The 242,536-nt window shown below is 50.9% G+C and overlaps 4 protein-coding genes and 1 long non-coding RNA gene across 17 annotated transcripts; 3 read left to right on the top strand and 2 right to left on the bottom strand.

Annotated features, from left to right (window-relative positions):
- Positions 1–7,555: 7,555 nt before the first annotated feature.
- ELP6 (elongator acetyltransferase complex subunit 6) lies at positions 7,556–45,163 on the top strand. 3 transcript variants are annotated; one of them, XM_030549776.1, is made up of 7 exons: positions 7,556–7,717; positions 14,074–14,152; positions 19,216–19,286; positions 39,008–39,135; positions 40,623–40,815; positions 43,384–43,530; positions 44,474–45,163. In XM_030549776.1, exons 1-7 carry the CDS (start codon positions 7,664–7,666, stop codon positions 44,600–44,602), a joined length of 801 nt encoding a protein of 266 aa, XP_030405636.1. In that variant the 5' UTR covers positions 7,556–7,663; the 3' UTR covers positions 44,603–45,163. The 3 variants fall into 3 exon arrangements, with proteins under 3 accessions (XP_030405636.1, XP_030405638.1, XP_030405637.1); XM_030549778.1 differs by lacking the exon at positions 19,216–19,286; XM_030549777.1 differs by lacking the exons at positions 14,074–14,152; positions 19,216–19,286.
- Positions 22,806–50,571, bottom strand: LOC115645316. 2 transcript variants are annotated; one of them, XR_003998712.1, is made up of 5 exons: positions 50,383–50,571; positions 49,607–49,707; positions 27,205–27,288; positions 26,892–27,038; positions 22,806–26,188 (listed from the first exon to the last, which is right to left on the bottom strand). It is a non-coding gene; the product is annotated as an uncharacterized LOC115645316 (long non-coding RNA). The 2 variants fall into 2 exon arrangements; XR_003998711.1 differs by having other exon boundaries at positions 22,806–25,326; positions 25,939–27,038.
- A 145-nt stretch (positions 50,572–50,716) lies between these two features.
- On the top strand, positions 50,717–173,564 carry SCAP (SREBF chaperone). Of its 8 annotated transcripts, none has more exons than XM_030549769.1 (24): positions 50,719–50,808; positions 53,993–54,095; positions 84,247–84,473; positions 123,737–123,866; positions 125,936–126,093; positions 130,404–130,624; positions 131,781–131,886; positions 132,890–133,062; positions 133,753–133,879; positions 142,046–142,158; positions 143,130–143,224; positions 150,540–150,638; positions 151,027–151,290; positions 155,168–155,604; positions 156,922–157,116; positions 159,067–159,268; positions 160,234–160,349; positions 161,962–162,532; positions 163,527–163,612; positions 163,954–164,036; positions 165,326–165,492; positions 167,468–167,548; positions 168,432–168,638; positions 170,495–173,564. In XM_030549769.1, exons 3-24 carry the CDS (start codon positions 84,352–84,354, stop codon positions 170,738–170,740), a joined length of 3,999 nt encoding a protein of 1,332 aa, XP_030405629.1. In that variant the 5' UTR covers positions 50,719–50,808; positions 53,993–54,095; positions 84,247–84,351; the 3' UTR covers positions 170,741–173,564. The 8 variants fall into 8 exon arrangements, with proteins under 8 accessions (XP_030405633.1, XP_030405629.1, XP_030405630.1 ...); XM_030549770.1 differs by having other exon boundaries at positions 50,731–50,808; positions 53,952–54,095; XM_030549768.1 differs by having other exon boundaries at positions 50,734–50,808; positions 53,946–54,095.
- A 1,857-nt stretch (positions 173,565–175,421) lies between these two features.
- On the bottom strand, positions 175,422–217,163 carry PTPN23 (protein tyrosine phosphatase non-receptor type 23). Of its 3 annotated transcripts, XM_030549781.1 has the most exons (26): positions 217,023–217,093; positions 215,535–215,728; positions 205,613–205,687; positions 201,190–201,317; positions 199,243–199,319; positions 198,112–198,161; positions 197,020–197,151; positions 195,403–195,483; positions 193,583–193,714; positions 193,257–193,304; positions 192,278–192,334; positions 191,434–191,492; positions 190,887–190,966; positions 190,319–190,433; positions 189,706–189,771; positions 188,856–189,001; positions 188,060–188,368; positions 186,809–186,963; positions 186,195–186,346; positions 185,393–185,572; positions 182,481–184,830; positions 181,110–181,294; positions 180,617–180,721; positions 178,289–178,427; positions 178,010–178,123; positions 175,422–177,836 (listed from the first exon to the last, which is right to left on the bottom strand). In XM_030549781.1, exons 2-26 carry the CDS (start codon positions 215,547–215,549, stop codon positions 177,291–177,293), a joined length of 5,496 nt encoding a protein of 1,831 aa, XP_030405641.1. In that variant the 5' UTR covers positions 215,550–215,728; positions 217,023–217,093; the 3' UTR covers positions 175,422–177,290. The 3 variants fall into 3 exon arrangements, with proteins under 3 accessions (XP_030405641.1, XP_030405640.1, XP_030405639.1); XM_030549780.1 differs by lacking the exon at positions 215,535–215,728 and having other exon boundaries at positions 181,110–181,291; positions 217,023–217,163; XM_030549779.1 differs by lacking the exon at positions 215,535–215,728 and having other exon boundaries at positions 217,023–217,163.
- A 16,560-nt stretch (positions 217,164–233,723) lies between these two features.
- On the top strand, positions 233,724–239,448 carry LOC115645319 (cyclin-dependent kinase 5 activator 1-like). Its single transcript, XM_030549782.1, has one exon. It carries the CDS (start codon positions 234,159–234,161, stop codon positions 235,101–235,103), a length of 945 nt encoding a protein of 314 aa, XP_030405642.1. The 5' UTR covers positions 233,724–234,158; the 3' UTR covers positions 235,104–239,448.
- Positions 239,449–242,536: the final 3,088 nt, after the last annotated feature.

A 242,536-nucleotide genomic window follows, 5' to 3' on the forward strand; every position in this document is an offset into this window, starting at 1 on the left:
ACACGATGGTAATCTTCCTACATTGTATGAACTGAACGGATCCTGTGACCTTTCTACCTTCTTTTCCTGGGCTGGGGTGGTGACAGCTTCCATTCTGAGACTGCAGAATTGCAAGGGCCTTCTGCTGTGACTGTGCAACAGGCTTCGCAACCTTAAGAACATAAGAACAGCTGTACTGGGTCAGACCAAAGATCCATCTAGCCCAGTATTTGTCTACCGACAAGTATCAGAGGGGTAGCCATGTTAGTCAGGATCCGTAAAAGCAGCAAAGAATCCTGTGGCACCTTATAGACTAACAGACGTTTTGGAGCCTGAGCTTTCGTGGGTGAATACCACAGGATTCTTTGCTGTGTCCACCGACAGTGGCCAATGCCAGGTGCCCCAGAGGGAGCGAACCTAACAGGCAATGATCAAGTGATCTCTCTCCTGCTGTCCATCTCCATCCTCTGACAAACAGAGGCTAGGGGCACCATTCCTTACCCAGCCTGGCTAATAGCCATTAATGGATCTAACCGCCATGAATTTATCAAGTTCTCTTTTAAACGCTGTTACAGTCCCAGCCTTCACAACCTCCTCAGGTAAGGAGTTCCACAAGCTGACTGTGTTCTGTGTGAAGAACTTCCTGCCTACACAACCCTACCGGCAACAGGTTCAGGTATCTGTCTGTGTGATGTTAGCTAATTAGGAGGCAGGCCACAAGGATGTCTAGCTTCCTCTTTAAGGATGGCTGCTGGGTCTGCTCCACTTTCCTTTACTGTTATCGTGTCCCTTCCCCTCTCCCCTTATTAGTTGTTTACTCAAGGCTTGGATACACTTGCAATGCTACAGTGGCACAGTTGCACTGCTGTAGAGATTCAGTGTAGACACTCCCTTCCGTGACAGGAGGAGTTCTCCCATAGGCGCAGGTAATTCACCTCCCCAAGAGGCAGTAGCTAGGTTGACAGAAGAATTCTTCCATCAATCTACTGCTGTCTAGGTGGGAGTTAGGTTGGCTTAATTACATCACTCACACAACAATGTAGTTGGTTTGACCTAATTTTATCAAGTAGACCAGGTCTCAGTGTAATCTCTCTTCCCACATCAATCCCAGAGCCCTGATTGTCTGTCTTGCTCTCAGCTTCCTCCAGTTTGTCTTTCAGGTGCCGAGATTCCTAGAAATAAACCCATTACTGCAGACACATCAGAGCTGTTTAGAGAGGGACCCGTTCCTGTCCAGACATGGGGCACGGTGCCACTATGTATACAGCACCAAGCTGTCAGCCTTGTTCACTGCCACATTGCACCAAAAACTCATATCTAACCCTGCTGCCTTCAGGTTCCATGCTCAGCACCTCACAGAATTAGGCCTCACTATCCTCCATTATCACCCTCTCTCTCTTTCAGCATTTCTATTTCCCAGGTCTCAGGATGGGTGAAGAAGGGTCAGGGCTGTGGGACTAGTTCTGATTTCTTCTGATTTATTTGGGTCACCACTGGGAACTGCTCTGTCTAGCACTACTGCAGGGCTGGCTGAGCGAGAAGAGGGGAGTGCATTTCACTGTATATCAGTGTTACTTTCCTGCCCCGGCATCATGACTTAAAGAAGATATGCAGCATTGAAATAACAGCCTCGGTCTGGAGGAGGCCACTCCCTGTAGTGCAACGAGAGGGAACCATTGTGAGCATGACATTTTTTGTCATTGCTGGGTTCCCTTTGGGCATGAATGACTCTAAGGGGAACATTTGCATCTCATTAGCATAATGACCTTTGCCCTCTGGTACACAAACAGTCAGACTGGGTATTAGGATTATAATAGTTAGAGATGGGAAATACTAATTAGACCATCCATCCTCCCCCTGTCAGGGGCTGTCTCAGATATTAAAGTGGTACTCACCTGGATCTAAAGATGGGCCTAGAACAAATCCCTCATTCACGCCCTCCAGATTGGAAAACACTCCAGGTAGACAGGGCCAGCGGTGCTTGTTTAACACTGTGCTTGATGGTCATGGGCAAGCCTCAGAACCAGCCAAGAGGATTGTAACCATGACAGGTCTTGTCTACGTTGTTTTACATCATTGTTAGTTAACACATATTCTAACATGATGCATCTGCCAAGTGTGGACAAGCCCTGACAGAAGTGAGGCTGCGGCTCTGGTGTGTCTGGATGATAAAGCTCTTTTCTTTACTGCTGCCTTTCCCCTGAAATGCCTGGACTCTGGCTTATTGCTCAGATTTATTTTTTCTTTCTTTCTTTCCTTCTTTCCTTCTTTTCTTTTTCTTAATCCATGAAACAAAACCTCATTGTGCTAGGCACTGCACAAACATATAACAAAAAGGTGGTCCCTGCCCCAAAGAGCTAACAATCTAAGCATGAGACAAGAGACACAGATGGAGACAGGAGAATACAAGGAGACAATGAGACAATATTGGTCAGTATGGTAGGGCAGTGTTTTTAGCACACCCGTGGCCTAACCATTGTCAAGTTTTTTATAGGCATCATGGCAAAGGAGAGTTTTAAGGCAGAATTTTCAGGAGGATAATGAGGTAGCTTTGTGAATATTTACAGGGAGGCCATCCCAAGTGTGAGGGGTGGCATGAGAGAGATTTGAAAATCTGATGGATGCTGACATGGCCGATCAGAGGTGGGAGTTGACCTTTGGTAGTGAATGAGTGACAGTAGATAGCATATGGATAAGCACTGAAGGGCCTTGAAAGTTAAGCTAAGTAGCTTATGTTTGATGCAATAAAAAAGGGGGACCTAGTATGAGGGATGCAAACAGAGGGGTGACATAGGCAAAACAACAGTCTAGGAAAATGAGTTTTGTAGCAGCATTCTGAATAGTACAAGAAGGGAAATATTTAGCATTTGTCAAGGCCAGAGAAAAGGATGTTGCAGTAATCAGGATGTGCGATCATGAGAACTTGGACTCGAGTTTTAGCTGTGTGGATGGATAAGAAAGGCGGTATTTTAGAGGTGTTATGCAGAAATAATCAGCAAGATTTGGACAGCCTGGATGTAAGGACGTAGCGAGCTGTCCGAATTGAAGATGACAACCAGGTTATGGGCTTGAGTGGCAGGCAGGATGGTGGGTTTGTCCACAGTAATGCAAGGAGGGAATGGGATTCTTTTTGCAGGGGTAGGGATGGGGGAAGGGGAGAAAGAAGATTAAGAGTTCTGTTTTAGTCCTGCTGTGATCAAGCTGACACCAGCTAGGCATCCACAGGGAGATGTCAGAGACAAGCCAAGATTTTAGTTTGTACAGAGTAAAAGGTCTTCAGTAGAGAGGTAGATCTGTGAGTCCTCTGCACAGAGCTGGTAGTTGCATTTGTGTTTGCAAATGAGAGTATTAAAAGATAAGATGCATAGGGAGAGGAGAGGGGGACCAAGAACAGAGTGCTGTAGAAGTTTCACAGAAAAGTTAGAGGGCAGTAAGGAGGACCATCCAAGGGACGTGCTGAAGGAATAATTAGAGAAGAGGAGAGCCAGGAGAGGACAGAGTCATGGAAATCAAGGGAGGACAACATTTCAAGAAGAGTATGGTCAATAGTATCTAGGAGCATATCTTTACAGTGAAAAACAAGAACTGTAGCAGTGAGTTTTAGAGCATGGATCAGTTGCTTTGGGCCCACAGGGCTCACACTGGGACTAAAAAGAGCAGGGTAGACATTTGGGCTTGGGCTGGAACCTGGGCTCTGAAACCCGGTGAGGGTCTTGGCGGATCCCAGGCTCCAGCCTAAGCCTGAATGACTACATTGGTATTTTTAGCCCTGCAGCATGAGCCTGCGTCCGTTAACCTGGGCTCTGAAACTTGCTGCTATGGTTTTGTTTGTTTGTTTGCCATGTAGATGTACCCACAGGTGGCTGAAGGTCAAGCAGGATGAGAATGGGGTACATGTTCTGTTTTTTGGCTAAGAAGAGGTCATTAGAGACTTTGGCAAAAGCACTTTTGGTGGAGTGCAAGGGGCAGAAGCTGGATTGGAGAGGGCCTAGGATTGAATTGCAGGAGAGGAACTCCAGACAGTCATTGTACACAGCACATTCAAGGAGCTTAGGGCTGAAAGGCAGAAGGCAGATGGAGTGGTAGTTTGAGAGACAAGTGGAATCAAAGGCCGGTTTAATATGGGAGCAACTAAAGTGATGTTTGTCTTGTGAGCAGAAAGCTCCACATGAGTGAGAGATTAAGGGGGGAAGAAGGGAGGGGATGAGAGTGGGCACAAGGAAGACCAGGATATATGATGATGATGGGGGTCATTCACTGGGGGAAGTGGACGTGTTAGAGGAGAAGAGCAGATAAGAAACTTCTGTGACAGGGAACAAGGAGGAGAGCATTTCTTTCTGTGTACGTTGAGCCCCTTTTATCTACAAGGGTCATCTGAGTCTCTTCCATCTTCAGAAACCACCACTCTGATGACTCTTCCTCTCTGATTCCTGCTCTTTTCAGCATCCTTCCTCACTTCCACAGGAATTTTTCAATCTACCCTGGAAAATGGCATGGTGCCCCCTGGTGGAACATTGGCAGGTGTCTCAGCTTCCAAGCGTGAAAGCTAATTTTAAAGGTGATCTGAAGAAGGAGGCAGAAACATTGGTTTTGTGGTATTTTTTTCTGCTTTATGATGAAAATCCAAAGGGTTTTCTGCTTATTTTTCAGAAGTGCCAAATTTTTGTCTTTCCTGATTTTGCTAGAGGATTTACTGGAAGTCTCAGAAATGAAGTTTATGAGCTTTCTCAGCCCTTTGTCGGAGGTAGATGGGATGCTGAATCATAAACACATAGGTAAATATATATCTTTGTTAATCTCGTAATTGAGTTAAATAGGAGTTATACAAACAAAAAGCAAAGAATTTGAAAATGACTGAATACAAATCAATGTTCTTCTCAGTCAATCAGCTTTATTTATATTGTATCTCGATGTCACAATCCTACTAGTTCTTCATAGAATCTTCCAGGAAAAACAGGGTAGACAGGACCAAAATTTCTAATGTAAAAAATCCAGGAAGGAAAAGCCCTTTAAAAATAGCTTCAGGCCTTCTTTAGCCATCATAAAGAAAGGCAAAAGGCTGCCCGCTCTATTTTTTCCCCTTTGCATGTCATTTTTCAAGGACAACTCTTAGGCTACCATTACTAGCAGGGTGTTAGGTTACACAGCCAATGCTCCATCAGCAAAGGATTCTCCTGGCCTAAGAGTCCTGAAGTCCACTCAGGACTCTTAGGGTGGTGACAGTGACTGTGAGCGTCCCGGTGGGTACTATCGAAAGGACTGGCAGTGGGCCCAAGCGAGATCTGTGAGATTGGCACTTATCAATAGCGGCACCATTGGTATCTGTAACCAGCTCAGGTACTTTTGCTCATTTTTCCTAGGCAAATTAGAGGCAAATAGGGCAATAGGGCAAACGTCCACCCCACCCAGCTGACACTCAAACAACAAACACAACCCAGCTGCTCTGCTTCCCTAGGAAATTGTTTGCTTTGCCTATGGAAAAGAGCTGGCTCTGTTGACACCAAAGGGACATTGCCAGAGGTTATGCCATGGTCAGAGGAAAGAACAGTGTGAGTAACAGAGACACAGGCAGAAGCAGGGTCACTGGCAATGGCATTGCACTATTTTCTCGCTAAGGGTATGGCTGCACTTGCAATGTCAAAGCGCTCCCGCAGCAGTGCTTTGAAGTGCGAGTGTGGTTGCGGTGCCAGCGCTGGGAGAGAGCTCTCCCAGCGCTGCAGGTACTCCACCTCCTCATGGGGATTAGCTTGCAGCGCTGGGAGCCGCGCTCCCAGCGCTGGGGCACTGTTTACACTGGCGCTTTGCAGCGCTGTAACTTGCTGCGCTCAGGGGGGTGTTTTTTCACACCGCTGAGCGAGAAAGTTGCAGCGCTGTAAAGCGCCAGTGTAGCCAAGGCCTAAGTTGTGCAGTTTCTTCTTCCCCACCTGCTGTCACACAGAGAGACCCACATGCTTGGAAATTCTGTTGAGTCTTGCTCCCACATTGCTTCAGTGAAACTCAGCACCTGGCAAGCAGGCACCCTTCCATTATTCCCTCCAGCTGCTTCTTTGTCATGGCACAGTGCTGCTCAAATATTAAATTGACTGAATTTATCCCCACAACATGAGCTGAGTTAAACTGTTAATTTGCCTGTTTCTTTTCTTATCCTCGGCACTTGCTATCCAACCTGCACCAAACTGCTCCCTTATTAACATGGCTTTAATGTGGCTTTACATAGCAGCCTGGAGGACTGATCAGCAATGACTGAGTTATCTAGTATGAGAAAACCCCTGTATTTAGGACGTGAGGGGGTCTGCTCTGTTTGCAATGACATATTTTTGATTTGTTAATATCCTAAGAGACTGAAATATGTCTAGGAGCTAGGAAATCCAGGGAAGTAATCTACATATGTCTGCTTAGCGCCGCCTCCCCCCCCCACATATACAGGACATGGAGACCCATATTTTTAGTTCAGGTTCCCTGCCACACTCTTGGGAATTATAAGGAAAGCCATGAGATCAAGCTGCTTAGTACTGTCATGCATTGCCTTTATTCACTGCTTTGATGTCAAGGTAGCAACTTGATTATATGCCATGTCGTCACCCTATGCATTCCGTATGTCTCCACTTTTGATATTTATAAGGTTTGATGGGTTGTAAGTATAAAAAATAAGCTGTAAGTGGAAGGAGGGTTTGGGGCAACAGTTTTAACAGTTGTGTTTTCACTGGTTTAGCACAGCGACAAACCCCGAAGTGTGAGGAGGGAATCTATTGAGATAGGCAATAGGTACAATAGTGTTCTCCAGAGCAGGGTGGCACTTGGGACTCTGTAGGGACAAGCAGGGGCGGCTCCAGGCACCAGCACGCCAAGGGTGTGCCTGGGGTAGCAAGCCATGGGTGGGCGCTCTGCCGGTTGCCGGGAGGGCAGCAGGCAGGGTGCCTTCAGCGGCGTGCCTGTGGAGGGTCCGCTGGTCCTGCAGCTTCGGGGGACCTCCCGCAGGCGTGCCGCCGAATCAGTGGGACCGGGCACCTCCTGCAGGCAAGCCGCCGAAGGCAGCCTGCCTGCCGTGCTTGGGGCAGCAAAATACCTAGAGCCGCCCCTGGGGACAAGGATGCCTCATGATAGCTGAGATTAGTCCTGAAGAAGGGTGCTGCTCGCAGGAGGAAGAAGGGAGAGGAGATGGGAGGCAGAAATGGGAACATTGACTAGCACACCCTGACTTTCCAAAGCTCTATTTGGAGTGATCTGTGCTGGGCCCTCTTCAGCTCTGTCCTGAGTTATAAACCCCCCATGTTGTTGTTCTTATTGCGGTGCCGCTAGAGGCCTCACCCAGTTATCGGGGGCTGTGACACGAATTGTTGCCCCACGCGGGGCTTGTGGGGGTCGTAAGGAGAATTGTCCCCCCACGTGGGGCTGTCGTGGGATGCCGTCAGGGGAATTGTCACCACGAGGAGTGGTCGTGAGGGGAACCGTCGCCCGTGGGGGGGTCGGGAGGGGAATTGTCCCCCCACGTGGCTCACAGAGGCTGCAGGAGCACAGCCCAGAGTTCAGGAGGGCGGGGCCAGAGAGAGGCGCATGCGTATTACATTCTGCAGGGTCTGCGCAAGGAACCGTCGCGCGGCTTCTGAACGGCGCCGCGGGTCCCTCGGCGGGCACCGTACGGGCTGTGGCGAAGGGAGAGGCGGAGCAGAAGGCCTGGAGCAGGATGTTCCTTGAGCTGAACGAGCTGCTGAACGCTTCCCCGGAGAGGCCCGAGCAGGTCAGGAGGGGCTGGGTCCTGGCTGCCGCCCGCCACCGGCCTGATGGGATGTGGGGGGCCGAGGGACTACGACTCCCAGGGTGCACCGCTCGGTCATGGGAGCTGTAGTCCCATCTCTGCCCCTCGGCTCAGGAAGGAGCGTTGCATGCCGGGAGCTGTAGTCTACCTGGGGCGTGCCGCTCGGGTTCTGCGGTTATAGCGGGGCTGCCCTGCCCGCTCGGGGAGCGTTGGCTGCTGGGAATTGTAGTCTCCGCGAGACCTGCTTTGCCCACTCGGGCCAAAGGGGGGCGTTGAGCCTGGGTGGCAGTAGCTGCCTTGAGGGGTCCCTGTGCGGGGCTGGTGGTGGCTGTGTCTCCTTCCCAGGCCCCCTGGCCAGACAGACAGACCACCCCCAGCTCCGCCCCCCTTGGGCTGCAGGTCCCAGACTTTTCCCCTCCGGCCCAGCTGGGCAGCTGCAATAGGCTCTGTGGCCCGCTGTGAACATGGACCCATCAGGGAGCGGCGCCGTGGGGCGAGCGTGGCCCTCGCCTCAGCTGGGACCAGGGCCAGGCAGGTGCCACAGCCAGCCCCTGCCGACACCCTGTGCCTCAGCAGCCCGCTGAGTGTCTGGAGCTGATCACCTGGCAGCCCTGCCCCTGTCGCCCACCCAGCAGACTCATGTTGACCTCATTCTGTTCTGCTATAGGTAGAGCTGGTAGTGCTGCCTGTAGTTAAGGTTGCCCGACACTTTCCATTATAAGACTCTGTTTTCAGTTGTTTATAACTTTGCTAAACTTCTATCATTCAGGCTGAAATTGTCCATGCCAGGTGTCTGCCTGAGGCTGAATTGCTGTGGTTTATTTGGCAATACAAGCAAAATGTTTTGAATTATAAACACACTTTATTTGTTTCCACACAAGGTGTGATACCATGGCACCTGCAAATCAACAGGCACTTTTATTAGTTCCTTACATTGAATCCTAGGCCTTAACGATCGCAGCTGTTTCCTAGCATACCAAATGTAATTAACCATTGAAGTACCCAAGCATACAACAAACAGTACTGGTTTTCATCTTCGAAGAGTTGCCTCAAGGCATCTCTGATTCTTATTGCTCCAAGTTGCGCCCCTCTAATAGCCCTGGTATCTGGCAGCTCAAAATCAGCAAACAGGCGTTCTACCTTAAACTGTTCACTCTTTCCTTCACAGATATTATGCAGCGTACAACACTTGGCTATAGCCATGTGAATGTTTTCCTCATTCAGGTCTAACCTGCCGTGTAGGCATTGCCAGTGTGCCTTTAATCGGTCAAATGCACATTCAAGGGTCATTCTGCACCTACTCAGCCTGTTGTTGAACTGCTCCTTACTGCTATCCAGATTTCCTGTGTACAGCTTCATGAGCCATGGCATTAAGGGGTACGCTGGGTCTCCCAGGATCACTGTGGGCATTTCAGCTTCCCCTACGGTGATCTTCTGGTCTGAAAAGAAAGTTTGATTGCAGCTGTCTATACAGGCCAGTGTTCCTAAAGATACATGCGTCGTGCACCTTTCTGAACCACCCCTCATTAATGTCAGTGAAATGCCCATGGTGATCCACAAGTGCTTGCAAAACCACGGAGAAGTACCCCTTCCGACTGATGTACTTGGTTGCAAGATGGTCCGGTGCCAGAATTGGAATATGCATGCCATCTATCACCTCTCTGCAGTTAGGGAAACCCATTTCTGCAAACCCATCCACAATTTCACACACATTGCCAGAAGTCACAGTCTTTTGCAGCAGGATGCGATTAATGGCCTTGCACACGTGCATTAATGCATCCCCAGTGGTCGACTTCCCCGCTCCCAACTGTTCGCAGCCGACCAGTAGCAGTCACCAGCAGTGTAGACATAGCCTAAGTCACCAGCTTCCACACTGCGATCGCCACACGCTTCTCCACCAAGAGGGCAGCTCTCATTCTGTTGTCCTTGCACCGCAGGGCTGGGGCAAGCTCAGCACACAGTTTCAGGAAGGTGGCTTTCCGCCTCCAAACGTTCTGCAGCCCCTGCTTGTCATCCCAGACTTGCATAATGATGTGATCCCACCACTCTGCTAGTTTCCCAAGCCCAAGAGCGACATTCCACTGTGTTCAGCTCCTCCATGAATGCCAAAAGGAATTTAATGTTGCTGCTTTCCATGTCGGGACACCACGTCAAGCAACTGTGACTGTTGTTGCCTTCGTAGCTTCAAGATTAACTCCACTGCCGCTCATGATGTGCTAGTGAGAGTTAGCAGAGCAATGGAGAGCAGTGCGGGATACATTCCTGCAGATAGATGTGGCAGGGAAAGCAGAAAACAAGGGACATTGAAAAATGCCGCAAACTGAAGACAGAAGCACATGGAATGCTGGGACGGAAAGCAATGCATGACGGGGCATTAAACTTGGACCCATGATGCGCCACAATCCCCTCCGCCTTCCCACAAGACCTAGCACCAGAAGGGGGAGAACTGCACTGTGGGATAGTTACCCATGGTGCACTTCTCTCATTGGTGATGCAAATGCTGCAAGTGTGAACACACTATGCCTCCAGTGGAAGACAATGTGAAACACAACAGTGGTTTTCTTTAAGCACTCTTTTTTATCAGTGATTAAGCTCTTGGCAAAAAAACTATGGCAGTGTAGACATAGCCTAAGTGTTTATTATTAGTGGGAATAGACCTGAGGCATATTGCACAGTGTGCTGAAAGACAGGCTACAAAACCCGTTGTTTAATCTGAGTTCTAGTCCTGTTTCCTTCATCACTGTAGTCGGAGGATTTATGTGGAACTGTTCTAGCCAAACTGTGGTGCATGTTGCTCCGTGTCTTCCCCCTGGTTAGCTCATTTCTACAGTTGTTATGTTACCAGGGCATCATATTATAACATGGAAATGCTTGATTGCAATCACCCAGGCAAGACTGAACCAGGTAATAATAGTCAGGGTACTGCCCTGCTCTAACACAAGACTTGTCCATGCTACACTTTTCCCCCCCCCCTTGCTTCCTGTTCTCTTGCTTTCCTTGAGTGGGTCCTGTGGGAGGGTGATCCCTGCTCACCCCTACCCTCCAGAGCTTGTCATTGGGCCCTGGCTGCCCCAACACTTCACCTAAGTCATCTGAGTGACATCCAGCTGGTCCACCTCCGAACTGGACCTGGAGAACATATGTACAAGTTCATGCTCCATTCCATCCACTGCCTCGCCCTCATGTCCTGCCCTGACCCCAACTAACAGGACGTGCTGCCACCAGAGGAGGGCAAGGAACCCCAGTGAGTCAGTCTGTTCTCACTCTGGTTCCACACACCGCTGGGGGTATTAGTCGGCTGCTCTTACGTGGAGCTGTAAGCACGGGTGTGTAGCTGGCATGGTTCATAACCTCCCCTGACACCTGTCCATTTTGTGGCAAGAGGGAGACCCTGGCAGCCATCTATATAGAGCTTGTCACGCTGCAGCCCTTTTCCAGCTGCTCCAGAGCCTTTTAATGAAGTTCTGTTTGCACCTTCCTATTTATGCACACCCCATCCAGAGCCCTGCAAAACTGCAAGGCCTCTTTGTCAGCCTCCTCCTGGTGCTGGCCAAAATGGAGATCTGTTGTACCAGGAGGAGGAAGCTGGACTAGGGTGTTGCTCTGAGACGAACCCTGAGCAGTTCTTCAGGTGAGCTGCATGGTATTGTACAGCCCAAAACCAGGAATTCTAACGAGTCATTACTGGCTCTGGGGGACGTGCATTTTTTTTGTTCCCCAATTTCAGTCATTTCAGTCGTGTTTGCAGTGTGCTGCCTGTGTCGAAGTTTGCAGCTAGGGCAGTGTTTAAAGATCTTTTGAATGTAGCTGACCAGTTTATCAGCTTTACCAAACTCACATCTCCACAGCTCACTGACAAGAGAAATGACATGTGCATTACATGTAATATGGACAGCATTTGGCCTTAGTCCTTGAGAACCGATTTGAAAGATTTTGTCATGTAAGTTGCATTGTCACTTATGAAAGCAGATACTTTGTCAAAGTTTTCACCCATGGTACTTTGAAATGGTTTTAATTATCACTTGAGAAACTGTAGTGTAGTTAACAGCAGTCGGTGAGCACTATTGTTAGCTTTCCTGTCTGTACATCTTCGTATTTATTATCTTGCCAGAAATAAAATCAAACAGAACATGCAGTACATGGTTGTCGTGTTCATCTGTGGACTCATCCGAAATAATTGCAAAAGACACAGGAGTTAATTTGAGACTTTATCTCCTCAAAATGTGTAGCAAAAACCTTTGGGAGGTAGTTGTGTCGTAGCTTATTCGCACTTGGTAAGCGATTGGCCTTTTGTACATTCCATTGAATGAACTCATGCAGCTTTGGGTGATCAAGTTTTTCCAATGGTATATTAGTACTTGCAAATGGACAATGTCCCCCCCCCAGGCAGCTGCAAAGGGAGAGGAATAGCTCCGCACCCCCTTCTCCTCACTTGCTTCCTCGGTGCAGCTGGGAGAGAGATTCAAGAGCAGCTCTGCAGGGAAAGAGTAAGTCCTGTTTGGAGTAGTCCGCAGTCCTGCTTGGAGTAGCAGCTAGGAGCCCCTTGCTGGGGCGTCCTCAGCAGCACAGGGAAGATTGGACACAACTCCACAAGCCTCCTCCAGCTGCAGGAACCTCAGGCTGCTGCCCAGTCTGAGAGAGTGTCCTGCAGCAGGGGGAGGCACCCAGAGGTGGGTCTGGTCTCCCCCCCCTGCCCCCAGAGCAGTGTGCAGGGGAGGGACAAGTCCTGTTCCTCCCCTGCCCAGTTGGAGCTAGGAGCCCCCTTTGCTGGGGTGCTCCTAGGAACAAAAGGACATCGGTTTCATGGGGAAGGGCTTATTTCACGGTCTCTGACACATTTTTCATGCCATGAAATTGGAAGGGCCCTACTTACCTGACCACGCCTCTAGGCAGAATTCCTCTGGGCAGTGTCCACTATCTAGGGTTCTCTGCCCGGTGTCCTCCTCTGGATCCCTAATTTTCAATCTCTGACCTTATTCCTGTTCCTGTATTTATCTGTGTCCCCTGTATTGAGTTGTGACCTGGGTCCAATGGCTCCTCCCACTTGGTTGAGGGGGAGGGCCTAGATCCGCTTGTCCCCGTAATGGCAATTTGTGCTACAGTTCCCCTCTTCCCCCCGCAAATGTCTCACTACTGCCACCACCAGTGGTAGACTGGTATCTAGTGTTTTACCATCATGTTGTCTTGACCTGCTCTGAGCGTAGTTAGGCTACACACACTGGTCAAAATTTCAGCAGCCACCTGCATCTTGCCTACACGAGTGTTCCTGCTATTGCTGCCAATAGAGTTGCACCAGCAGTAACAACAGTAGGAAATTCTGGAGGGCAGGAGGCTCGGGTACACCTAGCCACAGCATCCAGACACTATATTTTGTAGTGTAAATTGGGCCTACACTGATGAGGGTAACTGACTAGAACTCTGCTAGTGACAAACATGTTTATCCCGGGCCTGATGACAGCATGAACAGGGTGTTAGTTTTCCAGCTGAAATCAGCCCGCTACATCCGTCCTGGGCCAGATGAAAACCTTAAAATAAATCGCAGACAGAGCTGCACTGTGTTTGAACCATATTTCTGTACCCTGCTACAGTTTTGGACTTGGCAGGGCTGCAGCACAATCTGGGAACACTTACCACCATTTGGTCCTGTTCATATTTCAAGACCAATCCATGCTGGGAGCCAATCACAGCTCTCCTAATGTGGTAGAATTTGTAGAGGTAGCTGGGACCTGAGTCTCTTCCCTAAATCTAAGGGTTTGGTGCTAGTTGTAAGGGACGAATCTACAGAGGCAGCTTGAGAGCAGTCCGTACTGTGTAGGACTCTTCCCTGTAACCAGTCACAAATAGCAGTGGAGACCCCCTTATAGCTCTGTGCCTCAATCAACATCGATTCTGCCGCCTTCGTAGCTGTGATGCAGGGAGGGGGATCAGCATTTAAATTTTGTCACCTAGAATCATAGAAGATTAGGGTGGAAGAGACCTCAGGAGGTCATCTAGTTTAACCCCCTGCTCAAAGCAGGATCAACCCCAACTAAATCATCCCAGCCAGAGCTTTGTTAAGGCAGGCCTAAAGAACCTCTAAGGATGGAGATTCCACCATCTCACTTGATAAACCATTCTAGTGCGTCACCACCCTCCTAGTGAAATAGTGTTTCCTAATATCCAACCGAGACCTCCCTCACTGCAACTTGAGACCATTACTCCTTGTTCTGTCATCTGCCACCACTGATCAGCCGAGCACTATCCTCTTTGGACCCCCCTTTCAAGCAGTTGAAGGCTGCTTTCAAATCCTCCCCCCATCTCTCTCCTTTCTTTAAGGCTCTCTGCTCATTGTTTTCCAGGGGAAGCTCACATTGCTGTGCGACACCAAGACAGATGGCAGCTTTCTGGTGCACCACTTCCTCTCCTTTTATCTCAAAGGTATGTGAGAATGTGGAGCTCTGCAGAGAAGATGTGACTTGCGTTGCGTGGAGCTCTGCAGAGAAGATGTGACTTGCGTTGCCCTGGTAGAATCATCTTTCCATCACATGAACTATATCTGATGGGATAGAGCTTGGTTTTAGGGAGACTGTGTCTTTTTATCATTTGAGCAGGACACTGGGAGTCAGACCTCTATTCCTAACTTGCCTTGGGCTTTCTCTGTGATCATGGGCAAATCACTTCATCTCTCTGTGGCTCAGCTTCACCATCTGCAAAATGCAAAACGTACTTAGACATCTGGATGTTGTGAAATTAAATGAATGTTGTAAAACGCTCTGGTTTGTTAGGGCTTGTAAGAGATGCTAACTCACCCCTGCAGCACCTCCTGCTGGTCTCTCAGGGAATTAGTTCAATTTCCAGCCCAGAGCGCCCTCTGCAGGCTGGTGATCCACTACTGCTTGGCCCCCGTGTCCCTCTCTGGACTCCGGTGCCCTGTTAGCTGGTGTGTTGCCCCCGGCAGTAACCTCTTTCTCTCAGGGTCTCCCCTCCCCAGGAAACCCCCACTCACTATCCCCACCTCACCTCAATATCAGGCTACTGCCAGTCATTGTCTAGCCCCCACGCCCTGGGGCAGACTGCAGTATCAGCCTACTCATCACCGGCAAGGTTGGGTTTGCACTTGCTGCCTTTGCCTTCCCCTGGGCTGCCCTCTGCAACCCCCAGTACCCATTGGCCTTATGCTAGGCTGCAGCCTGCGGCTTTCCAGGCTGGAGCTCCCCGGCTCCTCTGCCTTTCCCCAGCCCTGCTCCACTCAGGTACGCTGCCTCTAGCTCCCTGCAGCCAGGCCCTTCTCCCTCTACAGGCAGAGGGAGACTGTTGAGCTGGCTCACAGCCTTTTTATACAGGCCAGCTGTGGCCTGATTGGGGCACGGCCCAGCTGCAGCTGCTTCCGCAATCAGCCCAGCTTTTGGAGCTGCAGCCCTCTCCAGGGCTGGTCTCGAGCCCTGCCAGGCTGGAGCGGGTGTTCACCCTGCTACAGAGCTGGAATCCCCCGCGGTGCGCCAGAGGTTGGTCCTGGCGGAAGCTACCAGGGTCGGAGATCTCCTGGACTATCACCGGGGAGACTGGCTGGATCCCCTGACGCTTGTTCACCGCATGGGGCTCTCCAGACCTTGCACTCCCCGGCGCATACTCCAGGAGGTGGAGGCCGCTTTGCCGCCCGCTGCTCGGGCCTACCTGGACCGGGTCCTGCGGGAGGGCACGCCCCGCCCACCCCCTACCCCAAGCCCTCCGGACCTTTTCATCGGGCCCCTGCCCCGTAGGCCCGACCGGCCCCCCCGTCCCTTCTCCACAAGCCGGCTGCACGACCTGCAGCCGGTCCGTTTCCAAACCGCGCCGAGGAAACAGCTCTACACGCTCATGCTCCACACCCTTCACTTCCTCACCCTCGTGTCCTGCCCTGATACGAAGTGGCGGGACCTCCTGCCACCTCTGGAGGGTGAGGAGCCCCGGTGGGCCAGCCTCTACTCCACCCTGGTCCCAAGGCCCACTGGGGATATCAGTTGGCGGCTCCTCCATGGGGCCGTGAGCACGGGCGTGTACTTGGCTCGGTTTACCCCTGTCCCGGACACCTGCCCCTTCTGTGGCGTGAGGGAGACCCTGGCGCACGTGTACTTAGAGTGCGCCAGGTTGCAGCCCCTACACCGGCTCCTCACAGCCATCCTCTTACGTTTCTGGTTACACTTTTCCCCTCACCTCCTTTTGTATGCACTCCCTATCCGTGGCCCCACGAAGTCCCGGGACCTCCTGGTCAACCTCCTCCTGGCCCTGGCGAAAAAGGCCATCCACGCGACCAGGGAGGGGAGGTTGGCCGACGGAGACTCCGGTGACTGTGGGGCTTGCTTCCGCTCCATGGTCCGATCACGCATCCGGGCGGAGTTCCTCTGGGCGGCGTCCACTGGCTCCCTTGACGCCTTCGAGGAGCAGTGGGCGCTGTCCGGGGTTCTCTGCTCGGTGTCCCTGTCAGGTTCCCTTCTTATGACCCTTTGACCTCACTCCTGTCCCTGTTCTTCTATTAGTTGTCCCCCGAACTCAGTGGGTTCTGTGGTCCTGTGGGTCCTCCCCTTAGGCTGGGGGGGGGATCCTTTAGCAGTGGGCGGGTTTCGCCCGCCCACTTCCCAGACACCCACTAGATACAGAGCTGGAATCCCCCGCGGTGCGCCAGAGGTTGGTCCTGGCGGAAGCTACCAGGGTCGGAGATCTCCTGGACTATGACCGGGGAGACTGGCTGGATCCCCTGACGCTCGCTCACCGCATGGGGCTCTCCAGACCTTGCACTCCCCGGCGCGTACTCCAGGAGGTGGAGGCCGCTTTGCCGCCCGCTGCTCGGGCTTACCTCGACCGGGTCCTGCGGGAGGGCACGCCCCGCCCACCCTCCACCCGGAGACCTCCGGACCTTTTCATCGGGCCTCTGCCCCGTAGGCCCGACCGGCCCCCCCGTCCCTTCTCCGCAAGCCGGCTGCACGACCTGCAGCCGGTCCGTTTCCAAAGCGCGCTGAGGAAACAGCTCTACACGCTCGTGCTCCACACCCTTCACTTCCTCACCCTCGTGTCCCGCCCTGATACGAAGTGGCGGGACCTCCTGCCACCTCTGGAGGGTGAGGAGCCCCGGTGGGCCAGCCTCTACTCCACCCTGGTCCCAAGGTCCACTGGGGATATCAGTTGGCGGCTCCTCCATGGGGCCGTGAGCACGGGCGTGTACTTGGCGCGGTTTATTCCTGTCCCGGACACCTGCCCCTTCTGCGGCGTGAGGGAGACCCTGGCGCACATTTACTTAGAGTGCGCCAGGTTGCAGCCCCTACACCGGCTCCTCATTAACATCCTCTTACGTTTCTGGCTGCACTTTTCCCCTCACCTCCTTCTCTACGCACTCCCTATCCGTGGCCCCACAAAGTCCCGGGACCTCCTGGTCAACCTCCTCCTCGTCCCTGGCGAAAAAGGCCTATCCACGCGACCAGGGAGGGGAGGTTGGCCGATGGAGACTCCGGTGACTGTGGGGCTTGCTTCTGCTCCATGGTCCGTTCATGCATCCGGGCGGAGTTCCTCTGGGTGGCGTCCACTGGCTCCCTTGACGCCTTCGAGGAGCAGTGGGCGCTGTCTGGGGTTCTCTGCTCGGTGTCCCCGTCAGGTTCCCTTCTTATGACCCTTTGACCTCACTCCTGTCCCTGTTCTTTTATTAGTTGTCCCCCGAACTCGGTGCGTTCTGTGGTCCTGTGGGTCCTCCCCTTAGGCTGGGGGGGGATCCTTTAGCAGTGGGCGGGTTTCGCCCGCCCACTTCCCAGACACCCAATAGATACAGAGCTGGAAGTTGCTATATAACATAATTTCAATCACTACCCACAGGTTTTGAAATGTAAAAGGAATATTATGTTACAAATAGCAGCAACCTTTCTAGTACCCATGACTGCGTTTAAAAAAGAACAAACAAAAACCCAGCCCAAATGGCAAGTTGAGTAATAGTGTCTCTCCTGCTAATGATTCATCTGCTACAGCAGAGCAGGCCTGTCTAGTTGGATTGTTTTAAATACAGTTGTGAGGAGCCCTGGGCTTTTTCAAACCTCTCATGGCAAAGCTGCAGTCCTGGATACGTCGGTTTGGATTGTGATGTAACGTGGATCTTAGGAACCAGCCTTCCGAACCTGCATTGATGTTAAGCACATAGGTGCTATGAATCAGATTTTGTCCTCCATTATGCCTGTGTATCCCTGTTGCACTCAGGGGGGTTGCAGGGGTGTCCCTGAGAAAAGAATTTTGCCAAACTTTTCCTTCATTTGTTTGAACTGAACATAAAATATTGAGTGCTTTTGAAAGTGAAGGATGTATACAGCTGCATATTGACCTGTGCACCGTGCAGGCTTTCCATCCTGGGTTTCTAATGGACTTCAGTTCTGATCCTCAGCACTCCCTTATAATGTGCTGTGCCCCAGCCCAGCTCTGCCAGTGCACTACATTCCTGAGCAGCAAACACCCTTTGCTGTCCTGGAATCCATCACAAAACTCCATCCACGTGCCACAATCCTGTCCCCCCGTTAGTCTTGAGACCCACCCCAAAGCTATTACGCTTGGTCATCTACTTTGGCAATGGCTACTATCGAAATATCCAGATAGAGAAACTCTGCCAATGAACCTCAGTCCAGCCTTGCAACACCCCCTGTTTCAGTGCTGAGTCCCTCCGCAACTCCGCCAGGATCCTCAGTCCTGACCGGTAGCACGTCCATATTGTTTGAGTATAATGTCACTGGCTAGCAGAAACGGCCAGGCTGGTGGGTGGCTTTCTGACATCATTGAACATTCACTGTAGGCTAAACTGACCCAAGTGAACTCCTTTTACTAAGCCACAGTCTGCAGTGGGGAGAAGCAATTGCATTGAATTAATTCCATGTGCCTCAAATCTCAAAGACCTTGTTTCTGATGGATACAGTGTTTTATGTTCCTCAAACAGCCAGGGCCTTTATTTTCCAAAACCCGTATGTATGTATCTTAAAAGAGACTTCTTTGTTGAAACATCTCATTTATCATTATGTCCAAGTTTGTGAATCTGTAGAGACAAGGAGTAAACCATGTGCGCGCCCCATTTTAGCCAAATGAAAGGGTCTTTTGATACTCCAAGAGCTGTTAATTCATCAGACAAGACCATGTCTTGGTGTGGCCCATAGCCCTTATTTTAAAGACTCTCCAGCAGTAGAGAATGCTCCGGGCTCCCATGGCAGCAGGAAGAGGAGACATAAGTGGCTTTCTAATTTATGGGCTTTTGTTTTAGCAATATTTTACATTTTTTTTAACTGAACAAAGTTTTCTTTAAATGGGGGAGAGATCATCTGTTTAAAGGTTTAAAATAAACGTACATTAAATCTGAGCCAGCGACTCCATTATGGGGTGAGAGTCTTCTCCCTTTGGGCTCTTTTTGATAGGCTTTTGGTTGACTATCCCTTCTTCATTGCAAATGCCTTGATAGTGGGAGCTTACAACATGGAAGGGATAACGTGTCTCGTCTTATTTCCCAGCTGGCTGTAAAGTCTGTTTTGTGGCCCTGCTCCAGTCCTTCAGTCACTATAACATCATAGCACAGAAGCTGGTAAGTCTCTCTTGGAATATGATCATAACTATCATTCATGCTTGAGTAGTGGGGTTAGGTAGGGCTTGTAGCCTTTGGAAGCTACTGCCACTTGAGAGCAATGCCATTTCTGTTCCAGGAAGGTCTGATTCTGGTCAGTAACGTAACTCAGTTTTTGTCCTGTAGAAAGCAGTGGCAGACATAAACAGGATTTTCTATACGTAACTTGCATGTTCATCCCCCAAAATCCGAGTCTTTTACAATGCATGGGCCTGATCCCATGAAGGACCCAGCATACTCAACTCATTTTGAAATCAATGGATGTGAATGTTCGGGATGGAGCCTGAGTTCAGGGCTTGCTTCTCCCTCCATTGAAAGTAGATCTTTAGCATGCGGCTCCTGTTACAGGGTTAACTCTTTGATGTACATTGTTATCTTTTCTATCTGGGGAGAAGGATGATTTAAATGTGCAGGGAGCTAGCAGACATTTCTCAGAGGAAAGCTTTTGATTCAGCTGGGGCAGATTTTAAACACTGATTGATTCTGTATAGTTTAGTAAGAGACTGTATCTAAGAACCAAAGTAAGCTTAGGTGTAAGTGGGTGCAGCTCCACTGACCTCAATGGGCATTTAATACACTTACTCCCAGGTTCATTTTGGCCCAAAATACTGGAATCTAAAGCATTTTTCAGGTCTGGCAGATTGTTACCAGCTGTCCAAGGTTAGGAATCCTTGAGAACTTTGATATTGGGTTCAGTGGTCCCCATATTTGTTATATGGAGAGGGACACAGGTAACCAAATCCACATGTGGCCAATCTCCGCTTATGTCTATTCCTGCAATGTGCTGCAGCTGGGTTAGACCTAAGCTTAAGGCTGTGCTGAGTGAATATGGCAGTGGAACTGAATCGATAACATAGTATTTTACCTACTCAGTGGTTTGTGTATTAGGCCCAAAATAAGGCAGAGCAGGGCTGTGTATATGAGGTCTGTGGAGCATCTACTTGTGGCCTTGGGAGAGCTGACTGGTTACATGGTGCTCACTCTCCTCCTTGTTTCTGTCTGCTACATAATATTAAAAGAAGCTAAAAATACATTAAATATGGTTTAGGCGAGCAATGGGTGTAGTTGCCGCAGTGATGTTACGCAATTGCAAATGGGTGGGGAGATGGGACCATGAAACAATCTCTATTAAGGCAGAGTCCATGCTATGAAAAAGGTTCAGAATCCCTGAGATGGAGCAATCAAAATCACTGACATGCTCCTGCAGAATGGGCTGGAAAGCCATTGTTATCATAGAAAAAGATCAGTTCAACCATCATTGCCAGCCCTGAGTAGCCAGTGCAGGGTTACTCTCTGCAGTGTGTGCTTCAGGCCTAGGTAACTCTAGTATGGGGTTTCTTCTTGGGGAAGCTTGGTTACACAGGTGACTGGAAGTGTGGGGGAGGAGCCCTAGAAATATCTGGGGACACTGAACCGTCTCAGAGAGATCCCGATTAAGAAGTCCTTAACATTCATTCTAAACATCATCCTCTGCTGAACTTCATCCAGTTCCTTGTAGGTAAATCTTGTACCACCTAAAGACATTCCTCTGCCTCGCTAGTGTTTACACCCTGCCCAGACCTGTGTGCTGTTACCCTGTTTCCCCCGTAATCAGTGCTTAGCCAAACTGCATTTATTTAGCTCTCTGTCTTCCTTCGTAAATCTGAGTCCCTCCATCAACTTAATCATTTTTGTTACTCTTCTCTGAATTCCTTCCCTCGCCTCTGGCAGCATTAAACTAAACTAAACCTGGCCTGGTAGGTGCAGTTTCATTAGTGCTGTAGCGAGGAACATGTGTTGCCTCACTGGGTAACATGATGCCTTTGTATGCAATTCAAGATTTCATGGGTTTATTTGATTGCATTCTTCTTAGCGTATGCGCAACATGCTCCAGGTGACCAGGATTCATCACCAAATTTAGTCTGCTGGTTGGATCATTAGCTTCCCTGGCTTGGGCTGGGTACTGACTGGGAGTCCAAAATGAACGCTGATTCATGCCCCCTTTGATTGCATTGAAAGTCCATATTTAGTTTTCTATCTGCTGTCCCAAGACTATGGATCTGTGTCTACGTTGCTGTCAGCGGCATGAGTGCAGCATGTGTAGACATACCCGAGCTAGCTTTCAGCTAGCCTGCTTGAATGACAACAGCAGTAAAGCTGCGGCAGAAGGGAATGTACAAGGCCGCCCAGAATCCTAGGTATGTACTCAAGAGGCTAGCCCATGCTGTCATGGTTTCACTGCTGACTAGCTAGCTCTGGTATGTCTACATGTGCTGCACTCACAAGTCTGATTACCTTATATTGTGATGTACCACATTGGTTCTAGGTGATTCTTGGTTTCTAACAGTGAGTTAGAACACCTTACAATTTCAGAATAACATAATGGGATGAAGTGGTAATATTTTGTAATATTTTTATGAGGTTGTGCCTCCATTTCTCCTATATGCTGAATTATTATGTAGTGGGAGTGGAAAACATCTGTTTGCTCTCAGGGCCGGCTAAGAGATATAAGTGTAATTGTTGCCTACGTGTCTGGGCCTTGGCCCCCATATCAGAGGAACATTTGAAAAGATAGTGCAAATCCAATTGCCCAGCCATTGACATCAACCAACCAAGGATCCAGAGGGATTTGGATTTCCCCACCTCTCTGGAGGGAAGCTGAGCAACATTTTCCACCTGGAGAACAAAGGACTGGGAAGGTGTGATGTGGGGAGGCGGGGAATAAGAGCTGGCTGCTAGCAGGAGCCAGGGCTTTCACCTGGAGAATGACCAAGAAGGTCAGAGGGAGAGACAGAGCTGGAACAAAGGGGTTCACTACAGCTTGGCTGGGCTCTGGGCTAACCAGAATGGACTGTGCTTTAACCTTCAGTTCACTATACTACCCACAGAACTTCCTATGCCATGTTCCAGTTAACGAATAAACCCGCCTGTTTTAACAATGCTGTATGACTGTCACTGCAAATGCTGGGCGAGGTGCATTAATCCCTGCAGAGTGTACAAGTCTCCCTCAGGAGTCTGTCTCAGTTGGACTCGCTGAACAGAGCTCACAGGGTGAAGAAGGGCTGCTGAAGGCCCAGAGTTCCAGTCTAAGGAGGCAGTGAAGCTGTCACAGATTGTTCCAGAATTGGGGTCATAGCACTGATCCTGTGGAGCCATGACATACAGTAAGATGGCACTTGTTTAGCACCTTCCATCTTTGGCTCTCCAAGCACTTTGCAAGCATTAATGAATTGTCTTTCAATGCCCAGTGAAACAGGCATAGATGGGGAAAATGAGGCATGGAGGGGGTAAGTGACTCCCCAAGGTCAGTAAGTCAGTGATAGAATTGGATCTAGAACAGGCAAGTGGCAGACACGACCAATTTGATCAACTTAATGTACCCTCACTACATAAAAGCACATCATACATCCTTTAGAAATTTACTATCTCTACTTTAAGATGAGGTATGATATGGTGCTGTTATGATGGAAATGGGGATAAACAATGACACATCAACACATTAAAATGACCATTTTGAAATATTTGCATGTTTGTTAGTTTAATGATTATGTATTATTTCAAGAAAAAATTGGCTTTCTTTGTGACTTCAGAGCAATACAACAACAATCTGAAGGGTAAAACGAAATCTAATAATCTGTATGGATATCACTGAAATGTAATAGAGCTGGTGACATTTCTAATCAACCTCATTATCATTATCTTGTTTATTATCTCTGAGAGTGGAGTGGGGTTACCACAGTCTTCATTTCCTTGGCATGTCCACGGTTCGGGGCAGTGATGATTGTTCTGACTACAGCCACAGTTTATTATGCACCGATCTCTACTGCTACAGGCCTTGTAGAAGCTCAGATGCCACTGAAGAATCCAGAAAATAGTTCATCATCCACATTTTTCCATCCATGTTGCAATGGTGATCCAGTATCTGGTTTACCTGTGTGCGCAGATATTCAGTCTTTGTTTGCCAAGATGCTCTTTTGACATGCTCTTCAAAACTATCCTCACATGGTGGGAATTTGGCCAGTGACTTGTCCTTTGAGGTGCAAGTAATTCAGATCTCTGTGGGTCTCCTTTTCTTTCCCGCTCTGGTCTTACAGCCCTGCTACCAACTTACTTGCTGGAGAAATTGCTGCTTGTCTGTCACCTTCTCCCAGTTTGGCAAGATCGCTGAAGTGATAAGCTCTCTTTGTTTTGACAACATTAAACACACATTTTTTCCCCAATACCAAATAGGGATGGCACAGAGTCACATCCTGTTAATGCATGTACAGTGGATGTCAGGAGTGAGTGCATCACAAATCGCATGCTCAGGTATGAAGCAACAGCTTGTCAGTTGTGCTGGTAACGATGCCTATTTCAGACCACATGTTATGCGTGTTCTAGTTTTGGAAAGTGCTGAACAGCAAGGAGGAAAATGTCTGTATCAGGACACCAAGACCCAAAAGCCATAATGGCACATACTGCATACAGCAGGATCCTTGTGTCTGCTTCCTCTTGAGTACAGGACAAATCTTGGGTTTCTTCAGCACCTCTACTCACGATGGATTTTGCTACTTCATCATTAGAAAAGCTTCCTGCAAAAAGGAATGTGTGTACTGGGTGTGCACCTACACTTTCAGGTGCATTTTGAACCATATATTTACAGAGGAATTTTTAAGTGACTGCTTGTTGAATGCCATGTTTGGAAACTTTTCCCAAGGAGGCACAGGTTGTTCACCAATCACCTGATATTTCTTGCACCCAACCGTAGATCCTGTCCAGTGCTGACTTTCTGCAGTTTTCAGAGTTACTGTTGCCATATCTGTCAAAGACTTAGATTACAGAATTAGCTTTGTCAAATCCTTTTAGGACCTGCCTCAATGACTCAGCAGCCAGTTCATCGAATGTGTGGAATTTGTTTCCTGCCATCATTTGTGTGATAGCCATGTACACTCTGATTTTTGTTTGCATGACCGTAGCTCATGGATTCTTCCATCTTGAGTTTCCAGCTGATGCCCCAATTCAGCTTTGTCTGTTCTTATCATTGTTCCCTCACCATGGAAGAGGGACATAGGCACAAGTCCTATTGGGTGACTGAGAACAGTTGCCATTGAAACATCATCTCTGCATCTTGCTAAGGACGTGGCTCTGTGGAAAACAATTTCTGGACAGACAGCTCTGGTGACTATTCCTCCCTTGCCAGACTTTAATTTGGTCATCTTGACCAAGTCACTAAATGTTCTGATACCAGATTTCTTGACTGAGCTGAAGAAGCTGTTAGTCCCATCAGAATCAAGTGCATCGTTCATAAATCTGTCCATTTATTCTTCACCAACATCTGTTTCAGTCGAGTCTCTTGCACATCTCATGTTACATGCAGTAGATGTGTTGGTAATCACCTCTGGATGTGATTCAGGATCAAATGGGTTTGTCATATTGTTGATGACATGGTTGGTAAGAGCTGTAACATGATCTTCACCCCTTTTCAGTGCAGAGGCAAAGACTTGTTTGTGGACTTTGTCTTAACTACTTCTTGTTAGTCTATTTCTTTCTCTCATGGCTTTTACATATTCGTAATATGAAGCTGTGTATTGTCATCTCTAACGCTAATACTGACCTGTGTGTAAGTGTCACTGAATTAAAAGCCAAGTTTCTAGAATATTTCAAAGGCTAGTATTGCATGTATAGGTAATTACAAATTAAAACCTTCTACCATGTAAAGTAGATGCTACATTGTATGTATAAAAGCTTACAAATGGAGAGGAAGCATTACGTTAGGAATTCATGTACATTGTATCTGCCCCTGTACAGTACAAACTATGGACACAGCAAGCTATTGCTACTGGTGTACAACCTTCACTGTGAGACTGATCTGGCCAGCAAATTTCAACTGGAAACACAGAAAACTATTACAGTCACGTGTGAATAACGTTGACAATTAAGAATATCTGAATGTGAAAACACTTCATGTTGGTATATTTCAAAACGTTGATATTTGCTGTTTTTGCCACATGCTTCTTCATTTCTGAAGAAAAAATTCTTGCCCCTGCAAAACCATTCAAAATATTTAATACATTGTTGGTTGGGAGCTCTGACCAATAAATACCACGTTAAGGTGTTGATATGAACGTAAACAGTAAAAACTGTAGCTATGTTGCAATATTTCCAGAACTATGGGAAAAACTGGCCCTCTCATTTTGGGTACTATTGTTTCACCTCATCTACAGGCTTATGGCACCGCTTGAAAGCTCCACATCATGCCCCATGTAAATATACATAAAATAAACATTCAAGTGATATATGATGTGGGTTTGTGTATGGTGAGTACATTAAACTCCCCAAATAGGGTCCTTTCTGGAGAATTTCCACATCCCTCTTGGTTCCCAGTACACTAGTCTCTTACAGACACACCCCAGTCCATCTAGAGGCCCAAAACTTTGACTGGTGGACAAGCCTGTCTTTTCTAGCATGGCTGCCTGAACCCTATTACAGTCCCATGGCCGCTACCATGTAGGTTTCCTGAGCTTCCCCTGTTGAGTAGGTGCTAGCTATAGGGCCAAGGTTCCCTTTTCCAAACCTGCACCCATACTGCTACTCTTTCAAAAGCGACCAAGAATCGGTCAGAGTCATCCACAGGGCTTGTCTTATAGAGGCCTACCACCTGTGTCCGGTTACTGTACCCCACTCCAGGACTCGCCACACCTTGGAGTATCTGCTGCTGTGCATGGGCTTGCTCTTGAATAAAATCCTGCAGGCTTTTCTGTTGCTCAGCCTGCCCTGCAACAGGGACTGTGTGTCCAGGTGGTGGGTGTGCTGGAAGGCTGGCAGGGTCTTCTGCATCTCCTTCTGCTGTTCTCTGAGCCACTGAAATGTCTTCCATTGCCTCAACTGCTGAGCCTCTGCACCAGCTGCCATGGGAGATTATCTGTCAGCATGAATAAGGCAGATCCCGGACAAGCCCCCACTTGTAACAGGGCACGGCCCTCTGCTCCTGTCTTCTGTAGGTGGCTCTGACACCTCTGCTCTGTAACCACCAATGTGTACTTTGTGTTTGTTTTATCAGCGCCCACCCTCTTTCCCTTCCATGCAGCAATTCTCTTTACAGTGTCATATAGTCAATAAGAGAGAGAAGGGATCTCTCCACCCTCTGCACTTCCTTCCTCTGCTCCTTTTCTACTCTTGCGGTTAACTGGATAAATAGCTCCTCAGATCTCCCCAGCCCAGGCTGCTCCGGTAATTAGTCACCCCTTCCCTCAGTCAAGCCCTCTCCAGGGGAACTAATTGGATTTCCCATGACCAGAGTGCTGGTTCAGCTGCTGGTTCTCCGCACTCTGTCACAAGGGGGGGAAAGATGCTTGTAAAGATAAGGTGTTCTGTGCCATGGACAGTGGGATGGGTTTGGTGCCAAGAGGCCTACAATCTAAGAACAAGGCAAGAGACAAAAGTTAGTGCCCAATTATTCCCTTGTAATAGGAGATGAACAGGCGGAGAGCTCAGACCTAATGTGAGTGGAATGAGTTTTCCTTGGTAAGATGATGAGATTTCATGTAAAGTTTTATTTTCTCCTCCCATTCACACATTTCTTAGGAGGATTGTAGTAAGTAATAGCACCTGCAAACTAGATCTCCACACTTCAGCCCAAATCAGCTTCTGGTGGACTCTGCTGGTTCTGTGGCAGCTGTAACAGGGACCAGTTCTCACCACTACTGAGGCAGCTGGAGCGAGGAGATTTGCAGCCAAGCTGGCAACTCTGTTTACCTTGGGAAAACGCATCATGTTAGAAACTGTGTTAATTAACATGATGTTAAACATCACTTAGCAGCTAGGGTAGACAGAAACAGTGCCCTAGGGATAACCATGTCCAGCCATGATCATCCTTGCTTACATTAAGGGGAATATCATGTTGGTTAATATGATTTCTGACCTGATGCAATTTCCCGGTGCAGACAAGGCCTGTGTGTTTGTTATTAATAGGTGTTGCTGTCATCTCTCTCTCTCCTGGGAGACTCTGAAAAAGTGAGAGAACAATGAGGAGTAGTTGGAGCATGTGTGTGATGATGCAGATTGAAATGTTTTGTTCCTCACTGCTCTGAACAATGTTATTGTCCATAAAGGGATGTGCTGAAAGGAACAATCCAGTTCTTCCTGGTGAATTCCAAGAGACAGTTAAATCTCCTGACTTTGGGCTCAGCGCTCTGAGTTAATCTTATAATATAACTTCAGGATTCTCTGTGTGGATGGTAATCCTTGAATTCCTTGGAGGCTCTTTGACATTGAAGGTTGTGCCATGGGTTATTTAAAGCCCCCTAGATCTGCAATAAGATCTTGGATCTGATGCAGAGGTTACATCAACTTCTGTCTAAATTAACACAGTGTCAATCTTAATACAGGTGTTTCGTGGATGGATAATTTCGCTATTAGACTTGGGCCTTGTTTATAGTGGGGATTTTCCCCAATTACAGCTGTCAGTGTAGCTGCACTACCGCAGACTCCTACTGGAGGCAGGCTAAGCCACAATCTGCATGGATGCAGCTTCCTCTGATTTCACTCACCAGTACAAATCATAGTATGTACAGGGTTTTGTTTTGTTTTTTGCCTGTATGTATTAGGGTTTTGCACCTCTGGCTGAAATCCCCAGTGTAGGCAAAGCCCTTTTGTTGGGGAAGGGCTATTATAAAAAGCAGTTACCCTGTAGTTCAGCATAGGATTATTAATTGTACTTAAGAATCAGGCCCTTTCTTAGATCCTATCATATGGGAGTAGAGTCCCATATAAGTCCAGATGAGTAAGGGCTGCAGATTGGACTCCAGCGCTATCTGTTAATGTTCGATGATCTCAGTGTGATTTTATATGTATAAATTATGTTAATTTTAACAAAAAGTGGAGCCTTTGGCCCACTGACACTAATATCTCCTAGCTAAAATGTCCCAGGCACAGAGGAGCTGATTACTAAAATGATAACCCTATTCTATTTAGCGGGATTTGGAAGTCCAAGGCATAATAATATAATTGCATTGTATACTTATGAGGCTTCATTCCAAAGGATCTCAAAACACTTTAGAAACGTGGTGATTGCTACTTATGTCTGTTTCTGCTAGAGGCTGCATTGTGCTAGGTTCTGGACAAAAAAAAAGTCCAGAAGAACTTAAAATCTAAAGGGATGGCTTTACTCGCTATGGAAATCACAGCTTTAGCACAGAGCAAGAAATTCTCTGCTGGTGTAAAGTTGGCACAGTGGCAAGTTACACCAGTGGAAAACTTGGCCCACAATCTCTTTTATTACAGCCTTAGTGCAGTGATACTATACTCCGAAGTGACTCTCCAAAGAGAGCCTGGTGTGTTTCCCTGTTCCTTGTCTCATTGACTCCAGAACAAAGTTTGCTCAATTTACAAGATAAAAGATGTTTAGTTTTCTTTTTTCTAAGTACCAGCACTGCCAAGTCAAAGCTGGGTTCCTAGCGCCTGCTCTGCTGGTGATGACCTTCCATCTGAACTCTTAACAGTTCCACTGACATTGCACAAGTAACAGTAGAGACCTGCTCCCTCTCCTTGACTGGTATCAGCTTTTTACCAGAGAAAAAAGTCGTGGAAACTTGTTCTGGTCATTTAAAGTGTGCAGACGAGATTCTGAATACATCCGGGAGCAGCGTCATTGAAATCAGTATGGTTGTGTAAGCTCTTTAGGGGCAGGGATTGCGGTTTTGTATATCACATAGTACCTCACACAATGAGACCATGGATTTTCAGATCACAAGGGACCATTAAATACCACATGCCATTCAATTTTATCCAGATGCCTCTATGTTGAGCCCAAAGATTTTAATTCTACTGAAGCATTTCAGACCTCAGGAGACAGGGAGAGAACAGGAGAGATCAAGGTGCCACTAAGTGCCTGAGGTCTCTGCAATGGGAGGGAATTGTTTAGGTGTGATCTGCAGCTGGCAATCCTTGGCCCATGATGCAGAGGAAGGTGAACCCTCCTCCTTCAAGGTCTCTGTGAATCTGACCTGGGGGTAAATAGACAGATTTGGATTTGGGAAGGCATTGGTTTGACCCTGAACATGTGAGAATGACATGCCAGCCAGGCATCTAGACAGAGGATTCTCTGTACCTAATCAGAACACTGGTCCACCCTGTCCGGTCTCCTATCTCCAGCTGTGGCCAATCTCTCATGCTTCTGAGGAAAGTGAAGAGAAACAAACCCAGAATACATCTGGCTAATTGTGCTTCAGGAAAAAAACTTCTTTCCTCATCCTTGCAGGATGAAGCCATAGTCTTTAAGCAGAGCTGCAAACATTATGAGCATGTTAAGGGCAATGAAGGCAATTCTTTTCTCCCTGGCCCATGAAGGAAGGCAGTGAACAGGAGGATTCATAGATTCCAAGGCCAGAAGGAATCCTCATGACCATCCAGCTTGAGCCCCCGCTCCTCCTTAGAATTTCTCCAAGAAGCTGGATTAAATCATATCTTTTAGAAAGATTTCTAATCTTGCCTTAAAGGCTCCAAGTGATGGGGACTCCACCCCCTCCCCTGGTAAACTGTTCCAGTGTCTAATCACCCTCCCTGCTGGGAAACTGCATCTTATTTCAAGGTTGAATTTGTCCAACTTCAACATTCAGACATTGGACCTTGTGGTGCCTGTTTAGCAAGGTTGGAAAGCCCCCCACCATCAGTTCTCTTGTCCACGTGTTAGTGCCTGTACACAGTGATCATGTCACCTGTCAGCCTTCTCTTCAGTAAGCTGAATAAATTGGATGCTTTAAGCCTCATACTGTGGGGCTTGTTTTCCAGTCACTGGAAAATGTTTGTGGCCCTCCTTGAAGTGTGGACACCACAACTGGACATGGTATCCTAGTAGCAGTCTTACTAATGCAGTGTACAAAGGCAAGATCACTTCTTCCTCTACTCGACATTTCCCTTCGTACACATCCAGGGATTGCGTTAGCCCCTTTTGCCACAGCCTTGCACTGAGAGCTCATGTTAAGGTGATTATCTATGATAATCCCCAAGTCCTTCTCGGAGTCACTGCTTCCCAAGAGAGAGGCTGGTCTACACTACAAAGTTAGGTTGACATGTTGCCTTGCATCAACTCAAATTTGTCTCCCGTCAGTATAAGTGGCCTGTGACAGTGACACGGTAAAACCACCTCCCTGAATGACATAGAGCCATGGTCGATGCAGTGGGAGTATAGACACTTTGTGATCTATGTCGACCCTAATGGTCCTCTCACAGCTGTTCCACAGTGTCAGACAGTGACTGTTCTGGTCACAATTGTGAATTCCACGGCCCAGAGGTCACAGACACCAAGAACCCTTTCTCCTCCCATTTAAAAACTCTGTGAATTTTTGAAATGTCTTTTTCTGATTGCCCAACTTGGGGAGCACAGTTCTTTCTTGTTTGTGTGCAACTGCCCAGCCAACAATGCTGGTTACATGCTGTAGATGTGCTCCTGTCTGGGGAAGACAGGAGGCATGGGATCTCTTAGGCGTGTGGGGAAAAGAGGCTGTGCAGATGTGAGTATGGACCAGTTATAGAAACATGAACATCTCTGAGCAGATGGCAGAGGGAAGGCAGGTGAAGGGGTATGATAGGGATCAGCAGGAGTGCCATTTGAAAGCAAAGGAACTGCAGCAGGCGTAACAAGAGGTCAGGGAAGCCAACAATTGATCTGGTGCTGAGCCAGACATCCTGGTTTTATGATGAGTTGCATACCATACTTGGTGCAGACCCCACCAACACCCTGCAGAGTGCCATGGATTCCTCTGTGATGCCTGAGATGCAGACCCCTGCTGTGAACAGCGAGGAGGAGGAAGAGGATGGAGGACACGTGACCAGGAGATCCAGTTATGCTGTGAGCCAGGATCAGTTTGAGGCTCCACCACAGTCTAGCTAGTCCCAGCGAGCGCGTCTGATGCAAGGGAAGCAACCTTGGGTAAGTGTGTGAATGCATTGTCCATTACAGTGTTTAAATGTACAGTTGGCTCCTGACCCCAACTTAGCAGAACACAGGGTTCAACTTCTCTTTGATTTGTTCCTAGTTAAAGAAGTAGCAGTACAACAAATAGAAGAAGAATTTTCTGCTTTTCATTCCCTTGCAGTGTTAGGCAGAGGGAAGGACATGCGGAACAGTTTGTTTATGTGCACAGGGATGTCCCTGGAATCCTCCTGAGATATCGCAATGAAACTTTTATGGAGGTACACTGCTCCTCTCCTGAAGGTTTCTACAGATGGCAGCCTTGTTTCTTCTGTGGTAGGACATTTTCCCATGCCACTCCATGATGACTTCAGCAAGCACTGTTGCAGTAAACGGGCTAGCGACCTATGGGCCTGTGGGGCTTTAGGATACCACCACAGCTGGGTTCTCTGTGCCTTTGTTACCCTCAGGAAGGAAAAATTGACTAAAATCCCCACTACAGTGCTGTGCTGAGGTGCTCCAAGACTGTAATGTCAATAAGCATGTCTCGTTTAAAACTTTTGGGGAACAAGGCAGCAAGGGAGTTCAAAAACTTCACTTTCTGCTGTGACTATAAATATGATTCTTCTGCCTGCTTTATCTATAGCTGCTGCTGTTGTGGCCTTAAAGGGGGTGCCACCTCCAAACCCATGGAAGGCCTGACCATGACAAGGAGGATAAAGAAGAGGACTTGGGAGGAGTGGGTGGGTGAGATTCCGTGGCCTGTATTATGCAGGAGGTCAGACTAGATGATCATAATGGTCCCTTCTGACCTTAAAGTCTATGAGATGTTCAGCAAGATCCTGCAAGCCAGTGCTGCATAAGACCATGAGCACATGGCATGGAGGATTAATGTTATAGACACATGCAGAAAGAAAGAAAGTATACGGGAGAAAGTCCCATCAGGAAAAGGAGAAGGAGATGCACCTGGATATGATAGGGCTTCTTCAGCAGCAAACACAGATGCTGCAGACTGTTGATGACCAGCAGGTGGTTCAGAAAGCAGGGGCTCACTTCTCTTTGCAGTCAATGGAGAACTCCATTGTGGCATCTCCTTACCACCCCCACCCCAAATTTCTTCCTGACATCAGGGGCGGCATCCCTTCCACACCACACCGGGGGACCATAAGGACAGCTTCACGAACACTGACCTGTGAGAGCCATGGGTGCTATATGTGTTGCCAAAATGATCTGAAATGGATATGAGTGTTCTTTCCTCTTGTTAAATTCTGTCCTGTTAATTTGTTTCAAAAGTTTTTAATGTATTTGCTTTTAATTAACAGATTTTTTTTTTGCACTGGTTTTGTTATTCAATAAAATTCTATTTTTGGAAAAATAACTCATCTTTATTACTTCACAACATAAACCCTAGGATGCCTAGTGGAAGTGAAAGTGCACATTGGTTGTTGTCTGGTGTGATAGAACTCATAGGATCAGTGACAAACCCATCGTAATAGTAATAAATGTACAGCAAACAGTGCACAATGAATAGGTGCAGTGACAGTGTTATATTCATAGATGGGGTGCTTCATGTGCACAGTCCCTAACAGGCCCCAAAATTTCAGGGCCAGGTTGAGCATTGTCTAGCGCACCACAATACTGTGGCTGACTATTAAAGTGGTCTTTCAAGGCTTCTCTCAGCTGCATACCTGCACCTTGGCACAACCTTCTAATAGTCCTTGTGTCTGGTTGTTCAGACTCGGCAGACAGCCGCTCCACGTCCACGCTGGAGGCAGCTTTTTCCCCCTTTGCCTCACAGATATTATGCAGGACACAGCAGACAGTTGTAAACAATGAGAAATTTTTTTCACTGAGATCCAATCTTGTGAGTGAACAACACCAGCATCCTTTCTATCTATGAAAAACACATTCACCCATCATTCTGCACCTGCTGAGCTGGTAATTGAATCTTTCCTTGGTGCTGTCGAGGTGGCTGGTGTATGGCTTCATGAACCAGGGGAGCAAGGGGTAGGCTGAGTCCCTCAGGATCATTATTCACATTTCAACCTCGCCAATGGAAATCTGCCGCTTGGGAATCAATGTCCCTGTTTGTATCTTTCTGAGCAGTCCTTTGCTCTTAAAAATGAGAGCATCATGTACCTCACTTGATCAGCCAGCTTTGATGTCAATGGAGCTCCTTGGTGATCCACCAGCACTTGCATAACGAGAAAAACAGGCCTTTCTGTTGGTGTACTCTGTGAGCAAGATGTGCTGGTGCCAAAGTAGGCATATGCATGTCACCTATCTCCCCACTGCAGTTCGGAAACACCATCGCTGCAGATCCATCCACTATGTCCTGCACATTGCCAGGAGTCACAGTCCTGTATAGCAGAAGACGATTAATGGCCTACACACTTCCATGACAATGGCCCCCATGGTGGATTTTCCAACTCCCAAATGATTTCCCACTGACTGGTAGCAATCTGGCTTTGCTACCTTCCACAGTGTGATTGCCGCTTGCTTCTCCACTGTCAGCGCAGTTCTCATTCTGGTCTCCCTCCACTGGAGGGCTGGGGCAAGCTCGGCACGCAGGCCCAGAAATGTGGCCTTGCGCAGCTGAAAGTTTTGCAGCAACTGCTTGTCATCCCAAGCCTGCATTATGATACAATCCCACCAGTCAGTGCTCATTTCTCCGGCTCAAAAGTGGCACTCCACTGTCTGCAGCTGCTCCGTGAATGCCTCCAGCAATCTTTGAACTGGTTTTTTCTATGTCCTTCAGCAATCTGTCCTCCACAAAAACTGCCATTTTCCCTGTGGCTGCAGTTCTTCTTGCAGCTCTGCAAATACTGGAAGATCATTCAACTGTGTTTGCAATGCTCGTGACAACAACATAGAGCTGTGTAGGCGCCGTGCTTCTGACAGAGATGACAGACAGCAAGAGGTTCCGCGTCGGTCTGTGGGACTTGAAAAAAAGGCACCAAAATTATGGGCTGTGAATAGTAATATGGGATGGAAAAAGTTGCATGGTGAGAGCTTGACCCCTAGCTCCCAGTCATCCCTGTGCAATTTGTTTCTGCCGCATCATGCATTGCAAAAATATCCCAAAAGACAGTGCATCACATGATAAATTGCCCATGGGATACCAGAGTGTACATCGCCACAGGCACTCCTGGTGAGTACGTGCTGCGCCGACGCAAGGAGCCAAGCATGCACGTGTTTGAGCAATATACTAACTGTGGCAGGTGTATGCTGACAATACTTGCATTGACCACAACTTGTAGTGTAGACTTGGGCAGAGTCTCCCTTCCTGTAGGTGGAACCTGCACTCTTTGTTCCCAGGTGTACTGCCTTGTATTTGGCTAGATTAAAATGCATTTTGTTGGATTGCGACTGCTTAACTTGGCAATTTGGATCACTCTGTAACAGTAACCTGTTCTCCGTTATATGCTACCCCATCAATCTGTGTCATCTGCAAACTTTACAAGTAAAGATTTTATAACATTGTCTAATTTTGGTAAAAATATTAAATAGCATTGGACCACGAACTGATCCCTGGAGGCCCTGCTAAAAACAGCTCCGTTCATTGATATCTCCAGACAGCAACTACATTTTGAGATCTCTCAGTGGCCCAGCTTTTAATCCATCTGATATGTAATATGTGCCCTAGTTTTTTTGTAATCAAAATATGTCATGTGGTAACTAAATCAAGCTTTGGCAAAATTCAAGTATACCGTATCCATGCAGTTGCTTTTATCAACCAGACCTGTAATCCTGTCACCTCCCCCAACATGTTTGTTTGATAAGACCTACCTTCCATGAAACCAAGCTGACTGGCATTAATTGTATGTTTAGCCTCCGTCCTCCAATTCTTTGTTGATAGGATCCCAAATTAACTATTCCATTATTTTACCCGTGGTCGACATTGGACTAACCCGCATATGATCACTCAGGTATTTTTAACGCAGCTCAGCAGTTTATCAAGTGGGTGGCAGCTAACTACGTTTCACACAGGTTTTTTGGTTGTTTCCATCTGTCATGTAATAGAATGTTTGTTTGGGTGTTTTTTTTTTGGCCTTGAAACTGTTTTTTCCCTGATGTGACTTCTTAGTTGCATAATAAGCCTCAGTAAGATTTCCATTTCCACCCTGTTTTCTTGGCAGGATTCTAGTGGGTAAATATCACCTGCAAGCTTGATTTCCACAGTTTTTTAATCCAAATCAGCCTCTGGTGGAATCTGCCAGCCCGGTGGTGGTGTGAGGAGTGATTCCCAGCCAAAGTGAGGAAATCTGCAGAGAGAGAGAGGTGTGTGTGCGTGCGTGTGCGCACGCGCGCGGCTATTGAGAGTCGCTGTGATCTCTCTCTTCTGGGAGAATGTGAAAAGTGAGAGGTCACTGAGGCTTAGATGATGCATGTGTGAGATGGCCGCTGTCAGAAGACAGGATACTGGTGTGGATGGAACGTTGGCCTGACCCAGTATGGCCGTTCTTATGATACAAACTGAAACATTTTATTGGTCAACCCTGCACAGTGTGCCTGTGCTGAAAATGAAAGGGCCAGGTTGAAAAGAACAATTCTGTTCTTTAAACAAAGAGCCCCTTCCCTTGGACTGATTGCAAAATCACAGCCAAGATTCTAGCCATGGGTTTGAATGATTTCTTTCCAGAAATTTGCCCAGAAAGATTAGCTTGTCTTAATGAACGGTAGAGTTAGGGCTGATTTAATGCAAGGAAAAAGATTAATCTGAATCTGCTACTTATCAGACACCCCAGTAGCCTTCACTAGATGAAGGTATTTGTCAAAATTTCCAATCCTGTCAACTGGCAGTGATGGAAAATGTTGCACCAAAGCCACATTTTCTATACTGCCTTGTATAGTCCTTGTCTGGCATCAGCATTGATGAATGACATTCTCTGCCCAGCTGGGAAAGGAAGCTGCATAGATCTGCCGCTCATATCACGAGCAGTGCATATGTGGCAGCTGATAAGCTCTGAAGGAGTGCATCCACAAAGAAGAAAATGCGAGGTTAGCCTTCCTGGAAATGACCTCCTCCTTATCTGGTGAAACTTTCCCTCTTCTCTCCCACTGCTGCTATCTCTGATAGGGTCTTTTGGGAAAATGCCAAGCTTCCAAAACAGCCGGAACTAGTCACTTGTAGTGAACATCTCTTACAGACCAGACGCTCATACTAGCGTTTCCAAATAAGAAAGCGAAAAAAGCTGAAATCTACCATGTTGCAGCCTAAATTTTGATTATCTAATAAGGGAGGGGGTAGATGTAGCATGGTGCTAGAAATCAGGAGACATGGCTCTATCCCTGCCTCAATCACTGACCTTGCTGTGTAACCTTGGGCAAATCACTGCATCTCTCTGTTTGTTTCCCCGTCTGTTAAATGAGGATAGCTTCTTAGGAGTGCTGTGAGGTTCAGATGATGTACAATGCTTATTAAGCAGTTAACTAAGGCTGTAGGAACATAGCTATTTTTACCTTTCTCCCTACTGTGCACACTAGAAACTTCACAGATTTATTGTCTGCATCTGGATTTCATCTCTCCTGGGACTCCTGCCTCAGAGGATTTCGGCAGTTCTCTCAGGTGGATATACAGACACACTTAGCAACTCATCTAAGAAGCAATCTTCCTCACTACATTACAGCTAGCATTGTTATTGTCAACATATGCCAGGCCTACTGGTGTATCTCTCTCCTAGCATTCAAGAATGAACCAATCCTAGCCTGGCTTGCCAGTTGTGAGTATTGAGCAATGCCATATTAAAACAAGGCTTGATGCACCCTTTGGTAAACTTTCTATCTTATCCTCGCTCTTCTAGCTGCCTATTGTACTGATTAGCAACCCAATTTCTAGTGAGCCAAAACACTAAAAAACTGTCTGCACTAATTTTCCTCTCTCTCCCTCGTGGAGCAACCTTCATTTCAAAAGCATAGTCAGATCAGTGTGTAAAAATCTTATGGCTAGAAAAGGTGCTCCTGAAACGAGATGATAGAAGAACACGTGTTACTGAAATAGCTTTGGTTGATTATGGCTGTAACAGTGCCGGATTTTCCCCCAGAACAGAGTGAACCAGAGATGAATACACCAGACAGCTACAATGTACTCAACAAAAGAGAGCCAAATTGAAAAAGGGAAGGGAGATGTTCTAGTAGTTAAACGATGGACTGGGACTCAGGAGACTGGGACCTTTTGTCCTGCCCCTGGTGTTGACTTTGACTTCATGGGCAAGTCAGCTGAGGCCTGACTTTGAAAAGTGCGGGGCTTTTTGTAACACCAGTTGATGTCCGTGGGAGCTGCAGGTGCTCTGGACACCTGAAAATCAGAGTCTGGACCAAATTCACTTCTGATATAGAAGTCCTGTGAAACCAATAGAGTTACACCTGAGGTCAGTTTTGTCTCTGCTGCCTCAGTTTCCTCATGGTAAAATGGAGATAATGGTGGTTGTGATGCCAGATAATCAGTGTTTGTCAAGCACTTTGAGATTCTTGGAAGGTGCTAGAGAAGAAATATTAGAATTGAAGTAACATAAAGTGTTGTGCCTGGGAACCCATGTAAATGGAGACTTAATTGTAATAATAATTCCTCTCTAGCATCTGCCAAGAATCGCAAAATGTTTGAGGTAGAGCTTGGGTGGCAAAGCACAGGACTGGGTAGGAACCCTGCCAGGGCAGGGAACAGCAGAGTAATCTCTGATGTATTTTTCACTTTCTGTAAACGGCCCAGCTACTGAGTTGGCCTGTTTACAGTGCTCTCTGGAACTGCAGGCAAACCTGGCTTGTGGGTGGTAGCTACATTGGACGAATTAATGTTGCCAAGTGACTGTTGTTTCCACAGTGATGGCTAAAAAATGTTGTAAGAAGGTGGCAATCGTAAGTCCTCCACCGTCCTTGAAGGCCAGATGAGTGAACTGTTCACAGCAGAGCACATAGGGGAATGATGAGCTCAGACTTGGGAAAGTACAGTATCAGCTCTTGGATACCATGCTGCTGGGTGCTGTAGGAAACCCTGAGATAGCCCAAAAGATCTACATTCCATAACCTTGTTACTGTGTACAATGAGTGCCTCCCTTCAAGAGTTACGGGCTCGTCTCTGGAGCCCTGACTGAGTGCAGGGTTTGCGTGGTGCACATCTGGCTGAGGGGACAGTTACTGAGCGCTGGGTGTAGAGGAGAATTTTGTGACTTTGTCAGTCATTCCTCTTTTCTCCCCATCCCAGACTCTGTCTTGGGAAGTTTAGAGACTGCTTGACACGAGATCTAGTCAGGCTGGGTTCATAGAGAGCTAGCGCTAAAATGCCCTGATCCTCCAGCTGCCAAAAGGAGAGGTGCAAAGAGCAAGTGTTCTTGCCTGTGAAGTAGTAGAGAGTTCAGAAGGAGAGCCTGTCTCAGCACAGGCATGCCTAGATTCTAATCTGGGCTTTTACACACACACTCTGGCTTTGGGCAAGTCATTTCACTTCTCTGGCTTCCCCAGCTGTAAGATAACAGTGATGCCACCTGGTTCCCTGGGGTGATGTGAGGACTCATTTAATCAGTGTGTTTTTAAGGTTCTGTGAACTTGAAAAGCGACAGAAGGGTTCAGTGTCTGGATGTTGCTATTCCTGACTGTTCTTTGGTACCATCTGCTGAAAAGGGGAAGCTAAATGTGTCCAGCAATGTGTGAAACAGAACTGGCAGACTTAGTGGCAGTGCAACATCTAGCTGGGTATTGGCTTTATTAGCATGTTTAGATGAGACTTTATCAAAATAGGCCACAGATTCACTTGGGACTTCACTGGTATCATTCTTCCGCAGCTGTTTGCTTAAGACAATATTTCCCCCTCCTCCAGGGAGTCAGTCTGACTGCAGCAAAAGAGCGGGGACAGCTTGTGTTCTTGGAAGGCCTGAAATCCTGCTTTGATGTCTTGTTTGGTGAGGAGCAGCATGTGCGGCAGACCAGTCCCCTTCGGTTTGTAAGGTAATGCTCTGGGGCTTTGGAAGAGGCACAGCCAGTAACTCTTGGGATTAGAAATGTTGCCACCTGTTGTGATGTTGAGCTCTCAGTCTAGTTCCTGGTATCTGTATCACAGACAACAGCATGACACCTACCACTAACTGGCCTCACTTTGCAACAATGAGGTGAAGGATTGGGACTGAACACCCTCGCGAACCCTCCTGAGATGGGCAGGTCTGAGGCAAGTCGCTGGGCAGTGCGTGTGTTGTTTGCACTGCAGCTATCCAGGCCGTACCTGTTGTGTGGCTAAATAAAATGAGTTGCTCTCATGGGCTGTCAGTCCAGCAATTCTCACTGGCATTAACTTCACACTCGCAAATGGAAATGAATCAAAACCCTGAAATACCCACACTGCTAAGATTATCCCTTTCCCTCTCTCTTCTGGCTGTTGAGAGAGGGACTGTGCTCCATCCTCTGCTCTGTTCCTGCCTTCCTTGCACTCTAGTCTGCCAGTGAGCTGTAAAAGTGCTGAGTGAATTACTGAAACTAAGAAGCTAATTAGAGGGGAATCTTTCTCCGATCTGAAGCTCAGCTGTATAAGCCACCGGGGCAGCTAAGGACAGAGCTTTGCAGTAGGGATCTGCTATTACTGCTTTCTGATGTATAACTCCAAAGGCTAGTTTCTGCAGACACTTGACTACACACTGCATTCGTCCCATTATATTAGTTTAGAAGCAGACTAAATTAAGGCAGTGGGACCCCTGACTAGTGTGGGTACAGTTACAGCTAGGGCTCTACCAAATTCACTGTCCATTTTAGCCAATTTCAGGGTCAGAGGATTTTAAAAAGCATAAATTTCATGATTTCTGATATTTAAATCGGAAATTTCACGGTGTTTAACTGCAGGGGTCCTGACCCAATTCTGAAGGCAGCAGTGCAGAAGTAAGGGTGGCATGGTAGAGTATTGCTGTGCTGCTACTAATGGGGGCCGCCTTGAGAGCTGGGCACCTGGCCAGCAGCTGCTGCACGCCAGCCACCCAGCTCTGAAGGCAGCACAGAGGAACGGGTGGCAATACTGTGATCTCCTACAATAACCGTGTGAAACACCCCAGTCCTTTTTTGGGTCAGGACCTCCAGTTTTGAGAAATGCTGGTCTCCCCTGTGAAATCTGTATAGTATAGGGTAAAAGTACACAAAAGACCAGATTTCACAGTGCATAATGCATTTTTCACAGTCTTGAATTTGGTAGGGCCCTAGTTATAGCTGTATAAAGGTGCATGTATCTGTGCAAAGCACATTTATGCTAGTATAACTGCATCTGCATTATATAGGCTGTACTGCTCTAACTATGGGCATGTCTACAGAGGAGCTGGAGGCATAACTTCCAGCTCAGATAGACAGATCCACACTAGCTTCCAGCCCTACATTGCTGCGATTCTGTGCTATAGCTATTGCAGTACAAAAACCATGCTGAGACCAGACCAAGTGAGAATTTCTGTTCCTCTTTCCAGTGAAGATGGCTCCAACCTGAAAACCATGTATGAGTTTGTCCGGACATCCCTGATGGCCTCTGGTAGCGATTCCTGGAAATGCCCCGTGTTGCTGATGGATGACCTCAGCGTCCTGCTCAGCCTGGGTGTGAGGCCGGTTGATGTTTTGGATTTCATCCATTACTGCAGAGTTGCAGTGTGCTCCCAGTTAAAGGTACTGTTGTGTAGTGTTCCCAAAGTTCAGTAACTTTACGGCCTGGGTCGCTAGGTGGTGCTCTTCCCTCTGAGTCAGCGCTGCTGAGCAGGGGTGAGCAGCACTGTGCTCTATAGGGACGGGCAGAGTTCCTGACTGCTTGTGGCCATTGCAGATCCTGTGGTGCTCCCTGTGTGGGTGGGACTTTCCCCTTTAGGATCCTGACCAGATTCTAACTCAGGTAGTTACATGCTATCTACCCAAATTCCCTCTGCTGTTTCAATTCAGTCTAGACAAAGATATTTCAGAGTGCCCATCTCCATAGTATTTAAGTGCCAGGATGCAGCTATGTGATACAGTGTTCATATCCTGTCCTAAAGTGCCGTGTAGTGTTGCTGTATGCCTGTTAAATATTTGCCATGTCCCACCCCAGAGGTATTTGCATTTCAGTAGTCAGGAAAGTGATAAGTAACCCTTCTTCCTCCTAGGGATATTGAGGCGTAATGAGTTAACAGCTGTAAAGTGCTTTGAGTTACTTGGACGGAAGGAGGAGAAGTTTCTATTCTCTTTATTTGGTAATCTGTCTCTTATTACAGGAGTGAGGTGTCCTGTGCTGAAGCTCCTTGGTGTTTTTTGACACAGCAGGACGCTAAAGTAAATGAAGCCCTGCCTTGCTACTGACCAGAGTGGAAAGTAGTGGGGGGAGGGGGAAAAACTATACATATGATTTTTAAATGGATAGTAGTCTTCTGATGGAGAAAATGGATTCACTAGGTGAAGGGGGCAGTTGAAAGCAGAATGTGGAAGAGGACAACTTGAGGATGGAAGTTGGGGGAAAGAAAATCCCACACCCACTGCTTTTTAAACAAGTCAACTTTGTAATCACCAAACAGCACCATTGCACCCTGTGCCCACTAAGGAGAAGGGCTGGTTCTGTTACAGCTAGCTCAGCTTCCCTGGATTAAACTGTTTCACTTTAATTGGGGAAAAATATATAAACAGCTTTCAATCAGCAATTTCATAGTTTAAGAATGAAGTTATAAAACCAAAGGCAGTTGGAGCATAGTTCAAATTTCTCTCCTTTTATATACATACCCAGTGTGTCATCAAAGGAAAATGCAGAGTTTTAACAGTGTGTTCCCGGGGACCAGAATATTCAGGATCTTTAATCACTGCTTCAGAGCTATTCTTTCACTAGTCCTGAAAGCATCTGTGCTGATCCCTTCAGATATCATTTCAGCAACTGGTCTCTCACATGCTGTTAGCTAGAGAGGAATTTTTTGTATCTACACTACTTTTAAACTGGGTATCAAAGGCATAAAATATTGATTCCCAGAGCTAGTGTTTCTTGAGAAAATAGCTCCTCAGTTCAGTGCGAAATTCAAGTGGTGGAGGGAGAAAGCAAGATATTAATCAGAACAAGGTGATTTTAATGGTCTGATATGTAGTGACTTTTCAGAACAGTGTCTTAATTTTTAGTTCTGGTTACTAGTGGTCTATTGGACTTCAGATCCCTCAGTATAGCAGGGCTTTTTAGTTATTAGTGAACCTAGCAAGTGCCAGATCATGGACAAGTGTCACTGTCAGTTCCAGGATAACTCCCATTGATTGGGATGGGAATGGAACAACCACTTGCATAGTTCTGAAATTGATTATATTTCCCCCCCCCCCCAAAAAAAAACAAAAAAAAAAACCAGTATGTATGACTTGAGGTAACATTTCAGAAGTTCTCCTTATCTGTGTACAAGTAACTCGTGACAGTATTACTGCTGAAAGAACCTTAAAATATCAAATTCATCTTTTCCTGTTTATGCAGTGTTTTCCCCTTCTCCCCCAATTTCCTATAGCTTGGATCACAAAAATAGACTACTCAGTATCACCTTTTTATTCTCTTGCTGGCTGCTAATGCTGCAATGTTTGGGATGAAAATGGTGCCAGTAAATATCTGCTTGTTTTGAATATTGTTTCCAAAGTAATTTAAAAATAAATAAATAAATGGAAATATTTTTATTTCTGTACAAGGTAGTTTTTTTTTCTTTTGGAAATCTTGAAATTTGGGCTGGAATTTGACTTGACTTTAAATAGTTAGTGGGCTGAGGCAAAGACTCTCATGATATATTTTTAATGGAACTAGTTTTGGATTTTATAAAACTTCTTTCTTTTCTTTCACAAAATGTAAACATTGGACTTAATCCCCCAGGCAATGCCCCTTCAGCTAGTTCTCTATTAGATGGTATAGCTCACAGATTGGATGGTATAGCTCACAGATTGGATGGTATAGCTCACAGATTGGATGGTATAGCTCACAGATTGGATGTCGGCTGCTTGGCCAGACAGATCAATTTATCTAGTGTTGGCAGTTTTTGTAACAAAGGTTGGATGTATTTTTAGGCTGGAGAGTTATATATAAGCTTGGTTATTCTCCCACTCGGCTCTGATTCAGAACCCAGATTGACGCAGATACCATGAAGCTAAGTGGCTAAGTAGCTTAGTAGCAATGTGTGTGAACTCACATCTCCGATCTCCTCTCATAATCCAAAATTGATTATCAATGAGTCATTAATTCCTGTGTGATACTTTCTGTTCTAGGGGAATATAGTGGTGCTAGTGCACAGCAATGATGATTCAGAAGATGAGGCGAATGAACTGGTCGTGAATTCCCTCTGTCATCAGAGCAACCTAATCCTTTGGGCAGAGGGGCTGGCTACCGGCTTCTGTAAAGATGTTCACGGACAGGTAAATCTTGTGAAAGCATTTTCTCTGCTTCTGATGCTGTCATGAGACATAATAACTTATTACATTCACCAATAATGCATGGCTAGAGCCTCAGGTGCAGCCACGGTACGTTCTGTGCAGTTCAGGGGGTTGGGTGCAAATGGGATTTTAAGCCCCCTTTGTAGCTCCTGATTCAGGCACCAGTCTGGCCCCAGCATAATTCAGATCAGTCTTAGGGCTAACTTATACCCTGATGCCCCCAGCAGCCAAGGATGCTAGAGCACTGTGCCATTGTAATTACATTCCCTTTCCTCAGCCGCACCTCCTCGGGGCTTCCAGTGAGGATGACAGAGAGACATTGCACCGGCTCTCTGCCACCTGGGGATTCTCCCTATGTTGGGGGAATCAGTGTAGTGGTAAAAAGCACTACAGAGTGGTGTGAAGCAGCCAGAGCAGGTTAGGATCTGGCCTGTGGACTCTGCAAATGGGAGAAGTATCAAGTGAAATCCATGTTTTTGTGAATCTAGTGCTGATGAAAGGCACTGGACAGACAGCCCTGGAGACTGAAGTTCTTTACACAGAACAGCTGCAGCACAGGCTGTGCTAATGCAACCTTGTGCCCTGACACTAAAGTGATGGGTGTGCTATAAATTCAGTCGGTCTCATCCATGACCCAGCTGGATCCCCTCCAAGGGGGGGAGAGCACTTCAGTCTTGAGGGCCCATTTGCTGCCTGGCCTCTCTGCCAAGGCTGCCACTCAGAAAGAGGTTTAATGCTCGTTAAGATGGCTGCACAGGGCTTTCCAAAATGGCAGTGTTGAATCATCTAGCCAGGTCAGTTGCGGATGTTAAAGGTATTTTAACACAAACACCACATCACGTGCTCAGGCCTTTCTCTTGGAAGGAGGATGCTGTGATTGCAGCCACAAGGAAGCAGCTTCTTACTCTTTCCCTTTCCTTTGCAGTTAAAGATCATTCAGAAGGGGTCATCTGAGCTGAAAGCAGAGCGGACTCTCCTCCGAATCTACCAGTATAAAATTCAAGACAAGAATGTCACATTTTTTGCCAGAGGGATGTCAGCAGCTGTGTTGTGAATTCCAAGGCACAATTCAGCACAGGACCTGAGGCCAAGGGGAGAGCTGGGGAAAACCAGGAGATGCCAGCAATATAGCCTCGGTATTTTTTTAGCACTTTCCACGGCCAGTCCAGTAAATGTGATGTGAGCAGAATTTGCATTGGCACTAAGTGGTGTTTAAAAACAAGTCCTGCAGTGAACTCTGTGCAGGTGGAGGGGTCTGCACGAGTTGAGCTTCTTGCAGCTTTGGGCCTAAATCAGTTCCCCTCCCTTCACTGTCCAGCAGCATTCCACTGTAATGTACAAAGGGTTCGAATGGCAAAGAAGAGCAAAATGTAATGAATTTTAAATATAATTAACAAGCAGGCAGCTGCCATCTTGATAGTCTGATACAGCTTATTATTGTTCATTTATTTGAAAGAAAGTAGGCCTAGTCCATCAAGACTGCAGTTCCGTTGTGCTAGGCACTGTACAAATAGTCAGAGACAGTACCTGCCCTGAAATGCTTAAGAACATAAGAACGGCCATACTGGGTCAGACCAAAGGTCCATCTAGCCTAGTAGCCTGTCTTCTGACAGTGGCCAATGCCAGGTGCCGCAGAAGGAATGAACAGAACAGATAACCATCAAGTGATCCACCCCGTCGCTCATTACCAGCGTCTGGCAAATAGAGGCTAGGGACACTGTCCTGGCTAATAGCCATTAATGGACCTATCCTCCACGAATTTATCTAGTTCTTTCTTGAACCCTGTTATAGTCTTAGCCTTCACAACATCCTCTGGCAAAGAGTTCCATAGATTAATTGTGCATTGTGTGAAGAAATAGTTCCTTTTGTTTGTTTTAAGCCTGCTGCCTATTAATTTAATTTAGTGACCCTTAGTTCTTGTGTTATGAGGAGGAGTAAATAACACTTCCTTATTTACTTTCTCCATACCAGTCATGAATTTGTAGACCTCTATCACATCTCCCCTTAGTCATCTCTTTTCCAAACTGAAGAATCCCAATCCTATTAATCTGTCCTCATACAGAAGCCGTTCCATACCCTGAATCATTTTTGTTGCAGTTTTTTAACCTTTTCAGATTCCTATATCTTTTTTGAGATGGGGCGACCACATCTGCATGCAGTATTCAAGATATGATCACACCATGGATTTATGTAGCGGCAATATGATATTTTCTGTCTTATTATCTATCCATTTCTTAATTTATTCCAATTAGACAAGATACAAGGTAGGAGTGAAGGAGTCAGTGCTGGCATTGGAAAGGCCTGGCAATCAAAGTTTCAAAATTCTAGAACTTATTTTAAACTGGGTTAAGATTTGGTTTAATCATTTGAAACATACCAAATGAGGCAGCAGCTGCAGGTGATCTGCACAGGGAAAAAATAGCCCAGTGCTTCTCTTCTGATTGTGTCTGTAGAAGGCCTGAAAGGGCTTTATTATGTTTTTCTTCTTTATTCTGGAAATACAGATCCCACCCTTTGTCTTGTCTATTTAGACTGCAACCTCTAGAGGGCATCTCTCTTGCTGTGTATTATGCACAGAGCCTAGCACAATGAATGCTCAGTCCTAGTTGGCGCATGGAATGCAATCCGTTACTGACAGTTGTGATATACTAGCATCTTCTAATGTGTGTGTCTGAGAAAACCCTATTGGGAGATCATAATCAGAGTTTAATTTAAAAAAAAATACATGTATTAAGTGACAAGTATTGTTACTCAGCTGAGCTTTTTCTGGAGACTTCCATCTTTGCGGCAATGGGAAGGAGCTTAAATAAGAAGCTTCAGGGTGAGAGGGAAAAAAGTTGGCACTCTCATCAGGCTCTGGCCAGATTTCTTCAGATGACCTGGATGTTTCTGCTAAATGACCAGAAGTGAAAGAGTTAACTTTGTGGTAGTTTAAATCTTCTTCACTGGGCTTCAAAGTTACTGTTGCACTGAGATGAAAGGAGGGAGGGGTAAAGGTCACACTTCTGGTTAAATCTCTCAACTTAGTTCACGTTAATGAAGGTGCAAATTAGGTACTTTTTAGTTCATTCTAGCAGAACCTACATGGGCAATTACAGTGCAACACTTTAGTGTGTACTGCAGTGCACGCCCCTGCAGTCTGCATTGTGGGGCCGTGTGGACAAACCCTCAGTCTCTCTCTACTGTCTTAGGTAGATCACTGCAATGGGTCACAGTTGGAAGATTTTCTTTGCAGCCAGATGGGCTAGAGTTGGAATTTTATTTTTAAATAAAATCTTGAAACCTACAAAAATGGATGTGGTCACTAGAGATGTGTTGGTTTAGCATGCCACAGTATACCATCTCAATATGCGCCATGCATCAATGCAGTCCATGGTCAAAATTATATCCCACCCAATATAAGTAAATTATAGGGCTAGGATATGAGTTTAAAAGCAGTTTTACATCCAGCAGGCATGTAAAAAACCCAAAGCATGTCTTGTACCTGGCCGGAGGTGTAGGAATTCTTGTTTTGGTGGGCCCATCAAGATAATGGGAATGTTCTCCATTGAATACTAAATGATAATATTTTGCTGTTCAGTTGGACCTTTATCTCCAGCCTCCTTAATTGGCTGAGTTTGCAAGGCCCTGCACTCAGCTTGATGGTATTTCTAGGTTTTCTGTTTGGATGTAACATGATAACCTTTTGAACACTGTATCCAATCAATTCCAAATGGTCAGGGAATGTTCTAGATTCAATGGGTCGGACCATGAACCCCCAGAATCTCTCAATTTAGTTCACGTTAATGAAGGTGTGAATTAGGTACCTTTTAGTTCGTTCTGGAACGAATGAACACGTTCCCAGATCCTTAAAGGAGTCATGTCTCAGAATTTCTTTTTCACTGGAAATGTTCCCATTTACGGGAAGCCATAGTGCTTACAGCCAGGCCTCCTCAAGCCTTGATTTTGAAAGGCTGGGCTACACCAGTATTTGGATGGGAAACCTCTAGGGCAGGGGTCAGCAACCTTTCAGAAGTGGTGTGCTGAGTCTTCATTTATTCACTCTAAGTTAAGCTTTCGCGTGTCAGTAATACATTTTAACGTTTTTAGAAGGTCTTTCTATAAGTCTATAATACATAACTAAACTATTGTTGTCTGTAAAATAAATAAGGTTTTTAAAATGTTTAAGAAGCTTCACTTAAAATTAAATTAAAATGCAGAGCCCCCCTAGACCGGTCACCAGGACCCGGGCAGTGTGAGTGCCGCTGAAAATCAGCTTATGTGCCACTTTCAGCACGCGTGCCATAGGTTGCCTACCCCTGCTCTAGGAAAATGCAGATAGTGTTGAGTCAGTAGGTGGCACTCTTCCGAATCAGCCCTAAACCAACGTTGCAGCTAGGGTGGCCACTCACACATCCCCAGAGCACTGGATTCTCCAGTACGACTGGGAGCAGCATGGGCCTGCCCCCTCTTGTGTGACCCCAATTCCATCAGTGTGACCTCGCATGCATGGTGTGAGCAGGGTCACCCTGGTGAGGATGAGGTGTCATGCTCTTCACAGTGGTGTCCCCTGTCCACGATACTGGACAAAAGCACATCCAGTTTTGCCTCAGTGCTGGAGAGGGGGAAATAATTTAAAAAGTGGACAAACAGCCTGCCTAGTCACAGCACCAGGGTCCTGTGTGTGCTGATGGAAGTGTTGTCTTTCAAGTCCCTGATCACATGTGGTGGTTAAAGATCCCATGTATCTTTTTGCAACAATAGGAGTATTAATTAACCCCAGCCTTGACCACAGGTTAACTTGGGTAAGGGTAATTGCATTCCTCCTGGAATTTCAATTGGATGACATTTGAAGTATTTTAAACAAGACACTATTTAAAGCACTTGCTAGCAGTGGCAAACATGTAGCAATGTTATAAAAGATGCTACATCCCCAGATTAGGGGAACTCCCTGAGCGAAGGCATAAAATAATTCAAGCGACAGGAAACTACAGGATACAGAGGTTAGTGCTGTGTATAATGTGGAATTTTTTAGCCTCAGCTGAGGAGATGGGGAAAAAATGTTCCTCAAAACTAGAGCATTGGAGAGGTACATGGTACCTTTTCAATTCCATCTTTTTCCTCTGATTTGTCCTTCTTTGCTTCTCTCTCCTCCACCATTCCTTGGCTTTCCTTCTCTTCCCTGTGACTAACACCATCCTTTCATTGTCTCTGTTCATTGTCTTGTGCAGGTAGGGCACAGGAATTCCTTTGTTTTCCATGTGCGGTTTATATAGGGCTTCTGCTGCTGCCTCTGCGAGATGTTCTTATGGGACTTGCACAACCTAAGTTATCTGCTATTGGTTGAACTCCAACCCTCCTCTCACTCCAGTGGCACCAAATTTGTACAGAAAAGGTGTACTTTTAAAAACTGGTCCAAAGACCGTTAGGTAAATTGCAATAAACTGGCAATGTTTCCTTTTTCCTGACAGATCATTGGGCAGCTGCACTTTGCACTGACCTCCTGCACAGAGTCCTGGGAGGTCATGATGACCCAGTCATACTGACATAGTTGCACTGTGCTACAGCAGACCTGAGCTGGTTACTTACAGGCACCATGTGTGAGTCTGGCCTACTGAAATGTTCTAATAATCTCTTATTAGTTCAGCTTGTCTGCCACAACTGTAACCTCATCTCTCAGAATGATCTCTGCAGTGTGAGAGGAATAGTCAGACCCTGCCTCCATTAGATGAGTTCCAGCTGAGGCCCTACTCCTGCATACATTTACACACACACAAGATCAGGGGTCTGAGAGAGTCCCTTCATTCCATCTTGCTGCCTTCCCTCCATGAAACTAGCTTCCCTCCATGGAGTAGCAGTAGGTGTCAGGGCTGACATCCCCTGGAGCTGGATGGGACATTTCTTGGAGCTATCCTTGGGCTGACAACTCCAGAGCAAGTCAGAGTGGGAAGTCTGTTTTTACAATCATGAGGCTCTGGAAACATTTTCTCTTTTTTTAGGGTAGTTTAAATTCTGCAGAAACCACCATGGACACTGTAGCATCACAATGGGCCCCCCCCCTGCCCAGACTCTACCTTACCTGCCCGTAGCTGACAATAATGGTAAATTGAAAACCCTCGTATTTCTCTTGGTGCTGACCTGGTCCCCTTTCTCATTTCTCTGACAGCAGTGGGAGAAACACTGGAGAGAGAGAGAGAGTGTATGTGTGTAAAAAATTAGGAAAATAATATTCCCCTAAGTAATATACATGACATTATTTATCATTGCTGTTAGTGAGAATGTATTTAGCCTCCCCTTAGTGCCCACACCCATGGCTGCAGCACTTGCAAGGACTGAAAGCCTGGAGGCCATCCTGTAAGATTTAAAACAGTTTTGAGATTAGGCATTGACCTAGTCCCTGACAGCATATGGGGCATTGCTTTGTGTTGACCTAAGATGGCCTGGCACGGATCCTTAGACTATGGCCCAACTCAACCAGCTGGTGCAGCACGGCATGATGAGCTGTCCTGACCTGGTCTCCGTACCTGTCACGATGGGGTACTGCACCATGTGGCAGCCTTCATGGTGTGGCAATGCAAGTAACTCAGCCCTGGCGCTCGTGGCTTACCTTCCTGGGCCTGTCACTGCATGGTTTCCAGCCCCCAGTGCCACGTGGGGTCCGCTCCCTGACTGCAGTGCCACCTCAGCCCGTCCCTGTTCCTGGTGCCACCCTGCATCCCAAGCTGTAGCTGACCCCAGTGCCACCTGGCACCTGCCCCTGCTGCTGCGTGCTGTCCTCAGCCCGCTGTGAGCCCTGGGCCGTGGGGCAGCCTCCCCCTGTTTGCACCCGCTTGCTGGCCCTTGGCTGTTCCTAACCTGGCTTCAGCAGCAGCCGGCACACATCGCCCTGGGGGCGAGCGGGCAGGAGCCTGGCCCGGCCTGGGTCTCGCCCAGGTGGGGGGTCAGACGGGGGGGCCTCCGTCTGGGCTCGCGGCTCCCCCGTAGCCGCCCCCCGTGCACTGACTGGGGCGCCGAGTCCCCGCCTGTCGCTCTCCCCTCAGCGGGCCGAGGGCGGCGCCGCTCGAAGCATCCCGCGCAGGGACGGGAGCGGCTCCTCGCGCCAGGAGGGGCGTGGCTATGGCATGGGGGGGCGTGGCCGTGGCAGGAGGCGGGCCTCAGCCGCCATCCCTGCGCGCGTGGGCGCGGCTCGGCGTAAGGGTGAGAGGGGAAAGGTCAGAGGTGAGGCGTTGGCTCGGGCTGGAGCCGAGCGGCGCGAGACCCGCCCCCTCAGCTCCCCGTAAGGTGAGAGACGCGCGCGCGCGCTTCACCCCCCTCCCCCAGTTTTTCAGGTCGCGGCGCGAGGCCAGAGCACTGCGGGGTCGGCGACCGCCCAGGCCGGGGCTCTGACACGTGGGGCCGGCGGAGCGGGGGGAGCCCCCGCCCCGCCCCGCCCCCTCGCCGTAGGGGGCCGTTAAAAGGGGGGCACCGCGAGCGGGGGAGGGGCAGTCCCCCGTTCCCGGGCAGGGTGCGTGGCGCTACCGCCCGTCTCCCCGCGTGGGTTCCCGCCTCCCGCGGGCGGGACGCACCGGCCTGGGAGGTGCGCCGGGTAAAGCCCACGGGGGCTGTGGGGAGACTCCCGGTGCCCGGGGCTGTCTGCTTCCCACAGGGCCGGGCCAGCCATGCCCACCCCCGGGGAGGCTGCTTGTTCGGGATGCCCTGCAACCAGTGGGAGGAGACAGACCTCACCCCCTCCCTCTGGCCCTGCGCCCAGCAGCCTTCGGCTCAGATGCAGGAGGCTGGTGCCGGAGAATTTTTTTTGTGAGTCGGACTCTTGCTTCAGGTTGCCTCTGTTTCTGGTCCTGGGGCCTCAGTCTCCCGCTACAGGAGAGGAGAAACTGCCTGGAGAGTTGTACAGACCGTAGCTAAAAGGCCCGTCCCGTGAAGGAGTTAAATAATAAGCAAAGAGGGGAGGGGGCATGAAGCAGCACAGAGAAGCATCCTGCTAACTTGCCCTGTGCTGGAGAGAGATCGGGCGGCTTCTCTGGACCTTAAGAATGGCTGAGGAAAAGGCTCACTTGCCCCAGTAGCCGGATTCTGAAGGGATAAGAGGCAAGTACTAGGTATGGGGTGAGTGAAGAGGTTCAGTCACCTGGATTAGTTCATAGCAGTTTCTAAAAAGTAAGACGGGGGGGGGGCTCCCTCACTGGAGTCAAATGGAAGTTAGGTGTATGCTGAGGAGCCACTGCTCTGTCTGCCTGCAGGAAGAGGGAATGGGAAGGGAGCATGGGGAACAGAGCAGCCCCCTGTTCGTTCCGCTAGAGGTGATCAGGGAGTGGTGACCCTGAGCCATTCCTCCTTTTGTGGGAGGGAAGGCATGGGGGATAAATAGACTCTAAGCGAGGACATGCGTGTGAGAGAGAAAACACAGAAAAGGTAGGAAGAGACCACATGGTGGTCTGGGAATGGAAATAGGAGGATGGAGGGTGGGAGAGAAGAAGTTAATCACAGACACTGAAATAGATGCAATCTGATCAATGAAAGGAAGGAAAAGAGAGAAAGTAACATGCAGTTAGGGAGGGAAAGAAGGTCTAATAAAGTCAGACATTAAGTAAGTTACTCAGTTATTAAGTAGACTGAATTGACAAGTGAGAAATATTTGATTATCACATTAAGAGACCAACATTTGTACTTTAGGGTGAGGTGGTGTGGTGACACAGGGCTATTTCACTCTGGCTAGTAGCTCTAGCCTTTTAGCTTGTAAGTGCTAGATTAGTGATTTTTCAACAAGTGGTCTGTGGGCCATTGGGGTTCCACAAACTATGATTTCCAAAAGGGTCTGCACCTCCATTTGAAATAGTTTAGGGGTCTCCAAATGGAAAAAAGGTTGAAAACCACTGGATTAGAGAAACTGTTTCAAGCTCTGCAAAAGAGGAGGAGAGTGGCTTCTGGAAGGAATGGGGAGGCAGAGAAGCTGTTTGAAGACTGTGGCCAGGTCTGCACTACGGACCTATCGCAGTATAACTACATCACCAGGGGTGTGAAAAATCCATACCCTCTGACCGATGTAGTTATACAGACCTAAGCCCCTGTGTGGACAGTGCTGTGTCAACAGGAGAGCTTCTCCTGTTGATGTACCCACAGCCTCTTGGGGATGTGGATTAACTATGCCAATGGGAAGAGCTCTCCTATCGTAGTAGTGTCTTCACTGGAGTGCTACAGCGACATAGCTGCAGCACTGTATGTGGGGAAAAAAAGCCCTGAAGTGATGTGGTTGTGTGTCTCTGTGTGTGGTGAGGAAAAAACAGTTGGGCCTTTGCTGAGAGTTGAACTTTGGAAGGAGAAGCTACACCACTTGATACCTTTTCCCAAAATCTCTGGATGCAACTTCCATTTATTTTTAGAGGGTTTTAAAATACAAAGGAACATCCCCTTTGCACTTATCCTGCCTCTTTATTATAAATCCTTTGAGAAACCAATGACTTCCCTAGCAACACATGAATACAATTAGATTAGAGTTACAGGAACTATTGTGTGATGCAGCAGGTGAGTCAGTTGGTATATTCTTTTAAAAAAGGAATACTGCCAGGGTTTATTTGTCCTGTTAGATATAAACCATGCTGACAGTCCCGTGCTGTTAGTCTCTGACTCCCTTCACAAGAATACTTAGCTTTCAGTGGTTAAGTTGAATGGCTGAGATTAACTCTGCTCCGTATAGACGTGTCAGTCTAGCAGGATGCTTACTATTTACCTTTCCAAATATGTCGCTTTAGTAATCTGATTCACTAAAATTATAGAAGGGCAAAATACAATCAGTTTAACTTTAGAAAACTGAAAGTATGTCCTGATATTCATAGTCAATGCATCTGATTAACTTAAATCTTTACTGTAGACAATTATCGGAAGAATTTTTAAATGCTCCTTTTGTTGAGCTAAAGGGGTGACTAGACATGCCCAGTATCAAACTTTTCATGAAATTGCAGAGAAAAATAAAGGACTTGATCAAAAGGCTAGAGAAGAGTGACAGTCTTCGTTTGAGCTAAAGATGTGTAGCTTTTCTAAGGAGTGGAGTACACTGAAACTATAGGCATAGTTATGTCTCAGGGTATGGCTACATTTGGAATTTCAAAGCGCTGCCGCGGCAGCGCTTTGAAGTGTGAGTGTAGTCAGAGCGGCAGCGCTGGGAGAGAGCTCTCCCAGCGCTGCATGTAAACCACATCCCTTACGGATGTAGTGTGCAGCGCTGGGAGCCGCGCTCCCAGCGCTGCTGTCCTGATTACACTGACGCTTTACAGCGCTGTATCTTGCAGCGCTCAGGGGGGTGTTTTTTCACACCCCAGTTGCAGCGCTGTAAAGTGTGAGTGTAGCCAAGCCCTTAGACTGTGAAAAATCCACACCCTCGAGAGAGATGGGTATGCCAACCTGATGCTCAGTGTTCACAGTGCTAGGTCAGCGGAAGAATTCTGTCGAGCCAGCTACTGCCTTTCAGGGAGATGGATTGGCTACAGTGACAAGAGAACCCCTCTTGAATTGTGGACACCAGAACTGGACTCAGTATTCCTGCAGCGGTGGCACCAGCACCAAATACAGAGGTAAAATAAGCTCTCTGTTCCTACGCTGCTCCCTGTTTAAGCATCCGAGAATTGCATGAACTCTTTTGGCAACAGCGTCATGTTGGGAGCTCATGTTCAGCTGATTATCCACCATGACTCCCAAATCTTTTTCCAGAGTCACTGCTTTGCAGGATAGTGTCCCCCATCCTGTAAGGATGGCTGACGTTCTTTGTTTGTAGATATAGACCAGGGGTAAGCAATCTATGGCACGCGTGTCTTTCAGTGGCACTCACACTGCCCAGGTCCTGACCACCGGTCTAGGGGGGCTCTGTATTTTAATTTAATTTTAAAGGAAGCTGCTTAAACATTTTAAAAACCTTATTTACTTTACATACAACAATAGTTTAGTTATATATTATAGACTTATAGAAAGAGACCTTCTGAAAACAGTAAAATATATTACTGGCATGCGAAACCTTACATTAAAGTGATTCAATGAAGACTCGGCACAGCACTTCTGAAAGGTTGCCAACCCTTGATATACACATTTACATTTAGCCATATTAAAAACATGTATTGGTTGATTACACCCAGTTTACCAAGTGATCGAGATCACTCTGAACCAGTGACCTGTCCTCTTCATTATGTACCACTCCCCCAATTTTTATGTTATCTGCAAATGTTATTAGTGATGACTTTTTTGTCTTCAGGTCATTGATAAAATAGTAAATAGCACAACGCCAAGAGCTGATCCTTGTGGGACCTAACTGGAAAACACATCTGCTCAGTGATGATTCCTCATTTACAATTACATGTTGAGACCTATCAGTTAGCCAGTTTTTAATCCGTTTAGTGTGTTGCATTAAATGTCTGCATATTATAGACATTATTTGGGGTCGGGAAGGAATTTTCCTCCAGGGTAGATTGGCAGAGCCCCTGGAGGTTTTTCACCTTCCTCTGCAGCATGGGGCATGGGTCACTTGCTGGAGGATTCTCTGCAGCTTGAGGTCTTCAAACCACAATTTGAAGACTTCAGTAACTCAGGCATAGGTTAGGGGTTTGTTATAGAAGTGGATGAGTGAGATTCTGTGGCCTGCTTTGTGCAGGAGGTCAGACTAGATGATCGTAATGGTACCTTCTGACCTTAAAGTCTATGAGATTAATTACAGCATAAGGGGATGCAGCTCAAAGAAACTGTGAAAACTTAGGTTGAATATTCAGACTTCCTGCCTTTTCACTCTTCTATCCTGACCATCACATGGCTGTGAAAATCCTATTCCTTGCCTGCTGCTTTCACTGTGTCCAGCCCCTTTCCAAATCCCATCACTGTCTTCTTCCCACCTGTCTCACATTCAAGCTCCTTCTTTGTCGTTAAGCCACTACCTACCCAACTTGTCTTCCATCTGCCACCTTGCTCTCTTCTTATTCTACCCAATCCATGCAAGTAACTACCCTTTCATCTCCTCATTGACAGCAAAGAAAATAAGTTGTTAGATCTGGTGCAGGGTCTCTGAGGGGGCGTGTCATAAACAGATAGTTAAGGGTTAATGTCTCTTTTACCTTTAAAGGGTTACAAGCAGTGAACCTGGACCACCTGACCAGAGGACCAATCAGAAAACAAGATACTTTAAAATCTCGGTGGAGGGAAGTCTTTGTTTTGTGTTTGTTTGTTTGTCTGTCTGTCTGTTGTTCTCTCTGGGTTCTGAGAGTGACCAGACATACCTACAGGCTCTCTAATTTTCTATTCAAATAGTAAGTACCAGTAGAAGGTGATTTAGTCTTTTTGATTGTTTTCTTTATTTGCAAATGTGTATTTTGCTGGAAGGATTTTAATCTGTATTTGTGCTGGGGGGAAGGCTTCTCTCTAGTGTCTATAGCTGAAAGACCCTGTAACATTTACCATCTAAATTATAGAGACAACTTTTACTTTTTTCTTTCTTTTATTAAAAGCTTTTCTTTTTTAAGACCTAATGGATTTTTTTTCCCCTTGTTGGGGCTGAAGGGAATTGAGTCTGTACTCACCAGGGAATTGGTGGGAGACAGGGAGAGAGAAGGGAAGGGGAAAGGTGGAATTTCCTCTGTTTTAGATTCACGGAGCTTGAATCTGTATTACCTCTTGGGGAGGGGAAAAGAGGAGGGGGGAAGGTGTATTTCCCTTTTCTTTAAGATTCAAGGAGTTGAATCACAGTGATCTTCCAGGGTAATCCAGGGAGGGAAAGCCTGGGAGAGGCAATGGTTGGGGAACGGGTTTACTTTCCTTGTGTTAAGATCCAGGGGGTCTGGGTCTTAGGGTCCCCAGGGAAGGTTTTGGGGGAACCAGAGTGTACCAGGCGCTGCAAATCCTGGTTGGTGGCAGCACTACAAGATCTAAGCTGGTAATTGAGCTTAGAGGAATTCATGCTGGTACCCCATCTTTTGGACGCTAAGGTTCAGAGTGGGGAATTATACCATGACAGCAGCTGTGGGGGGTTCTTCAGTAATGCAGCTCTGTGACTTATGATCTGTAGAAGCCCCTCAAGCTCAGAATCTGCAATGATTCCTGCTTATCTGAAGAGTCCAAACCAAAGAAGAAAAAGCAACAGAATGGGACTGTGTTGAGTATTCAGTGATTCTTTGATGCCAGCCCTGACGTTGGGGCAACTGCTTCATTTACATAACTCTTGCCTGTAGTGGTCTTGCATAATCAGAGTCTCTTGACAAGGATCAACAAGAGTCCTGCTTCTGGGACTGTGCTCTTCATCGTGAGGGAGTGGGCAGCCTCTGAGTGTGGGAAGGGGAGAGGAGTTGCATTTCTTCTTTGGCAGTGGTTAAATTAATCTTGCATGGACCATTGTGACAGAGATGCCTGGGGAATAATAGGTGTCTTATTCTCAATAGCAACAGTCTCAAAGTCAGACTAGTTTTGTAACAAAGTTGCTTTAGGAGGTATTTCACCAGTGGATGGAGAGGCTTGAGTAGTGGCTTGCTGCTCTCAAAAATCAAATGTCTAATCTGTAATTTTTTATATGATTACCGTATTGTTCAGAATTAAAATAGAGGATCATCTGCTCCTGAAAGGTGCTGGCTTCAGCAGGAGTTCTGAGCTTCTAGCGCCTTGTGTAGTCAGGCCTGTGAAAAGATATTTTTGTATTTTTGTATCTAGTCTGTTTGAAAGTAATCCATTGCTATTGAGTGTCACCTCACAGTACCTGCATTTCAGTGGAGTGTGAAATAACTCAGTATGTCTGTACAATTGCTTAGTAAGTTTGTAGCGTGCATTGAAATTCCCTTTTGTTGAAAAGTGCTGTTTAAAAGAAAGTTCATTTTTATAATATGTTTTTAAAAAAGTTTTAGTGTATAAATATCAGGTGGCTTGAGGTAATATTATAGGGAAATCAATGCTGAAGGCTAACGTTTTACTTAGTGGTCTAAGAGGTCAGAAGTATGCTCAGCTTCTCTTTTTCTTCTAACACAGCACATTGCTCTTTCTTTGAGGAGAGCACCTGTTAGTTGTATGTCAGAGCTGAAAATTAGTGAAGAGATGTATGTGACTGAAATAAATGTGCAAATCTAATGCCTTGCCCACGCTTAAAAGGATTTGTGAGTAGAGCTCCGTAGCGAGGCTCCCTGCTGCACCTGAGAGGGCTGAGCTGCTGCCGCTGCCAATGTGGGCGGAGCCACCACAGCCAGTCCCGCCCCCTGGAAGTCAAGAGGCGGGACAGAAAGTATAAAAGCCCAGCCCTGGCGCACACTCGGAGGCCGGTCGCCGAAGAGAACAGATGCGGGTGGCTGAGCTCCCGCCCGGCCTGAGCTTCCCCGTGCCCGGTATCCTGAGGAGCCCATGGTCTGGGACCCACTGGAAGACGCCGACTAGACACAGGTACCCAGAGAGGGGGAGATCGGAAGTGGCCCAGGGATAGCCGACCCTGGTTTGGCTCCCGGAGAGCCTGAACCCATGTCATGTGTTGTGGCCAGAATCCCCACTGACAGCAGTGAGGCTTGGCCGCTGCTAGGGCCCCGGGCTGGAATGCAGTGGAGTGGGAGGGCCTGCGTTCCCCCTGCCACCCTTCCAAGGGTGGCAGACTCCCCCTCTCCCTGGCCTGAGGAGGCCTTTCACCTGAACTGCTTATTGCCCCGCCCTGACCCAGGGTCTGGGCTTATAGACTCTTTGTTTGCTCAACCCCTGCTGAAGGGCCTGAACCTTGACCTATTTGCTGTGGGTAGTGAGGCGCCCTTGCTCCCCACTGCACCTGAGAGGGCCACACCCCAACGCCAGACGTCTACAAGCTCTTATCAGTAAACTCCCCTAGTGGAGATGCAACTTATACTGAGAAATGAGTTCTTTTTGCTCACAGAGCTTATTACGTGCCAGTTCTCTGGAGAGAGTAAGTTATACTAGCAAAAGGACTTTCTTATTGATATACTGCATCTGTACACTGGGGCTTTTGCTGGTATGGCTCTGTCATGGGGGTGACTTTATTTTTCCACACTTCTAACCAAAATAACTATGCTAACAAAACTTTTAAGTGTACCTCAGGCTGAAGTACATGAGTTGTACTGGGTCCAGCTAATGGAAATATGCAAAGACAGCAAAAGGTGCTTTTTTACCTGCATTGCATGGTACAGGGATTTTAGAAACCCTAGGTGCTTTTCCTAGAAACTTGAGAAGACTCTTCAGATTCAAAACCATGATGTTGCACAGCTCTGAAAAACATAAGGCAAAATATATAGAACAGTTGGTTGAAGGGGTCGTATACTCTAATAGCTAGAGCCAGAGGACTGGCTCTAGGTTTTAATTCTGATGGGCTTGAGCAAATCACAATCTCTTTCCAGGTTCCCATCTATGAAGTTGAGGCTTGGTTAGTGTTGGGAAAGCGTTCACTTCTACAGCACCTTTCATCTGAGGAACGGGAAGTGGGATTATTAGTAACACCTGGTGTCTGAGTGTGTGCATGTTCTTCTTCTAACAACCAACAACTTGGGCTGGCTTTCTCACAAAGAAATTTGAATCATTTTAAGTTTCCTGCATATTCTTCAAGGCAAACCACACAGCTAAAAGGCTAAGGTATGAATAAGCTCATAGGATATCCACTCAGTACCAGCTCGGATCATCACTGAGATGGCTAGTGAAATGGTTTGCTTAGACAGAAAACAAATGTTGGTGGCACAAAACCTGATCCAGCACACATAGACTTCCTGTAGGGCTCTGCTGCTGCAGGTACAGAACTTGAAGAGAGTCTGTCCCTCCTCTAGCAGGACCATAAAATAGTGGCCAGCAGTTGTTGTGCATAGTGAACCAATTAATTAATTAATCAGTCATTGGGTCCAAGCACTGGCTGCTGTGACTAGCTTTCATCCTACTCTGAAAAAAAGCCCTTCTGAATACAAGAGGAATTGGTCAAGGCATAAAATTCAGAAATGGACCAGCTCAAATTAATTGCTTGATCACCCCTGAAAGGGTTAGATCCTGTCTCACTGTAATAACCGCTGTAAATATTTGAGCTGGTACCTGTAAAATAGGTGGCACTCCTGGCTGGTAAAAACCCATGGAGAATTGTGCTTGCTACTAACAGAAATTACTGTTTCCTTCAGGAAAATTAACATGCCAACTTCCTTTAAAAATGTAATAGTCCACCTAATCCTCAGAAAGCCACCAATGGATGCAGAAAACCTCTCCAACCCACCACTTCTAAGCAAAATCAAGAGGAGCCTCCTATTATGATGGGAGGGAGAAAACTGAGAAATGTGGTACAGACTTTGCTGTGCAGATCTAGTTTATCTAGTTTACCTGAGAAGTGCTTTGAAAATTCACTGCAGTAGCCCCAAGATTGAGCTGCTGATCTAGAGATGAGAAGTGCGATAGCAATTTCCTGCATCATCATTTCCCCCTTCAGTAGAACACATATGAGTGTTGCATAAACCCTCTTTCCCTTTCTCCACCAAAAAAAAATTGCCCTTGGAAAATGGAAAAAAACAAATGAAATATGGCTGTTCTCTTCTGTCATGGTGAAATCCCCCTTAGCAAGACTGCAGCCATAGAAAATATTGTGTTCAAAAGTGTACCCAAGGCCACTTCTAGGAAGGAGCATGCCATGCAGAAATGATTCTTGGCCCACAGAGTCTCCCCTCTGTGTTTTGTTTGGTTTGTGTGTGTGGTTTTTTTTATTTTTTTTTTAAACTAGAGGGCAATAAAGACCACAGTTTGTTCAGTGTTATCTTGCTTCCTCCTCCATGAGGGATTCATCCTTCCTAATGAAAGGAGCCATGTGCTCAGGATAAATATGCAGAGGCAGTGCCAAACTTTTACCCGAAACTGGATGTAAAAGTAAACAGATGACAGTGCTGTTGGGGAATTGCTTATTTCAGAGCCAAGTGAATCTCTTCTGGGTACACTGTGCATATAATACATAACTGATGGTTTTTATTGGAACTAATATAAATACACGCCTTTATGGTGACAATGTTATCAAAAAATTTCAGAAAGGAGTGGGGAGGTAAATATTATCCCTGTGCATGCAGGTTGGGAAATGTCTTTCTGAAGGTCCGAGTGAGGCAGTGTCAGAGCAGGAAACAAAAGCTCAGGTCTTGTGCTTTAACCACTAGATTGCAATGCTGCTCTGGCTAGTGGGACAATACACAGGTCCTTCAAGAACAGAGATGTCTCATTGTTTCCTTATGCTCCCTTGTGTCTCTATCCACCTGTTGTCTCTTGTCTTGTACTTGGGTTGTAAGCACTTTAGGACAAAGACTGTCTTTTTTGTGTGTGTTTGCATAACACCTAACATGGTGGGGCCCTGGTCCATGTTTGGGATCCCTGGGCACTAGTGCAATACATACAATAAATTATATAGATGCCTCAGCTCTATTACAGCCAATCATTTCTCCTGTTTGTTGAAGACAGTGTGGGGAAAGTACATAAGACACTTTTTAAAACTAGAAGGAGAAGATGTTGTGTGCTGTTTCAGCATGATAATTGGTGTGCAAAAGTGTGTGCACTGGTTTTGGGTGGGTTTGTAATTCTTTCACATCCGTTGTGGTGGATGTGCTAAATTGTTTCTTGCCTTCTGTGTGTGTGTGTGTGTGTGTGTGTGTGTGAGAGAGAGAGAGAGAGAGAGAGAAAAAACACAAACAGGATGTGGGGTAGAGGTGTCGGTGGAAGTGTTATCTGACCTATCCATCCCCGCCTAAAAGTACTTCTCAGTCAGAAATACGGTCTTCCTTCATTGGTCTCATTTATCAAATGTCTTGGCAAACTAAAGAGAGTTACTGTCTTATTAAATAATGCTCAAAAGTATGTTAGGTGCTTCACAATACAAATAGAAAGATATGCTCAGAAGCTTACAACTGAAGTGTTAAACTTGGAGTCATGGGGTGAGAGGGAACATGAGCAGGAAGATGAAACTTAGCTTCGATAAGTGTACGTTATTTGTAGATTATAAATAGCTGAGAAGAGCAACCTATGATCCAGGAACTGGAGGGATTGATTGACTGTGGAAAGAGCTAACATGGTATAACTTGGTCAAACTATATCCAAGAGAGGGCTGGAAAGCTACAAAGTGGTGGTGGATATTGAGGGGATGGAGTTTAGTTAAGGCCTACAACAGGATAAATGGCAATAATAATACTTGGCACTTCTAATCCCTACAGATTATTTTTCATGGAGATATATTTTAAACTTTTTAAACTGGAAAAGAGTACATTTGCAAGACAGTATGTATTGCTCTGGCATTTTGGGGTGTAATTAGAGCTGTGTGCTTAAATTATGGTGGTGTTTTCTTGCATCCAGGAGACAGTTTTTGCTCGACTTGACTTCCATAGCTGGAATTTGGAAAGAACTTTCCCTCCCTGCCCACAGGGGCATGTTAATGAGATTCTTGGTGTTTTTTATGCTTTCCTCTGTAGCACCGAGCAGGTATCTGCTGAGTATCGAGTGGGCCTGTTCCCCTCCATGATCAGTTGCAGAGGACAGTGGTAGACCTTGCTCCTTTGGTTCTCAGTATGCTGCGTTCCAATGTAGAGTGCAGAGGATGTAATTGCATGTGATTGTTGCATCATCCTTTTGAGTCTTATAGGGCGGGTGCATTCCCTAGCCATTTGTTGTGAAGCAGCCAAATTGATAAACAAGGCTGATTATTCCATGAGTGGTGACATGATCAAACATTATATGGCTTCCGTTAGGTGGCTGGTGAAGTGCTCCCCATAACTTCATAACCGCAGAATCCTTGAACAAAACCACTTCCCCATATTTTAAGTACAGACTCCCTTCAACTAATGTTCAGGTTTGCCCATGCAAATGGTGCCCCCTAATGAAGGAAACGAGACCCAGTGTTATGTGGTAACGGTGATAGGCCAGTCGGGATCTAGTAATAGAGCTGATATTTGTGTCAATCAGCCTTAAATTTCTGAGTAAGGCTATTGGCTGTGGCAGTCCCAGGCAAGTTCTGCTTCTGCGGTGGTGGTAGTGGAGAGAAATGGACTCGGCTAAAACTGCCTCTTACTAACCTATCCTACCAAGCATGGCTAGCTTCAGGCCATGAATGGTGGAGGAGGCTGTCAACCTGATGTGGACTGATAGAATGAATGTTGGCAAACTACTGCAGAATGGCTCAGTGGAAATCATGTTTGATTGAAAAAAAGCTCTTGGCAATCAGAGCAATGGGACTGTTTTCTGAAGGGCTTGAAGACATTGAGAACCACTTACACTTATTGAAGAGGCATGTCCTTGTGGTACTATGCAGAGGGCAGGTTCTACATTAAACTGATACGTAGCTCTTTCTGTTGAGTCCTTCAGTAAAATGTGGTGATCTACATCTCTTCTCTATACCAAGCCATTCTCTCCATGTTCACTTTGCTTTCTGGGCAGCTGTTGTTGTCTGAAGTGTGATGCTTTGGTTCTCCCCATTTCTTTTCTTAATGTGATTTCAACACCTGGCTTAATCCTGCTTAAAAGTCAAGATTTCTCTAAGTCAGACTGGGTTTTGCTTTACATACTAAGATTTTGCAGTTAGAATTTAGCTGATAATTTGATGTATGAGGCAGGATAAATTCCAGCTTGCACTCCCATGTCTGTACTTACTGTATGCCCTATACAGCAATTAAAATTTGGCAATGTTGTAAATGGCTATGATTCCAGTAAGATGTGCTGGAAGAAAATATCTTGAGAGAGAAAGGTACCATTCTACATAGTCATTTTTTCTTCCTGTAAATATGGTTGTGGGAAGAACAGGGGGCTGCTAACTAGACCACTTCTGAGAGAACTCTTGTCCAAAGTTGTAGCTTTGTAGAAAAGGGGTCTATGTTGGGAAAAGTAAGTCTTCTATTTCATATGATGTGGATAGAAATTCTATTAACCTCCCCTTGGCTAAGTCCAAAATGGGGAGTAAATTTCTGAGCAATGTAGAAGTCTTTCAGCTGATCCTTCCATTTCTTTACTGTCTTTCATCCAGAATATCTGGATTTTCAGGGCATGCGTGAATGTGTGTTCATGTCATCCATACCAGTCAGAGTAGCGTTATATGCCATTTTATGACAAGAAGCAAAGAACGTCTAGTCCAACTGAAAGTACAGAGGGACATTCTGGCAAATAAATATAGTAATTACATTGGTTCTCAACTCATTTGTCCTGGACAAATTTCAACTTAATTCCCTTCTCTTGTGGAGTAGAGGACCACTGGATGTCCTCAAAATGAGGGCTGGTGCTTGTCTTGTGCTACCATAAAGGAATCAGCACTTTAGATTGTTACTGAGATAATTAAGCCTGTTTGTAAGATGGAGGGTTGCTTGTTTCAGCAGCTCCATTCTCTTCTTTTAAAGCCTTTGTGAAGCCAGCTTACTTTTCTTGTTTGTGTTCTCAAATCCTGGCTATTTTGATACTGATCATTATTTCTCAGCACCCAAAGATGTGGTAGGTGCCTTGCAAAACAGGCAAAGCGATGGTCCATACTTCAAACAGCTTACAGTCCAATACATCCCAAGACTCGACTGAGTGTTATAGGCGAGGGGAGAGGATAGAAAAGGGTGGCATCAAGAGTGACTGCCCACTGAGACATGCATCTTAATGGTATGCTCCCTTAATTTTTTGTTTGTTATTTACACCTTCATGGCAGAAGTGAGTTTATTTTTAGAGGGATTTGAATGAGCTGAGGGAAATGGCTTGGGGAGCAATTTGAAGCCCAAGAGGCATGGTGGGAAAAGCTGTGGAGACACACTGGGAAAAGGATAAGCAAGAAGTAGCTGATGTTTGTTGGAAGTGGTTGCTGTTTATTGGTGAACCACATGAAAGAAGATCAGATCCGATATATAGGTAGGGGCAAGCTTGCCGTTCTTATCTTCAAGACTGTAACAGTTAAAGCCTTAATTTGATGTGCAGTGGAATAGGGGGCCAGGGAGCTGGCTTGGTTGATGATGTGTTCAGAGTTAGTGATACGTTTTGCATTGGAAAGGCGTGGTCCGGTTCTGGCAGTTGTGATGTGTATCTCGTGTGATGAGAACATGGGAAGGGACCTAGGTACTGAGTTGATCACATGGCTGATGTTGTTTTCCGTGGGTAGATGGGAATGGAACCTGAAATGAATTTGTTAGACATGAACCTCTGTGGCAGGGGATGTTAAAGGGAACACTCTACTACACAGAATACTCTGCACAGGACAGATTCAGAAGCAAGACTTCAAAATGTCCAAAGAGTGGAGTCAGTATTCACCCACACAGGACACCAGCCCCCACAGGGTCAGTGCTTGGGTTGTGATTTTCCCACAGGAAATGTTCTGTTTCACTTGGCCTTTGTGTATCTGCGCCGCACAAAGCGCAGTGTTCTCTCCATGGGAATAGAAGCAGAGAACAGCAGCATGGTGTTATGGAGCTGACTGTCTAGCAGGCTCATGAAGGGAGATTAATGTCCTCAGCACATACTTGATTTTTCATCTCTGAACCTCTCTGTAGAGAAATGGCTCCACTTCCCACCCACCAGCCCTCGTTGAAGCAGATGTCAAAATGTCAGTTCAGTCAGGAGACTTTTTTTATTGGATGATTGGAAGGTTGGGTCCCATGTGTTCCTCTTTCATTTCCCCTTTCTTATTGTCACTGCTGTTGGAACATCTTTCAGGCTGGGAGAGGAGAGGTCCTACTGCAACTGCTGTCTGTGCTCCTCCATGGATCTGCTTTGGTAAGTGGGGAAGAGAGGCTATAATGTCTAGCAGTTTCAGGTTACGGATCAGCTGAGCAATTTGTGTAGTGGCCTCTTGTGTAGACCCAAGGCCAGCATTCTGAGACACCTGCTCCCAGGTGTGTATAAGATCTAGGGTCCAGAGACCTCCTGTGTGTCTCTTGTAGTTGGTAGCAGAATGTGGTGGAATTCATTTTCATCATTATCTTCATTGTGAACTCTTGCATGTTCGGAGTTTCAGGTAACTTGTACAGCGCTCACCTCTGCAGAGAGCCTTTGCTGCTCAGTGAAGGCTAGGGTTCAGATGATAGACCTTGGTGCTAGCTGTGCCACTTGCAAATGCTGTCTCTCTCCTGGGGTACAGTGGAGGATTGTGGTGTCCTCCTATGCAGTGACAGCAAGTTTGTGTCTGTACAGTATGTAGAGATGCATGTTAAATTCTGTAAGGAATGCCCTCTGTCCTGTAATGGCTGGCTGTTTACCTAGCCTTCTTTGCCTGGAGACTGAGCTTTTGGCACCTGTGATTCCCATGTAACAGCAGAGTTTTGAAATAGGATGTTTCATCCAGCCCCAAACAGGATCAGTCCTGTTATTGCCTCTTGTTTTGAAATGACTTTGAAAGTAGAAGTTATTCTTTAGTCTGTCCCCAGTTGATCTCTCAGGATGGATGCTGCTGGGAGATTATCGATCTGGTAAATACACTGCAAGTGAATGTAGCATTAGGAAGGTGAATTCCCTCAGATAGTCCATGTGCCCTGTTTAACCTACAGAGCTGCATTGTAAGGGAATGCTAGCCAGCTTTTTCTGCTTCATATTGGGCAAAGGGGGAGAGAAGTGGAAGAACCTGTACAGATCTGCATTTTTTTGGTGAGTCCCTCCTTTTTCTGACATAGTATGGAGCCAGAGCATACCGGTACATACAGAACTACGCCAGCGGAGGTCCCAGCATATTCTGCTTCTAAACTGAGGGCTGGTCCTAATGGAAGCATGTGTTTCTATCATGCAAAGTAGAAGGGGGATGTCAGGGCTCTGTCTATCTGCTCTACAGTACATGCAGACACTGAATATATTTAGGATATATTTTACACTCCAGTGGGGATTCTAATAGTCAGCAATGTAGCATGATGTGTCTATTCATCACTGTCGGATGCACTCAACCCCAATCTTGTATCCCCCATACTTGGTGCTTTAAATAGATGTTGGCAAGTTAAAAATCATATTTAAAGCAGAATCCCTTAGCTATGTTTCTAAAAACAATAAGATTAAATGAAATTACTTCTTTTAAAAAAATCAGTGCTGGTTATTAACTGCTTTTCTCTAAGCTTGAACAATGAGTATCGAGTACTTATTTTCACTGTCTTACTAGCCCAGTACTCTGGTATGTGTTGCTAAGACTGCAGAGGAATACTTAAATTATTTTTCATTTTTTTGTGACATTATGGAAAAGGTAGCTACAATGAAGTTTTTTGAAAACTGAATTTAGGTTCAACTTTTTTTTTACATCTGCCAGTGTCCGACTAAGCTGGCTCAACCTTGTGTTCACAAGAAATTGTCCAGAGGGAAAGGTTTAATGACCAAAGCATCAGGTTTGAAATGCTGTCTGGAATCCTTGGGATCAAATCCCAGCAGGGTTGATTCAATTTGTCTTCCTTTAGACATAGATAAGCAGAATTCTATGACGTTTGCTGCATGGGGCTCTTTCATGTGGGACCTTAAGCTGCGTTGGTTTAAAAAAAAATCAGAGGTTTTTTTTTTTCCCCCTCATGTCTTTAGTAAAATGTACCCTCTGCCTCTGCTACTGAGCTTGTGGTGCACCAGTATACCTAACTGCACCCATCCACGCCCAGGGCGGCTGCATTTCAGTGGTGAGGGGATGCTTTTTATATATGGAGTCCATAAAGTGATTTTCAGGGTGAAAGGAGGAAGTGTAGAATATACAATATTGCTGCTCAGTGAGGAGTGGTGGTATGTCTTGAGAACATGACCTATGAAGGAAGGCTGAAAGAATTGAGTTTGTTTAGTTTGGAAGAGAGAAGACCGAGAGGGGACATGATAGCAGTTTTCAGGTATCTAAAAGGGTGTCATCAGGAGGAGCGAGAAAACTTGTTCACCTTAGCTTCAAAGGATAGAACAAGAAGCAATGGGCTTAAACTGCAGCAAGGGAGGTTTAGGTTGGACATTAGGAAAAAGTTCCTAACTGTCAGGGTGGTTAAACACTGGAATAAATTGCCTAGGGAGGTTGTGGAATCTTCATCTCTGGAGATATTTAAGAGTAGGTTAGATAAATGTCTATTGGGGATGGTCTAGACAGTATTTGGTCCTGCCATGAGGGCGGGGATTGGACTCCATGACCTTTCGAGGTCCCTTCCAGTCCTGCACACATAGATTCATAGATTCTAGAAGAGTCATCAAGCCACTGTTACCTCCCTCAAGGAGAAATTCTTTGATTAAATATGGAATCTCTTGCTTCCCTACCTGGTCAATCTGACATTGCAAGAACCTGGAAACTGTTAGCCACGGTCTTGATAATCCCAAGAGTAAAGATAGCCAAACTAGAGTGTACTAGTCACATCAGGCATCTGAAATGCTGCAGAGTAACAGGGTGTACTTCCTTGCCTGCTGAGCCACACTTTGGTGTTAGTCTGTATAGTCATGGCTTTTCTCAGTCGGGTGGGTTTATGGCCAAAAGAAATAACCTGTTCCTCTTCTGTGCTTGGGAAGTGTTGCAAGCCTGATGGTTTACTTAAAATATGTGGAAATGGGAGAATGGTATTTTACAGTGCAAGACTTAGGCCAGGTTAACACTAAAAAGTTAGGTTGACCCAGTTACGTCGTTCAGTGACATAGTTAAGCTGAATGACATAGTTAAGCTGACCAAACCTCCAGTGTGGACAATACTAGATTGACTGAAGAATTCCTCCATTAGCTTTGCTACTGCCTCTCGGGGAGTTGGATTAATTGCAGTGACGGGAGTGTAGCAAGTGTTCACACTGAAGCACTGCAGCGGCGCCGCTAAGCAGTCTAAGTATAGATATAGCCTTATTCAGTATGAAGGGTCTGTCACTATTACATACTCTTCATTAAACTTTGTACACACAAGACAAACTATCCAGTAGCTCTCATCCTATTGGCTGTGTTCATATTTCACTTCCTGCATATGGAAGGAAGGGATGAAAAGTCCTGGGATAGGGACCATCGCCTTCTATGTCAAACCTTTGTGGTAAAGTAAATCTTACATTAGTGAACTGTGCTCCCTTGACAGCCCAGGAGACTTCAGTAACCATACTAGATGGCAGAGCTGACTGAAAGATGCTCTCCCTAGAGCAGGGGGCCCCAACGTGGTGCCCGCGTCCTGGCCCCCGGGAGAGCATTTCTACGGGGACGCCTCTCGATGACGATGCTTGTCGCCGACAAGTGACGTCGTCGAGAGACATCGCCCCCGAATTTTGGCGGGGACGCCTCTCGCTGATGCCGCTTGCTGTCGACAAGTGATGTCATTGAGAGGTGTCGCTCCCGAATTTCGGCAGCAATTCGGCGGGTGCTCCACCGCCGCAGCGGTCCTTCGGCTGGTGCCCACCAGCCAAAATGGTTGGGGACCACTGCCCTAGAGAAACCAATAGCGGAATGTCCCACAGAGATTCAGCCCTCTTCCCTAGGGAAGGTCCATCCTTATGAGTGATGAGTGAGGCACGCTAGTGGGGAAGTTAGCTTCTATTCACCAACAAGCAGCAGTGAAGAATATCTCCCCGGCTGTCCACAAAGAGCGCAGTTCACCAGTGTAAAACTTGCTTACGTTTTTGCAGTCAAGCTTTGCTTCCCTTCAGGTGATGTGGCTTGCTGTGCTGTATTGCTCTGCAGTGGTTCAGAAGTGCTATTGCCTTCTCTTACTGTATGTAGGAGAGGGGAGACCAGGCTGAGGTGACAATGTAGTTTCTGGCTCCAGCTTGTTCGAAACTTCTTCCATCCTATTTGTAGCATGAACTGGTTATAACCTGAATTCTCCTTTTTCTGTGAAGCTGTTACAGCATTGGATTGGCACTTTGTGGTGAGGCCACAGACGCAGCACAACGTCTTTGGTAGACTGTGTAGCAAGACTGCTATGAGAAATGTTTCTCAAGCAATAGTGGAGTAATGTTGTGTTGTGCCATCATTTCTTAATAGCTGGGTGGGAACATATAATGTGGGGCTGTCTTTAGGCAGTTTACAGGTACTGCTAATCTTAGTCCCACCCTCAGGGCTCTTACATTGTTACATTAACTATTGTTTGCTGGGTATAAAGGTTGGTAGTTAATAAAGCGTTGAAATTGCAGTGAGAGAAAAGGATCTTAATTTAAATCACACCTGAGGCACGTATTGGAATTTTTGTAATCTTCTATCGTAATAATGCTCTGTGCTTAAGAAAGGAGTGGATAAAAGATGTACAGAATTATTGTTTAAGCACCTTTTTTATCTGACTATCTTGAGGTGCTTAAAAAGCCCAAACCTGGCTTCTGTTCCTGGCTGTATTATGTGCTTTGTGTGTGCTAGGGCTGTGGGTCCCAATCGTCATTGATTAAAAAAAACCACAAAACACACAACAAAACTGCTGTGAAGTAAATGGATGGAGCATGAAGCTTATGTATGATGGTTCACATACCACAGTTCAGGATCCCCCATTCTAGGGCACGTTGTCTAACTTCAGCGTACCACCATTTTTACCATTAGTAAAATGGAAGGAGTACCTCACATGGGTAAGGTGGTAGTTTCATTACATGTCTGGAAAGTGCCGTGAGATCCTTGGATGCAAGGTGCCAGAAATGCAAAATACTGTTTTATGAGCTTATGATAGAATGCTTTAGTGTCATTTCTATTTGCATGTAATCTTTTGTTTTTGTTGGGTTGGTTATGCAAGACTTCACAAATCCTTTTGTTAGTGGAGAGTAGGCAACATTCTCTGAATAAAAAGAACAGGAGTACTTGTGGCACCTTAGAGGCTAACAAATTTATTTCAGCATAAGCTTTTGTGGGCCACAGCTCATCTTCGGATGCATAGAATGGAACACTGTAGCCCACGAAAGCTGATGCTAAAATAAATTTGTTAGTCTCTAAGGTGCCACAAGTACTCCTGTTCTTTTTGTGGATGCAAACTAACGCGGCTGCTACTCTGAAACCTGGATTCTCTGAATAAGTGGGTTCTGAGTCCAGAATAATTTTAGATTCAAAGCTTGAGGTCTTTTAAAGAAGTCTAGCCGTTATAGTTGTGAAGACAACTTTGTGAATGTGAACTGATGCAGCAGTATCTTGAGTCTGCACACGGACGGTTCTAATGCATCTGCTTCTAACACGTTCAAGAATTGGAGCAGAGTGAAACTGACAAATCTCTCTTCCTTCCACTCCCCCCTGATCTTTTATAATTTATCTAGTGTCCTGTAAATGTTTTAAGCCAGACTACTGGTTGGTGGGCTGGCGTTTACTGTAAAGTACTTCTCTAGCTCCTTCTGTCTGAAGACTTCAGATTTTCAAGAATTAATAAATATAAGTTTGTCTGTCTGTGAGGATAGTATTACCTGAATTTAACAAGCAGAGAAAGCAGAGGCACAGAGAAATGACCTGACTTACTCAAGGTCACGAAGTGAATCTGGTGGAGGTGAAAGTAAAGCCCAGATCTTCTGACCCCCAGCCAGTGTTCTATTGTTTAGAAAATGCTCCCTCCCAACAAAATACTAGTAATGTTAGTAACAAAAGTTACTGATAGAAGTTAATTTTAGTCAAAAAAATAACGTATGTGAGCAAGATGTTCTATGCATTAAGTAGGATATACTCAGTACTCCTAAACTGCTCCTTTCTTGGCTGAAAAACAGCCTTGTTTATTCTAAGCCATGTGGGATTCAACAGGTCAGTGATACAGTGAGCAAGTGTTGCCTTAGATATCCAGTGCCCATCAGATACAATGACTGACTCTACATCTCTGGCTTAATAGAATGTAAGGCAAGCAGCAGATGCTTGAGCTTTGGGAAATAAACTATTTCTTTTCGTGCATCAAGTACGAGGAGACTAATTCTAGATGTCTGATTAAAATGCCCAAAATGCCAGCTGTCCCCAGAAAGCAGCAGGCTGAGAAGCCAAAGTGGCCGTAGCTCTTCTCAAAGGGTGAGATTGCAACTGTTCTTCAGTAAACTTGGCTTCTGTTTTCACTGATTTGCCAAACCAAACAGGCAGTAGTGGGTAAACGATCTAGTGAACTCCCTGTTTGGGACAATGACGTTTGGTCTCTTTTGTAGAAAGGTTGGTATTGGGAGTTCAGTTTTAAACTCAGAACAGTAACTTAAACAGGCTTGCAAATTGCTATGCTTGGTTTCTCAGGGTCAGTACTGTAATGACAGTGGATTCTCAGTTGTCACCTTGTCTGAAAAAAGAAGCTTCCAAAATCAGGCTGTTCTAGTGCTGAGTAAGTTAAGTGTTTGCTGTATTACGTGCTCGGCTCACATCGCACAGCTGTGGTGGTGTACTGTGTTGGATTCTCAAAGCAGTTAAAACTACGCATATTCCTGTCACAAACGGCAGGGTTATCCAGTGTGCGTCTAAGAGCGGAAAAGCCGAGGTAGCCTTAGGTCTTGCTGTCAGGAAACTCGTCCCTCCTATTCAGACTATACTGTCCTGTGCTGGATTTTATCCCATTTCTCCTAGTTAGACCTCTTTGAAAGAGCCTAAACAACTACTTTCCCTCGTTGCTGTTTGCCTTCCAAAAACTTGCAGGCAGTTATCACCTGAGTGGCCTTTTAGCCAATTTATTTATGGTGGTTAAACATCCATGTTCCCTGTCTCTTGTTAGGAATTTGACATTTATATCTGATTAAGGCAATCACTGACATGGGCATATTCCTCTTCCTCATCACGCTGTATCTGCTTAAGTGGCCTATCAGAATGACTTGTACCTTGCCGTAATGGATCTGAGTCTACAATTGGGTATGCATATCCCATACTGGCCAGGAAAGGGTTAATAGCCTATGGTGGGCTCAGTCAGCTGCACCCCTCCCCCCCCAATACACCTGCAGTAGGTGTCAGGTTTGGAGGGAGGGGCTGAAAGGAAAGAGCACAGCTCATTTGGTCAAGGGAAGGAGACCAGACTTCCAGCTCTCACCCTGAGACCTAGCTTGGTGCAGGAATAGCTGCGTGTTAGCAGCCTGTCAGAGCCTCCCTGAGGGAAGGAAGGCGGGACTGTTGTTCTCTTGATTTGCTGCGGATGACTTTGGTTGGGAACAAATGCCTGTGAGCCAAATAAAATCACCTTTGTTTCTGTACACCAGCCAAGGATTCGGGTAGTGGTTTGTCCTGAACCCAGGAGAGGACAGGGTCACGCAGTCAATTTTTAAAAAAAATGAATCATTTTGTGGAATCACTGTTGACACCAGGTAAATGTTTGCTGCAGGAAGTTCATTGGCAGCCTCAATCATATAGATTTAACTTTTCTGCACCTTTGCCTTTACCTTTTCAATTTTGTCATCCATAAGTTTTAGGTCAGGGATATCTTTCATTCTTGTGAATTCCAGCACAGTGCTTTCTAGTTCTTGCAGATCCTCAACCATCAAGAGAACCTCTTCTTGAAAAGTGAGTGTCTCAGCTGTGATTAAGTCCATTGTAGGATATAATGTGTTCACAAACTTGCCTGTCTTAGGCCTTGGCTACACTGGTGCTTTACAGCGCTGCAACTTTCTTGCTCAGGGGTGTGAAAAAACACCCCCCTGAGCACAGCAAGTTACAGCGCTGTAAAGTGCCAGTGTAAACAGTGCCCCAGCGCTGGGAACGCGGCTCCCAGCACTGTAAGCTAATCCCCACGGGGAGGTGGAGTACCTGCAGCGCTAGGAGAGCTCTCTTCCAGTGCTGGCGCCGCGACCACACTCGCACTTCAAAGCCCTGCCGCGGCGGCGCTCTACAGCTGCAAGTGTAGCCATACCCTTAATGTCCTAAACAATTTCCCTAACTCAGGCTGCATCAGTTTTGATTCAGTTTCTGGCCTATGTTCCAACTGATGGGTGTCTTTTTAATCATTGTTTTCAGTGATCTGGCCTGACTAAACACCCAGCATAGGCGGTAGCTATTTCTGAATAAGCTCACAGTCCACTCCACTGTATTAATGAGGGCTTGAAGTTCCTGTTGCCTTTTGGGACCTTGAAAGATTTCTTTTCAAATTCACTAGTCTCAGTTCAGACTTTTAGAGGTTTTATTGAGATCCCAAATAGCAAGCTGAAGGTTTTGCTGGGTTCAGTGCAGAGTATCATGAAGTTTACCTCATTTAAACTTGGTCTGCACAACATTTGAGCAACCTATATTTATTGCACTAAACTCAGGCAAATCGGTTGTGAAAAGTAGCTCTTCTGAGAGAATCCCCCACAACTGTTAACTCTTTCCATATTCCCAGTATAATACCATCCATATTCCAGCCTACTGTGTCAGCGAAGAGAATGAAAGGTTAACCCTCTTGCACAAACTTCACTCATCAAACCAAGATTTCATATGCATTTTTTTTGAGAAACTTTCCTGAATCTGCGATTATCTCTGTAAAGTTTCCCTCTGTGGGTGTTAAATAGAGCTTGATCTGAGATTAAGACCATATTTGCCCTGCAGATTGCAGTGTGTTTCAAAATCTCGAGCTGAAGTCCAGTTTAACAGCTTTGTAACTGGTTTAAAACAAGGTGGTCAACTTTGCATCACCTCCAGGTGGACTTTATGGAGCAGCCAGTAATGGGCACTTCTTGTGGACAAAGTGATACACTTTCTGCTTCCTTGAATTTGACATAAGCAGCGGTAAGGTCCTGAATAAAGGATTTTGCGCCCATTTACAAGAACGTTGTCCTTATCAAGCAAACATCTCATGCTTTTTGCAAATTACACATTTCATCTTTCCAACACACAACTTGTGGATAACCTTTGCTTTCTGTGAATTTTGGAAAGTGTTTACATCTAAGTATCTGATTTTTGTATCTAATTATTCTATACCAGAGGTGAGCAATTTTTTTGGCCAGAGAGCCACATCTGGATATAGAAATTGTATGTCAGGCCATAAATGCTCATGAAATTGGGGTTGGGGTGCGGGAGGGGGTGAGGGCTCTGGCTGGGGATGCGGGCTCCAGTGTGGGGCCAGAAATGAGTTCAGGGTGCAGGAGGGGGCTCCAGGCGGGGCAGAGGGGTTGGTGCATGGGGGAAGAGGGTGAGGGCTCTGGCTGGGGATGTAAGCTCTGGGGTGGGGCTGGGCTTGAGGGGTTAGGGGCATAGAAGGGTGCTCCAGGCTGGAACTGAGGGATTCGGAGGGTGGAGGAGGATCAGGGCTGGGGCAGGGGTTTTGTTCATGTGGGGCGAGGAGTGCAGGCTCGGGAGGGGGGGCACTTACCTCAAGTGGCTCCCAGAAGCAGTGACATGTACCCCATCCACCTCCTATGCGGAGGCGCAGCCAGGTGGTTCTGCTGTGCGCTGCTCTGTCTGCGGGCACTGCCCCTGCAGTTCCCATTGGCCACAGTTCCTGGCCAATGGAAGCTGCAGGTCGGTGCTTGGGGTGGGGGCAGTGTGTGGAGAGGAGCACCCTGGCTGCCCCTATGCTTAGGAGCTGGAGGAGGGACATGCCGCTGCTTCTGGGAGCCTGCTCCCTGGCTGAAGCGCTGGAGTTGGGCAAGCCGCAGACTTTGCTCCCCAGCAGAAGCTCGAGGGCCGGATTAAAATGGCTGGTGGGCAGGATGCAACCCGTGGGCTGTAGTTTGCCCACCCCCTGATCTATATGATATGCTTTAGACTGGTTTCGCGCAGGGTCTTAGAACATAAGAATGGCCATACTCGGTCAGACCAATGGTCCATCTAGCACAGTGGTGCCACATGCTCATTCAGAGGGAATGAACAGAACAGGGTAACACTGAGTGATCCATCTCCTGTCATCCAGTCTCAGCTTCTGTTAGTCAGTGTTTTAGGCACACCTGGAGCATGGGCTAGCATCCCTGACAGTCTTGGCTAATAGCCATTGATCCTCCACGCATTTCTCTTAATGTTTGTTTTTTAATCCAGTTGTACTTCTGGCCTTCACAACATCCCATTTCCAAAGTTTGAATTTGCGTTGTATGAAGAAATACTTCTTTTTGTTTGTTTTAAACCTGCTGCCTATTCATTTCTTTGGTTCTTTGTTATGCAAAGGGGTAAATAACACTTCCTTCTTCATTTTCTCTGTACCATTCATGATCTTGTATATCTCTATCATATCCACCCTTAATCATCTCTTTTACAAGCTGAAGAGTACAATCTTTTTAATCTCTCCTTATGGCATCTGTTCCATACTCCTAATTTTTGTTGGCTTTCTCTACCCCCCCTTTCTATTCTAATGTATCTTCTTTGAGATTAATTGATCAGAGCTGTATGCAGTGTTCAAGATGTGGGTGTGCCATGGATTTATATAGTGACATTATGATATTTTCTGTTTTATCTATCCCTTTGCTAGTGGTTCCTAATGTTCTGGTGGTAGCTTTGACTGCTGCTGCACATTGGGCAGATGTTTTCAGGGAACTATCTACTCCAAGATCTTTCTTGAACGGTAACAACTAATTTAGGTCCCATCATTTGGTAAATGTAGTTGAGATTATTTTTCCAATGTGCATTACTTTGAACTAATCAACACTGAATATCTATTTGGTTCTGGGTAATTTGTCAGTTTGTTCTGAAACCTCCAATACTGACACCTCAATCTGGGACAGGCCCTCAGATTTGTCACCTAAAAAGAATAGTTTAGATGTGGGGAATCTCCCTTAGATCTTCTGCAATGAAGGCAGGTTCAAAGAATTAAGGCTGTTGCAGATAGGTTAGCTTATCTTCCTTGAGTGCTACTTTAGCACCTCAATTATCCAGGGGCCCCATTGGTTGTTCGGCAGGCTTCCTGCTTCTGAAGTACTACATTGTTTTGCTGTTAGATTTTGTGTCTTCGACAAGCTGCTCTTCAAATACTTTCTTGCTCTGCCTTCTTATACTTGACTTGTCAGAATTTATGCTCCTTTCTATTTTCCTCAATGGGATTTGACTTCCAGTTTTTAAAGGATGCCCTTTTCCATCTAACTGCCTCTTTTACTCTGTTTTTAGCCATGCTGGTATTTTCTGGTCTTGTATATTCCAAATAGGGTTGTCAAGCGATTTAATCAAATGATTGATTGATTTTTTTTTTATCGCCTCTTAAACGATAATAGAATACCATTTATTTAAATACTTTGGATGTTTTCTACATTTTCAAATATATTTAAATTACAACACAGAATACAAAGTGTACAGTGCTCACTTTATATTTCTTATTACAAATATTTGCACAGTGTTAAAATAGTATTTTTCAGTTCACCTAATACAAGCACTGTTGTGCAATCTCTTTATCAGGAAAGTTGAACTTACAAATATAGAATTATGTACAGAAAATACACTGCAGTCAAAAATAAAACAATCTGAAACTTTAGAGCCTACAAGTCCAATCAGTCCTCCTCCTTGTTCAGCCAATCACTTCTACAACCAAGTTTATTTACATTTGCAAAAGATAATGCTGCCTGCTTCTTGTTTATAATGTCAACTGAAAGCAAGAATGGGTGTTTACATGGCATTGTTGTATTCAGCGTTGCAAGAGATTTATATGACAGATGTGCTAAAGAGTCTTATGTCCCTTGATGCTTCAGCTATCATTCCACAGGACATGTGTCCACGCTGATGATAATTTCTGTTCTTCTTCAAGTGCTTGCTCATATCCATTCCAATTAGGTGTGCGCGCGCCGCGTGCACGTTCGTCGGAGACTTTTTACCGTAGCAACACTCGGTGGGCCAGCAGGTCGCCCCTTGGAGTAGCGCCAGTATGGCGCTTGATATATACCCCTGCTGGCCCGCCCGCTCCTCAGTTCCTTCTTACCGCCCTTGTCGGTCGTTGGAACTGTGGAGCACGGCTAGCCGTTCTCCACCTCCCTAGCGTTTCACTCCTCTGCAGTTTAGTGTATATAGTTCTGTAATTATAGTAATAGTTATAGTTATAAAGTTAGTTAAGTGTAGTTGTAAATAGTTATACAGAGGATTGGGGGTTCGCCCCCCTTCCCTCCCCGCGGTGCCGGGGCCCATGCCCAGCTCACCCGGGTTTAAGCCTTGTGCGGCTTGTCATCGGCCGATGCCCACAGGAGATCCGCACAACTCCTGCCTGAGGTGCCTAGGCCAGTCCCACCTTGTGGACAAGTGCCGGATCTGCAAGGCGTTCAAGCCCCGAACGAAGAAGGAGCGGGACAGTCGCCTGAAGCAGATCCTCATGGAGGCAGCGCTGACTCCCCCACTGTCGGCGCCGACTCCGGCACCGGGACCAAGTGTCGCCTCCGCTCCGGACCGCCCGGCGCCGGCAAGGGCTTCAACTTCCCCCTCGGCACCGGCCCGGCACCCTAGCCAGCACTGCTCCCTCTCCCCGAGGAGCAAGAAGCACAGGGCTCCTGCGGTACCTGCAACTGCACCGCAGTCAGAGCATGCCTCCAAACCGGACCGCCCGGCACCGTCATCCACCGCGGCACCGAGCGTTGTCGCACCGTTGACTCCGGCTCCTCAGGGACCGTCGAGTCCGGTGTCTCTCAGCTCCCCAGTGAGAACAGCGGTTGAGCTTGTCGCGCCCTCCACGCCGGAGACCTTCTCCATTGCACGTGACCTCATCGCCATGACAGAGCCCGAGCGTACTTGCGGCACCGTTCAAGATCCCGGTCGCCATTGTACTACTCTCGGCACCGGTCTAGATCGCGGCACCGACGTTCCTACCGCAGCCGATCCCAGCACGGCAGCGTACAGCACCGGTCGACCTCCCGGCACCGAGCTGGTAGCAGGTCCCGGTCCAGATCGAGGTACCGCCATGACTCCCGGTACCGTTCGCCGGCACCGTGCAGCGACGTCAGGATGCGCAGAGGCCTGACACAGTCATCGACGGCTCCTCCATGGCCTTAAAGGCACTCGTCCGCTTCTTCCCATATGGACAGCGCCTCTTACGGGGGTTCGGATGTTCAGGCCCGCCCGGACCAGGCACCACCTCAATGGTCCTTTTGGACGCCCTGGGCATACCACCAAGCCCAGGGCGAACCTTCAGGCCCAGCTCGCTCCAGCCAATCGGAGCATCGTGCACCAGAGGCCACAGTCAGTCACACACACACACCCCCCCCCCAGGTATGGAGGAAGACCCTACGGATCCCCTGGCACAGCAGGATGCCCGGGAAGCGGAGGTCCCTCTGGATGAGGCTTCCTTTCAGGAATCACTCCTCCCTGGGGTGTCTTCTTCCTCATCCCCAGAGGAGGCGGTAGCGGGCACATCTTCATCAGGGCCCCCGCCGATTGATCTCCGGGCACATCAGGACCTTCTGAGGCGAGTTGCCCAGAACATAAACCTTCCTGTAGAGGAAGTCCCGGAAGTAGAGGACCCAGTGGTAAGCATCCTCTCTGCGGAGGCACCGACCAGGGTAGCCCTCCCCTTCATCAAGTCGATCCAGGCGAAGGCGGACACCATCTGGCAGTCTCCGGCCTACATTCCACCCACTGCCCGCGGAGTGGAAAGGAAATGGTACCATCCAAGGGGTATGAGTACCTGTATGTACACCCTGCTCCTTGGTGGTACAATCAGTCAATGAGCGGGAATGCCACGGCCAACAAGCTCCTGCACCGAAATCCAGGGAAGCCAGGCGCATGGACTTGCTGGGCCGCAAGATTTATTCTGCGAGAGGCCTTCAGCTCCGTGTGGCGAACCAGCAAGGCCTCCTGAGCCGTTACAGCCGTTACAGGGAGGCTGTCGGCAAATTTACAGAGCTGCTTCCCCAGGACTCACGCCAGGAATTTTCATCTCTCCTGGAAGAGGGCAGGAGGGTCGCCAGGACCTCCCTACAGGTGTCCTTAGATGCCGCAGATTCGGCAGCAAGAACACTGGTGTGGGGCGTAGCCATGCGCCGTATATCGTGGCTGCAGTCTTCCGGACTACCGCCGGAGCTACAGTACACGATCCAGGACCTGCCATTCGACAGGCAGGGCCTCTTCTCTGAGAAGACGGATCCCAGGCTACAGAGCCTGAAGGATAACCGGGTCATCATGCGTTCACTGGGAATGCACACGCCCCAGACTCAGAGAAGGCCATTCCGCCCCTACCATCAGCGCACTTACCCCCCGCCTCGCCCCAGACAAGATTTTAACCGGAGGCGAGGCCGGCTGAACCGTAGACGTCAGTCAGGTCCTCAAAGGGGTAACACTTCTGGGTCCGACAAGCCACCGCAGGGACCCAAGGCGAACTTTTGAAGGTGCGCCCGAGAGCAGCTTACCAATCCGCTCCCTGGATCCACTTCATTTCTTCAACTGCCTCCGCCCCTTTCTGCCGTCATGGTCCCAGCTAACTTCGGATCATTGGGTCCTGCGCACGGTGCAGTTTGGTTACCATCTTCAGTTTTTCTCCACCCGCCTCCCATCCTCCCTCCTCGTCCCTCTTCAGGGACCCCTCTCACGAGCAACTTATCGTCCAGGAGGTTCGCAAGCTCCTGTTCATTGGAGCTATAGAGGAGGTGCCAAGGGAGCTAAGGGGCAAGGGGTTTTATTCCCGGTACTTCTTAATCCCCAAGTCAAAAGGGGGCCTTCGACCCATCCTGGACCTGCGAGGCCTGAACAAATTCATCAAAAAGTTAAAGTTCCGCATGGTAACCTTGGGAACCATCATTCCTTCCATGGATCCCGGAGATTGGTACGCCGCTGTTGACATGAAGGACGCTTACTTCCACATTGCGATCTTTCCCCCGCACAGGCGGTATCTTCGCTTTGTGGTAAATCAGGACCACTACCAATTCACGGTCCTCCCCTTTGAGCTCTCCTTGGCCCCCCAGGTGTTCACCAAGTGTATGGCGGTCGTCGCCGCTGCCCTGCGCCGTCGTCGTATCCATGTCTTCCCTTACCTCGACGACTGGCTCATTCGAGGCATGTCAGAGGCGCAGGTGACCGGGCACGTTACCATCATCATGGAGCTGTTTGCGAGTCTAGGTCTGACCATCAACCTGGACAAGTCCACTCTGGTGCCTACGCAGAGCATAGAGTTCATCGGGGCAATGCTGGACTCCAGCCTTGCGACGGCCAGCCTCCCCGCGGCACCGATTTCAAGCCATAGTTTTCCATGGTCACAAGCCTACAGGCCTTCCCGACCACATCTGCTCGAACGTGCCTTGCTCTCCTTGGACACATGGCCGCATGCACCTTCGTCACCAAGCATGCAAGACTCCGCATGCGCCCGCTGCAGACCTGGCTCACGTTGGTCTATCGACCAGGCAGGGACGCCATAGACACAATCGTAACGATTCCACCGAATGTTCTAGGTTCCCTAGGCTGGTGGACAACGCCCTCCCAAGTGTGTGCGGGCCTACCGTTTCACGCCCCTCAGCCCTCAGTGTCCCTGACAATGGATGCGTCATCACTGGGCTGGGGTGCGCACCTGGGGACCCTGCGTACACAGGGACTATGGTCATAGAGAGAGTTGACTCTTCACATCAATGTGCGGGAGCTACGGGCAGTTCGCCTAGCATGCTAGACATTCCAACGCCATTTGCACGGCCATTGTGTCGCTATATTCACGGACAACACAACGGCCAGGTATTACATCAACAAGCAGGGCGGGACCCGGTCCTCCCCGCTGTGTCAGGAAGCAATACGTCTGTGGGACTTTTGCATAGGCCACTCTATTCATCTAGTGGCCTCCTTTCTCCCGGGAGTGCGGAACACCCTTGCGGATCACCTGAGCAGATAGTTTCTGTCCCACGAATGGTCCATCCGTCCAGACGTCCTTTGTCGTTTTCCGTAGGTGGGGGTTTCCCCAGATAGATCTGTTCGCCTCCAGATTGAACAGGAAATGCCAGGTGTTTTGCTTTCTACAGGGTCGCTCCCCGGGCTCCCTGTCGGACGCGTTCCTCATTCTGTGGACGGGTCATCTTTGCTACGCCTTTCTACCCTTCCCTCTCGTCCACCGAGTCCTGATCAAGGTCCGGAGAGACAAGGCCCGCATCATCCTGATCGTTCCGGCTTGGCCGCGGCAGCCTTGATACACCATGCTGCTCGATCTGTCCCTGGCGAATCCAATTGCCCTACCTCTTTGGGGACCTGATCACACAGGACTTCGGCAGGATGCGCCATCCGGATCTACAGTCCCTCCATCTGTCTGCATGGCTCCTGGCTGGTTAAGCCAGTCCGAGTTGCGCTGTTCTGATGCAGTACAAGTGTTGTTGAGCAGCAGGAAGCCTTCCACGCGTTCAACCTACCTAGCGAAATGGAAACGCTTCTGCTGCTGGTGCAGCCAGCCACTCTCCGTGCTAGTCCCCACCATTTTGGACTACGTGTGGTCTCTCAAGCAGCAGGGCTTGGCGATCTCCTCTCTGCGCGTCCACCTCGCGGCTATATCCACCTTCCATCCAGGCGAGGCTAGCAAGTCCGTGTTTTCTCACCCTATGGTGTCAAGTTTCATCAAGGGCCTGGAGCAACTATACCCTCAGGTCAAACGTCCTACCCCTACTTGGGACCTGAACCTTGTCCTGACCAGGCTCATGGCGACCCCCTTCGAACTCTTAGCCACATGCTCGCTGCTGTACCTGTCCTGGAAGGTGGCCTTCCTCGTCGCTATCACGTCGGCCCGGCGAGTCTCGGAGCTTCGGGCTCTGACCATGGACCCTCTGTATACGGTGTTCCATAAGGACAAGGTACAGCTGCGACCGCACCTGGTGTTCCTCACTAAGGTCGTCTCCACCTTCCATATTAACCAAGACGTCTTCCTGCCAGTCTTTTACCCAAAGCCGCATTCATCCCGAAGAGAGCAACAGCTCCATTCCTTGGATGTCCGAAGGGCTCTCGCATTCTACATTGAGAGAACTAAACCCTTCCGACGTTCACCACAATTGTTTGTGGCAGTAGCGGAACGCATGAGAGGCATGGCAATCTCCTCCCAGCGTATCGCATCCTGGGTCACGTCCTGCATCAGGACATGTTACGACTTGGCCCGCGTGCCAATGGGAGCCCTTACCGCCCATTCTACCAGGGCTCAGGCTTTGTCGGCCGCGTTTTTGGCTCATGTCCCCATACAGGAAATCTGCTGTGCGGCCACCTGGTCTTCTGTGCACACCTTCGCATCACACTATGCGCTGGTCCAGCAAGCTAGAGACGATGCCGCTTTCGGTGCAGCGGTTTTACAGTCCGCAACGTCTCACTCCGACCCCACCGCCTAGGTAAGGCTTGGGAATCACCTAATTGAAATGGATATGAGCAAGCACTCGAAGAAGAAAAGACGGTTACTCACCTTTGTAACTGTTGTTCTTTGAGATGTGTTGCTCATATCCATTCCACACCCGCCCTCCTTCCCCACTGTCGGAGTAGCCGGCAAGAAGGAACTGAGGAGCGGGCGGGCCAGCAGGGGTATATATCAAGCGCTATACCGGCGCCACTCCAGGGGGCGATCTGCTGGCCCACCGAGTGTTGCTAGGGTAAAAAGTCTCTGACGAACGTGCACGCGGCGCACGCACACCTAATTGGAATGGATATGAGCAACACATCTCGAAGAACAACAGTTACAAAGGTGAGTAACCGTCTTTTCGATAATGATCCAAAGCAGTGTGGATTGATGCATGTTCATTTTTATCATCTTGAGTTAGATGCCAAGGTTAATTTTCTTTTTGGGGGGTTGGATTCTGTAGTTTTTGCATCAGTGTTGCTCTTTTAAGACTTCTGAAAGCATGTTCCACACCTCATCCCTCTCAGATTTTTTAAGGCAATTCAGATTCTTAAATCTTGGGTTGAATGCTTTAATGATCTTTAGAAATTTCACATTGGTATCTTCTTTGCATTTTGTCAAATTTTCAGTGAAAGCGTTCTTAAAATGAACAATATGTGCTGGGTCATCATCCCAAACTTCTGTAACATGAAATATATGGCAGAATGCAGGTAAAACAGAGCAGGAGACATACAATTTTTGCCCAAGGTCCAGTCACAAATTTAATTAACGCATTATTTTTTTAATGAGCATCAGCATGGAAGCATGTCCTCTGGAACAAAGGCTGAAGTATGAAGAAGCATATGAATCTTTAGCACGTCTTGCAGTGCCAGCTACAACAGTGCCATATGAATGTCTGTTCTAACTTTTAAGTGACACTGTAATTAAGTGAGCAGCGTTATCTCCCATAAATGTTAACAACCTTGTTTCTCTTAGTGAGGCAGTAACATGTTAGGTCCTGTCCTGCAATCAAGGCAAACTGTCTTTTGCCAATAGCAAGCACTCAAGCTGTGTTTTATGTTACTGCACAGTCTGCTCTGGCTTAGTTGGCAAATTAAATGATTGCGTGCTTTTCCCAGCAAAAATAACTGCCTTGAAACTGTCTGTCTGTATCTGTAAAGTTCAGATCCAATCTCTTCCTCTGCCTCCCCCCATCACCATGATTGGATCGCTAACAGCCAGGATGTTCATACTGAGGCTCAACCTCTAGCACGCTCAACAGTGTGCTTCTCTGTGGTCAGTATTTTTATTGCCGACAACTAGGCCCTTACCCTTCCTCTAACTGGCATGCCAGCATATGGCATTCTGCCTCCTCTTTTGAGTGGTAGCTTAGTTATGTTGCTCTGCCCAGCCCCTTCTTTGCCCTACCCGTCAGGCACCCCAGTTCCATTCCCACTCAGCCCTTCTGTATACCTTCCCCTTTAGTATCTCATCTCTCCCTCTGCTCTCTGTCTTCAAACTGATAACTTTATTCTGTTCTCTGCTCAGCCCTGCCTCTCTCTGCCTCTGAGGCACCTAAGTTCTCTTGGTTCCGTTCCCACTCTGCCCCTTGGACTGGCTGCTCACTTGCTGTGCCTTATCTCGTGAAATCTGCTCTCATCCTTCCCTATTGTCTTTATCTGGTGGTCAGGGAGCCTGATGGCACAACTTCTTGTCCTGGGCTTCTGAGCAATATGTTTTTCCAGCTTGCTCCCAAGGAGATGTGCAGCTGGATGGCTGTAAAGCCAAGCTAATAATGCTCCTGTTGCTCCTCTTATGCACTCTCTCTTTCCCCTTTCCAGCTTCCTATTCTGCATACGGTGCCTTTGCTGAAGTGCTGCACATGGTGGACCTGAGAAAACCCCAGGACACATTCCGGGATGGCAGCTAGGTGACGACAGCTGAGGATGACCCTGACTGAAAAGCTGCGCGAGAAGATATCGCGGGCGTTCTACAACCACGGGCTGCTGTGTGCTTCATACCCCATTCCCATCATCCTCTTCACTGGCCTCTGTATCCTGGCCTGCTGGTAAGTGCTGCAAAATACTTGTCTGCATAGGTCATTGCTTGGTTCCCTGCTACTGGTCTGTGAGGTTCTTTCTCTGAGCATGCGCTGTCCCTGAAGTGTTTGGTTTAACATAGGAGCTTCCAGTCATCGTCATGCTGAGGAGCAAAATGGGAAGCCAGGGACAAAACACCTTGATGTGTAAAAGCAGACCAACTAATGGTCAACTCTGGAACCAGAAATAGGCGGCAGGGCAGGGGAAATGGTGGTCTGCCCCTTCTACCTACACAATATTCAGCCTAAACTTCTGTTCCTGGAACTTTGTCATCTTCTCCTTATCCAGCCCAACGCTAGCTCATCTGCCCAGTTCTTGTTCTTGTACCTCCTGATCGCTTGGTTCTTCTTCGAGTGCTTGCTCATATCCATTCCAGTAGGTGTGCGCCCCGTGTGCACGTTTGTCGGAGACTTTTACCCTAGCAACACTCGGTGGGCCGGCAGGGTGCCCCCTGGAGTGGCGCCGCCATGACATCAGTTATATACCCCTGCTGGACTGCCGCTCCTCAGTTCCTTCTTACCGCCCGTGTCGGTCGTTGGAACTGTGGAGCGCAGCTTGCTGTTCTCCACCTCCCTAGCGATTCACTCGTCTTTTTCTTATATTGTATATAGTTCGATTAATTGTAGTGAGTTTGTGTATTGTAGATAGTTCGACGGGATTGGGGGTTAGCCCCTTCCCCAACCCCGGTACCGGGCCCATGCCCGGCTCACCGGGCTTCAAACCGTGCGTGGTCTGTCTTTGGCCGATGTCCACTGGTGACCCGCACGAAGCCAGCCTTAAGTGCTTGGGTGAGGCCCATTTGATAGATAAGTGCCAGATCTGTAAGGCTTTTAAGCCCCGAACTAAAAAAGAGCGGGACGTTCGCCTCAAGCAGTTGCTGATGGAGGCAGCGCTGACTCCCCGCTCCTCGGCACCGGCTTTGGCACCGAGATCAACTGCTTCTTCGGCACCGGAGCATACCTCCTCAGTGAAGACTGAGTCACTGACCTTCTCCGGCACCAGCTTGTACCCGGCACCGTTCAATGTCACCTTCGAGCAAGAAGTGCAAGCCTCCTGCGGCTGCTGTGTCCGCACCGCAGTCAGAGCGCTTAGCTAGGCCGGACCGCCTGGCACTGCCATCTGCCGCGGCGTCGACTTCTGCCGCACTGTTGACTCCAGCCTCGGACGAGCCGTCGAGTCCAGTGCCTACCAGCTCCCCGGCACGGGCCGTGGTTGAGCTTGTCGTGCCCTCCACTCCGGAGACGTTCTCCGCGGCACAGGACCTGATCGGCTTAACAGAGCCTGAGCTGCCTCGACCCCCAGCACCGCCGGTGCGGGCTCTCAATCTGCAGGCAAGCCGGCCCTTGGAAGACCTCCTTCACCCGGTACCATGGGACTTTGTCGCTCTCAGTCCCGATCCAGGTCCCGCAGACGCTCACGGTCCCGCCATCGATCTCGATCCCGCGGCCGCTCGCAGTCCCAGTACCGTTCCCCGTCGCGGTACCGGTTGTACTCGCGGTACCGCTCAAAGTCCCGGTCGCCGTCCAGACACTACCGGCACCGCTCCAGGTCCCATCAGCACTCGTGGCACCGGGCTTCCCGCAGCCGATCGCGGCACTACGGCTCCCGGCACCAGTCGACTTCCCGGCACCGCGCTGGTCGCAGGTCCCAGTCACAATCTTGGCACCGTCAAGGCTCTCGGCACCGCGTGGGGACGGTTCCAGTGGACGCAGGGACCATCACTTCCCCATCTCCGCCCCACCATGGCCATCTTGTCAACCATCAGTCTCCTTTCATGCCGGATCGGCATCCTATGGGGACTTGGACAATCAGCAGGACCCTCATCAGTGGTCCTTTTGGACTCCTTGGGCCTACCATCAGAGCCAAGGTGCCCTACATCCACTGCTGCGCTCGGGGCCCTCCGAACATAGGGCGCCAGAGGCCACGGTGAGCAGACCTCCTCCAGCGGGTACAGAACATCTCCCGGCGCAGGTCTCAGACGTGCAAGACCCACCCCAGGATGTTCCACAGGACCAAGAGTCGCTTCAAGACCCATTGGTCCCCGGGGTATCTTCCTCTTTGTCACCAGACAAGGCAGTAGCGGGGACGGCCACATCTGGACCACCCCCAATTGACCTTCGGTCGCACCAGGACCTTCTCCGCCGAGTCACTCTTAATATAAATCTACCCATGGAAGAAGTTCCTGAGGTGGAAGACCTAGTGGTCACCATCCTGTCAGCTCTTAATATAAATCTACCCATGGAAGAAGTTCCTGAGGTGGAAGACCTAGTGGTCACCATCCTGTCAGCGGAGGCTCCGACAAGGGTGGCCCTCCCCTTTATTCGTACCATACAGGCTCGAGCAGATACAATCTGGCAAACCCCGGCATCTGTTCCACCTACAGCCAAGGGGGTAGAGCGCAAATATATGGTTCCATCCAAGGGGTACGAGTACCTATACATACACCCTCCTCCTTGTTCGTTAGTAGTCCAATCCGTTAACGAACGAGAGCGCCACGGTCAACAAGCCCCTGCTCCTAAATCGAGGGAAGCCAGATGCGTGGACTTGTTGGGAAGGAAGATCTACTCCGCGGGGGGGCCTCCAGCTCAGAGTGGCGAATCAGCAAGCCCTCTTGAGTAGATACAATTATAATACATGGGAGTCGGTAGGGAAGTTTGTAGAACTAGTCCCACACGATTCCCGCCAGGAGTTCTCAGCTCTCCTGGAGGAAGGGAAAAAAGTTGCACGGACCTCCCTCCAGGCCTTGTTAGATGCCGCTGATTCTGCAGCTCGAACGGTCGCCTCCGGGATTACTATGAGGCGCATATCGTGGTTACAAGCATCGGGTCTACCACCTGAGCTGCAATATACTATACAGGACCTACCATTTGATGGTCAGGGCCTTTTTTCCCAAAAGACGGATCCTTGCCTCCAAAGTTTAAAGGACAACCGCGTGATCATGCGTTCGCTAGGAATGCATATGCCGCAGACTCAGAGGCGACCTTTCCGCGCACAACCTCAGCGCCCCTATCCACCACCTCGACCAAGACAGGACTTCTCCAGAAGGAGAGGCTGTAACTCCCGGAGACACCAGTCTGGCCCGCAAGGGGGTAATAACTCCGGCCCTGCCAAACCACTGGTGGGACCGAAGCCAAACTTTTGAGGGTGCGCTTGGGAGCACTGTACCAATTCCCTCCCAGGATCCTTTTCATTTAACCAACCGCCTTGCCGGATTCTTCCCTGCTTAGTCCCAGATAACATTGGACCACTGGGTTCTCAGCATTGTGGAGTGTGGCTACCGTCTTCAGTTTATTTCGTCCTCTCCTTCCCACCCTCCCTCCCCGTCCCTCTTCAGGGACCCCTCTCACGAGCAATTCCTTCTGCAGGAAGTTTTGAGACTCCTTGCACTGGGAGCTATAGAGGAGGTTCCAGAGGACCTAAGGGGAAGAGGGTTCTATTCCAGATACTTCCTAATTCCCAAGGCGAAAGGGGGCCTCCGGCCCATCCTGGACCTGCGAGCTCTGAACAAATTCATCACGAAGTTCAAGTTCCGCATGGTATCCCTGGGAAACATTATACCCTCCCTGGATCCCGGAGATTGGTACGCTGCTCTTGACATGAGGGACGCATATTTTCATATTGCAATTTACCCCCCACATAGGAGGTTCCTTCGCTTCGTGATAAACCGTCATCACTACCAATTTGCGGTCCTTCCCTTTGGCCTCTCCTCGGCCCCTCGAATATTCACAAAGTGTATGGCAGTAGTCGCCGCCTACCTCCGTCGCCGTCGAGTTCACGTTTTCCCATATCTTGACGACTGGCTTATTTGAGGGATCTCCGAGGCTCCCATCTAGGTCTGATCCTCAACCTAGACAAATCCATTCTGCTTCCTATGCAGAGAATAGAATTCATCGGGGCCATGCTGGACTCGAATCTTGCAACGGCCAGTCTACCTCCACAGAGGTTCCAGGCTATAGTCTCTTTCATCCAGAGGCTACAAGCCTTCCCAACAACCTCTGTCCGTTCCACCCTCGCCCTCCTCGGCCATATGGCTGCATGCACTTTCATGACAAAGCACGCAAGACTACGCATGCGCCCTCTCCAGACTTGGCTTGCCTCAGTTTATCGTCTGAGCAGGGGTGCCCTGGACATGATAGTCACAATCCCAACAAAAACCCTGGACTCCCTCAACTGGTGGCTGACGCCCTCCCTGGTGTGTGCCGGTCGCCTGTTCCACCCACCACAGCCTTCGGTGTCGCTAACGATGGACGCTTCATCCCTGGGCTGGGGTGCACACTTAGGGCACCTTCACACCCAGGGCCTTTGGTCCTTGCAAGAGCTGACTCTGCATATCAATGTTCGAGAACTGAGAGCGGTCCACTTGGCGTGCCAGGCCTTCCAACACCATCTACAGGGCCGTTGTGTTGCGATTTTCACGGACAACACAACGGCCATGTATTACATAAACAAACAAGGGGGCACACGTTCTTCCCCCCCTTTGCCAAGAGGCGATGCGACTGTGGGACTTCTGTATAGCCCACTCGATAGACCTCGTAGCCGCCTTCCTTCCGGGAGTCCAGAACTCTCTCGCAGATCGCCTGAGCAGATCCTTCCTGTCCCACGAATGGTCCATCCGTCCGGACATCCATCTTTCTGTATTCCGGAAGTGGGGCTTTCCCCAAATAGACCTATTTGCCTACAGGGAGAACAGAAAATGCCAGGTGTTCTGCTCCCTTCAGGGCCGCTCCCCGGGTTCTCTGTCAGACGCGTTCCTGATCCCCTGGAAGGGACATCTTCTCTATGCATTTCCACCCTTTCCCCTAGTCCACAGAGTCCTGCTCAAGCTCCGCAGGGACAGGGCCAGACTGATACTGATCGCGCCAGCATGGCCGAGGCAGCACTGATATCCCATGCTGTTCGACCTATCCCTAACGACTCCGATACCACTGCCACTCTGCCTGGATCTTATAACGCAGGACTTTGGCAGGCTTCACCATCCAGACCTGCAGTCCCTGCACCTGACAGCGTGGCTACTGTCTGGTTGAACCAATCCGAGCTCCGCTGCTCTGCTCAGGTTCAACAGGTCCTTTTGGGAAGCAGGAAACCCTCCATGAGGACGACGTACCTCGCCAAGTGGAAGCGGTTTTCTCTTTGGTGTACACAACGTTCCCTAGTTCCAGAGACCGTTTCGATCCCTATTATCCTGGACTACTTGTGGTACCTCAAGGAACAAGGTTTGGCACCCTCTTCAATAAGGGTGCATTTAGCCACCATCTCCACCTTCCATCAAAGGGAGTCGAACAGTTTCACCTTCTCTCACCCGATAGTTTCGAGATTCCTTAAGGGCTTGGAGTGCCTCTACCCACCGGTTAAGCCTCCTTCCCCTACCTGGGATCTCAGCCTTGTTCTGACTCTGCTCACAGCCCCACCCTTTGAGCCCTTAGCCACTTGCTCGTTGCTGTACCTGTCCTGGAAGACGGCTTTCCTGGTAGCTATCACATCGGCCAGGCGGGTTTCGGAGCTCCGTGCTTTAATGGCAGACTCTCCATATACGATCTTCCATAAAGATAAGGTGCAGCTACGCCCGCACCCGGCTTTTCTTCCCAAGGTGGTCTCTGCCTTCCACATTAATCAGGATATCTTTCTACCGGTCTTCTTCCCGAAGCCGCACGCATCATGCAGGGACCAACAGCTTCACACCCTGGATGTCCGCCGAGCCCTCGCCTTTTACATCCAGAGGACAAAACCCGTCAGACGCTCACCCCAGTTATTTATAGCTGTGGCGGAGCGTATAAAAGGTCTGCCTATATCTTCTCAGAGGCTCTCATCATGGGTAACATCCTGTATCCCGACATGCTACGACTTGGCCCACGTCCCGATTGGCCATCTCACCGCTCACTCGACCCGGGCTCAAGCCTCCTCGACCGCCTTCCTGGCGCACATTCCCATCCAGGAGATATGCCGCGCAGCTACCTGGTCGTCAGTGCATACGTTCACTTCTCACTATGCGCTTGTTGCGCAATCAAGAGACGATGCCGCCTTTGGCTCAGCGATCTTACACTCCAAAGTCTCACTCCGACCCCACCGCCTAGGTAAGGCTTGGGAATCACCTACTGGAATGGATATGAGCAAGCACTCGAAGAAGAAAAGACGGTTACTCACCTTTGTAACTGTTGTTCTTCAAGATGTGTTGCTCATATCCATTCCACACCCGCCCTCCTTCCCCACTGTCGGAGTAGCCGGCAAGAAGGAACTGAGGAGCGGCGGGCCGGCAGGGGTATATAACCGACGCCATGGTGGCGCCACTCCAGGGGGCGCCCTGCCGGCCCACCGAGTGTTGCTAGGGTAAAAGTCTCCGAACGTGCACGTGATGTGCACACACCTACTGGAATGGATATGAGCAACTCATCTCGAAGAACAACAGTTACAAAGGTGAGTAACCGTCTTTTCTTCTCTGAAAATAGGGACTCAGATGGAGAGTGGGGTGCACTTACTATTATTGGATAACCAGGGGTGTAAGAGGCCATTATTATTTAGACTGGGGTCTTGAGGACTGTGGCAGTTGAGACTGGGGACCCTGTTGTGCTAAGCACTGTGCAAACACATGTGAATAGTTTCTGCTTTGAAGAGCTTATACTCTAAACATCTGCCTAAAATCATCAACATTAACTAAAGGGTGGAAGTTGATCTGTTATGACCTGCCTCTTTTCCTCTCCAAATCCCTTCTTTTAGGGGGCCTTCAAACTGTTAAAATAGAGATGCCCCCTGAGCACTGGTCTTCTACTTGCCGTAGGGCAGCTTCCTTCATATACACAACACTACAAGGGAGTGATGTTAATTACTATTTCTGTAGTTCCTGACACCTTGTTTAAAGAGAAATTTCCACAAATGCGTTGGACAGCTGCTGAAGAGTGTGGAATAAAAGGGGCCTTTATCCATGTTTGGCAATGTCCCATGGCATAGGGATGTTGGCCCTAGGATTAAAAACCTCCTAATGGATATTACTGATGTATGCATTACTAATAGGTCTGGGTCTCCATCTGAGAACACAGAATTACTCTTAATAGCACTGAGGTGTGCTCTGGGAGAAGAGGAAGCTGCCTGGTATCTTGTGGATCCGAATATAGTTGACTAAATTCCGTCATAGCAGCAATTTCCAGAAGGAATTTGTTTCTCTGTCAGTCGATCTGAAGAACATCCATCTGAGTATCCTATACAGGATATCTCCACTTTGCATGCAATAGGCCTTACCAGTACAATGCTTCACCTTTTGGCCTACCCGCCTCTCTAACTTGTGCTTTGAACAGTACTCTAAACATCTTAGTTTCCTTGGGTTAAAAGGGGTCCTGTATATCCATTTTAAAACTACCTGCTCACCTGAGCACTCAGCCTCGGAAAGGCCCATGGAGCAGCCATCACACAGCCAAGATTATATTGTGGAGTAACACGGATTTCTCAACACTGAGAGCTGTATGACAAGGCACAAGGATATTCGTTTTCTAGTCACATCTGTCAGGGCTCTGATGTCTCGAATCAGAATGATGATGTCTTACACCAACATACTATTGAGAGTGAGATTCTCTCTGGTCTTCTCCAGAAATTTCCTAACTTCAGCCTACAGGAGCCATCATCACCCCTTCCCTTGTCCCATTGTCGAAGGGTACCCGGAAGGGCACAGTATGTCAGAATTGGAGATGGAATTAATTTTCTCCACCAACCAGCTTCAAGAGCAGGGTCATTTCTTTGGGCAGCGGTTTCATCCAAGGTTAATGAAAGAACAGGACTCCCTCACAGTTCCACTTAGATCAAGCTTAGAGTACTTAAGCTGTAAGAACTGTAACTCAGTCCTAGTCAGCCAAGACATACTGGTGATGTCTTACAACACTTTTGCAGTGGCTTTCATCAACAGGAAAGGAGTAACACATCCTCAGCCCTGGTGTGAGTGGCTAATATTCTCTGTTCTGGGTGAAGGGAAGAAGCAGCAGGGGGCAGGAAAGGGGAAAAAAGTCTTGTGCATTTTCAAGTACTACATATAAACAGGCAATAAACATCAAAGCGGCTGGTTAAGCAGGAATAGACTAAATCCAGGAGAGTGGAGTCTACATCCCAAGATCTTTGAGTGGAGGCCCTGGGTTGCATCCCCATCAATGGACTTACATTCATCCAGGTCCAGATCTAGCAAAGATCCTGGAGACTTATTCCAGATGGAGATCAATAGGCTGTAGCTATGTTCACACACTTTCTTCTATGGGCAAAATCATGAGTCAATTTCTGTTCATAATGTTGTCCAAGGCAGTTTAACAAAAGTGAGCTGGATTGGCCCCACGTTGTCCAGGAGTGTCTAGGTTCTCACCTCCAATTCGGATGGCAAGCATCGCTCAAATATGCCTTCTCTTCAAGAAGGCTCTATTCTCAAAACCCAAATTCCACAGAGTAATGTAACTACAGGATATTTAAGAGGTACCAGTTACAAATGCATCCAAATAATTTCTTTTATCATACTTTTAGCCTTGAGAAAGTATGCCATAAACAGGGCATCTTTAAGGGCCTGGTCTGTAGGGAAGGCATAGCGCTAAGTCATTAGAATGGATCGATCTACTCAAGGCAAGGGAAAAGCATATCTTTATGGCGTTCTTTCAGTAAAGTTTTTTAATAAAGGCCTAAGACCTGTTTACAATAAAGTGTTTTTTCTTCCAGCCTTCTTGACTAATGCGCAAAACACAATAAATTTAAACAACCAAACAGAAATGAGCACACCTCTGACATGGTCTGTCAGTTCTAAAAAAAACAAAAAAACCAACCATTGAATGCAGTACTAAATTCAGTCTCTAGATTTGTTGGTCTAGAACACCCATCATAAACTAAATGAAGCTACCGAGGCTTCAGTTATTAGATGGCTAAATTGTTGCTTTCAAGAAGCTTTGCACGGTTGAAGCCATCTCTCTCCTCAAATGCTAATGTTCGTGCAGAGCCATGGAAGCCTCCTGTCCTGAAGGACCATATGAAACATATAAAGAGATGTTGGGTGGCCACCTAGTCATGGAAACATGTTTCCACACCTTTGCCAAATGGTACAAATTAAACGTGCACGCCTCATCAGCCCCTGCTGTGGAGGAGAGTTCTGCCTACTATGCTCACCCATTAACTGATATATAGTTAGATGCAGTTTTGAGGGGTTTGTAATCTTCTCATCCATCTTTTGTTTCCCTCTCTGGTGAAACACTTGCTGTTGGACGTGCCAGTCTGGTGGATCTGGAGACTGTCCCTGCAAAGAATTGCAAAATTCCTTAACTGGCCTGAAAATGGCCTTTCTTCTAGTAGGGAAGTCTGCAAATCAAACACACCTGGCACAAGGACTAAAGTTTAAAGGAATTAGCTCAAACTGACTGTGGCTTCATAGGTTGTGGCTGTTTCTAGCCTGACTTGATTGATTGGTCCAGTTCTGCCTCCACGGAACTCGAAGCAAAGTTAAGACCCATTGTAATGGATTTGTGGACTTTCCCACTAGAGAAGAAAGGACTTTTTCAGGTGAATTGAGATTTTTGTATTTTACTCAATTGCTAGTCAGACTTCAGCTGTTTTTAACCCTTGGAGCTAAGCTACTTTATGTTCCCAATACCCAAAGGGACTGCAGTCTCTTGGAGGAGTGACTGATGAAATTTAGAAGCAAATACACGCTGCGGAATGGGACTATCCTGGTCTGTTTCCAGTATAAACCAAACTGGTGGTACGGAGATAAAAATATGAAAATCTTTGCCCCCACAATGCACATTTGTTTTTTGGGGGTCCTGAGAGCAGGGCACGGTGCTGAAATCCTCAGTTGAATGCAAACAGTACTCATTCATCATTCAGAAACTGGCATGTCACCATTATTAGCCTAGGTTTGTGCATTTACCAGAGTTAAAACAGTGAGCCACTGTTGCCAGCAGCTGGCTATGAAGCAGATCATCCCTTGCCATTGCCACCCCTGCCCATGGATAATTACTGGCCTAGAAAACGAAAACTTGGTTAACCAAAAACCATATAGATCACTTGTGTCTTGCACTGCTCCCTGAATCCTATCAAGCTCGTTTAGGACCACAAGTAGGAATGAACTGAAATGTAGAGGGTCCCTCAGCCTTGTTCCTCTTGGGCAACAGGCAGCAAGAACACTTCAGTCAGTGGAATCTCTCACTGGACCCAGGTGGTGAGGTTGTGCTGTTTTCCCTGTCTCAGCCAGACTGAAGATTGGCTGAGAGCTCTTCTAGAGCATGTATTATCATGATACTTGTGTGGTGCACAGGGTGGTGGTAACTAGTAGTAGGTTCCCTCTTGTAAGGGCTGGCAGGTCACAATCCTTCTTTGTCTTCTTCATTCCCCAAGGGTTCCTCTGGGACAATGTGGAGGTAGTGCTGCTGAGTTGGGGAAACCTCAGGAGTAGATGGTGGAGGTGACGTCTTCTCTTCTGATTCAGTGTTTTGAAGAAGGCTTGCAACTGTAAGGTTGGCAGTTCTGCTGGCTCCTCAGCTGCTTGTAGCTCAACTGACAGTTCTCCAGCCTGCCTCTTTACGCTGTGTTGAAAAGATGTTAAAACAAACGGGACATAAATATATTTGCTTGGACTGCATCATATTGTATCTTAACTACTTGAGTTCAGCAGTAATAGAAACCTGCAGATGACCACTTCTTGTCTCTGTGCTGCAGTTACAGAATGCCCGTAAGCTGTGTTTTGGGCACTCGGTCTCTAGAAAGGGCCTTTCTCAGAACTATGGTTGCTTCTTAGAGCCTCCTGTTTTCTAGAGTTGTCACTGATTCAGAACTCTACTTGCTTCCTCCCCACCTCCATCCTTTCCATTCCTGCCCTGCAGCTGGTGTTCAGGAATGCTCACTGGAACCTTATTGCTCTCTAAATTTCAGCTTTGTTTCCCTCAGTCTTTCCTTCTCACCTGAGCTCCATTTCCTCCAATCTTGTCTAACTCATTCTAGAGCAGTTTGGAGTCGTGTAGTGCACACCATCTTAACAATGAACCAATCTCGTCCGGTTTAGGAGTTGTCACAGTTCCTGGCCACTTGGGGAAAGCTGGAATCCCTCCGGCAGCTCAGCTGCAGTGCTTGGTTTATTTTAAACACCTTTTGTTTCCATAGGTGATATGTTGTTTGCTTCTGAAGTAGTGGCTCTGGTGAATTTCTCAGTGTCACTGCACTGCTGTCTCCCAAATCTTTTCTTTTCCCACTGCCAACGTTCCTCTGTCAGTGGCCACCAGAGCTGTCGCTGTATTAGGCCTGTCCATATTAATGCTGAAACCCACCTAGCCTTGTTAGCATCTTCTTTGAGGCCTGTTATTGGGGTAGCCTTGAACAGGGCCATAAAAGAACACTCAGATTCTATGGCTTTGATCTGATCTCTGAGCCTTTAATCCTCGCAATACCCTTGTGATATAAGTATTCTCTCCCCCAGAAATTGATGCAAGTTGCAACCACCCCAAAAGGAGTCTGAGGTAGGGCTGGGAATAGAATCCAGGAGTCCTAACTCCCATTCCCCAGCTTTGCCTGCTAGAGAATGCTCTTTTCCTTTCTTGCCTTAGACTAACTTAAAGGGTACATGTAACCCTGAAGGGTTTTTTTGCAGCAGTCCATTCTCCAAGGCAGTTTCCGAACGCGCACAAGGTACCAGTAAGGTTCAAGCTTGTTCCTATAGACAAGGCTTGAGCAAATGCAGAGATTGTTATGGTTACATGTTAAAATTTAAATAGCTGTGGCTCTTTGAATTGCATGTGTGAATATTCAGTTCAGATAACTGCAGGGCCATAATCTGCCTAGGCAATTACCCAGCTATACATCTCTGCATAAGGGTTTAGATATGTCCTCTGGATAGGCAGGGGGTAGTGTGGTCTAGTGGACTAAGCACTAGAAGAGAAGACATTCCTGCATTCTAATCCCTGCTCTGCATCTGGCTCACTGTAATAGTTTTGGTTTGTTGCTGCTGCAGCTGTTGTCTCTTCTGTTGTGCTGGATGCTGGGCAGATACATAATAAGTGATAATCTCTGACCCCCCCCATCCCCAAAAAAGTTTCACAATGAAAAGGTAAGACACAACAGATAGGTAAGATAGACAAGCTGTCCCGGGTGGGATGGAAGGGACAGGATAATAAATATATAATAGGATGTACAAAACCATCACAGCTCTCCACCTGCCTAACCATTATCTGATTGCACTTTACTGTTCATTTTCTCCTTAAAGATACCATCATCTTTTGGTTGTCAGTCCCCTAGCATGAGACTGGCAGAACTCCTTAGGACAGGTGGAGCAAGAGCCAGGATCACCACTGGCTGTTGTGAGCCACCTGCACAGCTTAACTGCAGCCTTTGGAGCCTTTCAATCTGTTAGCAGATCTCCTCCCTGGAGTAGCTGCATCCCTATCAGTTGCTGCTTCATCTATTCTTCTGCATCATTTTGAAGCTGTTGGGGGCCACTAAAACCAATATTAGAAGCATGAGGCACTTTGCCTTGTCGCCTGGATCTAGGCTCTGGTGCCTATCTGTTGTGCTTGGCCACCAGTGATTTTGGTGCTTTTGAGACCTTCTGTGCCAGAACTTGAATACTACAGCTGTGTCCACGCATGTTGATGCTTGCCTGGGTGTGTCAGGAAAAAGACAGTGGCACTGTGTCTAGTGCCTGCATTGGCACCACCATTGCTGTGGTTTGGAGCCTGCCTTGGCATGTACACATCTTATCAGCTTTTCTTTTTTTCCGTGTTCTCTGCCAGTGTCAGCACCTGCAGAGGAACAAAATTCACCAGGTAACTTCAAGCCACATTAGCACAGCAGGAACACATCTCAGTATTTAAGTGGTCCCCGTCACCATAGTAACTGAACACCTTGCAATCTACAGGAGCATTGTGGGGGGGTTGCCCTAGCTCCAGATGCCCGTGTTCACTTTGTAAGCTTACTGGGTAGTAGCTCAAGTAGAGGTGACGCATGGGGGTGGGCCATGGAGAGTCAAGTGCCCCCATCCCCCGATTGGCCTACCCGTGGCAGGGAGGGAGAGGAGCTCTGTCCTCTCTGCATCTCTCCCCTGGCATATCCAGCTGCTCTCCCTGGCAGTCGGTTGGGGAGCTGCTTCTGCCTGAGAGAGCCTGGTTGGGAGGCAGAGCTGGTTCTAAGCTGGAAGCTGCTAGGGGATGATGCAGGGAAATCTCTCTTCTCCTCCCCCTTCACATGGCTATGCTTACAAAACCCCTGGTGTAGATGCAGCTACGCTGATACAAGAGTGCTTGTGTTGGCGTCACTAACGTCTGAGAAAGTGGTGTCCCTACAGTGTCAGGAAACCACCTTTTGTTGGTGTACGCTGCATCTAGGCGGAGGGGCTGCACTGACACAGCTGTGCAGGCATCGGCTCTGGAGTGTGTACATAGCCTTGGTGTGCTCCCTTTCTCCTGCTCAAGACAGAGCCCATAGTGTAGTTCGTGCTCACTAGAAACATGAGTAGCCTTGCTCTCTGAAAACAAACCTTCCTTTCCTAGCTGAGCTGTGTTTGAAACGCTGTCACTGGGGCTATCAGCTACTACAAAATGTATAAAAATGTGCAGAGCGCAATCTAGGTAAGTGAGCCAAGGTCCCTGCCTAGCTGGGCTTACAGTCTAAGCAGAGAATGAGCAGACAGCCATGAAATGAATGACTACAATAAAAAGTCAGTTTGAGTTAGGGAGGAGTAGCACATGCTGTGTTGGTGCAGTGTTGCACCGAGGTGAGGTGATCGCATGCTGTTTGCTTTAAAAACAAAAGTCTGCCCACAGACTGTTGCAAAGCATGGTCTGTAAAAGGTGATGTCCTGCATGGGGTGGTGGTGGGATATGGAGTCTGTCACCTGCAGGTTGCTGGTGAAATCTGAACAGATTTGTACTAACCAAAAGTGGTTACCATCTAAATGTTTCCGGCCCTGTGGCAGAGAAATGCCTGGGTCTTGGCTTTGTTCCCAGTGGGCAAATATCAACATCATAAAATCCACCACCAGAGTTACCTACCTTTCCCCTGATTTTCTAACACGCACCTTCTTCATGCTTTCTCCCGTGCTGCCCCTCACGCCTGGGAGGAACTCTTTGTGAACATCTGCAAAACCTCTGCATTATCCTGCTTACAAATCCTCCTCAAAGCTCTCCTTTGCTGTGATGCCTACAAAAAACTGACAGTCATTGGGCTTCTGATGCACTAGTCATGGTGATCAATACTGTCATTGTTTCCTTATACTTCTCCCATCTATTTGTATCTATCTGCTATCTCATACTTTGATTATAAGCTCTTTGGAGTAAGGGTCGTCTTTTTGTTCTGTTTGTACAGCGCCTAGCGCATTCAGATCCTGGTCTACCACTAGGACTTCCGGGGTCTATGGTAGTACAAATATTTGTAGTCTCTGCAAAGGCCAAAAAGTGAATGGGTCCCGAGCCTGGACGTATCTCACTCAGATCAGCCAAGAGCTGTGTGGGTAGGGCCGTTTGGGGGATGCTTGTGCTGCTTCACTGGCTTTATGAACAAGATTGACAACCTCAGAGATTGGAATCTAACAGTGTTCGTCGTCTGACGACATTATCAGAAAACATGACCAGGGTCTTCAGTGTTACACTTTAAAAATACAGAAAGATTAATGGGGAAAATCAGATAAACTCACAGATGTGCTTGGCATGATTGCAGTTGCTGAATTAGTAGCCTTGGAAGCATGGAGCAGATTGAAGGGACCCAACCCTCTGATAACTTCCAGAAAGATTTTGTTTTCTTGCCTACAACTAACCATGAGTTTGCACAACCCTGAGGGGGAGAGAGGCAGGTCATCTAATGACCCTGTGCCAGTAGATGCCACAGCTCCTCTACCTCACCTAACACAGTGAGAGCTTTCAGAGTGTGGCTGGGGGACACAGGGTCTATCATGCTGCACCTACCTCTTCCATATTTATGACCCAGCAATAGGATTGGAAAGGAACGTGAAACTGTGGTGTAGATTTTGATGTGTGGGGAGTTAGTGCGAAGGTGAGGCGGATAGTGGGGTGTAGGGGACTCCTTGTTGCCTTGGTTACATTCCTGCTGTGGCTGTCGTATCACCTTTGGCAAACCTGTGTACGGAATCTTAGATTTCTCTCTCCTGCGCCTGGTCCCCAATCCTGTTACCTCCCATTGCTCTACCAAGGTGCCATTTTGTAAATATTTTATAAATGGATTTTTAACATATGTTTGGATTTAAAACACTGGGCAAAAACCGTTGACCATAAAAACTTCAGGGTGCTAGAATGTTCAGTAATGTCTTGGGAGACAGTTCATGTTTCACTTATGTTTGTCCTCCCTTTTTAGGGTGGTGGTTCTTCTCTTCCCTCTCCCCACCCCCAATAGAAAATCAAACTCAGGCTAGTTTTGCTGCAAGGTAGAAAACAGTACCCGTTTCCAGACAAATTACCTGTGCCCACACCAAAGTAACCTGGGGCCAGATCCTCCGAGGTATTTAGGTCTCTAACTCCCCATTGAAATCAGTGAGAGAGCGACCTGAATGCCTTGGCTTCTTTCTTCTTGCTCATTTCTCCAAGGCAATATGCAGCACTGACCCAATTTGAGGCAATATTAGTAGGACTCGGATGCACCTCCAGAGAAGGAGCAAGATAAAACTAAACTCTAAAAGCTCTCGTTGTAAGAGCTGGTCCTTTTCGAGTAAGGCCATCTGAGTTCTGTCTCTGCTGCCTCTCTGAGTTCCAAGAGGCTGGAATATTCAGGTTGTGACAATGGTGAAGTCTTGGGGCTTTTCTGTACAGGGGTTTAGTCACAACTTTTTGCTGCGCATCAGGTAACACAGTATGGAAGCTGTGCTAATGGCATGCACGTGGAATGCTGTGCCCTTGGCAATGTGCATCGTATACACTCAGCAGTAGTAGGCTGCGGTTTGAGGGTGTGGCATTCTTGGAAAGTGTCCCATGGTCCTTTGCTGCTGAGCAGTTTGCATTCTGAGATTTTTCTCATTGTACATTGTGGGATGCATAGCAGACACTAAGTGAGTTCATTTTTTTTTAATTTATTTTTAAATCGCATGGTTCATCTGTCTATGCCCATACTTCCTTTCTGGGTGGGCAAGTGCCATTTGCAAGTTGCTGTCAGCCAACACGGCCCCAACCAAGTTCTGTGCCACTGTGTTGGCAGCCTCAAATATGCAGATGCTGCTTTGGCTGTATTTCAGCACTCAAAGCTGGATGAGTTCAGCTTTGGACTTTGCCTGCCATACCACTGAGCAGACAAAGTGGCAGGAGGGTCTTCAGCAGCGGTGGAACCAGGATGAGGAAGACACTGAGCAAGTGACAGTACGGGACTGATTCTTGGAGCAGCTTCACAGCATGCAGTGCCTCTCTTTAAGCTTGGGAAACCAGCTCAGATTGGTGGGAAAGGATCATTCTGCAGATAAGGAGAGGCGAGCAATGGTAAGAGAATTTCAGGATGGAGAATGCAAACTTTTTGGAGATACGTGCTGAACTAACTCCAGAGTTGCAGTGTGCCGACATGTGGCAACTTATACCCATGGAGAAAAGGTAGGGTGACCAGATGTCCCGATTTTTATAGAGAGAGTCTCGATTTTTGGTGTGTTTTTTTCTTATGAGATCGTATTACCCCCCACCTCCATCCTCATTTTTCACACTTGCTCTCTGGTCACCCTAAGAAGAGGGTCACCATTGCCATCTGGAAGTTGGCTGCCCCTGAATGCTGCTGGTCTGTAGTGACCTGTTTTGGTGTGGGGAGATCAGCCGTTGGGACCATTGTCCTGCAGGTATGTGATGCCGTGGAAAAGGTACTGTTGTACCAGGTTCTAAAGCTAGGTAGTGCTCCGGAGGTTAGTGATGACTTTGCATGCAGGAGGTTCCCAAATGTAGTTGGGCTTATTGTTTGCGCTCCCTAGCAAAGCTCAGAATTCGTGAACATAAGAGGTGTTTCCTCAGGGTGCTCCAAGGGCTCATTGACACCCCCCCCCCAGGTTTACAGACATAAAAGCTGAAAGCATCCACGATGGTAGGGTCATTTGGAACTCTGCTTTGTGTACCTTAGTGGAGAAAGTACTGTTTTCTCCTCCTCCTCTCTTCTCCCTTCCCCCCCCCCCCAGGAATATGAAGGACATTAATGGTGCGGACATTGCTTATCCTCTGCTTTCCTGTCTAAGGAAGCTATTCCCAGGCCGCTTGAGCAGAAGGAAGGAACTATGGGACCGTTGCCTCAGTCGTTGCAGAACGGCGGTGGAGGGTGCATTTGGCCGTTTGAAAGGAAGGTGGTGCTGGTTGTGGAACAGGTTGGAAACCGCAGGAAAGAAGTCCCAAAGATGATAGCAGCCTGTTGTTTTTTGCACAGTATTTGAGAGAGGAAAGGAGAAGGCCTCAGACATGGGTTGGAGGCTGAAGTGTGGAAATATGCTCGACAGTTTGAGAAGCCAATGAGATGTCCAGTGCAAAATGCAGACAGCCGGAGCAATATTGTCACGCGTGCTGACTGCTCTTAGTTTGAGTCTTAGTCCTGAAAGTGTGCAGCTATACATCCAGCCATTAACCCAGGGAGGGGTGCTAGGGATTTTTTTAGTAGGTTAGTGTTGCTGATGGGTGGTGAAAGTGCACCATTGTAGCAATTGCTATTTGACTTTGTCTTTACCTATATTTTTTTAACAACCTTATGAATTAGTGCAAATTTAATGATTTTCTGTGAAAAATGAGCTGATAAGTCCTTATGAATGAAGCTTTCAAGGTTTTGATTATTAAACAGTCTGTTACAAACAGAAATGAACCTTAATGTAACTATGCTTAATTATGAAAAATGAATGAAATGAAAAAATGGATTGTTCAGAAACCGTATCTACAAAGAATCCTTTCATTAGCACAGTAGTGAAACAAAACTGCACAGAGTAAGAGTATAGTGCAGGGCACAACACTGGCCTGGGGAAGGCTTAAAGTCACAGGCCAGCATTTGTCTTGGCTCTGCCTTTTTGTTCCTGGACCTGTTCGTGTGCAGTGCCAAGACTTCAAGTTCCCAGGCGTGACAGAGGGCTCAAAAGCACTGGGTTCCTGTGGGCCGCTGTGCTTGTGCTTAGAGCCCTGAGCTTGGGTCTGTGAAGGGAGTGGCTGCCGGGGTACAGTGGGAAGGAATTGCTGTTGTTCCCAGTAGCCAAATGCTGAAAGGCTACATAACTTGGGTGAAAGTGCCACAGGTGAAGTCATTTCCCCTACCTGTGGCACTGATCCCTATGCAGCCACAGGAAAGATTGGAGTGGTTTGGGTTCTCCAGGATTCATAGACTCTAGGACTGGAAGGGACCTCGAGAGGTCATAGAGTCCAGTCCCCTGCCTTCATGGCAGGACAAAATACTGTCTAGACCAGGGGTCCCCAACGCGGTGCCTGGGGGCGCCATGGCGCCCGTGGGCGCATATAAATGCACCTGTGTCCTGGCCAGCAGTGGAGCATCCACCGAAATGCCGCCGAATTTCTGAAGCATTTCGACGGTGATACCTCTTGATGACGCCGCTTGCTGCTGACAAGCGGTGTCATCGAGAGGTGTCACCCCTGAATTTCTGCGACATTTCAGTGGCGATACCTCTTGATGATGTCGCTTGCCGCCAAGTGACATCATCGAGAGGCGTCGCCACCAAAATGCCTCAGAAATTTGGTGGCATTTCGGCAGATGCTCCACCACTGCCATGGTCCTTCGTCTGGCGCCCGCCAGACGAAAAGGTGAGGACCACAGGTCTAGACCATCCCTGATAGACATTTATCTAAGCTATTCTTAAATATCTCCAGAGATGTGGTGGAATCTCCCTCCCTAGCCAGTTTATTCCAATGTTTAACCACCCTGACAGTTAGGAACTTTTTCCTAGTGTCCAACCTAAACCTCCCTTGCCGCAGTTTAAGTCCATTGCTTCTTGCTCTATCCTTAGAGGCTAAGATGAACAAGTTTTCTCCCACCTCATGACACCCTTTTAGATACCTGAAAACTGCTATCATGTTCCCTCTGTCTTCTCTTTTCCAAACTGAACAAACCAAATTCTCTCAGCCTTCCTTCATAGGTCATGTTCTCTGGACCCTCTCCAATTTCTCCACGTCTTTCTTGAAATGTGGTGCCCAGAACTGGGCGCAATACTCCAGCTGAGACCTGACCAGCACAGAGTAAAGTGGAAGAATGACTTCTCATGTCTTGCTCACAACACACCTGTTAATGCATCCCAGAATCACGTTTTGCTTTTTTTGTAACAGCATCACACTGTTGACCACAAGCTAAATATGAGTCCACTATAACCCCTAGATCCCTTTCTGCCGTACTCCTTCCTAGACAGTCTCTTCCCATTCTGAATGTATGAAACTGATTTGTTCCTTCCTAAGTGGAGCACTTTGCATTTGTCTTTATTAAACTTAATTCTGTTTACCTCAGACCATTTCTCCAAGTTGTCCAGATCATTTTGAATTTTGACCCTATCCTCCAAAGCAATTGCAATCCCTCCCAGTTTGGTATCATCTGCAAAGTCAATAAGCATACTTTCTATGCCAATATCTAAGTCATTGGTGAAGATATTGACAAGAGCTTATCCCAAAACAGACCCCTGCGGAACCCCACTTGTTATACCTTTCCAGCAGGATTGGGAACCATTAATAACTACTCTCTGAGTACAGTTATCCAGCCAGTTATGCACTTACCTTATAGTAGACCCATCTATGTTGTATTTGCCTAGTTTATCAATAAGAATTTCATGCGAGACTGTGTCAAATGCCTTACTAAAGTCTAGGTATACCACATCCACCACTTCTCCTGTATCCACAAGTGTCATCATCCTATCAAAGAAAGCTATCAGATTGGTTTGACATGATTTGTTCTTTACAAATCCATGCTGGCTATTCCTTATCACCTTACCACCTTCCGAGTGTTTGCAGATGATTTCCTTAATTACTTGCTCCATTATCTTCCCTGGCACAGAAGTTAAACTAACTGGTCTGTAGTTTCCTGGGTTGTTTTTATTTCCCTTTTTATAGATGGGCACTATATTTGCCCTTTTCCAGTCTTCTGGAATCTCTCCTGTCTCCCATAATTTTCCAAAGATAATAGCTAGAGGCTCAGATACCTCCTCTGTTAGCTCCTTGAGTATTCTAGGATGCATTTCATCAGGCCCTGGTGACTTGCAGGCATCTAACTTTTCTAAGAGATAGGATATCAGCTTTGACGGCCTTTTGTGAAGTGACTGTATTGCTTTAATGTGGTGTAATGTAGCCGTGTTGGTCCCAGGATGTTAGACACACCAGGTGGGGGAGGTGATAGCTTCAACATTAACAAGTCACTGGGACCAGATGGCATTCACCCAAGAGTTCTGAAAGAACTCAAATGTGAAGTTGCAGAACTATTAACTAAAGTTTGTAACCTGTCCTTTAAATCGGCTTCAGTACCCAATGACTGGAAGTTAGCTAATGTAACGCCAATATTTAAAAAGGGCTCTAGAGGTGATCCTGGCAATTACAGACTGGTAAGTCTAACGTCGGTACCGGGCAAATTAGTCGAAACAATAGTTAAGAATAAAATTGTCAGACACATAGAAAAACATAAACTGCTGAGCAATAGTCAACATGGTTTCTGTAAAGGGAAATTGTGTCTTACTAATCTATTAGAATTCTTTGAAGGAGTCAACAAACATGTGGACGAGGGGCATCCAGTGGACATAGTGTCCTTAAATTTCCAGAAAGCCTTTGACAAGGTCCCTCACCAAAGGCTCTTACATAAATTAAGCTGTTATGGGATAAAAGGGAAGGTCCTTTCATGGACTGAGAACTGGTTAAAAGACAGGGAACAAAGGGTAGGAATTAATGGTAAATTCTCAGAATGGAGAGGGGTAACTAGTGGTGTTCCCCAGGGGTCAGTTTAGGACCAATTCTATTCAATTTATTCATAAATGATCTGGAGAAAGGGGTAAACAGTGAGGTGGCAAAGTTTGCCCGTGATACTAAACTACTGAAGATAGTTAAGACCAAAGCAGATTGTGAAGAACTTTAAAAAGATCTCACAAAACTAAGTGATTGGGCAACAAAATGGCAAATGAAATTTAATGTGGATAAATGTAAAGTAATGCGCATGGGAAAAATAACCTCAACTATACATACAATATGATGGGGGCTAATTTAGCTACGAGGAAAAAGATATTGGCGTCATTGTGGATAGTTCTCTGAAGATGTCCACGCAGTGTGCAGAGGCGGTCAAAAAAGCAAACAGGCTATTAGGAATCATTAAAAAGGGGATAGAGAATAAGACTGAGAATATATTATTGCCCTTATATAAATCCATGGTACACCCACATCTTGAATACTGTGTACAGATGTGGTCTCCTCACCTCAGAGATATTCTAGCACTAGAAAAGGTTCAGAAAAGGGCAACTAAAATGATTAGGGGTTTGGAACGGGTCCCATATAAGGAAAGATTAAAGAGGCTAGGCCTCTTCAGCTTGGAAAAGAGGAGACTAAGGGGGGATATGATAGAGGTATATAAAATCATGAGTGATGTGGAGAAAGTGGATAAGGAAAAGTTATTTACTTACTCCCATAATACAAGAACTAGGGGTCACCAAATGAAATTAGTAGGTAGCAGGTTTAAAACAAATAAAAGGAAGAAGTTCTTCACACAGCGCACAGTCAACTTCGCACAGTCAACTTGTGGAACTCCTTACCTGAGGAGGTTGTGAAGGCTGGGACTATAACAATGTTTAAAAGGAAACTGGATAAATTCATGGTGGCTAAGTCCACAAATGGCTATTAGCCAGGAAGGGTAAAGAATGGTGTCCCTAGCCTGTGTTCATCAGAGGATGGAGATGGATGGCAGGAGAGAGATCACTTGATCATTGCCTGTTAGCTTCACTCCCTCTGGGGCACCTGGCATTGGCCACTGTCAGTAGACAGATATTGGGCTAGATGGACCTTTAGTCTGACCCGGTACGGCTGTTCTTATGTTCTATTGGACAAAGTTCTGTTGGTAAGAGACAAGCTTTTCAGCCACACAGAGCTCTTCTTCAGGGTCCAGTCCTGCTTTTGTAACAGCCAAAGATTTGAATCACACCAAGAGAGAGTGAAGGTGTCAGTGAACAGCACTGTACCCTGTCTGGGAGGGAGGAGGGTTTTTCCCTCTGGTAATGCAAAGGAAGAGCTGCTAAGATCAAGGTATCTTTCTGTCTGTAAGTAGACACTTGTAGCTGAGTGGGCAGAAGCATGGTCCCCGCCTAGCTCTACAGGGGAGATGTGAGTCACACTGACTCTGATGCTGTGCCTAAGGCAGCAAGCTCTCACCCTACCATCACGGAGAAAGCAAAGTCAGAGCTGAATATGGGAGGAGGCGGCAAGGAAGGACCGATGCCAAAATACACTTGCCTTGTTTAAGGGGGAGAGAAAGGGAAAGCAGCTGGAAGATCACTGCTGGTTACATAAACACCTGCTCAGAAGGTGGCCATGGCCATAGTGGGCTCTCTTAACCAAGAAAGCACAAAACACAGCCCCCAGGAGAGGGGTCTGAGAGAGGATTCTGTCCTGGGGGTGAGGGCAGTAGGTTGACCCCTTGAGGGGAGATGAGTTCCTGGCATGTGCACAGTCCTGGGGTTGGGACATGACTCCAGGTTTGGCTTGCCAGTGTGCAGGATCTCCCTGCCTCACCAGGCCTTGGGAAGTCAGAGCCCCAGAGATGTGACTGGGTGAAAACAAAATGTCTCGGTGATTGGATTTGTTCTTATTTGCTATTGTCTTCAGGGACTCTCCACTGACCTGGGCACCAAACCCGAGACAGCTAGGCATCAGTCACACCTGCACCTCTAGGCTACCACAGAGAGTCAGCAACCCTCCTCCACCCCTTAGGTGACCATGGAGCATATAGGGGAAACTGAGGCGCACATAGTACTCCTACATAATATTTACAGAAAATTCCCACTCCGTCACATCCTTGTCCACGTAGCTGGGTGGTGGTTTGCAATACTGCGTTGCTTGATGTCCTAAAAGTAATATGCTGCAACAGGGCCCTTTGGTGTTGTACTGCCTGCAGGAATTGCTTTTGCATCTCTGTCTCCTTCTGTATTGTTTTTGGCTATGGCAATGCTGTCCCTGGTCACTGCAGTGATCTCCTGGAGAGAGAGCTCTTTGTTTCCCTCTCTGTCCTCTAGTACTGCCTCCATCTCTGTGACTTATTTATTTATTTTTTGGTGGTTGTTACCGGGGTCGGGGTGGGGAATGACTCTGTAATAATGTCTGAACATTTCAGCATTAACTTTCTACCCCTCAGGCTAGCTGGCCACTCAGCTGTTAATAAAAGGGTGGGGGCACAGCGGGTGGGGGGAGAAGGGAAAAAATGCAGCAGGCTCCACAGCTTTCCTTGGCTGAGTGGTTGTGTAACCTTGGAAAATCCTGTCCAGCTCCTTGAATTTGTACAGGTTACATGTCCCCTGCCAGATTCTTTTTCCCCCATCATCCCTCATTTTAATATAGGTCCTCATGAGCTGCTTGCTCTTTGTATGACATTGTTCATATTCTGATGGTAGCCTCTCCCATGCATCTGCTTCACAGTGTCCCCAACTGGATCTTTATTTTGGTGAGTGGTCGACCGGAGTTTCCTGCACCAAAGTTTTTCGCCAGATGATAGCGAGATCCAGGGTGTCAGCATGGCTCCAAGTGGTTGTTTGAGGCACTTGGGGTTTCTGGAGTATTATCGCAGCAATATGGATATACTAGTCTCTGGGAGCAAATGGGCAAAAGCTGGCAATGCAGCAGCCTGTAAGTAGGGCAGGGATATCCGGTCATCTTGGCCTCAAAACAGCAGAAGTACACAGGTAAACAGACTAGTCAGTTATGGTCACCTGCAAAGCAGTGTTGGGATATCAGCCAAAGTAGTTCGCAGCAGCATTGTATGCATGCAAACAATAGACCGAACTAATTCGGTTTCCAACAAAGCTAGTTCACTTTGAAAGACTCATAGACTCTAGGACTGGAAGGGACCTCGAGAGGTCATCGAGTCCAGTCCCCTGCCCTCATGGCAGGACCAAATACTGTCTAGACCATCCCTAATAGACATTTATCTAACCTACTCTTAAATATCTCCAGAGATGGAGATTCCACAACTTCCCTAGGCAATCTATTCCAGTGTTTAACTACCCTGACAGTTAGGAACTTTTTCCTAATGTCCAACCTAAATCTCCCTTGCTGCAGTTTAAGCCCATTGCTGCTTGTTCTATCATTGGAGGCTAAGGTGAACAAATTTTCTCCCTCCTCCTGATGACACCCTTTTAGATACCTGAAAACTGCTATCATGTCCCCTCTCAGTCTTCTCTTCTCCAAACTAAACAAACCCAATTCCTTCAGCCTTCCTTCATAGGTCATGTTTTCAAGACCTTTAATCATTCTTGTTGCTCTTCTCTGGACCCTCTCCAATTTCTCCACATCTTTCTTGAAATGCGGTGCCCAGAACTGGACACAATACTCCAGTTGAGGCCTAACCAGCGCAGAGTAAAGCGGAAGAATGACTTCTCGTGTCTTGTTTATAACACACCTGTTAATGCATCCCAGAATCACATTTGCTTTTTTTGCAACAGTATCACACTGTTGACTCATATTAAGCTTGTGGTCTACTATGACCCCTAGATCATATTAAGCTTGTGGTCTACTATGACCCCTACTATGACCCCTTTCTGCCATACTTCTTCCAAGACAGTTTCTTCCCATTCTGTATGTGTGAAACTGATTGTTCCTTCCTAAGTGGAGCACTTTGCATTTGTCTTTATTGAACTTCATCTGGTTTACCTCAGATCATTTCTCCGATTTCTCCAGATCATTTTGAATTTTGACCCTGTCCTCCAAAGCAGTTGCAATCCCTCCCAGTTTGGTATCGTCCGCAAACTTAATAAGCGTACTTTCTATGCCAACATCTAAATCGTTGATGAAGATATTGAACAGAACCGGTCCCAAAACAGACCCCTGCGGAACCCCACTTGTTATACCTTTCCAGCAGGATTGGGAGCCATTAACAACTACTCTCTGAGTACGGTTATCCAGCCAGTTATGCACCCACCTTATAGTAGCCCCATCTAAATTGTACTTTCCTAGTTTATCTATAAGAATATCATGCGCGACTGTATCAAATGCCTTACTAAAGTCTAGGTATATCACAAGGCTTGTTAACCTATCAAAGAATGCAATCAGATTAGTTTGACACGATTTGTTCTTTACAAATCCATGCTGGCTATTCCCTATCACCTTACCACCTTCCAAGTGTTTGCAGATGATTTCTTTAATTACCTGCTCCATTATCTTCCCTGGCACAGAAGTTAAACTAACTGGTCTGTAGTTTCCTGGGTTGTTTTTATTTCCCTTTTTATAGATGGGCACTAGATTTGCCCCCTTCCAGTCTTCTGGAATCTCCCCCGTCTCCCATGATTTCCCAAAGATAATAGCTAGAGGCTCAGATACCTCTTCTATTAACTCCTTGAGTATTCTAGGATGCATTTCATCAGGCCCTGGTGACTTGCAGGCATCTAACTTTTCTAAGTGATTTTTTACTTGCTCTTTTTTTTATTTTCTCTTCTAAACCTACCCTATTCCCGTAAGCATTCACTATACTAGACATTCCTTCAGACTTCTCAGAGAGAAGAGACTGCAGAGTTCCTGATGAATGCAGAGTCAGTGTGCTACAATGAATTGCATTGTGTATGCAAGATTTTTCAAACCAGACGAACTTGATTTAATCCAATTTAAACTTCCCATGTAGACAGGTTCTTGAAGACCATCAACAGTTCTGTGTGGTAGGTGGGTAGCCTGAGTGGCACCAGCTTATTGCTTCATCCACTCACAGCAAGGAACACTTCCGTCATTCTTTACACTTAACATTTTAAATCCATTTCCTCTCTCTCCTCCCGTGTCATTCTTCCCCTTTCTCTGGTAATAAAATATTTATGCTTTTTAGCAGCTGCCTCCTTGCTTGTCCCTGGAATCAAGTCACATTGCAGGATTTCAGAGAGACAAGGTGGGTGAGGTAATATTATAGAAATTGGTCCAATAAAAGCTATTACCAAAACCATCTTCTCTCTCCTATCCTGGGACTGACACTGGCTACAACACCACCGCATATTGCAGGGCTTGTCATACTGCAGTCGCTTCCATAGCAACAGTCTGTGCTGCCCTGAAATGCAGGTATGAATGGGAGAGGGAATTTTGCTGAACAGAAGTAAGCTGCACCCCCTACCCCTTTGGATCTGGCAGCAGGAACAGTCTTATTCAGATGTAAATCTGCCACTGGCTGGGCAGTTGTGGGGAAGCTGAAAGATACCAAGGGTTGATTTGTTTTTCATAGGTTACCCTCCCCCCCCCCCCAAATAAAATAAATCTCTGGTATGTTAGCTGCCCTGTGAAGTCTCTCCCCAAGCTCTGAAGCACTGTAAGGGTTAATGGTGATGGCCAATGGTATGACATGCAGAACAGCAGGAGAGAGCATCTCTCCTTCCTTGTGCATTTTAAGATTCATGCTGCTGTGTGTCCATGTTAGCGCACTACATTGTGCTTGAAATTGTGAACACAGATTCTCAGAGCATCTCTGAGGTAGGTCAACATTAGCTCACTGTACAGAAGAAACAAAGGGAGGCAGAGAAGCTGGGCTCTGGACCTGGCCTGTGGAGTGAGTTACTGTCACAGCGGGGAATAGACCCCAGGAGTCCCTGACTCCCATTTTCCTGTTTATTACTGTATTACCATTCTCTCCCTCTGTTGGCCATCAGAATCAATGGCAATAGGCATATACTATATGGAGCACATGGAATTGCAGGTGAAGGGATTGCTGTGATTTACGTTCCAGGAGATGCTTGAGGAGGGTGCTGTCAACCCTAACTAATCCTGACAACCCAGCGGTGTTTGCATAGTGGGTGTGTGTGGAAGTTGTGGGAATGACGGACGTGCCCTCATTTAATCGAGCTGAACTTTTGTTTTCAGGTCACTTCTCCCACGTGTGTCTGTTTCTCTAAAGCTGCAGCAGTTGAGCAGACAGTCTCATAAAGATCCAGTAAACTTTAGGTTCTGCAGTGTATGCGGTCTCAAACTGTTAGCTGTAGGGCCCAGATCCTCAAATGGATTTAGGCTCCTAGTGCCTAGTGATTTCAATACAAGTTAGGAGCCTAAATACCTTTTTGAGACTCTGGGCCTGTGTACCTTGGAATTGCCTCTGTTCTAATTTTCTCTGGGTGTCCTGTAAGATGGGGAGTACTCTGCTTACATGTAGTAAAGCAGCACCTTTCCTTTCCTAGGCACTGCAAGTGCCTTCACACGGGGACACTGTAGTGCAAACAGACATCTAACTTCCATGGGTATTTTTCTTGGGCTAGATCAGACCATCTGCATTTGCTGTGTTACATTTTGTCCTCTGTCCCCTTCATGTCCTCTCTGCCCATGTACTTGGAGGGCAGTGCTATCCAGAGCGAGTGGATCGCTACCACGAAAAGAAAGCCTTTGGTGTATTGGAATCTACTGTGAATCAGTGGCAAAAAGCTACTGTAAAATGTACTGGCCTGTTTTACCTGAAGACGTCCGTAGCTGGAGCTGCATAATACTGCACAAAGACTTGCTTGAGTTAGTGGGAGCCCCTTGCTGCCCTGTTCCTGCATTTCATTTTTCAACTCTGTGCTAGGTGTGGGTGGGTATTCTACAGCAGTGAGGAATTTGGGATTGGTGGGGAGAGGTGGAGAAACCTGCTCAGCTAAATCAGCCCACAAGTCAACTGTTATGAAAGGAACAGTTCAATCAGGTGGAGGCCCTCAGCTGGAACTGCAGGCCTCTCTCAAGAGAACCACAACCTGTGAGCCTGAGGGATGGCTTACTTTGGTTAATGATGAGAGTGGTTGCATTTCATACTGCTCTCTGGAGAAGGATTCCCAGTGCCTGGTTACAGCTTGTATGTTGTATCTGTGCACTGTTGCTTACCTGTCTTGTCTACTTAGTGGGTAAGCTCTTCAAGATGGGTACTGTCTCTTACTGTATGTGTACAGCACCTAACATCATAAACCCTGATCCTGAGTAGGGCCTGTAACTGCTTCTCTAATGAAATGCTGTCAAATGGATAAAATGCACTGGAGACCTAGTTTTAACATCACTGCACATTGTAATGCTATATCTGCTCTCCTATTTCTTTCTTCTGTACTTAAACTATGCCTATCTTTCTTTCTGTTTTTAAAATAAAATCTGAAGCCAACACTTTCAAAAGTGCTTATGGGCAGCACCCCAAATCCATATTTAAGCACTTAACCAAAGGGTTTTAACTCATCACAGTAGGACAGATCAGGACCGGCGCCAGGATTTTTGGCGACCTAGGCAGGGGTCCTTCCACGCTCCTGGTCGGCGGCAATTCGGCGGGGGGAGGGCGGGTCCTTCCATGCTCCCGGTCTTCGGGGCACTTCAGCAGCGGATCCTGGAGCGAGTGAAGGACCTGCCGCAGAATTGCTGCCGAAGACCCGGAGCGTGGAAGGACCCCCCGCCGCCAAGGGTGGCAAAATGCTGCCCCCCTCCCCAATCCTGGTGTCCTAGGCGACCGCCTGGGTTGCCTAAAGGGAAGCGCCGGCCCTGGGACAGATGGCATCCACCTAGGAGTTCTGCAGGAACTCAGATATGAAGATACAGACCTGACAACTGGAGTGTGTAATCTATCTCAGAAATCAGCCTCTCTAGCAGATAACTGGAAGATAACTAATATAGTGCCAGTTTTTAAAGGGGTTCTGGAGAAGATCCTGGCAATTACAGACCAGCATGGCTAACTTTGGTACCTGGCAAATTTGGAGAAACGATAGTAAAGAATAGACTCAGATATCTAGATAAACGTGATTTAGTAGGGAAGAGTCAACATGGCTTTTGAAAAGGGAAGTCATGCGTCACCACTCTGCTAGAATTCTTTGAGGGGGGTAAGGATGATCCAGTTGATAGTGTAGTTGGATTTTCAGAAAAGCTTTGACAAGGTCCCTCACCAAAGACTCTTAAGCAAACTAAGTAGCCATGGGCTAAGAGGGAAAGTCCTCTCATGGATCAGTAACTGGCTGAAAGATGGAAACAAAGGATAGGAATAAATGGTCAGTTTTAACAGTGCAGAGAGGTGAACAGCAGGGTTCCTCAGGGACCTGTATTAGGACCAGTGCTGTTCAAATATTATCATTAATGAGCTGGAAGAGGGGATGAACAACGAAGAGGCAAAGATTGCAGATACAAAATTATTCAAGATAATTAATTAAGTCTGAAGCTGACTATGAGGATTTACAAAGGTATCTCTCAAAACTGGGTGAGTGGGCAGCAAAAAGGCAAATGAAATTTGGAGTTGATAAGTACAATAATGCACGGGGCGGGGGGTGATCCTAACTGTACATATACAGTGATAGGTTAAATTAGCTGTTACCCCCACAAGAAAGAGAGCTTGGAATCACAGTGGATAGTTCTCTGAAAATTTCTGCTTAGGGTTCAGCCGCAATCAAAAAGGCTAACAGTATTTTAGGAGCTATTAGGAAAGTGATAGAACGTAAGACAGAAAATATACTACTACTACTACTATATAATTCCATGGTGCACCCACACCTTGAATATTGTGTCCAGTTCTGGTTCCTCCATGTCAAAATTTCAGAGGAGGACTACAAAGATGATTCACTTAGGAAGGAACATTCAGTTGCACACATACAAAATGGGAAAGGATAACCTAGGAAAGAATACTGTAGAAAGGGATCTTGGGGTCAGAGTGGACCACAAGCTGAATATGAGTCAACAGTGTAACACCATTGCAAGAAAAGCAAACATCTTTCTGGGATGTATTAACTGGAGAGTTTGTAAGCAAGACACAAGGTGATAAGGCCTCAACTGGAGTATTGTGTCCAGTTCTGGATGCCACATTTCAAGAAAGATGTGGACAAATTGGAGAAAGTCCAAACAAAAATGATTAAAGGTCTAGAAAACATGACCTATGAGGAAAGATTGTCTTTTCCAGACTAAACAAACCCAGTTTTTTCAGAGGGGGGATGTGATAATAGTTTTCAAGTACATAAAGAGTTGTTACAAGGCAGAGGGAGAAAAATTGTCCTTGTTAACCTCTGAGGATAGGACAAGAATTAATGGGCTTAAATTGCAGGAAGGGGGAGGGTTAAGTTGGATAGTAGGAAAAACTTCCTAACTGTCAGGGTATTCCAGTTAAGCACTGGAATAAATTTCCTGGGGAGGTTGTGAGATCTGTCATTGGAGATTTTAATAATTATGTTAGACAAACAGAGCTACTACTTAGTCCTGCCTTGAGTGCAGGGGACTGGACTAGATGACCTCACAAGGTCCCTTCTAGTTCTATGATAAGGGTATCAAACAGCTTTTGATCCAGGAGAGTGTAAAATAATCAGGGATGTTCAGCTTAGAAAAGAGACAACTAAGAGGGGATGTGATAGAGATCTATTAAATCATGAGTGGCGTGGAGAAAATGAATAGAAAAGTGTTATTTACCCTTTCCCACAATACAAAAACCAGGAGTCACCCAATGAAATTAATAGGCAGCAGGTTTAATTCAGGAGAAAGTACTTTTTCATACAACACACAGCCTCTGGAACTCATTGTCATGGGATGTTGGGATGACCAAAAATATATCTGGGTTAAAAAAAGGACTGGATAAGTTCATGGGGGATAAGTCCAATTAACTATGTCAGGGACACCATCCCATGCTTGAAGTGACCCTAAACCTCTGACTGCCGGGAGTGGAAGGCAGGTGGAACACTCCATAGTTGTTCTGTTCTGTACACTTCACCTGAAACTCTGGTACTGGCCACTGTTGTAGACAGGCTACATGGTCTGATCTGGGATGGCAGCTCCTATGTTCTTATTGTCTCATTTCAATTTGAGTGGTGGGTGTGTATTAGCTGTGAAAATCAGGCACATTGTGTCAAAATAGGCATCTAGCAATTGAGGTACACAAGTAGTGGCTGATCTTAAAGATGTTGGCCTTAATTTCTCTCTACCTCAGTTTTACGCACCCTGATATGACTAGCGTGAAGCTTTGTATATAAAGTGCTTTGAGATTGTCTCCTATATGCCATGACAGGACAAAATGTTATAGGAGAGCAAAGACAGTAGCTCCTTCTCTTAAGGATCCAGAACTATTTCACTTCTTCCCCCCCCCCTGCCCTTTTCCCCCCAGTTGCTCATAGCTGTTTAAAACCTTTACTTTTTCATGCTGAAATTTTCCGTGCTCGGTCGCTATTAAGGTGATCGTGTGTGTAAGTTTGAGTAAAATCAGCTCCACCACTGAGGGAGAGAGACTGAAAAATAAAATCACCCCTCACGAAATTCTTGACTTTTTCTTTGAACTGCTTTGAACAAGTCAAGAATTTCTTTAGGGGTGGCAGGTGATTTTATTTTTCAGTCTCTCTCCCTCAGTGGTGGAGCGAGACTGAAAAATAAAATCACCCCCCACCCCTAAAGAAATTCTTGACTTGTTCTTTGAACTGCTCCAGCATGACAACTGCTCTTACAGTCATGTACACTAAAACCCTTTACTTTCTCCGCTTTTGCTATTGTTGACTTGTGCTTGGGTGTTACTGGGGTTTCTCAGAACCCAAGGCAATGGTAACTTAACTCAGTGGCTCTCCAGATTACAGTACCCCTTTCAGGAGTCTGATTTCTCTTGCATACCCCCAAGTTTTGTTTCCCGGGGTTCTTTTAGCCCAAAGCTCTTGGTAATTTTTACTGTGTTCGAGGTGGTGTCAGGAAATAAATCAGGGGAGACACGATCACCTGACCGATAGATGGCTGGCACAAACAGGACAACACAAGAGTGCTTTCACTTAAAGCTAAACTTTACTTAGTCTCAAGCATTTACACATGTCCACAGCAAGTTAGTAAAACACCCTTAACCCTTGATAATTACCAAAGCTGAGTATGGCTCTCGAGTGACACAGCGACAGGCTTCCGGTGGCCAAATCTTCTGTCTGCCAGTGGGGACCGCAAGATGTATCCAGAGGGAGAGTCCAAAAAGAGTCCCCAAATGAGCCCAGCTATCTTAGGCTTTTTTCCCCCTATTTATGCATTAGTAATAGAATGACATGTCCCTTAAAGAAAACTTGTGAAGTGAGCAGTTTTAATGGTCAAGCAAGAGGTTCCTTCTGATTATTGATTAACCAGGTGTGGGTTTTTCCAGAGTTTTCAGCCTTGAGACCCCAATAGACATTCCTGGGCACATCCTGCTTTTTTAAAATGCAAGTATCAGCAACTTCAACACAATTCTTATCAGGAAGGACATGGGGTCAAGCTACCCTTTCTGTGGCACTCCAAACCCCTCCCCTCCTGCCCTGGGCAAGCTGAGATTGCTTAATAGGTTGCTTTTAACAATAAGCCATATTGGTTTCAGGCACTTTACTGGTTTGCCAAAATCTCCCTGTACAGTTTCACCTCACTTAAAAACTGTTTGCTTACAAAATCAAACATAGAAATACAAGAGTCCCAGCACATTATTACTGAAAAACTGCTTACTGTCTCATTTTTACCATATAATTATAAATCCATTGCAATATAAATATTGTATTTACTTTCAGTGTCTATTTACCTAAGGGCAGGAAATGGTTTTGAGGAATCAGCAGCTAGGTTTCAGTGGGCCCTGCCTTCTGTCTGACTGCTGGAGAGCTTAGATGTCAATTCCTCGCCCAATTGGACTGTTCCAAAGCATATTCTTTCGCCTATTTTTTTATAACTAACTTTAAACAAAACAACCTATTGGGTTTTCCAAATTTTCCTAATTTCAATAAAACATCTTATTACTTTTTATTAAAACATTTCTAGTTACACCAATAATGTATTAGAGGCATTTAAAACCAAGGTCACTATTGACTCACTCTCTTTCATACTTGTTAACTTTCTGTCCCATCTTCCCATTCTGATTAAGAAACTGCAACTGGAGTTGTCTGCCCTTCCTTCACAAAGGCCTAAGATTTTCCTAGCTTTGTGATGTTTAGTTTTCAGCTGGCAGTGGCTGAACATACAAAATTGTTGGCTGCCATATTGTCAAATTCTTGGGTATGCACAGCAGGAATGTGAGATTCTGGGGTAACACAGGCACTAGCCATGGCTGAAGGCAATTTAAACACCATTTATCTGATTTGCAGTCTGGTGCGTGGTCTACCTGCCTACTCAGTTGGGCTTTTGGGCTGGCATTAGTACCTGCCTTTTCCCACCACCTAGAAGCACATCTGAACTGGCCACCTTCCTGTTAAAAGTGTATCCATATTTATTAGCCTATGAAGTCCTTTTTCCATGTATGATCAGAATGCAGCTATCATTTCAGAACAGTGTTGTAAAACAACCAAGAGCTGGGGATTAGCACTGGAGCCTGGCTCTTGCACCACTAAGGTGGGTCTGATTTGTCCCTTAGCAACGCTTCCTTGGGCTGTGTTAATTATGCCAGAGGGTGAGCTGAAACAATAGATGTGGCAATCCATGTGCACGCTTGCCTCTCCCATGGGTGACTCGCTTTTGGCCTAGCTACCCTTCTCTAGTGTCCTGTTGGCTTAGGAGGAGTGTTCAAATCCTCTCATGAGCTCCAGCATCACTTCCATAAAAACCCTCACGTTCTCCTGTTGACTGTTTAACTTTTAATTAAAACTAAACTCAGCTGTCCTGTCCTAGGCATCTTTTACAGATGGTAAGCAACATCTCACCTGTCCACAGCAAGCCCAGCCCGTTTCTTTGGGATGTCTTGTAATATTATTGGTCCTTAGCCACTCTTCTTCAGAGCTCTGTTGCATTAATCCCACCCTCCCCCTGCACCCTTTGTGCTAGTGCAGTAGTTCTCAACATGGGGCACATACATCTGGGGGTATGCAAAGGTTTTCCAAGGGGTACATCATCTCATCTAGATATTTGCCTAGTTTTACAACAGGCTACATAAAAAGCACTAGCAAAGTCAGCACAGACAAAAATTTCACACAGACGATGACTTGTATATATTGCTCTATATACTATACACTGAAATGTAAGCACAATATTTATATTCCAGTTGATTGATTTTTTTTAATTATATGGTAAAAATGAGGAAGTCAGCTATTTTTCAGTAATAGTGTGCTATGACACTTTTGTATTTTTTATGTCTGATTTTGTAAGCAAGTCATTTTTAAGTGAGGTGAAACTTGGGCATACACAAGACAAATCAGACTCCTGAAGGGGGTTCACTCAACCTTTCCAGATTACAATCACTTTGCTAATGTACCTGGAGACAGCAGTGGATGTTTCCCACTGTTCTATTTACCAGAATCCTTTTTCTACAGCTGGGGAAAATAAGACAGAGAGAAACTAAGTGACTTGACCAAGGTGATATGAGTGTGTCAGTGTGTGTATTGCCACCTTCTAGAGGCTGGTTCCCTTAGAGGGTAACAACCCACTACTGCTGGCAGTTACTTTGTTAGTTCAAGTGGTTGAGGTCTGTGCTGAGTGTTAAATAAAGGCTGGGGTTACACACTGAATGAAGGGAATAAAAAGAACTTGAATAACTATGCATTCAGTGAACAAGGCAGGGAGCCTAGGGAAAAAACTAGGTTGCGGTCATATAACTAGAGGGTCACACAGTTCATAGCTTCTGTAGGCTGAGATCACTGCACACAATGGGGCTCCTTGCATCCCTTCATCCCTTCCTCCCCCCACAAGCTCTCTGTGTGCCATCCTCCCATCCCCCTGCAGTTCAAGGTCTTCCCATAACCTCTGTCCCCCACATGCGCTCCCTCATGTCTTCCATTCTAGGGTCCCCTATTTTCCTCTCCTTCCAGGGGCTTTGTGTGACCCTCCATTCCTCTTCTCTGCCCCATGCCAGGAGCTCTGTGCCACCCTCTTCCCCTTCTCTGTCCTATGCCAGGGGCTCTCTGTGCCCCTGTTTCCCTTGTGACTATGCCTGTCTTAACCTACCTGTGTCTAGAGGGGGACATGCTTTGTATCTTTTGAAGGCCAAGCTCACTGCACACACCAGGGCTCCTTGCATCCTTCTATTCCCCCCCATCCCCCTAAGCTCCGTGTGTGTCACCCTCCTGGCCCCCGCTAGTTCAGGAAGAGATCTAAATAGGTCAATTTGTATAATTGGTAATTTGTTAAATGATTTATTTGTCACCTGGGCTACATAGCAAAATTATGTTGACCAGTGTCAACTTGTTTCGTGATAGTTTTGCATGTGTCCATGGCTAAATTTGTCTCCCGCCGCCACTGCCACACTGTTACATGGACACAGTCACACCACCTCCCTGAACAACATAAGGTCAAGCAGAGAGAAGTCCCTCATATGTCAGCATGTTAAACTCCCTTGGGATTCTGGGCAGAGTGGAGATGGAGGAGGTAGTTATGCTGCAAAGTGTTATTGGCAGCCATGAACCAGCTCTTAGACCTACAGTCTGATCCCATGTTCAGAAGTTATCACCTTGCATTCCCAAGGAGCAGAGGAAAGCTTTTAAGTTGAGCATAGAGCCTCAAGTCCCTCAGCCATTGGAAGCCTGTAGGATGATGTATGTGCACCGGAAGCTGATGTCAGTTTGCAACGGCAACCTTAATTTGGTCATTTCCTAACTTCTGAGTACTTACTTGGCAGCCGTAAGTTCCTTTAATATTGTTATCTTGGCTGCCATATGGATTATAGTGCAGAATTTCATTCATTGCCTCAGTGGGTAGTTCTCAAAGGCCGGGCTATAGCTCCCCAGTGGGTTTCCATAGGTCATAAACCGGTCCCTGTTGGCAGCCATTCCACTGCTGGGTGCTTCTAGTCAGCACTGTCCATACTCTTCCGACACCATATGCAAAGTGACTGGACCCGTCACACTGATGCTCTCCCAAAACACAGGGAAGCAAAACATCCAATATCAGGGAGGCACTGAACAACGCTAGCGCCGTCATGGGCAAAAGGGAGAGAGAGAGAGCAAAACTCCTCTGGCCCGTGAGAGCGGAAGCCTGCCCCTCTCCAGCAATGAGGGAAGGAGAGGGCCTCCTTCCAAACGGGCCTTAAGGTTGCCGGGAGAGTGGAGCACCTCCTCCACATATGCCGGGATCAAGAGCTCCACTAGGAATCCCTTGAAGGACTAAGAGCAGTAGCTCAAAGGATTCTGGGAGATGGGGGTCACATGCAGGGGACGGAGGAATAGCTGCATCTTGCAGTACTGGAGGGGAGAGGATGAGACCTATCAGCTTGTGTAGACTGTACATTTCCTTATAATGATAGCACTACTTCTAGTGCCTGCGGCTCCCAACGTGCTTTACACACTGTGCAGGATTCAGCCCACAACTTGGAATGCTGGAGCTTCTCTTGCTGCCCAGGGAACTGCCCACAGTGCTGTAGGACAGGAAGTGGGGAAGAATTCTCTGACCAGTGGAACCAGCAGTGGGGTAAGATTTACCTATGGAATGCAATGCTCCAACCAGGCATTTGTCCGAGACAGCAGGGGCAAACACCCTGAGTCGGGGCACAGGGCTAGGGACTCCTTCTTTAGGAAGGTTGCCCCATGAATCACCGTTGTCATTTCCTGCAGCACTTGTGTCTCCCATCCAAGCACTGGGCACCCTAGACCTTGCTTAGCTTTATCTGTTAAGACCACAGTCCCAAGCAGTAGAGTTTTAACCAGGGAAGGGATGAGATGGGCTTCAGAGTGTGCACTGCTGAACAGCTGTTCATCAGTCATAAGCAATGTCCTTCTCATTAACACGCTCGCTTTCTGCATTCAGTGCACCTAATTTTAAATGAGCTAAGATACATGAATGAACATATATCTGGCTTTTAAACCTCCCAGGTGACTACGTGGGGAGGTGTCCCTGTAAGCGGGCTATTGGTGTGAATCAGAAGCGTTTGTGGCTACGCTGGATCGTCAGACTTCTGGACTCATATGTGCTATTCAGGCATCAGTAATCACTTCTTAATATAACAGTCTTCCTCTTGGCCCATCCTGCTTTGTCAGTCACCTCCTTGCCTTTTTTTTGAGTAATGTCCATCTCAGAGCCAACCAGTTTCCTCTGTGAAATGAAACCATACCCCCTTGGGCTGTGATCTCACCAGATCTCATGTGCTGGGCAGGTGCTTTAATGTTCCAAGTTATTAGATGTTATGTCAGAGGTCCCCAAGCTGTGGGGCGTGCCTCCTTGGGGGGTGCAGAGGAACATTTTGGGAGGAGTGTGAACCCCCAGGCCTGCCCCCATCAGGGTTGGGGAAGGAGTGCCACCTAGCTTGGCTGCCGGCCCCATGCCAGGGATCCCGTCTGCTAGCTCCACGCCCAGAGCTCCACTCCCAGCTCCAGCTGTGGCCCCAGCCTCAGCCCCCTTACCTCATGCGAGTGTCCATCCTGCTCCCGACCCCGGTTGCTGCAGCTGTGTCTCCAAAATTGTGGCCTGTACTGTGGGTTCTCATCCCGATGCATTGTAGCATGTATTAACTTCTTCCGCCTCGATCCACTTGTCGTAGTCTGGATCAGACCTTTTTGTGTCCTGGCCATTGTGTTTTGTCAAGTGATTAAAAATGTATGGAATATTAAAACAGAAAAGCTGACCCACTTTAACCAGTCACATCACTCTTTGTCCTCTTTCGATTTGCTGGGTTTTTTCAAACCGCATCTTCTGTCTGTCACTTGTCTTCGCCCTGCCCTCTGAAACTTCAAGCCTTAGAAACCTCCAGTGTTGCCAGACTCTTAACAGATCCAGGGATAAACCAAGTGGGTATTGCATTGATTACTGTGTCACTAATCGTTACAGGGATTGAAAATGGCATTGGGCCAGGACCTTTATAGTTCACTTGGGATCACTGCTATAAAAAGCGTTGCTAGTCTGAAGGACCAATGACAAATTCAAGATCTGATGTATTGCAAACGAACAAGGCTACAGAGCCAGGCTATATGTCACTGGAAAATCAGGAATCCTGTCTTAATAGCTTCTAGCATTGGTGGGTCCCAACCCTTTGGCTGAAGTGTTTCCCCCAAGTTCGATTCTAACATTATTTTAGAACCTAAAGAACATCTAGCGCTAAAAAGAAAATGCTCTCTACTGTCTGAAAGCTGGGCCTCTCAGCTTTCAAGTGTTATGAAGCATTAATCTCTAATATTAATGGTTAATAGGTTACCAGCTGCTACAATCACACCGAAATTGCAGCTGCAAGGGGGTAAGAAGGTAATAAGAATGACATGACTTCATGGTCTGGTGTTTCAGAACCCACCATTAACAGTGCCTTTGAGACCAGTGAAGTTTGTGGCAAGTGTCAGAAATGGTTCAATCCACACTGGAGACAGGCCTTTGAGTGCCAGCCGTGGAAAATTACAGGGATGGCGCTGGATGTCAAGGATTTGGAAAGACTTGGGCCTTTTGAATCCAGCTTGAATCAAGAGTGTTCAAAAGTAGTTACCATCTCATGGTTATTCAAGAATGTGGCCCATGCAAAGTGCGTTTGGTGGATCCTTTCTCTGTAAGAGGTGTCTGCTTTCAGGGTTCAGACTGTGGAGTAGCCAGCCAGAGCCGGCTGCCTGAGCACCTTAATCTGTCTCTGACACTGCTAATTTTCAGGACTTTAAAAGCAATTCAGTTTTTCTGCTGTCTCTCTGCCGAGCTGCTCAACTGTCCTCTTCCTAACTGCAAAACTGCAGCATTCGTGACTATAACACCCTCCCTCAAGGAAAAACACAAATCTACTTCCACTAGCTCCACATTCTCACTATGTTTCAGGTGTCCCACCCGCCCGGGGGAGATGGCTTGATGATTCAGAGGGTGGTTCAGCGGCATGGCCCATTCATTCTTTGAGTTCTCCCCAAGACTGCCAACTAAAGGGCTGGCAGGGATGCATAAATCCATCTAACAGGAACTGTACTGAAGCCACCAACTAAGAGGGTATGTCTACCTGGGGATAAAAGCCCCATGGCATGGCTGACCCATGTCAGCTGCCTCAGGCTTGTGGGGCTAAAAATGGCTGTTCAGGCTTGGGCTGGAGCCCAACCTCTGGGACCTTGCCTGAGTGTCTACATAGTAATTTTTCAGCCCTGGAGCCCAAGACCTGCGAGCCAGCTGCACATTTGTTATCCCCGTGTAGACAGAGAGAGAGGCCAGCAGAGGCATCAGCTATTGGATATTACTATGCTTAGTCAGATTCAGACTGGTAACCTAGAAAAAGTTCCCCTTACATCTCCCAGTCCTTGGCAAGGTTTGCTGATGGGTCCAATGCATTTCAGCGTGTGACATGCAGTAAACTGTGGGCTTGCTTAAATGTATAATTCTTCTTGCTTGTGTCTTAATCTTAGCTACCCACTGCTTAAGCTCCCCTTACCTGGAACGGGCCCTGTGGAGTACAGCACCCTGGTGAAGGATTACTCACCACCGTCTTCAGAGCCAGGCCACCAGCAAGGAGATCCTAGTGAGAGACCTGATTGGGTAGGTCTTTTGTGTGTGTGTGTATGTGCTGCCCCCTGCTGACTTGTGTGTGTGCACGCACGTACGCACGCACCTGAGAGAGAGAGCCGGGGGGCGGTGGGGAGTTCACTCTGGTGTTATTTGCACCTTAATATAGTGAACGGAAGAAGTGCCTTGTGATCTCACCTCGCCTGGCTGTTAAATTCAGGGCTAATGTACTCCTGTTGTTAGACTTGAATGCTGTAGGAGACCCAATTCTGGGCATTCAGAGTGGATGGGTAGAAGCTTTCAAATGCTGTTCAGCAGGAGCCTGCAGTCCAAGGGGAGACAGAGAACCGTATCCTGAGTCAAGTGTTGCATTTTGCTTGCTGCTTTTTTTCACAATTATTATTCAGTTGTGTTAAGTCAATTTAGTGCTAGTGGTAGGTGCTGGATTCTTCTTAGTGTATGTGCAATGTGCTGCTGGCGGCACGTGACCAGGATTCAGCACCGAATATGGTTCACTGGTTGCATCCTTAGCTTTCCTGGCCTGGGCCACGGTCTGACGGGGTGCACGACATGAACGCTGATCCTTGCCCCTGGGGCTGGATTGACAGCCCAGAAAACAAAAGGTCTCAGTTCTTCCCCTCCAACAGGGACAGCGCGGGCAGTGACAGGGCAAGTTGCCCCCACCACTCTGCTAGCATGCCTCAGCCCTGCCATGGGACACTCCACCGCATAAGGGTGAGAATAGAGCTCAGCCAGTCTGTACAGCTGCTATCGTCCATGGAGATGCTACCAATCAGGGGGTCACTTACTGCTGTACCCCTGTCTGTGGGGATTTGGTCTCTGATCTACCAACCAGTTCACAACTCCTGCTCCACTGACCAGCCACCAGAACAGAATGACTGGTCCATCACTGCCAGGCTGAGCTGGGATCAGGCTGCTGGCCTGGAGGTGAAAGGCTGTGGATCCCAGTCCCTGTGCCTTGAGCACTTCAGTACATCCTCTATGTTCTCTCCTTTGGCTCGGCTAGCTGCCTGGAGTGTTCGCAGTAACTAGGAGCCATTTGGTGCCAGTTCAGGTCTCATCTCCAACATTTATGCCTATTTCTTAAGGGCAAAACCAAGCGTTTTCCATTTGAGGTTAAGCAGCCACACTCGGAGCTGGGTGACTGTCACAGAGTGATGAGCCCATTGTGCTCTGGCAGTGGAGGCATGAACAAAGGGTTAACACTGACTTGGGTAGAAGCCAAGGGTTTCTTGTATCAGCCAGGATCATGAAAATCAATGCTGCTGGTGTCCGAATGTACCAGGTAGGGGTTTGACTTTTCTTTGGCATGAGCAGCCTGTATCCACAGCCCTTGTTCTGGAGGCTAGGGACAGTTCTAAAACCGCCCCCTGCTCAGCATAGCTCTGCAATGCCCTTCCCTCCTAACCTGCGGGATCCCTGGGTATCCTAGTCCTTGGCACATCACAGTTCTGTCAGGGCACTTCAAGCCTAACTTGCAGCCCCCTGCTTTTACAGTCCAAGGCCTCTCTTCAGCAGAGGCTGCCAAGTGCATGAACATTTTTGGTAGATCACGGTGTCCCCACTAATTTGGCTGTGGCTGAAGCCACCTGCCTTCCTCCAGGCTCCTGCAGTCGCTCCACTGCAGTCAGCCCTAGAAGCAGCTCGTGTGTACAGGGCTATAGGCTCAGGCTGCAGCTGGCTGAGGAAAGCTTCTCTTCAGCCATGGCACTCAAGTTAGCTGCTAGAGCTTGAAGAGTGTGGCCACCAGAGGCCACACCTACTCCAAAGCGGCATGCAGCCTGCCGAGAAGGAATGGGAGAGCTACCTGGTGAGGGGGGAATGCGAGGGAATAAAAGCTATGAAGCTAGAAAGAAACCAGAAAATGAGAGGAGGAAAACAGGCCATGGTCGGGTGTGGCACAAGAGGGCATGTGGGGGGCACCTGTCCCTCATCTGTCACAAAAGAGGGGACTGCAAGAAGGAAGGCTTAGGGGTCGATACTGTAGGGTTTGTAGGAGAGATTCCTGCTCACTCTGCAGGCTTGCAGACTCCGCTATCTCCAGAAGGTCACCTCTCTCTCTCCCCCTGTTTTCCCCACAGTACCTGGGTGCTCCCGTGGCCTACATCCAGCAGATCTTGGTGAAAGCCACGGTCTCGCCATGGCACAAGAACTTCCTCGCTGTGGATGTGTTCCGCTCGCCGCTCTCCCGCGTCTTCCAGCTAGTGGAGGAGATCAGAAACCACGCCCTGAGAGACAGGTAAACGCCCATGGATTAGAGAGTCCAGATACGGAACTGGGCCTGCCAGTGTCACGCTGACCCCCCCACTAGTGCTCTGTGGGTCTAGCCATCAGGATTGAATCCTTAGACTCCTGGCAATAAGGAAAGCAAGAAACTAGGTGGGCTTCAAGGCAAATGATGTCACATCCTTTCCACACCCTGGTGTAGACAAGCTCATATTACTCAAAAAGTAATAGCAAAAAAATGTTGAAGTACATCAGAAGCAGGAAGCCTGCTAAACAACCATTGGGGCCATTGAACGATTGAGATGCCAGAGGAGCACTCAAAGACAATAAGGCCATTGCAGAGAAGCTAGATGAATTATTTACATTGGTCTTCACAGCTGGGGATGGGAGGGAGACTCCAAAACCTGAGTCATTCTTTTTAGGTGACAAATCTGAGGACTGTCCCAGATTGAGGTGTCATTAGAGAAGGTTTTGGAACAAATCGATACACTGAACACTAAGAAGTCACCAGAACCAAACGGTACTTACCCAAGAGTTCTAAAGGAACTCAAATGTGAAATTGCACAACTTCTAACTGGTATGTAACCTATCATTTACATCAGCTTCTGAACCAGATGACTGGAGGATAGCTAATGTGACACCAAGTTTTTAAAAAGGCTCCAGAGGCAATCCCGGCAATTACAGGCCGGTAAGCCTAATTTCAGTACCAGGCAAACTGGTTGAAACTATGGTAACGAACAGAATTATCAGATACATAGATGAACATGATTCATTGGGGAAGAGTCAACATGTTTTTTGCAAAGGGAAATCATGCCTCGCCAATGTATCGGCATATGAAGAAGTGAGGTTTTTTTACCCGCGAAAGCTTGTGCCCAAATAAATCTGTTAGTCTTTAAGGTGCCACCAGACTCCTTGTTGTTTTCCCAATGTATTGGAATTCTTTGAGGGGGGTCAACAAACATATGGACATGAGTGATCCAGTGGATATAGTGTACTTGGATGTTCAGAAAGTCTTTGACAAGGTCCCTCACCGAAGGCTTTTAAGCAAAGCAAGCAGTCATGGGACTGGAGGGAAGGTCCTCTCGTGGATCAGTAACTGGTTAAAGGACAGAAAACAAATGATAGGAATAAATGGTCAATTTTCAGAATGGAGAGAGGTAAATAGTGGTGTCCCCCAGGAGTCTGTGCTGGGACCAGGGCTGTTCAACATATTCATAAGTGATCTGGAAAAAGGGATAAACAGCGAGGTGGCAAAATTTGCAGACAGTATAAAACTACTCAAGATAGTTAATTCCAAAGCAGACTGCAAAGAGTTACAAAGGAACCTCACAAAACTAGGTGACTGGCCAACAAAATGGCAGATGAAATTCAGTGTTGATAAATGCAAAGTAATATATGCTGGAAAACATAATCCCAACTGTACAAATAAAATGACGGGGGTCTAAATTAACTGTTACCACTCAAGAAAGAGATCTTGGAGTCATTGTGGATAGTTCTCTGAAAACATCCACACAGTGTGAAGCGGCAGTCAAAAAAGCAAACAAAATGTTGGGAATCATTAAGAAAGGAATAGATAATTAGACATAAAATATCGTATTGCTTTTATATAAATCCATGGTACGCCCACATCTTGAATACTGCGTGCAGATGTGGTCACTCCATCTCAACAAAGATATATTGGAATTGGAAAAGGTACAGAAAAGTGCAACAAAAATGATTAGGGGTATGGAACAGCTTCCATATGAGGAGAGATTAAGAAGACTAGGACTTTCCAGCTTGGAAAAGAGACGATTAAGGGGGGATATGATTGAGGTGTATAAAATCATGACTGGTGTGGAGAAAGTAAATGAGTGTTATTTACTCCTTCTCATAACACATGAATTAGAGGCCACCAAATGAAATTAGGCAGCAGATTTAAAACAAAAGAAAGTATTTTTTCACACAATGCACAGTCAGCCTGTGGAATTCCTTGCCAGAGATGTTGTGAAGGCCAAGACTATAACAGAGTTCAAAAAAGAACTATATAAGTTCATGGAGGATAGGTCCATCAATGGCTATTAGCTGGGAAGGGCAAGGATGGTGTCTTTAGCCTCTGTTTGCCAGAAGCTGGGAATGGGCGACAGGGAATGGATCACTTGATGATCACCTGTTCTGTTTATTCCCTCTAGGGCATGAGGCATTAGCTACTGTAAGGAGACGGAATACTGGGCTGGATGGATCTTGGATCTGACCCAGTATGGCCGTTCTTATGTTCTTACATTTTTATGTGCCAGAGAAGCTGCCTGTGCTATGTTCAGAAAGAGCTTTCGATAGCCTTCCAGTTACAACCTTGGGCTGATGTCCTTGCTACACAGTGTTGGTCTTCAGTTCAGCTGCCCTTTTATCACATGTGTGGATCACTATCTGGTGATGCCGCACATTTGTCAGTGGCAAGTTATAAATCGTCTCCTCCTGGTATGCACGGTATCTCTGATTACTGTGACAACGTCCTTGATGGGTATCCACACTGCATGGAAATGAAACAAGGCTTCCTGTGCTCCGTGTCCAGCTAGACCTCAGCTCTGGGACAAGTGCCCCATTTCTGTCGCAGAGAAATAATTTCCAAGCCAGGTGTTCTTGAATTAAATCTGAAATTAATAACACAGTCAGTGCCATATTCTGGGGCTCACAGCTCATTTTGACATCAAATTCCGTTTATTTTAGTCTGCTAAATTGTTAAAGTGCTGCAAAAAAGCTGTATAGGAAAAAGTGTATCTGCATGTTGAAGCTGTCAGTGGGGGATTGGGCATCTCGGTACTGGACAGCCAGGGCTTTTTCCATCCAGAAAATATAGGAGGCAGTTTGCGTTTTTTTGCCCTGGAGACAGTTAAGACTTTGGACAGTTGTCCCTTCTGGGCAGGGACAGGGATGTCTTGAAATTTTTGTAGTGGTTTGAACACCTAATTCCAGACCCCAGCAGCTTTGAGGGCAGTTAGCCATTCCATTGCATCCTGTCCCAGCCTCTATCACTGCATCCGACATTAGAGAGAAGCACATGAGCCATGTATACCTGCTAAACTGATCTGGGATGACATAGTGAAAACTGTTGCCAAGAGCTTTGTCACCATTAGGTTTCAGAGTCAATGCCTGACTGAGGGGACAGAGCAGAGTTCTGACATCTTCCAGAGCTGTTCCAAGCTCTCTGCAGACTCAGGCAGGCCTCAGTACGTCAGTGCCCATGCAGAAGGTTGTCTTTGCCTCCAGGAGGACCAGAAATGTCATTTTTTCTGAAGTGAAAGCCTCAATTTTTCTGTGTGGCTGTGCGGCTGGGCATGGATTTTATGCTAGATCCTGCCAGTTGCCTTGTCTATGCTCACTCACAAGGAAGTAGTGCTCTCTTTGAGGCAATGCTAACCAACCCTGGTCCGGGCAGCCGCTCTGCTACTGGGCTTTGCACACTTGGACAAGTGCCGGTGAGCTCCAGGCTGGGTCAAGTCAGATGCGTATCTGATTTGTTAGTGGGTGTCAAAGGATTGTGTGAGCATATCAAGCAAGGTTTGAACTTTTAACAAGCATCACTTTATTGTGAATGTTAGTATAAACCTGACGTTAACATGAGTTCACGCAGCTTTACCCACCAGGAGAGCAGCACTTTGCAATGCTGTGACAGGTGCTCTGAAATGGAGGCCTGATCTTGCAGCCTGTACTCACGTGAGGAGAGTCCCATAAGCAAGGGTTGCAGGCTTGTGCCTGCAGTTTGGAAACGCCAACCAACCCAAGCCATGTATCACTTGCAGGGTGGCGCTGCTGCCCCATGAGTTCACACGGCTGGGGGCATTTCCTTTGCTGTGCACCGCAGAGGAGTTTGGAGAAGATTTTGCTGAGTTGCTGGTGCTGAACAGTTTTAATCCTGCTGTGTCCTTCACACACTACGGAGCCTATGTGACCCCTAACTAATCCATGCCAGAAATACTGAGGGAGGTTTGTATTATCATCCCCCATTAGCAAATGGGGAAGGAGGAGGCAGAGAGGTTAAGGCCCAAGTTTTCAAAAGTTCCCGCTCCTTGGGTCTGATTTTAGAAGCGTTAAACATGCATCACTCCAGCTAAAGCTAGTTACCTGCAGGTGCCCAGCACTTCTGACAATGAGGCCCTGAGAGTCTTAGTAGCATGCTGAGAACTGAGGCCCCCAGTATCAGTGAAGGCTTTTGAAATTGTGCATTCACAGGCTGAGTAGCGAGTGAGAATTAGAGCTCAGGAGTGCACGGGTGCGTTGCCTTTCTGAGATGAGCTGCCTGTGAATATCATAACATGCTGCAGCTTCTGGTCTCTATCTGTCTTTCAGTTCTGGGATCAGAAGTTTGGAGGAAGTCTGCCTTCAGGTGACAGACCTCCTGCCCAGCTTAAAGAAGCTGCGAGACCTGCTACCTGAACATGGCTGCCTCCTGCTGTCTCCAGGGAACTTCTGGCAGAATGACCGAGAGCGCTTTAACTCCGACCCTGATATCATCAAAACTGTCCACCAGCACGAACCAAAGACACTGCAGACATCGGCTACCCTCAAAGGTAGGTGGCTGAGTGGTGCAGATGCTGGGAAAGGTGCCTCATCCCTGCTCTGCTGTTCCAGTCCCAGGTCTCTCCTGAGCCGATTGCCAGCAGTGCCAAATCAGGCAGTGGTTTTTCCTCATGTAGAGTCTGGGATGAGGCCACCAGACTCATTCCACCCAGGCTTTTAAGTTGGATTTGGATCCAGCCCTCCAGAGGTGAAAAGTGGGTGTTCTAACCCTATCAGCCTGCTGCCTGTGGGAAGAGAGAGAACATCTGTGTATAGCCAACAACTCCCCCATGCCCTTTGATCTAACCATGCTGCTTTCTCCCACCCTGTCTCTTTCTGGTTGCTCTGAGAACATCACCGGCTGCATTGTCCTAAAGGCGGGGGTGCGGTGGGGGGTGAATGTTCATAGTGCTCCCTCTTATCCTTTCATTGATTGTTGCCTGGAGCGACCCACAGGGCTTATCCTCAGGTGGGCTACTGGTGCTAATGAAGGTGTCTTGCTTTAATTAGAATAAGGAATCTGGTCATGTCTGAAGTCATGCTGCTCCCTGGTTCCACACAGTTAGAGGATTGTTCACTCCTTTCTGTTTAAGGGGATCCAGTTGAGGTCAGGACCCCTGTAATCCCTCCTGCCTCAAGAGGGGCATTGGAGTCTTCAGACTTGTTGATTAAAAAGTTTCCCAGTTCCGTACCCAGAATGTGTTCAGCACTATAACCCCCCAAAGGAAGACGGGACTCCGTCCCCGGGACCTTACCTTCTCCCAAGCAGAAAACGAACACACACTCCTAGAGAATGGTGCTGATGTAGTGCGTGGTTGTGTAGGTGTGCACAGCAATGGCATGGAGTCAGCATTGTGCTAGTTAGTGTGGGTAGAGGAGGCCGGGCTTACCAGTCTGAGCACAACCTCAAAACCTCACTCAGTCTTTGCTCTCTCCCAATGCAGGTGACTGACGTTCCATTTTACTGTGTGTGGCGGTGGGGACATGGGGTTGGGGTAGCCCTGAAAGGCCAAGGCCTTGCCTGCTCTGTGAGGGTCTGGCAGCCCCTGTAATAAGGTGGGCCATGGTTCTGCAGCATCCTTGCCCATCTGGTGATGAACACTCATATGTCGTCCCTCATCAACCTTTGTCCAGGCTGATGGTGTTTTGCTCCTGTTGCGTTTTCAGATCTCTTATTCGGCGTCCCGGGGAAATACAGCGGCGTGAACCTGTACAACAGGAAGCGGGTGGTATCCTACACTGTCACTCTAGCTCTCCAGCGATATGATTCCAGGTAGGGCGCCTTGGCTCTGCTACTCCCATGTCAGGTCACCTGCCTGTTGGGCTCCCGTCTTCATCTCCTGGGAAGCTGGTTGGTTCTCATTATTTGTCCTTTCACTGTTCTGGACAGAGCTGTGCAGAGCACGGTCAGATCCTCAGAGGGAAGGTGCTATAGAAGCACAGAGTATCATCATCATCATCAGTGTAAAGCTGTCTGGCTCCACTAGACACACAGCACTGTCACTTTAAAAAAACCCAGCACACCAGGAGCCACCCCAGCATTCCTCTGCTGATGGCTGCCCCTGCCCACAATCACATATTTGTAGTAAGTGAAGTCGTTGCCCTGCTGGTGGCAGCTGGTTGGCCTGGGGAGTTTGCTTCAGTCCAGCTCCTGATGGATGGACTTCTGCATCCCAGTGAGCACCATCTTGGTTGGCAGTAACTGGCTCCCTTCTTGGCCGTCTCATCAGAGAGGGCACGGACTGAATGGGACTAGAGAGCGAATGCTCTTCTCCCTTCTCCGCGTGGTTCTCCCAGGGCAGCCTGGCAAGCCAGCCGGTGGAAGTTTGCCCTGCTGCTGCCCACGCTGTGCATGGGGGAGAGAGGCCTCCCATCTCCAGGACTGTCCGTTAGCATCATTCATCAGCACTACTTACCCAACACCTGCAACAGGAAACGTGTTTGAATCCACAGCACTCGCCATCCACCAGAGCCAGAGTTCTTGGTAAACCCCAACCCCCCTCGCTAAACACCATTTATGAGGCCTTGCAGCTCCCCTCTCTGAATCCGCCGCAGGAACGCTGTAGATCTCAGGGGAACTTGGTGATATGCCAGCAAGGAATGAGGTGCAAAACCTAGACAGGCAGAGCCGGCCTTGCTCTTGGTTGCCAAGTATTGCATAAATCTATAAAGCCATGTTCCCAGCTGGCTGCAGCCCCCGGGCCCTCCTCTGAGGGGTGTGTTAGGTGTACAGCGTGGCACCAGAGTCACATCCTTCTGCCTTTCTCCTGTGTCAGGTTCCTCACCAGCCTCCGCTCCCGGCTGAAGCTGCTGCACCCTAGCCTCAACTGCACCCTGCGGGAGGAGCACATCGTTCATGTCCACTTCAAGGAAGAGATTGGCGTTGCTGAGCTGATCCCCCTCGTCACCACCTACATCATCCTCTTCGCTTACATCTATTTCTCCACACGTAGGTTTGTGGGGAGCAGAGAGTGCGAGCGCCCCATCCATGGGCTTCATGGCAGAGGGGGCCCCAGGGGCCTGATGGCACATTACACCCTGCCCCACATGTAGGGAGGACAAACACCTAGTCTTCAGTGCTGCAGTCTCCTGTCACTCCTGCAGCCAGGTGAAGCTGAAATCCCACTGGGACATAGAACTAGGATGTGGAGGGGAAGAGGCCCTATTAGGTTTCAGCTATTCCATTTCCTGAGCCAATGCAGGGTGGTTCCCTGTAGCGTATCCTACAGGGCTCTGACCTGTTCAGTTCTAAATGCCCCATGTGATGGCACATGCCCCGCTTCTCCGAGGGACCAGCCCACGGCCAGAAAGATCCCACATATATCTGCGGTTGTGCCGTCAGGACCTGCCACTGATGTGAGGTTACGTATGCTCCTTTCACACATCTCTGGGCCATCTTGTAGCTGGAATGAGAGTCTGTGCCGCACCCCTGCGTTGCTCTCCTCTGGCTGAAGCATGCCTCTCTAGTACTGTGTTTCTATGTCAGCACTAGCCAGGCACCCGAGGCCTTGAACCCACCGCTACCATCCCTGGCTAGCGTGCTGCCTGTTGAAGTGAATGAGCATGTGGATCCGCTCCCCATGATGGGGAAGTTGGCACTGGCTTTCCCCAGTGATGTGGGCCTTGTGTTCTCTTGCAGGGAAGATTGACATGGTGAAGTCAAAATGGGGTTTGGCCCTGGCAGCAGTTGTAACGGTGCTCAGTTCTCTGCTCATGTCGGTGGGTCTGTGCACGCTGTTTGGCCTGACGCCTACTCTCAACGGAGGGTAGGTATCCAGCAATAAGAATCTCCTGCTGAAAGAAGGGACAAAGGGAGGGTGGGTGCTAACCTGTCTGATGCCAGCTACTTAGCCCTCTGTGTCCAGGATCAAGGATTTTCTAACCATGCCCACTTCCGTTTCCCGATCACTCTCCATGTTGCTTGGCCCTGCTTCCCCAGGATACTGATGGACTGGATGGCTCCTGGCCTCGTGGGGACATTTTGCTGCGCATCCGTCACACCTCGCTGCTGACAGATTAGTGAAATATTGTGTCCATCTTTTCTCCCTAAACATCAGCAGCTTGGCACCTAGTCAGCCCCTTTCTGCTCCAGTCACCATGGCTGGCATGCCAGAGGAAGGAAGCCTGCTCTGAATCAGACCGATGGCCAAGGCAGGAGGTTGTGTGTCTTTGCCTTCTTTGGCCGAGGTACTCTGCGTTTTGCTCAGTGAGACTGGAGAAACCTGGCACTTGTGGCTGATGGGGACTAGCAGGAAGGATTTGGGGCTGTCACTGGTGGGGATTATTGACTCTTCCCTTGGGAGAGGGTGTTCATGTGTGTCACGATCCAGGTGTTGAGTTACTGCACTTGGCTGTACCAAGGTGGGAAGCTGCATGCTCTGGAAAGGCTCCACCAGGCACAAAGCTCAGCAGCCTTCCTGCTAAGTAACACAGGGCCCTGTGAGCGCATCACCCTGATGCTCGCTCTCCGTAGGCTTCCCACCGAACACAGCACCCAGGTCAAGATCTCTGTTGAAGCCCACTTGAGAGATTGCCTCTCCCTCCAGCTCAGCCCCCCTCCTCCCCTTGCCAGCTGCGGTCCCCTGGGCCAGTGATGCTGCCAGCCAACAGGGGAGGCTGGTGAGTGCAGGAGACAGAACTGTCTCAGGAGTCAGCTCAGGAGTCATCTCTAGCCTGAGGAACTTCCTCCCACAAGAGCTAAGAAGGCTTATGGGCCTCACTGCACTCAGAACTCATTTCTTCTGCTTCGCTTGTGATGATAACAGCCTGGTACGTTGTGGTCCATTCTCGAACCCTCTCTTCATGCTGGAGCAGCCGCCGGCACCTCTTGACTCCCTGCCTACTCTTGACCCCCGCAGTCTGGTTTCAAAGGTAGACTTACCACAGAGACCTGACTGTGAGGGATGGAGGATGGGATCCTCCTGCAGGGGACATGTAACCCATTTTGTTAGGTCTGATGGCAGCCCCCGATATCTCTGAGCAGGATGGTTTTTGTTGGCCTCTTGTGGGAGTGGCTAGGTGAGGTCCTTCTGCAGGTTAACTCCTCCTTGGACGGATGCTAGATGGAGGTTATGAGCATAGACTCCTCTCTCTGCAAGGGCTCCCTCAGGGAGGGGGTCCCACAGTGATCTTTCTTGTCTCCCATGTGCATAGGGCTGCAAGGGGAGATAGTGAGGCACCCTTCAGTATTTGAAAGGCAGTAGGATCTCTCTTCCTTTCATCAAGCGCTGATGCTTTGGTCTCTCCTCTCCCAGCACCTGTCAGAGGTGGGGATATGATGGGAGCCAGCTGGCGTGGTCTGGGTGAGATGGAAGCGGTACTGATAGGCCGGGGTGGGTTGAGAGCCAGCTACCTGAGATATCACCTCTCTCCCTGTGTCCCTTTGGGGTTCTCTTCCTGCGGATCGTGAGGGGTAGCTTTCCAGGCCTGGTGGCGAGGTGTCCTCAGTGGAACCTGCACCCTCTGGCAGTGTGCCGGAGCTTGTGTTTGGCCAGCTTCAGGATGCCATGTCAGCCCTGTTCGTTTGGTCAAGCTTTCACTTGTCCGGTTTCTGCAGCAGGGTTACTCGGGGGGAGAGTTTTAGTAGAGCCTTTACCTATTTCAGGTCTCTAGTGCTTTGGTTTTGTACAGTACCGCCATGAAGCATGCTGTTTGGAGGGCAGTGTGTAGATCCTAGGATTACATAAGGACATAAGAACAGCCACACTGGGTCAGACCAAAGGTCCATCTAGCCTAGTATCCTGTTTGCCAACAGTGGCCAATGCCAGGTGCCCCAGAGGGAATGAGCAGAGCAGTTAATCCTCAAGTGATCCATCCCCTGTTGCCCATTCCCAGCTTCTGGCAAACAGAGGCTAGGGACAGCATCCCTGCCCAGCCTGGCTAATAGCCATTGATGGATTCAATATACCAGCCATAGATTATCAGCACTCTTTGCCCTGCTAGGGCAGCTTTCATCTGAGGATCTCAAGGCACATTGTGCAAGTATTAATGAGCTAGAATAATTGTAGGAGGGAGGCATAATCCCTGCTTTACAGGTCAGAAAACCAAAGCACACAGAGCGAACTGACATGCCCCAGGGGTCCGAAAGAGTCACTGGCAAAGCCAGGAGGAGAGTCGGAGCCCCCTTGCTCTAATCACTGGGCCTCTCCCTGAATGTTTCCATAAACCAGTAAGCAATGCGAGTGTTTCCACTGACGACTTTGTGTGATGGAGCAGGCCCTAATGCAGCACCTTCTGACATCAGTTGTGCTGAGCTCAAGATAAATGCCTTAATAGCTGCATAAGCATGGCACTCTCCCCACAACCCCCCTTCTCAGCCCTGTTTCTGTTTCAGTCCCTTTCTTGGTGATTGCCTCATTGTGGCAGACAGTAACAGCGGTATCCTCTGCAGTCTCAGCAGGGATGGGGACTGTGGAACTTGTATTTGTATGGTTTGGTTGTAGGAGGCAAACAGCTTGTGTTTGTGCAGCACATGCCCAGCCCTTGTTTCAAGAGAAGTTGGTGTCTCCTTGGATTTGAAATTCTTACTCATGAACAGTATTAAATGTCCTGACGGCTCTATAGATCAGTGATCTGTTTCATCTCCGAGCCTGCAGCGTGGTGATCAGTTTGTACCTTCTGAAGCAGTGGGTGCTGCTGGCTAACAAGGACATGGCTGATGAGAGAGTTTGAGTTTTGTCTCTCTCATCTCCACTACCTACCAATGACCTTGAAGGTTTAGCATAGAATCCACACTACAAACATTCGCTAGTTACTTTCTGTGCAGAGCTGCCGAACAGCAGAAGTCTCTCGTCTGTCACACTCACTCTCTCCCCAGCACTTTCCATCCCATAGTGCTTTTCTCACACACAGCCCCGGGTCTTAAATGACCACTCAGGAAACTGAAAGAATTTAGTTGGTTAATGGCAAGGTCTTTTAATAAAGATGAGCCGAGCTGTACTTGCTGGATTGGAGGATTCTTGAGGTGGTCTCTTTCGACAGGAAGTTGCCCAGAAGTGATCTCTGGGTATGTGTATTTGTTTCACCAGTGAAATGCAGTTCCTGCATGGCAGCTTTGGCCTGGCAGTGAAGAGAGTACTATCTCCAACTACAAAGGGATTGTAGGCAGGCAAAGTATAATTGTTTGAGTTTGAATTAGGCCAGGGTACCAGGGCTAACACTTTTGTTGGGAAGAAAATGCTTTGAGATCTTTAAGACAAACCATGAATGGCTAGGGTCTGGGACTTATCTGAAAACCGCATCTGTAACAACATGCTGGGGTAACTGTCTAGTCCAGAGTCTGAGGAGTGAGCGCCTCCGACTGAATCCCCAACAGCATTTCCAGTAGGTCCTTCTGGGAAGTCTGTCCCACTACTGGCCCAGCTTAGCTTGTGACATCTGTCAAGACCACAGCCCGAGGTGGTGTGACTGCAGACTTCTAAAGAGACAGCCATCTAGCCACCCAGGGCATCCAGAGGAGGCGATAAAGCGGGCTTGAGGGGATGTTTTAGGGATCTGTGACAATTCAGATTAACTTTTCCCCTGGTTATGTTGCAAACATTGAGAGAGAAAGTGATAACACGGCTGTTTTCCAGCCCTTTTCCCTCTCCGTTAACTGCAAGGCTGCCTGTAGTTTGTAATTCTTCAGACATGGAATTTGCCACAGAATCCACTTCCAGCCGCAGTATCTCCTCTAGAATCGGAGCTTTTATTAAACAAAAGATAGTTCTAGCCCTTATGGTGTGAAGATAAGCAGAAAAGCGTGACCGGAATTGAACTGAGGCAGGGAAATCTGCAGGCAACCTGGAACAAGGCTCTGAGAGCTGCGAAGTGCCCAGTTCATTTCAGTTTGTTGTTGACTCTGACGTGCTGAAGATGGTGTGACGGTGCTGCCCGTGGGAGCCGCTGAGGTCACTCAATGAGGGTGAACTGCAAACCAAACAGGGCAGACAAACCCCAAATGCTAGTGGATTTACCAAGCCTGCACGAAACAGCTTCTGCTGTACCTCGCTGGTTACTCAGAAGTCCAAACAATGCAGTTCCCTTAAAGTACCGAGCCTCAGGCCTCCGTCCAGACACACTTGTCAGATATGATGATGATTCCTGAAAATCTTACTTCATCATATAAAAGAAAAGATTCTTCCAATCCCAAAGGATCAGCCACATACTCAGGTCCAATTATAATTCACATCTTACCCAAAATACACGCTTAGAGCCAAGTCTTATTAATTAAGCTAAAATTTATTAAAAAAGAAGAGAGAGTGAGTGTTGGTTATAAGATCAATATACATACAGACTTGAATTCAATTCTTGAGGTTCAGATACATAGTAGAGATGAGCTTGTAGTTGCCAAAAGTCCTTTTAGAAATAGTCCAGAGGTTATAGTTCAATATCCATATTCATGGTGACTCCAGTCACTGACTGGGGATCTCAATCCTTATGGCTTAAGATTTCCCCTTCTTGAAACCCAAAGCAGATCTGAGATCAAGCAGGATCATGTCCCAGGGTTCTTATACATTTCCAGCAGCCTTTTGGCCTGAGAAAACAATAGGCTTAATTCTCATTCCAAACATCCTGGCAATTAGCACAGGGTAATTTATCCATTAAACAGTTCAGATACAGGTTACCACAACCTTCAAAGAGACATAGAAAGAATAATACTATTTCACTCAAGTATCATCATAAACGTTAATATTCCTTTTTTGATCTTTGAATTAAAACTATAGCAATAGACCAGACTTGTTTGCTTATATTACAAGCCCTGAGCAAACATCTCTCCTTCTATCTCTAAAAATACAGACTTACATTTCAAAGCTCTATTGTTTACCTATCTTCCTAGCCAGTCTCTAAAGTTCACCCAGGGTCAGGTCAGTCGGTGAGTTAATTAACTCTTTCTGGCCCTGTTACCTTTCAATGAGATATTATATTACACTCACAACATCACAGATGGTAATTGTTAAAATTGCCAGTGTTTGCTGTTTAACTGCTGATCCTTTTAGCAGAAACATTCAGCTCATGTGCTTCTCCCACAGTCCTACACTGCTTCCCAGGGCTTTCCAGGTGGGCAAAGTCCCAGCTATCCCTACTCAGCTGCTACAACCTTCTGTTTCCCCTTGGCAGCTTCTGTGATGGAGTTATGTGATGTTGATGCAAAACTCGGCAGCATGTTGAGAAATGGCAAAAGTGGAACCAGCATAGAGTAAATGGGGTTCACTGGAGAGCTCAATAATGCAGGAGCTGAGTGCCGCCTCTGCTTTCCTAATGAATGCAATAAAACCTGCACTTTCCAATGGAGCTGCCCCCCAATTTCCAGTCTGGGGAGTGCCACAGAATCCAGGGAGCCTGGCAGCAGAGTGGAGATGCAGCTTGCAGTGGACAATGCACTAGAGGAACTGTGTTATACAACCCCCTCCCCCACACTGGGTAGCTATGTCATGATAGATAGAGGGTTATGGAGACCCTGCACCCTTTTCCCTCCCTATCTATCTATCTCATAGAGCTGGAAGGGACCCCAAAAAGTCATTGAGTCCAGCCCCCTGCCTTTACTAGCTGGACCAAGTACTGATTTTGCCCCAGTTTGGTAAGTGGCCAAGGCCAACTCTCAACCCTGGGTTTAGCAGACCAATGCTCAAACCACTGAGCTATCCCTCCCTCTCTTTAATACTTGCATCACTTTCTTATGCAATCATTGAGAGGGCATTAGCCAGTGCCTGTGTGATTCCCGTACCGTGACCTTCATGCTATGGACATGCCCCTGCGGCTTGCTCAGCTGATCTGATGTGAGTGCAGCGCCCCCCTCTCCTGGCACAACTCATTGGCCAGTGGGGTGGGGCCCTTTGGATCATGCCACTGCTGCTTGGGAGCTCAGACATCACACTTGTCTCACTCGCCCACTCCCATTCGCTGTCAGTGTGGGCGAGAGCAGCCAGTGCCGCCAGGCAGCCTTGGGAGAGGATTGTGGCTTTGCTTTTGTTTGGAAAAGGAGCCAGTGCGGCTTCCTCTTGCTGTGTTTGTTTAATGGATCCGTTTGAGTGAGATAGCAGAGCTGCCGTCTGTGCCAGACTCCTCGGTTCCCTAACGCAGCGTTTGACCTTGCAGGGGAGAGGAGGACGACAGAAGGAGCTGTTCTGCCCTCAGTTACACATGTGCGGCTCCCGCTGAAGCCAGTGGCAGCTGCTTGTGGGTAACCTAGGGCAGCGCTTGGTCCTTAGGGCTCAACACAGGCAGCAGCAAAGGCAGCCACCAGGATTGTTTGCCTCCAGCCCCATCGCTTAGCCATCCTGTCTGCTGCTGCTTCACCATGGAGAAGAGTTTCCATCTTGGTTCCCCATCCTGCCCACCCCTTTCCATGCCACACAAGCCTAGTGCTCGTAATGCAGCAGTCACCTCTGAGCCCCCACAAGAGAGAGTGATGTCTGTGAATGAGTCTGGCTGGTGGTGGCGGAGAGGTAGCTGGAACCTGCCATGCTCAGCAAATCCTGGGTACTGGCCCTGTGCTTGGAGCAGCTGTTTGCTTCCCTGGAGCAGAGCCAGCCTGGCTGCTGTGAGCAGCCCAGAGAATAGTGGCAGTAGGAGGGAGGGGTGACGGGAGCCCCAGCAGGGGCCAGGGAAAGTCTTGTTGTTTTGGAAAAACTCTCCTCTGCCGGGATGCTACTACCTGCTGCTGTGCAGCGACACTCGTGGTGATCAGTTATTGTCTGATTGGTTCCTTGTGCTGCCCCCCCAGTTCCCAGCCCCCCGTGGTAGCTGTTTAGGTACCCTAGTGCGGAGGGGAAGAGAGAAATCTTTCCAGAAGCTGATGTCTTTCCTCACTGAACATGCTGGAGCTGGGTCAGGGCACTGGAGTTTCATGATGTTACTGGCCTTCAGAAAGGCCGCAAGGGGGACCAGTGGGCTCATGGGCCATGGAGCCTTTCATGCCTAGCTGGTGACCAAAGGCCAGCACTCACTGTGGGAAAGGAGTGGTGAGCTCTGGATGGCCATGTCTCTGCACACCTCTCCCCCCAGCAGGCTAGCTGACAGGCTGAGGAGGGAGGCCCGAGTATGACATGACCCCTCCAGTGCAGCCGGGAGATTCAGGGGCAGGGCAGAGCGAGTCAGTGCAGTGCAGGCTCCAGCTGGTCTGTGATCAGAGGGCTTCAGTCTCCAGAGCCACGAGAGCTCAACAGCACTTGCTGATTACTGCACAGTGACATCAGACAGGCTGAAGGGATTTCGTTCAGTGGCGGGAAGGTCGGTGTTAGGAAACCCCACTGCTGGGCCTTCAGTGCCCATCCAGCTGGCACTCCCCTCCTTTGACCTCCTCCCCCACGATAGGCCAGGCTGTCCACTTCCGTTGGCCTCCCTCTGCATCGTGCTGTCCTGCACAGGCAAGGCTTCCCCCTGTGCGCTCAGCACAGGCTCACTCCAGGCGTGGGGCATCCTCTCGTGGATCCATCCTCACAGTGTCTGTGATTGTAGCAGAGCTGAGCCTGTGTAGTAGCTCCCCATGGGCATCTGCCCCCCTGCCCCCCCGACTCTCTCTGCAGTGGTTTGGTTTGATTAGTGGAAGGTTTGCCTGAGGTTCGTCAGTGGGGTTTGTGTTGGCAGCTGGGGCTGACTCCTCCCCAACTCGCTAATTTTCATTTACTGGCTGTTTATGGGTCGCTGTGTTGCCGTAGTGCTCAAAGCTCTGACCCTGTGCTAGCGCCATACAGACACCCAGAAGGGCGCTGTCCCTGCCCCGGCGAGCTTAAATCTAATGTTAGAATGGCAGGTGATGGCCAGTCTGTAGCAATGCAGTCAGCACTGCCGAAACGTTACCCTCTGTCTGAACCAGACTCTGCACAACCTCTCGCCCGGTCCTAGAGCTCACTGGTGTATTGAATGAGAGCCCGGAACCAGCCCTGCCCTGCACTAGGCTGAAGGGCGCCTGGGTGCTCCCTTGTTTCTCACACTTGGCTTTGTTTTCCTAGGGAGATTTTTCCGTACCTGGTGGTGGTGATTGGCCTGGAGAATGTGCTGGTTCTTACCAAATCGGTCGTCTCCACGCCCGTCGACCTGGAAGTGAAACTGAGGATCGCACAAGGTACCCATCTGGCTCTGGCAAGGGGGGAAATTCCCATTCGCTCTGGCCCCAAAGGGGAGTGATTGTAATTTGTAGCCTGTGAGAGGGCATGAAGCAGCCCTGGACTGAGATGCTGTTATGTGGGAGCTGTGTGTTCTGCCCTCTGTGTCTAATGGCCACTTCAGCTTGTTGCTTGTCAAGCCCAGGAGTTCCTGTAAGCTCGTTAAGGGGTGCCCTAGTCACTGGGAGCCTGGAACACATTCTATGTAAGCTGCTGTGAAAGAGTCACAGGCACGGGGATGGCCGTGCCATGTCTTCTCAGAGCATGAATGGCCAAAGAGCTGCCTACAGGCCACATGCAGCCCCATGGGGTTCTACGACAGGGTCATGTCTTTTCTGTGGTGCCACGCCCCCTAGGCAATGCACTCAGGCTGTTTAGCTCAAGGTGGAGCATTGCATGCTGAGATAGTCCACCAGTCTGTGCTGACTGGTGCTCTGTATTAAACAGGAAAGCGAGGGCAGGCTGCTCCATGCATGTTCAGGCTGGCTGTCGGGCAAGCAGTCAGAATGGCTCACAGCTGAACATGTTATCAGCCAAAAACCATGTGAAGAATTTAACATGATCCCTTGCACATTATTCGAAGTGTTGTGCTCCCTTTATAGAGGGATGGACAAAAATGAGGAGCTTGCCCATATTTTGGTGGATTGGCTGTGGCCCAGAGCTCCCTAGTCTACAAGGGTCAGTCTCTCTGGGTGGCTGAGTAAAGGAAATTAATTTTTTCTAACCTCAGAAACTTCCTGTCTCCAGTAATAATAATACATAATAAGGCTTTGCACCTTCTGTCTGTATCTCAGAGTGTAATCGCCCCTTTACAGGTAGGGAAGCTGAGGGACAAAGCCTTTTCTAAGGTTACGCACAGAGGCAGGACTAGAACTCAGGAGTCCTGAGCGCCAGTCCCCTGTTCTGATCACTAGCATGTTTTGTTTTCTAGGCTTGAGCAATGAGAGCTGGTCTATTATGAAGAACATGGCTACAGAGCTTGGGATCATCCTGATTGGTTATTTCACGCTTGTCCCGGCCATCCAGGTGTGTGTGGTTGGTCAATATGAACGGTTAAGGATTTTGTGCAGAAGAGATATGTAACTTCAGCTACAAGCACAGTGCCAGTAGCTGATTTTCAGTAACAGGCTTGGCACCTCCCAGAGGATCTCAAGGGGCTTTATGCATTCTGTACACAAGGATCACTGCACTCCCCATTGAAATGCAGCCACCTCTGGGGTAAAACCTAACAGTGTACAACTGCACCAAACCACACTTTAGGACAGGAAGTGAAGAGTACTGTCTCCAGTTGGAACTACAGGAGAATTTATAGTGTTTTGCCCTTCTCCAGTGCCTTCTCAAAGCACTTTACAAACATCAAATCTCACAGTGCCACTTTGGGGTGCGTATCGTCCTCATTTAACTGTTGGGGAAACTGAGGCAGGGAGTGGCGATGTGACATGCCTGATGTCACACAACAATGTAGTGACAGCACTAGGCATAGAACGTGGGTCTCCAGTTGTTTGTTCTAACCCCTAGGAGGCAGCCTTGTATTACCAGTGTGAAGTAGTCAGACTCTTCCCTGGGATATTGAGATCAGTACTGGATTTGTGCCGCAGTACAATGGTGGGGACTCAGCACTGGTGGATGGAGCTGTCTTTCAGATGAGATGTAAAACAAAGATCTGGAGCAGCAGTTCTCAACCTATGGGGCAGACCTCACAAGGAAGGCCCCAGAATGTTTCCAGGGAGGCGCGAGCTGTGTGGTTTTGTTCTTTTATTTAAGAGCTCTGGCTGTCAGCCCTGGGTGGCTGGGGGTGGGGCAGAAGACTGTGCCGACCCAGGAGGGAGGGATAAAGGGGACAGCAGGAATCCTGCCACCCGGGCTCGGGCTCTCTCCCTCCGCACCCAGTCTCTCAACGGGAGGCAACCTAGGCTCAGTCTCTTTTACCCCTCCACAGTCCCTCACTGGGAGGCAGCCTGGGCATGGGCTCTCCTTCCCCTGCCCTCAATTCCTCGCCAGGAGGCAGCTGGCAGCCCCGGGAGGCCGCAGTACGGAAGTAAGGGTGGCAGTGGGGCACTAAGTCTGCTGAGAAGAGCAGAGCTGGGTAGTTGTAGATGTACTTATGTGGGGATGGAGGGCCCATAAATGACTGCAGACACAAAAAAGGAGGGGCCTGATGAACCGAGCTTGAGAACCACTGGTGTAGAGTATTCATGGTCATTTAAGTCCCCGTATCACCTTTTTCAAGAGGGAGGAGGTCTTGCAGGGTCCTGGCCATGCTCTAGCCCTGTCATGCAAGCGCAGACTGAGTTTTACCCAGCATCTCTCAAAGAGAGCTGACCAGATCGCAGCACAGCATAAGCAGTGAGGCCTGGCAACATGTCTGTACTCAGAACCTGGTCCCTCATGATCAGGGTATGAAAACATTACATGACTATGATTAAGTGATGGAAACAGAAGCCAGAGGGAGAATTGGAGTTCCATTCATCCTGCCTTTGTTTCTCTGGTGTTCTTGTTATTACTGGATGTGGAGCTTGCCAAACCAATTTGCAGCAGCCTCATCAGTGAAATGCAGAGCCCTCTGACCACCATCTAGTCTGGGCAGAGGGCAGTCATCAGGGATGCGTGGGGCTGTCTGTCTTTGGCCCCAACCGCACAGGGGGATTCTCTCATTGGCCCCAGCTGTGAAGGCTGGTTGCACATTGACCCTGGCCCATTTGAAATCGGAAAGGTGTGGCAAAGCAAAGCTGGGTGCACGCATGGTGGGGTCAGTTATGAGACTGGTTTCTGACATCAGCTACAGACGAATATGACGTTGTAGAGCAATACGAGTGCACAACAGGCTCCTCAACAACAGGCACATTCTTGGGTGGTTGAAGAGGTCTGTGTGTCGTGGTAGGCTCAGGTTTGCTCGGATCTTCTCAACCAGTCTGACTGTATCTTCCTCCCAGCGGACATGTAGAGGAGTGATGTGTCTTAACAGAGGGAGTATGGTGCTGGTGTGAGTCGAATCGTCCCAGTGACAATGCACATGATTGAGTGTTGTGTGTCTACTAACTTGACAGACAGATGGAGCAAGACCGGAGCACAGTATTCTGCTGCAGAGTAACAGAGGGCTAGACTGGATGAGCGCAGAGTTTGAGCATTTGCTCTCCATAAAGTCCCAGCCAGTTTGCTTAAAAGATTGTTATGTAACCTCACTGTAGTTGTAGTTTTCCTCAGGTGGTTGAAACATGAGAGATCTGTGCAGGGTTACTCCAGGTAGAGTGGGTGACATTCATAGTTCAAGTCATGCCCATAGAGAAAGTTATTCAGTTCTTGAGTGCATTGGTGTTGTGAAGATTCAACACGCTTTTAACTGTCCTGGTCACAAATGGTTGTAAATGCCCTGATTATAGTATTCAGCCATCTTTGTCAAGTTAGTGCTTTCGAGACTGGGAATGACCATGCTTGGACACCTGCGCAAACGTCATGTGCATACGAGAACTATCGGAACTGGGCAAGAAGGAGGTCATTTGTGTACAGATTGAAAAGTGTCAATGCCAGCACAGAGCCTTGGAGTAGACCATTGGTTTGTCTTTTTCACGTGCTAACGCCATCTCCCATGTGTACTCGGAAATGTTTGTTGTGGAGGGGGAGGTCAACGGCATTGATTATCCATGCTGGGAGAGCTCTCAACAAATTCACTAAGAGCCCAGTGTGCCAAATGATATAATATATGCTGCTGTCACATCCAGAAATATGGCTCCTGTCTTCAGGTTCTTCTGAAAACTCTCTTTGATTAATGTTGTCAAAGCTAGCACTTGATGACAAGTGCTTCGACCTCTCTGAAAGGCCTGCTTGCTTGATGCTGAGTTTTGAGTCCACTTCTGGAGAGATGCACAGGAGAACAAGACACCCCAGCACCTTGAAAGGCACAGACCAACAGGAATATCAGTGGGTAGCTTGCAACATTATGTGGCTCTTTCCCCGGTTTCAGTAGAGCAATGACGTTTGACATTTGCCAGTTCTTCTGAACTCGCTCTTTTTTGACTACTCGCATGAAGAACTGCGCTAGCCAGGTTGGGCTAGTTTTTGCTTGTGCCAGGTTGGGGCACGAGGTTTGTGATCACACCCATTCTGTGCTTTGTACGTGGATTCGTCTTTCTTGGGTTTAGATTTGTTTGCTCTTGCTCCCCTAGGCAGAGCCCCATAGTGATGCTGTCTGTTTAAGAGTGGCTTCTGCTCTGCGGGAGTCTGGTGTGTGTGTCTCCCTTATCTTTGTCTCTGGGAGCGAAGGACACAGCGGAGATAACATGCTGCCCTCACGTCACAGAGTCCAAGGAGCCCTGGCGATAGGGAGCTGGGCTGCATAAATCTGGCAGGGACCTTCGCTCATGGTTGCCAAAGGGAGCAGCGCAGTGCTGAAGTCATCTAGGCACCACATGGTTCAGAGAGGAGCAGCAGAGGGAAGAGGAATTCCCCCTGCCCAAGGCCTGGGATCAGCTCCAAGCATTTGTACAGGCTGCCGCCTCCTCTCAGTCATGCCCAGGCAGCCCATCCGAGGTGGGGGAGGAGAATTTGCCCCCTCAGCTGCTGCTCTCCCCATGCCTGAAGCAGAGTTTGGTTTGATGGGAGCCATTTTGCCAGCAGCACAAGGTACACTTTTCCCAGGGATTGCTGACATGCAGGACGCCCCATTCTCCAGGGCTGGCGGCCCAATGAAAGCCTTGTGGAGAAACCCCAGGCCTTGAGACATTGCATGCAACTTGGTGCTTTGGGGAGTAAAGTAAATGTTGATACTAAACTGCTCAAGAGAGTTAGGACCAAAGCACACTGTGAAGAACTTCAAAAAGATCTCACAAAACTAAGTGATTGGACAACAAAATGGCAAATGAAATTTAATGTGGATAAATGTAAAGTAATGCACATTGGAAAAAATAACCCCAACTATACATACCATATGATGGGGGCTAATTTAGCTACGAGGAGTTAGGAAAAAGATCTTGGAGTCATCGTGGATAGTTCTCTGAAGTCCACGCAGTGTGCAGAGGTGGTCAAAAAAGCAAACAGGCTGTTAGGAATCATTAAAAAGGGGATAGAGAATAAGACTGAGAACAGGGGCAGCTCCAGGCCCCAGCACGCCAAGCGCGTGCTTGGGACAGCATGCTGCGGGGGCGCTCTGCCGGTCGCCGGGAGGGCAGCAGGCAACCAGCCTTTGGCGGCATGTCTGTGGAGGGTCTGCTGGTCCTGCGGCTCTGGTGGACGTCCCACAGGCATGCCTGTGGAGGGTCCGCTGGTCCCGCGGCTTCGGTGGAGCTGCGGGACCAGCGGACCCTCCGCAGGCATGCCTGAGGGAGGTCCACCGAAGCCGCGGGACCGGCGACCAGCAGAGCGCCCCCTGCAGCATGTTGCCGTGCTTGGGGCGGCGAAATGTCTAGAGCCGCCCCGACTGAGAATATATTATTGCCCTGATATAAATCGATGTTATGCCCACATCTCAAATACTGCATACAGATGTGGTCTCCTCACCTCAAAAAAGATATTCCGGCACTAGAAAAGGTTCAGAGAAGGGCAACTAAAATGATAAGGGGTTTGGGGAGGATCCCATATGAGAAGAGATTAAAGAGGCTAGGACTTTTCAGCTTGGAAAAGAGGAGACTAAGGGAGAATATGATAGAGGTATATAAAATTATGAGTGATGTGGAGAAAGTACATAAGGAAAAGTTATTTACTTATTCCCATAATACAAGAATTAGGGGCCACCAAATGAAATTAATGGGCAGCAGGTTTTAAATAAAAGGAAGTTCTTCACGCAGCGCACAGTCAACTTGTGGAACTCCTTGCCTGAGGAAATTGTGAAGGCTAGGACTATAACAGTGTTTAAAAGAGAACTGGATAAATTCATGGAGGTTAAGTCCATTAATGGCTATTAGCCAGGATGGGTAAGGAATGATGTCCTAGCCTCTGTTTGTCAGAGGGTGAGGATGGATGGCAGGAGAGAGATCACTTGATCGTTACCTGTTAGGTTCACTCCCTCTGGGGCACCTGACATTGGCCACTGTCGGTAGACAGGACACTGGGCTAGATGGACCATTGGTCTGACCCAGTATGGCCATTCTTATGTTCTTATGAGTAGCCCCATCCTCCTGCTCGTGCCATTGCCCTGCCTACCTTGCTCATGTGATACATCCGATGGTCACAGACTGAGGGCCCAGTTCTGCTCTCACTGGAATCCATGAGAGCTTTGCTGCAGACCGAACAGGATCAGGGTCTGCGTGGTTCATAGCCTTTCGCTACCGTCATTCCTGCGATCAGGTGTGTCTTGGCTCCCAAGCACCATCCAGAATTCTGTACAGTGCAGGGCTGGCCCAGCCTTTGTGGAGTCCCTGGTTGTGGGGGGCAGAGATGAAGTCCAGTGGGCTTCTGTTCCCCTCTGGACCTATGTCTAGAGGGCAGTTTTGGCCTTGTGCTCCTTTGTCCTTCCCCTCCCAAGATTAGCCCAGCTGCTGGGGAAGGAGCAGGAGGAAATATCTAGCCAGGAGCTGCCTTTCCTTGTGGCCTTGTCAGAGGGGACAGCTGATCCAGTGATGAATTATCTCCCCGCCTGGCCTGCTAGGTCTGTAAATTGCCAATTCCACCTGCGGTTCCAAGCAGTTATGTTGCTTGGGTTTGAGAACAGCCCTGGCAGGCTGGGGAAGCCTCTCGGTTAGATTGGAAGGCCTGGAGGAGCAGGTCTCTCCCTGTTACCGCCAGGTGCTTTCCGTCCCAGTGTGCCTGGATTGGGACCAGCACTGCATGTGAGGCAGGGAGGCGGGCCAAGCAGGCCGAGAACCCAAAACAAGTGGCTCTTGATGGGGGAGGGATAGCCCAGTGCTTTGAGTATTGGCCTACTAAACCCAGGGTTGTGAGTTCAGTCCCTGAGGAGGCCACCCAGGAGTCTGGGGTAAAAATCTGTCTGGGGATGGGTCCTGTTTTAAGCAGGGGGTTGGACTAGATGGTCTCCTGAGGTCCTTTCCAGCCATGATATTCTGTGGTGATCCCCATTTGAGAGGTTGCAGCCTAGCTGGCTTCACAAGGTATGAGACTGCAGTTCCCAGGGGCTCCAGCCAGCAGACCCTACAAGAGATTTCCAGAGTCCTAAATCTGCTGTATCTCCAGGGGCTTTTATCTATAACTCATGCTCTCACCTCATCCCCTGGCCCTTGTCAGTGATAGAAAACACTGACAGGAACCTGGTCCTCGGATGGTAGAAGAGTCACCCTCCAAAATGCCTTCCCCTGGGGAGAAGTTTGGTTTGGAGCCCTTTGCGGGACACTTGGTGCTGGGTTTGGGGTGACTGTAGTTACATTTGGTTTTGTGGTGGTTTAGGGCTCAGTTAATTTCCCAGAGGGATTGGCATTTTTGTGTAATCCTTGGTCCTGCAGTGACACATGCTGGTGAGAACTGAGCATTGCATGGGGTCTGAGAAACCAGCTTCATCACTCTCTCAGGTTCATAGTGGTTAGAAATTGAAAAAAGCTGTTAGTTCATGGAATCCATCCACCCCGTGGGGACTGCAAATTGTCTGCTTGGTAGACAGTGTGAAATGAATATTGGGGGTCTAAGGCCAGGTCACGTCACAAAACCGCCAGCACAGCTGGCATAAACTGGCCTGGGTGTAGCAGTAATTGACTAGCCTCGGAGACTGAACTCCCTGCATCCCTGTAGGACAGCGATCCACAGACTGCGGCTCGGGAGCTGCAAGCAGCTCTTTGATGTGTCTCCTGCAGCTCTTTGCAGCACGTGATGTTAAAAGGCGATGTGACTGAATACAGAGCGCTAGAGTAAATGAAACTGGAGTCACGCTCTGCTGGGTAATGTTGGTTGCTAATTTGGCTCCTAAAGGACTGAGGTCTCAATATCACTGCTGAAGGAGGTCCCTTCAGGTCAGGCATGAGGCTAATTGATGGAGCGGTGCCAAGAAAGCTGGCGCTGCTGCTGATTGGGGGCAGTGTGATCTAGTGGTTAGCTCACATGATTGGGAATCGTGGGTCATGAGTTTAGGTCCCAGCTGTGCCACTGCCTTGCTCTGTGGAGTCAACTAATTCTGCCTCAGTTTCCCCAAAGGATTTTGAGACTTTTGGATGAGCAGTGCAAAGAATGTTTGGCCTGTCCTGTGACTAAACAGTCTCCAGAGTTGTCAGCTAGGCACCTTCTGTCAGAACGAACATCATAAACACAAAGGTAACCAGAGTACTGATTACAGGGATTGCCAGCAGAGGACACTCATGGCTGTGCCATAGGCAGGCCTTTGAAGTGCTGCTTACTCGGGGGTTAGAAGACTTGCCGTGAGCTCAGAGAGCCCTTTGCTGACCCTTGGATGTGTTCTGTCCTGCAGGAGTTTTGCCTCTTTGCTGTGGTTGGCCTGGTGTCCGACTTCTTCTTACAGATGTTTTTCTTCACCACCGTGCTGTCCATTGACATTCGCCGGATGGAGGTAGGGGATGGGCAGGGGAGGCAGGTTTTCATGCTTGACCTTTCTGTGGCTGTGCCATGCAGGACAGCTTACACCTGTGCATTTCATTGCGTGACTGAGTGGAGCAGGCTGGTTTGGATGGACAGGAGTGCGTGCCAGGCGTCTGGGTGTGGGGGTGAGTGGGGAGGGCAGGGGACCAGGAGCAAGGGCAGCTGGGCGTGAAAGTGAGCAGTTCCAATCACATGGGTATAGAGAGACCGAGCACAGGCGTGGTCATGAGTGTATCTGTGAGACTCTGCGCTTGGATGTAGGCATGCACCTATGGACCGCACAGTCGTGTGTGAGAACAGCCGATGCCTGGGCTTGGATGTGTGTGCAGCTAATTGTGTGTTTGTTTCTCTCGAGGAAGGACCTAGTCTCTGCTGCTCTAATCCATGTGCTCTCCTGTTGGCAGCTCGCTGACCTGAACAAACGGCTGCCAGCAGAAGCCTGCATGCCCCCAGCAAAGCCAGTGAGCCGCTCCCAGAGATACGAGCGCCAGCCAGCCATGCGGCCAGCCACCCAGCACACCATTACCCTGCAGCCGTCATCCTTCAGGAATCTGCGCCTGCCCAAGAGGCTGCGGGTCATCTACTTTTTTGCCAGGACCCGGCTGGCCCAGCGGCTCATCATGGTACACCTTGTGCTGTTTGTTGTCTGAGTCACCTCCCCTCTGTCCGTATGCGCCCCCTGCCCTGGCTGTACATCCACGGAGCAGACACCCAAAAGATGCTCATGCCTCCTCATTTCTCAGCAGTCCTGGCACTCCCCTGAGAGGAGCGGCTGCTGTCGGAGAATTGATTCTCCAGGAAAATGTTCTACCTGCACATATCTGCTCCAGGGCTCTGCAGACCAGCAGACAGTGCTGCCATGTGGTCTCTTTTTGTCTGTATCGCACATGGGTAGTGGCTGACAATTCCCACTTACCCTGCAACATGAAGGACGCCCTGCAGAGGTGGCTCTTCAGGCATGGTTGGGTGAGGGGAGGGCGGAGACCCTTGCAGGCCGACCAAGGAGAGTTCAGGTCCTGGGGAAGCAGGCACAGCAGCATTTTACTACATAAGCAGTTAAAGCATTTTCTGCAGCATGTTGTGGGGGCCCTGTCAACACAGAGCCAGTTTCCCAGGATGCACATGTGCACATGAGGAGCAGGGGTGTCAGGTGGAGCCCAAGTGTCGGGTTTTTGTGGATGGTTTGCAAGTATTTTCTAGCTTCTAGGGCTGGAAGAGACCTTGAGAGGTCATCGAGTCCAGTCCCCTGCCCTCATGGCAGGACCAAATACTGTCTAAACCATCCCTGATAGACATTTATCTAACCTACTCTTAAATATCTCCAGAGATGGAGATTCCACAACCTCCCTAGGCAGTTTATTCCAGTGTTTAACCACCCTGACAGAACCTTTTTCCTAATGTCCAACCTAAACCTCCCTCACTGCAGTTTAAGCCCATTGCTTGCTCTATCCTTAGAGGCTCAGATGAATAAGTTTCCTCCCTCCTCCTTATGTCACCCTTTTAGATACCTGAAAACTGCTGTCATGTCCTCTCTCAGTCTTCTCTTTTCCAAACTAAACAAACCCAATTCTTTCAGCCTTCTTTCATAGGTCATGTTCTCAAGACCTTTAATCATTCTTGTTGCTCTTCTCTGGATCATCTCCAATTTCTCCACATCTTTCTTGAAATGCAGTGCCCAGAACTGGGCATGAGAATGACTTCTTATGTCTTGCTCACAACACGCCTGTTAATGCATCCCAGAATCATGTTTGCTTTTTTTGCAACAGCATTAGACTGTTGACCCATATGTAGCTTGTGGTCCACTATAACCCTTAGACTCCTTTCTGCCGTACTCCTTCCTAGACATCTTGTCCCATTCTGTATGTGTGAAACTGATTGTTCCTTCCTAAGTGGAGCAGTTTGCATTTGTCTTTGTTAAACTTCATTCTGTTTACCTCAGACCATTTCTCCAATTTGTCCAGATCGTTTTGAATTATGACCCTGTCCTCCAAAGCAGTTGCAATCACTTCCAGTTTCATATATCTGCAAACTTAATAAGCGTACTTTCTATGCCAATATCTAAGTTGTTGGTGAAGATATTGACAAGAGCTTGTCCCAAAACAGACCCCTGTGGAACCCCACTTGTTATACCTTTCCAGCAGGATTGGGAACCATTAATAACTACTCTCTGAGTACAGTTATCCAGCCAGTTATGCACCCACCTTATAGTAGCCCCATCTATGTTGTATTTGCCTAGTTTATTGATAAGAATTTCATGCGAGACTGTATCAAATGCCTTACTAAAGTCTAGGTATACCACATCCACCACTTCTCCCGTATCCACAAGAGTCATTATCCTATCAAAGAGAGCTATCAGATTGGTTTGACATGATTTGTTCTTTACAAATCCATGCTGGCTATTCCCTATCACCTTACCACCTTCCGAGTGTTTGCACATGATTTCCTTAATAACTTGCTCCATTATCTTCCCTGGCACAGAAGTTAAATTAACTGGTCTGTAGTTTCCTGGGTTGTTTTTATTTCCCTTTTTATAGATGGGCACTAGATTTGCCCTTTTCCAGTCTTCTGGAATCACTCCCGTCTCCCAGGATTTTCCAAAGATAATAGCTAGAGGCTCAGATACCTTCTCTATTAGCTTCTAAGTATTCTAGGATGGATTTCATCAGGCTCTCGTGACTTACAGGCATCTAACTTTTCTAAGTGATTTTTAACTTGTTCTTTTTTTATTTTATCTTCCAAACCTACCCCCTTCCCATTAGCATTCACTATGTTAGGCATTCCTTCAGACTTCTCGGTGAAGTCCGAAACAAAGACGTCATTAAGCATCTCTGCCATTTCCAAGTTCCTGTTACTGTTTCTCCCTCCTCACTGAGCAGTGGGCCTACCCTGTCCTTGGTCTTCCTCTTGCTTCTAATGTATTGATTAAAAGTCTTCTTGTTTCCCTTTATTCCTGTAGCTAGTTTGAGCTCATTTTGTGCCTTTGCCTTTCTAATCTTGCCCCTGCATTCCTGTGCTGTTTGCCTGTATTCATCCTTTGTAATTTGTCCTAGTTTCCATTTTTTATATGACTCCTTTTTATATTTTAGATCATGTAAGATCTCATGGTTAAGCCAAGCTGATCTTTTGCCACATTTTCTATCTTTCCTACCTAGCAGAATAGCTTGCTTTTGGGCCCTTAACAGTGTCCCTTTGAAATACTGCCAACTCTCCTCAGTTGTTTTTCCCCTCAGTCTTGATTCCCATGGGACCTTACCGATCAGCTCTCTCAGCTTACTTAAAATCCACCTTCCTGAAATCCATTGTCTCTATTTTGCTGTATTCCCTTCTACCCTTCCATTTGCAGTTCCTCTTTGAAGGGTGAGTCTCCGCCCAGGTCTGTGGGCATCAGTCATAGAATCATAGAATATCAGGGTTGGAAGGGACCTCAGGAGATCATCTAGTCCAACCCCCTGCTCAAAGCAGGACCAACCTAAACTAAATCGTCCCAGCCAGGGCTTTGTCAAGCCTGACCTTAAAAACCTCTAAGGAAGGAGATTCCACCACCTCCCTAGGGAACCCATTCCAGTGCTTCACCACCCTCCTAGTGAAAAAGTTTTTCCTAATACCCAACCTAGACCTCCCCCACTGCAACTTGAGACCATTGCTCCTTGTTCTGTCCTCTGCCATCACTGAGAACAGTCTCAATCCATCCTTTTTGGAACCCCCTTTCAGGTAGTTGAAAGCAGCTATCAAATCCCCCCTCATTCCTCTCTTCTGCAGACTAAACAATCCCAGTTCTCTCAGCCTCTCCTCATAAGTCATGTGTTCATGACTAATCATTTTTGTTGCCCTCTGATGGACTCTTTCCAATTTTTCCACATTCTTCTTGTAGTGTGGGGCCCAAAACTGGACACAGTACTCCAGATGAGGCCTCACCAATGTCGAATAGAGGGGAATGATCATGTCCCTTGATCTGCTGGCAATGCTCCTATTTATACAGCCCAAAATGCCATTAATTTTCTTGGCAACCAGGACACCCTGTTGACTCATATCCAGCTTTTTGTCCTCTATAACCCCTGGGTCCTTTTCTGCAGAACTGCTGCCTAGCCACTCGGTCCCTAGTCTGTAGCAGTGAATGGGATTCTTCCGTCCTAAGTGTAGAACTCTGCACTTGTCCTTGTTGAACCTCATCAGGTTTCTTTTGGCCTATCCACTAATTTGTCTAGGTCCCTCTGTATCCTATCCCTACCCTCCAGTGTATCTACCACTCCTCCCTATTTAGTGTCATCTGCAAACTTGCTGAGGGTGCAGTCCACGCCATCCTCCAGACCGTTAATGAAGATATTGAACAAAACTGGCCCCAGTCCCAGGAAGCAGGGCTGTATCTTGAGGCGGGATGCACCTTCTGGGGGATGTGGCTGAGGTCTGGCTACACCGATGACCTGGTGTCTGTGCAGTTATGGTGCTGAGGTGAGGGTGCTGTGTACTAAACAGCCTTGTCTCTTCACTTGTACGGTGCAGGCTGGAACGGTGATTTGGATTGGAATCCTGGTGTACACAGATCCCGCTGGCCTCCGCACCTACCTCACGTCGCAGGTCACAGAGCAGAGCCCGCTAGGAGAAGCAGGACTGCCTCCCATGCCAGTTCCTGGAGGGGTCCTTCCGGCTGGGGATGCCAAGCTCTCCTTCTCGGTCTTCCCCTCGGAACCCGTGCAGCTGTCAGAGAACCAGACGCAGCAGCAGCGCGAGCAGAAGGAAGGGCTAGAGTCCCGGAATGGGCTGGAGGCAAATCAGCAGCCGTGGGCCCAGGGACCGGAGAACCAAGGCAGTGGGCAGCCAGAGCCTGGCACCAAGGCAGAGGTCACATGGGGTGTGGAGGATGAGGAGATCTGGAGGAAGCTCTCCTTCCGACACTGGCCATCCCTCTTCAGCTACTACAACATCACCCTGGCCAAAAGGCAAGTGGGTCGCAGACCAGGTGGCCAGAGCCCTTAGAATCTGCATAGAATTGAATCCCATCAAGTTTGGCTCAGCCCTTCATGCATGGAGCAGATAAACTGAATTTCACACAGCTCACTGCGGGTGGGTCTTCTGGGCAGCCCCTTCAAACAGGCCGAGTCTGCCTTGCATGGACACTGTACATCACTGAGCACATGGCATGGGGCTTTGTCTTGGGCCAAAACACGCCCTTCCCTTCCCACTGGTGTTTGGCGTGTTGTGCCTGGAGACTTCCCTCCACCCCAGAGGTGGCTGCACTGCAGTGGGGCCATATGCACACGTTCAGAGAGCGCTTCTGTCCATCTGGAATTAAAGGCCAATATGAAACTAAGGTTAATGACAGACATGCGGCAAAAAGAACAGGAGTACTTGTGTCACCTTATAGATTAACAAATTTATTTCAGCATAAGCTTTCGTGGGCTACAGCTCACTTCTTCGGATGCACAGAATGGAACACACAGACGAGATATTTATACATACAGAGAACATGAAAAGGTGGAAGTAAGCATACCAACTGGGAGAGTCCAATCAACTGTCAGCAGGAGAAAAAAAACCTTTGAAGTGATAATTGAGATGACCCATAGAAGGTGTGAGGAGAACTTAACATAGGGAAATAGATTAAATTAGTGCAATGACCCAACCATTCCCAGTCTCTGTTTAAACCTATGTTAATTGTATCTAATTTGCATATTAATTCGAGTTCAGCAGTCTCTCTTTGGAGTCTGTTTTTGAAGTTTTTTTTGTTGTAAAATTGCCACCTTCAGGTCTGTCACTGTTAACCTATTTGTTAGTCTCTAAGGTGCCACAAGTACTCCTGTTCTTTTTGCGGATACAGACTAACACGGTTGCTGCTCTGCAACAGACATGCTGCAGTGCAGCCAGCTCAATGGAGGGCTCCTGGGGCGAGGTTCTCTGACCCGAGCTATACAGACAGTCCCTAGATCATTACATTGGTCCCTTCTGGCCTTCAAATCCCTGAAATCCAGGCAGCCTAGCGGTGAGCTGCTCCAGTGCTGGCTGTTTGTCCCCCTCTTCAGGGAGCTCAGGGAGGAAGCTGAGCTCCAGTAGACTTCGGAATGCTCTTCCAGGCACATAGCGAAGCCCTGGGGGTTGGGATAGCTAAACCTGGCCTGGGCAAAGCCCTGGAGAATACCCAGAGTGGCCCTGCCCTGGCGTGGCCCCATGGGAGGGATGAGCTAGATGATCTTATGGGATTTTGCCATCTCTGTATCCTGCCATTCCTAAGCTGGTCCCTCATCTTTCCTTCCTCTCCCCAGGTACATCAGCATCCTCCCAGCCATCCCTGTCACCTTGTACCTGAATCCACGAGAAGCCTTAGAAGTGCGCCACCCTCAGGAGGCTAATCGCTACCACTCTTTCTTGCCTTTGAGCCTCGGGAAATTGGAGGCGGTGGATCGGCCTGGTGAGGCCTTGCCCAAACTGCAGGGACACCGGGACGTCACGCTCTACAAGTAAGAGAGCTGACAGTCCCCCATGATCCACCCCTTTGGCCCTGCCTCCGTCACCCGGAATGGGCAGCTTGGTTGTCTGGCGGCTCAGAGCCTCCTTGGGGAGAAAATACGGTCAGAGCTGAAAGAAGCCCTGTCAAGTCCCGGGTGCTTCCGTTCTGCCAGGGCAGAGTTACATTAATCATTCCCCTTATTGTGGTCTTCAGAGGCTGAGGGCTTCCTAGCGGGCGAGTCAGTGAGCAGCCTAAGCTGTTAGCTAGTGCGCTGAGTCCCAGGAAAAGGGGGGCTGCTTGTCACAATGTCCCGGACACAAAGGGGCTGATGGTAAAACTCCATGCGTGCGTAAGTGTTCATTGCATGTGCGTGGGATAATCATGCACAGTTAGCCAGGCCCTTTGAAGAGCCAGCTTTGCTTGCTCAGAGCTATGGCTAGATGGGCAACCTTGCTGCTGTTTTACCAGACTGCAGCGTCCAGCCGGGCATGATGTGCAGCGCAGCAACAAAAAGAGAGAGGTGTCAGGAGGTGAGGCCAATGGGAGGGAAAGGAGTTAAGCATCTTTGGGGTGTGTGACCCTTCATGAGTTATCAGACAACACCCTCAAGGCTAGAAAGGAAACCACTGTACCGTTGAGAAGGTGGAGAGCCCACTTTCCACTAGCGTCAGCATTCTTAATCAGCAGGGCATGTGTGAAATACTGGAAATCACATCATCTTGCCTTTTATTCCTACCTTGCATTCCTGCATGATTTTAGCTCTCGTTGTGTGAAAAACTGGCAGAAAACTAGGTCTGGATCTTATAATTGACTAGTGGTTTTGGGGACCTCAATTTTTGGGTGTCCAACGTGAGATGCCCTTACAGGGGTGTCATTTCCAGAAAGTGCTGAACACCTGCTTTCTGAAAATCAGGCCTCTTTAAGGCGTCCCTGGCTGGGCACTCTGAACTGGAGGAACCCAAAGTCACTAGTCACCACTGAAAATCTGGATCCAATCCTGTTTAGCATTCACATCCACTAGCATCAACTCTACCTGGTCCTGAGGACACTGTTCAAATCCTGCTGCAAGCAAAGAGGTCTGCCTGAGGGATCAAATCTCTAGGGCGGGGGCAAGCTTTGTGTTGCTTTTCTGTTCAGAGCCTTGATCGACAGGGCCCTGATCTTAGCCTGGGGTCCTTAGGGCTCTCCCATAAGGTAACTAGTAATGACAAGGCTGTCAGAATGATGGAGTAGCAAGGTACAATATGGTGCAGCCTCTTGGGGCGGCCGGGCCAGAACGTGTCTGTTTGGAAATCAGAATTTCCATCCTGCAGGAAATTCTTACACTTCAACATTTGTTTTCATTCCAAAATGAGAGAAAAGGTCAGAAGAGCAAACATTTTTGTGGAATGTTTCTGAAAAATTTCCATTCAGCAATGTTGAAAGGACGTGTTTTTTAATGTGTTCGATTGAAACTTTTCACTCTGAATTTTCCCATTGGAAAATGTTGCCAACACTGACTTTTTCCCCAGGAAAAATGTCAATTTCAGCCAAACCTGGTGGTGTGTCTTGGGGAAATTCCAGTCGACAAACTGATACCAGCCATTTGCATGACACTTTCAGACTCCGCGATGTCACTTAATTGGATTTAAAACAATGGAGAAAGGTTTTTCTCCCTCCCCCCCCCATTCCCTCTGCCTTTTAAACATTGTAAACAGGTGTTTAAAATGCCTCCCAGGCTGCATGTGCAGTCGCTCCTAAAACCTGCAGGCGCTTTTTGCCCTCAGCTGACTACCTGCAGGCAGCTGGACTCTCTGAAGTTCTCCTCTTTATTAAGAAACTAAATTTGGAGCCCTAAACCAGCCACCTGTGTAAGCAACAGTCCAGATCAGAGCAGCTGCTTCCTCGGAAGCACTGTGTTGGGAGCATTGTGTGCCAGAGGTGGTGGTGTGGCACAGCTAACATCCTTCTCTCCCATCAGGGTAGCTGCTCTGGGCCTGGCCTCTGGCATCCTCCTGGTTCTTCTGCTCTTCTGCCTGTACAGAGTGTTCTGCCCCAAAAACTATGGGCAGAACGGGCTCTCGCACAGCCGGAGGAAGAGAGGGGACCTGCCCTGTGACGACTATGGCTATTCCCCACCTGAGACCGAGATCGTCCCCCTGGTCCTCAGGGGTCACCTCATGGTAGGTTGGCCTGGGGCATACGCAGTGTCCAGTTTGCCTCACTGCAGGGGCCCCGCTAGGGTGACCAGAGGAGAGGAAGAAAATATCAGGACACATGGGGGGGCGTAGGGGGGGTGTCCGCTGGCGGAGCAAAAAAAAAAAAAAGGTGCACATATCGGGACACATTGCATCTCGACCAAAGATCGGTCAGGACGCGGGACAAACACCTAAATATCAGGATTTTATCGGGACGTCTGGTCACCCTAGGGCCCACACAACCCACCTCTTACCCCTTTGCCATCTTGAAGTGGCAGACATAGAACTGGTGGGCATGTAACGTAGCACAGAGCCATGTGATTCACTGGGGCTAACGGGGGTCGGGGGCACTGTGCAGGCAGCCCTGGGGTGATGGAGCAGGACGTGCCCCCATGTCTTTGGCCCTCAAAGTCTGGGATGTGCTGTGGGCCCTCGGCTGCTGGCCCAGCTGGCACCCTTCACTAGCTGAGCTGTTCAGCCCCTCTCCCCTGGCAGTAGCTTGCAGAGCACGTCCTGGTTTGTTCTCAGTAGTACAAGGAGGTGGGCATGTGGCCTGGGTGCCAGATGGGGCCCATGGAGACTTACAGCACCCCATCTACACACAGACTCCAGAGTTTTACACTGCAGCCGCCTTCGTCCTGAGTATGGAGCTGAGACTACAAGTCCCAGCAGGCAGTGCTATGTCGTGAGCCAAGCAGCCAGCCTGCATTGCGTGCTGGGGGGCCTATCCTCTCCTCAGGCCACACTTCTCTATTGAAAGTGAAGACAGCTGGAGTCTGCCCGCTGGTGCCAGTGTGTGCAGTCCCTGGGCTCCGAGCCCATTGCTTTGGTGATCCCGAGCTTCACTGGCTGGGGGCTTCTGCCAGGCCAGGGGAGAGTGCAGGGCACTCCCAGGAACGCGGGGGTTGGCTGGTTCCACGGACTCAGCCTAGGCTGCTCTTCCCCCTCAGGATATCGAGTGCCTGGCCAGTGACGGGATGCTGCTCGTCAGCTGCTGCCTGGTGGGTCAGATCCGAGTGTGGGATGCTCAGACCGGAGACTGCCTTACTGTCATCCCCAAACAAGGGTACGTTCATTACTGTGTGAAAAGTGTAAACACGTCATGTCCTTATACAATCGTTGCTCACTAACTCGTGCACACACGCCCCTGTCCTTATACAATCGCTGCTCGCTAAACCGTGCAAACACGCCCCTGTCCTTATACAATCGCTGCTCGCTAACCTGTGCAAACACGCCCCTGTCCTTATACAATCGCTGCTCACTAACCCGTGCACACACGCCCCTGTCCTTATACAATCGCTGCTCGCTAACCTGTGCAAACACGCCCCTGTCCTTATACAATCACTGCTCGCTAACCTGTGCAAACACGCCCCTGTCCTTATACAATCGCTGCTCGCTAACCCGTGCACACACGCCCCTGTCCTTATACAATCGCTGCTCGCTAACCCGTGCAAACATGCCCCTGTCCTTATACAATCACTGCTCGCTAACCTGTGCAAACACGCCCCTGTCCTTATACAATCGCTGCTCGCTAACCTGTGCAAACACGCCCCTGTCCTTTTACAATCGCTGCTCACTAACCCGTGCAAACACGTCATATCCTTATACAATCACTGCTCGCTAACCTGTGCAAACACGCCCGTCCTTATACAATCGCTGCTCACTAACCTGTGCAGGCACGTCCCTGTTCTTATACAATCGCTGCTCGCTAGTCTGTGCAAACATGCCCCTGTCCTTATACAATCGCTGCTCGCTAGTCTGTGCAAACATGCCCCTGTCCTTATACAATCGCTGCTCGCTAGCCCGTGCAAACACGCCCGTCCATATACAATCGCTGCTCACTAACCTGTGCAAGCACGCCCCGTTCTTATACAATCGCTGCTCGCTAGTCTGTGCAAACACGCCCCTGTCCTAGTCTGTGCAAACACGCCCCTGTCCTTATACAATGGCTGCTCGCTAGCCCGAGCAAACACGCCCGTCCTTATACAATCGCTGCTCGCTAACCCGTGCAAACACGCCCGTCCTTATACAATCGCTGCTCGCTAGCCTGTGCAAACATGCCTGTTCTTATACAATCGCTGCTCGTTAACCCATGCAAACATGCCCCTGTCCTTATACAATCACTGCTTGCTAACCTGTGAAGCATATCCCTGACATTACACAGTCACTGCTCACTATCCTGTGCAAACACCCATGTCCTTACACAGTCACTGCTTGCTAACCCCTGCAAGCACGCCCTGTCCTTACACAGTCACTGCTCAATAACCTGTGCAAACACACCCCTCTTCTTACATGATCACTGCTCACTAACCCATGCAAGCACACTCCTGTCCTTACCTAGTCACTGCTCACTAACCCGTGCAAACATACCCCTGTACTTACAGATCAGTGTTCACTGACCTGTGCAAATACACACCTTATTTACACATCGGTGCTCATTAACTTATGTAAACACTCCCCTGTCCTTACACGATCGCTGCTTACTAACCCACGTAAACGCATGCTGGAAGAAATTAACTCATGGTTTTTGGTAGGACACCCTGCTGCCCCAGCTGTTAGGAAAGGGGTGATTTTCACTCCTCCATAGAGTCACAGTTCACCTGTTGTTCCCAGCCAGTCCCTCATCCTCTCCCAGACTGTATGGAAGGGAGCGCTAATCTGCAGCTGCTGCATTTCAGGTTGCGCAGAGACAGCAGCGGCATCTTTGATTACCAGGAGAGCTGGGATCACAGCCCAGACCCCAAGAATGGGCTGGAAGATCCCTTCGACGACAGCCACCTACTCAAGAGGATGCTGAGCCCCCCGCAGCCCCCTCTGTTCTGCAACCAGCCGGACCTCACCTCTCTCATCGACACCAACTTCTTGGAGCAGGCCAAGGTGGTGGATCCAGAGCCCAGGCACCGTGCAGTCTGCGGTCGGCACAAGGACACTGGCTACAACTTCGGCAGACTGGTAGAGAAGGTCTATGAGGAGCAGAGCGCTTCGAACTGCATGAACGTCGCCGGCTTCCCGGCCACACACGGGCAGGTGGTTTCCTGCACTAGGACGGGCAGCACCAGGCCCCTGAACTGCGGGACTGGGGAAGGAGGGTGCAGCACCCGCAGGAAGAGCCCAGGGGACGAGCCTTTGGCTGGTTTTGAAAAGTCCTCCCCTGTCTCTGCCTGGGCCAGTGATTTGGAAAGCTCTGTCTGGAGCCTGGATCTGCGGGGCAACCTCATTGTGGCTGGCCGGAGCAACGGGAAGCTGGAGGTAAGTAGGGGGCTCCCTGCCCCTGAATAGGCACCGAGGAAGTCACAGCAGGCTGTACTCCGCACTCACCCATCCGTGGTCCCGGAGCACTGGTCCCTCTGTGGCGCCCCTGTGAGTGAGGGCTCAAGGCAGCTGTCCTAGGGTGTTTCTAGAACTCCTGCAGAGCCAGGTGGTAACAGATCTGCAGCCAGGTACACCACCTGCACATTCCTCCTGCCCCCAGTGCCGGGGCCCCAGCTACGGAGCTCCTGGAGGGACTGCTGTCACCTGCCTAGGGCCTAGGGGACACCCTGGCAGCCGAGGGCAGCAGGGCGGGGCTGGTGACAGACACACTAGACAGCTCATTACATGAGTTTCCATTTCCCGTCCTGCTCTGCCACACTGGAGCCGGGAAGGATTGACTGCATCCGTGGCTCCCCTTAAAAGTTAGGTTGAAAAGCTACATCACTCAGGGTGTGAAAAATCCCCACTGTGGACTGACAGAGCTGTGCATCCCTGACCCCCATGGAGCTGTGGTTCGGTCGCCAGAACGCGTCCATCCATGCAGCTGCCAGTGCTCCAGGAGGTGGCATTCCCGCAGCGACAGAAGAATCCCTTCATTGGCGTGGCTGCGACTATGCTACAGGGTGATGGCGGCATGGCTGCGGCTCCGTAGTTGTGCTGGTGTAGTCTGCGTAGCATAGCCATGCCCTGAACTTGCTTCTAAACCTCATCTCCAGGCCGCATCACAAGATTGCTTCAAAATCTGGTGCAAATCCATCTCAACTGCGAACAGGAACAGCAGTGGGGCGGGGGGTGCTGCAGGGCAGGACTGAGGTGGGTTGAGGGATCCATATATAGTTATTTCAAGGGCCCAGCTCTCAGGGGGCCTGACCACAGCCAGCATTATTGTTACAATCATTTTAAATTCCAAACTGCTTGAATTCCCCCAGCCATCCGCTCTGCGAGGCAGGGACTGCTCCCCTGGCTCCCTGTAACTCCACCTCTCTTCCAGGTGTGGGATGCCATCGAGGGGACCTTATGGTGCAGTAACGAGGAGAGTCAGTCCGGAATCACAGCACTCGTCTTCCTGAACAACAGGTAACGGAGAGCCTCTGACGTGCCCTTCCCCAGGGATCTCGCCAGGGAGGAGGCCGTTAAGGCAGGAGTCCAGCTGTCTGGGTCCAGGGGAGGTGATGCAGGCAGCTCCAGTTGTGGTGGACAGAGCTGTCTCCTTGCTGGCAGACTGGGGCATGGAGACTGACCCTCCCACTGCCCCTCTCCAGGTGGCGGCCGGGTCACATGGGCACCAGGAGCCAGGGAAATCTGGGTATTGTCCTTATTCTGCAGCTGGAGTCGTCCAGCATCCAGGGCTGCTAACCCAGCTCCTGTAAGGACGGAGAAGAGGCCTCTCCTCACCTTTGTCTCTTTCTGTCTCCCAGGATTGTGGCTGCCAGGCTGAACGGCTCCTTGGATTTCTTCTCTTTAGAAACCCACTCATCCTACAACCACCTGCAGTTCCGAGGTAAGTTGGCGTCGGGGAGGGAAAATGGCCCAGATCTGTAAAACAGTTCAGGTGCCAAACTCCCATTGATTTCAATGGCACTGAGATACCTCAGTATCTTTGAGGATCTGGGTCTGTGGCACTGATCCAACAGACAGAGCCCTGGAGTGGAACTCGGGAGACCTGAGTTCTGTTCCCAGCTCTACCGTGTGCCTGTTTCCATTTGTCTGTCCTGTGCAGTTAGACTGTGAGCTTTTGGGGCCAGGGTCGGGTGACCAGATGATAACTTCAAAATATTGGGACTGGGCAGGAGGAGCGCCTTTTCCATTGTTATACTTACCGTGTCCATGTCTTCAGTGGCATTTCGGCGGCAGGTAATAAATCTTGCTGCCAAAGAACAGACATACCCGCTGCCAAAATGCCCCCGAAGACCATCAGCCACTGAAGGACCCGCCTGCCGAAGACACGTGCCGGGTGAGTGTAATGGACACGAAGGACGTGCCGGGTGAGTGTAATGATTGAAAAGACGCTCCGCCTGCCTCTCATTGCTGCCGAAGCAGGGAAAAATCCCAAAACAAATAAATAAAAACGAGCTGCCACGCCTGAAACAAAAGATCAGGACAAATGGTGTCCCAACCGTGCTTCGGTCGGAACGCGGGACAAACCGCTCAATATCAGGACAGTCCCGATTTTATCGGGACGTCTGGTCACCCTAGGCCAGGGTCTGACCGACCCTGGGAGTTTGTTCAAGGGCCCTGATCTCAGCTGGAGCCTAGAGGTGCCACTTCTCCGGGATGATGAGCCAGCCCAGCCCCTTCCAGTGCGCGATGGTTCCCTCCACTTGGGAGTGGGCTGGTGGGGAGGGGAGCTGTGGGGAGATGGATGGACTCTGAACTGTAGCACAGTCCATGCAGAGAGGTGAAGATCTGAACAGGCCGTGGGCACAGCCTTTCCTTCCCACAGAGGCAGGGACAGGGGCAGAGAAGTGGTGGTGCTGCCTGCGCTGGACCTGCCTGCTGGGTAATCCCAGGGCACTGGTCTCCAGCAGCAGATTTACTGAGAAGTGGCCACCGATTTGGTGGCCCACCTGGAGATCTCCAGGCCTACCTTTCCGAGGTGCTGAGCACTGCAGCTTCCCATGGCCTCAGCTGGATCAATGGGTGCCCAGCTGTGCTGAAAATCAGACCTCAGGCATCTCAGGTTGGGCCTCCAAAACTGGGGCACCCACCCTCCGCGGCCACTCTTGGGCATGCTGGCCCGTGTGTGGAAGGCTGCAGTGCCCACTGCCCCCGCTTGTGTGCGCTCCCCAGGAACCCCTAGCAGGAGCAGCATCCCATCCTCCCCTGTGTGCAGCAGCAATGACCTCATCGTATGCCAGCTGACCCACACGGTGCCCTGTGCCCATCAGAAGCCAATCACGGCACTGAAAGCTGCGGCTGGGCGGCTGGTGACAGGCAGCCAGGACCACACTCTGAAAGTAAGTGCTCCCCCGCCACGAGTCTTCCCAGTAGGGCCATGGGCCGGCGGGGAGGGTATGAGCAGGCTGCTACTACAGGGCAGTGCTGCTAGCACATGAGCGTCTGTCATGGGGCTGAGGGGTTGGTAGGCATGTGTTTGTGGAGAGGAGTACGCATGGGGGCGTGTCCGTATGCAAAGCAGAGTATACGTGTACGGGGCGTTTCTGTGCAGAGCAGAGTACATGTGTATGGGGCATGTCCGTGTGCAGAGGGGCGTACACGTGTTCGGGGCGTTTCTGTGCAGAGTGGAGTACGTGTGTATGGGGCGTATCTGTGTGCAAAGCATCGTACACGTGTGGGATGTTTCTGTGCAGAGGGAAGTATTTGTGTACGGGTTGTGTTCATGTGCGGAGAGGTGTACAGGTGTATGGGGCATGTATGTGTGCGGAGGGGAGTAAAGGTGTATGAGGCGTGTCTGTATGTGGAGCAGAGTACTCGTGTACGGGGCGTGTCCGTGTGCAGAGCAGAGTACAGGTGTACGGGGCATGTATGTGTGCAGAGCGGAGTAAAGGTGTACGGGACATGTCTGTATGTGGAGCGGAGTACACGTGTATGAGGCATGTCTGTATGCGGAGCAGAGTACAGGTGTATGGGGTGTGTCCATGTGCAGAGCGGAGTACAGGTGTATGGGATATGTCCGTTCCACACACGGAGTACAGGTGTACGGTGTGTGTCCGTGTGTGGAGCAGAGTACTCATGTATCGGGTGTGTCCGTGTACGGAGCAGAGTACACGTGTACGGGTCATGTCTGTGTGCGGAGCGGAGTATTCGTGTACAGGGTGTGTACATGTGCGGGCAGGGCACAGATGAGGTTGGCTTGGTAGAATGAGGTCAATCCACTGCCCTCCAGATTCTGTGGGCAGATGCTGGTGTTGCCCCTCTGCATGTGGCCCTGGTCCAGGGGGATTTGCAAGCCAGAGCCCCTTGCTAACCCTCTGGGTCACGGCTCCTGCTGCATCTGTCTAGAAATGTGGCCTGGGCCATGACTGCTGCCAGCCACGGCACTGCCTCTGGCCTCCCCTGTGGCCAGCAGAGAACACTCTGCCCTTGGGGGTCACTGAGGGCGAGGGGGGGACACGGGGATGACATCACTGCCGGGCCCTGGGCTCTGGAGGGCCCTCTGCTAGACCCTAGTGCACTAAGAACATAAGAACAGTGTACTGGGTCAGACCAAAGGTCCATCTAGCCCAGTATCCTGTCTACCGACAGTGGCCAATGCCAGATGCCCCAGAGGGAGTGAACTTAACAGGCAATGATCAAGTGATCTCTCTCCTGCCATCCATCTCCATCCTCTGACAAACAGAGGCTGGGGACCATTCCTTACCCATCCTGGCTAATAGCCATTAATGACCTTAACCTCCATGAATTTATCCAGTTCTCTTTTAAACACTGTTATAGTCCTAGCCTTCACAACCTCCTCAGGCAAGGAGTTCCACAGGTTGACTGTGCGCTGCGTAAAGAAGAACTTCCTTTTATTTGTTTAAAACCTGCTGCCCATTAATTTCATTTGGTGACCCCTAGTTCTTGTATTATGGGAATAAGTCAATAACTTTTGCTTATCCACTTTCTCCACATCACTCATGATTTTATATACCTCTGTCATATCCCCCCTTAGTCTCCTCTTTTCCAAGCTGAAGAGTCCTAGCCTCTTTAATCTTTCCTCATATGGGACCCTCTCCAAACCCCTAATCATTTTAGTTGCCCTTTTCTAGTGACATATCTTTTTTGAGGTGAGGAGACCACATCTGTACGCAGTATTCAAGATGTGGGCATACCATTGATTTATATAAGGGCAATAAGATATTCTCTGTCTTATTCTCTATCCCTAAGGGAGTAAGTCAAACCCAAGGGGGTTAAAGACGAGAGCCCTGCTGCTCTAGCGGGGTGGGCGGTTCAGAGCTCGCTGCCTCAGGCTGTGTTCTCACTCCCTTGCAGGTGTATCGGCTGGAAGATTCCTGCTGCTTGTTTACACTGCAGGGTCACTCAGGAGCAATCACAGCTGTGTACATAGACCAGGTATGGCTCTGAATGGGGAGACGGAAAGCTCAGGGCATGGGCGGGGTTCGGGGCCTCCCCTCAGTGCTACATTATGGCAGGCACCCAGCCGATGCACTAGGAGATGAGGAGGGTCGTGCTCGCCCTTCCAGCCAGAGCACTGCTTGCTTCAGGCCAGGGATCCCTGTTCCTACAGGTGGCACTTTCTGGGTTGTTTCCTCTACCTGTTGGGAGCTGGCGTGGCCCCGAGTGCCCAGACTGGCAGGTGTGATGGGGGCATAGCTCTGAGGGGGTCCTGGACGAGGGACCGAATCCCTGGTGTGATGCTAACGAAAGCAGTGGCACTGACATCGGCAGAGTCACATCAAGGAGGAGCTTGGCCTAGTGCTGCCTTTTGTACTCCGCTGTGAGAAGTACTGCCCCTGCGGGAGCTGGCCTGCAGCTGGGCTCATCTCCCTGGGAGCACCCCCTGGGCTGCCTTGTGTGGGGATGGGCACAGGCCGGGCACCGCGCCTGGCCCTCTGCAGCCCCTCTGGGCAGGAGCCGTGTGGTGGAGGCCTGGCACAGTGACTTGCTGCAAACCTGGCTTTGCAACCCCACAGTAACAAATGGGCCCCTCTGCCTCCCTCTGCTGCCTGGTCCTCCTCTCTGACCCGTAGGCAGTAAGGGGAACGTGCCAGACGCCAGCCTTGCCGCTTACAGGCCTAGCCACAGAGACCATGGCTCTTTAAAACTTAGGGGAGGGTGTTGCTCTGAGCACTGGGAGGCCCCTGGATGGGAACCCCATTGTCCTGGCTAGGACTGAGTGAGCCGTGCTGCAGTGCCCTCTGCAGTGCCAGGGGATGGACGCTGGGGAGGCCGCTCCAGGGGTCACTGCTCAGACTCCTGGCCCGTGTCCTTGCAGGCGATGGGGCTAGCGAGTGGGGGCCAGGATGGCGCCATCTGCCTTTGGGACGTGCTGACAGGAAGCAGGGTCAGTCACATGTACGCCCACCGCGGGGACGTCACCTCGCTGACCTGCACTACCTCCTGCGTGATCAGCAGTGGCTTGGATGATGTGATCAGCATCTGGGACCGAAGCTCCGGGATCAAACTCTATTCCATCCAGCAGGCAGGTGCAGGGCCCAGGCGGGGGGCCGGGAGGTGCCGACACCCCTGATCTGTGGGGAGCGTGTCTGCTGAGGGGGGTTAGTTTCATGGTCAGATCGCTCGGGGGGGCTTCCTTGTTCCAAGGGCAGAGGCTGTGCAAGCTCTGACAGGACCTGGGGGTGTCCAGACCAGCTGCGCCTGCATAGCCCGGCTCAGCCCCTCACTGCCCCGGCTCAGCCAGGTTTGCCAGCCAGTGGGGTGCGGGAGGCGGGGAGCCATGTGGGCCGGGCAGGAAGCTGTTTATGGACCTGTCCGGAGGCACGGGTGGAGTCGCTGGGAGAGCCTGGACCCTCCCAGGGCTCCTGGTGCTGAAATGAGTCATTCCCCACCCCCAGCCTGGCAGGGAGCCGCGGCGCAGGGACAGGGAGTTTGTTCCACTGTCAGAGCATCTGTGAGCTCTGGGCTGCCACAGCAACTCCTCCCAGGGACACCTCTGGGGTGGGGGAGCAGGGCCAGAGGTGGGACTGGGTGGGCAGCAGAAATGCAGGGGGATATGGGATGGGGGATGGGGGAGCAGGGAAGGGAGGGGGAGGAGGGGAGCAGGGCTGGATGTGGGATGGGGGGGCAGGGAAGGGAGGGGGAGGAGGGGAGCAGGGTCGGATGTGGGATGGGGGGGCAGGGAAGGGAGTGGGAGGAGGGGAGCAGGGCTGGATGTGGGATGGGGGGGCAGGGAAGGGAGGGGGAGGAGGGGAGCAGGGTCGGATGTGGGATGGGGGGGCAGGGAAGGGAGTGGGAGGAGGGGAGCAGGGCCGGATGTGGGCCAGGGAGGATGGGAAGCAGGGCCAGATGGGGGGGCAGGGGCAGATGTGAACAGGGCAAGGAGCAGGAATGGGGGTGGGGCAGGGCTGGATGTGGACAGGGCAGGCAGCAGGGATGGGGGTGAAGCAGGGCTGGATGTGGGACGGGGGGGAAGCAGGGCCAGATATGGGATTGGGCGGCAGGGCTGGATGTGGATAGGGTGGGAAGCAGGGATGGGCGTGGAGCAGGGATGGACGGGGGACGGGGGGGGATGGGAAGCAGGGCCCGACGTGGACAGGGGCGAAGCAGAGCTGAAAATCTCTCCCCACAAGAACAATCTGAGTTGGTGTCACTGCCCCAGGGCTGCCCTAGCAGGGGTGACCCCGGCATGGAAAGGTTTGGGAGCCCTGATCCCACACACCTCTCTGGGCCAGGGCCAGCACAACCCATTAGGCCACCTAGGTGGTTGCCTAGGGCACTAACATTTCGGAGGCAGCGACTGCGGCGGTGGGATCTTTGGTCACCCCGGTCATCAGCGGCATTTTTGGGGTGGGACCTTCTGCCGCCTAGGGCGGCCAAAAAGCTGGCAGCACTCCTGCTCTGGGCCCCTGTTACTGTAATGTCGGAGCCCCCACCCCCACCCCCCAGGGGGCAGGGCAGGGCAGTTCCCCCCCATCGGGCAGAGGGGAGCTGAGAGCAGACTAGGATGAACAGACTGGAATCAACCTCGTGGAGCTGGACCAAGGGACTTGCTTGAGGCCCCATGGGGAGGCCGGCAGAGCAGAAAGCTGAGCCCGGCTCTCAGCCAGGCTCTCTCAGCTCCCCCACTGCCCTGTGGTCTCTGCTGTGTGTCCGGCAGTGGCAGCCAAGAGGCCATGGGCACGTGGACACTCAGCCCTGGGGGTGGCCACGCTGGCACAGGGGGATGCACTGATGGGGATGGCTGGGCCTGTCCTGTAGCCATGGCCCCAGGGCTGAGTCCAGCACCTTTCCCTGCCTGTGGGGGGCCATACTGCAGGGCCGTGGGGTGCCTGATGGCAGGCGCTGTCTCTGACGCTCTCCCCTCTGTTCCTGGCGCAGGACCTGGGGTGCGGGGCCAGCCTGGGGGTGATCTCTGATAACCTGCTGGTGACGGGAGGCCAGGGCTGCGTCTCCTTCTGGGACATCGGCTACGGCGACCTGCTGCAGACCGTCTACTTGGGGAAGAGCAACGAGTCACAGCCGGCCCGGCAGATCCTGGTGCTGGAGAACGCGGCCATCGTCTGCAACTTCGGCAGCGAGCTCAGCCTGGTCTACGTGCCCTCAGTGCTGGAGAAACTGGACTGAACGGGCAGAGCTGGGCCCTGCGGGTCACCATATCTGAGTTCTGATTGGACAGCTCCTGGGGTAGGAGGACAGGGCAGGAGCTCCAGGGGGGTTCCCAGGAGAGCCCCTGCTTCTCCTTCCCTTCCTCCCTCTCCCCAGCTCCTTGGATCCCAGGTGCTGCCCCTGCAGCTGCCTGGGTGGGGCTGAGCCCTGCTCTGCCTGTGTCCCCCTCCCAGACACCCCCCACCCTGCTCTTGCTCCACAGGTCAGTTCCTCCTTTGGGGCTGCGGCTGAGCTCCGTGGGGACGGGACCCAGCTCATGGGTCTGCAGTCCGGGAACGCATGTCTGCTGCAGGGCACTGAGTGCCAGCGGCCCGGCACACCCTGGGCTGGGCTGCACAGCAGGTGGCCAGAAACTCGAGGAGCAGCCAGTGGGATGGGGCTGAACAGAGCCTGGTCGGTGCCATGCCGTGGGCTTGGGGGCCCAGTGCCCATGGGGCAGTGACGATAGATGGGGGAACGCCCGCTAGAGCTGGGGAGGAGGCTGCAGGTGGGGCAGGGCAGGGCGAGGCCTAGTGGTCTGTTTGCAGGATGAGGAGCCTGGCCCTGCTGTGTCCAACACCAGGCTTGGCTGCTGCCTCCAGCATGGGCCTGGAGCTCTCCCTGGGATGTTTCTGCAGCTGTGAAGCAGGCAAACCCTGCCCTGCCTCCTGGAGACTGGAGCACCTGGAGAATGTGGCCCAGTGCTTCGGGGGGCACGGCCCAGGGTAGCCATGGGGCCCTTCAGCGTGGGGAGAGGGAGCCTGCGCCGGCATTGCTAGGTGTGCGAGGTGCTGTACAGACACGGGTGCCAGGCCTGGTCCCACAGGGCAGGGGCCGTGTACATTACAGTGTCTGCCCCTGAGGCGGGCCCTGGTTCAAATGAAATCCTGCCCATGGCCAGTGGGCCTTTCCTGCAGTGAATAAGGGCAGCTTAGACCCTAGAGGGGATGGGGCCTCACCCCCCCTTGTGTCCTGGCTGGCATTCAATGCCCACCACCCCTGTGCTTCCCCAGCGCTGCCTGCAAGTGCGGGCCCTGCCCAGGGAGGGGGGCTGGGGCCAGAGCCTCCAGCTGTGGTCGGGCTCCCTGGCCCGGGGGATCCCCTGCTCACCTGGCTTGGCTGTGACAGTGTGCAGGGCTGAGGGGGGATGTTAATTCACTGGCTGGTGTAGCTCAAGCAGGCGCCATTAACCAGCGCTGGCGGCTGCTTGGGGAGGGGAGGGGGGAGATGAGCAGCGGGTGAAAGCAGAAGCTGACCCCTCGCCACCCCCTTTATTAGCACTGGGCTCTGTCTCCCTGCCTCGGAACAAGCAGGGCGTGCTGGGCTCTGCCCACACCACCTGCCCTATTTATTGCTATGCTGTATATATTTATTTATTACGGTGGGTGAGCCAGGGGGCGACCTGCAGCCCGTGGCCAGGGCTGTTCCAAGTGCTGGCAGCTCCCTGCTCCTCTGGGGCACCAGGAACCTGACTCCAGGACAGCCTAGAGCAGATCCAGGGGGCAGCTGAACTCTGGCTACTGGCACAGTAAAGGAGTGTGCATTGGGCCAGGACATGTATGCAGAGGCTGGGAGCTGGGGCGGCTTCCCTGAGCTCTTGGACACCCCCCCCCCTCGCCGCCCAGTAAGTGGTTGGCTTTGTTGCTCTCTGCAGGAGGGTGGCTGCACCATCGCCCCCTCCTTGGGGGCCAGCCATGGGCAGGGCCCCTCTGTCCAGATATCGGCTGTAAAGCCCTCTCCGGGGAGATGTCACTGCAAGCATGGCTACAGGCCAGCAGCCAGCATGTGCCGTGGGACCAAGCAGGGCTTTTCCATCACTGCTGTTGGGGCAGTCTCCCGGCCCAAAGAGCCAGGGGACCCGGGGTTCTGGGAGCCCAACTCTGGCCTGATCACGTCATTGACTAAATAAGCCTACGGCATAAGCTGGAGAGGGCTCCTCCCCACAGCAGGGACAGTCACCACCTCTGCTCAGCACAAACCTACCTTGGGCATGTAGCCAGGTGCCTCCAGCACCCGAGCTGGTTTCCCTGGGAATGGGAGAAGGCACCTTCCCAGGCCACGGAGCTGCGTCCAGGGGGTCAGGCAGCATGTCTGTCCTCAGTACCAGCACTGGGAGAGGTGGCAGAGGGGTTCCCCAGGGCCGCCTCCTGGCTTGCTCCAGTCTAGTGTCTGCTCTGGGGAAAGCCTGGCCGGTGGTGACCACAGCATGTGACCGTTTTGCGAAGGGAAAAGGAAGCTGGAGGAGCCTGGCTTGACCAGCCCTGCGGCCAGGCCTTTGAGGCCGTTGGTCAGTAGCTGGGGGGAGCCCTACAGGCGAGGAGCCCAAAGGGTTTATTTCACTCTACGTGACGTGCTGCTCAAGCACCTGTTCGTGTGGGATGTAACGCTGTGCCTGTAGAGACCCACTGTATGGCCCAGGCCTTATATGAGCCCTGAGGCCGAGTGCTGCTGAGACCTAACTCGACTCAGCAGTGGGGCAGGTGAGCTGAGGGCCCAGACAACGCCGTGGCTCTGGTGGGACCTGCCGTATGGGAGCAGGCTGGCCCCTGAAAGTCCAGCCACTGCTGCAAGCAGCTTGGGGGAGGTGGGGGTTGTGGAGGGGTTTCCTGCTCCTGAGCCCGTGGGCCGTGTGCTTGTTTGCTGATGCCCTGGCTGTGTCTGTCCTGCCTTGGGTGGCCTTAGCCCTGCTGTACGCTTTGTACTGTACAGTGGAAGCTTTTTTTGTACCAGATTGTGTTTTATAACCTGTACAAAGACACATTAAACCAAACTAACCGAAACCCAGCGGCTCTGTCTGCTCTGGGCAGCTGGCTGACAGCGCCAGCTTCTGCAAGGCATCAACGGCAAACAGCGCAGCACTTCGTGGCAGAGAGCAGCTCTCTGCTGTCCTGTGGGTGAAATGCAAAGCTACAGCCCTGCCAGCACGCACAGGGGCTGGCTGACCTTTACCCCCACCCCAAAGATTGGCTGTGAGTGCTGAGGTGCCAGTCCACACCAGGGGCAGCCCAACATGCAGGGAATCTTCAGTGCAAGGGGCCCATGAGTTACTGCGTGTGCACACACTGTCACACTCCTCCCAGCCCACTGCTGAGGCACTGGCTGAGGGACTGGGGTGCTGTCTGAGCGCCTTGTCTTGTGCCCTGTGCTGCTCCTGGCCCCATGCTGTGAAGGCACCTCCCAGCTGACTAGTCCCAGGCCCCTCACCCCACACATCAGCTCGTTTGCTTAGCAGAACCCAGGAGCTGCCTTTTGACACAGGCTTTTATTCATAAGAACAGCCATCCCAGGGCAGCCTAATGGACCAGCTACTTCTGGCAGGCCGGACACCCAGCATGTAGGGTTGCATCCCTGACCAAGTGGCTGACAGCGGTCACCAGACCTAGCCTCCATGGCCAGCTCATTCTTTCTTAAACATTAGTGTCATTTTGACCTTTGCACTGTCCCCTGGCAAGGAGTTCCATAGGTTGCCTGCCTGTTGCGTGAACCAATTCTGTTTAAACCTGCTGCCTATGAATGTCATTGGGGACCCTCCTCCCCATTCTTGAGCTATGTGAAGGGGTAGAAAACACTTTCTCCACCCCAGTCATTTTACAGCTCTCTGTCCTGTTGGTGTGTCTAGAAGCTACCCACACCCAGGTTTTGTAATCACACCCTCTGCAGAAGCTAGTCCAGGCCCCTAGTTAGTTTTCTTGCCCTGCACTGAAGTCTAGTGTAAATTTCTGAGCTGTGGTGACCAGCTCTGCACCCAGGATTCAGTGTGGGCAAACCACACAGTCCTATTAGGGTAGTACATTGTCTGGCTTTAGTCACTCATTCCCCAGTGGCAGCTGTTTGCCTCCCACTGGCCCCTAAGCGGCTGCTTTCCACCACCAGCCTTTTCTTTAGTAACAGCTGCTTAGAGCCCCTGTTACCGCTGTCATGGGGATCGCAGGTGCCCATCTGCACTACTTTGCATAGAGAAGCATTGAATTTCAGCTGCCATTTTTGTCACCCAGGCACATCCCAGCTCTTTGTAACACTGGCAACAGCTTTTGACTTTAGCTTGAATAATTTTGTATCTGTTGCAAGTTTTGCCACCTCAGTGGCCTTTCCAGCTCTTGCTGAATACAGGGCCCGAGCCCAGCTCCCCAAACAGCTCCTTGGGCAGCCCTGCTCTTTAGTCACACCCCTGAAGGCCCTGCACAGTATGAGCTGGATGGCGCTGGTGCATCTCAACCACATGCCTTACCTACTTACCTCACATCCGGGCAACTGGGGATTGAAGTCCCTCCCATGAGGCACAAGCTGGAAAAAGGCCCTATGATTCCAGCCCCCTCAGCCCTGCAGCTCTGGGAGACCCATGACACAGCCACAGCTGCAGGCCTTCCCCCCAGCCGTGCTACCCTGCACATCGTCACCCTGGCTGCAGCTGGGCGCTGGTGAGCAGGTGAGTTGGCACTTACGAAAGCCCACCAGCCCCCTCTCCCCGCCAGGTCCCTGGAGGAAGCACTTGGAGGTGAGCTGAGGCTCCAGGCCCCCCGGACTTTGGCAGGTGGGCCCACAGAAAAGGGGGAAGATGGGGTCTGTGCCACAGCTGTTTCCCAGCTTGGCCATGGCACTGGATTCCCCCACCCCCAAAGTCCACCAGGGTTTAATTCAGGTCCACAAGCCCCACTGCGGCTCCAGAGCAAATTGTCCATTTATTGAAGTAGCAAAGAGCTGAAAAAGTCAGTTCTAATTATGGAGTCAGATCAGAACCCGGGGGCGGACAATGCTACGTTTGTACAAATGCAGAGGGACCAAGAGCTCCACGGAGCACCAGCAGCCATGCTCCAGGGCCGTGCACCATGGCCATTTCTGCCCAGCGCCCCCTGGTTCGGAGGTCAGTCTGCACTGCCCAGCTCAGGCTGCAGGAGGCAGGAGCAGCAGGGCCCAGAGGGCCCAGCATGGAAGCTGGGGGAGGGGGAGGCACTGTACAGTATGAGATGCACCCAAGAGCCCCAGCAGGTGAGATGCAGGTGGGAACTAGTGACCTAAGCAGTTGAGGTCCCATCCCCCTGCTGTAATGGGCGCCACTCCCAGAGCTTGCTAAGGCCATGCTGACCTCGTCTCCTGCTTCTGCCAGTTCCAGCCAGCCCCATAGCTTAACACAGAACAAGCCCAGTTCCCTCGGCAGCTGCTGGCCGCCTGCTCCTGGGAAGGACCCCGGGGGGGGCATGTGTTTTCTGGCACTTTTCCATAAGATATGCACACGCAACCCAGCAGCACCAGGATTTCCCCCCCCCCTCAGCTGAGATCCCAGCAGCTGGCTGGTGCTTGCCCCCCTCCCCCCCCCGAGACAGCAGCTGGCTCTGTAAGACAGCCCCAGGGGGTGGATACCGAATCCACTTCCATGCAGGGTCTGTGCCCCTACTCAGCTCCGGGGCTTCCAGCCTGAGCTGGTTAGCAAGCACCTCAGCAAGAAAACCTCCTGCCCAGTGGCAGAGCTTGGGGCAAGGTGCAGAGAATCAAAGCTATTTCAGACACCAGGAATGACCCATCACTGATTTACTGCCAACCCCCCCACCACTGCACATGGCAGCTCCCCCCCCCGTAGTCACAGCTCTGATTTTTGCCCTGCTGCCAGCAAACCGAGCTGCATGGAACATGGGGCCCTGCTGAGCAGAACTGCAGCAGCCGCCTGCCCCTGGCCCAGGGTTTGGGCCATGCAGGGTGCAGCCCCTGGCTGGGGTTACACTGGGGCAGCCTGCAGCCTTAAACCTGTCGGTTACCTGGGCTGAGAGCACCAGGCCCAGCCCCCCGCCCGCAGCAGGAGACAGCCCAGGAACCCAGTCCCAGCAGCAGGGTGTGGGAACCTGCAGTACACGCTGTGCAGCCCAGGAGACAGAAGCGCTGAGGGAGGCGCCCCCACGGCCCAGCTCCTGCCCAGCGCTGGAGCAAGCAGGAAGGGCAACTGGACACCAGGAGAAGCAGGGAGCCGGACATCCCTCCCTGCCAGGGCTGGGCCAGGACCCCTGGGTCCCAGCGGGGGGCTCTCAGCCACTGTCCCTCGGCCATGTGTCCGAGCCCAGGGGTCTTGCCTGGAGAGCGGCTAGGGCGCAGCGCTGATCAGTGCCCCAGCCCCTGGGGGTCTGTGAATGGAAGAGCAGGGGGCACTGGAGGGCTGGCTCCTGGCCCAAGGCAGGAGCTGCAGTGGGCCAGCTGCACCAAGGCTCGGCCTCCCCCAGGGGGGCTCTGGGACACGCAGCGGCCCTGGTGGCGAGGGAACAGTGGCTCTCCATGCCGTCGGGGGCACCCCGGGCTAGCTGCCAGGGGGCCCAGGCGCCAAGCGGGGTGCCAGCCTGTAGTGCTGTGTGTGCATTTCTCAACCCTCCCTGCAGCCCAGGGCTGAGCGGGGACGGAGGCTGTGGTCCAACACCCCAGGTTCCAGCCAGCAGGCTGGGGGGCTCCCCAGGGGCCATGGGGGCAGCAGAAGGGGTGTGCTGGCATGGCCAGGGAGGGGCTGTGTGTGCCCATGTCCCCAGAGCTGAGCTGGGCCAGGCCCCCCAGCTCAGGTTTTATTGAGTGTCCACAGCGGGTCCAGCATGCTGAGGGGGTCATCACTGGGCCGGGGCCCCCGCAGCCCCTCCCCGTTCTGGGGCTGCAGGAAGCTCTGCTTGTTCATCCGCGGCTTGCCCCTCAGGGAGCTGTCCAAGGAGAAGGCCTCAGGGGTCAGGGATGCCAGGAGCTCCAGCGAGGAAGAGGAAGGAGCCAGGCTTGTGGCTGAAGACTCCCTGCTGGGTCTCTCCTCCACATGGTTGCTGCTCTCGGCTTCGGGCAGCAGCACAGGCATGGTGGAGGCGGGGGGCAGCTCGGCACTGGTGGGGGGCACGTGCTCTGTCAGGCTGGGCTGGGCGACGCTGGCGGGTGCTGCAGGAACCGCCCCTGGGCTGGCAGCTTCGGGCACTGCTGCTGGCTCGGGCAGCTGCCAGTTAGGGGGAGACTCCGGGCCGCCCCCAGGGGGCTTGATGCTCAGCTTGGCAATGGTGGCCTGGATGGAGCTGATGGGCATGTCCCCACCCAGCACTAGGTCCTGCGGGTCCTGATGCAAGTACAGCTGAAAGAGAAGCCAGAGGTCAGCCCAGGCCCCTCCCTGGACACTAGACTCCCCTGCTCCAGTCAGCACGGATCAGCCACAAGGCCTGGAGCTGCCAGGTTCTGGCCAAAGGGGTCCGGGAGCCAGGCGGAACACGGCTCCGGAGCCCCGCCCTTCCCAGCGCCGGGACCCACCTTCTGGGCAGCACTGCTGGGGGGCTTGCTGGAAGCCGGCGTGGTGACCCCGTGTCTCTGCAGTACCTGCTCGGCGTGCTTGAGGACAGCTTCATAGCAGAACTTGAGGTGCAGCTGGAAGAGAAGCAGCCAGCGAGATCCCTTGAGCCCAAAGCTCACGAAGGACACGCCCAGGTGCCAGGAGTGGCCAGAGCCGAGCAGACACTGTGCCACTCAAAGGGCATCATGGCACTGCTGAGCCAGGTGCCTGGGCCCCCAGCTCCACCCCCAGCACATTACCTTCTCCTGCAGCATGTGCTTCCTCTGCTGGCGCATCCTCTTCACCAGCTGGGCCAGGTCAGGGATGCTGTTCCCAGCCTCCACTTCCTGCATTGCTGCGTACATCAGGCAGAAGGCACCGGTGCGCCCCACCCCAGAGCTGGTGGGAAGAGACAGCGCCCAGGGGGCAACACTGGGGAACCCTGCCAAAGCCTGGGTGAGCGGGAGCAGGAAGCCCACAGCCCCCTTCCCCAGCACTGCATTGTGGGTAGAGTGCCCCTTCTCCCCCAGGGCCAGAGAATCCTCTGCCACGCAGGGCAGAGCTGCAGTCTGGCTTGGGAACTGCTGGGGAAAGAGCCAGCCCTGCAGCGTCCCAGCAATGCGCTGGCTTCCGGCCCTGGGCTGCTGCTGGCGTCGAGGGAGGTCTGCTCCAAACGGGCAGGATGCCCGCCCTGCTCCCATGCCACGGCAGAGCTGGGGCCCAGACGGCCCCGCGCTCCCTGGCTGGGACCAAGCAGCGAGCCTGGCCCCGGGGCGCCACGCTCCCTAGCTGAGGCCGAGCAGTGAACATGGCCATGGGAGGGCCGGGGCCCAGGCAGCTGCAGCGCCGCGCTCCCTAGCTGAGACCGAGCAGCGAACCTGGCCCCGGGGCGCCGCGCTCCCTAGCTGAGACCGAGCAGCAAACCTGGCCCCGGGGCGCCGCGCTCCCTAGCTGAGGCCGAGCAGCGAACCTGGCCCCGGGGCGCCGCGCTCCCTAGCTGAGACCGAGCAGCGAACCTGGCCCCGGGGCGCCGCGCTCCCTAGCTGAGACCGAGCAGCGAACCTGGCCCCGGGGCGCCGCGCTCCCTAGCTGAGGCCGAGCAGTGAACCTGGCCCCGGGGCGCCGTGCTCCCTAGCTGAGGCCGAGCAGTGAACATGGCCATGGGAGGGCCGGGGCCCAGGCAGCTGCAGCGCCGCGCTCCCTAGCTGAGACCGAGCAGCGAACCTGGCCCCGGGGCGCCGCGCTCCCTAGCTGAGACCGAGCAGCAAACCTGGCCCCGGGGCGCCGCGCTCCCTAGCTGAGGCCGAGCAGCGAACCTGGCCCCGGGGCGCCGCGCTCCCTAGCTGAGACCGAGCAGCGAACCTGGCCCCGGGGCGCCGCGCTCCCTAGCTGAGACCGAGCAGCAAACCTGGCCCCGGGGCGCCGCGCTCCCTAGCTGAGGCCGAGCAGCGAACCTGGCCCCGGGGCGCCGCGCTCCCTAGCTGAGGCCGAGCAGTGAACCTGGCCCCAGGGCGCCGCGCTCCCTAGCTGAGACCGAGCAGCAAACCTGGCCCCGGGGCGCCGTGCTCCCTAGCTGAGGCCGAGCAGTGAACATGGCCATGGGAGGGCCGGGGCCCAGGCAGCTGCAGCGCCGCGCTCCCTAGCTGAGACCGAGCAGCAAACCTGGCCCCGGGGCGCCGCGCTCCCTAGCTGAGGCCGAGCAGTGAACCTGGCCCCGGGGCGCCGTGCTCCCTAGCTGAGGCCGAGCAGCGAACCTGGCCCCGGGGCGCCGTGCTCCCTAGCTGAGGCCGAGCAGTGAACATGGCCATGGGAGGGCCGGGGCCCAGGCAGCTGCAGCGCCGCGCTCCCTAGCTGAGACCGAGCAGTGAACCTGGCCCTGGGGCGCCGCGCTCCCTAGCTGAGGCCGAGCCGTGAACCTGGCCCTGGGGCGCCGCGCTCCCTAGCTGAGGCCGAGCAGTGAACGTGGCCATGGGAGGGCCGGGGCCCAGGCGGCTGCAGCGCCGCGCTCCCTAGCTGAGGCCGAGCAGTGAACCTGGCCCCGGGGCGCCGTGCTCCCTAGCTGAGGCCGAGCAGTGAACATGGCCATGGGAGGGCCGGGGCCCAGGCAGCTGCAGCGCCGCGCTCCCTAGCTGAGACCGAGCAGTGAACCTGGCCCTGGGGCGCCGCGCTCCCTAGCTGAGACCGAGCAGCAAACCTGGCCCCGGGGCGCCGCGCTCCCTAGCTGAGGCCGAGCAGCGAACCTGGCCCCGGGGCGCCGCGCTCCCTAGCTGAGGCCGAGCAGCGAACCTGGCCCCGGGGCGCCGCGCTCCCTAGCTGAGGCCGAGCAGCGAACCTGGCCCCGGGGCGCCGCGCTCCCTAGCTGAGGCCGAGCAGTGAACCTGGCCCCGGGGCGCCGCGCTCCCTAGCTGAGGCCGAGCAGTGAACCTGGCCATGGGAGGGCCGCGCTCCCTAGCTGAGGCCGAGCAGCGAACCTGGCCCCGGGGCGCTGCGCTCCCTAGCTGAGGCCGAGCAGTGAACCTGGCCCCGGGGCGCCGCTCCGCGCTCCCTGAGGCTGAGCAGCGAACCTGGCCCCAGCAGCGCTGCCTTACCTGCAGTGCACCACGATGGGGGTGTGCAGGGGGCGCTGGTGCAGGTAGTGCCCGTGTACTTCCTGGATGAAGCGCAGCAGGTTCCCCTTGCTGTCGGGCAGGCCCCTGCGGGAGGAAGGGAGGAGCTGTTGGCGAGGGGCAAGGACCTGCCATGCCCGGAGCCAGACCCTGGCCTGCCAAGCCTTGCAGGGGAGGGTTTCTACCCCCATCCCACGAGCTGGGTGCTCAAGGGAGGTGCCACGCTCCTCCCAGTGGGACAGGGCTCGATTCCCCCCTCCCCTGGGGGCCTGGTAGGGTCTACAGTGCCACTAGTGAGATCTCCCTCCGTGCCACCCCACAGGGCCCTGGAGGGGGGCACCAGCTGGGAGGGAACAGAAGCTCTGCCCCAGGTCAGCGCTTGCAGCCCAGCCCCCCGGGGTGGGAAGTCCTGATCTAATCGGCACAAGTGTCCCAGGAGCGCCCAGGGCCTCGCCCCCCGCCCCGCGGCACGTACAGCTCAGGCCAGGCTGTGAACTGCAGGTGGATGACGGTGCGCTTCAGGCTCTGGTCGCGGAACTGGAGGGTGATCATCCTCTCCACGTGCGTCGGGGCCACCTTCAGGCTGGTGAGGAGCAAGGTGATGGGGCCCTGCACCATGGGCTGGCCCCGCTCCTGCGGGAAGTACCGCACCACTTTCTGCTGTGGGGCGAGAGACCGGGCTCAGGGCAAGGAGCGGAGCCCCGGCCCCCAGCCCAGAACATAACACCAGGGCCCCCCCAGCCTGCAGCCCAGACCACCACCACCCCTGCAGCCCAGCACAGCCCCCGCAACCCAGACCATAATGCCAGGGCCCCCCCAGCCTGCAGCCCAACCCACTACTGCCCCTCTTCCCAGCACAGCCCCCACTAGCCCAGACCACCACTGCCCCCCCAGCCCAGAATGTAACACCAGGGCCAGAGCCACCAGGACCCCCCACCCCAGCCCAGAACACAGTGCCAGAGCCATCCTGCTGCAGGTTCAGGGGGATAAACCAACAAATTGCACAGAGGACCTGGCAGCCTGGGGGCCTTGGCCAAGTTCCCCTCAGTTGTCACCAGCTGCCTTCCCCATCTCCCCCTGCCACGCAGTCACAGACAGACACAGTATCCTTCACCTCCTGGCCTAAGGCTAGTGTAATGATGCTGTGGGTCGTTCCACCCAGAGTTGGCTGCATTTCAGGGCCAGGTGCCATTATCCCGACACACTATCCTGGATGGAAGATGCCAGGTGTATGTTACTTGCCCCTGTAGCTGGATGGTACAACCTTGTGGGGGCTCAGCAATCCAGCACTCTCCCCTGAACTCTGACACACAGGCAACATCTGCCACCCCTCAACCTGGTGGGTTCTCCACAGCCTCGAATCTCCCTTCCTGGGACCAGTCAAGCCCCTGCTGGCATTGTCGTCATTACCTTCAAGACAACGCAGAGTGCCCACCAGCAGGCTTCCTACCAACATCCAGCCAGAACTGGCCAGGAACTCAGCTTTCGAGTGAAACCATCCCCATCTCGCTCAGCTTTGCTGGCCAGAAGGACCTCGAGCAGCTCACAACACCATGCTGAGGCAGGGCTAGGTAAATCTGAACCATCCCTGACAGGGGATTGTCCAACCTGGTCAATGCTGGGGACCCACCACCTCCCTGGGAAGCCTGATCCAGAGCTTAACGACCCTGTTTGTTTGAAAGCTTTCCCTCAGATCCAGCCTACAGCTCTCTTTCCACAAGCCGGTTCTTCTTGCCCCACCCTCAGTGGGCATAGAGAACTATTGATCACCGCCCACTTTACCACCTCCCTCATGGAAGCTGCCGGGTGAGGAAGTCCTGCCCTGAGGAGCTCCTGGAGATCCTACCTTCTCTATTTCCTGCTCTGAGACCAGCATGACTATGAGGGAGACCTTCTGCTCGTAGATCATCAGCCAGAAGTCGGAGGCTGTCCCCACCAGCGGGGCCTGGGTGGCGATGATGGTGGGGCAGTAGGAGGACAGGTCCTCTATCTTGCTGGCATTGATGTAGTCGTCCTTGCCCGACTGCAGAACGATGCGGTTCTTGTCGTAGGGCATGATGTCCTGGTGACGGTTTTTCATGGAGTAGCAGCGGGCAATGGCGATGGACAGCTGCCGGGCATCCCTCTCCTGGGCATCCTGGAGCTCCTTCCAGATTCCGTCCAGCTCGGGGACGCTCCTGGGGATGGGCTTCTCCAGACTGGCCACCACGCCCCGGAACCGATCCAGCTCAGAGAGCAGCCTCATGATGTGCTCGGGCTTCTCGTATGGGTCGTTCTCGATCAGCTGAACCGCCTTGGGTTTCTGCCCCTCCTTGGCGTCTGCCTTGGTGGGCTGCAGCAGCGGCTGGTTCACCGCGGTCTTGGAGCCCCCATGCTGGCTTTCGGGGCTTGAAGAAAGCAGATCGTCCGTGGAAGAGCTCTGCCGGTGGAACTGGAGCTCAGCTGGGCTCTGTGCCGGCGGGGCTGTGCCGGGGGTGAGCGATGGGGGGGGTCGCTGTGGCAGGGCAGGGGCGCCGGGCACTGAGGAAGGCAAGATGGCTGGAGGCTGGATAGCCAGAGATGGCTGGGGGGATGGTGCCGGTGAAGGGATGGCAGGACCCGGGATGATAACACTGCCTGGCATCTGGCTCAGAGCGGGACTGGGGGAAGGCGGGACATGGTGAGGGCCGGACTGACTCGAAGCTGGGGGCTGGGGACCAGCCAGTGGCATGGCAGAGCCAGGCGGCAGCTGGTTTGTAGGGGGCCCCGGATGGCAGGCAGAAGGGGCGGGACAATAGGGCATCGCAGAGACCACTTGGGCAGAGGAGCCGGCTGGCATGGGCTGCAGGCCGGCAAGCGAGCGGTGAGGGTGGAGCTGCTGAGCCGGGGCCACCATAGTGCCTGAGAGGCTCTGAGCCAGCGGGGGAGGCCCGCAGGGCATAGCTGCAGGGAAGGAGTGAGGGGCGCTGTCCTGGGAAGGAAGTGGGTAGAGCTGTGTTCTCAGCTGGGCATGGATCTGGCCATGGCTGGGAGAAACATGGGCCAGCCCCGAATGCTGGCCAGGGAACTGGGCCTGCGGCTGGTACATGGGCAGCGGCTGGAGCTGGGCCTGAGGTGGGTACTGCTGCTGGGGGAAGCTTGGAGCGGGCGGTCCCGCTGGGAACGGGGGCTGCTGGCCGAACGGCTGGACGCCGCCTTGGGCATAGGGGAACTGGGCAGGCGGGCCAAGGAAGCTGCCCTGAGGAGGGAGCCCTGGCGGCTGGCTGGTGAGCCGCGGGGGCATGTGCCCACCCATGGCCCTGGGTGCGGTGTAGCTGGAAATGGGCGCCTGGATGCTGTCGACGGTTGTGGTGGCCGGGCGGACCCCAAGGGGGTGAGGAGGGCCGTTGCTCCCTCCTGGGGCCTGGCCACTGAACCGCGGGGGCTGGGGCGGGGCCATGGCTGTGGGGAAGGCACCTGGCAGAGCCCCGCAGGAGGAGACCGGCTGCCCCATCCTGTAGGAGGCATTGGGGGTGATGGGAGCTGGAGCAGAGCCAGGCATGGGCACATGCTGGGGGGAGGATCTCTGGGGAGGCACCTGAGGGCCTGCATAGCCGGGCTGAATGGGGGCAGGGCCAGGGCTGGGATGCCCAGGGCCTCTCTGCAAGGTGCCAGCCGGGTAGAGCTGAGGGCTGGGCGACGGGGCAGAACTTGGAGGCCTGTGGGGCTGCATCACCTGGGACGGCAGCACAGGGGGCCCGCTGTAGGTCTGTGGGGGGAAGGGGCCTTGCAGAGGGCTCCCAGGGGCACCTTGCGGGGGGGTCGCCAGCCGGGCAGGGAAGTAGTGTCCCGGCAGAGGCACCGAAGTACTGAACTGAGCAGGGTTAAAGGGAACGCCAGGCTGGGCTGCCATTGGCGGCTGTATCGGAGCATTGGCTGCCCGGGCGCCAGCTGGGAAAGCCTCCTGGCCTGGGGGCCTCATGCCACCGCTGCTGAAGGCCGGGTTGATGGAGAAGGCAGCCAGGGCATCCGCAGGCAGCCTGGTGAGATGCGCTGCCAGCACGTCAGGGGGCAAGCTCCGGAGCTCTTCCGGCAGGTCGGCCAGAGAGAGGGAGCCCAGCTGCTGCAGGTCTGCTCCATCCAGGCCGGCCGCAAGGTCCAGGTCCCGCTCAGAGGCCTTCTTCTGCAGGGCCGGCTTGGGAGCAGTGGGCCTCGGAGGCGGCTTCTTCTTCATTTCTCTACCAAAGCAAGAGCAGGCATGTGATGCCAACCAGCCCCGTGGCACTGGTGTTTTGAGCGGAGAGGGTGTGCGCTCCCTCACCCATCCGCCCAGCTGCAAGTGCTGAGTCCCAGGGGCTGGCAGAAGGTACCTCCAGCCTCTCCTGCAGGGACCTCCCTCTGGGAGGGGAGAGGGGCTTGGGCTCTAGCGCTGAGACAGCCAGCGGCAGTGGCTGATTCTGCGCCCTTGGCACCCAGCTGCAGCCCTAGGGGATGGGCTGACGCACCTATCCTGCAAGTCCGATTTCATCCCCGGGCCCTGTCGTGGTCACTGTTAAGGGCTCCCATGTGCCACTTGGTCTCTGCACCACTCCTAGTCACCCTCCCACACCACGGGACTTGGGGGAGTGTGAAAAACACCCCAACATTTGGGTTCTCAGCTCCACAGCATGCCCAGCCCCCCGCCAAGAAATGTGAACATGGTGAACAAGCTGACCACTGCAGAAGGCCAACCGGACACAAGGAGTAGCAGAACCCAACCCCAGCCACCAAGGTGGAGTGGATGTGGGGCAGGTGACCTACCTTTCCAGGACCTGCTGCCGGCTTGCTTCAGACGCTTGGCAGGCTGCTCGGGCCTTCTCCAGGAGTTTGGCTGCTTTGCTCTCCAGATCCGCGTAGAAATCTTTCCCCTCCTGAGCCTTCTTCATCAGGTCTTCGTAGGCTTCATAGGAGGCCACCAGTGTCTGCAGCGTGGTGTTCCACCTGGAGAGTCAATGCAGGGTATGCGGGGAGGGGCGGGGGCGAGGCAATATTAACAGAGCAGTCCTGGAAATCTGGGGGATGGGGAGGGGGGTGAGAGCAAGGCTCACAGGCCTCTAGACACCCCACCACAGCGACGGCCCTGGCACACTCCAGTCAGGGACCCAGCCCGTGGGGGGGGCCAGGATTTCCTCTCCTCCACTGACAGCTCCCGGGGACCACTCCTCTGGTTTATAGCTGAACCAGTCTCAAAGCAGACAAACTCAAACACTAGGGCCTGCTGGGGGGCAGCTTATGGGCGCCCTGGGGTTAGCGCCATGGGGCACAGGAGGCGAAGTCAGCAGCAACCAGCATGGGCCCAGCTAGGATGTGGATCTCTGTAAAGGAAGAGTGGAGGGGCTGGCGAGGGCCTGTAGACCCCACCCCTCCCCACGTTGGCCGAGAGGTCCTAGCGTGCACAGAGCGAGTGGCTGGCTTCGGGCTGGCTGGGGGCATTCCTCACCGGAGAACGGAGGCTGGGATCGTGTTATGCACCACAGGGATAGCACAGCTTGCTGGGAATGGACTCTGCCACAGCAACCACCACTGCCCTCTGCAGGCGACGCCATGCTCCCCGCGCACTCACTTGTGCTCCACCTCAGCCAAGACCTTCCGCACCGCCGCATACTTGACGTTGGCGTCCGTCAAGGCCTTCAGGACGTTCTCCTGGGCCGCCAGGTTCTGCTCCAGATACACCTTGATCTGGTCGTACTTCTTCAGCTGCTCTTCGAAGAGCTTCTGTCAGGGCAAGAGGAGTGTTCTGGGCTTAGCGGGAGAGCTGGGCTGCAGCGCTAGGCTGGGGGACTCAGCGGGGATCCCCACAAGCTGAGTGCGGGGAGGGCTGGAGCTCGCTGACAGCAAGTTAAGGGGAAGTTCCCACTGACAGTGGCAGGAAGAGGCCACAATAGAAGCATGATGCATGGCAGGGCGGAGCAAGGCCCTCGGTGTGACTTGGGGGCACCGCAGATGCCATCATCGGCTCTGACCAGATAGACTAGCACACTGTAGAGTGCAGAGAGCAGCAGAAATGGCCCAGGAGCTCAATCAGCTCCAAAGGGGATGTGACCATGGCCGGCAGGCAGGGACAGGGAGTAACAGCGAGCAGGGGGTGTGAGAGGGGGCTGACGTCTGTTTGGAACGCAATAGGCTCAGCTCAGTCCCAGACAACGCAGCAGCTCGGCACTCGGCCCAGGGCCTCACCCTCATCTCTGAGCGGTCGGTTGTCACTAAGGAGGTGGTGATGTCGTCCTTCTGGATCATCTCACGGAGCTGCTGCTCCAAGGACATTCGCTGATCCTTCATCTCCTGCACTTTGGACAGGATCCGCTTCAAATTCTGCAGCACCTGCTTGTCGTCTGCGGGAGGAAGGAGAAAGCCATCACCACCTGGGGGGCTCCCCGAGCCACAGGCTCCATACTGCGGTCACCTGGCTCACCCACCAGGGGGAAACGATCCCTAGCACGGGTAGGTACAGCTCCTGTTGGTGCCAATCGAACCTGGCCCCCTGCTCCAGGGCTAAATTTGACTCTTGCTCAAGACACACTGTGGGGTCTGAAAGCCAAGCGGGGTGCCTGCTTCCTACAGCCCCCCAGGAACAGTCTCCAGCAGAAATTCAGCAAACTGGCAATGCTGAGGCACCACCGAACCCAGCTCGCTCACCCAGCCCTGCAGCAAGACAGGACAAGCAAGCAGCTGGCGTCAGATCACACCCTGCCCCAGGGAGCAGATCCAGGGGGCTCAGCCAGAGCGATGGGGTGACATTAGCTGGAGGCATTCTGCCCTTTATACTCCACCCATCACCCACAGATCCGAGCTTCACGCACCAGGATCTGCAGCAAAGCTTTGCCGTCACCATTTATCTAAGCCATGCGGCAGGCCGTGGGCTCGGCGGCGCTGACTGGCCAGTTAATACTATACCCCTGCAGTCATTTAGCTCTGCCTGAGTTGCAGTGCTGGGAGAACCACCAGGCAAGTCTCAGGGTGTCTCTGAGCCAGCCGGGGGCTGGAGGGCAGGGCGGTGTCTGTCTGCGTTCTAGAGCTTGGAGCCTGGGTAGGTTGGAAATTTCACCTGGAATCTAGACCCAACCTGCCTTCTGATCCAGCCTCTGTCCCCATCACTAGCTCTTCATCTGACCCCACAGGCTGGGAACCAGCAGAGCACTGCAGAGGGACCCAGCTGGAGCCCAAAGCATGAGAGGGACAAGGCCCGGAGGGAAGGCCCTGGCTTGGGGCCCACGGTAGGAGCAGATTCATTCTTCTGGGGGCAGCGAGAGTCAGGGAAGACCAAGGAAGGAGAATAACTTGGATCTCGGCATTAACGTCTCCTTGGCACAGCGAGGGACTCGTACAGCGGCAGGCCAGGAAGCCAGGCGCAGCTCAGACCCAGCCAGAGCTCTCCTAGGGAGGGGAGGGGAGGGGCGAGGCTCAGTATGCCATGGCCCTGGCGCTCACCTTCCGTCAGGGCCGGCGTGGGCAAGGCAGCCCGCACTTGCTCCAAGGGCCCGCTCAGCAGTCGCAGGTTGCTGATGTGCAGGTTCATGGCTTTGTGCAGCTCCGTGTTGGTGAAGCTGGCCTTCTCGTGCACCTCCATGTACTTGGCCCACTCTTTGCTGACCTCAGCCAGCCCCGGGGAAGGGCTGGGAGGAGAACCCGGCTTGCCAAGCAGCTCCTGCAGCTTCTGGTCCTGCAGCTCGTCATCATCCAGGAGGTCTCTGATCTCTTTCAAGGAGGCCTCCACGTCTGTGAAGACTCCCGAAAGCACTGGAGGGGCAGAGAACCAGAGGCATCAGGACACTGGCGGCGTTTTCAGTGAGGCTGGGCAAGGCCCCGGAGCGCGACTGGAGACCGAGCCAGCTCTGCCTGGGGGTGCAGCAAACGGTCCCATTCCTCCCAGTGAAATGAGCAAACTTCACCAGTAGACCAGGGGAGGCAGCATGTCAATCATAGAACCTCAGGGTTGGAAGGGATCACAGGTGGCATCTAGTCCAACCCCTTGCTCAAAGCAGGCCCAATCTCCAGACAGATTTTTGCCCCAGATCCCTAAATGGCCCCTTCAAAGATTGAACTCACAACCCTGGGTTTAGCAGGCCTATGCTCAAACCACTGAGCTATCCCTGGGGCACAGAGAATAGAGCCCAGGAGTCAGATCCCCAGCCCCCCTTCTAGCTCCTAGGGAGACCCCCTTACCATGACTCACTGGCTTTTCCTCCATTGGGGATTCCCCCAAACACACGCCATCAGCTCTTACCCTGCATGGACTGAACCAGGTTCTTCACAGTGTCTGGCCGCACGCTGAGCGCGGCGCATTTCTCCATCAGGATGGGGGGGATGTGGTTGTACATGTCCAGGTTATCCACCGTCTCGGGGTCCAGCTGCATGGAGTCCATGAACTGGCTGCAGACAGAAAGCAAAGCCCTCTGAGCAGTGGGAGAACCCTTCCCGGGCACAGCCCCACCACCCCGGGCTGCAGACATGGATGCCAGTTTTTTGGAAGCGGGATCATGGTTCTCTGAAGTGAGAAACTGGAAGCATCCCAAAGGGCTTTACAGAACGCGCACCCCATGGTCAACTCCGCCTGAACACAAACGCAGCCACCTCTGGGGAGAAGCATGACAGGAAGGGAAGGTGAGATCCACGCAGTCCAACAAAACTGCAAGATGAATCCAGAAAGGCAAAATGTAATAACCCAAATTGGAACTGGGCCTGAATGCAGGGTTAATACCCCAGCTCTTGGGAATGGGCCATGGGAACCGGGAGGGAGGGGGGCAGTTCGCCAGTGCCTTGGTTTCCGTATTTTCCCAGCAGAGGGCTCCCGCAGCACAGCACCCTCTAGGGCAGTGGCTCAGCACCGAATCACCTGCCCCACTTCCTGCAGTGCCTTGGGTCACCTTGGAGACCTGCTGTCCTACCACACCAGGTCAGGGGGAGGCGAGCTCGCATTGGGCCATGGCTGAAGGGAGCAGAGCTCACTGCCCGCTAGCTGGCATGGGGAACACAGAACAGCGATGCAATGGGGGATCCCTGAACTGTCAGGGACCAGCTCCGTCCGCACCAGCGAGGAAAACCCCAGCGCTAGCGCAGGCTCAGTGCACACGTACTCCAGGACTTCGTTCTTGGCCTCGATCTTCGCCATCGCTTCTCTCAGCAGCTTGGCCTTCTCCTCACTAGGACGAATAAGAGAAACCCCTCAGCACCCAGGCCAACCAAGGCACTTACAATCACTGAGCCCTGTGCCAGGTACCCTGCTCAGGACTCGAGCCTTCTTAACCCCTCCGGGAGCAGGCTGAGTGGCCCTACGGCTAGCCAGGGGCCAGCACTGCCCTGTCCCAGGAGTTCCTGGAGAGCCGGGCTGGGAGGAGCGGGCAGGCAAGAGCTGAGGGAGAAACACTCAGGACTGGAGACGCTGGAAGGGCCCTCTCAGGGCAGGCACAGGCACAGCTGAGTGTCCAGTTTCGGCTGCTCCACTAAAAGGTGCTGGGGACCCAGCCCCTGGTGGGGGGTTCTGACTTGCTTGGGGAGGTCTTTCAGCCTCCTGCAGTTCCCATTCACCTGCGGCGTGCCAAGTGCCGGACGCATCCTCATCACCACCACATTTCTGGCAGGGAATCACTAGCCCCAGCTTCCTGGCCCCCGAGGCAGGATCCGCACCCTCCTGTTACTGAGTGCCGACGCCCTGGGGAAGTACCTGCTACGGAGCTCCCTTCCACTCACCTGTACAGCGAAGATGCCTCATGGGCGGCCATTGGCACCAGCTTGGCAAAAATATCTGGGCCCGTGACAGCTGGGTCGGTGGGGTTGACGGGAAGGGCCTTCACCAGGGTGGCACCTGGGTATAGAAGAGAACAGCCTGACACCGATAACTGTGAATTATCCTAGACAAGGGCACAGCACTTCCTTTCATGCCCGAGGCTGTTTTCTGGGCTGCACCTGCCACCAAAATGCAGATCAAAGCAACCAATAGCTGTTTGCCTCCAGCAGGTGCTATGGAGACCCTGGGAGCAGGAAGTTCCTGGCGTGAGTGGTGCTAAGGGGTTAGAGACTGGTATCTAACCCACCTGTGCTACGGGGGCAGCGTGTTCTCATCGCTGCCCATTACCAAGATATCTGTGCAAAGCACGCAGTGCTTCCCTTTCAGAGCAGTGTCTTCCCGACTTGCTGATCACCACCCCCTCACTCCAGCCTGGACTGTGCAGGGCTGGAGGATCATGCACCAGCCATGGCGTGGTTTTGCAGAGCTGTGGGTAGCAGCAGAGGGATGGATGTGCCCGGGCTGCCTCACCTTTCACTGACTGCAGGGTGTCCAGTGCAGGGACAGCTTCGTGGTAGATGAAGTCATTGTCCTTCTTGGCTGAATTGTACCTACAAACAATTGAAGTGTAAATCCGGGGGGGAAAGGGGGACCCGGCTGGGACCCAAAGAGTGAGCTTGCTGGGTTAGACAGACAGGAGCCTCAAGAGTGGTGTTTTCGTGCCACCCAGAGGACACTATCTGCTATCTTCACCTGCCAGTCACTGGGTACAACTCCACCCAGTTCCTTCTGGGGAGAGGATGAAGCATGTGTGACAGACGTTAGCTATGTCATTTAACGTGCTGCTCACAGCACCGAGATGCTACAGCGCGGACAGCGTGAGAAGACCCTGTACAGAACAGATCTACAGTCACTAGCAGAACATGTGAACTTGACCCTATATACCGAGACCCTACACAGAGAAGAGCTCCCCAGAGCGAGCGGGGAATGTGGGGGGAGAGATTCAGCAAAGAGGTTTGACCCCAGAGAGCCTAGAGACAGACTCCAGTCCCAGAAGCAATTCCGGCTGCAGACTCACTTTCCCCCGATCACATCCAGGGTGAATCGCAGGGCTTCCTGCACCGTTTCAGGCTGACCCTAGAAGAGGAAAAAAACACGAGTTAACAGCCAGTTCTGCCACATCGCTGCAGTCAATGTAACACCCTGAGCAGCCCTTTCGAATGCTGCATCCTGCTGCCCTCCACAAACTAAGCAGCGACCTGAAGGCAGAAGCAGCCTGGCAACCCTCACTGTCACCCCATTTCCCCGTAACCTGCAAGCAGCCAGCAGAGATGAACAGAGCAGTGAACAGCTCAGAGCTGCAGGCTGCCTGCAGCCTCTGGCAGATGCCAGCCCTTGGGTGCATGCTGCAGGCTGACTTGTTATTCACAACGGACCACTGGGATTCGGAGCACCACAAACACAAGGCTGGTCGATCCTGTGCCAAACTCCTCAGCCACAAGTGTCAAACTTGGGGGCTTGCGTTCTTCTACCACGGTGGTGAACTGGCTCCTGGCCCAAGGCTGTGGAGCCAGAACACTCCATGGGAATGCCCCCAGGATTCGGGGGGCCCCAAGGAGTGCAGCACAAGAGGCAGTGCCATAGTGGCTAAGGCAAGAGGGACTCCTGGCTCTTCTGGTAGTTCGCTGCATGGCCCGGCATCCCATTGCTCAAAGGGAGTTTTACCCCCGACTTGAGTGAGGGTAGAGACAGGCCAATGCCAAGAGCTTTTCAACAGCCCACTCAGTCTCTTCAGGCCTCTGTACAACAGAGATGCCATCTACTTCTTGTCTGCATCACATGCCGTAAACGGGCCAAGTTCACCAGCTGGGTGGTGGGCTCAAGATTATGGGTCCAGTACCATGGACAAGAAAGCTGCTTACCTTTGCTAGTTTGATAGCTTCGTTGAGTTTATCCAGAGCGCTCTGGAAGTAGACAACCTGCAGAGAAAGCAGAGAGAAGTTCTGCCAGACTCCTCTACGAGCTGGGAAGGAGTCACAAAAGTACGTACACACACACACACACACACACACACACACACACACACACTTGCTGTGGAACATGCAGCCAACAGGCCAGTGAACCCTGTGTAAAGATACCTGGGACAATCCAACGCCATTAAGTACAGCGGGGCCTTCTGAGAAGAAGGAGCTAATTAATAGCACAATCAAGCAACTGAAATTAAGGTACGCTGCCCATTAGACAACCATGGGACATTTTCTAGAGAAGGGAGGTACACGAGAAGTGCAGTGCCACACACCACCACTTCAGCGATCCAGATACTGACACCACACGCTGCTCTTCTACCAGCCCAGGTTCCAAAGCAGGCATTGCCACAAGGAGACAAGTGTCACATCCTGAGTTTGGTGCCTGCACTGCACGGCACCCAATAGGAATCACATGGAAAATGGCAATCATGCAAGTGTGGATTCTCTTCTGACAACAGGGTCGGAAAGTCACATCCTCCAGCATATACAAGCTTTCAGCCTTAACTCTACCCCTGCTGGGGGACAGCTCACTCCACGGGCAGGACACCAACGAGGAGTTTTAGGACCAAAGAACGAACCTAGCTGGAAACGTACACAGTAATAAGAAAGATAGTGCCCAAGTTCTCCTGGAGTAGGGGAGTTCAATCAGCTATTTGCCCCATGGATTGGTGCAGACGTGGCAGGGGCTTCCAAGTTACAGTTTAATAGACACCAAAGCTTTCAATGTGTCCTCAGTATCATGGACAGGTGAGTTCTCCCAATGTAGCCCAACCTCTTCAAAGGGTTAAAGGTCAAGCCCACATGAGATGGAACTTGGTTTACAGCTGGATTGCAGGAGTGTTAACCAACCCGAAGCAGAAATAGTTTTACTTACTCGTTCTCCAAACTTCTGCTGCTCCTCAGCTTGTTTTCCCATATGCAACTGCAAAGAAACACAAGTGCTGATGGCAGAGGTCCTCATTCGGGGAAGGGCTCAAGAGAAACTGACTGAACCCCTACAAAGCCAGCCAGGGGACTCACTACAGAAGACTGAATTTGACCAGTGTCCATGTACACTCAGGAACTTCATGCCCATGGTGACCACCACCTCGCAGCGGGTTTAAGCAGCTGCAGCCACCCACAAGTGGAGGGACGTGAGGTCATTCCTCTTGGGCAGCCAGGATGAAACTCCCAATGCATAGCCTCATTCTTCCCACTTACATGAGCGATAGCAGCAAAATAGTAGATCTTCATCTGCACCAGCTTCTTCCAGTCCTTCTGAATCTTCCCCAGCAGCGAGGCTGTGTCCGAGTTCTCCAAAGCTCGGCAGGCCTCTTTGTAGTAGTCCACTACCTATGTGGAGAGACGGTCAAGAGGCACTTCAGGGTGGAGTCATAGCATCCGAATCCCAGGAGAAAGCCCTAGTGCAGGAGTAGGCAACCTATGGCAAGCGTGCCGAAGGCGGCACACGAGCTGATTTTCAGTGGCACTCACACTGCCCGGGTCCTGGCCACCGGTCTGAGGGGCTCTGCATTTTAATTTAATTTTAAGTGAAACTTCTTAAACATTTTAAAAACCTTATTTACTTTAAATACAATAATAGTTTAGTTATATATTATAGACTTATAGAAAGGGACCTTCTAAAAACGTTAAAATGTATGACTGGCATGCGAAACCTTAAATTAGAGTGAATAAATGAAGACTCGGCACAGCACTTCTGAAAGGTTGCCGACCCCTGCCCTAGTGCCAGTTAAGAACATAAGAATGGCCGTACCTGGTCAGACCAAAGGTCCATCCAGCCCAGTGTCCTGTCTACCGACAGTGGCCAAGGCCAGGTGCTCCAGAGGGAATGAACAGAACAAGGAATCAAGTGATCCATCCCCTGTCGCCCATTCCCAGCTTCTGGCAAACAGAGGCTAGGGACACCATTCCTGCCCATCCTGGCAAATAGCCATTGATGGACCTTTCTTTTTTGAACCCTGTTATGGTCTTGGCCCTCACAACATCCTCTGGCAAAGAGTTCAACAGGTTGACTGTGCGTTGTGTGAAAAAATGCTTCCTTTTGTTTTAAACCTGCATCTTATTAATTTCATTTGGTGACCCCTAGTTCTTGTGCTATGAGAAGAAGTAAAGAACACTTCTTACTTAACTTCCTCCACATCAGTCATGATTTCATAGATCTCTATCATATCCCCTCTTTTTTCCAAGATGAAAAGTTCCAGCTTTTTAAATCTTTCCTCATAGGGAAGCCGTTCCAGACCCCTAATCAGTTTTGATGCAGTTTTCTGAACCTTTTCCAATTCCAATGAATCTTTTTTGAGATGGGGCGACCACATCTTCACACAGTATTCAAGATGTGGATGTACCATGGATTTATGTAGAGATATGATATTTTCTGTTTTATTATCAATCCCTTTCTTAATGATTCCCCACAGTCTGTTCGCTGTTTTGACTGCCGCTGCACACTGAGTGGATGTTTTCAGGGAACTACTCACAATGACCAAGATCTCGAGTGGTAACAGCTAATTTAGACCCCATCATTTTATATGTATGTTTGGGATTATGTTTTCCAATGTGCATTACTTGGCAGGAAATTATAGGCAGGCTGGAGTTCAGGCTGCCACACAGTGCCCAGGTACTGCAGCTTACAGGGCTATCTCCATCAGTCGCAGGAAGGCCTGAGCCTGTGCCCTCATTCAGACAAGATCACGTCAAATTCAGACACTGACTAACTCAAATGACTTGATTTTTAACGGCTTAGTCTTTAGACCATTACTCGCTTGCCCTCACGCTCTAGCAGAGAGCTAATGTTCCCCACCCCGCCCCCACAGTCAGCACAGCAGTGAAAGTTTATAGGCATTTCCTTCTCTGCTTGCAAACCACCTCGGCTCGTTCCCGGGGTTCAGAGACTCCCATGGAGTTGTTCTTGTACGTGGCAGGGCAGTAGGACGGGATCCGTCTCAATCGCAGTTAACGTGCCACAGAGTGTAGTGCAGCAGAGAAAAAGGCGCTGGAGCAGCAGAGATCCCTGGGCAACTCACCTGGGCGCTGATCCTGGCCACGAGGAAACTCTTCCTGTTGTCCAGCATCGACTTCTCCAAGAGACACTCCTGAGCTTGGCCCTTCCAGAAAAAGCAATGGAGACGCTCAGCTCTTCCCAGAGACTTCACTGCATTCCTGAGCTCCTCAAAGTCACTCCTGCCCAAACCCAGCCAGCCCCAAAGGAGAGTCATTCAGCAGTGGCTCCAGTCTACCATGCTTGACAGGTCAACACAGACCAGCTTTCTGGTCTATGAGCCAGAACAGCTCATGAGGCTAGCCATGCACAGAAAGCCTCTTGTCTCCATTGCCATTCAAAGCCAGCTCATCAGTGGGAACCATAAGTCACGACCCCAAGGCACTGGCCTGCGTGAAGTGAGCACATGGATTCGACCCAGTCTCTAGTGGACAAAACCCCACCGCCGCGTTGGAGGGCTCAGGTGCGAGGTCAAGCACGGACTGAATGGCCTTGGAGACAGATCTCCCCTCTAACTTCCAGGGGCGATTCTAGGACTGAGGTACGTTGGTGGGCCCACGTAGGGGACAGGGCTGCACTGGCTCTGGAGACCTGAACTGAAAAACGCTGTAGGTCGGCCCCCGCCAGCACAGGGCTCTGTCTGCCCAATCCCGAGGGCGGTCAATCAAACACTTCCACCACTCTTTCCCCTAGCTAAGGCGAGCTGGCCACAGAGGCTGGACTTCACCTACGCTCAGCTTAGCCCAGGTACAGCTGTGGTGCTGCTGAGCCAATAAAGTCATCTCATTTGGAGAGTCAAAATCCAAACCCTTCCGCCCTTTCAAGGCCCGGGTGCTGCCCAGACAATGGGCATCAGCCTGATGTCTCCTGAGCCGCACATGGGAATGGATAAAGCGAAGAGCATGTAAGAGGCAGGGCGCTGTTATAATGGGATCTCCTGGTGCAGCAAGCCAGGCCAGCTGCCTTCACACCCACCTCTACCTTTCTTCTCTACAGGGAGAAGGACAATGTCAAGGTATTTCCATCTGCTCTGCCAACAGCCCCCTACTTCTTCCCTTACCATGTTTTACTCTCCTCAATTTGATGTTTAGAACTCCCTTCGCTACTCAGGCCATTAGGCCCAAGAGTTCAGTATCCCAACCCGACAGATGGGGACTGGGAACTATCTGAGGAAAGCGCGCAGACCCCACAACGCATGCATCCAGCCGTGCAACCCTGCGGATGGACAGAAAAATATTCCTCTTGCCCCTGTGGGGATCAGTGTATGTCCTGGAGCCGGACACATGATTCCTCCCCTACCACAGCGCTCTGGGATCTCTCCTGAACAAGGACAGACACCGGAAGACACTCTTGGCCACCTTTTTCAGACAATTTCCCTCTAAGCAGGCAGCAGGCTTACAATCTGCATGTGCCAAGGTACTGGGACAACTCCGTCTTTACCCAGGTCTGTCCAAGGGTGGCTCCCACTCCAACCGGCCTTTGAAAAATGAGACAAGGCTAGGCCCAATACCAAGTGCGTCGCCTTCTCCCCTCACCTCGCCAGCTTTGGTGAAATCCCTTTAAATGAACTGCATCTAACGAGCCTAGCCACTAGATCCCAGCATGAATGGTGAGCAGCAGCAAAGCCAGCGCCCACCCTTACCAGCATGAGGTTGATGTTGAGGTTAAGGATCTGGTGACTCATGTCCACGCTGTACGAGTGAGGGAAGTGATCCCGCAGGTAGGTGAAAGCCCCGGCTGCGCACTGGAAATGGGTGCAGGAAACCTTCATACCCTGGCCAGGTCCACCGCAGAAGGGGGAGAAGAAACATGTACGGCTCTAACGCACCCAAGCCAAAGCAGAGGGTGCTGCACAGAAGCCATGCTGCCTCGACTCCTGAAATTTACCAACAGCTGAGAGACGCAGCAGGATCTCTTTTAATTACCTTTTGCCTTCATTAGTGGACTTAAACCCCAAATGTTACCATCTTAAGTGGAGTTAAACCTTCTCCTGTCCCAGTTGTCCAGGCTTTCTTCACCTGGAGACTGGATGACCATGACACTCTACATGGGGTGACCTCATCAGACCACTCAGACTAGTGGGTGCCAAAAGCAACTACTGCTTATTACAGCCAGAAAGTAAGTCACCCCCTTGCTCTGGTTGCCATCTGGTTCCCAGATGGGGCTGGTGCTGATTTTCAGCTGTGAAATCCTACATGGCTTGGGAGATAGTCAGCAGAGGGACTCTCTTCCCAGGCGATGCTTCCATAAGCAAGGTCAGCTGGGAGCTCCCTGGGCCAGGAGAGGAGGGAGTGGCTGGCAGGACTCTCCAGGAGGTGCCCTTGCCATCAGGGTACGTGGCGTGGCCCGGCCCGTCTCTTCCGGGCATCTGTTCAGAGGGTATGGGAGGGTTTGTTATTGGCTGGAGGGAAGATTGCACGTGGGGTTACACTGGGGTGTTACATTACGTCAGGGTGCCCAGAGCTTGCTGCAGGCACTGCTATAGCTATACACTGTGTCAAGAAAAATCCCGTAATCACCCCTCTCCCCCAGTCCCAGGAATCCCAGCAGCTGGCAGAGCAGTTTTTGAAGGGATCGAGCCCCTGGAAACGTGACCAGTCCCCTCCGGAGATTAACAATCGCTATGAAAAGACTCGCCACCCTGCCGACCGTTGTGCTCTCATCTGTTTGTAAGAAACCACCCACGATAAGGGGTGGGGGGGGAGAGAGACTACGAGGTGTTTAGCATCTTTACCTCCTCGGAGACTCTCTTGTCCATGGCGCCCAGCATGGAATGCAATGCCCCTGTTGGGAACAGGAAATTCAGATAAGGCCACTGGCAAAATATGCAAGGCCATTTTTCACAGACCCCCAAGCCCCCTCTCAGCCCAAGCCTTGCTCCCACTTCACCCCATCCCTCAAGGCCCCTCCTCTTCCCTGCCCCTCCTCTTCCCTGCCTCTTTCCAGCCCCTCCCCTGAGCATGCCCTGTCCCCGTTCCTCCCCCTCCCTCCCGCACACTGCTGAACAGCTGCTCCCCCAGTGTGCAGGAGGCACTGAGAGGTGGTGGGAGGGGGACCCCTGGGGGTCCACGGAGCCCAGTTTGAGAAATGCTGACCTACACCAGTTTAATCCTTGCTGATTTTGCTTGTTGATAGCTCACTGAACTAAACTGCACCTATTTACGTGAGGGCTAAGCTGGTTTAAGAACAACCAGCTGGGTTTGCACTAGCTGAATTGGATCCATTTCAAATTGATTTAATTAAACAGGCGCAACTTTTCTCCTAGTCAAGGCCTGGATTGGCCTGCGGGGGAGGGGGACACATGGTGATGCTCTGGCTTGTCATTCATCGATCACAGTGAAGAGAAGAGCCCTTCGGAGCTGGCCCCGAAGATCAGCCTCACCCACCCCACAGGCACCAGCAGATGCCTGGGCTGAAGCCTCACTAGAGGGTCTCGTGCCAGGCACACACAACACAGCCAGGGTTCAGATCTGGCTGGCGTTCTAGTGGCCATCAGAGTCCACCAGAGCCAAGGAAACAGCAGCTCAATTGTCCGCAGTGATCATGGGAACACTTCAAGACGTCACAGCTCTGCTCTCCCAAGGCCCAGCACTTCCAGCTGCGGGCAGCTTCATGCCAACTGTCGCCACTGGCTGCCTGCTCTGAGCTGTGATCACAGAAAGGCCTGCAGGCAGATCGGCTGAATGCCCTGCAGTGGTCACCCCCTCCCACCACTCAACAGCAGGACCAGGCTGGACAGTGGACCCTTTGGAGTAGGGAACAAGGGCTAGCCAGGGAGGGCATTTCTCTGGTGCCAAGCAAACCCCAGGGCACTCTGGGCAACACATTGACAAGCCAGGCCAGTGGGTGGGCTCCAGGGCCTTACCGAGGTTATAGAGGATGCACGCCTGCTCATACTTGATGTCCTCATGGGTAACGGCCTTGCCAGAGAAGATCTCTGTCCTGTGAATGGGGAATCCGAGGGTTAGTGCCTACACTAGTGATCTGGCCAGATGCACACCCCGGGGGCCCCACGGCCACGTTTCCAGGGAAGGCAGACGGCTAACAACTGATGGCTCAGAGCTGGCAGGGGTGATCCAGATGATTTAGACTCACTTTCCTATGTAGCTGGCAGAGTCTGCTCCAAACTGACTGGGAGATGGGAAGCTGCTAGGTACATAAACCAGCAAACCCTGTAATGTTTGAGTGGTGCCAGGCCAAGTCTTCTTAGCCTACTAGGGAAGTGTTGTCTAGTAGTTAGAGGAGGGGATGGCATCGATCTCATCTAAAGCAGGGTCAGGCACATGGGTGGGAGCCCTCCAAGGAGCACAGCTGGGAAAGGTGTCACTTGTCCAGTAAGCAGCGCTCCTCCCTGCGAGGGGGCACTGTACCGATGGCACTGCCATGTTTCCGTCCTGCCCATCTGTGGGCAGTAGATTTGCCATGGCGCTCCAGAAGGGGACAGCCTGATCTTACCCACCAAAAGCAAGTTCGTGCTGTTTGAACATGTTTTCAGTTTTACACACCAAAGCTACAGGCTTGATTTTAACCTGAGGGGCTCCACTAACTGGGTGTCCCTTGGCAGACACAAGCAACTGATCTCCCTCCCCTGGCTCGGACACGCCTTTGAACACCAGGCAGGGATGGAGGACACGTGCTGCTCTGTCCAGGAAGGCGTGTCTACACATCAACAGAGAGCAGCCAGCAAGCAGCCCCAGCGGCTGAAATTCACTCTCTAGCCACAAGCCCCAAAGCCCAGCCTCCACCACTGCCATCAGTGGTGTAAACCAACCCCTCTTGGTCAGTCCTGTGCCCCCTCAGGGCCACTGCTGCACCCTAACGCACTGAAATCCCAGCAGCGGCAGGAAGTGCAATCAAGGGGGCTGAAGGGACAAGGAGGGCTGCATTCCAGAGGCTCATTGCACCGCTCGGAGAGCCAGAGGTGGCTGCATGTCAGTGGCAGGTGGAGCAATCGCTTGCTGAAAGGTGCTATAAAAAAAAATCTCAGTTATTACACTGCACTTCTAATAGCTTCCTCCATCCCCGACTCTCCCAGTGTGCTGCAAACCTCCCCTAATCCTCACATCCCCGGAGAGGGAAATACTCTGCTCCCCAGCGTGCAGTATTCGAGCTCTCCCTAGAGTCAGAGATGCGCATGGCATTCGGTGGAGAGCCTAGGGACGTGGCTCTGCCCACAGGGCGTGCCAGGCAGGGCTAGAACAGAGACTCGCTGCTGAGCGAGATCACATTGGGCACCGGGGAAGGACACAGTGAGGCTGGGGGGAGCTTGGTCTGGGTTTGTTCCATTGTACAGATCATTGGGAAGGCTGGCAGAGGGAGAGTCATTGGTGGCTGGATGCAGGATCAAGAAGGCGATTCCTAGAGAGGGGCAAAGGAGATTGCGCGAGGGGCACTGGTGGAGCACAGGGACACAAGAGACGTAGGTGGGGTAGGAATGAGCAATCCAGCTGAGCCAGTGGAGGAACGTGGGTCAGAGAAGAGAAAGGGGAATGTGCCTTCAGTCCATCCAGAATAGCACAGCTGGCAGCCTACGAGGGTCGGACATCACAGGCATCTAGGCAGGAGATTACCAGGGCCAAGGAAGAGGATGGGGAAATTGAGGCAAGAGACAAAACCAGGTCATACAGTGAGTCCACTGGTGAGCCCCAGCTTCAGCTCCTCTGCTCCTGCTGCCCAAAGAATCTCCCACTGGATTATGTCCAAGCCCCCAGTGTCGGCCACGGGTGCCCTGGCAGGGGTAGATAGCTGGATGCAGGGATGCCTGCTCCCTCCCCTGCCGCTCCACAAACCCCCACCAAACCGCTGCACTTACCATGTGACGGGGACAGCCGCCTCGTGCTCCGAGCCCATGGGGACGCGGCTCTGCAGGTAGTGAAGCTGGCCAAAGTATTTCCGCAGGATGCTGCAGCCCTCAAAGTCCCTGGGCACGCTCACGGCGTTCTGGAGGAGGAGGAGAGAAAGGAGCAGTGCTTCAAGGCAACAGGCCACGCCATGCTTACAGATAGAGGGCCTGGGCTGTATTTGGCTGGCAGCAAAATCCGCTTACGTGATTGGGGGAGGGAGATCACTCCAAAATGGCTCCTCAGAGGGACATTCCAGGGGTCAGCTGCAGAAGCCAGGGCATTAGCCACTCTCCAGAGTGTCCTCTTGGCTGGGATGAAGATTCCCCACTCCTTTCACACCCCTGGGGCGGACAGTTTCCCAATCCAGTGGTACCACTGCCATAAAGTGCTGCTTATGCCAAGCTCGGGAGAGGCCTGGGGCCTTTCTGTTCCGGAGATGATGGCAGCCAGGTACGTCACAACTCAGGAGACACCCACCACCCCACAACGCCTTCAGCCCAAGGCTTTCAAAGTACTTTGCTACATTAAATTCCAGGTGTCAGGCTGACATCCGGTCTGGGCAAACTCAGTGAAATGATCACTAAAAACAAAACACCTGGCAGCTCGTGACTGAGAGGGCCTAACCAGCACAGATTCCTGCTCGCCTCTTGGAATTCTCTCGGGAATTCCCTCAGCATGACAGGAAAGGAGACCCGGCAACGATGTGCTCAGACAGCCAAAAGGCCTCTGACAAGGTCCCACCAAAAGGCTATCAAAGAAGCTAAGTCATCATGGGGAGGGGGCAAAGTATTATCATGGATCAAAAACAGACAGACAGAAAACAAAGTATGATTCAATGGTCAATTTTCAGCACAGCAGATGGTTAACAGCAAGAACTGCAGGTTCCACACCAAGTCCCGTGTTGTTTAGTGATCTGGGGAGGGGAGGGGGGCGTGAAGGGCATGAGTTGAGAGTTACAAGGCTGACAAATGACAAAGTCAGGTTAATCGGGACCAGGGAGGGCTGCAAGGGGCTTCAGGGAGAGCTAACGGAGGGTCACTAGCTACGTACGGCCAGCAGGAACACTCAGTGCTCTCAGCATTCACAGCAGAATTCTGGAGGGGGTTTTAATACCAGGCTTCAGGGCTTAAGCCAATCTCTGTGAGAGATCAGACAACCCCCAGTCAGCAGGTGAGGGATCCTTCCACCGACACAGCTAGTGCTGGCTCCTGCCAGAGAGGGGCTAGTGGACTAGATGGCCTGTGAGTCTGATTCAGCCTGGCTGCTACCACAAGCTTAATATGAGTCAACAGTGTGATACTGTTGCAAAAAAAGCAAATGTGATTCTGGGATGCATTAACAGGTGTGTTGTAAACAAGACACGAGAAATCATTCTTCCGCTTTACTCTGCGCTGGTTAGGCCTCAACTGGAGTATTGTGTCCAGTTCTGGGCACTGCATTTCAAGAAAGATGTGGAGAAATTGGAGAGGGTCCAGAGAAGAGCAACAAGAATGATTAAAGGTCTAGAGAACACGACCTATGAAGGAAGGCTGAAGGAATTGGGTTTGTTTAGTTTGGAAAAGAGAAGACTGAGAGGGGACCTGATAGCAGTTTTCAGGTATCTAAAAGGGTGTCACCAGGAGGAGGGAGAAAACTTGTTCACCTTAGCCTCCAATGATAGAACAAGAAGCAATGGGCTTAAACTGCAGCAAGGGAGATTTAGGCTGGACGTTAGGAAAAAGTTCCTAACTGTCAGGGGAGTTAAACACTAGAATAAATTGCCTAGGTCGATGTTCCTGTGTCACAGGAGGTGAGGTGATGACCTGCGTTTTACAGATTGGGAAGGGACTTTCCTAAGTTCACATAGGAAGCCTGCAGCAGAGCTGTGCATTGCATGTGTCCCAGCTCCAACCACTATGCCACACTCCCTCAGGAGCAGTTTCCTCACAGATCGTTTACTATACAATTTTGGAGGCAGTGCAGTCTAGAGGACAGTGCACTGGACTGGGACTCAGGAAAGCTGGGGGCTCTTCCCGGCTCTGTCACTGACCAGCTGGGTGACCTCAGGCAAGTCACTTTCCCCCTTTGCGCCTCTGTGACCCCTTCCACCCTCTCAGTCTGATCCATTCTGGCTGCCAGCCCTCCAGAGCAGGGACCATCTCTCTCTGAACAGTGCCTAGAACAATGGGACTCCGATCTCAGCTGCGCCTCAAGGCACTACTGGAGCACAAATGAATGAGACTCTCCCCTCCCAGCAAGAGACTGACTTTGGGAAAGCAGAGACCCCATCATGGGAGCTGGGCAGGAAAAGCGTTCCCTTCTTCCAGCGGAGAAGAATGTGCTCACTCATCATTCCCATGCCAAGGCAATCACTCAGCAGCGTCAGAGCTCAGCCATAGCCTTATGGGAAACGCTGGTGCTCTCTCCCCGCAGCACGGCCACACAAACAGAAGAGAGCAAACCTCCCCCAGTGCAAGTGCTAAGTGCAACGCTCCATCAGCTGGGGAGCATAGCGCTAGGATTCCGCGGTGCTGCTCCTTAGTGATGTGCCTGGCGGGGCGTGGCTGGGTGCAGAAGTGTATTTTGTGCCAGGCCAAGCTGCTCCTTAGTACCCACGCCATAAGCACACCCAACCTCAGGGCTCCGCACACACAGAACAGGAGAAAGCTAATAGCACAACCCTGATGTTTTTCCCTCTGCGTTTTCAACCAGGTCATTATGGCTCCGGTCACTCCAGCTGGGTCTGCCGCACTGCTGCTGCCAGAAGCGGGCGCGAAGGCAGTCCTGCGTGGTTACACTGAAAGGTGCCTTGCAGTGACCGTCTCTGTTTATCCACAGCAATGGGTGCGTTGCCTCCCCTGCGCTGCCTCTCTACAGGGCAGTTGGGTTCCACAGCCCGTTCAGTCCTGGGCCTCTCTGCGGGGAGCGCTGCTGATCTCACGGACGCCTGTCAGCTGGGGGAATGTCACATCACCCCATGATGGAGAAGATAGGCTGGGAACTGACCTGGCCCTCGAGATGTGAACAAAGTTATCATCCAATTACCAATTCCCCGGGCCAGACAGCCCTCTCCAGCTTTGCCAGCCTGCAGTCTGGGCTCCGCTGACAGACGCACGAACTCCAGTGCCTGGCTTGGCTGGAAACGTTCCCCCGTCCCATGGTCCTTCCCCAGCTGATGAGCTCAGCTGTTGAGAGTGGCGCTGACCTTATCACAGCGCCCCACAAACGTCTCTGGGAACTCGCACACACTCAGCCACCCACAACAGCTCAGCTCAGCTCAGGGAATACACATCACAGCCACCAACTGCAGGCAGCTCCTTCCTCTAGGTCCCTGGTTTGACTCCAGAGGGGGCCAGCAGCGACCACTGATGGCTGTGCTGGGCGGCCCTGCAAAACCCAGGGCCACAGAGGGTGGGAGCCCCTGAGCCTACAGCATCTCTGCTTTGCAGGCCGGAAGCCCTGCCCAGCCCTCCCGCTCCCATTACCGTTTACCTGCCTCTCCTCCAGCCCTGTCTATGATGTGCTTCTCCGGGTAGCAGGGGTAGCACGGGGGTGGGGGCACAGAGGGGCCTTGTCGCAATTCCCCACTGATCCCTCCCCCCCTCCACAGATCTCTAGAAGGCCACTTGCCCTCGCAGAAGGACCCAGCCTCCCTGCCCCCACTAAAGAACCTCCTCTTCCCCCAATCTCATGAGATCCCTAGCGCTGAACTTCGTGCTGCTAGGGCCCACCCGCAGTAACTGCAGGGCCTGCCCAAGGAGCTGGGGGCCAAGCAGCCGTAGGGGAGCCTCGAGGTCCTTCCCCACCAGAGGGGCTGCTGCTGTTTGCGAGATGAGTTGTGGACACTGGTCCATTGGGACCCCCAACACTGAACACCCCTCCCCCCAAAACACACACACAAATGGCACCACCAGGCCCCCTTGTTCACTCTGACTCCAGCACCGAGCAGGCCCCAGAGAGCGAACCGAGCCAATCCCCCCAGCCCTCCGCAGGCACACTGGCAGGGGGCGCGGGAGGTGAGCATGCCTGCTGCAGTCCATGCAGCTGGAGGGCTGCAGGCTCCCAGGCTGGGGCTCCTTCAGTTCACACTGTGCCTGGGCCCCCTCCCAGCAAGGCAGTGGAGGTTTCACATGTACAAAGCTTCCCCTCCCCGTTACCGCTTGGCACTGGAGGGCCACGGGTGGGGGAGCAGACACCAGCACACAACTGTGGGCTCTACCTCGTAGGCTGCAGCCAGGAGATCTGGATTCTGCTCCCGGCTCAGTCACTGGCCTGCCCTTGGGCGAGTCGCTTTCCCTGCTGCCTTTGCCAGCCCCAGCTAGACTGTGCGCTCTGGGGCAGGGACTGTCTCTCCGTGGGACTGCCCCGCCTCGTAGCACTGTTACACACAGCACAGCGCCAGTGCACACTTACCTGCCGGAGCACTTCAAGTTTCTTCAGTTCTTCATTGTAGTTCTCGGGATTCTCGCCATAGTTCTTCAGAACAAACTGGAGGGAGAAAAAACAAATCAGAGCTCGTGTCTGGGACTGGTGCGCAGAGGAGAAATCGAGCACCACTTCCCGGAGCAGAGCCGCCCTGGCATTGCCGGCGCCCCAGCTGGAGCCAGACAGCAAGAGGGGCAGCGGAAACCCCTAGAAGGGGCTGTGCACGAAGGGTAGCAGAGACACTCGGGGTTGGGCTTTCGGGGTGTTGCACAGGCCAGACTGTTTCTGTTTCTGAGGAAGAGGCACTCAGGGCAGGATACTGAAAGCCCCCCTGCAAGGCCAGGGACATGCCACCAGTTCCCTGCATTGCCCCCACACAGCCCGTTAGCTGAGAGCACATGGAAGACACCTCCAATTTGAAGGAGCCCCTGTATTTCTTCAGACAGCGGGTGCCCCTATTTCCCTGCGGCCTTCAAGTGAGAGCCAGGCCTTTTGCAGAAGGAGCTCCGCAGCCTGAGCTCAGCTGGCCACCCTCAGCCCTGGTCAGACGGCCCTCAGCCCACAGAGGCAATGGCGTTCCAGACCCAGCCTGCAGACCAGTTCCCTCCTGTGGCCACGGCTTAGCAGGGACCGCGGCTGATCTTTGACTTGAGCAGCCATATCCAGCGTAAGTGGCCCAGGAGAGCGCGCTGCCAAACGTGAATCTGCAGCAATTGGCCACCACTGACCGGGTGACAGGTCTGCTCAAGAAGCAACACATGCTGCATCTTCCCTTGTCCAGCCAGGGGCTGAACAGGAGAAAGGTTTCATCACAGTTTCTTGTCCAATGGAGCCACACAGGCCCAGGCTGCCAATCTTTCATCTCCAGGTCTGCCATGGCTACCAGAAACTGCACACTTGTTAAGGTTCAAAGTGCCAAGTCAGGCTCCCAGATACCTACAGGACACTTAATAGGGTAAGACAGACCCACGTGTAACTATCAACCTATGCACCCTCCTCCAGCAACCTGCTACCACTCAGCTTTCCCGTCACATTCCCCTTCTCCCCTCCCCACCATGGCAGAGTCTCCGGAGGCATCGGTCTAGGTCAGATGACAAGATCCTCAGGGCAGGGACCATGCACTGTGCAAATCAAAACAGATCCTGGCTCTCTTCTCCACTGGGCCCAGTAGAGCACCCGACCCCCATGTCCGATGGTGCTCACTCTCCCATTTCCCCCCAGCAGCCAGGCCTGCATTGTTCCTTCCTGTGCAGCCTCCAGTGCTTTACCCAGCCCAAGCTTAAATAATGACTGCCTTTCCTCAGAGTTCAGCCCCAAGGCTGCTCAGCTCTGAAACGCAGCCACCTCTGGGGTGAAACACAGCAGCTGTTTACCAGCGCACAGCAACGTGAGACTACGGATTCAAAGAGAATCTGTAGGGAAGAGTCGGGAGACAAAGGTAGTTCTCAGAACTGAAATCCATCCAAGACACAGGAGGTAACAGCCCCTGGGATCTTGAGGGAACTCACATGAACAGCATGGCGGTTCTGCGTCTGACGGGAAAGATGGTGCCCCCAGCAACACCACGCCAAGGTGCGGAAGTGGTCCTGGCTTGAGAGCTAGGGGAGCCAGGGAGCCATCACCCGTAAAATCTTAGGGATTCCCCCACCCCAGCCAACCTCATGTAGCTTGGATGAGCCAATGGGGTCACAGGACAAGGAGCCACGGCTGCTGGCTACATGCCCTGACACTGTCTGTGCAGAGCCGCAGCACCACATGGGTCCTGAGCACTGCAGGGCACCTCGCCACGAGAGACGCCTGCAGCAGGGTACCGATCTGCTGCTCACTGTGCAGAGCACCGGAGGGACCGTCTATTTCTTGGGTGCCCGCAGGCACCAGACGCGGCGTGCTCCATTAGGGGCGTGCATTGTACTCTGGCAGCTGGAGCAGCTGGTTAAGGAGCAGCACTGCTCACACACAGGACAGGGCTCGATTTCTGGGCCCCACAGAACGTAGCAGTGTCACGGGGGGCAGGGAGCATTCGGCAGACATGACACTGACTGGAGCAGCAAGCGAGAGCCTTCGGAGCTACACACACAGCTGCATCCGGCAGCCCCTGGCCTGGGCAGGGCAAGGCCAGCATAGGAGACTAGGAACCAGGGCACAGGGAGTCTATTTGTGGCTCTGGCACTGCCTTGCCGTGGGGCTTTGGGCAAGTCCCTTCCTGTTACATGGGGAGGTCCAGCATGCAGAAGAGGGTAGTAAGGTTGTGGGGCTTAACGAAGGCTCTGAGCTCTCCGAGATCCCCAGCCAGTGCTACAGGATTGTGAGAGCAATGCTCAAGGGAAGAGGGCCCAGCCATGCCCAGTTGGCTGCAAACCAGCTGCAGAGAGACTCCTGAAGAACAATGTCCTTATCCCTTGTTAGAGACTGAGGCTGGTGATTGTAGACACGTACTGCCCTTGACTGAAGGAATATAGCTCCACACTGGCTAGAAACCAAGCTGCCTGCTGTGGTTTGGGGGAAGGGGCTGACCCCAGCTACAGATCTGTGGGGAGTCATCTTTTGGCAAACGTAGGGTCTGGGTGAATAACAGGCTGGGGAGATTCAGCAGCCGCATGGCTGGCAGACAGCACTTTGCACAGGGATAGCCAGGGGAACGTGCTGCAGAATCATCATGCCGGGTGGAGGGCCAGGATCCCTGATGTTCCACACAGGGGCACTAAGTGGGAGAGGTCAATGGCTCTCTGAAGGGGAGCTCAAGATTCGGCAGCTTTCCCAGACTCTGGGGGGGGGGGGGGAAAGGATTCCTAAGACAGAGGGAGCAGCCTGAAAAATCAGAACTGAACACAACATACCTGGCAATACCCCGCACACTTACCCAGTCCCAGTTCCTGGGATCCCAGAGGGCTTCCACAAACACCCTCCCAGAGTGGGCAAGTCAATCACATTGTACAGACCCAGAGATTGAGCAGCTTCCCCCAAAGCCACACAACAAAGGCAGGACTAGACAGCAGGAGTCCAACGCCCAGTGGCCCTGCTGTAACCATTGCATTGCACTGCCTCCTGTGACATCTGGTGAGATGAGTCACATCCAGGGCTCCTATGTATGTGTCACAAGGTCCGTAGGATGAAGAGAAAAGCAACTAGCTGCAGGCCGTCCCCACCCACGGGCAGAGCACAGTCCATGGGGAGATTGCCCCTCACCGATGCTCGCAGCCTGCACGGGAGAGGATCCAGAGCATTCAGACTCCCAGCACTGCTCATCTGCCACTCCAGTTCCAAAGAACATTAGGAAAGTCCACATTTCATCAGCCACCAAGCACTCCAAGGAATGACACGGGGCAAAGAGGCTGATGGCCCCGCAGTACTAGTAGGAGCCAGAAGAGGGGGGATGTACCATCCAGAGGAAAATGCTTTTCATGACAGAAGACACCTGAACGCACAGCCATCCTACGAAATCCATAAGGATCTCAAGATGCAGCTCAGCCATTAGGGAGGTAAAGGAAGCCCTACCTCGTTTCTCTTGTGTCAGTGGGGCGGAAGAGGCTGGGCAGGAGGGTCACACACACACACACACACAATGGGAATGCACTGGGAAGAACTCAGCAATCTAGTCAGAGTGAGAGAAACCTCTGTCCTCTAGGTCACCGGGTTCAAATCCAGCCCAGCCCAGCCATGACTCACAGCTGTTACCACCCCCAACTGCTCGCTGACCCGGATGCCCTGAGTTGGTGGCTTCAGTTCTTTTCTTAAGGGTGGATAAAAACAAAATGATTTGTTTGAAAACAAAACAATTTTTAAATAGGGGATTTTGATTTAAATTGGATATTTTGATGTTGCTATTTAAATTATCGTTTGTTTTTTCTTTTTAAAAATAAGCCTGTTTAAAGTGAAATCTGAATCTAATACAAAATATGTGAAGGCCTAAAATGATAATCTCAGCACATTTAAGTAAATAATTACGCTGAATCCATGAGCCTGTCAAAAACTTTGAGTCAAAGGCCACTTTTCTAGATGAAGAAGAATCAGGGGGAAAACGTTGGAGGTCAAACTTTATAAATACGGCACAACAGGGCAGCCTAAGTAACGTACGAGACCGTCGTGTTTTCAAGAGACTTAGGCAAGTAGGAACTTAAACCCCACTCACTTTCATTCAGGCATTTTTGAAAATGTTCCCAGGTTGACCTGAAACAATTAACTTACTCCACCACCTACAGTTAGGCCCCCCGTTTAATAAATCATTTAGCTGGAAATGTGAAATAATGCATTGATAAGTGTAGGTATCCAAAACTTTTAAGGTTTTGTTTAATCAAAATAAATGTTATATTCTGTTGTATGTTTAGTTAAACTCCAGTTTCCATCGTAATGAAGCTTGACATCATGAGCAAAAAGTTACCTAGGAAATAAGCAATACCTCATTTATCTTTTCTAACATACTAAAAACCTACAATTAATAAGAATCTGAAAATATTGATCTATATAATTGCTTAAGTAAGTGTATATATAGTTATACTGTATCCTCCTATGTAGCAAAAATAGGTACCAAATCCAGCGTAAAGGCTCTGTTTCATTGCAAATCAACATGTTTTAATGGTTAGATCAACCTAAGACAATGTGCCTTTCTTTAGAACTGTGCAGCTGGGGCCTGGGCCAACGCTCACGGGAGGCAGCCCCACGCTTCCAGCCCCACTCCACCCCCAGACCAGCTCCATCCTCAAGCCGTGCTTCTCCTCCAGCCCCCAGTCCTGCTCTGCCCTCAAGTCCAGCTCTGCCCTCATTCCCTTTCCACCTCCAGAGCAGCTCTACCTCTACCCCAGCTCCTCCTCCATTCCTGCCTCTAGCCCCAGCTCTGCCAAGGAGGAAGCATTGGCTGTGCAGTAATGGAGGGGGTGTGGGGACGGATTCCCTTAATGGTAAGGGCGGGCATGACTGGAAACATCTGCGCACCATGTTAGAATAACAGAGGCACACATGGAAAAGTTGATTAAAAAGATGCTTTCAATCCAGGCTTTCCACTTGGTGATTTAAATCGTTATCTTGATATAAGCCAACCCATCTTGAGAGCTGTCCTCACCAAAGCAGCCCCTTCATAACAGGTGCAGCAGAAGGCCATGGAGACTAACCGTTCTACTAGTGTGGGGGTGGCCAGGCACAGGGCCAGGCGGAGCTGGAGGCCAGCAGAGCAGCCACACAGCAATACAACACTCAGATCACCATGCACACGGGGGCTGTGCTCACTTGGTGTGGCGCTAAGGCAGGAGTCGGCAACCTTTCAGCAGTGGTGTGCCAAGTCTTCATGTATACACTCTAATTTAAGGCTTCGCGTGCCGGTCATACATTTTAACGTTTTTTAGGTCTCTCTATAAATCTATACTATGTAACAAAACTACTGTTATATGTAAAGTAAACAAGGTTTTCAAAATGTTTCAGAAGCTTTATTTAAAATTAAATTAAAATGCAGATCTTAATAGTTTAGTGTGCTCCTTGCCCTTGCTGAGTTTTCCAATGTCTGGCATGTATTTAGATACTTTCAGCTGCACACGGACTTCTGAGTTATAAGTTGATAACCGGCTGGCAGGAAGTCAGCGGCTGGAACCCCAGATCGGCGGCCGAGGTGAGTGGAACTGGCAGCTGGTAGGGCTGAGCAGGGCCGGAAGCCTGGACCCTGTCTGGCAGGGGGCCTGCCCTGGAAGCAAGGTGAGTGGGGCTGCGGTGGGGACCCCAGATGGTAAGGGGTCAGCAGCCGGAACCCCAGAGTGGTAGCAGGCTGAACGGGTCAGCCCACCCAGCTCTAGGGTTTCAGGTGTGGGCTGAGCATCTCATCTGGGGTTTCCACCACCGGCTCCTGCCAGCTGGGGTCTCAGCCCACTGCCAGCCTGGGGGAAGGAACCCCAGGCCAGCAGCGGGTGCTGAGTGGGACCGGTGGTGGGAGCCCGGCTGGCAGGAGCAGGCGGGGGAAACACCAGAGCGATGGCGGGCTGAGCGGCTCAGCCTGCCACTGCTCTGGGGTTTCGCCTGCCGGCTCCTGTCAGCTGGGCTCACAGCCCGCTGCCAGCCTGGGGTTCCTTCCCCCAGGCCAGCAGCGGGTGCTGAGTGGGACCCCAGCTGGCAAGGGGCCAGCAGCAGGAACCCCAGAGCGGTGGTGGGCTGAGCAGCTCGGCCCACCACCCTCTAGAGTTTCCACCATCGGTTCCTGCCAGCTGGGCTCCCAGGCCAGCAGCGGGCGCTGAGCAGGACCCACGGTGGGAGTCTGACTGGCAGGAGCCGGCAGCGGAAACCTCAGCCCACCCTGCGTGCCATCAAAAAATCGGCTGACATGCCATAGGTTGCCGACCCCTGCGCTAAGGCTTCTGGGAGCATATCCCAGCATTCTTAGCACTGCAGCAAGCCAAGCCTCGCTATGCATTTTCCCAGTGACCCGTGGGAGAATTCGTCTGTCCTTTCTGTGCACGAGGGGTGGAATTGTGGGAAGGCACCGGCGGACAAATGGCACTCTAGTGTGGATGCAGGTGTAGCCCCACTTGAGCAGTCACGTTAGCAGTGCTGAGTTGTGCTCACTCACATTTTAGCGTACGTCCCCCTGAGGCCACCCAACTGGAGTTAAAAGCATCGCCACACCTAAGGCCAGGATCCTGTGTGGGGATGGGATTGGAATTAGGGGTAACACTTTCGTCAGAAGTTGAGTTAACGCTTCAGTGAGGACCAGCCCTACGATCGTCCCATAAAGCCGTGATAAGAACACCCACAGCAGCCAGAGCACCCAGCCGCCCTAGCCCGGAGAACCACCAGAACTCAGACCTGACGGGTTACTAGCTAACGTGGTAGAGCTGGTTTGAGCACAAGCCAAAAAAGGTCACTCTCTGGACTGATGGCTTCCGCCAGTGAGTCTGTCAGGCTTGTCCTTAATCCAAACAAACCGATGACTATAAGAGACTGAACATGAAGCTGCACCCAACCAGCCAGGAGGTTTATAATCCCAGGGCCTAATATAAAAGGAAAATTAAATAGGATCTCCCCCGTTAACTGCACAAGCCCAACTCCTCCAGCCTACTCAGGGCTCCAAGTAGTGGCAAGCCAGTGTAGAAACGAACTGGAACCAAGGGTGGAAAGCAGATACTCAGTGATTAATCAACTTCCCTAGCATTTCCCATTTGAGGCTGTAGCAGGTCACAATACTAGGCTAAGCCTCTCAGCCCCACGTGAGGTGGGTATTATCCCCATTTCCCAGGTGCAGGAGGAGAGAAAGAATTCCCAAAGGTCATGCAGCAATTCGGCAGCAGAGCTCGGATCAGAACCCAAGAGTCCTGACCCTGCCGCTCAGCCACAGGGGGGCCCTCAGCAAGTCACTGAGCCTCTCCATTACCTCACAGGGTGCATGTACGTATGTAGAGGGGACAGGACTAAGTCAACACATCTTCATCAAGGGCTTGGAGACCATTGGATTTTTAAAAGTGCTTTTGCCAAGCTTAGAACTTACTGATGTCGGACAGATGCTACCACCGTGCTCACCAGCAGCGCCTCCTCAACCTCCAGGAGTTTAAACCAAGACCTGTTATCCAACCTCCCTACCACAACCAAAGAAGGGGGAGGACTCCGAGATCCCAGATGATACGCTGCAAATCCCATCTGCTTCACCACTCAAGGTAAACACATGGAAGAGGAAAATGCAGACGGTAAACACCCTGACGTTTGTCAGGTTAAAAAAAATCAGATTTGTTTTAAAAATTATATGCTGTACCTCACTATTGCCTGGATTATTAAAACTGAAGGCACTTTAAATTACTTTTCACTATTTCTGCATCTCTCCACCCAGTACTGAAATTGGAGGAGTCAGTTTGTCTGCTTTCTAGTTGGTTTCACTTCCCGTTTCACATACCAACCAGCAAAATGCAGAGAAATCTTTACACCTAAAGAGAAGAGTTGCACAAAAGTATTTCTATTAATTTCAGATTTCTCAGACTTTGCTTTTTTAAACAAAGAATAAACCCGAGGTTTAAACATGCTTGAAGAGACAGCACTTGCTCTGACCAAGTGGTAAGAGCATCCCTCATATGCAGCCACGCCTGCCGCACAGCCATGTGATTTTAAAATGACTGCCTTGTTTTGGAGGCCACCCTCCTCTAGGTAGGCACCTATCACTCCACCCACTGCAGGAGAAGTTCTACTGATGGCCAGCACTAGCAGACAAACCGGAATGGCAAGGACTGTTTCTAAGTTACTATCATCACCATGTCAGCAACCTGCAAAGCATGACTCAGCTCTCTGGCCTGCATTAGAAAAAGCTGAGGAAGGTCCAACTACTTGTGGTCAACCAAGCTCCCATGACACTTTTCCCAGAGATCAGGGAGACGTCCTTGACCAGTCATATTCTGCTAAGCTAAATTCCCCTGGAGTATCAAATGAATACCAGACATTTCACTCCCTGTCTTCCAAACTGTGCTGTGAAGTGTCAGACCAAGACAGCCCTTAAATGCAGAGTAGTCATTTAGTTTGTAAAATGTTTTGAAATTCTTGTGGACAGGAAGCCCTACAGAAACACCAATCCCTAGGTGGAATTTTCCATTTGTAGCCTTGTACAGTCTCCCTTTAAAAACAAAAAATGCATCAACCAAAACCTGAGTGTCGCTGTATAGAACAGGTGCCCTTCCACCCAAAAAAGCAAAAAGAATTTTGGCCATCATACAAAAATAATATGAATTAGTACTAATGGAACATTTCGCAAACAAATCTCAAAGATGGCAAGTATTTTCTTTTACCAAAGTTAATACAAAATGGTCACATATCATACTCATTGACACAGATGGAAAAACAGAGGGGTCCAAGGGACACAGCCCACTTGAAATCTAGCTAGTTTTAGAATAAACAAGTTAAGACAGTTTCAGACACAACCCCTTACCCCGACTGCCCAGGGCCAATTTGTGTTTTACAATCACCTTCCTTTCCCCCCCCCGCCCCGCCCTTTTTGCTGTGTGAAGGGCCAACAGACAGAGAAACTGACCCAAACTATCAGGGAAACAATGAAACTGACCCTGAACAAACTGCTGTCAAAGTCAGAGACCAACCTTTCAGTTCTAGACTCTTAGCCGTTGTTGGTAACAATGGTAGTGAAACATCCCCAGACCGAAGAGCAATATTTAAGCTGGTCTCTTCCTCTGGGACTTAACACAGAGGAACTCAGCGACCAAGTCTATCTGCAAGTCCCTGCTTTATAACACTGCCTCTCCTTTGCCATAGCACAGGATTTTACAGCAGCAGAGTTCTCAGGTAGCCTCTAGTTTCCAAAGATAAGAGACCGAGGAGTACAGCGGCCCCTTGCTCTTTTCTCTACTTTCTTAGGACTTAATTCAAACTCCCTTAAAGCCAATGGAAAACCTCCTGCTGGTTTCATCATTGGCTTTGACAGACACTGGATTGCATCCTTATTAAATAAACATTATTGAGACCATCTCAAAAAGCATAGATTAAATAATTTATTGATTACAGTGAGATGGGGCAGGACGGCTCACACTTGCCTACACTTCAAAATTAGGTTGTCATAGCTATGTCTCTCAGGGATGTGAACACACACACGTGCCCCCCGCGACATAGCTCCGCCAACAAAACCTGCAGCGTGGATGCAGCTATGCCAACAGACGAGGGCTTTGTCGAGGTAGTGAATGTCATTTGGAGTGGTGATGTTCCTATGCTGGCAGAAAAACTCCTGTTGGTTTAGGCTGTCTACACCCTAAGGGGCTATGTAGTGTAGACATACCCTCAGTTTGGACCAACTGGGCATCAAACTCTAGCAAGTCAGGGTCCATGTTATGGAAATCTCCCACAGAAGGTCTGCTTAAGCCCCTTGAGAGAATGCAGCAGGAGTGACCCTGCTTTGACTCTCTTTCCCATAACCCTTTGAGGCTCCCTCCTGGGGGATTTCTGCCCCTCCTACCTCCTTTAGAATCATCTCTTTGCATGACTTGGGACTTCATCCCATTTGCTGGTGAGACAGTTCCTCTTGAAGGTCATTACATCTCCCATTTGCCCCCTCTGACAGTACATTTGATCTGGTTGGGTCTCTTGACCATTGACATCTGGTACTTTGGCTTTATTGAACAGGGCTGAGTGATCCCAATGAAAAGCAACCTACAAATGGATTAAATGAATACTGCACTCTCAGAAAGTCACTGGGTCCAGACACATGGGAATGATGTAAACTCTCATCCTCATTTTAAAACCCATGGGAAGCAAACACCCAAGTACGTCTCTCAATCTAGTGAAGGTACCAAACCGGGCTTTAGATCCCGATTTACCAGCATCCCATAAGGCCTTGGGGCCATCTCATTGCCAGTGAGAATTACTCCCACCAGAAATAAACCATAGAACAGAACCCACTCCAAGCTGGACTCAGCACCTTCCGGGGCCTCCTCTCACCACTGCTGTCTCTCCCAGCATGTGCAGCAATGGGTTACGCTGTGTCACAGGACGGATCCTGAGCTGCAGAGGCCAGAGGAGGGGAGAGAGAAGAGGAAGGATGTGGCAATGGGATGAGAGGGGCCCGAGGAAAGCCACGTGCCGTGGGGACACTATTTGCCCATGCCAAGCCTCACTCTGAACGAGACAAGCTCTCAAGGCAGGTTTTTAAATCGCTCCCTCTCATGACAAAGAGTGGTTCAGTGAGACACTTCACTCCTTTCAAACTCTCCCAGCTCTCAGACTTGGGGCAGGGAGGGGTGGGGGTACCAGCACATGCAGCCCCACTCTCCACCTCCTCAGAAGCATTTTCACTGAACCAGGACTCACAATGGGTGCAGCTTCCAGTGGCGCGGGGCCGGGGGGGGTAACGAGCGTTAGTGGGCCCAGAGCACTGGCTAACACGGCCAGGCCAGCTGCCCTGGGCATGGGGGGGGGGGCATCTCCAGGCTGAGGGGGGTATGGACTGATGTATCACTGTGGGGAGGGCAGGGACAGACTCGGGCCTCAGGCCCAGCCCCACCACATACACTTACCCCACAGTTACCAGTAACCACCCCCGGGGTGATCTGCCAGAGCAAGGGCCCCACGAGCTACTCCCCCCCCCCACTCACATACCAATCCCCCGCCCTCCCCATCAACAGGTCTCTCCTCTTCCCCCCCACCCAACGGCCCCCGGCCTTCCCCAACCCCCCCTCACACCCCTTCCCCTCCCCCAACGGGCCCCTCCACACCCCTTCCCTCCCCCTCCCCCAACGGGCCCCTCACACCCCTTCCCCTCCCCCAACGGGCCCCTCCACACCCTTTCCCTTCCCCAACGCCCCCCCACACACACACACCCGCCCCTCCCCCAACGGCCCCTCCCCCAAAGCCCCCCCAACACCTGCCCCTCCCCCAACGGCCCCTCCCCAAACGCCTGCCCCTCCCCCTCGCCCAGCGGCCCCTGGGGGCTCCCTCCCCCCTTCACCTTCTTCACGGCCTGGTTGAAGCCGAACTCCCCGGCCTCCTTGAGGTCCAGCCAGATCATGGGCATGCGGGGCACGGCCTCCATCCCGGCCGCTCCGCGCCCGGAACGCAGCAGGCCTGGAGCCTCCCTAGCCCCCGCCCCGGCCCGCCGCGGAGCCTCACCGGAAACCGATCTCCGGAAGTCGCCGCGGAGCCTGATGGGAAATTGAGTCCTGACGCTGACTCCCCTCCTGCTGGGGGCGGGGCACAGGCTCTCCCCTGGGGCCCCTCCCCCCTGCTGGGGGGCAGGGCACAGGCTCTCCCCTGGGGCCCCTCCCTCCTGCTGGGGGGCGGGGCACAGGCTCTCCCCTGGGGCCCCTCCCTCCTGCTGGGGGGGCAGGGTACAGGCTCTCCCCTAGGGCCCCTCCCTCACTGCTGGGGGCGGGGCACAGGCTCTCCCCTGGGGCCCCTCCCTCCTGCTGGGGGCGGGGAACAGGCTCTCCCCTGGGGCCCCTCCCTCACTGCTGGGGGCGGGGCACAGGCTCTCCCCTGGGGCCCCTCCCTCCCTGCTGGGGGCAGGGAACAGGCTCCTCCCCTAGGACCCCTCCCTCACTGCTGGGGGCAGGGAACAGGCTCCTCCCCTAGGACCCCTCCCTCGCTGCTGGGGGTGGGGCACAGGCTCTCCCCTGGGGCCCCTCCCTCCCTGCTGGGGGCAGGGAACAGGCTCCTCCCCTAGGGCCCCTCCCTCCTGCTGGGGGCGGGGCCCAGGCTCCTCCCCTGGGGCCCCTCTCTCGCTGCTGGGGGTGGGGCACAGGCTCCTCCCCTAGGGCCCCTCCCTCACTGCTGGGGGGTGGGGCACAGGCTCCTCTCCTGGGGCCCTTCCTTCGCTGCTGGGGGGCCAGGGCACAGGCTCCTCCTCTAGGGCCCCTCCCTTCCTGCTGGGGTTCAGGGTGCAGGCTCCTCCCCTGCTCCTGGGGGGGCTGGAGGTACACAAGTGGATGTCTTCTATCCTTAAGGGTGTCACTAAAGAACGCCCCCCCCCCATTCTCCGCCCCTCGCTCCCTGCCTTGCACTGCTGTATTCCTGGGTGCTGGGGCCAAGAGCCGCCTGCCCTGCAGTGTGTCCAGCTGTGGGGCTCTGGGGCCTGGTCTGCCAGAGCCATTCCCCTGTTAAACTGTAGCACGTCACAGCAGCGCATGGGCTAGAGCACGTCTCAGCACCAAGGTCTGAAATGATCCGGGATCGGAAATGACCCCCGCAGCCTCCCACCCTGGGCTCAGACCCAGCCAAGATCAGCTGTGAGCGGAAGCTCTGCCATCGGACACGTTATGTGTCCCATGTGGCACAAGGGCAGTGGGTCTTGCACCCAATCCCAGCGGGCAGGTCTCCATATAACAAACCCCCCTGCAACTGGGAGGCCCCGGACTGAATGGATCTGGAGACGGGGGACTCTGTCACCCATGCAGGCGGGTGCTACAGGGCCCAGCTGAGACACACTGGCAGGGCACAGGGTGTGGGAAAATCGCCCGACTACTTCCCGTGCTTGTGGATAACGGCGGATGTCAGACTCCAGGACTGTTCAGCTGTCACTTTTAACCAGCGTCAAAATTCACGTGTCAAGAATCACCTTTATGATAATTTCACAGATACATTTTGCACTGGAAACCAGGCCCCCATTAATCCTCCAGTAAAAAGCAATAGACAAAGAGGGACAGAGTGGGGGGAAAAAAACATAACATTGCTGCTCAAATACTGGACCTGCTGCTTTTCAATAGATGCAACTGGTGAACGTGTGGCTGTAGTGAGGTCTGGCCCCTCTGATCCCTTGACCCATTGTGTGCAGGACACAGCACGCCTGTGGCTCTACCACCACCTAATGGAGTGGGGGTATAGGAAGCCCCTGGGTAAAGATGGCTGGATAACCTTGGTGCTGGCACTGGGACCTGATGAGATCAGAGAGTTTCACTCAAACTCCCCTGTACTGAGCTAAAAGATCTCGGCTAAACCAAAACATTTCTTTGCCTGCTGCCAATAAGCCAGGGGCTGAGAGCAGTGGGGGAGGTTGGAGGGGGTTGCAGGGACAGCCCCGTTCAGCTGCTGGCCAGTAAATTGTTATGCTCTGTGCCCTTCTGTCCCAAGCAGAGAGTCTTATCCATTAGTGAACATTCCCAGGCCAGGCCCAGCCCAGGTGCTTGCAGACAGCACACACTGGCAGCGGACACACGCTCCAGACCCAGAGAGGGCTGAGCTGAGCTGAGCTGACCCTAGATTTCATGGGGGGCTCATGTGAAGAAACCAACTTCCTGATGCCCCCCACTCCTGGCTGTATCCCATCTCTGCACCTTGATTCCCTCCCACACCAGAGCAGGTGTGACTCCAACCCAAATGCAGGGGAGACCCTAGACATGTGGAAGGCAGCCCTTGGATAGTGGGGGGCTGAAGGGGATCGTCTAGCCCAGGGGTCCCAAATGTGCAGGCCCTGGGGCAGCTGCCCCTGCAAAGGAAGAGAGACACGTGAGCAGCAGTGGAAGAGGGGGAATGTAGAAATAACCATGCTGATCCAGCTGGTCCAGTAGCCAGTCTCTGGCCGTGAATGATACCAGCTGCTTTGCAGGCAAGCGCCTGGAACTCCCATTTTCGACAGGCATGCAGTAAAATCCCCCTGGGGAGATCTCTTCCTATCCCCAGACTTGTGCCCTGAAGCAAGGAGCCCATGATATAGAGAAAGGCCTTTTGGGAATGCTTCTACGCTCTTGACTTCCATGATATCTTGTGGCCATGAGTTCCACTGGCTAATCCCAGCTTTGACTGTGACATCCATTGATTGCTTTGGGTGTCCCCTTGAACTTGTAGCAGGAGAGGATCAAGGGATTGGGTGACCAGCAGAGGATCAGCTTCTGGCCAACCCTATCCATACCCTGCTTCGTTTGATACCTCTAGTGCATCCCCTCTCTCAGCTGGAGTCAGCCCACCCCAGGAAGGGTGTGAGATCCCAGAGGCAACACAGGTGGGGAGAGGGCTGCTCCCACAATGTGCCTCACTGCAGAGCCACAGGGACCATCTGGTGGGTGGTGGGAGAGGTCAGTCATGGTAGCCCATTCAGTCCTTGGCCTCTCTGCTAAGTCTGCCGACAAGGGGACTCATCCATGGCAGCTGCTGTTGAGTGTGAGTGGGTCCCCAGGTGATGGGCTAAGACCCATTTCACAGAAGCCATCAACAAATTTCCAGTCACCTTGGACCTAGCATGGCTCTGAGCCTGTGCTGTGGAGATCTGCAGCCCATGCCTGTCCACTGGCCCATCCGCCCCCCTGTGGGCTTGATCCCATGCCCCCTGCATCTCTCAGCCCTCCCCTCCGCTCCCCTTCTCCTTTGCTCTCTACCCTCGGACAACGGGCTCCCAGAGCTGGGGGCCAGACATGGAGGCTGGAGGCATCTGAGGCTTCCCTGGCGCTGAGGCGTTTGTGAATTATTGATCTCATCGCTGCAGAACATGAACATGCTGGGGGAGGACCGAGCCGCCCCCGCAGCCTGGCTCCCACTCTGTTCCCATGGCAACCGAAGAGGAAGAGGAGGAGGAGAGGGTACCCTGCCTGGGAAGAGGAGCAGCTTGGGAAGTCCCTCCTTAGATTAACCCTTTCATCTCTTCAGGGACCGACACCAGGGTGCTGGGCATATCTGACTTAGGGAGATGGGGATGGGTGCTTGAGTTAGATGGACATGAGCCTTAAGGAAGCTGAGAGGTTGGGGATTCGGGGTGGGGTGGGGTGGGGTGATGAGGGACACAGCACCATCCAGAGATAGGATTGGCTGGGATCTGGATTTTCCAAGCCCAGCTGTGGTTCCATTATGGATCCCATTTCTTCTGGCCACCCAAGGGCCCTGTCCCATTGGAGATGAACCCAAGCATGGCAATGGTGGCCCTGGACAGAAGATAAAGACTGGGGACGGGGGTGTCAGCTCAGCCATGTTTAGAGAGTAACACCTGGACATGATTCACTTCTCCATCTGCCCAAATAGGCCCTGATCACCTGCAGACAGAGGGGCTGCACGCTCCAGCCCCTGGCCCAGAGGATGGCAGGAAGATGTGGGGAAGGGTAGGGTAAGAAGGAAGAGCATCTCCGAGGATGGTTGGGGGCAGAAATGGAGAGAGCAGATAATGGTTTTAATCATAGTCTCTCTCTCTCCTGGCTTAGGCTAGAGTTGGCACCTGAGTGATGCCCTCTCTGAGATCTGGGTCACTCTGCTATGGTGTCTAGACGTTTAGCCAGTGCCCATGATGGCATCTGCCCGTTGCCATAGTGTTGGAGCAAGTGGGAGGAGCTGTGATGGTGGGAGGAGTTTGGGTACCACTGCCTATATTAGCCCAATTTGCTGTAGATCAGCCTTGATTTCTCTGTGACAAGGGGCCAGGCCTGAGGAAAGAGATTGGAGTGGAGTGGAGGAGGAGACGAGGGATAAACAGACCAGGGAAAGGACAGGGGAGTAGAGGGAAGAGTTGGAGATGGAGAATAAGTGGGATCCAAGAGGAGAGAGGGAGAGTGGAGGAACGAGAGGGTTGAAGGGGGAGCATTTGCAGGTGGGAAACCAGGCCTCTTTCACTGTTCCAGCTCCTAGTGTGTGTTTGTGCAGGGCCATGGGTGGGTTTCTACACCCCTCTCCCTGTGGCAGGAGATCTGTTGGTGCTTAGGAGCATGGTGTGCATGCACATATGTGTGTGAGACTCTGTAGTTGTGTATGTGTGTGTAAATGTGCTTGCAGTTGTGTGCCCTCACAGATGTTCTTGCATGTGGCCACAAATACAGCTGGAAAGGCAGATCTCAGTTTGTGAGGCATTCTCGTCTATATCCCTGTATATGCATGGGTGTGTGGCAGCCCGTATGCAACGTGTGCATGCTTGTCTGTGTCCCCATGTGCGTGTGTATGTCTGGTGGCTTATGCACATGAGTCCTGTGTGACAGGATGCCCTGATTTATGGGGGGTGGGGATGGGGACTTATCTGGTTCCTAACTCTGCTCATCTCTAAAGTGACCTGCAAAGGAAGACCCAAACCACCAAGATTTGTGCCTCTGGGGGCCTTTCAAAAACCAGATTTTTTTCTTTTAACCCCAGAGCTAGTAAAGCTTTGAGGCCTTTGCATCTGTTTCTGCTGGAGGACTCCTCAGAGAACTACAGACCTCAACTGGGTGCCGGCTCAGTGAGAGGCCAACTTTCACAAAGAGGAGTTCTCTGCCAAGGGATTGTTGGGTGTTTGAGTTAAATGGGCACCATTAACCAACCAGAGGGCAGAGCTAGACTCAGAATCCCTTCCTCGGGTTTCAGCTTCCTTGTAGATCCTGTAAAAGCAGCAAAGAATCCTGTGCCCATATACAATACAATTGTGTATTGTATATAAACGGACACAAATCAGATATTAGAAATGGAAATATACAAAAACCTGTAGGAAAATACTTCAACCTCCCTGGCCACACTATAGCAGACCTTAAGGTGGCCATCCTGCAGCAAAAAAACTTCAGGACCAGACTTCAAAGAGAAACTGCTGAGCTTCAGTTCATCTGCAAATTTGACACCATCAGCTCAGGATTAAACAAGGACTATTAATGGCTTGCCAATTACAAAACCAGTTTCTCCTCCCTTGGTTTTCACACCTCAACTGCTAGAACAGGGCCTCATCCTCCCTGATTGAACTACCTCATTATCTCTAGCTTGCCTGCATATATATACCTGCCCCTGGAAATTTCCATTACATGCATCTGAGGAAGTGGGTACTCACCCACGAAAGCTCATGCTCCAAAACGTCTGTTAGTCTATAAGGTGCCACAGGATTCTTTGCTGCTTTTACAGATCCAGACTAACACGGCTACCCCTCAGATACTTGTAGATCCTGATCGTTCCTCAGTCACCCCAGGGAAGCGGATACTTTTCATGTGAACACAAGCCGAATCCCCCACTCCCTCCCAACAACCTTCACCTGAAGTAACAGCAGCGCCCCCTATCTTTCCCCATTCGCAAATGGCTTTTATGAGTTCGGCTGCCTGCTGTGCACTAAACGCAAGTGACCAGCAGGTGGCGCCAAGGTTTTTGGCTCCGGCGCTGCTCAGACACATTACAGAGGGCAAGGGGGGGGGTTGGTGGGGGAGGGTGAGGGGGACTGTTTTCATGGCACCCAACACCACAAACAGTCCCTACCCTGGGCTATGAGCAGACCCTGCCGGCTGTGGTTTGCCTGGGGCAGGGGTGGGGGTGAGTGTAGCAGAGGCACCAAGTTCAGGATCCTGTCCCATGGGGCCCCAGCCAGCAGCATCACTGGGATGGCTGTGCGGGGTAGGAGCGTCTCTTGGCAGCAGCAGGAGTTATGGGGTGCTCTGTGACTTGGGTGTCTGCTCCCGCCATGACGCTCTCTCCCTCCTGTGCTCGCCCCCCCAGGCCTGGAAGCAGCAGCACAGAGGTCAGAGCTGAAGGAAGTGAGGGACAAAAAGCTGTGCTCGAGGGGGCACCGAGCCAGCCTCTGGACAGATGTGCACGAGAAGGGCTGGTCACTCCCGCTAGGTGTCCAGGGAGGGAGTGACGGGGGGGCTTTCTCCTGGGCAGGCCTGACGGGAGCAGGCAGGATTCTCTTGCTCTCCTAGTGCTGGTGGGTTTATCAATCTCCCCCTCTTGAAAGGGTCACATTCTCCCTGGGAGCCACTGGCTTTGTCCCCAGCCTGGGGAGTATCAACCACCCCAAATTCCTCTTTTCCCCTTGGCTCCTGGCTCCGATTGTTGCCCAAACGCCCACAAACAGAAAATCAAAAATTTCCAGGTGGGGTTTCCCACTCAGCCACAAGTCGCAGGACTTCCCAGGCGGCCTCTTCCTTCCTCAGGGCTCTTAGGACCACCCCCTTCCTGCAGCCTCATGTCTCCCAGTGCCTCCGAGCCTTGTGGAGGCTGCAGGAAGAGCTGCTGGGAGTAACGCTGCTTGCAAGGACTCACCTCCCGCGGGGCCATGCTGGGCTACTGTGCTGGCTGCTGGCCTCTGGTACCTGGCAGGGTGTGGAGGAGCAGCGGTTGGGGCATCACAGAGGGATGAGTCTCAATGGTTGGGATGAGTGGCCAAGAGTTCACAATCTGCAACCACTGCTGGCTCCCGGTCACGGCCGGACCAACACTCTGGATCTCTTAGCTGTTCGCCTCCATCTTCTGGCGCTGCTGTCAGGCTTGTGCAACCTCAGGGAGTGTTGGGGACCCAGCCTTTCATATCTGCTTGGCTGTCCTGTTCCCAGGGGCTGGGGCTGAACGGAGGGGCCCAAGGCAGGGACTCTGGGACCCCAATGCCCAATGTCACCAGGCAGCGTTGGTGTGGCCGTGTTGGTCCCAGGATATTACACACACAAGGGGGAGTGAGCTCCTAGCTGTTATTAGGCCAACGTCTGTTACTGATGCTGCCTCACCCACCAGGTGACTGGGTCACCTTCACGCCCCACCCTCTTTGCCAAAGCATTTGCTCATCCCCGAGGGGAGCTGGCAACATCCTCAGTGAGAGGCACCGAAGGGTGAAGCAAAGAGCAGGCCAGAGACTTGCCTGTCAGCTGGACTGATCCCATGGTTGTTATTAACCCAACTCCAAAGCAGAGGTTTTCTCCAGGGATTCTACGCAATCCCTGCTCTGTCTCTCTTTGTCCCACACTGCTCCCCCAGGACTGGCATTTTCCCCAGTCGGTGGCTGCCCCTTTCCCCTCCCCAGGGATGTTTCTTTCCCCACAGCTGATCATTCCAGCCAGTCGGCCTGGTGCTCCAGCTGTGGCACCTCCCTGATGCATCAGGGTGCCCCAAGCACACACCCATCTGCACGGAGCTGTCTCTGCCTAGCACACACATTTGGCCGGTCACACCATGGGTGGGTTCCTCTGCTCTTCTATCTCCACACACACGCATGGGAGGGAACAAAACACGTTCCACCAGCCTGGACAGGAGAGTGAGGAAGGGAGGTCCTCTCCTCAGGGCTTGTTTACACACAGGGAGGCAAAGCCGGCTCTCTCCTCTTGCCGGCCATCAGCTTCCAGTGAGCTGAACCAAGCCTGGGCCAGTCACCCCTGACCAGCTAACAGGGGGAGGGGGAAGGGACCAGACCCTGAGCTGAACAGTTTGTACTGGGGTTCTCCAAGGCTCGGATCCAGGCCTCTCTATGCTGATGGGAGCTGGGAGGGTTCTGCAGCTCAGGACCGACCCATTCCCCAACCCAGCCACACTCGGACCATTCTCAAGCCTGCCCTACCATGCAATTGGGGGGTAAGAAACCAGCCCATTTCCATGTAGCATATGTACTGAGAAACCCGACAGCTAGGCAGAACTGCAGGGAGAGGCTTGGCTTGGACACTGCAGAGCACGAGGGAGGTTGGGTGACTGAGAAGAGAAGCATCATTAGCTTCTCTTTACAGATGGGGAAACTGAGGCAGAGAGCGGGGCTGTCATTTGCAGCAGGCCCAGGGCAAGGCATAGAACCATGTGGACCCTGAAAGATCATCAAGCCCAGCCCCCTGCCTTCCAAGTACTGATTTTTGCCCCAGATCCCTAGGTAGCTTCCTCAAGGATTGAACTCACCACCCTGGGTTTAGCAGGCCAATGCTCAAACCACTGAGCTATCCCACCCCTCAGAATGGACAGTAGGTTGCTGCAAAGGGGCTTGATTTTCCATTCTGACACAGCCACATCCCACCATCGACTTCAGGGGAGTCCCATTGGCAACCCTGGGGTCAGAGAATGAAGAATTAGCCCCCTTCACTTCTCCTTGCACGGCTCTCACTTGACACCAGGTAACGCTCACCCCTAGCACTTACCCCCGGGTTCTATCCCCCGTTTGCTTGGGGCTCTATTTTTGGGCTCTGTAATAAGTTTATTCTGGTTTTTGTGCAGGCAGCGTCCCCATCTCACCTTCATTTCCACAGACAAAGGCTGCCCCAGAATAGAAAGCCAGCAGCAGGCAGGAGCCTATTTTTAGTGAAGTTGAGACAAAAATGTTAATTGCTTGTTTTATTCCCCACCAGCCCAGCCCCCCCCCATTAGCCCCTCCCCAGTGGCTTGTCCCTCCAGCCGAGTCTGACTGCCTCTGGAACTGACCCGTGAGGTGTGCGTCCAGCACCGACAGACAGCAGCAGGTTAAAGGGCATTGGGTGGATGAATCAGCGGTGCCCACCTAGAGCTGCCTTGGCGAAGCACTCCTGCTTCGGCAGGCCTGATTCAGAGCTGACTGCCCTGATGCAGGGGACTGAAGTTCACCGGGCACGAGGCTCACACGGCAGCATGGCGTGCACAGAGGTGTCCTGGGGCCGTCCCTTCGGGGAGGTCACGACCTTCCCCATTTCATGCAAACTGGGCACAGGCTCCTGGCACAGTGCAGACGTGGCCCTCGACAGGGCATCCCTGCCATGCACCAGTGGATGGGCCCCTACCCGAGAGGGAGCTGCAGGGGGTAACCTGAGCGGAACGCCCTTCCTCAGCCTCATGCTGGAGCTTAATAGAGGCCCCAAACCTGGGGGCGGGACAAGGCAGTTTCAGGCCACACCCCTTTACTCTTTGCCACCTTAGCCCCGCCCACAGCTCACCTGGCTGCTCCTGCCCTAAGGACCAGCATTTTCCAGCAGCAGCTTTCCATGAGGGACCCAGCGCTCCACAATGGGTCCCCTGCTCAGCACCCCCACTAGGCAGTTTCCCCGGCTCCCTTCTTTGGGGGTGAGGGCAGGGTGGGAAAGCAGCCCTGTGGGGATACTGGCTCCAGGGGGTGAGCCTGGCAGGTCTCACACTGGATCGGTTTGCTCAGTGTGCCACATAAGAACAGCTGGACTGGGTCAGACCAGTGATGTATCTAGCCCCAGTGCCCTGCCTCTGACAGTGACCAATGCCAGGTGCTTCAGAGGGAATGAACAAAACAGGGAAATGTATTGAGTGAGCCATCCCATCATCCAGTCCCAGCTTCTAGCAGTCAGAGGTTTAGGGACACCCAGAGCATGGGCTTGTGTCTGCGACCATCTTAGCTAATAGCCATTGATGGACCTGTCCTCTGCGATCTTATCTCACTCTTTTTTGAACCCTGTTGTAGTCTTGGCCTTCACAACATGGCCTGGCGACGAGTTCCACAGGCTAACTGTGTGTTGTGTGAAGAAATACTTCCTTTTGTTTGTTTTAAACCTGCTGCTTGTTCATTTCATTGGGAGGCCCCTAGTTCTTGTGTTACACTGCTCTACAGCCAAATGCTTCTGAAATAAATGTAGTCCAACTTTACTAATTCTGGGTCACTGAGAACGAAAATGATGCTTAAAATTGTTAATTGGCTCTAGTTTTCAAGATATGCTATTGGGTCACTATAAACGACCCTTGACTTGGGAATGGCAGAGGATAAGTAAGTTATAAAGGGAAGGGATCTCAATTTAAACCAGAAATGACTAAAATACATCTTTGACTGGATCTATGAATAAATCTATGACTGGGGTTGGACAGTACTTGCTTTTTAGGCAAAACAATGAATGATGCAATCTGAAGCTGGTATTGCGTCATACATGATATGAATTGCATCATGTTATTCCTAGAAGTCATGGACGATGCAATCATAACAAAGCTTACATCACTCTGCTGAACAAATTGCCCTATATCATCTCTAGAAACAGGGCCGGCTCTACCATTTAGGCAGCCTAGGCAATCACCTAGGGCGCCAGAATAATTGGTGGGCGTCATTTTGCCGGAGGGGGCTGCAGGCGGCTCCGGTGGAGCTGCCACAGTGGTGCCTGTGGAGGGTCCACTGGTCCGTGTCTCCAGTGGAGCTGCTGCAGTCGTGCCTGCGGATAGGTGGCTCCTAGCGCGGCTCCGGTGGACTGCCCGCAGGCACCACTGTGGCAGCTCCACCAGAGCCGCGGGACCAGCACGCGGGGCGGCGAAATTGCCGTGCGCCTAGGGCGCTCAAACCCCTAGCGCCGGTCCTGTCTAGAAATCATACAGTGTCGTGATCTCTTATTTGTCAGTGTTTGATTCTGCAAAGGGACACATTTCTGTTTAGCCAAAGTGAGCAGAGATGCCTCGTACTTGTGTGAACAGTGCAGATAACTTCTGCTATGTTTGTGGTGAAGTGACTTTTGCATCACAAAAGCGCAGTATAACCACTATGGTTAAGAAAGCCTATCACCTTTCTTTTGGCTGCAAAATTGGAGATCAGGGCAAGAGGTTGGCCCCACACATATGCTGCAACACTTGTGCAACAAATCTTCGCCAGTGGTTGAACAGAAAAAGGAAATCTATGCCTTTTGCAGTGCCAATGATTTGGAGAGAGCCAACAGATCATACCAGCAATTGTTACTTCTGCATGGTGCCTCCAGCTGGGAAAGGTGTGTCAAAGAAGAAAAAGTGGACTGTGCATTATCCAAACATTCCATCAGCTATACGCCCAGTACCCCACGGAGAAGGACTGCTGGTTCCTGATGCACCAGAATCATTCTCACTTGAGTCAGACGAGGAAGAGGAAGAGGATGAAACTTCTGGTCCTGAACCATCAATGTCACAGGACCCACATTTTCTCCCATCCTCCTCCTCTGAACCACACCTCATAACACAAGGTGATCTGAATGACCTTGTCAGGGATTTGGAACTACCCAAGAGTAAGGCAGAGCTGTTGGGCTCCAGACTACAGCAGTGGAATCTCCTGGCAGGCTATCAGGGCAAATGGAGCCCATCAATGCTTGCAGACTATTGCTGGACAGTGACAAGAGATGCTCCATTTAATGAATACAAGAGACAAGCCAAGAAGCGCTGAGTAGACACTGAATAGGACTAAACTATGTACATCATAGTTTTTTGCCTTTTGTTTCATAATGAATTTTAGTTCTATAACCCTTTTGCTGATTTTTAAAGTGTTACATAAACAGGACAGGTGAAATATTATCATGTAAAGCAACCATAAACACATGAAAAGACCTAGGTTTACAATTTATGATTAAAACTCTACTATCTACACAATATACATAGACATAAAATGTAAAAACTTAAATATCTTAGAAACAGTAGCCAATCAGTTCTTTTAATTGTCATATTTGAATTCAGCACATCAAAATACATAATAAATATCACATTTTATCTCTGAAGCAGACGACTTCTCAAAAATTGTAGACCAGTGTTATGTGAAGGGGTGAACAACACTTCCTTATTCATTGTCCTCACATCACTCATGATTTTATAGACCTCTATCATATCCTCCCTTAGTCGTCTCTTTTCTAAGCAGAACAGTCGCAGGCTTTTAAATCTTTCCTCACATGGAAGCTGTTTTATACCTTTAAGCATTTTTGCTACATTTCTCTGTACCTTCTCCAGATCCAATGTATCTTTTTTGAGAGGGGTGACCAGAACCGCATGCAGTATTCACGACGTGGGCGTACCATGGATTTATACAGAGGCAATATGATATTTACTGTCTTATTATCACTCCCTTTCCTAATGGTTCCTAACATTCTGTTTGCTGTTTTGACTGCCGCTGCACACTGAGTGGATGTTTTCAGAGAACTGTGACTCCAAGATCTCTCTTGAGTGGTAACAGCTAATTTAGACTCCATTAGTTTGTATGTATCGTTGGGATTATGTTTTCCAGGTGTATTACTTTGCCTTTATCAACACTGATTTTTCATCTGCCATTTTCTTGCCTAGTCACCCAGTCATTTGAGATCCTTTTCTGACTCTCTGCAGCTTGCTTTGGACTTAACTAGCTTGAATAATTTTAAGTCATCTGCAAACTTTGCCACCTCACTGTTTACCCCTTTTCCCAGATCATTTATGAATATGTTGACCAGCCCTGGTCCCAGCACAGACCCCTGGGCGGCTCCGCTATTTATCGCTCTCCACTGTGAAAACTGACCATTTATTCCTGCCCTTTGTTCCCTGACTTTTAACCAGTTACTGATCCAGGAGAGAGCCGTCCCTCTTATTCAATGACTGCATACTTTGCCTAAGAGCCTTCGGTGAGGGACTTGTCAAAGGGTTTCTGAAAGTTCAAGTACATTGTATCATCTGGATCCCACTTGTCCACGTGCTTGTTGACACTCTAAAAAATTCTAATAGATTGGTGAGGCATGAGTTCCCTTTACAAAAGCTATGTTCTCTTCCTCAACAAATCGTGTTCATCTATGTGTCTGGTAATTCTGTTCTTGACTATAGTTTCAATCAGTTTGCCTGGTGCTGAAGTCAGACTTACCGGCCTGTAATTGCTGGGATCACCCCTAGAGCCTTTTTAAAAGAGTGGCGTCATGTTAGCTACCCTCCAGTCACCTGGTACAGAAGCTGATGTCAATGATAGGTTACATACCACAGTTAGAAGTTCTGTGTAGCAGGGTGCTGGTGCAAAAGCACCTAATTAGCCCCTGCTCAGCCAGCCCCAGTCAGGGGAAATAGATTGGGCCTGGGGAGAAGCCTGGTGCCTGGCCTTTGGAACTGGCTGCACCTGTGGGCCTGAGGATTCAAGAGCTCTAAAGGCTGCCTGGCAGCCAGAAGAAGGGGGATTGGATAGGGGAAGGTCAGTCTCCTGGCAGACTCTGTCTAGGAGAAGTGACTGTAAAGCCTGCAAGCTCTGTATATAGTATATCTCTGGTGGTGGGAGAAGAAGTGTAAGTAAAGCCATGGGTGCTGCAGAACTAGAAGCCTCTCTGAGCTTTATTGGGGCAGCCAGGAAGAGGGGCAGGCCGAGGACCTTGTTACATTCTGCAATTTCACATTTGAGTTCCTTCAGAACTCTTGGGTGATACCAGCTGGTCCTGGGGACTTATTCCTGTTTAATTTCTCAATTTGTTCCAAACCCTCCTCTGTTGACACCTCAATTGGGGACAATAATCAGATTTGTCACCTAAATAGAATGGCTCAGGTGGGGGGATCTTCCTCCCATCTTCTGCCCTGAAGACAGATGCAGAGCCCTCCTGCCTGATTGAGAAGGGAGCTCACACACTGATCAATGCTCATGGGGGAGAGACTGAGCTTCCCTTTGATGCTATTAACCATGGAGTGCAGTATGACCCACTTCACAATTCAAAGATCAGGAGTCAGACCCAGACCTCAGGAGCCTGGCCCTCAGAGGAGGAGAGCTGTTTAAAGATCACGGTGCTGGTTTTTGATCTCTTGATTTTGGAATTACCCAAATGCCATGTGCGTTGTGGGGGGCAGCCACAGGGCTGCCAACACTCCCACATGTACAGAGCAGGGGATGGTTCTGGCCCCACTCAGCATTCTCTCTCTCAGGGAATGCCTGATGTTGCAGAGTCCCCCTGCCTTCTAATTAATGTATTTGTGCCCCATCTGCCTAACCCACAGCCAATCAATTCATTATGCACTCCTGTGACAAAGTGGGAATGTTCTTAATGTTTTCTCTGAATACTGTGTGCCTCAGTTTCCCCTGTGTGGTACTCAAGTATCTAGATGGTGGGATAAGGGTGCGTGATTGTTGCAGTGACTCCTAGAAGAGGCTGCAGAGAACTGCCAACCCTCTGTAGCCAGCCCCTGATGGCCAGGCCCCTTTCTCTGCAAGAATCAAGACACACTTATTCCACCACCTAGATACTTGAGTAATACATAGGGGAAACTGAGGCACGCACAGTGTTCAGAGAAAACATTAAGAACTTTCCCACTTCATCCCAAGCCCTGCACCAGTTCTACCCCACATCTGTGCCCCCCAGAGCCCTGCAACTAATTATGCATTCCCAGCCCCCACATCAATTCTGCCCTCCCACATTTGCCCTCTGCCCCCCCCCCCCGTGTGCTCCTGCTTCTCCAGCATCTCTCGGGGTTCTTCACTCCCCTCTCCCTTCCCAGGCCTGGCTTTGCAGAAAGGGAGGGGGAGGAGCAGACAGACCATCTCTCACAGGATGGGCGGAGGGACCAGAGTTGCCGTGAGCTTCTGGGCTCTTTCTGCTCCCTCTTCCCCTCTCCCAAAACTCCTCTTGGCTCCTGAGGGAAAGGGAAAGAGTTCTGCTTGCCTCCTGCAGGAGCCCTGATTGGTTGCTCTTCCCTTGGAGGTGGGGCATTAGGGAAGGCAGCCAATCAGAGGGGCACCGGTGTCCACCAGGCGGGGTAGAAATTGCTGCCAGGGCTCTCCTGGAGGTGAATGATGAAATCCCGAGAGTCGGCACCCCCGCAAATGCGGGGGCAACGTGGGGTCCCTTCTGCCCCGATGGGGCAGGCGTGGCCTAGCAGGGACATCCAGACTCGTGGGGAGCCCAGCTGTCTCCCGCTGCAGCTGGGGTTTGAGACCAGCCTGGCTCACGCCCTGGCCCACAATGGTAGTAGGAGTGACAGGTGCTAAGGAAGCAGCAACTGGGGCTCATGACTCAGGGTGTCAGCTCACTGCAGGGGGGCCTTTCTCCCCCACGGTGCACAGGAGGCAGCCGATCCTCCGAACCTTGGGCAGAGGCACGATCATGGGCCTAGCCTGGCCAATCTGCGATGGCAAATCCTCTGGCCTTTAACCCCTTCCCCATCCCAACCACTTCCCAGGGCACAGAGGGCTGGATTAGCCTGGCCCAGGGAAAGCTGCATTCCTGCAAAACCTGGGGGGGTGGGGGGTGATCTGGCCAAGCAGGGAAGGCAAAACAGCCACCTCTCCTGTGACGCTGACAGTGTTTGTCCCCTCCAGCCCCAGAAAGGGGAGGAGGGGCTGAGAGGACACAGAAGGGACAGTGGCTCCACACTGGGCCCTGCCTGCTCCTTTGCACCCCTCACTCCTGGCCCTTGCAGCCTGCAGGATCCTCCAGCAGTCAAACCCTGTGGAGAACACCTCCCCCATGCCCCCCGCCCGAATCCATTGCCACTTGCCCCACCCCACCCCAGGCTGCAGGTGTTCACACCCCTCCCGCAAAGCCTGGTAGGCTGCTTGGGGGGGTGCAGCCTGGGAAAGAGGGAGACTGTCCAGGGCTGCTGGCCAAGGGGGGGCATAGTGGCGGGTACCCCAACTGCCCATGCTGGAAGCTGTTCTACCCAGCCTGGATTCAGGACCCCACCCCGCAATGCCCATCTCGTGGGGCGGGGGCTTCGGCGTGTCCATGGGGAGAGGGGCCGCTGCCTGTCTGCCCGGTAAAGTCTATTCCAGCGGCCCGGCCATAGGGGGAGCAAGAGCCCCACACAGCCCGGCTCCCCGCCTGCCCCCCGTGCTAGGATGCCTGCGGGGGGACGTGGCTGCTAAGGACCATCCCTCGGTCCCTCCTCCTGCGCTTCCAGCGGCTCAGATGCTGCAGGTCTCCCCGGGCAGCGCCGCGCCGGGCCCCGCAGAGAGCCGCGGCTGGGGACGGGGGGTTGGCGGCCCCCCGGGAGAGCAGAGCGGGCTGGATTCACGGGAGATCCGCTGGCGCATCTTCCCCGGGCCGGCTCCCGAGCATCTCCCCGCCGGGGGACCCGAGACCGCGGCGGGAGGGGGTCGCCGCCCGCCCCCCGATCCAGCCACCTCCGCAGCGGGGGGCTCTGAGTGCAGAGAGGGGGGCCCCGCCCGCAGCCTCTAGGCCGGGGTGGGGGGCGCGGCTGCCGCCCAGGTAGCGCCATCGCCAGCAGCCGCCGCCTCGCCGGCTCCAGCCCGGAGCGGAGCCAGGACCCGTCCTCGCAGCGCCGCACGGCGGCTTATCCCAGCCCATGGCCCGGGGGCTGCAGCCGCCGGCGATCCGGGAGCAGCCCTGAGCCTCGCCCGGCTCCCTGCCTTGGTCCCGGCGACGGGACGCGAACCTGTGCCGGAGCCCGCCCGCCACCCGCGGGCCTGGCCGGCGACTGGATTAGATGGAGCTCGGCGCGGCTGGCGGCAGCATCCTCCTGCCGGCTGGGCTCGAGCCGGCTGCTGAGTCGCCTGCCCGGGCTGGCCATGCAAGACTGAGCGCTAATCGCCTGCACGGGAGCGCTCCGCGAGCCTGCTAATTAAGTCCACGCGCGAGCCAGGCTGCTAATTGCAGGCACAGGACCGCCATGCAACGCTGCTAATTAACGGTGCGTTCGCGACTGCCACATTGCAGGCTGCCCGCTGCCCTGCCAGGCTGCTGGGGAAGGGCCTCCCTGCCAGGCGGCACATTAGCTGCAGGGTTGCTGAATAGCTGCATGCAGGGATTTGCACTGGCAGCCCCGTTGCTTTAACTGCCTGGCTGCATCCTAGCCCCCCTGTTGGCTCATCCCTCTCCCTGCCTCCCTCAGCATGGGCACCGTGCTGTCCCTCTCGCCGGGCTCCCGGAAGGCCAGCCTGTACGAGGAGGGCTCCTCTGGCTCGCTGGCGCACTACCCGGGCGTGCCGAGTGCCAAGGGCAGCGGGCAGAAGGCGGACAAGAACCTCAAGCGCCACTCCATGTTCATCCCGGCCTTGACCTGGAAGCGGCTGGTGGCCTCCACCAAGAAGAAAGGCTCCCGGGGCGGGGGGAAGGGGCCCGCCCACAATAACAACAACAATCACCCCCACGCCAAGGACGTGGCCCTCCTCAACCACGAGAATGTCAAGAAGTCGCTGTCCTGCGCCAACCTTGCCAGCTATGACGGGGGCGGGCCGCCCCTGGCACCACTCAGCGCCAAGCGCATATCCACCACCTCCGTCTCCTCCCTCAAGCCAGGCACCTGCCTGGGCGGGGGCAGCTCGGCCTCCCCGCGGCGCGTGGTCGTCCAAGCCTCCACCAGCGAGCTGCTCAAGTGCCTGGGCGAATTCCTCTGCCGCCGGTGTTACCGCCTCAAACACCTGTCGCCCACGGAGCCCATCCTGTGGCTGCGCAGCGTGGACCGTTCGCTGCTGCTGCAGGGCTGGCAGGACCAGGCCTTCATCACCCCAGTCAACGTGGTCTTCGTCTACCTGCTGTGCCGGGAGGTGATTGATGGGGATTTGGTCTCCAGCGAGCACAACCTGCAGGCGGCGCTGCTCACCTGCCTCTATCTGTCCTACTCCTACATGGGCAACGAGATCTCCTACCCGCTCAAGCCCTTCCTGGTGGAGGCGGCGAAGGACGCCTTCTGGGACCGGTGCCTTCGCATCATCAACGCCATGAGTGGCAAGATGCTCCGGATCAACGCTGACCCCCACTACTTCACCCAGGTCTTTGCCGACCTCAAAAACGAAGGCAGCACCCGTGAGGACTTTGCTCGCGTCCTGGACCGGTGACTGGCTCAGGGCATAAAGGACCAACTGGCCCCCTCCTCACCAACCTCATGTGCAGCGCAGCCCTCGCCTTGCTGTGACCTTTAAAGACCAGCTTGTAGCGAGCCAGGGATTTTCCTCTTGCTTGCCTGGGCCAGATCTCCCCTGAGCCAGGCCAGACTCATCAAAACACTTACAAGAACTCTGGCTTGGCTGCCCCTCCCCCCGTGCCATGAGCCAACAACAGGGGGTGTCTGTGTGCAGTGTGGGGGAGGCAGCCTTCAGCTCCGGTGTCTGTGTCAGAGACAGACGAGGAGCAGCCAAAGGCCAATAGTTTGATTCCCTTTTAATAGGCCAAGAAGTGCCTGTGGGTTCCCTCCTCCCCCTCCCCACCCCCGAGTGCCATGTTCGTGGCTTGTTAATTTCTTCTTTTGGGTTTCCTTGAGATGCATTGCAAAGCGATGGGGAAAATTCCAGGGAGGACCTAAAATAGCCACGTGATGCGCGCTTTAGCTTCGGCCGGTGATGTGCTTATACAGGTGAACTCTCCTTTTGGACTAGCCCTGTCTTGCTTAGAAAATCTCCCACCCTCTCCTTGCCAAACGCCGGTGCATTGTACAGTCTGTTAGTGCCAGTCACTTCGGAGCCTTCCTCTCTGTACCAGTCTGACTCTGCAGCCGGGAATCGGCGCTGGCTGGTGGCTCTGTCCAATGCCTGGGACAGGTAGCTGATGTCCCCTCCTAAGGAATCTCCAGGTGCGTGGGGGTGCGGAGGAAGTGGGCCCAGGCTGTAGATGGAGGGTACTGGTAGCTGGATTGGCCTCTGCATGCTTTGATTGGCCTGGGCGTGAGGAGCCAGGGCTGGAAGTGTTTGAACAGGCCGTGGCTGCCCCTGTCTTTTGAAGCAGCCAGGTCCCCGAGGTGTTGTGTGATGTGAGCAGGGGATGGAGGAGCTGAGAGATGGCTGGCTGGGGGGACGGGCAGGGCTGACCAGCGGAGGTGCTGCAAGCCTGCACACTACTGGTTTCGTTTGTGAGTTTCCTGCCCCCGTCCCCTGGCAGGTCCCCTCAGGGTGTGAGTGACCCCTGGACCCCTTTACTCCCTGATCCCCCCCCAGGTCCCTGTGAATCTTGCTCCCCCGGTGTTACATTGACTAAATCTCATTTGAAAGGTCTCCTGTACCCCACCAAGCGTGAGGGGTGCATTCGGCACCTGGTGTCTCTCTCTGCTTGCCTGTTCCATTGCTAGTCTGGCTGCAGGACTGGGGGATGTGCTCCCCCCTCCTTGCTGTCTGGGGCTGCTCCAGCCTTGGGCCCAGCCCCCTCGTTTGCCCCCAGCCTGGCTAATTTCAGCCCTACCTGGCAGGGCCTCTGCAGCATGCCCCCTCTGAAGAGAGTTTGCAGATAGGATCTAGGGAGGGGGTGCGCAGGATCTGCCGCAGGGATGGTGCTGGGGGGTAGAATGGCTGGAGGAGTGATGGGTCTGGGCTGTTCCAGAGGAGGGTGTCCCCATAAGCAGGGGTGTGTAACCGAAGTGGACTGCAGCGGATAGGGGGTGCAGGTATCAGGGACGCTCTTCCTGCAAGGCACAGTGGATTGTGGGTCACCATTATGAATTCACACTTTGCATGCTCTACCAGCACTCATGACTCTTCCCAGCCCCCCCTCCAGCCCCCTAGGGAGGTAGGCCAGTATTACCAACCCACTTTGTAGATTAGGAACTGAGGCACAGAGCCAGCAAATCGCTTGCCTGAGGCCGCAGAATGAATGACTGTCAGAACGGAGAGGCTTTTCATCCTGCAGGCAGAGCACTGACCTACAGCCCTGGCTGCAGGGAAACCCTGAGGCTAGGTGCTCAGATACTGCAGCGACTGGGCAGCCGCATACCTATCTAGCTCAGAGGCCTGTTGCTTGGGTCACTTGGAGCTGGACTGGAGTGGAGGGAACAATCCTGCATGGCAGGGTGCAGGCTGGGAGGTCTGATAGGTCTCCTCCATCTCCAGCACCTGGGCTTGCAGCTGGAGGCCGTGCCCAGGACACGGAACGAGGTAGCTGACAAACGCGTGCAGAGTGATGTGCAGGGAAACCCTGGGGAGGCTACCAGACACTGCGCACCAGGATTTCCTGTGGAGGCGCCACCCTGCTGGTGAAAACTGTCAGGCCCCTCCAGAGGTCCGGTGGCTCATCCCACTCAGCCGTGTGTTGGGCGGGGAGGCCGTGCTGCCCTCTCGCGGGAGCTTGGGGTGCTGCAGGGGTGCACCAGTGGCCTTTGCCATGGTGTGCGGTGTGGTGCCACTTGGTTCATTGACACTCCGCACCATAGTAGCTACAGCCACAGTCAGGTTTTATAACCAGCCTGGCTGGGGAGTTCTGGGCCATAGCGATAAGCCCGTGGGTAAACAGCACCTAGTTCTTCTGCTATGGCTCATCAGAAACATTTCCTGGGTGCCCTGCGCTAGGCCCGACCAGGGCTCAGCTGGGTCCCAGCCAGGTTAGCTCTGAGGCCCTTAACCCCGTCCCCAAGGCAGAGTTCCGAAAAGCCCCAACTCCCGGGAGTTCTGCTCCCAGGATCTGGCCCTTACAGGAGACAGGAAGCCATTTGTGGACTCTTTCTTGCTCCCCCTTAAAGGGGCCCTGCAAAGAAATGGGGCTTGTGCTTTTTGCTGTTCCCTTTATGGTGGGTAGATGAGGGCTGAGACCTTGGACCCATAAAAAGGGGTCGGTTTTTACCTGAGCTAGTCAGGATGTGGCTCTATGGCAGCTTCAGCCCTAACAAAACGAGCTCCAGCCGTGTGGGGAAGGGCCTGTTTTTAACCCTTTTGGTTGTGTTGACAGCTGTTAACGCCAATGCCCAATGAACGCCAGGGAGAAAGGCCATCTTTGTTAAAGAGTCACCTGTTCAAGGTGGGAGCTATCGCTGGCAGCCAGGGACTCCTCCGGCAAACCCCAGGGGGTTCCAGACCCGACTCCTGGCAATTTGTACCAGGACAAAAATCAGATTCAAAATATCCCCCAAGCTCAGGCTTCTCTTTGTGCATCAATGTGGCCAAGCAAGGGCACAATCCCAGACAAGTCACCGTCAGGCCAAAGGCCCCCTTCTCAGCAGTGAGGCAGTTCAGACCTTCCCGAGCACCCCGACGGTATTCCCGGGCCCTGCACCTCTCCGGGGCGCTTGGCGGCTTTGCTTGTGTGCAGAGATACGTTATTTATAGGCAGGGTATATAAAGTCACTTTATATACACACCCAGCCCTACTGTATCATAGCTAGACGTATATTTTTATATGAGAGAGTATCAGTAACTAACATGGGGATGGGCCCAAATGCCTTGTTGCTTTTTTTAATTAAAAGATCGACTCCACGACTAGAGAAGCTTAGGTCGTGTCACCCAGCCCTGACCCAAGTGACCCTAAAATCGGGACCATCGGCGAAATCCACGCCAGTTGCTGCTAAACCAGCATCCACCGCCACCTTCCTTCCCTCCCTTCCTGACGTCCCTGGCCCCCGGTGGATATGCTGTTGTGTAAATAGCCCTGTTGTGTATAAAGCATCACGAGCGGGTACGTGACAATTGTGCATGTAAAGATGATTTATTTAATTTGTTGCTATCTTTCTCTTTCCATTTGTGGAGCTGTTTTTCAGCAGTGAGTTTCTTATTTAAAACTGGGAGGGGGGGATCCCCCCCAGCCAAACACGCCGCTCTGGATTTTCTTCCAGACTGGGAGGACATTAAAGCGCATTCCTCAGAACAGGATTGATGCATTTTCACTGGAACAGGACACTGCTTATTTTTAATATTTGTTGCATTTCTTCTTTGGAACCACTATTTATTTGGGTGGAGCTGTCCAGTCTCCTCTTCCCTCCCCCGCCCCCAAAGATGCCCAAGAGCTGAGGGGCTTTGGGGGGTGATTCCGGACAGAAACTTGTCCCTTGGTCCCTGTACCAGGGTGTGGCTACAAAAGCCAAAGAACCATGAGACAGCAGTGGGAGGTTTCACCTTGCAACCAACAGACGTAGGGGGCCTTCGTTTTCATGCCCCTCCCAGTGCGAAATGAAGACGACAGTCGATATTTAAAGCAAAAACTCTTCCCTTCCCCTCACCCCCTGGAGGTGTTTAAAATCTGTTTGTAATATTTACTATCTCCGACTTGCCTACGTGTCCAATTTCTAAATGTGTCATTGCTGGGAGCGAGCCGCCCCCGCCAGGTGCTCCAGGGACAGAGCCTTGTCACAGGGTGCCGGGAGCAGTGGGGTCAGATATGTTCTGCTGATGACTATGGCACTTTATGCAAAATAAAATGGGGGAAAAACAATGCGAAATACAAAGTCGTCTACTTAATGAACCAAGAGGGAGCGCCTGGCTAGCTGGCGCCGAAGCGTGCAGGCCGGACTTTCACAACGGGGGACGCCATCCTGGGACGCAGTGACTCTGAAAAAGATCTGGGGGTGGGGGTAGATAATGAGCTGGACATGAGCTTCCCCCTGTGATGCTGTGGCCAGATCAGCTAATGTGATCCTGAGATGCCTAACCAGGGGAATCTCAAGTGGGAGCAGAGAGGTTATTGCCCGGGTGTATTTGGCACTGGTGTGGCCGCTGCTGGAATACAGTTCTGGTGTCCACAACTCCAGAAGGATGCTGAGAAACGGGAGAGGGGTCAGAGAAGAGCCAGGAGAGGATTAGAAAACCTGTCTTAGAGAGAGACCCAAGGAGCTCAATCTATCTAGTTTAACGAGAGGGTTAAGGAGTGACTCGATCACAGTCTATAAGTATCTACATGGAGAACAAACATTTAATAATTGGCTCTTCAGTCTAGCAGAGAAAGGTCTATCCCAGTCCGATGGCTGGAAGTTGAAGTTAGACCAATGTACGTTTTTAACAGAGTCATTAACCACTGGAGCAATGTACCAAGGGGCAAGGTGGATTCTGCATCCCTGCCCATTTTAAAACCAAGATGGGATGTTTTCTAAACGCTCTGCTCTAGGAATGGTTGTGGGGCAGGTCTCTGGCCTGGGCTAGCCAGGAGGTCAGAGCAGATGATCACAATGGTCCCTTCTGGCCTGGGATCGACGAGACAGGGACGGGCACTATCAAAATGCACCTATAGCAATGTAGGCCTGGCTACTCCATTCTGCCGAGAGTATCGCATTTCTGCGATAGCATATCATATTGAGTGGATGGAACGGCTTCCTTTCCTGCCCCACACGCCGCTTTATACCTGCCCCCCCCCAGGCCTGCCAGTGGAGTGCAGGGATCAGGATGCACTCATGCCATGTATAGGAAATGACAAAGGTGGGATTTACCTGCATACAGTGGGAGTTCAAGAGGTGGGTAAATCTCTCCCCGTACCCTCATGTCTGTAGAAGTAAATATGTTCTCTGTGACCAGAATCCATCGAATGAGAGAGACCCGCAGTTTTCAACCTTTCTTCATTGGCAGGCTCCTAAGAAATGTCAAATGGTGGTGAAGACCCCTTTGGAAGTCTTAGACGTAGTCTGCGGCCCCCAGTTCCACGGCCAACAGATTGAAAACCACTAGGATAGACTATGCGACCTGCTCTACACACTGCTTCAGCTGCTGGAATACGGCGTCCAGTTCCGGTGCCCACAGTTCAAGAAGGATGCTGATAAATTGGCTGGGGTTCAGGGAAGAGTGCCAAGAATGATTAATGCATTGCAGGTCATGACTCATAATAGACTTAGACTTTCAGGTCAGAATGGATCATTATGATCATCTAGTCCAACCTCCTGCACAACGCAGGCCACAGACTCTCACCCACCCACCTCTGTAACAAACCCCTAAACTATATCTGAGTTATTGAAGTCCTCAAATCGTGGTTTAAAGACCTCAAGGTGCAGAGAATCCTCCAGCAAGTGACCTGTGCCCCATGCTGCAGAGGAAGGCGAAAAACCTCCAAGGCCTCTGCCAATCTGCCCTGGAGGAAAATTCCTTCCCGACCCCAAATATGGCGATCAGTTAAACCCTGAGCACGTGGGCAAGACTCACCAGCCAGAACCCAGGAAAGAATTCTCTGTAGTAACTCAGATCCCACCCCATTCTAACCTCCCAGCACAGGCCAAATTATAGGTGCTTAATCCACTTAGCTTAACAAAGAGACGATTAAGGGGTGACTTGATTTCAGTCTCTAAGTACCTTCACGGGGAAATAATATTTGCTAATGGGCGCTTCAGTCTAGCAGACAAATGTCGAACGAGCTCGAATAGCTGGACGTTGGAACTAGGCCAATTCAGAGTGGAAACAAGGTGTGAATTTTGAATGGTGAGGGGAATGACCCAACTTACCAAGGGGCGTGTGGTGGAGGCTCATCACTGGCCATTTTAAAGTCAAGCCTGGATGTTTTTATAGGCGCTGTGCTCTGGTTCAAACCAGAATTATTTCAGGGGAGCTTGATGGTTTGGGCTTCAGGAGAATAGACCAGCTGATCACTGTGGTCCCTTCTGGCCTCAGACTCTAGGACTCTTAAGTACGGGCCTAACTTGAAGTCAAAGGGAGCAGTGAGTTGATTGGAGGTAGGTGGGCACTGGGGCTCCTTAGAGGTTTTTAAGGCCTGGCATGACAAAGCCCTGGCTGGGATGATTTAGTTGGGGATTGGTCCTGCTTTGAGCAGGAGGTTGGACTAGATACCTCCTGAGGTCCCTTCCAACCCTGGGCTTCTCTGATTCTATGAAAGTCTGTTTCCCATTGCTGAGTAATTTCTATGAAAGAGAAATTGTCCACTAGTTGAGGCCATAATGGTGATTTGGCTAAAAGGGGGACGGGTTGACTTAATAGGAAAAGAGTTTTTTAATGACATTTAGAAACAAAATATCACTGCAAAAAAATGAAGTAGGGGTGGAGGTGGCCAGTATGTAGCCATTCCCCAGCCTAGTTGCAAATCTAAACACAGCAATCCTGGGCTAATGTGGACAGTGAAACTAACTAGAAACACAACAGGAAACTAAGTAGCCCAGCTTTGCTCTTCTGGCACAGTGCAATGCAAAACCATTAACATCCGCTGTAGTGACGGGCCCCTTGGAGGTGGCGTTTTCCAGAGCACTCAGCATTGGCCTTTGAAAATCCCGCCCTGTAAGGGTTCCACACAGGAACGCACCGAGCAGTTTTCCTTTCGATTCCATCTTGGCCGTGTCTTTTTGCTCTTCCTGCAAAAGAGACAAAAACGTGCTTGTTTGCCCAAGCGAGGTGTAAGCAGCACTCTGGTGTGGACAGAGCAGCCCCTCCGTATTTAAGGTTACATACAGGACCCTGTTTGAAGGCTGATTTTTGCAGCATCTTCCCTTTGAAAATATATTTTAAAAAATCTCATCTGCCTTTTACATGTTTAGAGTCAAGTGATGTCCTAGAAAGAAGAAGAGTGATCCTGTGGTTAGGACACTAGCCTAGAACATGAAAGGCCTGGGTTTGAGTCTCTGCTCTGCCACAGACTTCTTGTGTGACCTTGGGCA

This window comes from Gopherus evgoodei, chromosome 2, assembly GCF_007399415.2.
Source record: "Gopherus evgoodei ecotype Sinaloan lineage chromosome 2, rGopEvg1_v1.p, whole genome shotgun sequence".
NCBI lineage: Eukaryota > Metazoa > Chordata > Testudines > Testudinidae > Gopherus > Gopherus evgoodei.

What these genes read in the sequence shown, in the direction of transcription:
- ELP6 (XM_030549776.1), top strand. Translation starts at nt 7,664, where the DNA reads ATGTTCCTTGAGCTGAACGAGCTGCTGAACGCTTCCCCGGAGAGGCCC. An exon ending in ACATCATAGCACAGAAGCTG is followed by an intron (nt 19,287 to 39,007) that starts GTAAGTCTCTCT and finishes CCCCTCCTCCAG; the next exon opens with GGAGTCAGTCTGACTGCAGC. An exon ending in GTAAAGATGTTCACGGACAG is followed by an intron (nt 43,531 to 44,473) that starts GTAAATCTTGTG and finishes TTTCCTTTGCAG; the next exon opens with TTAAAGATCATTCAGAAGGG.
- PTPN23 (XM_030549779.1), bottom strand. Translation starts at nt 217,106, where the DNA reads ATGGAGGCCGTGCCCCGCATGCCCATGATCTGGCTGGACCTCAAGGAG. An exon ending in ATTTTGCTGCTATCGCTCAT is followed by an intron (nt 193,305 to 193,582) that starts GTAAGTGGGAAG and finishes GTTTCTTTGCAG; the next exon opens with TTGCATATGGGAAAACAAGC. An exon ending in TTGGCTGAGGTGGAGCACAA is followed by an intron (nt 185,573 to 186,194) that starts GTGAGTGCGCGG and finishes TTGACTCTCCAG; the next exon opens with GTGGAACACCACGCTGCAGA.
- SCAP (XM_030549773.1), top strand. Translation starts at nt 84,352, where the DNA reads ATGACCCTGACTGAAAAGCTGCGCGAGAAGATATCGCGGGCGTTCTAC. An exon ending in CTAGTGAGAGACCTGATTGG is followed by an intron (nt 123,867 to 125,935) that starts GTAGGTCTTTTG and finishes TTTTCCCCACAG; the next exon opens with TACCTGGGTGCTCCCGTGGC. An exon ending in ACGCCTACTCTCAACGGAGG is followed by an intron (nt 133,880 to 142,045) that starts GTAGGTATCCAG and finishes TTGTTTTCCTAG; the next exon opens with GGAGATTTTTCCGTACCTGG.
- LOC115645319 (XM_030549782.1), top strand. Translation starts at nt 234,159, where the DNA reads ATGGGCACCGTGCTGTCCCTCTCGCCGGGCTCCCGGAAGGCCAGCCTG.